This window comes from Carcharodon carcharias, chromosome 1 (assembly GCF_017639515.1).
Source record: "Carcharodon carcharias isolate sCarCar2 chromosome 1, sCarCar2.pri, whole genome shotgun sequence".
NCBI classification, from domain to species: Eukaryota; Metazoa; Chordata; class Chondrichthyes; order Lamniformes; family Lamnidae; genus Carcharodon; species Carcharodon carcharias.
In genome coordinates this window covers 125,152,229-125,440,586 of record NC_054467.1, presented here as the reverse complement: position 1 = coordinate 125,440,586, position 288,358 = coordinate 125,152,229, and the positions used below count along the sequence as shown (strand labels likewise).

General features: G+C 43.0%; 1 protein-coding gene and 1 pseudogene across 3 annotated transcripts; one reads left to right on the top strand and one right to left on the bottom strand.

Moving 5' to 3' along the window:
- Window positions 1-65,071: 65,071 nt before the first annotated feature.
- stim2b (stromal interaction molecule 2b) lies at window positions 65,072-223,859 on the bottom strand. Of its 3 annotated transcripts, none has more exons than XM_041194649.1 (13): window positions 223,792-223,859; window positions 222,443-222,631; window positions 182,774-182,904; window positions 135,620-135,734; window positions 115,635-115,746; window positions 113,636-113,751; window positions 104,629-104,806; window positions 102,927-103,104; window positions 92,815-92,982; window positions 92,367-92,467; window positions 84,098-84,336; window positions 69,033-69,234; window positions 65,072-66,208 (listed from the first exon to the last, which is right to left on the bottom strand). In XM_041194649.1, exons 2-13 carry the CDS (start codon window positions 222,609-222,611, stop codon window positions 65,740-65,742), a joined length of 2,178 nt encoding a protein of 725 aa, XP_041050583.1. In that variant the 5' UTR covers window positions 222,612-222,631; window positions 223,792-223,859; the 3' UTR covers window positions 65,072-65,739. The 3 variants fall into 3 exon arrangements, with proteins under 3 accessions (XP_041050583.1, XP_041050574.1, XP_041050593.1); XM_041194640.1 differs by lacking the exon at window positions 223,792-223,859 and adding an exon at window positions 223,090-223,752; XM_041194659.1 differs by lacking the exon at window positions 223,792-223,859 and adding an exon at window positions 223,090-223,752 and having other exon boundaries at window positions 69,033-69,231.
- Window positions 223,860-252,795: 28,936 nt separating this feature from the next.
- On the top strand, window positions 252,796-253,262 carry LOC121280540 (annotated as a pseudogene).
- The last annotated feature ends 35,096 nt before the right edge of the window (window positions 253,263-288,358 follow it).

Sequence of the window (288,358 nt, the reverse complement as noted above, 5' to 3'; positions counted from 1 at the left end):
ATATGTTGTGGATTAAAATATTCTTTGTAAATAGGAAGTGTAGAAAAAAATTAAAGGGGGAGGAAATGATGTGATTGAACTTTTCTACTGCCTATTAGGGGTCACGTGATTGTTCTGGCGAATAAACCGGGATGTGAAGCTTTCTAGTTATGGACCCGGTTCAAGCAAGTAGCTCCTAAAAGAGTTCTGTAATAAAATTACAAAAACAGAAAATGCTGGAAAAACTCAGCAGGTCTAGCAGCATCTGTGGAGCGAGGAACAGAGTTTATGTTTCGATTCCATATGACCCTTCTTCAGAGCTGAAGAGAAGTGGGAATGTGATGAAATTTATATTGTTTAAGGAGGTTGGGGCAGGGGGAGCTCCCACACCCCTTAAACAGTATAAATTTCATCACATTTTCACTTCTCCTCAGCTCTGAAGAGGGGTCATATGGACTTGAAATGTAAACTCTGTTCCTCTCTCCACAGATGCTGCTAGACCTGCTGAGCTTTTCCAGCATTTTCTGTTTTGCTTCAGATTTCCAGCAACGCAGTATTTTGCTTTTCTCTGTAATAAAGTTATCTGTTTCAAGTAAGAAATCTGTCTGGTACCTCAGGTTCATTACTGATATGTTCTGCAGTCTTGCCAGGAGGGATTTGTCTTCTTGCCAGCTCTTTATTTGAGCACTATCTCTGCACTGTGTCTTCAAAGTTTTTCTGTACAGTCATCACACTGCGATTTCAACACTCTGACATTGGGACTCCGTTGTGATCTGACCAGAATGTCGAGGGTCATCTCATTCCATGTAGCATGATCTAAGACTGTTCACCATGTCACACCTGTACTTAATCTTGTTGCCACACTTTTTGACCACCGCTGAAAACCATGTTATGTTTTTATAATTATATGAAGGTACCAATGGGTGGAATTGTCCCAGATTTGCACTAAGTGCAATAGCAGGTGGACAAAAGAACATTTTACCCGCCGGCTGCAATGGAGGCTTTTCATGCTGTGTCATCCCAATCCCAGCTCATTAATCATGCATTCCCGAGAAACACGCTGTTTCGCTAGTGGGCTGCCTCCAATTTGCCTGCCATGCCATCACCTCGCCACTTCCTCATGCTGTGCGCCATATATAAAGTACAGCCACGTGCACACCTCTCAGTGCTTCCAGCCCAGGGCTGCTGCATAGAAGACAAGGCCTCTAAAGACAAAAATGCTGCAGCCCTTAAATCAGTGACACATCCCTGGGATCACTTCTGGACACAGTTGGAGCCCATCATGATGTCCTCATGATTGACGGGCAGAGCGGACAATTGCAAACTGGTTTCGCGAAACCAATTTTTCGCCTTCCCACCATATTGTCAGACTCCAGTGGGCACGGAAAATTCCGCCAATCACTCAATTGTATAAACACGTTGTGGTTCATTTATTTAAACTAGGCACATGAGAACTTAGATACAAAGGTAGAAAGCTTGAAGACGTCAGCAGCAGGGCTGTGTGTGCAATGTTCTGCTCACAGGCCAGAGTGAAACTGAGGCTGGATCACATGACACACTTCCCTTCTAGTGATAGCATGCTGCTAACCCTTAAAGGCATATTACAACAGTAAGTATGCTCACCCTATGCCAGCGGAGGTATCCATCCAGGCCATGAATTTGCGAACCACCTCTCGTCTACACGCATGTTTTCCTCCATTGAGAGATCGGTGATTCTCATGGAGAACCAGAACCAAGAGTGTATTCAGGGGATGCTGGGTATACAGGCAGACCTGGAAACCCTCTCATTGTCAATGATCTTAGGATGGCATTGTCAATGCAAGAGGTAGAGAAGGCACCTGGAGTCTCTACTAGGTCCTAGCTCAGGTAAGCATAGAGGTCCAATTGGGGCTCATGTTGGTGGCTGAGCATCAGTTGTCTGCATCTGGGGGCTCCTTTCAGAGCATCCCTGATAGTAACAGTGTCTCCTCCACCCCTCTGCCAGTAACATCAGTGCTTCAGGATGACATGGTAACAGGGGAGGTAGGTTCCTGATGCCATCAGGAATTCCTCACAATGCCAGGGCTGTCACAGCCTCAGGCGATCAGAGGACACCTGCCAAATTCATTCAGGCCAAAGAGACATCAGGGTCATCTGCGTGCCTCCAGCACAGCTGGCAGCAATGTGTGGGTGCCTCAGCACAGCACCTGTAAATGAATGAAGAAATCACCATAGACACAGAAAGGCCATCATTGGTGTTCACTACATGTGCAAGGCTGAGTGTTGTGTTGTTCACATATGCTTCATTAAATTCTTGACAATTTCTATGGTTGTTACTTGTTTATGGATCCACTGGGGACTATCTTACATTAATAGGGCCCACAGTGGCCGTAGCACCTCCCGATGAAAATCAGAGGCCCTTCTAAGATAGGTTTGCAGAGGTGAGCCTTTTGGATATCTTAAGTTTGAGCCTCATAGGCCTGGCAGAAGTCAGATGGCCTCTCCACATTATTGTTTGGGAGAGGCCTGCAAAAGCCTTAGTTGAACAACCTCATGATAAGGACCTCTCTTGTTTCCCGAGCACTCACACTCTGCTGGCCATCATATGGGTCACCATGGGCCTGATCAATGCCCTGTTCCTGCTCTGAATCATTGCTGGACTCATTACTTGCGGAAGCATGGCAGTCCTCCGTGCCCTCATCCACAAGCTCTTCTCCTCTTTGCATTGCCAAGTTGTGTAGTGCACAGAGCAGGACAATGACCAAGGGTATACAATTTGGTGCCGACTGCAAGGCAGAGCAGCTGAGGCAATGAAATCTCATCTTGAGCAGACCCATGATTCTCTCTATGGCCGCCTTTGTGGAGGCATGGCTCACACTGTAACCCTTTTCCACCTGAGACTGTGGATGCCTAATGAGCATCATAAACCTTCTCCTTAACAAACAGCCCTTATCTCCTATTAACCAGCTATCTAACTGAGCAGGGGACAGAACAGCCATGACACCTGGGAGTGCCTGAAGATGTAGGTATCAAACCAGAAAGATAGCTGAGTTTTCACCTGATCACTTGTCACAATGAGCAAGGACAGCAAGAACAGTGGAGAGTCCATGTCAAGGAGCACAGCCGTCTCCAACTTCTGTTCAGCAGGACATATTGGGGCTATTGATGAAAAGGAGAATAATTGCGTACCACCAGACAATGTGTGATGCACTGACAGGCATTCAAAGTGGACTCACCAGGAATGCAGAGAGATTGGAAGAATCCTGAAGCATGATGTTGTAGATCACTAGAATGATGTTTCCTTCCATAGAGTGACCAGTGCCATGAACCACCAAATGCTTCATTCAAATGAGTCCATGAATACCCGGAACACCACCATGCAGATTCTGGATGCCAACATGTTTGACACCTTAAATGGGTTGTCTGATACCTTAGCCATTGTCTTACAGTGTGTCACTGATCTGCCCCAAAGCATTTTCCAGCACAGTGGTAGCAATTGTGGCTGGGCCATGAAAGGGATGATTGTGGAAGGGGACATGGAAGGGGGAACTCCATTCAAAGCACTTCCACTTCTCACCCACAGCAAAACTGTCGGTCAGTGACCTACATGCTGACCTGTGACCTGATAGCCAAATCTGGCCCGCATGGGTGCAGATGGGGGTGTCTTTGGCAGGGACCTCAAGCTCTGAGACCCAGAGTATGTCAGTCAAGAGCATCTCAGAAGTAGAGGAAGGATCTGAGAAACCTGGTACTATCTCATCTGAAGCCATAGGCATTGCATCACGTAGAAGCAGCAGTAAAGGAAGGACAAGGCTTTGTAGCTGCACAAGGGTAAGCACATTGGTCTCTGAGAAAATGCTGTTTTGATAAGTTTCTGTTCTTTATTGACATCATGTCAATGTTATTTTTCATTACTTTCTTGTCTCGTCTATTCTTGGGTGCTGGGTGATAAGTGAGCTTTCACATTATTTGATGACGAATGTGATGACATGAATTGAAGGGGACAAATGAGGGATTGTTGAAGGGATGATCATTGGGTTAATGAGCTGCTTTGTGTCAGTGACATTGGTTTGGGTGGGAGGAGCAGGAAGAGTTGGCACTTGCTTGTGACGTAAGTTCATTGATGCAGCTGTGAATCTTGCATTCGGCCATCCCTGGCATTCTGGACAGCAATGTGAGCAGCTGCAGGTATATTTCCCTCATCACATTCCTCCTTCTCTCCTTCTTCAACTGCCAAATAGTCCAAGGAAGAACTGAGTTTGTGGCCTTGTTCCTCCTGCGGGTCCAAACCTCACTGCTGCACAATGTTGTGCAGGGCACAGCACACCACAGCCATTCTGAAGACTTTGATTGGTTTGCACTGTAGGGAGCTTCCAGACCTTTCCTGTTACCTGATGGATCTTCAATAAGCCAAAAGCTTGTTCAGTCACACATCTTATGGTGATAAGGCATTCATTATGGAGGTGCTGGGCTTTAGTGTCAGATTTCTGGCAGGTATAATGCAATGCATACCCATTGTCACCGAACAGCCAGGCCTGAAGAGATCGGAGAGCTTGTACTGCCACAGGATGAAAGCTCATGTCAGCTGCCTGGGAATCATGTACAAACTTTCATAAGCACCAGCTTCACATTGATGAGCTAGAAGCCCTTGCTTAGAGGTGCCCAGGTTGCCATGAGTATGAGATCGATGGTGTCATGCTCTATGTGGGAAGCTAGACACTAAAGGCTTGCATTAGGGTGATTCATCTTTTTGTTTTCAATACTGACATGATTTGTCTGATAAATTCATTTTTTTTTTGGTCTGGATTTGATGTCAGTATTTGTCTTTTCTACTGAGGTGAGGACAAGACCTGTTTGTTTGGAATGAAGGAAGGATGGTTGGCGGAACAGTGGTAAAGATTGTGGGACTGGAGGTAAATAGAGAATGGGAAGGCTGAATTGCTTCTTGATGAGTTTGGCCCTGAGAGCTCAGGCAGATAGAGGCTCAGGTTGATTCTGGCTTTTCTTCTCCTTTTCTTCCTCTTCTTCCTCCTACTCTGGCACTTTCTGCTACTCAGATGGTGGTATTGGTTGGTCCTCCATGTTTCACTGGAGTCATATTGATTTCCAGCTTTTCAGGAGCAGAGTGGCTGTATAAAGAGTGGAGCAGAGTTTACCTGTGAGGGAGCAGAGCAGCTGTATAAAGAGCAGAGCGGAGTTTACCTGTGGGGGAACCGATTCTCACCCAGACACTCGGTGGCACTGGAATTCGAAAGAATAACAGGACAAGGGAGAAAGCTGATTGGTAGGTAGTGGGTAAGTTGTTTTCCTTTCACTTTAAACTGACAATACAGAAGTTAAGAGTCTCAGCATTTGATTTGTTTTAAGGAAAACTAAATAGTTTTCTACTTGGCTTAAATTTAAGAAAATAGTCTTTTAATTAAAAACAAACAAAAAGCATGGCAAGGGAGTTCAGTCCCTTGTGTTGTACAGCCTGCAGCATGTGAGAATTCTTAGAGACTCCTTGCAGTCTGGATGGCCAGATGTGCAGGAAGTGCCACCGGTTTGACCAGCTTGACCAATGGGTTTCAGAGCTTGAGCATCAGCTGGAGACACAGTGGTGCATCCACGAGGCTGAGGTTTATGTGGATAGAACATTATTAGCTGTGGTCACTCCGCAGCTTAAGGAAGTGCAGTCAGAGAGGAAATGGGTGACCACCAGTCAGAAGAAGGGAGGCAGGCAGGTAGTCAGGAAAGCCCCAGAGTGCATCTCAGTCAAGAACCATTTTTCTGTGTTGGAAAACAGTGAGGGTGAAGGTTCCTCTAGAGAATGCAGCCACAGCCAAGATCACGGCACTGCGGTTGGCTCAGCTGCACAAGGGGGAGAAGTAAGATTGCAAGAGCAATGTGGTAGGAGACTCAATAGTAAGGGGTAAAGACAGGTGCTCCTGCAGCTGTAGACGTGAACTCCATGGTGTGTTGTCTCCTTGGTGCCAGGGCCAAGGATGTCACAGAATGGCTGCAGAGCATTCTGAAGGGGCAGGGTGAACAGTCACAGGTCATGGTTCACATTGGGACCAACAACATAGGTAGGATGAGGCATAAGGTCCTGCAACAAGAATTTAGGGAGCTAGGTAGCAGATTAAAAAGCAGGATCTCAAGGAATAGGAGGATAGAGAGGATGAAAGGGTGGCTGAAGAGATGGAGCAGGAGGGAGGGTGTTAGTTTCCTGGATCACTGGGTCTGTTTCTGGTGAAGGTGGGGCCTGTACAAGGCGGACGGGTTGCACCTGAACTGGGACGGGACCAACATACTTGCAGGAAAATTTGCTAGTGTTGTTGGGAAGGGTTTAAACTAATTTGGCAGGGGGATGGGATACAGAGTAGAGGTACAGTAAGGGGTGATGCACAGCCAAATATAGAAGAGAAACTAAGTCAGTCTGGAAGGCATAGCAAACATAGACCTGTTAAGGCAAAAGGGAATAATGCAAGGTTGGATTGCATCTATTTTAATGTATGGAGTCCGACAAGTAAGGCAGATGAATGGAAATATTATATCATTGCTATCACAGAGGCATGGTTGAGGGAAGGGTGGGACTGGCAGCTCAATATTCCAGGGTATAGAATCTTCAGGCATGACAGGCAGAGGTGTAAAAGAGGAGGTGGCATTGCACTATTGATCAAGGAGTCAATTACTGCAGTAAGAAGGGATAGTATCTTAGAAGGTTCCTCAAATGAGGCCAAATGCGTAGAACTTAAAAACAAAAAGGGGACAATCACTTTGGAGTGTACTATAGGCCTCCAAACAGTCAGGGGGAGATAGAAGAGCAGATATGTAGGAAAATCTCAGAGAAGTGTAAAAATAATAGGGTAAAAATAATAGGGGATTTCAGCTTCCCCAATATTAACTGAGATAGTCTTAGTGTGAAAGGCTTAGAGGGGGTGGGATCATTAAAGTGCATCCAGGGGAGCTTTTTGAACAAGCACGTAGAAAGCCCTACAAGAGAAGGGGTGGTACTGAATCTAATCTTAGGGAATGAAGCAGGGCAAGTAGTTGAAGTGTCAGTGGGAGAGCATTTTGGGGATAGTGACCATAACTCTGTAAGATTTAAGGCAGTTATGAAAAAGGGCAAAAATGGACTGGAAATAAATTTCCTGAATTGGGGGAATGCTGATTTCAATATGATAAAACAGGATCTGGCCAAGTGGACTGGGAGCAGTTACTTGTAGGAAAACCTACTTCAGACCAGTGGAAGCCATTCAAAAAGGAAATAGTGAGAGTTCAGGGCCAACATGTTCCCATTAAGGTGAAGGCTAGGACCAACAAGTCCAGGGAAGCATGGATGTCAAGGGATATAGAGGATTGGATAAGGAAAAAAGAAGAGGCTTATGGCAAATACAGAGGGGTGAAAACAGCAGAAGCCCTAAAGGAGTATAGAAAGTGTAGGGGGTGGTGGGGTGGGTGCTTAAAAAAGTAACTAGGAGGGTTAAGAGGGGGCATGAAAAAACACTGGCCAACAAGATAAAGAAAAATCCCAAGGCATTTTATAAATATATTAAGGGCAAGAGTATAACCAGGGAAAGGGTAGGACCCATTAGGGACTAAAGTGACAATCTGTGCGTGGAGCCAGAGGACATAGGTGAGGTTTTAAATTATTATTTTTCATCTGTGTTCACCATGGAGAAGGATGATGTAGGTGTTGAAATCTGGGAGGGGGCCTGTGATATTCTTAAACAAATTAGCATTGAAATGGAGGTGGTATTAACAGTTATAGTGGGCTTAAAAGTGGATAAACTCCCAGGCCCAGATGAGATGTATCCCAGGCTGCTGTGAGGCAAGGGAAGAGATTGCAGGGGCTCTGGCACTAATTTTCAAATCCTCTCTGCCCACAGGAGAGGTGCCAGAGGACTGGAGGACAGTGAATGTGGTATTCAGGAAGGATTGTAGGGATAATTACATGCCAGTGAGTTTAGCATCTGTGGTAGGGAAACTATTGGAAAAGATTCTGAGAGACAGGATTAATCTCCACTTGGAGAGGCAGGGATTAATCAGGGATAGCCTGCATGGCTTTGTCAGGGGGAGATCATGTCTAACAAATTTAATTGAATTTTTCGAGGAGGTGACTAGATGAGGGTAGCGCAGTTGATGTAGTCTACATGGACTTCAGTAAGGCTTTTGACAAGGTCCCATATGGGACAATGGTCAAGAAGGTAAGAGCCCATGGGATCCAGAGCAATTTAGCAAATTGGATGCAAAATTGGCTTAGTGGGAGGAAGCAGAGGGTGATGGTCGAAAGTTTGCAGTTAGAAGCCTGTGACAAGTGGTGTGCCATAAGGATTGGTGCTGGGACACTTGCTGTTGTAGGGTACATTAATGATTTAGACGTGAATATAGGAGGTATGACTGGTAAGTTAGAGGGCAAGAGGGCATACCAGGATCAGCACTAGGCTGAAATGAGAAGTCAACCTGGTGAAGTTATAACACAGGACAACTTGTGTGCCAAACAATATAAGCAGCAAGTTATAAACAGAGCTTAACGATCCCACAACCAATGGATCAGACCGAAGCTCTGCAGTCCTGCCACATCCAGTTGTGAATGATGGTGGGTAATTAAACAACTCACTGGAGGAGGAAGCTCCACAAATATCCTCATTCTCAATGATGGAGGAGCCCAAAACATTAGTGCAAAAGATAAGAAGACTGAAGCATTTGGTACACACTTCAGACAAAAGTGCCGATTGGATAATCCATCTCAGCCTCCTCCAGAGACTATAGGTGCCAGTCTTCACCCAATTAGATTCACTCCATGTGATATCAAGAAATGTCTCAAAGCACTGGATACTGAAAAGGCAATGGGCCCTGACAATATTCCGGCAATAGTACTGAAGAATTGTACTCCAGAACTTGTCACCAGCACAGCTACAACACTGGCACCTATCCGGCTATCTGAAAAATTGCCCAGGTATGTCCTGTACACAAAAAGCAGGACAAATTCAACCCGGCCAATTAACGCCCCATCAGTCTACTCTCCATCATCAGTAAAGTGATGGTAGAGGTCATCAACAGTGCTATTAAGCAGCACATGCTTAACAATAATCTGCTCACTGACACCCAGTTTGGGTTCCACCAGGGCCACTCAGCTCCTGACTTCATTACAGCCTTCGTTCAAACATGGACAAAGGAGCTGAACTCCCAAGGTGAGGTGGGAGTGACTGCCCTTGACACCACGGCCGCATTTGACAGAGTGTGGCATCAAGGAGCCCTAGCAAAACTGGAGTCAATGGGAATCAGGGGGAAAACTCTCACTGGTTGGAGTCATACCTAACACAAAGGAAGACGGTTGTGGTTGTTGGAGGTCAGTCTTCACAGCTCCAGGACATCACGGCAGGAGTTCCTCAAGGTAGTGTCCTCGGCCCAACTGCCTTCAGCTGCTTCATCAATGACCTTCCTTCCATCATAAGGTCAGAAGTGTGAATGTTCGTTGATGATCGCACAATGTTCAGCACCATTCACAACTCCTCAGATACTGAAGCAGATCATGTCCAAATCCAGCAAGACCTGGACAAAACCCAGGCTTGGGCTGACAAGTGGCAAATAACATTCACGTCACACAAGTGTCAGACAATGACCATCTCCAACAAGAGAGAATCCAACTATCGTTTCTTGACGTTCAATGGCATTACCATCACCAAATATCCCACTATCAACATCCTGGGGGTTACCATTGACCAGAAACTGAACTGGACTAGCCATATGCATACTGTGGCTACAAGAGCAGGTCAGAGGCTAGGAATCATGCAATAAGTAACCCACCTCCTGACTCCCCAAAGCCTGTTTACAGGCACAAGTCAGGAGTCTGATGGAATCTCCCCACTTGCCTGGATGATTGCAGCTCCCACAACACTCAAGAAGCTTGACATTGTCCAGGACAAAGCAGCCCACTTGATTGGCACCACATCCACAAATGTTCACACCCTCCACCACCGATGCATAGTAGCAGCAGTGTATACCATCTACAAGATGCACAGCAGGAATTTACCAAGGTTTCTTCGACAGCACCTTACAAAACCACAACCACTACCACCTAGAAGGACAAGGGCAGCAGAAAGACCAGAACACCACCACCTGGAAGTTCCCTCTAAGTCACTCACTTTCCTGACTTGGAAATATATCGCCATTCCTTCACTGTCACTGGGTCAAAATCCTGGTACTCCCTTTCTAACAGCAGTGTGGGTGCACCTATACCTCTTGGACTGCAGCGGTTTAAGAAGGCAGCTCACCATCACCTTCTCAAGGGCAATTAGAGATGGGCAATAAATGCTGGCCCAGCCAGCGAAGCCCACATCCCATGAATGATTTTTTTTAAAAAGTTTGCAGATGACATGAAAATTGGTGATGTTGTAAATAATGAGGAGGAAAACCTTAGGTTACAGGATGATGTAGATGGTAAGTGGCAAATGGAATTTAATCCAGAGAAGTGTGAGGTGATATATTTTGGGAGAACTAACATGGCAAGGGAAATACAGAGGATCAGAGGGACCTTGGTTTACAAGTCCCTAGACCCCTGAAGGCAACAGCACAGGTAGATAAGGTGGTTAAGAAGGCATATGGGGTAATTGCCTTTATTAGCCCAGGCAGAGAATATAAGAGCATGGAAGTCATGTTGGAGTTGTATAAAACGCTAGTTAGGCCACAGCTGGAGTACTGTGTGCAGTTCTGTCCGCCACACTATAGGAAGGATGTGATTGCACTGGAGAGGGTACAGAGGAGATTCACCAGGATGTTGCATTGGCTGGAGCATTCCAGCTATGAAAAGAGATTGAATAGGCCAGGGTTGTTTTTCTTAGAGCAGAGAAAGCTGAGGGGGTCCTGATAGACAGATACAAAATTTTGAGAGGCTTAAATAGGGCAGATAGGAAGAAACGTTTCCCCTTAGTGGAGGTGTCAATGACCAGGGGTCATAGATTTAAGGTAAGGGGCAGGAGATTTAGAGGGGATTTGAGGATTTTTTTTTCACCCAGAGGGTGGTTGGAATCTGGAACACACTGCCTGAGCGGGTGGTAGAGGCAGAAACCCTCACAACATTTAAGAGGTATTTAGATGAGCACTTGAAATGCCATAGTATACAGGGCTATGGGCCACATGTGGGAAAATGGGATTAGAATAGATAGGTGCTTGATGGCCAGCATGGACGCAATGGATCAAAGGGCCTGTTTCTGTGCTGTATAACTCTATGACTCTATGGCAAATTTGTGGAATATGCTGTAGATGATAACAAATGTAAATACCTGCTCAGCAGTGTATGTTTGAAGTGGGTCCAGTTTGTTGAAGTGTTACACACAATGATCACAGAATCACAGAATCACAAATTTTAACGTTCAGAAGGGGACCAATTGGCCCTTTGTGTCTGCACCGGCTCTCCAAATGAGCATTCTGGCTTAGTGCCATTGCCCTGTCTTTTCCCTGTGCCCCTGCACATTGTTTCTATTCAAATAATCATCTAATACCCTCTTGAATGCCTTGATCAAACCTGCCTCCACCACACTTCCAGGCAATGCATTCCAGACCCAAACCACTCGTTGCGTGAAAAAGCTTTTTCTCACATCACATTTACTTCCTTTGCAAATCAGTTTAAATCTGTGCCTCTCATCCTTGATCCATTTACAAGTGGGAACAGCTTCTCCCTATCTACTCTGTCCAAACCCCTCATGATTTTGAACATCAAATCTCCTCTTAGCTTTCTTATCTTCAACGAGAACAGTCCCAACCTTTCCAATCTATCCTGATAACTGAAGTTTCTCATCCCTGGAACCATTCTTGTAAACCTCTTCTGCACTCTTTCCCATGTATTCACATCCTTCCTATAATGTGGCACCCAGAACTGTACACAATATTCCAGCTGAGGTCTAATGAGTGTCTATGAAAATTCAGCATAACTTCCCTGCTCCTGTACTCTATGCCCCTATTAATAAAGCCCAGGATACTATATGCTTTATTAACTGCTCTCTCCACCTGTCCTGCCACCTTCAATAATCTATGCACTTATACACCCAAGCCTTTCTGCTCCTGCACGCCTTTCAAAGTTTCACCCCTAATTTTATATTGTCTGTCCATCTTCTTCCTACCAAAATGCATCACCTCACACTTCTCCACATTGAATTTCATCTGCCACCTATCTGCCTACTCCATCAACTGTCCATGTCCAAGAAAAGTTCCACACTGTCCTCCTCACAGTTCACAACGCTCCCAAGTTTCGTATCATCCGCAAACTTTGAAATTGTCCCCTGCATACCAAGATCGGGATCATTAATATATATCAGGAAAAGCAAGGGTCCTAATACCGAATCCCGTGAAACTCCACTACAAACCTTCCTCCAGCCCAAAAAATATCCATAGACCATTATTCTCTGCTTCGTATATTTCAGCAAATTTTGTACCCACATTGCTACCACCCCTTTTATTCCATGAGCAATAACTTTTCTCACAAGTCTGTTGTGTGTCATTGTATCAAATACCTTTTGAAAGTCCATGTACACCACATCAACAGCATTACCCTCATCGACCTTTTCTGTTACCTTTTCAAAAAATTCCTGCAAATTAGTCAAACACGATTTCCCCTTTAGAAATCCATGCTAGCTCTTCCTTATCAACACATATTTTTCCATGTGACTACCAATTCTATCCCAAATAATTGTTTCTAAAATCTTGTCCACAGCAGAAATTAAACTGACTGGTCTGTAATTGCTGAGCTTATCCTTACAACCTTTTTTGAACAAGGGCGTAATGTTAGCAATTCTCCTGTCCTCTGGCACCACCCCTGAGTCTAGGGAAGACTGAAAGATTATGGCCAGTGCCCCTGCAATTTCTGCTTTCACTTCCTTCAATATCCTTGGATGTATCTTATCCGGTCCCAGTACCATGTCAACTTTAAGTACCAACAGTCTATTCAACAATTCCACCATATCAATTTTGAACCCTTCCAGTGACAGAGTTTCCTCATCTGTCACCATGGCCTGTGTAGCATCTACCTTGGTAAAGACGGATGCAAAGTATTCATTTAATGCCTCGGCCATGGCCCCCTCCTCCATGTGTAAATTCCCTTTTAGGTCCCTAATCAGTCCTACTCCTTTTACAACCCTTTCACTATTTATATGCCTATAGAAGACTTTGGGATTCCCCTTTATTTTGGCTGCCAGTTTTTCTCATAACCCCTCTTCGCTTTTCTAATATGCTTTTTCACCTCCTCTCTGAACCTTCTATATTGCTCTTGGTTCTCAATTGTATTTTCATTGGACACCTGTCATAAATGCACTTTTTCTTCTTTATCTTAATTTCTATCTCCTTTTTCATCCAGGGAGATCTGGATTTGTTTGCCCTACTTTTCCTTTTCCATGTTATATACTTTGACTGTTCCCGAATCAATTCTTTTTTGAAGGTAGCCCATTGTTCAGCTACAATTTTTCCCGCCAATCTTTCGTTTCAGTCTATCTGGCCCAGCTATGTTCTTGCCCCATCGAAGTCGGCTCTCGTCCAGTTAATTATACTTACTCTGGATTGCCTATTGTCCTTTTCTATCATCATCCTAAAATGTACAATGTTCACTGTCTCCTAAATGTATCCCCACTGACACTTGATCAACTTGACCCACCTCAGTTGGACACATACTGCTGTAGAAAATTCTCCTGAAAATCGCCCCTCTCCGCCCTTTACACTACCATTGAACCAGCCTACATTCGGTTAATTGAAGTCATTATAATTACTCTATAATACTTGCATCTCTCTGTAGTTTCCCTGCAGATTTGTTCTACATCCTTCTCACTATTTGGCGATCTATAGGTTACACCCAGCAATGTAATTGCACCTTTTGATGATGTTCCTTGTGGCAGAATGGCTCATTGTAGGCATGCTCTACAGCTGTGAGGACATTCCCTACAGGAATCATAAACCATGTCCGGAGGGGCAAACCCTTATTGCTCATTAGCCAGCCTATAACTTGGTGAATTGATTGGAATGAAGGTTGCATCAAGGACTAGTGCTGTATGAAAGAGTCATAACTGGTGCCAGAATAGTGGGCATGGACCCGCATGATTTGCCTGTGGTGACAAACCAGCTGTACATTAAGGAAGTTCAACCATGTACATTGAATAAAGCTACCTGGCTGCCGATAAGGGATATACAATAGCCAATGATCCCTTGCATACTGGGAAGGCCTGACATGTGTTTGAAACCTAACAAAAAATAAGAGTCAGACAATATTCCCTTAAGAGGTTCTAAGACAATTTTCAGGCAATGAACTACACTTGAAGTGTTGGCTGACAACAAATTTCTGCACAACAACGTTCCACAAAATGAGATAAATCAGCTGCTAATCTGATTTCATGATCTTAGTTGAATGAAGGCACACTGGCCATGAAATTGGGAGAACGGCCCTGTTTCTTTTTAGTAATATTGTGGATCTTCTACCATCTGACCAGACAGCTAGACAAAGTCCCAATTTCATATTCTCAATGGATAGTACTTCTGATAATGCAATTGTGGATAAGTGTGGATTGTTTATTCAAGTCCTGAATTGCCAAGATTTTTTAACCTGAATTCAAATTTCCCTGGCAGAGTTCTCTGAATTATCAGTTCCGGCCTCTGGATTACTAATCCAGTGACATATGCAATATACTATGGTGCACATCACATCTTATGGGTGGTAAGTACCTCCTAAGTATAATATGAGAAGGTAGGGCCGAAAAGTTAATGCTAAAAATTCAACAATGACGTTATTGTACAAGTGGCTGAATTTAATCTTCAGAAGGAGTGTAAATTATGTTTCATCAGAAGATACTGGGCCTGGAGAAGGGTCAAAGAGCTAACATTCTGAGTAATGGAAATGTCCAAACCTCAATGCTGTGCTGTCTGTCCCAGCTGCTGTGCACGACCTTAATTCATGGCTTGCACACTCCCAGCCAACAGAGCTTATTGCTTGTTGCTGATTCTGTTTGTGTCTCAGCATGCATTGCCTCAGCAGAATTTAGTCACAGTGACATCAATATCTGCCTATTCACCAAAAAAAATGTTATTACTGCTTCGGAGATAAATCTTTTGTATTTTGGCAAGAAAAGAAAATAAATCCTGTTAGAAGCAGAAATATTTTTTGGCGTGACAAAATGCATCTAAGAGTCATAGATATTAAGAAATGGTCACTTGATGCCATGATTTAAATGCACATATATTCTTTTGTAAATCAAAAGAAATGATATGGATTTGTGATACTTGAAACACCCTGCTGCACATGTATAATCTATCTCCTTTTCTGAAGCTTATTTCACTGATTTCATGAAGAATACGTTATATATTTTAGGTGTCACAGATTGTCACACTTTTTTTTATTTCTTTATCAGCAAAGATGCAATGAAGGAAATTCTGGCTCTATAATTACATAGCTCTACTTAACACTGATGCAAAGAAAACACTGCACAGAGCCATACGTGGTGTAAAATCACTTAATAAAAATAAGTAGGATCTAGTAGAAGAGATATTCCGGGCACAAAAATTGTTTAAACATTTATTTAGTATTTTTTAATGTTTTCACCTCTACTGATGCTAACTGGTCCGGATGCAAGTCCTTGGTTATGAGCTGTCCCCCTAGTATCACACTCCAGTAGCTATTTTTTATACTTAGGACTAAATAATGAGTGCCAGGAATCTGCTTACCCATTAGGGACAATAAAACTGAAACCAATCCTCTCCTCAGGAACTTTCTTTTATATGTAATAGCCAGCAGTGATCAGGAACAGGAACACTCACTGGTATTTTCCCATAGCTACCCATGGAGTGTTAAATGCAACTGTAACACTTCTTCCACTTCTTGGTTGAGAGCAGCTAGCTTAGCACATACCAGATATAGAACCTGCTGTTCTAGATGTTCAGCTCCACAACTGGAAGGGCATTCATCAAGTGAGCCAGCAGGAAATTGCTCGAACACTATTGGTTACACTTCAATCTAGAAACAATATTTATGCCTCCATTAACTTAAATTTTGAAACAATTAGATATTGGCGTGTAAGTTGACTTCTGAAGTCTCGAAAAATACCTCCAAAAACATGGGTCAACTTATGAGCTGAGCTTAAAAGTGAACTGCCATCATGGGTTCAAGTGGTTTGCCATTTTGAAATGTCATCGGCATCTGATGCAAAGAGTGAGTATGTCTTAAATTCCCGCGCATCTTCATAACACAGCCCATATCGCCTGTTTAATCCCTTGCGCCTAGTTATAAAATGCCGCTAAGTAAAATATGCATGTGAAATAATGAAAAATTGAGGCTGACTACTAATGCAAGTATAACATGCCTTGGTTGTAAAGTGGGGGTGGTGGGGGGGTCAATTTATATGCTAGGTATATGTAAAAATATGATTTTTGGGGCCAGAAAAATTGGTTTGTCTTATAGGCTGGCACGATCCACGATAGTTAAATTCAAAGATAATATATTTACGTTAGGTCAATAGCACAGCTCAACATTGACATTGCCTCGATTTCAGAAATACTGGGATGCAAAAACAATAAATCCACAGGGATAAAGGATATTTATCATAGGTACAAAGAGACACATGGGAAGAGATTTGTGTGAAATTGGTAGTCATTTTGAGGAAAACAATAAATGCTGAAGAGATGCTAGCAGACAAAAAATAGACAAACAGGCTGCATTTTCAAATCAGATGATGAAACAGATCCAGCCAACTTCAGAACCACCAGCCTCATCCATAAAATAATGGATTAAATTATCAGGCATAAACATAGGAACTGTTTCATGGCAAATACCTAGAAAACAGCAGGTAAGATTAGGTTGAAAGGGGAACATGCTCCTCCTTGATTTGGGGGGAAAGAGCCATTCCAAAAAAAGAAATTATGGAAAGCTTTAGAATTTGATGTAAGCGGGTTTTGACAGGGCTCTGCTTGAAAAATTGCAACTTAAGCAAAATTGTAACATCTGTAAATGGATAAGAAATGATCTGAAGGTTAAGAAACAATGGGTGTTTGGTCATGCAATGATGCTGAGTAGGGAGAAAAGTGGGTGGAGTGCTCCAGAAATCAGTGCCGGAGCACTTATTGAGAATCATTTTGAATTTATGTAATAAATACAAAACTGAGAATAATCAATCAACGGCCTCTCTTAAATCTCTTCTGATTTTTATTACTATTTAATCCAGTGAAAATAAATGCTTCTATTAACCTCAGCTACTCAGATAACATCAAACTAGGAGCAATGTTTGAAGCTGAGGAGGCAATTTGGAAACAACAAAATTAGACAATTTTGGGAGAAGAGTTTCCAATGGGAGCTCCAGCATCATTGCACACATACGGGGAGGGGCTTGAGAGATTGACCTGGATTTTTGTTCCCAAGGCGGGTGTGCAGAGTCGGGAAATTTTTTTAGCTCGTCGCACTAGCCTCAGAAAAAGGTGCCCTGAATAACGGAATTTTCATTCTCGGGGGGAGAGGGGTGGAGTGGGTTCTTGCTAGAATCGGGCCCACTACCTCTGGAAACAGTTCAGAGGCAGTCAGAGGAGCTGTTGGGTGTGAAGGCAGGCCTGCTAAAAGGCCCGCTGGGACTTTATTGCAGGTGTGTGGTTGACTGTTGGGCCCTCTTGCCCTACCGCTCACATCCCCTCATGCCCCCATCCACTCTCCATGTCCTAACTGTGCCAACTCACGCCAACCTATTCCTCACCAACCCCCCTTACACCCTCCATTCCAACCTATGCCCCCACTCATCCCCATGACACCTTATAACCCCTACGCCAACTTAGTGCCAACACATGACCCCCCCCAACTCGTCCCAATGGCCTTCTATTAGCCAGCTTATTTCCAATTCATGCTAATCTATTCCCCCACATCTACCATGCTTTCCCCTTCTATCCTTCAAGCTAATTCAGCCAGTATCCACCATGGGCAGACCTCAGGAGCCATGCTGAGATGAAATAAAATAAAGCTCTAATTATCTATTACAGACCTCACTATATAAAAATTAACTCTCATTGATAAAAGCCCATTCAATGCATTTAAAACCCCTCAAATACTTAATCCCTTATATAAAAAAACATTTGTATTCATAGCCCCACATCAAAGAAAACTAATGCCTAAATAACCTCTTCGAGCTGTCAATCAAACTGTGAATTTACAGCTCCTCCTCTGTGAAAATGATAGGGTTTGGGAACAATCATGCAGTAATAATACTATATTGATAACCCTTTATGTTGGCAACAGCTAATGAAACTACAAACACCAAATTTTTCAACTTAAAGACACAACAAGCTTTTTTCAGAAGTTAAAGGGCAGAAGATTTAAATAAGCTGACAGTTTGACAGTTCCATTGATCTTATCTGCCCTTTATGAACATTTACATCTACTCTTAAAAATCATAAGTCACTGCAGGATAATGACCTCGCTCCTGTGAAAGTGAGGTCTGTTTGAAATCAGCAATGTGTTCGAACTTCCCTGCTACGTTTGGCTATCCTTCATGTGTGAATCACATCCCAACCCCTTTCCCCACCTGGCAAAAATAGAATCTGAGAAATGGGAAAATAGAAATGGGAAAAGGGGGAAGGGCTTCAGGATCTTGGTCACTCCGCCATTTTGGCTAAGATGCTGAGTCTCCACGACTTCATAAAAATCTAAGCCATAATGTGTGTAACATCCACATCCCTTTTTCCCCTACTGGAAAAAATTTGGTCTGCCAGAAATGGACCAGGACTTCCGGATCTGGAGTCCCATTGTTAATTTGGATAAGGCACGGAGCCTCCTCGAAAACCCAGCATCGTTGTTCCAGGAAAATACGAATGTTATGAACATACATTTGAACATTCAATAAGATCATGGCTGATCTGATTTTAACCTCAACTCCACGTTCCTGCCTACCTCTAATAACATTTCACCCCCTTGCTCATCAAGAATCTATCTACCTCTGCCTTAAAGATATTCAAAGACTTTTTCCTGCCGTCTTTTGAGGAAGAGAGTTCCAAAGACATGCGCCATAACTCCAGAGGTGAGGTGAGAGTGACTGCCCTTGACATCAGGCAGCTTTCGACCGAATGTGGTATCAAGGAGCCCTAGCAAAACTGGAGCCAATGGGAATCAGAGGGGAAACGCTCCGGTGGTTGGAATCATACCTAGCAAAAAGGGAGACGGTTGTGGTCATTGGACATCAATCATCTCAGTTCCAGGATATCACTACAGGAGTTCCTCAGGGTAGTATCCTAGGCTGCAACCATTTTCAGCTGCTTCGTCAATGACCTTCCTTCCATCATAAGGTCAGAAGTGGGGATATGCACAATGTTTAGCACTATTCACAATTCCTCAGATGCTGAAACAGTCCCTGCCCAAAGGTAGCAAGACCTGGATAATATCCAGGCTTGGGCTGACAAGTAGCAAGTAACATTCATGCCAATCAAGTGCCAGGAAATGACCAGCTCCAAAGAGAGGATCTAACCAACGCTCCTTGAAATTTAATAGCATTACCATCACTGAATCCCCCACTATCAACATCCTGGTGGGTGGGGGGTGCGCGGTTACCATTGACCAGAAACTGAACAAGACTAGCCATGTAAAGACTGTGGCTACAAAAGCAGGTCAGAGGCTAGGAATCCTGCAGCGAGTAACTCACCTCCTGTCCCCCAAAAGCCAGTCCACCATCTACAAGGCATAAGTCAGGAGTGTGACGGAATACTCTCCACTTGCCTGGATGAGTACACCTCCAGCAACACTCAAGAAGCTTGCCACCATCGAGGACAAAGCAGCCTGTTAGACTGGCACCACATCCACAAACATTGACTCCCTCTACCACCGATGAACAGTGACAGAAGTGTGACCAACTACAAGATGCACTGCAGAAACTCACCAAGACTCCTTAGGCAGCATCTTCCAAACCCACAATCAGTTCTACCTAGAAGGACAAGGGCAGCAGATAGATGGGAACACCACCACCTGGAAGTTCTCCTCCAGGTGACTCAGCATCCTGACTTGGAAATATATCGCCGTTCCTTCACTGATGCTGGGTCAAAATCCTGGGACTCCCTTCCTAACAGCACTGTGGGTCTACCTACACCATGTGGACTGCAGCAGTTCAAAAAGGCAGCTCACCACCACTTTCCCAAGGGCAATTAGGGATGGGCAATAAATGCTGGCCTAGCCAGTGATGCCTACACCATGTAAATGAATAAAAGAAATATTGCACGCATGCAGGTGAGAAATGCAGAGTGCTGCAACTGTAGGCAAATATAATCCTGTAGGGTTTGCTTAATGTTTAATGCATTCAATTATTCTGATGCCTTTACTATAATAATACAATTCCTACCTAATAAATAATTACTCTGTTATTGATAGGAACTGATGAGTGTTTAACTTAGTAGATTGCAATGTGATATTAAGTTTAAGTATAGAAGTTGCAGGGTTGGTATAAGTAGCACCCATTGACTGTGTATTGCGTGCAGACAAACAGTGAACCCAGTATTGGCAGTTTTAATATCTCTCAAAATGTTTATGCGAATGATGACATCATGAAGGGAATTGATTGCTAACATTATTGGAGTTCCCTGGATTCAAGTCTAAAGTTCCTTTGGCTACTTACTGTATATAATAATTAATTCATTAGCCTGTACTGTTTGACTCATAGGAACCCTAATTTAGCTATCCTAGCTGAGGGGTTGTGTTTGTTGAATTTCATTTGTGAATTTTCCCTTCACATGGAGGGAGTTCTGTGAGCTCCATATAAGAAAATTTGATCAGCTAGCATTTAAAGGGAATATTTAACCTTTAAAGTTCTGTCATGAATTTTTTTCTCCTTCTGATCCTAACACCAACCAAGCTACAAGCAACCAAAGTAGCCAAATACCATATTGCATTGAATCTACACCACATTCAGCCAACCAGTCCATGCCCACGTTTTTGCTCCACTCAATTTGATATTGAGCAAGAGGCACTATTCATACATGAGAAAAAGCAAGTGGAGAGGAAGAACATTCTGGCCAGGCAACAAGCCCACAGCTAGAGATTGGTATTCCACTGAATCAGGTGCAAGTTGATACAGGAGCAAATACTTTACCCCTCATATCTTTCAAAAGATAAAGGAGCTAATGGTCTGGTCAAGTGGGCAGTGACTAGGGGGCATAGATTTAAAGTAATTGGTAGAAAGATTAGAGGAGGGATGAGGAAAAATCTTTTCACCCAGAGAGTTGTGAGGGTCTGGAACTCACTGCCTGAAAGAGGCAGAAACCCTCAACTCATTTAAAATGTGGTTGGATATGGATCTCAAGTGCCATAACATGCAGGGCTATGGACCAAATGCTGGAAAGTGGGGTTAGGTTGGGTGGCTCATTTTTCAGCTGGTGCAGGCGCGATGGGCCGAGTGGCCTCTTTCTGTGTCGTAAACTTTCTATGATTCTATGATATTGTGGGTGGTAATCTTTATCGAACATCATTGGGCAGGCAGAGCCTACCACCTGCTAATCTGTGCCACTTAATGTCATGGTGACCCTGACAGTAGCAGGACATGCAGCAGCAGATGGCATAGCTTGGTCAGTGAGCTTGTAGTGAAACAGATATGATGAATAAAGTTTTCCTCTGACATGACCAGGGGCGAGTAATCTTCTGTGTAAACACGAGTCATGGGGTAGTGGCAGGAGCGCATGTAGCAGCTGAGGTGTATTGATGGTTTCAGATAACGACCCTTCATAAAGTGGTCTTCCTCATCTACACCATGGCCAGAAATTTCCCTCCATTAGGGGGGTTGTGCGGGGGAGGGTGGGGGCAGGCGCGAAGCTGATCGGCGCCCACAATCGGGGACGCGCTGCCATTTTACGTGGGCGGGCCAATTAAGGCCCACCCAGCATGATGCTTGCCCGGAAGTGCTGAGCACTCCCTGTGCGGGTGGGGGTGGGGGGGGATTCCCTGAGAGTTCCCTGCACTCTTTCACCCCTGGATGAGGTTTCATGAAAAACGCAAAGGCAACCTGGGCTCTTCGCCTGCCTGCCAACCTTAAGGTTGGACAGGCAGCTCATTCAATTGAATTAATTAGGTTTTAAATGGCCTTAATAGGCCTTTGACAGTTCGGCAGGCGCGCAGCCGAGTTGGCTGTGCACTCGCCGAACTGAAAATCTAAATGGCGCGCAGTGATGTTGGGACACCCACCCGATGTCACCGTGCGTCTTTTAACACGTCGGTGAGTGGGCCCCTCCCCTGCTCGCTGATGGGAAAATTCTTGCCCATGTAAAAGGATGGGTGTTAACACAACAAATCCCATTTCTCTAGTCTTGTTAGGAGCTATCTGTATTGTTGCAAGACTATGGCAGTAAATGTAACAGCAGTATAGCAATTTATCTCATTGTGCAAAAAGGCAGCACCAAGGAACAAAAGAAAGCTATACAAACTTTTCAATGCAGAAATATAAAAACAGGCTCTCTCAATAAATCAGAGCCTTAAATTCAGCCTGCAAAACCACAATCACCTTTTCAGAATGTTTTATGAGTGAAGCTATTGGTGTATGTAAAGCAGCACCTGAAATCATGACTCAGGATTTGTATTAAATCATTTCCATACGTTAATAAAGATTTAATAAAATCAGTCCTATGTTCTCTGAACCAATCTCCTGAAGGGTGTCACCATGATAATGCAGCAGGAAGTGATGTAGATTGTCCAGCATATGCTTCATTATGTCCAAAATAAACCGAGGTGAAGCCAAAAGTAGGTAACGAACAGGACAAGCTATTTACCCGCGTTTACACAAAGAAACAATCAATTCTGAACTAGTTGGTTCATCCAGTATGGAGACACCACACTATCATGCCATCTGAAAGATGTATGCAATCTTAGCCATGACAAATGTGCACAAGGAACTCAGCAATCTCCATCAAGCATTGGATATCTTCTTCAATACAATCCCCTACAGTCCAGTAATTTCTGACATTCATGGATTGTTTATGGATCAAGAATCGACTGGTATTAATGAGTGGTCCAGTCCACGTGTTTTTTTTTACTTGGATCTATTATGTATACGCTATCCGAGTATCACTCTGCGAATTCTATGTGGTTCTTTGGAATAACTGTTGACAAATTAACAACCTACATCTAGGACAAGGTCAGGGAAATGGAGTAATTCTAAGAGCATAGAGTAAGAACATAAGAAATAGGAGCAGAAGTAGATCATAAAGCCCTTCAAACCTGATCCACCGTTCAATACGATCATGGCTAACCTTCAGCCTCAACTCCAATTTCACATTCACTCCCCATATCCCTTGATTTTCCTGAGAGACCAAAAATTTCTCTATTTCAGCCTTAAATATGCTCAATAATGGAGCTTCCACAACCCTCTGGGGCAGAGAATTCCCAAGATTTTCAACCTTTTCAGTAAAGAAATTTCACCTTCTTTAACTCTATCCCTGACCCTAAATGAAAGGCCCCTTATCCTGAGGCTGTGCCCCCATGTTTTAGATTCCGAACCCAGGGAAAACAATCTCTCAGCATTAACCTTTTCAAACCCCTTCAGAACCTACTCATTTACCTGTCTATATCTCTTTGCAGCCTCTTTGTGTCCTCCAGACAGTTTTCATTCCCACCTAACTTTGTATCCTCAGCAAACTTAGACACATTACTCTCATTGGCTTCATCTAACTCACTAACATAGGTTGTAAGTAGCTGAGGGCCACACTGATCTTGTGGCATTCCATTAGTTACAGCTTACCAACTTGGATATACATAATTTATCCTACTCTCTTCTCCCTGCCTGTTAACCAATCCTCTATCCATGCTAACATATTAACCCCACTTCCATGCACCCTTATTTGCATTAGACTTTTGTGTGGCACCTTATCGAATCCCTTCTGGAAATCCAAGTACACTACATCTATTATTTTCCCATCATCTAGCCTACAAGATTCAACCTCAAGAAAAGTGTAATAAATTTATCAAGCATGATTTCCCTTTCATAAAACCATGTTGAATTTGATCAAAAATGTAGTGTTAATATTTCTTTAACAATAGTTTCCAGGATTTTCCCAATGACTGATGTCAGGCTAACTGGCCTGCAGTTCCCTGTTTTAGTTCTCCCTCCTTTCCTGAATAGCAATGTTACGTTTGCTAACTTTTAATCCACTGGGACCATTTTAGAATCTAGAGAATTTTGGAAACTCATAACCAGTGCATCATGGCCAAGCTGTTCCAGTACAGCAACAACACTGGCATCTGCCCAACCATGTGGAATATTGCCCAGATATGAACTGTACACAAAAAGCAAGACAAATCCAAACTGGCCAGTTACCGCACCATCAGTCTACTCTCGAACATCAGTAAAGTAATGGAAGAGATCATCAACAGGGCTATCAAGCAGTACTTGCTTAGCACTAACCTGCTCACTGATGCTCAGTTTGGGTTCTGCCAGGGCCACTCAGCTCCTGACCTCATTATAGCCTTGGTTCAACCGTGTACAAAAGAGTTAAGCTCCAGAGGTGTCTGGACTGCCCTTGACATCAAGTTGCATTTGACCGAGTGTGGAATTAAGGAGCCCTGGCCACAACTGGAGTCAATGGGGATCGGGGGGAAATTCTCCGCTGGTTGAAGTCATACCAAGCACAAAGGAAGATGGTTGTGGTTGTTCAAGGTCAATCATCTCAATTCCAGGACATCACTGCAGGAGTTCCTCAGGGTAGTGTTCTCTACCCAACCATCTTCAGCTGCTTCATCAATGACTTTCTTTTCATCATAAGGTCAGAAGTGGAACTGTTCGCTGATGTTTGCACAATGTTCAGCACCATTCGTCATTCCTCAAATAATGAGGCAGTCCATATCCAAATGCAATAAGACCTGGACAAAATCCAGGCTTGGGCTGACAAGTGGCAAATAACTTTCATCTCACACAATTGCCAGACAATGACCATCTCCAACAAGAGAAAATCTGCCCATTGCCCCTTGATATTCAATGGCATTACCATCACTGAATCCTGGGGGTTACCATTGACCAGAAACTGAACTGGACTAGCCACATAAAGACTGTGGCTACAAGAGCAGGTCTGAGGCTAGGAATGGAGTGAGTAATTCACCTCCTGACTCCCCAAAGCCTGAACTCCATCTACAAGGCACAAGTCAGGAGTGTGATGGAATATTCCCCACTTGCCTGGATGAGTGCAGCTCCAACAACACTCAAGAAGTTCAACATCATCCAGGACAAAGCAGTCTGCTTGATTGGCACCCCATCCACAAACATTCACTCCCTCCACCACCAACACATAGTTGCCACAATGTGTACCATCTACAAGATGCACTACAGCAACTCATCAAGACTCCTTAGACAGCACCTTCCAAACCCGCGACTGCTACCATCTAAAAGGGCAAGGGCAGCAGACACATTGGAACACCAACACCTGTAAGTTTCTCTCCAAGCCACTCACCATCCTGACTTGGAAATATATCACCGTTCCTTCAAGGTGGCTGGGTCAAAATCCTGGAACTCAATTCCTAACAGCAGTTGTGGGTGCACCTATGCCACAGAGACTGCAGATATATGTTTTAGAAGCTGAGGATAGACAATCAGGCCCAGGGATCTGTCAGCTTTTAGTTTGTTTCCCAGACGCTTTTTTTCTCTGCTGATAATAATTACTTTGAGTTCCTCATTCTAATTAGCCCTTTGGCCATCCTCTACTTCCATAATGTAATTAGTGTCTTCTGTGAGGACAGAGACAAAACATTTGTTTAACCTCTCTGCTGTTTCCTCATTTCCCATGATAATCTCTCCTGCTTCTGCTTCTAAGAGACCAATGGTTATTTTACCTACTCTCCTCCTTTTATAATCTTGCAATCTGTTTTTATATTCCTGATTGATCTGCTCTTGAAAAGCATAGGCAACAGGATTGCTACATTTTTGAGTGGATGCCGGTGTGTTGACGTCAGACATCATGGCAGGTAACGGGGGACAATATGGTAAGAATGCTAACAATCAGTTTCACACTGGCGTGAAAGCACAGCAGGATCGTCCGACGGTGTCCACCATGATAGAGGCCTGCGTGAACCCACTTTGCATCTCGCTAATGGGATGCAAAGTAAGGTCTAACCAGAATCATCCCTCCATGTCAGATTTACCATTATGCCAGCAAGAAACCACACCAGCCCAGAACATGCCTGGACAAGTGTGACTTGCAGAAGTTGGAACTTACCATTAGGGCCTTGCTCACATCATGGACATCCAAGGAGAAGATAATGCTGGAGCCCTACAACTACCGGACCCTGGATGAACATGTGCATTGCATGCTGGGTGGATTCACATGGATATGGCTCTGCCGCGAAGCAGCTCACAGAAGGTGGGAGGTCTCCATTGATATCTCGGGTCTGCATCAGGACATCAGGGTCTTGGCCATGGGCTGCTAGAGGTGATCATCGGGGGGTTGGAGAGGAAGGTCTAGGTTTGACAGGGAGAGGGAGGTGCCCCAGGTCAGGTGGGGGGGCGGTGTAGGAGATGATGGTGTTGAGAAGTTAGGTAACCTTCCTGCTTATCGGCCAATATACATGAAACTGCACAAGGCTGCAAGTTATTCTTCTTGTCTGGACAAGATGTTAAAATGCAAAGGAACTTTTTGGGAAATTCCATTAAGGAGACATTAAAATGCAACAGATCTCTCCTGTGGACTTAATGGCTGCCACTATCCAAATACCAACAGAAAGTAGAGCACAATGACCCTACAGACCTTTCAGCTGCAGAGTGGAATTCCATTGAGTTGGTGTGAGGTCAACCCATTCTATCACAAGGAGATGCAAATGGCTGAATCTCAAACCCTATTACAAGTCAAAGCTTAAGTTTTCAGGGACCATTTGTGTGGACAATGGAAAGACTGATGCTACGGTCACCTGATAGAAACCAGGTTATGATAAAGAACATTTAGTAACACATATTTCAAAAGTCAGTCAGTCTGTCTGGGAGATAAGGAAACTCAGGGGGAAAAGATCCAGCCCAGCAAAGAAAGGGCCCTGCCTAGAATCCACCAACATGCAGAGAAGTGGGGCTAGCCTTTTACTTACCAATTTGAAGAACCAAGTTGGACCTTCACTACAGGGAGTCGACTGTACCTCGACTGGAGCAAAGACAGAAACTTGTTGCTGCAAGTAGTGAGCCACTGTGAATTTGTCACCAGATTTCCATTTCTTCATTGAAACAAAAAGGGCCTGCAACATTTCAGGCTTTCATCTCAAAGGATTCAATTATAACAGTGAATTTTTGGACTTCATAAAACCTAAGTGCATGTTACCACTTTTGTAATCACCTTTTCTTCTGTGTATGCATGCCCATGTGTGTGGGTGCTGTTGCGAATATGTTCAGATGTTGAGAATAGATTCTTTTTTTAAACTTAAGAGAAAACCTGTCTTTTGTCCATTCTTGAGGATTAAAACACTCTCTCCCTTTAAAACACATATATCTGCAGTCAATTGAGAAGTGGTAAAAGGGGGAACCATCTTACCCCATCTCTCCCCTATCCATAACACAATCCACACACACACACACACACACACACACACACACACACACACAATTGGAGTCAATGTGCTTATAGTCAGAAGCATAACAATGTGAAAATTCATATGGGACCATTACATCAGCTTTCACCATTTATTCAAAACCATTCAGGAAAATAGACAGGAAAAATATCTTATAATAAACAGGTGATTTTTATAAGAGGAGCCACTGATGCAGCAACCACCTTGATTTTGAATGGGGTTTCTTATGTGAATTGGCTGTACTTACATAAAAATAAGAAATCCTGGAAAGTGCATGGAAATTCTTAAGTGAGAAAAATATTTTTGCCATGGTCTATCAGTTTAACAGATGGTTTACCATGTTACTTGCAAAACCATTTGCAAAGAGTAAAATCTTAATCCATATGGTTCATTGCTGGTCCCAGGAGCGTCATTGTTTTACCTCCTGGTCTGAAGCACAGTGAGAGATAATAAAAGTGACAGTTGGAGCAATGAAAATGGCAGATTGTGTTGCCATTCAGCAGCTTAAAAGATCCCAGCTGTTCCCACTATCAAAAACCAGGGAGCTTAGAACAGGAAGCAGATTGTCACATCGGCCAACAATAAACTTGCCATTGCCATACAAACAGCCTGGGAACGCTTCTTCTTCCATTTTGAAAGTTTTTCTACCTGTCCCTGAGAAAACCCCTAACCTGGAAAAATGGAAAATTGGAATAGTGACAGAACATTGTGAATGCTGAAGGATTGCTAAGTGTTTGACTGAAATTGTTTGCCTGCTCACCATGTGTCCTACTCACTTTGCTTTTCTTTTAAATTTTATGTGTTGCTGTGAATTGTAAATAGCTGATTTGCTTTAAACCTTTCCTTAAGTATCACATTTGTTTCAAGTTAGAAATGGATGCCCATTGAGAACCTGGTCGATAAACACAAAAATAAACAATAAGGAAGGACAGCATGAGATGCTATGGCAAACAAAATAAAACTTGTTGCAAATTGCCGGGGCGAAAACAGAATTAAAGTTTAATATGTCAGTACAATTAAGTGAAAAGTACAGCACCAATTTGAGGATTTGATTTTTTTTCATTCATGGGATGTGGACTTTGCTGGCTGGGCCAGCATTTATTGCCCATCTCTAGTTGCCCTTGAGAAGGTGGTGGTGAGCTGCTGCTTTGAACTGCTGCTGTACATGTGGTGTGGGCACACCCACAGTGCTGTTAGAAAGGGAGTTCCAGGATCTTGACCAGCGACAGTGAAGGAACAGCGATATATTTCCAAGTCAGGGTGGTGAATGACTTGGAGGGGAACTACCAGGTGGTGGTGTTCCTATCTATCTGCTGCCCTTGTCCTTCTAGGTGGTAGTGCTCATAGGTTTTGAAGGTGCTGTCTAAGGACCCTTAGTGAATTCCTGAATTGCATCTTGTAGATGGTACACACTGCTGCTACTGTGCATCAGTGGTGGAGGGAGTGAATGTTTGTGGATGTGCCAATCAAGTGGACTGCTTTGTCTTGGACAGGCAATAGCATTGTTTAATTTAGAACATAAACTCAGGTCTAAATATTGTTGGCTATTTTATCAATAAAGGTGACTAAGCCTTTTATGTATATATGTATATTTTATTACAACCAGTTAATAGAAGGGTGGTGCAAATATTTTTTAATTGTGCCATTATGTACAATGCAATTTTGTATGAGGACAGTAAAAAAAAATCAGCCAATCTTAACATGCTTACATCAATGGTCCTTTAACAAGGGCTAATGAGGCACTTAACTGATGTAATTGATGGAACTTCAGCTGTTAAGTGTGCTTTACATTTATGAAATAGCTGAGTGACAAGGTCTTGTAATGGCCATTTGACGCACAGGACTCCTACTTAATATCCAAGGACAACAGACATATGGTCCAGGATTTTACAGGGCAGTGATGGCCCCATCTGCCAGCCAGAAAGTAGGGGGCAATCCTTTCTTGGACTGTCATGGAAGGCCCTTTACATGCCTTTTACATGCAGCTGACAGTTAATTACCTGCAGCCAGGACTTCTGTCTCTTTAAGGGACAAGGTCCCATCTCCTGATAACTGTCAGTATTGGTGATGGTGAGTAAGCTGCTGAAGCATCATCAGCATGATCTCTGGTAAGATTAGAAAAACTTATCAGAGCTATGAAAGTATTTTGGAGTTCCTGTACATCAATTGGTTCTCCATACTCTACCACCTCCAATTAATCCTTCATTAAGGATTTCCAGGTAATAATCTCTATTAAAATCCATATTAAAAACTTGAACATGCTATTCAAAGATCAATAACTGAATGATGTAGGTTCGGACAACCTTTTCCAATCTGGATTGTTACATCTTTGCTCTTTCACTGTTATTTTAGTCTCAGGGAGAGAACAGCCTGTGATACATTAACCATCATGATATTCTGCATATTGGCTGCACAGGCACATTTGGCATTAACCATTTAATACAGAACTTTGTGTAAAGGGTTCTGTCAGCCCCACTCTAAGGCTAACTCACCTGCCAGGATGATATAGGCTGGTACCCTCTCTTTCTGTTGCTGTACCATCTTCTTGCTGTAAATCCCTTCTATAGCTTTTCCCTGAATCCAACACATGCATCAAAGAGAGTGCTTCAGGGAGTGCAGCATGAATGAAAGTGCTGCCTTTCAGATGATATATTAAACCAGGTTACCCATCTGCCTGTTCAGGTGGATATAAAAGATCTCACAACATCAATTGGAGAAGAACAGAAGAGTTCTCTAGGGGAGTTCTCCTGGTTTTCGGGCCAACATTTTTACTCTGAACCAAGCTCACTAAAATTTAGTTCAGTCTTTAATGTCGTTACAGTTTCTGGGACCTTGCTGTGCACAAATTGGCTGTAGTGTTTGACAGATAAGATTAATAACCACACCTCAGAAGGAATTCATTGGCTGTGAAGTACCTTGAGGTGCCCAGTTAATGTGAAAGATGACATATAACTACCATTTCCTACATTTGTTTTTCCATGGTATGACTACAGTCTCTAAATCATGAAGAGCAGCTGCTTAAACACATGCTTACTGTTCTATTTTGTTTGTCTATTGATATCTTGATTATAGCTTTATTCTGCCCAGTGTCTGTCAACATCCATTTCCCCAAGATCCATTCAGTCTGAACACACAATCATCCAGCTATTTGAGATTTTCCTTTAAAGTAGCACAATCTATTGAGCTGTGAGTAGATGGCTAAAGGTTTTACAAAGAACTTTTTTTCAATGGACTTCCATGTATTTTGAAGTTATAGCTTGCTGAGCACTAAAGGATAGGACTTAAAGGCTATAATTATGGCTGCATATGCCTCAAGAACTGAACTTGATTACTGTGGTGAAGATAAGACAAGCTTCCCACCGGGCCTTTGCCTATCAGGAGTAACATTGATCAAAACAAAAAGGAAAATCAGGCCAACAGGTTTGCTTCTTACCCAGGACCATAGAGATATAACAACATCCTTCAGTCCATAATGATATTTAGTATCTTTTGGAAATCTTCAAATAACAAACCTATGAATCTGATGGAGTTCTGTGGTGCTGTGGGAAGGATTTTTTTCTGTTAAATGTTGGTCTGACCTCTGAATTACAAGTCAGATGAAACCTGTTTGACAGACAGAGGCTTTGTTTTTGCAACATGAAGGATGACAGGGCAGAGAATGCTTTTCACTTTTTGCACCCAGTGTCAACACCAGGCATTACTCGGTTAGCAATGATTCAGACCCAGCACAATACAACATTTCGCCCTCTGTTGTCCTGTAAATTGTATATTGTGAAACTGAAGCATTGAATCATTTCCACTTCCCACACTTTCAGTCAAAGTGGCTTCTCAGTTCAAAACTAGATCTGGATTCAAACAGCTTCATTCAGAATTACGGTTTTAAGAACATCAGAGGGAGGAACTTTTCATCCCACTCATACTGCTGCGTCATAATTGAATCATGAACTAGGGGGTAATGTTGACTCAACGTAAAACAGGTGATAATGAGTCAGCAGCACATTTTACAGCTTTCCCAACTTTTATTTTTTTATTGAACTCAACTACATCAATTTTTTTTTATTCTTTCATGGGGTGTGGGCATCACTGGCAAGTTCTGCATTTGTTGTCCATCCCTATTTGCCCTTGAACTGAGTGGCTTGCTCGGCCATCTCAGAGGCTATTTAAGAGTCAAGTACCTTGCTGTGGATCTAGAATCACATGTAGGCCAGACTGGGTAAGGATGGCAGATTTCATTCCCTAAAGGACATTAGTGAACCAGATGGTATTTTACAACAGTCAATGATAGTTTTATGGTCAGAATTACTGAGATTAGCATTTAATTCGGGATTTTGTTTATTGAATTTATATTCGACTAGCTGCCAAGGTATTTCAGTGCAATATAGCATCCAGCCTGCATCATTGGTTGGTGCCGGGGAGGTGATCACGTCTTTGGGATTTTGGAACTTAATCAGCAGGAAATTTCATTTGGTACCAGTCTGTGACAAATCCACACCTGAATTTGAAAATTAATGTGAATATGCATCCCACAGTGGTGAATAAATACAATTAAGTATTGAAGCTAAAACTCCTTTTAGATCAAAATCCCAAACTGTTTATTATATTTACTTGCACTTTTATCTTGCCATTTATCAGGAGCACAACATGGAGGTGTTTTAAATAGTAAGCAGGTGAACAGTCTTACTAATCTTTCACTAACATTGCCAGATTTTTGATTCTATTTAATGTTCTTTGCAGTTGTTGTTATACTACAGATCACAGTTTAGAGTAATGTGGGATTAACTGTTGTCTTTTTGTTGATCTTTGGTGAGCAAAAATTATTCTGTGCTGTCTGATGTTCAAATGCAGATTGGATCTTAGTGTTGACAGTGAGTGAGCTGAGTGAGTGAGTGAGCAGCATCAGTGTGTTCTCTGGTGAGATTAGCAAAACTTCAAATGAAAGTTAACAAGTTCCCAGGTGATCAACATTTTAAGTATGGTACTACACCAATTGACCCATACCGCAGTTGTTCTGAAGGAAAAAGGATGCAAGACAATTTTCCAGAAAAATACAATTCAGTTGACTTCATACCCAAGATACATTAGAAAGTTTGAGTCAGCTTGAGGGCAAAAGTATTGTAATTTGGGCTGGCTCTGTTTGTTTTAAATTTATTGTTCCCCTTCCACACCTTAGCAAAAGTACAAGTACACTGTTGCCCTACTTAGCGTGACTCCCAACTACTCAAGTAAAAAATTAGTATTCAAATCATATATAATATCCAGTGAAGTGTCTTTTGTTATAGCCCATGCACTGATTGGTAAGCTTGTCAGGTCTGCTGGGAGAAAGTCAGATTTTTGAGAGTTAGAGGTCACAGCTATATGTTTGTACTATTATGGCATCTCAAGCCTTCTCACGCATAAGGAAGCAAGAAGATACAGAATTCAGAGAAACCCCAGAGAGAGAAAAAGAATGGTGTTAGTGGATTATTGGAAAAACACCTTCAATTGAACTTGAGACATTTTATTGTTTCTGCTAGCATGCACTCTCTACTTACTAAACAGCTACTGATAGAGCAGAACAAATTACCACTAGTTTATTCAGCTGTATCCTTCACCACAAAGAGGTATGGCTGTAGATTGATTTTGCGTTCTTCAGTAAGCTTCTTGGCAAATCTTATGTATCATGCCTCTAATTTTGTTCTGCATATAATTAGAGGATATAATTTAGCAGCAGGCCTGTAAAAGCATTTATTCCTAGCCTGCAGGAGTAGAATGTGAAATATATATCTGAGCAGAAGCACTGAATTCTAGCATAGCATCACAAAGAAGGATGAGGCTGTTCAGCAGAACAAAAAGCAGTGAGACCATTTGATTGGTGATTTCCACAAATAAATCAGCAAAAAAAAATGCTGCTCTTATCATATTTAGTGGTGCATAGCAGAAATATTACTGTAGACTTCAGAGTTACATAATGATAAATGGGTTCGGTGCAGCAGCAGTAGTTAGCATGCAGAGTGACACAATCCCTCGGGTTATTACATTCCCTGAAATATATATCATTGATTACAATGTAGAAAACCAAATAGGTTCAATTGAAATAAGTGTGTGCTGTAATACATTTTTTACGTGTATTTCACTGTGTGTTTTGTTCTCTATTGAGTTTGATAGCCCTACAAATTGGACAGCTTCCTGACCAGTCAGCAGGATGCTGTTTAAACATGCAGCACTGCTCTGCGTGCCTGTAGGCAATGCGGGGTTTGAAGTAAGGCTACGACCTTAACGTTTCTGAAGCAAATTGTTCCATTCAGTTTTTATTAAAAATCTATAACCAATTCATTATTCACTACGCCGAGCAAAAGTAGAAACGAATTAGCTTAATGCTCTAATTCAGAAATAAAAAAAAAACACAAAGTGTTGGAAATACATAGCAGGTCCTGCAACGTTTGAAAAAGAGATCATACCATAATCTGATCCTATCTCTCTCTGATGTTGACAGCAATGTTTTGCATTTTCAGCATTTCAAAGCTTTTCTTCTCAGCAGTTTAATTTTATTTGTTTATGTGTGAGGAATACTGCTACAGCCCATTGTGATCCCACAACACTACGATTTTCTTCAACATATTTTGGTGCAGTAATTCATGGGGGAAAGATGATATGGATATAATTTTTAGCACAACTACTTTTGGAGAATGTTGACCATGGATAGCTTAGACGTTGATATTGTTTCAGGATGAAACTACCTCAACTACCTGTTCCTGCGGATGTTTGGGGGGTTTCGGTTTTTGGAATAAACTCCAGATCGTTCTATAAATCAAATTGATTTAATCATGTCTTACAAGATCCTTTGGGAGAGAGAAACAAATATGTAGGAATTTCGCCAGCGTGCATCTTAATAACATAACACAGGTGTTCAACCATCAGCTGCAGCACTTCACATGGACTCGTGCGTTACAGCGCTGTCCCAACAGCTGCTTCCTGCTTCGCATTTCTCAACTGAAGCCGAGATAAAGATGTCACTTCACCTGCACGCTAACAGTAGTACGGTAACTGTGAGAGATTTCATGACTGTCGCTTCAGAATTGCAAATGCTTTTACGACTGGCAAAATGCACCACACCATTTAGGGCAATGATGTAGATCTCTGTGTTATGGCACAGATGTGTACACTAAAATGTGTCTGATCTTTTTTTCAACTACTGTGCAATTCTGCCATCTAGAGGTAAGATGTGTTTTCTTTTAGTAGCAGCTACAGTTCCATTGGTAAGAAAAATCATTTTCGATAATATCCTTTATACTTTATCCAGTAAAGGTGCCTCAAAGCACTGAAACCATGAATTCCTTTGAAATGCAGTGATTGTTGCTAAAGGCGGATATGACAACAATTCTGCACTAGCATGTACCACAAATAACAATGAAATGATTAGTCAGTTAATTTTGTATTTTTGTTTGGTTTAGTGTTTAGCTGAGGGAGGAATGTTGTCCAAAATGTCAAGAGAACTTTCTATTCATCTTTAAGTAGTGCCTCAGGATCTTTCATGGCCACCTGAATAATCCCTGATTTAGAATCACAGGGCAGAATTTTACAGGACCCCACCAGCAATTTTCGGGAAAGGGTGGTGGTGGTAGGGGGGATGGGATGCCAGAAAATTCCACAGGTGGCCTTCCCAATGTCCTCCCGCTCACTCTCCACCTGTCCCCAAGTTTCAGGGACTGGGTGAGGCATTGGGCGCCTGCCTGCCCTCGCCCCAACTGAGGTCTTTAAGTGGCCACTTAAAGGTCACTTGCGGCTCAGAATTAATTTTAAGGCCTGTGAGAGGAGGTCAGTGATGGATTGAAGGGGCAAGTCTGGCAGGTTACCTTGCCTGGGTCTTGGGGTGGAAGAAAGGGAGCCCTCCATTAAAGGGGGCAGCAGGCATCAGCTGGGATGCGTTCCCCACTGATTTTTTGGGTGGCAGGGTAGGAAACACCACCCATTAAATTATGATAATAGAATCACAAAACATAGAAGGCAGCCATTTGGCTTATCATGTCTGTCCCAGCCCTTTGAAAGCTATTCTATCCCCTTCTTCTTTCCCATAGCCCTGCAAATGTTTCATTTTCAAGTATAGATCTAATTCTCTTTTGCAAATTACAATTGAATATGCCTTTCAGTTAAAGTAGCGCATTACAGATCACAAGTCACTGCACTAAATTAAAAATTTCTCTCATCTCCCTCTCTAGTTCTTTTGCCATTATTTAAAATTTCTGTCCTCTGAGTACTGACCCTTCTGCCAACAAAAACAATTTCTCCTTATTTACCATACCAAAACCCCTTATAATTTTGAACACCTTTATTAAATGTCCCCTTTACATTCTGTACTCCAAAGAGACCAATCCCATTTGCTCTAGTCTCTTCACATAACTGAAGTCCTTCAGCCTGGTGTCATTCTAATTCATTTAATATTTCATGGGGAAGTCATAATAGTTTAAATATAATACAAAGGGGGCTGGATTTATACCTCTTTTATGATACAGCAATCATGATAACAGTGCTTCACTAGCTGCAGTAAATACGACAGTGCTACAGCTTTCTAACACTTTACAATGTATTTTTGTTTTGTCTCCCTACTCCATACATATCAGCCTGAATCATTGGTAGCATCCTTGCTCCTGAGTCAGAAAATTCTGGGTTAAGGTTCCACTCCCATTTGAGCATAAAACTTAGTTGGCACTCCAGTACAGAACAGAAGGGACGTTACACCATCAGTGATGCATCTTTTGGATGAGACATTAAATCGAGGCTCCATCTGCCTTCTCAAGTGGACGTAAAAGTTCCCAGGCACTATTTCAAAGAGGAGCAGGGAAGTAACCCCTGAGTTCTAGCCAACACATCCATCAATCAACATCTAAAAACAGATTACATTGCAGTTGTTGGGAGCTTGCTATCTGCAGATCGGTTGTCACATTTCCTATAGTCTCCTGGGGGGTGCGGATCAGTTGGCTGGATGGCCGGTGTGGATCAGTTGGCTGGATGGCCGGTGTGGATCAGTTGGTTGGATGGCCGGTGCAGATCAGTTGGTTGGATGGCCGGTGTAGATCAGTTGGCTGGATGGCCGGTGCGGATCAGTTGGCTGGATGGCCAGTGTAGATCAGTTGGCTGGATGGCCGGTGTAGATCAGTTGGCTGGATGGCCGGTGTAGATACAGTTGGCTGGATGGCCGGTGCGGATCAGTTGGTTGGATGGCTGGTGAGGATCAGTTGGCTGGATGGCCGGTGTGGATCAGTTGGTTGGATGGCCGGTGCGGATCAGTTGGTTGGATGGCCGGTGCGGATCAGTTGGTTGGATGGCCGGTGCGGATCAGTTGGCTGGATGGCCGGTGCGGATCAGTTGGTTGGATGGCCGGTGTGGAGCAGTTGGCTGGATGGCCGGTGTAGATCAGATTGGTGCTATCAGCACAGAGCTCAATCCCTATTCCAACTGGGTTGGATTCAGGAACTGCCTCCTCGCCCTAACCATGGTGGAGGTCGTAATGCTCGGGGTTCGACCTGCCTCCTCTCAGAGAAGTGAAGAGATAGAAGATTTCCTATAGTACAGCAATGCATAACTGATGTATTGGGTCCTGAGCTGATGAAAGATGCTATGTAAATGCAAATCTTTCTTTCTTAAAGTTTTCCTCCATGTTTATGCAATTCTTCTCAAGTGGATAGATAGGATTGTCTATCACAATTATCCACCTATGAAAATACAGGTTGAAATATCAAGCCATGTTCTAAGCAGCACATTAAGGAGTCTTTTATTGAACATTTTTCCCTTTCCAAGGATTGACAAATTCACCTTTTTTAGGAAGTCCAATTAAAAATCAGTTAAAACCAGGATTGATCCTTAGGTTCCATAGTTAAAAGGCATATGTTCTATTGTAACCATTGGTCTACACTGAGCTTTCATTCTCCATTTGACTTCTTCATATTTCATGCTTCCCATTTAGTATGACATGCTGCTGTAATTAGAAGTTAGAATACACTTTTATGGGTTTTTTTACATTAAATTTCAAAGACTTTGTTTGCCTTAGTAGATGGAGCACATACTTCTGCATTAGCTGGTGGTTGTTACGCTGCAACATACTTTAATATTTAATAATAAATTGAACTAGAATCATACATCTCAGGACAATTACAAACTCTACACATTTTGAGAATGGAGGACCAGTTTACTGCAGTGGCTGGAAATGCTGAATCCATGTAGAATATCTAGTGTAAAGCCCCATTGTTATTTTGCACTATGTTGCTTGACCCTACAATGCTGAACATCTTATTGTCCCATCTTAATAGTCTTTTCAACCTCGTTTCAATATGTTCTGCTCCAGCTCTCTCCAGAAAAGTGCATATGCCAGTTGACTGGAAGTGATTGATCAAAACAGTTCAACATATATACCAGCCATGTTATACTGCTTCACCTGATTTTGCCCTTAAATAACTTCAGATCTGTTGCACTTAACCTGCTTTTCATAACCTCACTTTGACTTAATTGTGTCTACACTCCCTGACTGCTTTTACATTGCTTCCTTTGTGGTAGATTCCTGATATTAAGTTAATTGGTTAAGTATTTTTTAATTTCTCAGATCACATTGGCTATTTGCGAATCCTAAGTTGTCTTGAAAGTTTTACTAAAGTCCTTTCACTGCAACCTCATTTTACATCATGTTGTAAAATTTAATCGAATAGATGAATATTTCTTTGTGAATAATCAAAGTGTTTTAGTTTCTAAATGTCCATTTAATTTAAGAAAAATAGATATTTTCTTATTAGCTAAGGTATTAAAGAACAAACAGAACCTGCAGGTTTTGCAAAGTGTGAAAGATAATGGTGGGGTAGAACTTGTAAAGGAGTAATATCAGTATTAGCTCCATAATTAAGTACATCTTCCAATTTAAGTACTTAGCTGAGAATACGACAAGCAGATTTTATTACAAATACTATTTTAAAATAAAATACTTTTCAATCTCATTAGTTTGTCTTACAATTAATGGACCTAGTTGTGCTTATAGCATTCAATTTGAACTCTCAGATTTTGACCTATTAATCATCTATTTATAATTTCTGTTTCTTCTATTTTAAATCCAAGCTGTATGAATTGTAAACTCGTCCTGCTTCCATTGTCAACTATATTGATCTCATTCATACACTACTTTCAGTAACTGACTTTTCATCCTCACAGAAATGTAAAAACTTGATAAATGTTGGTTCCTACATTTTTAATACTTAGCTTCACGTCTTATCTGTGAATCATGACTATTTATTCTATCGTTGTATTTGTGACTGAACGTTCTCTACCCTATTACTGAGGATCTGCTTCGCTCACTTCACAGCAGAAAGGAGAAATGGCCCTGAGGGAAGGAGTGTCAAGGACACAACAAGCATTTGTGAAACACCTGACTCTATTTATAACAGCCCCAGAGGCCACTCCAACCCCCTGCTACAAAATGGCAAACACAGCAAATGAGAATGTCAAAATAACCCAACCATATTTAAAGTAGTTAAAGTAATTGCTGAACAGCAAATGGGCTTTTTTGTAGTTAGTTTACCTTTAGCTGGGGCAAGGAATATGATTTAATGACCTTTTAAGGAACTCATATCCTTAATTAACACTTAATAGCGATTTTTTCAAACAAGGAAAGCAATGTGCAACACCTGATATGAAGTGGAAAATTCTTTCTGATGTTGAAGAATGTTGTTAATTGGTGGGCAATGCGTGCATTTAGATTAAAACACTTACAAAGGAATATAGGGCTTGGCCTAAATAGCCAAGTGGTTATGGTACTGGGTTTGTAACCCCAAAATCAAGAGTTCAAATCTTACAATGGCAAGCTATGAAACAATGTAACTTCATCTGAATAGGAACAGATGGAAATGAGTTTGTACTTGAAAGAGTTGATTTAAATAGCCAAGTGGTTATGGTACTGGGTTTGTAACCCCAAGATCAAGAGTTCAAATCTCATAATGGCAAACTATGAAACAATGTAACTTCATCTGAAACTGATGGAAACAGGTTTGTACTCGAAAGAGTTATAAAGGAACATAGAAAATATACAGCACAGAAGGAGGCCATTTGGTCCATCATGTCTGTGCTGGCCATAAAAGACATCCAGCCTAATCCCATTTTCCAGTTCTTGATCCTTGGCTCTGTAGGTTACGATATTTGAAGTAAATTGTAAGCATTTGTTAAATGCAGAATTTAAATTTTACAGCACAGAATGAGGTCATTCTGCCCATCATGCAGTGAGGACTTCTGCCTCTACTACCTTTTCAGGCAATGAGTTCCAGATGCCCACCACCCTCTAGGTGAAAACATTTCTCATCAACTCGGCTGTAATCCTTCTGCTATTTACTTTAAATCTATACCCCCTGTTTATTGTCCTCCCTTCCAATGGAAAAATGTCATCCCTATCCACTCTATCTGGGACCATCGTAATGTTGTACACCTCAATTGTCTCACACTCCTCTGATCTAAAAAAAAAGTCCCAGACTATTGAATCTTTCCTCATAGTTAAAATGCTCCCTTTCTGATAACATCATCATAAATCTCCTCTGTATCCTCTCTAATGCAATCGCATCCTTCTTGTAATGCTGTGACCAGAACTGGACACAGTACTCTAGCTGAGGTCTAGCTGATGTTTCATATAGTTCTAGCATAGCCTTCCTGTTCTTATATTCTCTTCCTAAGACAATAATGGAAAGAATCCCACATGCCTTCTCAGCCACTTGCCATGCCACCATCAGGGATCTGTGGATGTAACTCCAAGGTCCTTCTACTGCTCTACACCTCTCAGCTTCAGAAATATTTATTCTGAATTCCTTTGTCTTGATTGACCTCCCAAAGGCAGTATCTCACTTCTCTGAACTGAATTCCATTTGCCACTTTTCTGCCCACTAGACTTCCTGCAGTCTACAGCATTCTTTTTCAGCACCAACCACTTGACCAATTTTTTTAATCACCTGCAAACTTCTTAATTACGTTCCTACATTTAATTCTAAATCATTGATATGTAACAGTGAGGAATCTGGTAAAATGTCCTGTGAAATACAACGGAAAAGAGCCTTCCAATCTCTAAAACACCCATTCATCATTATCCTCTGCTTCCTGCCATTAAGTCAATTTTGGATTCAGCTTGCCACTTGCCCTTGGCTCCTTTGGGGATTATTTTTCTGACCAGTCTGCCATGTGGGAACTTGTCAAGATCTTTACTAAAATCCATGTAGAGTACATCTAATGCAGTACCCTCTCTTTCCTTGTTACCTCCTCAAAAAAATGCAATCAAGTTATTCAAACATGATTAAATCCATGTTACCTGTCCTTGATTAATCCATGCCTTTCTAAATGACAATTTATACTGTCTCTAAGAATTTTCCAATAATTTTCCAACCAAGGCTGTAATTACTTGATTTATCCCTTCTTCCCATTTTAAACAACAGAACGGCTTTAACAGTCCTCCAGCACCCTGCCTGCAGCCAGAGAGGATTGGAAAATGATGGTCAGAGCCTCCATTATTTCCTTCTTTGTTTCTCTTAGTGGCCTGGGATACATTTCATCCAGGCCTGATGATTTATCCACTTGCAAATGTGCTAAACACCTTAATATTTCCTCCCTCACAATATTTATCTAATCCAATATTTCACACTCCTCCTCCTTAACTATATTATCTGCATTGTCCTCTTTTGTGAAGACAAATGTAAATCATCTTTTAACAGTTTCACAGAAGTTCCTGCAAGAGGGGCATATTATCCCAATTCATCAACCAAGATTTGGAAGTCCTACAGCAGAGGGTAACTCTTTCCAGGAGGGACCAATAAAGGCTACAACCAAAATGGCATTGATGGAGATGATGGAGCATATTAATACTGTTTCACCGGTGAGCTGAACCCAAAAGCAGGTAAGGAAGAGAAAAAAACAAAATACCACGGTTGCTGAAAATCTGAAACAGAAACAGAAAATGCTGGAAAAACTCAATAGGTCTAACAGCATCTGTGGAGAGAGAAACAGAATTGGTGTTTCGAGCCCAAATGGCTCTTCTTCAGAGCTCTGAAGAAGGATCATACTGAAGAAGGCTCTGGAGAAGTCATACGGACTTGAAATGTCAACTCTGTTTCTCTCTCCACAGATGCTGTTAGACTTGCTAAGGAAGAAATATTTTGGCCTACACAAGATCATCAATGTAATTGAGCATACATGACATATCTTAATGGATTGCCTTCCTAACCTTTTATGGTTCTCACTACAAACTTTGTACAGTATTACATGCAGATATTTGCCAACTGCATAGCTCTGTAAATGTACGAGTATGTTATTTACTTTAATTCCATGCTGCCATATTGTAATATCACAGTGCTGCCCGTATTGGCCTTTAAGTGGATCAGTTACCAGGCACCAGGTGTGAGACCACAGCTGCCTGTTCACACATTCACATAAAGTGCAAGTTGTTGTACTGGGCACTTTGATACTACTCATTAACATATAGGAAGGAGGAGGATGGTCATCAAAGCTACAACCCTTATGAGGGGAGGGCCACCTAGATGATTGAAGCAATAGAGAGATAGGCAAAGGTGAATTCAGAAATCTCCCCAAAACTCATGGCTAATCTCCTTTGCTTTTCATTGCCCATATCTTTACTTATGCTTTTATTTATTCACTTCCATTCGGGCCTTTATTGTAGTATTTTCAGTGGAGTGCGCTGATGTCTTTTATCATACAGGTCTGCTTCAAAAGTTGCATTACTACAAGCACTGTGAATAATACACTTTTGTTTCTTTAGGTACCCAAGAGAAGGGAGTGCTAGAACCAACTATATAGCCTCAACTGGACCCTTCAGAACAACCACTCTCATTGTAGCAATCATATCACAGATCTATCCTCTCAGAAAGAGGGATAGTCCATCTGCAAGCTGCAGGAATGACCATTGAGCTCACGTGAGAAGAAAGTTGATGTAGTATTTCAAGATTTGCTAGCTGTCCTTCATCAGCTGTGTCCACAGCCTACACTGTGCTGTTTTATAGAAGCTCACTGGTCTGTCCAAGGTACTGAGCCATTGTTGGCATATGCTGAAAACGTATTTCTCTATGATCTTAATGTATGGGCCAATTTGTACCACTACTGACACTAGCCCAATACCTACCAGCAATGGCCCTTGTTGCAGGGCACATCTGCCTTGATCCTTCAAATGCGGCTATTATTGTAGTTTGACACAGTGTGAAATATTAGGGTAACATATGTTCACATATGGTATTCCCTTCCTTTGGATGCAAATTACAACTATGTGTACAATTATGGCATGGTAGCCTTTTATATTCATGAATACTGTTGTGTTTGCCTCAGTATTAAGGGACTGAATTTGTGGTTGCTAAGACAAAGGGACCAAATGTATTGTTGCTAAATTTGCTGATGACACAAAGGTAGATAGGAGAGTAAGTTGTGAAGAGGACATAAGAAGTCTGCAAAAGCACAGAGCTAGGTTAAGTGAGTCAGCAGAAATTTGGTAGATGGGGTTTAATGTGGGAAAATGTGAACTTATCCACTTCGGCAGGAAGAATAGAAAAGCAACCTATTATTTAAATGGAGAGAGATTGCAGAATTTTGATGTACAGAGGGATCTGGATGTCCTGGTACATGAATAAGGAAAAGTTATTATACCTTCCCAATCACTTGCTGTACCTGCAAATGGAATCTTGTCATTTATTGCAAGGGAAATGGAATATAAAAGTAGGGATGTTGTACATGGTGTTGGTGAGACCACATCTAGAGTACAGTATACAGTTTTGGTCTCCTTATTTAAGAAAGGATATAAATGCTTTAGAAGCAGTTCAGAGAAGGTTCACTCGACTGATACCAGGATGGGGGTGGTCAGGGGTTTAGGGGTTATCTTTGAAAAAATGTTGGACACGCTGGATCTGTATCCATTGGAGTTTAACAGTTTGAGCGGTGATCTTATTGAAACATATAAGATCCTGAGGAGCCTTGAGAAGGTGGATGCTAAAAGGATGTTTCTCCTTGTGGGAGGGGCTAGAACCAGGAGACATGGTTTAACAATAAGAGGTCTCCCATTTAAGATGGAAGAATTTTCTTCTCTCAGAAGGTTCTGAATCTTTGGATCTCTCCAAGGAGGCAGGGTCAATTAATATTTTTAAAGCAGAGGTAGACAGACACTTGATAATAAGGGAGTCATAGGTTATGTGGGGGTGGGGGTGGTGCTAGACAGAATGTGGAGTTGAGGCCACAATCAGATCAGCCATGACGGAGCAGGATCGAGGGGCCAAATAGCCTACTCCTGTCCCTAATTTGTATGTTTGTATTCGTCAAATGACACTCTTATCAATAGGATACTGGTGATGGAACAGAGATTTCTTGATTATATCAACTTCTGAGACAGAAGTAGTAAATGGGAAAAATTACACACACAACTGCTGCTTTGTTGATATGTTTTCACTAAGAGCATTATTGAAAATTACTTCAGAGGGGACTAGATAACTAAATGGTTAACCAACTAATAAAATGTAGTAACTACTGATAGCTTTTAATGAATGTTTAACCATAAAACCATAAAAGGCTGTGTGCTTGCTTGTTTATTTAAAAACAGTAGCTTTTCAAATGGAGAAGTGTGTAAATAAAACTTACTTTGCTGTTTTAGGCAATGTGACTTGATCAGTTCTGACAATAGGTTATTGAGCCAATTGATAGCTGTAGAAATTATAGTTTTGGGAAATGTAGGACTGTAGCTTTAAGAATAATCCTGTGTTGTAAGATCACATGATCTGTGTAAAGCAACATGTTAGCAGCACAGGGAACCTCTTCAAAAGAGTTCTTCTTTAGTTATGGAGTTTGATGTGCACGTGTAGTTGCTGCTGCTGTCTTGTCAATAAAGTTAATGTTTCCACTAAGAAAAGTTATCTGAAGATCAACTCTATAACAAAGTAGTGATGAGAATAAATCAAATTGACTGTTGTACCTCACCCAGTGATTGTTAGTATATAAGTTCGTTAAAAATAAAAGAAGATATACTCACCTGAAATGCCACAGTTTGGCAGAATCGATCCCTTTGAGCCAGCCAGATGATTTGTCTCAATATATAGAACATCTTGCATTCTTCTTTCAAGCAAACAAGACCACGGAGAAGAGGGGAGTAATTTTCCTGAGTATTTGTGGGAGCAAGACCTACAGTTTAATTCGAAGCTTGATGGCCCCCCAGTGCCCCAGACTTGAAGACTTTCAGTGAATTAGTAGACCTCGTTAAGGGACATTTTCAACCTAAGCCCTCAGTCACAATGCAGAGATAGGGGTTCAATTCATGGAATAGAGCCCCGGGGAGGGGAGGGGAGGGTGGGGGGCAGTGGTGGAGGTGGTGGGGGATAATTACTATCACATGGCAGAATTAAACGGAATATTGTGACTTCGGTGAAACGCTAAATGACATGCTCAGAGATCACTTAGTATGTGATGTGCAGAAGATACTATTCAGTGAAGTTTGCTGGCTGAAGTGAACCTTGATTTTAAGAAAGTGTAAGAAATAGCGCTGGCAATGGAAAGCTCTGTAAGGAATTCACAAACAATTCAAGGTGCACAAAATGGTGCCGTTCTCCTAGTTGGGCGGGAACAGTGAGCCGAAAGTGACGCAAAAAGCCAGGACTCCGCCGCAAAGTGGGAAACAGCCCCGCTAGCTGCACAGTTACAGGAAACAGCTTAGCAACTAAATCGAAAAATAGCTTTCATCGACATGGAAATATTCAGTCTTCTAGTGATTGGCAACTTAGAAAAGTAGAATGTTATTTTTGTCACAGAAGTGAACACATAATGAGGCAGTGCAAAGGGAGATTTAAATAGGCCTCCAAACAGCAAACAAAGTCCAATGAAGTATATAGTGTGGAAGAGCCAGAAACAACTAATTCTGAAATTTATTCTTTATTCAACATGAAAGTTCGGAAGACAGAACCAATATTTGTTACAATGCAAGTGAATGATAAACCGTTAAAAATGGAAGTAGGCACAGGGCTTCTACCACTGTAATAGGAGAACACACTTTCAGATATTTAAATAAAGGTGATCAACAATTAAATTTGGAATAAGCATCTGCCAAGTTGAAAACATACATGTGCGAAGAAATCCAAGTGAAAGGTATCACAAGAACAACTGTTCATTATAGACACCAACTGGCACAGCTACCAGTGATGCTGATGGAAGGTGAAGGGCCAAGCCTCCTAGGGCATGATTGGTTGAAGGAGATTAAATTAAACTGGTACAAAATCTTCCAGTTGCAAGCAGGTGGACTACCAGAGCTGCTAAGAAAAATGACACCATCTTCAAGGATGAACTGGGAAAAACCCAAGGCCTACAGGCCAAGATTAACATGGACCCAGAAGCAACTCCTCGCTTCTTGAAAGCAAGACCAGTGTCATACGCCCTGAGAGAGAAGGTTGACGCTGAGCTGAACCGGCTAGAGAGGCTGGGTGTCATAAAAGCAGTTCAGTTCTCAGAATGGGCAGCATTCATAGTCCCTGTCCTTAAACCAGGCCAGATCGTCCGGATCTGTGGGGACTGTAAACTAACGGTCAACAGAGCAGCTAATCTGCACAGGTACCCTATTCCCAAGATTGAAGACCTATATGCCAAACTAGCAGAAGGGACAATGTATACAAAGCTTGACATGAGTCACACACATCAGCAACAGGAGCTGGATGATGCCTCCTGGGAATTTATAACCATAAATACCCAGAAAGGATCATACCAATATACATGCCTGCCCTTCTGTGTTTCCTCAGCCTGTGCCATTTATCAAAGGACAATGGAGAGCATACTATAGGGACTACCTCAGGTTGTGGTCTACGTGGGCGATGTACTGATAACTAAACTCACAGAAAAGGAACACTTGGCTAACATATAGGAACTCCTGAAACGATATTTAGAAGCAGGAGTGCACCGGAAGGTGGAAAAATGCACTTTTCAAGCAAATGAAGTCATTGATTTGGGCCACCGGGTGGATGCCCAAGGGTTATACCCGATCGAAGAGAAGGTTAAAGCAATAAGAGAGGCACCTGCACCCAAGAACACCTCTGAATCTAAATCATATTTTGGGATGATAAATTATTATGGACGATTTCTACCAAATTTATCCACAGTTCTAGCCCCTCTACATTCACTGCTAAGAAGAAACCAGTGTTGGTTTTGGGAGGGACCCCAAAAAGAAGCCTTCATGAAAGTAAAACCTCACTTATGCTCTTCAAATTTGTTAGTGCATTATGACCAGGTGAAGGAATCGGTGCTAACCTGCGATGCATCTCCCTATGGAGTGGGTGCAGTACTATCTTACAAAATGGACGACGGCACAGAGGGGTCGATAGGCCATGTAACCAGGACACTCACCACAGCTGAAAAAGGATTTCTCAGATCAAAAAGGAAGGTTTGTTGATTATTTTTGGTGAAAAAAATTCTACCAATACACAAAAGGGCAACATTTCATGATAGTATCAGACCACAAGCCACTTTCGGGTCTGTTTAGCAAGGAAAAGACTATACTTCCCATTGCCCCTGCAAGAATACAAAGATGGGCCCTAATTTTGACAGCGTATGAATACACCTTTGTACACAGACCAGAGATTCATATAGCAAATGCTGATGCACTAAGTCGCCTTTCTTTGCAAGAGAAAAATGAACATGCCCCAACCCCACAGGAGCTCGTATTACTGATGAATTTCCTAGACTCCTTATCAATCTGTGTCAGGCAGATAAGAAACTGGACGGATTGTGATCCTATCCTGTCTCGAGTGAGAGATCACGTGTTACATGGTTGGTCACTGATGAATTGAAGTTGTTTTTGACCAAAGGCACAAGATGAGAAGTCAGGGCGATATTTTATTATGGGGTGCACAGGCAGTAGTTCATGCACAAGGAAGGGAAACTACTCTTAGACGAGCTACACAGTGTGCATGTAAGGATGGAGTTATCTTTGGTGGCCGCAGATGGAAGGTGATATTGAAATTATGGTAAAACACTGTGTGCGATGTCAGCAACTACAAAAGTTGTCAGTGGCAGCCCCATTGCATCCATGGGGGGTGGCCTGGTAGACCCTGGGTGCGATTGCACATTGATTATGTAGGCTCTTTCCTTGGAACCAAGTTTTGTCCGACTATAGAGGCTCATTCCAAGTGGTTAGACATTTATGAGGTTAAGTTGCCAATGTCAGGCACTATTATAAAAAATCTATGCCAAAGCTTCGCCATCCATGGATTGCCAGAGGTAATCATCTCAGTAATGGTACTGCATTTATGAGCACTGAATTCCAATGATTTATCAGCCTCAATGGTATCAGCCACATGAAGTCTGCACCGTACCACCTGTCATCAAACAGACTGGCAGGAAGGGCAGTACAAACTTTTAAGGCAGGAGTGAAAAAGCTAACAGGTGATTAGTTGGAGACCAAACTTGCTCATTTTCTTTTTCACGACAGAACAACCTCTCACACTATGACAGGAGCAATACCTGCAGAATTAATAATGAGGCACCATCTTCAGACAAGACTGAGCCTAATACTTCCCAATTTGGAGGGAAGGTGGAGAAAAGTCACAGGAACCAAAGAGCAGCTCATGATTTGTATAGTCGTGAACGACAATTTACTGTTGGAGAGGCAGTATATGTAAAGAATTTTGGTGGATGACTGAAGTGGTTACCTGGTAAAGTAAGTTCAGTAACTGGACCATTGTCGTACCACACGGAAGTGGAGGGCCAGATCACCCGTAAGCATGTGGATCATTTAAGAAGAAGAGAGATAACCCAACAAAATGATGTTCCACCTGTAACCTGAACTGAACCAGTGGTTCCTGTTGAAGTTGCTCAACCAAGGACAGACATGCCTGATGTCTCTGTTAGAGTTAAAGACACTGAACTGCATGTGCCTAATGAGGTACCTGATGTTAATTAAGTCCCAGAGAATGTGTTTCCTACAAAAGAATTGGAAGTCATGGAGCTGCGACATTCCACACGGATCAGGAAACCACCTGAAAGACTGAACTTGTAATTTCATGACCTGTGTAAATATTGTAATGTTATGAGATAAATATCTTTGTAAATACAAAATGTATAGAAAATTTGAAGGGGGACGAATCTTGTAAGCATAACTTTGGGAAATGTAGGACTGTAGCATTAAGAATAATCCTGTGCTGTAAGACCACATGATCTATGTAAACTAATGGGCAGAATCTTCCTGTTGGCATTCAGGGTCGGGACCTGCATGCCGATGCGTAAAATGATGCACGGTGACATCGGGCAAGCGTCCAACGTCAACCACATGCCATCACAAAATTTCATTCAGTAGGGTCACTTAAGGCCCTTGAGGTGCCAATCGACGGCGATTTTTTGGCGCCCGTGCAATCTTCAGGTCGGCGCATGGGCGCAACGGGCACACGGGTAGGACACATTTGTATAAACCTCATCCACAGGCGGGATGAGTGGGCTCAATGGGGTCGTGAGGGTGCTCTGTCAAATAATATATTTTCAAAGTTACTGATACTTGCCCGTGTGATGTGCAATAATTTAAAACGCAGACCAGCTGCTTGGTCTGGAGTCATTGCCTTCAGGTCAGCACTCTGCAGTGAGGAATCTATTTTGGGCCTGCAGGTTTCAGGAAGCCTTCCCTTGGCCTGGGAATGGGAGCTGAACTGTCCACTGGAGGCAGCTCCTCTGAGGAAGAAGGGAGGAAGAGGCCAGGAGTGCACATTCAGCCTCCAGGGGAGCCACCTAATGGAGGACAGGCGCAGGCATAAAGGGTGCAGGGCCAAGAGATGGTCCAAGGTGGAAGAGGCAGCAGAAGACGCCACTATCCTGCTGCCAGGGTATACAGGCGGCGAAGCAGCTACCTCAATATGTCTGAGGTGCAGTGCTGAAGGAGGCTTCATCTCTCAAGGGAGACAGTCAACTATATCTGTCAGATGATAGGGCCTGAGATCTCCGCATGCCAGTGGCTCTGTAGGTCACAGCTGCCCTCATCTTCTATGCCTCCAGCTCCTTCCAGGGGTTGGTGGGTGATCTTTGCGGTGTCTCCCAATCAGCTGTGTTAAGCAGGTTACAGACGCTCTGTTCAGACATGCATTGAACTTCATCCACTACCATTGGGACCAGGCCAGCCAGACACAGAGAGCCAGAGGCTTCGCAGCCATTGCTGGCTTCCCCCGTATCCAGGGTGCAATAGACTGTACACATGTGGCTATCAAGGTACCAGTGGGTAAACCCAGTGCTTTCATCAACAGGAAAGGCTTCCACTCCATGAACGTGCAGATAGTGTGTGATCACAGGATGCTGATTCTTCAATTCTGTGCAAGGTACCCAGGCAGCTCCCATGACGCCTACATCCTCAGACACTCCCACATGCCAGGGCTCTTCAGTGCTCCAGCTCGGCTGGATAGATGGTTGCTGGGTGACAAGGGCTATCCCCTCGGAAGGTGGCTCATAACGCCTCTCCGCCATCCAAGAACAGAAGCTGAGCAGTGCCACAATAGGAGCCACAGCACCACAAGGGTTGTGGTGGAGAGAACCATCGGTCTTCTCAATATGTGCTTCCGATGCCTGGACTGCTCAGGGGCACTCCAGCACACCCCAGATTGTGTGTCGGTGATAGTGGTTGCATGCTGCGCTCTCCACAAACTTTCGCTGGAAAGGGGGGATGCAGTGGACGATGAAGACATAGACGAAGTGGCTGTGGCTGCACACGATGAGTCCAGCAGTGAGTCCGAGGATGAACATGCACAGGGAAATGCTGAGGGGGTAGATGCTGACCTGGGCATACTCCAGGGAGGCAGGGACACCCGGGAGGCATTAATCCAACAAACCTTCAGCTAGCATCACATATGGACCTCCAGGACAAGCCTGGGATGCAGGCTCCAAACTTGATACCTAAGTGCAAAATCTGCCAGGTTAGGAACAGTAACTAAGGGCCTTGTTAAAAAAGCTGAATGTCCCACAAAGCACTCCTAACATTTTTGGAAACCATCCACCTGCAGAAGAAAAGAGGCTACCTTAGCCATGGTGACATGTCTGAAATTAATATCACAAGGAAAGAAACTATAGGAAACAAAATGGCAATGGTGTTCAAAATCAAAGCAAATAATAAAGACCTCATCTAGGGCCAACACAAAAGCACCAGTGAAAAACGCATGGTGTGCCTAAGGTGCTTTATGTTTACGTTTCTGGGTACTACGTCTTGGTGCTGCCCCCTCGCTGGGAGTGGCATCTGAGACAGCTTGCTCACTCTGCTGTCCTATTGGCCTTGATGACCTTGGTGGTCATTCTTTGGCTTGTAGAGCCTGTGCTGGGCCTGCCTGGGAGGGATCTGCCAGTTCCACAGCTGGCATCTCCTCAGTCGTCGCAGCCTCACAGGATGCCACAGTCACTGGGAGAAGGGCGGAGGAGCTGCTGTCCTCATCCGGAGCACCCTGAGAGGAGCCCTCAGAGATGACAGGCAGCTGCTGTGCCAACTTGAGGTTGCTTCGGACCTCCCTGCTCACCGTGGATGGATGGGCACTGAGCTGGGAAACTTGGTGCCCGGACCATTTCCCACACTGGCACTAACCAGCTGAGGTCAACGCTGATGTGAGGGCTTGCTGGTGAGAGCGCATCCTCAGGAATCACTGATTGTTCTCTTGGAGGAGGTTCTCCACGAGAGTCGCCACTCTCTCCATGGAGGACACATGGCGCTCGGTCATGAGGCTCATTGCTTCGGCGCTCGCCCACATAGACTCCTCCACCACAGAGACCAAGGAAAGCATAACCTCATATATCTCCCCCAGATGGTCCCGCACACCCGGCCGCATTTCCTGCCCCTGCTGTATCGAGGACGACTCCAGAGGTACATCATCAGGCACCGACTGAGCATGTGCCTGGTCCCCTGCAGCCCTCCAACTGCTGGCGCCATGGGCACTCTCTATCTCTGCCAGCTCCTCCAATGACTGTGAAGTGCCCTCACTGCTGTGTCCCGGGGCACTAGCTGATGTTTTAATTCCCACCGAGGCACCAGTGTCTGCGCCGGTGCCTGCCTGGCAGAGATGGTGTGATGCTGGTGAGACTTCAGGCCCCTTAGGTGTGAGGGGTACCCTCTGCTGCTCCTCCTCCCTGCCCTGCTCCACTGATGCTGAAAGGAAGAATAAGGACATTGGATCAGTTAATGTGGAGACAATGACAAAGTGCATCCCTGTCCCCTGGATCATTATGGACTCATCCTTCCATAAGCAATGGTCAAGCCATGTTGCAAACTTCAATCACTGAACATTCAGCACTGCTATGGCTGTTGGGAGAACAATGCTGACCTCACTGCTGGGCAAACATACCTGGCCGTGGCACCCCAGCCTCACCGACACTGGTGGACCTGGGCGCGTGGAGCCTCTCCAAATCCAGGGCCTCCTGCTCAAACTGGCTGAGAATGGCTAATTGCGCCTGGTCACCACCAGTCCTCGCACGTTCTACAGCATAATGTGCATTCTTCTCCTTAAAGGGAGAGAAGAGCATTGATTTGTGCAAATTGCACATGGACTCTCTTCGCGCACGGCCCACCCCAACCAGAGTGGGACATATCAGGGTTCCAGTGTCTCCTCACCCTGCTGCTGCCGAACACTCACACAAAGATGTGTCCCCCCGCCCCGCCACCCTCTTGGCTAAATGCTGCCTACATCACATTAGGCACCACATTGTATATCCTTCCATAGCAAGGAGGCACAAGCATGTGGAGCACAGAGGGCAGCAGATGTTTCGGTGCCACGCCACCTTGAAGCTCCCCTCCCAGCATGTCATCACCCTGACTTGGACATGTCCTGCAGTTCAAGCACAGCACCTAGGTACAGCTCCTCCAGGTTGCCGCTAAAACATCATGTATGTGTCACTATACCACATGCTGAGGGGGCAGAACCCATCTCTTCAACCCCTCTCAGGCTGATCACAGCATGGGCAATATCTGTTGGCCCACTCAGAGAAGGACACATGCCGTCAATGATTCAATGCTGTCACTACATTCAGACTTGGGGGTGGGGGAAGCATGGAGGAAAGCCTACCTGCTGGGTTAAGTGACCAATGCCAATATTGTCCTCACCCTTCCTGAGCACAACAGGTCTTTGAAGCGCTTGTGACACTGGATCCAGGTGCATCACACCACATTGTGGGAGCTCACCACCTACACCACTTCCTCCCAGACACATTTGGTTAGGTGGGGGGGCCTCCTCCTCCCATCCTGGGGTACCAAGACCTCCCGCCGTGCTGCCACCTCCTCGAGGAGGGCAGCAAGGCAATCATCAGAAAAACGAGGGGCACAGTGGCCCCCTGCCCCACTCTCCTGCCTGGCCTGCTCACCAGCAGCGCTCTGGGGAGCCCTTCCGCTGGCCATGATTCACAACCTTTGAAAGGCTGCAACAACTTTTTAAAACAGGCCGCCGGGTCGTCACTGGATCCGGTGGTCATTGCAGGCCCGCCACCCACCGCCTGCCCACTCCCACTGTCCTTGGGAGCCACAATTCTTATTGGGTGGGCCTTAATTGGCTCACATACATAAAATGGTGATGCGGACCCGATCACGGGCGGCGATCAGGCCCACGCCTGCATGCGTCCCCTCCCGCACTGCCCAATTCTGCCCAATGTGTTAACAGCTTGGGGAACCTCTACAAAAGAGTTCTTTAGTTATGGAGTTTGATGCACACGTGTAGCTGCTGTTGCTGTCTTGTAAATTAAATTAAATTTTTCCAATAAGAAAAGTGGTCTGAAGATCAACTCTATAAAAATACCATTTTCCCAGAGCCCATTGAAATTTAGTGATGGCTCAAGGCTTAAATGGGGCAGCATGGCTTTCACATGCCCTTGGAAGGCTGGCCCGAAAACCCTGTAGGGTGCTCGTTTGATGGACCGGACCTCAGGCACAGGGGTGGCTGCTGAAAGCCAACCTTCTGCCTTGCCTTCAAACCCTACTCCCATGAACCCCACACTGCCCACATTCATCTTTGGCTTGGGGTCCCATGATGATTCTGGGCCTCTTGGCAGGGGCAGGGAGAGATGCAAAGCTGCCAGAGACAATGACAAGATGCCAGCCTCTGACTGTTACCCCTCGGCATATGAGACATCTGTCACCAGGGACTTCAATCATGGGGAACGCCTGCCGGTGGCCACTTAAGTGCCTAAAGGACATTTGATTCTGTCATGCCTCTCCAATGGAATTGACCTGGGGGTTCTCCGACCAATGGATGAGGTCCCCACCCACCCAGCAAAGTCCCAGCCATTAACTCAGTTTCTCTTTCCACAGACACTGCCTGTTGAGTAATTCCAGAATTGTGTTTTTATTTCAGATTTCCATCACCTGTAGTATGTTGTTTTTATAGTATTACTTAATGGTTTGCATAAACAAATAGGTATTCAAAAAAATTAATTCTCGCACAATTTAGTGGATCTCATGTTGGTAAGTAGAAATATGCTTAGAATAAACATATACTTAGTAGACAGATTGAAAAACTAGCTAGTGCTACAAGTTTTGTTTTACGGGAAGCTGATGGAGGTTTCAGTCCCTAGAAACAATGGCCAGCGTAAGACACGAGCCATAGCGCTCAGCGCTACCTGTGCAGGCAGGGGGGAGGAGAGAGAGTTGGGGCCAGCGCTCTTTAGCACATGCGTGCAAAAGAGCGCTTTAATCTCCCTGAGGTACGGAGCTGCCTCAGGGAGATTGCGTCACCATTGAAATAATTAAATAATTGAAAAAATGATTAATTAAACACATCCCCTCATGTACCAAAACTTTTTTATTTAATTCATAAAAGCTTTAGTAAACCTCACCCACTCGTGAATGAGGTTTCCTAAAAAGTGTAAAGGCTGCTTGGCCTTTCCACCTGCCTGCCAACCTTAAGGTTGGACGGGCAGTGTTAAAAATGAATTTGTTCATAGCCTTAATAGGCCTATCAATTTTTGGCAGTCATGCAGCTGACTCTGGCACGTGCCTGCCAAACGAAACATTGCGAGACAGTGCGATGATTTCGGGATGCACGCGCATCATTTTATGCACCGGCACGTCAGGCCCGCCCTCGCACATCAGCTGAAAAATTCTTGGGTGATGATAGATGTACATAGCCCCAGAAAAAGGCAATGGTCAGACAAGGCCTCTGAGTAGCGGGAGAGAAACTGGGCATGTTACCATATTAACAACCCTATTACAAAACTGTCCTGGGCTTTTCATTTAACCTCGCTTAATTAAAATACTTTCTGAAATACAAAAGCTCATTTGCATGTGGATGTAGAGTAGAAGTTACTTTAATGAAGATTCAATTAGACCACTTAGACTGGATAGCCATTGTGAACAGCTCATTAACATGTCTTGCAAACAACTTTGGGCATAATGACTTGGGTATTGGAATTCAAAGTAAAATTTCAAAATTTTCCGATCCCACCCAACTTGGAGGTAAACAGTGAGGATGATAATCAACTGCAACAGGACACAGATAGGCTAGCAGAATGGGCAGACAATTGGCAGATGGAATTTAATATGGAGAAGTGATGATGGATTTTGACAGAAGGAATGAGGCAGGCAATATATACATTTCTAAAGAGTGTGCAGGGACAGAGGGACCTGGGGCTTCACATGTATAGATCTTTGAAGTTGGTAGGACATATTGAGAAGAGTAATTAGCAAAGCGTATTGGATTGTGAGCTTCATAATAAATAAAGGTATGGATACAAAAGTAGAGAAGTTACACTGAACCTTTATAAATTCTGGTTAGGCCACAACTAGAGTATTGCATCCAGTTCTGGTCACTATACTTTAGAAAGGATGTGAGGGTCCTTGAGAGGGTACAGAGGAGATTTACCAGAATGGTTGCAGGGATTTGGGTTCTTGGTGACAAGGTTAGATTGGAGAAGCTGGAGTTGTTCTCCTTAGAGCAAGGGAGATTAAGGAGAGATTTAATGGAAGTGTACAAAATAATGGAAGGTTGAGGCAAAGGTTGTCAGAGAAAAGCTGATCCCATTAGTTGATCATAGAAGGACTAGCAGGCACAGACGTAAGATTTTGGGCAAGAGATGCAGCAGGTCTGTGAGGAAGATCTTTTTACTCTGAGTGGTAATGACTTGGAACTCTCTGTCTACAAGGGTGGTGGAAGCAGAGGCAATAAATAATTTCCAAAGGACATTGGACGGGCACTTGAGAGAATAGAGTGGATAAAGTGACTAATTTACAAAGGACCGACGTGGACTCACTGGGTTGATGGTCTCATTCTGGTCCAGAATATCAGTATGGCACTAAATAACTGATAATAGGGTGGATACATTATTGAAACATTTGCAAGTTAGCTTTGAAGGCTGACATGGAATGTTTCTATGGAGGATAAATCTGATCATATGAACAACATGAGGTAAGATGAGGAAAAGAAAATGCAACCAGTCTAGTTGATCAAGGACAGAAGATACATGCGAAGGCTTAAAAAGCTGATGGCAGGATAACTTTTAAGGGTGGGCTTTTATCCATGGGTTTAAACAAAGAATTCGATATTTTATTGGACATCTTGTAGTAAAGCATATCCTCTAGAGCATTAAGGCCTCATCAAAAATTTATACAGATCCATCCCTGAAAAAGGGTATAAAGTAAGAGACTATGGGAGGCCTCAGTGCAGTAGGGCTGAGGAGAAGCTCTGAAGGGTAGATCAGTGCTCACACTCTTGGGTAATTTGAGAAGTAGTGAAGACATGAGGCATTGAGAAGAAAAGAAAAAGAAGAAGAAAGAAAGAGCTGTTCACGAATGTCAGCTACTCATCATGGCCGCACGTTTTGGCTATATAACAAGTGTCATGTCCAGTCTTAAACTCTGATTAAAATCAATGTACCCACCATATTGTATGCAGTTCATCCTGATTGATTAGATTATTAATAACAAATTTTGTTTAAATTATCTACAAAGTGGAAGGATTAGAATTATAGCACTGAGTAGATTTTTACATCTAGCTCCTGAATTACAACCTGCCCCAGGTAAATTGCAGGTCTTCCCTCTCTGTCATTGATGTGAATTCCACAGCGCATCGCTGCCCTCAAATTCAGAAATAATTGGGCAACTTTATTCAGGGACGCCATGGTAGGCAATATGGAAATATCACTTTGGTTTTGTCAAAGTAATGTAAGGTACAAGGTTACATGACCAGGAATTGCTCAATTCCATTACAGTTTAAAAATTATGGAAAATAGAAAATTCCTTTCCCCAGAACTATTCTTTACTAAGTAGATACACTGAAAACATAAAATCAGATGTCTTCTTTTTCATATTATAACCAGTGAAATGTTATTAAAAAAGGGTAAGAAATAGATTTAAAAGGCAAATGATTTTTTAAAATGCTGAGTAATGTACTTTGTCAAGGATTTAATGGCCCAACTGCTCAATATTCCATCCTCTCATATTGTTAGATATGCATGGCTGAAAACATACTCGTCAATTAATTCAGTTGGTGCAATGCACATTTGCAAAAGAACAACCAATAGCCAAAAAGTACATTCAGAGTAAAGGCAATGTGCTTTCTCTATCCACTGTCACTGCTCAGCAGGGTCTCTCTGCTGCATAACTGAAAGCTGCTTGTTATGAAGGCATTTTCTCCCAACGACATCTGTGTTTACTGAAAATTGATTTGTAAACCAGTTTCCGTTGGTGCATGGCCCAGTGTTACAGTGGATTGATTGGGTGTACTTTACCCATAGCCGTTTGGTACAATGCAAGTTCTTGATCTCAGCCAATGCTTGGGAGGATTTATAGCCAAAAACAAAGTTGCAATGCTGGTTATACATGCCCCCACCTGGCATGTTTCCGTCAGGGGGCGCGTAAAATAGGTCAGATGGTTAGCCCACCGCCTTCTCGCCCACCCATATAATACACTGGGTGGGGAGGCGCTGAACATAAGAAATAGGAACAGAGATAGACCATTCAGCCCCTTGAGCCTTTCCCCACCATTCAATAAGATCATGGCTGATCTTCTTGTGTTTTGATTTCCACATTCCCATCTAATCGCGATAACCTTTGATTCCCTTGCCTAACAAGAATCTATCTTCCTCTGACTTAAAAATATTAATGAATCTGCCTCCACCATCAAAGGCAGAGAATTCCAAACCCGCACAACCCCCTGAGAGAAAAAATTCTCCTCATCTCTGTCCTAAAAGGGTGGCCCTAATTTTAAAAGAGTGGCCCCTAGTTCTGGACTCACCCAAAAGAGGAAACATCCTTTCCATGTCCACTTTTTAAGGCTGTTCAGGATCTTGTATGCTTCAATCAAATCGCCCCTCACTCTTTTAAACTCCAGTGGAAACAAGCCCAGTCTGTCAAACCTTTCCTCAACCCACTCATTCCAGGTATCAATCAAGTAAACCTCCTCTGAACTGCCTCCAATGCATTTACGTCCTTCCTTAAATAAGGAGACCAAAACTGCACACAGTTTTCGAGGTGCGGTCTCACCAATGCCCTGTATAACTGAAGCATAACATCCTTAATTTTATGTTCAATCCCTCTTGTAATAAATGATAGCATTCCATTAGCCTTCTTGATTACATGCTGTGCCTGCATACTAACTTTTTGTGACTCATGTACTAGAACACCTTATCCCTCTGCACCTCAGAATTATGCAGCTGTCCTCCATTTAATTAATACTCTGCTTTTTTGTTCTTCCTGCCAAAGTGAACAACTTCACATTTTCCCACATTAAACTCAACCTATCTATATCCATCTCACCCAAAAGAGGAAACATGCTTTGAAAAGAGTAGGGCCCATACGGGACCAAGGGGGCAATCTATGGGTGGAGTCAGAGGACATCGCAAGAGTGTTGAATGAATACTTCACGTCCGTCTTCACCCAAGAGAATGAGGATGAAGGTATTGAACTCAGGGAAAGAGACTGCGAGGTTCTTAAGCAAATTGATATAGGGAGTGACAAGTTATTGGAGGCGTTGGCAGGCTTAAAAGTGGGCAAATCTCCAGGTTCAGATGATTTGTGTCCCAGACTGCTGAAGGAGGCAAGGGACGAGATCGCAGGGGCTCTGACCTAAATTTTTAATTCCTTTCTGGTCACGGGGGAGGTGCCAGAGGACTGGAGAACAGCTAATGTGATACCGCTATTTAAGAAGCGTTGTAGAGATAAGCCAGGGAACACAGGCCAGTGAGTCTCACGTCAGAGGTAGGGAAACTATTGGAGAAAAGTCTGAAGGAGAGAATCTATCTCCACCTGGAGATGCAAGGTTTGATCAGGGATATTCAGCATGGCTTTGTCAGAGGGAGGTCATGCCTAACAAATTTGATTGAATTTTTTAAGCAGGTGACCGGCTGTGTAGATGAGGGTAGTGCAGTTGATGTAATTTATATGGATTTCAGCAAAGCCTTTGACAAGGTCCCACATGGGAGACTTATAAAGAAGGCAAATGCAGATGGGATACAGGGTAATTTGATAAGGTGGTTTGAAAATTGGCTTAGTTGCAGGAGACAGAGGGTGATGACAGAAGGATGATTTAATGACTGGAAGTCAGTGTTCAGTGGCATACCACAGGGATCTGTGCTCGGTCCCCTATTATTTGTCATTTGTATAAACGACATATGTGACTATGTGGGGGGTAGGATTAGTAAATTTGCGGATGACACAAAGATTGGCCGGGTGGTTAACAGTGAGGTTGAGTGTCTTGGGCTATAGGAAGATATGGACGGGATGGTCAAATGGGCAGATAAGTGGCAGATGGAATTTAACCCTGAAAAGTGTGAGGTGATACACTTTGGAAGGAGTAATTTGACAATGAAGTATTCAATGAACGGCACAAGGAAGTTCTGAGGAACAAAGGGACTTTGGCGTGTGTGTCCATAGATCTCTGAAGGTGGGGGGGGGCACATTAGTGGGGTGGTGAAAGAGGCAGATGGGACTCTTACCTTTATCAGTCAAGGCATAGATTACAAAAGTAGGGAGGTCATTTTGGAGTTGTATAGAACCTTAGTGAGGCCACAGATGGAGTACTATTTGCAGTTCTGGTTGCCACATTATAGGAACAATGTGATTGCACTGGAAAGGGTGCAGAGGAGATTCAGCAGGATGTTGCCTGGGATGAAACATTTAAGTTATGAAGAGAGGTTGGATAGACTTGGGTTGTTTTCGTTGGAGCAAAGAAGACTGAGGGGTGACCTGATTGAGGTGTACAAGATTATGAGGGGCATGGACAGGGTGGATAGGGAACAGTTGTTCCCCTTAGTTGAAGGGTCAGCCACAAGGGGACATAAGTTCAAGGTGAGGGGCAGGAGGTTTAGGGGGGATGTGAGGAAAAACTTTTTTACCCAGAGGGTGGTGTCGGTCTGGAATGCACTGCCTGGGAGGGTGGTGGAGGCGGGTTGCCTCACATCCTTTAAAAAGTACTTGGATGAGCACTTGGCATGACATAACATTCAAGGCTATGGGCCAAGTGCTGGTAAATGGGATTAGTTGGTAGGTCAGGTGTTTCTCACATGTAGGTGCTGACTCAGTGGGCCGAATGGCCTCTTCTGCACTGTGATTCTGTGATCTGCAACCTCATGTCCTCTTCATAACATACCTTCTTACCTATCTTTGTGTCATCTGCAAATTTATCTACCGTGTCTTCATTCCCCTAAACTAAGTCATTGATATAAATCATAAAAAGTTGAGGCCACAGTACAGACTCCTGTGAGACTCCACTCGTCACATCCTGCCAATCAGAAAAAGACCCATTTATGCATACTCTCTGCTTTCTGCCAGCCAGACAATCTTCTATCCATGCTAATATCTTACCCACTACACCATGTGCTTTTATTTTCCATAATAATCTTTGATATGGCACCTTATCAAATGTCTTCTGGAAATCCAAGTACAGTATGCCTCCAGGCTCCCATTTATCCACTGCGCTTGCCACTCCTTTAAAAAACACCAATAAATTGGTTAAACATGATTTTCCTTTCAGAAAGTTATGCTGACTCTTCCCAATTACCTTGAGTTCTTCTCAGTGCCCAGCAATAACCTCCTTAACGATCGATTCTAATAACTTCCCCACAGCAGATGTCAAGCTAACTGGCCTACATTTTTTTGTTTTCTGCCTCCCTCCTTTCTTGAATAGAGGTGTTATATTTGCTACTTTCCAATCTGATGGAACCCTTCCAGAACCTAGTGAATTCTGGAAAATTAACACCAGCGCATCGACTACCTCATTTGACCTCTTTTAAGAACTTGAATGTAGTCCATTGGGACCCAGAGACTTGCCTGCACCCCATCAATTTGCTCAGTACCGTTTCCCTAGTGATTTCAATTTACCAAGTTCTTTTCTTCCATTCACCTCCTGATTTACAGCTATTACTGGAATGTTTTTTGTATCCTCTATAGTGAACACAGAAGCAACATATTTGTTAATTTCCTCCACCATTTCCTTATTATCTACTATTAACTCCCCACTGTCACTCTCTAGAGAGCCAACATTCACTTTACTTACTCTTTTACTTTTTAAACACCTGTAGAAACTCTTGCTATCCATTTTTACGTTTCTAGCTAGCTTCCTCTCAAACTCTAATTTCTTTGTCCTAGTTAACCTTTTAGTCATTCTCTGCCATGCCTTATATTTGGCCCAATCATTTTTGCGAAGTTGTATGTTTTTTCCTTCAGTTTGATGCTTTCCTTTACAACTTTAGTTAACCATGAATGGTAGGTCCTCCCCATAGAATTTTTCTTTATAGTAGGAATGTATTTATTCTGAATACTTTGAAATATCCCCTTAAATGTCTGCCACTGCTTCTCTATTGATCTATCCTTTAGCCTACTTTCCCAGTTCACTTCAGCTAGCTCAGCTTTCATTGCCACATTGTTGCCCTTATTTAAGATATTAGTCTTAGACTTGCTCTTCTCCCTTTCAAACTGGATATAAAATTCAATCATATTGTGGTTGCTGCTACCTAGGAATACCTTTACTCTGGGGTCATTAATTAATCCTGTCATGTTACACAATACCAAGTTCAATATAACCTTCTCTCTGATGGATTCCAGAACATGCTGCTCTAAGAAACTATCTCGAAAGCATTCTAAGAACTCCTTATCTAGGCTACTACTGCCAAACTGATTTTTCCAATTTGTGTGTAGATTAAAATCACCCATGATTATTGCCGTTCCTTTATCACAAGCACACAATATTTTCTCTTGAATACTTTGTCCCATAATATGGTTACTATTAGGGGGCCTGTAGACCACTCCCACTAATGACTTTTTTCCCCTACTATTCCTCATCTGCACCCAAACCGATTCTACATCCTGTTCTCCTGAACCAAGGTCATCTCTAATCAGTGCTCTCTTTGATTAACAGTGCTACGCCTCCACTTTTACCTAGCTTCCTATTCTTCTTAAGTGTCATGTACCCCTCAATATTAAGAACCCAATCATTGTCGTCCTGCAGCCACCTCTCCGTAATTGCTATCAGATCACATTTATTTACTTCAATGTGGGCCATCAATTCATTTACTTTGTTATGAATGCTATGCGCATTCAGATAGAGAGCCTTCAATTTTGTCTTTTTGTTACCTTTGTAACAGCTAGGCTTAACAATTGATGTAGTCTTAGGTTTTTTCTCTGTCCCTGCCATTCTCTGACCCTCATTTCTCATATTATTTTGCGCTCCTGTCTTCACTTTACACCTTGAATTGCTACCTTTACCCATGCTTCATCCTTCACCCCTCTAGTTTAAAGCCCTCTCCGCTTCCCTTGTTATGCGATTTGTGAGGAGACTCAGGTGAGCACTGTTCAGGTGTAGACTATGCCAATGGTACAGCCCCCACTTTTCTCAGTGCTGATGCCAGTGCCCCACAAACCGGAACACACTTCTTCCCCACCAGGCTTTGAGCCACATTCGTCCATGAGTGATCTGACAATATTAACATTTTATATATATATATATAAAGAAATTTTATATGTTATGATGGCACTTCCTTTTATTCCCTTTTTAATAATCAGTCCAGACCAGGGGCTTTATTGTAAGTTTGGTTAGCTTATCAATTATTCCCCAGTTATATCTTATATGTCTTTATATTTTTTGATCTTTTCTTTTAATGTCACGTCCACTATGTTAGTCACCCTGGTAAATACAAGGGGAAAGTAATTATTTAATATTATTGCCATTTCACTGTTATTACCTGTGAGGTATTGTGTGTATTTCTTAGTGACCCTGTCCCTACCCTGCTTTTTTTTGTGCCGTGCGTCTGTGGAGTTTATAAAGAAGTAAAATAATTTATAACTTCCAGTAAAGACAGATGCATGCTTAAATGCAGAAATAGGGAAGTTGGATGTCCAAGATGTGCCGCTCCGCTGTTAGCTTCATGAAGATGGCGACTTGCTCTTTGGGTCCCCATTGAAATGCAAATATGTAGCCTGAAGTTGCAATACGTAGCTTGATGTTGCAATACTTATGCAGTAGCTATGAAGCAAATTTGCGACAGAAAGTTGTTACTCTGCATTGACACCAGGAATATCTGTCAGAGATCCTTTTTAATAATTGCTAATTGCTGCCAATGAAACCCTGTTACACAGAAAATTAACTATCAGAGTCTCATTCCTTTGGATTTTAATTGTTCGATATTTTTAAAATTTTTTATAAAACATTTCCTTCATCCATTTTATCAATCTTTCTTTCCCTCTCTTTGTACCTGATTTGACATTGAATTCATACAAACTAATTTGCACATTCTTCTCCATGCTTTTGCCATTCATTTTACAATCCTCCAATCTGACTGGTTAATGAGGTACGTAAGACCTAGGAAGAGTAGGCCATTTGGCCCTTTGAGCCTGCACCGCCATTTGATAACATGATGGTTGATCTGACTGTGGTCTCAATTCCACTTTCCTGTCTATCCCCCCATTACCTTTGACTCCCTTGTAAAAATTTAATTCACCCTTGAATAAATTCAATGATCCAGCCCCTACTGCTTGCTGGGGAAGAGAATTCCACAGACTAATGACCTTCAAACAAAAAAAAAATCTTCTCATCTCCATCTTAAAAGGGAGGCCTCTTATTCTTAAAATGTGTTCCCTAGTTCTAGTCTCGCACACAAGGGGAAACATCTTCCCGATATCCACCCTATCAAGTCCCCTCAGAATCTTATGCATTTCAATAAGGTCACCACATCTGTCATTTCTACTAAACTCATGAATTTTGGCCCAACCTGTTCATCTTTTCACACAGTTGCTTAACATATTCACTCAGGTCCCAGATGCCCGGTTTCCCTCGCTGTGACATTATCAGTTCGCACTTTCAGGAACTTGTGATTAAATGAAGCAAGTCTAATTAACATCAGATACCGAAAGATTCATTCCTACAGCAAATTATGGTCCACTGGTATATATGTTATTTATATTTGTGGAAAATAAATAATGTCACTTTCATTTAAATACAATATTTTTATCATACAAAGATTTTACAGGTTTGCACATGTTCATTGTTATTAAGCTCTTTTACAATCATACATGGGGAAGACTTTCAACTGCCGGCCACCTTTTCCTTGCCTGAGAAATGGGCACGTTGCAGGATGATATCCAGTGGGAACCTTGTGTCCATTTGCCTCATGAATCAACTTCCAGGCAGGACTTCAAATGAGTCCCCAGCACTCCCAATTCAAAAATAGATATAGTCAACATACACAGAAAAATTAATGTATCTTTAGTAACCATCAACTTCCATTTATATGACTGGGGTGAACAGCATTAGCTTTGCACAACTAAAAGCAAATGTGAACAGGAGTATAAAATTCAGTAGTAGTTCTAAGTTCTACTATTTTACTTTGAAAACTTTGAACAGTTATAAAAGAATTGGAATGAGTTTATTACTGACATTACTAACAATTTTCTCACACACAGTGATCCTAACAGCTTTTCATTTGGTGACAGGATAAAATTCAAGTGTATTTGAATTAATCATTTACATAATTATCGAAAACTGTTTTGTCAGCTTTGGTGCAATAGAGTGCGAAAATGTCAGAGGAAACATTCAATGATCTGCTGGCAGAGAAAGGAGTCAGCTACTAGAGTAGATAAAAGAAATTGTAGGCTATAATATCAGAGATATGCCACAAATAATATTCAAGTTATTTTACAGCACCTCAGAACCAAAAGATTAATGACTTTTTGTTTATAATTAATGGTGCTTTTCAGAGGATTTCACTTTCACTATTACCAGGATAATACAGCAGCACAAACACAATGCGTTAAAGTTCAGAGTTACACAGTGAGGGAAAAATCAGAGGAAAGAATCACACCTAACAGATCCTAAATACCTACTTATTCCCAGGTACAGCAGTCATTGCAAGCAGAATGGTAGCAAGCTCCCAGATCACCCTCAGAAGCAGAAGTATCAAGGACAGGCAGATCAAAAATATTATAAATTATGAAAGGAATTACAGAAATCAAAATGATGGGGGTAAGGATACCCTTATAGCCACTTGCGCCTCAGCTTCACAACACAAATCTACAATGGTAGAAGGGAGGAGGGAGGGACAGTAAAATGAAAGCAAACTCTCATACACAGTCAATTCATAACAGACTTTGATGCTAGTACACTGGAATTTTGCCCAAGTGATACAAAACTTCAGTGAAAGAAGTATAATCCAATGAAATAATTAAGCAGACCATATTCACTGCGATCATATCATAATGCTTCATTTTATTCTTTTAATACATTCAAGAAGTTCCAAATACCCCAACTACCCTCGAGTCTATTAAGTTCAGGTGAAGTCATTTTCACTTCTAATCTGCAATAAGAAATCCTGAATTATGAGTTCAGTATTTTGCCAGGTCCCGCTGCTGCTACAACCAGGTGAAGTTATGAAGAAACTATTAGTGCTTGCTTGCAGGCTGGTATTAATCTTTAACAGCCTCCACTGCCAATCTTCAGAGTTCAAAGACAAGGCATGAATGAAAAGCTCAGAAGCTGTCAGGTATTTTTAATCTGTGCAGCAGGTTCATAAAACTTTTATAGGAAATTTGTCTCAAGAATAATGTTGCTTTCTCACTCGTAGAAATTCCACTGTTTTTTTTTAAGAGATTAGAAATCTGAATCCTTAAAAATCCTACCAAAGCTCTACATGTAACAGTAAAAACATAGAATCTGCTTAATTTCTCTATAAATCTTTATACATTGTCTATATAATCAGAGGTACCTTCCCACATCAGGAAAGTAATAGTGCAACATTTATTTCTACAATTGTAACTCGGGCAGAAACATAGCCCTCTGTGTAACATCTAAATGCAGCTTTCGTAAACAGATGTTACGGTGAATTAGGCTTCACTATTGTCACACTTTGGCTTTTTATCATTTTGACATTTTCTTGAAGATTTTTTTCAACTTGGAAGTTTTTTTAACTCTGTCTGTGCTACAAGCCAGGTCTTCGGACACCACTGCTTGTCTCTTAGTTTTGCTTTTCGGAGCTCTCATTGTACTATTTTCACTTTGTGTGGAAAGTTCTAAGACACGCCTTTCTTGAGCAGCTGGTAGTTGTCCCATGCTGTAGGATTTCTCAAGACCATTCCGAATTGGCTTATTGGCCATCAGAGAGCTCACAATCATACTTCTGGTGTCCACTGGGCCCAGAGAATCAGGTATCGCAGCTGACTGCTCGTATGTCACAGATGAATCAGCAACAGATAGGTCATCTAGGGAGTTCTTGGACATATTACGTGAAGGACCGCTAAGAGCCTCACTGGTTGATAAGAGAAACAGCTTCTTTCCATTCAAAGACCCAAAAGAGGAGTCACACTCCGAAGTTGTCTCCTGCGTGTCCCTGCAATACAATACAACGAAACAGCAAGTTAATGTATTTCCTTATTTGCAAAACTCAAATATTAGATAGGAAATTTTAGGACTGATTTCAGGTCAATGCCAGGGAAACTACAACAACTTGTATTAATCCAGTGCCTTTAACGTAGTGAAACATCCCAAGGAAATTACGATTTCTTGAGCATACAAGAGTATAAAAACTGCACAGTGACCCATTATGTCAATGCTCCAGATCCTTCGTTTCCCTCTGGGATTTGATGCTACCCCAAGACATGGGTCCAATCCTACATAAATGAAGTGTGAGGGGCAATATTAGCCTTCCTGCCTCACTTTCCAATGGTTTCCATCACCATTTCCACTGGTGCCAAATAACTCCATGATGGGTCTGGAAGTGCTGCAGATTGGAGAGACTCTGCATCCTTCCTACAGTTCTTTGGACCAAGGGGCCTTCTGACACACGAATATGCAAATTATAAGGAGTAGGCTACTTGGCCCTTTCAGCCTGCTCCGCCATTCAGTAAGATCATGGCTGATCTGATTTTATCCTCAACTCCACATTCCTGCCAACCCCCAATAACCTTTCACCCCCTTGCTTATCAAGAATTTATCTACCTCTACCTTAAAAATATTCAAGCAGTCTGCTGCCACTACCTTTTGAGGAAGAGTTCCAAAGATTCTCAACCCTCAGAAAAAAATTCTCCTCATCCCTGTCTTAAATGGGTGACCCCTTATTTTTAAACAGTGGCCCCTACTACTAGATTCTCCCACAAGAGGAAACATCCACTCGACATCGACCCTGTCAAGATACGTTTCCATCAAGTCGCCTCTTACTCTTCTAACACCAGTGGATACAAGCCTAGACTGTCAAGCCTTTCCTCAGACAACCTGCCAATTCCAGGTATTAGCCTAGTAAACCTTCTCTGAACTGCTTCCAATGCACGTCCTTCCTTTCTTAAATAAGGAGACCAATCCTGTACACAGTACTCCAGATGTGGTCTCACCAATGCCCTGTATAATTGAAGTAAAACCTCCCTACTCTTGTATTCAATTCCCCTCGCAATAAATAATAACATTCTACCAGCTTTCCTAATTGCTTGCTGGACCTGCATACTAGCTTTCTTCTACAACGCTCAGATGGCCTTGAAGCTGTTGACCAGACCTGTACCTGTGCTTCTGTTTCTGACCCCTTTCCTGGCATGAAAACAGGCCAACACTCAGGGTGCAACAAGGCCATGTTAACGACAGGGCTCATTAAACTCAGGTACTAAGATTTGGCTGGATGACAATGTACTTTAGGTACACTGCCTGCCCAGTATCCATGCAAGAGGGAAGTCAGAAAAAAAGAAGTCTTTACTGGATTGTTCAAAAGCACAAAGCAGATGAGAGATTTGTAAGTTAATTGGTTTTCACGCGCTACTTTAGCGAGGTTTATATCAACGACCCATTGCTACTGGGGAAATTTAGGATCTCACTGGAAGAAAAGCAGTGCATTTTTCCAGATACATACCACAAAATACATTGTCTTTCTTCCCAACTTTTCTAGCTATCCACATAATAACTGCATGTTGTTACAGATGCCAAAACAACACATTTTAAAAGGATAAAGATCTAAATAATAAAGCATAAAATGTACAAACTACATAAGGCCTCTAACTGTTGTTGAAAATTTACATGGAGCTATGTTCCTCTGTATTTGCCCATCTGCACTAAATCCCATAAGGAATACTTGAACAGTGGTCTAAGGGGCACGTCAGATTATCAGGTATAGGTCACAAACATGCTGAAGTCCCTGGATGACCCATCAGAAGCATTGTCAGTTAGCCCTTCAAGAATATCCCTTTAGATACTTTCACAGGATGCATTATTACTTGGCCATGCATTCACCAATGCTGTTCAGCCAGCACAAGCTAGGTAATTGTATAAGACTGGCTCAGGTAGGCTCACTCTTATGTTTTCCTCCCTTTTGGAGAACTTGGCAAATGAGGAAATCAGAAAGATAGGAGTGTGTTGCTTTTACACCAATTTATTAAGGACGCCATTTCTAATCATTCATTCTTTTAAAAAATGCATAGTCTCAGACTGGTTATTTTTAAAAATTGGAAAGTGACATGTTGATCACCACAGAGAACAGGAGAACTCCAGGAATGTTAAAGGACCAGCTGATGGCTACCTGCAGTTATAGACATTTCTTAATTGAAATGTTTATGTAAAAGATTCCAGATTATCCCCAAATGTTTGTTCAATGTAAATACTGCATTCAAGGTGGCGATTTATTTCTCAGAAGACTTAGTCTCATTGAGAGTTTTCTGGTACTGCTATATTAGGATTAATAATTCATATCCACTGCAGGTTAGTTACAGTCCTGTGGTAACTAGACTGATACCTGAAGCTAAATTTGGTTGATGGGGGATATTTCCAGTCTCTCCCTTTATAAATCTGTTGATGTGGACTTAAATCCTGGGGCTTTGTGACATGTAAATTTTCCAGCATGACCTGCAATCAGCACTATCAGTTTCAGATTTTGAAATCCATACTGAAATGAATTGGAAAAAATTGTTGAAATTCCAAATTTAACTCTACATCAGATGGATTGTCCCTTGAAAAATTTGCAGAATCCAAGTTTATCTTTAATCCATTTCACATTGTATTGTCAGAAGCTTACACAGCTCATGTTTTTGGGGATTAAAACTAACAGTGGTTAAGTAATTTACTCTCATTCAATTTCCAGGATGTTCTCGTCAATATGAGAATGCTGAGCAAACTGCGGCAGGGTAAAATACAATTTGATTTGCTTCAATTCATTCCATAACACACAACAATCTAGTTACCAATTCTTGTCAGCTGTGAAGAATATGGCATCTTCCTCCTCTTCACCACGATGAAGGGTTGAACAGCTGTTCATTACAAAGATGTCAGGAGTGGAAGATTGCAAGGAAGGTGAAAGTCCAGAAGGGATCAAATTGGGCCTCCGATTGCGACCCTGGCTGCTGCTTTTTGGTAAATTGTAATTGAGTTTACTGTGAGCTACTGCTGAAAAAAAACACATACAAACAAACATTTAGAGACAGGGATTTACACTTCAGTGATCTAAAATACAGTTTAGAAGTTAAATTATGAGGGAAGATTGCACAAACCTGTCTCATATTCCCTTGATTATAGATGATTGAATGGTGACCTGATCAAGATGTTGTCAAATGCTAAGAAAGTTTGATACGGTACACATTGATGGTGGTCAAATTCAAGAACCAGCACTCGGCCATTTAGAAGGGAAATTAGGAAGCACCTTTTCACATAAAAGGGTAGTGGTAATCTTGAATTCACTTCCCAAAAAGGCTATAGATGCCTTCAAGGCTGCAATTGATAGATGTTTGTTAGGCAAGTGTATCAAGGGATATGGAGCTAAGGAAGGTAAATGGAGTTGAGTTACAGATCAGCCACGATCTAACTGAGAAATGGAGAAGGTTCGAGGGGCTGCTGAATGGTCTAACTTACATTCCATTTTTTAGCTTAGCATATGAAATTTGGCTGTGGCAATGAAACTGTGATTGCTAAATGAATCACTTACTTACAAGCATACAATCAAAAAAAGCTATTATATTAATTGATGAGTAAAAACAATGTACCACTAATATTATTGTTGTAACTCTTTAGACAAACAAGTGATGTATCAGTATTTGTAATTTATTGTTTTATGTAAAACAATTAAGTTTAATTGTTTAGCCTAAATGATCCAGATTTTTTAAAATTAAAATCCCAACAGAAAATAGCTACACCACTTGTGGTATGACATTCAGCAATCCTCAGGCACAATGCAAAAATTAAGTGGCAATTATTTCTCATACTAGCTTCATATGTCTGTCCTAATTCACTTTGCCAATTCAGTGTCAAATAAGGGGTAGCTTGTGTTGCAGTCCCATATCATCAAATCAAAGATTCAAATTGTACAGGAGGCCATTCAGTCCAGCATGCCTGTGGTAACTCTTTAAAAGATCTATCTAATAGACCCACTCCCCTGCTCTTTCTGCATAGTCCTGAATTTGTTTCTATTTTCAAGTATATATACAATTCTCTTTTTGAAAGTTACTATTGAAGCTGCTTCCACCACCTTTCCAGACTGTGTATTCCAGATCTAATAAGTGGCTGATAAAGAAATTTTCCTCCACATCCCTTTGATTCTTTTGGCAAGAATCTTAAATCTCTCGCCTCTGTTTACCAATGCTACTGCCAGTGGAAACAGTTTCTCTTCATTTCTCTAAGAAAACCCCTAATAATATTGAACACCTCTATTAAATCTCCACTTGACCTTCTTTGATCTAAGGAGAACAATCCCAACTCTGTCAATCTCCCCACATAACTCAAGTCCCTCAATCCTGATACCATTCTACCAAAAGCCCAGAATGGGACATAATACTCCAACGATTTATAAAGGTTCAGCATAACTTCCTTGCTTTTTATATAACTACTACTAAGACTTCTCAAATAGATTTCACATGTTTTTGAATCCAGGTCCTAGAGTCTAATTTGAGGCTTATTTCTTTAAGTTTATTTAGCAGTTTTTTCTGGAGTTTGGTGATAGAGGGTGTTCAGTGAGAAGGGAGGAGGTGCTCCCTTCTTTTTCTACCTTTTCTCAGAAAGAAGAGCAGTGGCCTTGGTAAGTAGGAACTGGTGAGTAAATTAGAAAAATGTAATATTTTTAAACAAGTTGCTATACTTGGATTTAACTGACAAGCACCAGGAATAAGGGAAATTTAGGGCCAATATAATAAAGTATTATAAATAATCCAAAGTAGAATGAAGTTAACGTAAGGGAAGTAGAGTTAAGGCGTGGCAGGGAAGCTCAGTCAAGTGGAATGCATGTCCTGCAATACGTGCAAAGTCATGGAAGCTACTGGTGTCCCAGCTGACCATGTGTTCAGGAAGTGCTGTCAAGTGCAGAAACTTGAACTCCAGGTTTTAGAGCTTGAGCAGTGGCTGATGTCACTGTGGCGCATCCAGGAGGCTGAGAGCTACATGGATAGCAGTTCAGAGAGGTGGTCACACCATAGCTTAAGGACCTGGAGACAGAGAGGGAATGGGTGACCACCAGGTAGTCCAAGAGAAGGAGGCAGGTAGTGGAGGAGGCCCCTGGGGTCCTGCTCAAAAATTGGTTATCCATTTTGGAAGCTGGTGAGGGTGCTGGTTCCTCAGAGGAGTGCAGTCAGAGCCAAGTTTATGGCTCCACGAGCGGCTTGGCTGTACAAGAGGGGAGGAAGAAGAAAGGAAGAGCTATAGTGATAGGGGATTCATTGGTTAGGGGAACAGACAGGCGTTTCTGTGTCCGTAGATGTGACTCCAGGATGGTATGTTGCCTCCCTGGTGCCAGGGTGTCTCAGAGCAGCTGCAGGACATGCTTTTGGGGGAGGGTGATCAGCCAGAGGTTGTGGTCCACATTGGTATCAATGATTCAGGTAGGAAGGGGGATGTAGTCCTGCAATCAAAACTTAGGGAGCTAGGTAGAAAATTAGCAAGCAGGACCTGCATGGATTACATTGTGCCCATGAAAATTTATGTATCTAAAAATGTAACCATATTCCAGGCATGGCATAAGTATTTATTGTTGTGCTTTTGAGGGGATCTACATACCTTCCTGTATGTTTCATAATGGCAGCTCCTAACAACAAAATTATTTTCCACATCAAGTGAAACACTTAGAAAATCTGGTACTAAAAGCACCAGTTCTAAAGTGATCGTTCTTAGAGGCATGTTTTGATGTGTTTATCAGATTAGAAGTATTTTTCACATCTAGACTTGGACAGTTTCTAATTTGGATACAATTTGTCATCTCTTTGTTGTAAACTCTTCCATTGTTTAATATATGAACCATTTGATTCCTGTCAGTATTTTGTTGCCATAAGTGTCTCATTTGCTTTATTAACCTGATTATTGTTAACCCCAATTTACATTCCTCTGTTTCCACTTCTGGTTTTACTGGTAGCTGTTTGCTATAACTTGTAATACTGATTTGCAGTTCTTGCTTCAGCCCTTAGCGATGACACCAGGAGAGGCTGATGCACAGTGGTTACTCTGGAAGTAGCACTACAAAGTTTGAACGTCATAGCAACTCAGATATAGTTGTTTTATTTGTAAACTGCAGACTGCACACATCTCCTGTATTTACTGAGCTGTGCAAACTTTGCCAATATTTACAAATTTCCTGTTCTGTCACATAAAACTGCGTGAAGCTCACAGATTTCAGGCAGCTATGCAGATGCACCACCAAATTAGTTGAACCTATCTGATCATAGAATTATGAAATTCTAAGCTGTGCGACAGAACACAGTCATACTTTCCTTTTTGGGTACCTTGGGTAAATCGCTTGTTTTCATAAATTAGTCTTTATGTCATCAGTGTTAGATGACAAAATAACGCTTGTACTTCTTTGTTCTGGTTAGAGACCTGTCACAATATAAATTAACTTTAAATATGCAAGGCACTAGTATACCAAGTATAAAACAAAAGCTTATTTTAGAATGTTGAGGGAGGAGATAATGTGTTTGGTGGCATCACAGCGGAGGTGGTGGAAATGGTGGAGGATGATCTGTAGAAGATAGGTGCTAGTGAGGTGGAAAATGAGGTAAAAGGGGACCCTATCTTGTTCTGGGTGGGTGGGGAAGTGATGAGAACAGAAGAGCATTAAATGGAATAGGTATGGTCACGGGTTTTGTCAACCACAGTAGAGGGGAACGCTTGGTTGAGGAAAAGGGAAGACATAATGGAAGCACTAGTATGGAGAGTAAAACATATCAGAAGCACTGGTATTCTGAAAGAACCGATGCCTCCACAACATCCTGCTCCACTCCTCAATTATCCCCATCAGTCCCTCCCCTTACTCTGGCCCAGGAGGTGCACTACCTGCCCTCTTACCTCCTGTCCCATGATCCAGGTCTCCAAACACTCCTTCTAGGTGAAACACTCTTTAGTTGTACTTATTTTTCTATTTAGCATACTACATTTATTGCTCATGATGTGGTCTCCTCTATACCGGGGTGACCAAATGCAGGTTGGATTACCATTTTGGGGAACACCTTCATTCACTTCATGTGTGAGCCTGAACTTCCGGTCGCCTGTCACTTTAATTCTCTTTCCCACTCTCTTTTTTACTTCCCTTTCCTCCGCTTCCTACACTGTTCCACTGTTACTGTACAAGCCGGATGGGTTGCACCTGAACAGGGCTGAGACTGAGTTCCTTGTGGGGCGTTTTGCTAGTGCTGTTAGGAGGGCTTTAAACTAATTCGGCAAGGGTAGGTAATCATGAGAAAATATTAGATAGGAATACCAGGGTGCACAAAATACTGGGAGAGACAGATAGCACCAGTGTAGGGAATAGTAAGTTAATAGGTAAAGTCAGGGCAAGGGAGAAAGTATCAAAATCTAAATCAGGATTACTACACATGTATTTGAATACACGGAGTATGGTAAATAAGATTGGGGAGTTACGGGCGCAGATTGCCATGTGGAAATATGATGTTGTGGCGACATCAGAGAGCTGGCTCAAGGAAGGGCAGAACTGGCTATTAAATATTCCTGGGTACAAGGTGTTCAGAAAAGTTAGAAAAGGAAGGAAAGGAGGAGGGTGGTGGTATTGGTTAAGGAGAGCATTGCAGCTCTGGAGAAAGAGGATGTCCCAGAGGGTTCGAGGACAGAATCAATTTGGCTAGAGCTAGGAACAAAAAGGGTGCAATTACATTGCTCGGTGTAGTCTATAGCCTGCCAAATAGTGAGAAGGGCATAGAAGAACAAATCTGCAGGCAAATTACAGAGAGATACAAGCATTGTAGAATAGTTATAATGGGGGACTTTAATTATCCAAATGTAGACTGGGACAGTGGTAGTGTAAAGAGTGGAGAGGGACAAAAGTTCTAGATTGTGTTCAGGAGAATTTTCTACGGTAGTATGTGTTCAATCCAACAAGAAAAGATGCACTGTTGGACCTGGTTCTTGGAAATGAGGTGGCCAAGTAGATCAAGTGCCAGTGGGGGAACATTTAGGAGACAGTGATCATTGTTTTAGGATGTTGATAGAAAAGGACGTTAGGCAATCCAGAGTAAGAATAATTAACTAGACAAGAGCAGACTTCGATTGGGAAAGAGCAGAGCAGGGCCAGATAGACTGGAATGAAAATTTGGCAGGAAAAACTGTAGCTGAACAATGGGATACCTTCAGAAAATAATTGGTTCAGGCACAGCCAAGGTATATTCCATCAAAAGGGAAAGGTAGGGCAAACAAATCCAGAGCTGCCTGGATAAAAAAGGGGATTGAAATTAAGATAAAAGGAGAAAAAGTGCACTTATGACAGGTGTCAGGTAGAAAATACAGTTGAGCACCAAGAGGAATACAGAAGGTTCAGAGCGGAGATAAAAAAAGCATATTAGAGAAGCGAAAAGAGATTAAAAGAAAAATCTGTCAGCCAACATAAAGGGGAACCCCAAAGTCTTCAACAGACATATAAATATTAAGAGTGGCAAGAGGAGTAGGGCTGATTAGTGACATAAAAGGGAATTTACACATGGATGAAGGGGCCATGGCTGAGGTATTAAATGAATACTTTACATCCTTTTTTAGCAAGGAGGTAGATGCTACCCAGGCCATGGTGACAGACAAGGAAACTCTGTCACTAGAAGGTTTCAAAATTGACAAGGAGGAAATGTTGAACAGACTATCGGTACTTAAAGTTGACAAGGCACCAGGACTGGATGAGATGCATCCAAGGACACTGAAGGAAGTGAGAGTAGAAATTGAAGGGGCAATGGCCATAATCTTTAAGTCTTCCCTAGACTCGGGGGTGATGCCAGAGGACTGGAAAATTGCAAACATTACGCCCTTGTTCAAAAAGGTTGTAAGGATAAGCCCAGCAATTACAGACCAGTCAATTTAACTTCAGTGGTGGGCAAGATTCTAGAAACAATTATTTGAGATAGAATTAGTAGTCACTTGGAAAAATATAGGTTGATAAGGAAGAGCCAGCATGGATTTCTAAAGGGGGAATGTTTAACTAGCTTGATGGAGTTTTTTGAAGAGGTAACAGAAAAGGTCGATTAGGGTAATGTTGTTGATGTGGTGTACATGGACTTTCAAAAGGCATATGACACAGTGCCACACAACTGACTTGTGGGAAAAGTTATTGCTCATGGAATAAAAGGGGCAATGGCAACATGGATACAAAATTGGTTGAAAAATAAGAAGCAGAAAGTAATGGTCAAAGGCCATTTTTCGGGCTGGAGGAAGGTTTGTAGTGGAGTTCTCCAGGAGTTGGTACCGGGACCCTTGCTTTTCCTGATAAATTTTAATGACCTAGATCTTGGTGTGCAGGGGACAATTTCAAAGTTTGCGGATAACATGAAACTTAGGAGTGTTGTGAACTGCGAAGAGGAACTTCAAGAAGGCATAGACAAGTCGGTGGAATGGGCAGATAGGTAGCAGATGAAGTTCAATGTGGAAAAGCGAGAGGTGGGGTGATGCATTTTGGTAGGAAGAACATGGACAGACAATATAAAATAAGGGGGGAAATTTTGAAGGGGATGCAGGAGCAGAAAGGCTTGGGTGTATATGTGCACAGATCATTGAAGGTGGCAGAACAGGTGCAGAGAGCGGTTAATAAAGCATATAGTATCCTCAGCTTTAATAGGGGCATAGAGTACAAGGACAGGGAGGTTATGCTGAATTTATATAAGACACTCGTTAGACCTCCGACTTGGCGCTTTACAGCCTTCCGGACTGAATATTGAGTTCAACAATGTTAGATCATGAACTCTATCCTCCATCCCCACCCCCTTTCTGATCCCCCTTTTTTCTAAGAATTTATATAGATTTTTCTTTTCCCATCTATTTCCATTATTTTTAAATGTATTTCCATCCATGGTTTTATCTCTACCTTTTAGCCTATTTTGATCCCTTCCCCCCACCCCACCCCCACTAGAGCTATCTGTACCTTGCTCGTCCTGCTTTCTACTCTTAATGTCACCTATTAGCACATTCCTTAGATAATATCACCACCTTCAACACCTCTTTGTCCTTTTGTCTATGACATCATTTGGTTATCTCCACCTATCACTCGCCCTCTATCCAGCTCTACTTGTCTCCCCCCCCCCACCAAACCAGGTTATATTTCACCTCTTTTCTATTTTTCCTTAGTTCTGTTGAAGAGTCATATGGACTCGAAACGTTAAATGTGTTCCTCTCTGCAGATGCTGTCAGACCTGCTGAGTTTTTTCAGGTATTTTTATTTCTGTTTTGGATTTCCAGCATCTGCAGTTTTTTGCTTTTATCTCAGCTGGAATATTGTGTACAGTTCTGGGCACCACATTATAGGAAGGATGTGAACACATGGGAGAAAGCACAGAAGAGGTTTACAAGAATGGTTCCAAAGATGAGAAACTTCAGTTATGAGGATAGATAGGAGGGGTTGGGGCTATTCTCCTTAGAGAGAAGGCAGTTAAGAGGAGATTTGATAGGGATGTTCAAAATCACAAGGGGACTGGACAGTGTGGATAAGGAGCTGTTCCCGTTCATAAAAGGATCAAGAAGAGGGCACAAACTTAAAGTGATTTGCAAAAGAAGCAAATGTGACGTGAAAATTTTTTTTCACACAATGAGTGATTCGGGTCTGGAATGCATTGCCTGGAAGTGTGGCGGAGGTGGGTTCAATTGAGGCATTCAAAAGGGCACTAGATAATTATTTGAATAAAAACAATGTGCAAGGGTACGGGGAAAAGGCAGAGCAATGGCACTAGGTCATAATGCTCATTTGGAGAGCCGGTACAGACACGAAATGGCCTCCTTTTGTGCAGTTAAAATTCTGTGATTAGATAACAGGATAATATAGAGTAGCATGGATATCTAGTCTTGAACAAAGGTACCTATTCCACAAATTAACTTCAGTTGCTGCTAAGTGTAGAAAACTTTGGAGAAATTTGAATTTGACACCAGCAGAAGCACTATTTTGTAAAGTGGCATCATTGGGACGGAGGCGAAGGAACTGAGAGAATGGGATGGAGTCCTTACAGGAAGCAGGGTGTGAGAAGCTGTAGTCGAGGTAGCTGTGGGAGTAGGTGGGCTTGTAATGAATATTGGTGGACAGTCTATTACCAGAAATGGAGGCAGAGAGATCAAGAAGGGGAAGTGTCAGTGATGGACCATGTGAAAATGATGGAAGGGTGACAACTGGAACCAAAATTAATAAATTTTTCCAGATCCAGACAAAAGCATGAAGCGGCACCGAAACAGTCATCGATGTACTGGAGAAAGAGACAGGCATAACTGCAGCCCATGCGGGTACCCATAGCCTTTTACTTGGAAGAATTTCAATTATTATTTTCTGAATTTATTTCCATTCATTGTTTTATCCTCACCTTTTAGCCTGTTTTGATATTTTTTCCCACACCGTCCCCGCCCCCCAACCCACCCCCACTAGGGCCATCTGTCACTTGCTCATCCTGCTTTCTATTCTGAATGTTACCATTAGCACCTCCTTTAGGCAGTAGCACCACCATCCACACCTCTTTAAACTTGTGTTTATGACATCTTTTGCAATCTCCCCTTTGCCTTCACCTATAACTGGCCTTCTATCCAGCTTCACCTGTCCCACCCCCCACAAACAGTATATATTTCACCACATTCTTACTTCTCTTTAGTTCTGAAGAAGAGTCATACGGACTCGAAACGTTAACTCGGTCTTTCTCTCCACAGGTGCTGTTAGACCTGCTGAGTTTTTCCAGCATTTTCTGTTTTTATTTAATATTACTGCTCTGTCAGTTTGGTCCACATGCCAAGAAAATTTTAAAATGATAAACGTAGCCAATTGAGAGCTGAGCCTATGCTTTTCAATGTTGAGAATGAACTCATACAGTACATAAAATAAGCTGCCTTTATCAAGTCCACTAGTGTATGGGGTTTGAACTGTATTGAAACAGCAGCAAGAGGTCAACTTTATCTCCAACCTCAAACAGGGCCATGAAAGTCCACTGGACAACAACTTATATTTATGTAGTGCCTATAAGGTAATGAAATGTGCCAAGGTACTTCACAGGAGCTTAATAAAACAATATATGAGTCAAAGCCTCGTTAGGAGGTATTAATTCAGATGACTTGGTCATAGAGATAGGTTTTAAGGAGGGAAGAGAGGCGGAGAGGTGTAGGGAAGAATTCCAGAGCTTAGGGCTTCGCAACTGAAGGCATAGCCACCAACAGTAAATCGAGGATGCTCAGGAGGCCCAGAAATAGATGATCACAAATAAGGGCTGTGAAGCTGGGGAGGCCGAGGCTGCAGGCAAATTTGAAAGCAAGGGTGGACATTTTAAAATCAAGATGTTACTTAACTGGAAGCTAATCTAGATCAGTGAGCACAGGGTTATGTGTGAGCAGGACAAGTTAGGACACAGGCAGAGTTTTGGACGATCTCAAATTTAGATGGGGAAACGTGGGAGACCAACCTGGATTGAGTTAGAACAGTCAACTTTGGAGGTAATAAAGGCATGGTTGAGGGTTTCAGCACATGATGAGGGAAGGGCAAAGTTGAGCAACGTTACAGAGATGGAAATAGACAGCCTTAGTGGCAGCATGAGTAGTGATGGAGAGCAAGTGGTTTCACAGAGCAATGGTATTGCCAATGGTGACAGGCGAGTCTCAGCTTCCTTCTACTAGTTCTGTCCAGCCTCCCTTTCTATTTGTTTCCCACAAGCATCTTTCAGATATCATCATCAAGCCAAGAAGCTGAATGTCTATATTGATAAGCAGCATCACATAGCTTAACATCTGTCATTGGGAAAACATTAGAAGCTAGTATTAAAGATGTTATAGCAGCGCATTTAGAAAAGTTCAAGGCAATCAATCAGATTGAGTCAACATGGCTTTGTGAAAGGGAAATCTTTGAGTTCACATGAGCTGTGGTTAAAGGGGAACTGGTGGATGTACTGTACTTAGATTTCCAGAAGGCATTTGATAAGATGCCACATCAAAGGTTATTACGAAAATAAAAGCTCACGGTGTAAGGGGTAACATTTTAGCATGGAGAGAAGATTGTTTCCTGTTAGCTAGCCAAAGTGTAGCCATAGGTGGGTCTTTTTTCTGGTTGGTGAGATGTAACAAGTGGTGTGCCACAGGGATCAGTGCTTGGGCCTCAACTTTTTACAATTTACATAAATGACTTGGACGAAGGGACCGAAGGTATGGCTGCTTTATTTGTTAATGACACAAAGAGAAGTAGTAAAGTAAGTTGTAAGTTGTGAAAAGGACGTAAGGAGGCTACAAAGTACTAATGCAAGAAATAGATAGGTTAAGTGAGTGGGCAAAGACCTGGCAAATGAAGTATAATGTCGGCAAATGTGAAATTGTTCAGTTTGACAGGAAGAATGAAAAGGAAGCATATTATCTAAATGGTAAGAGACTGCAAAGCTCAGATTCAAAGGGATCTGGTTATCCTACTGCATGAATCACAAAAGGCTATTATGCAGGTATAGCAAGCAATTAGGAAAACTAAGAGAATATTATTGTTTATTGGGAGGGGAATTGAATAGAAAAGTAGGGAGATTATGCTTCAATAGTGCAGGGCACTGCTGAGAACACATCTGGAATATTATGTACCGTATTGGTCTCCTTATTTAGGGAAAGAAGTAAATGCATTGGAAGTAGTTCAGAGAGGGTTTACTCGGCTAACACCGGGAATGGGTGGGTGTCTTACGAGGAAAGGTTGGACAGGTTAGGCTTGTATCCACTGGAGCTTAAAAGAGTAAGAGGTGACTTGATCAAAACTCTTAAGATCCTGAGGGGTCTTGACAGAGTGGAGAGGATATTTCCTCTTGTGGGAAAATCTAGAACTAGGCTCAAAATTATGAGAATAGATTGGAGAGATTGGGACTAGTCTCCTTGGAGGGAAGGTTAAGAGGAGATTTGATAGAGATGTTCAAAATCATGAAGGTGCTGGGCAGAGTAGATAGGGAGAAGCTGTTCCTGTTCGTAAAAGATCAAAGATGAGAGGGCACAGATTTGAAGTGATTCGCAAAAGAAGCAAACGTGCCATTTTCGCACAATGAGTGGTTCAGGTATGGGACGCACTGCCTGGAAGCGTGGCGGAGGCAGGTTCAACCGAGGCATTCAAGAGGGCATTAGATGATTATTTGAATAGAAACAATGTGCAGCGGTACGGGGAAAAGGCAAGGCAATGGCACTAGGTCACAATGCTCATTTGGAGAGCCGGTGCAGACACGACAGGCCGACTGGCTTCCTTCTGTGCCAATAAAATTCTGTGATTCAGTTTAAAAATAAAGGGGTCACATCACACTTTGCACATCAGTGCAACAGATAAGGCTGAAGCATTTGCTACAATCTTCAGCCAGAACTGCCGAGTGGATGATCATTCTCAGCCTCCTCCAGAGGTCCCCAGCATCACAGATACCAGTCTTCAGCCAATTCGATTCACTCCACGTGATGTCAAGAAACGGCTGAAAGCACTGGACACTGCGAAGGCTATGGGCCCTGACAACATTCCAGCAACAGTACTGAAGACTTGTGCTCCAGAACTTGCCACACCCTTAGCAAAGTTGTTCTAATACAGCCACAATACTGACATCTACCCGGCTATCTGGAAAATTGCCCAGGTATGTCCTGGACGCAAAAAGCAGGGCAAATTCAATCCGGCCAATTACTGCCCTATCGGTTTACTCTTCATCATCAGTAAAGTAATGGAAGGGGTCATTAACAGTGCTATCAAGCAGCTCTTGCTTAGCAATAACCTGCTCACTGATACTTAGTTTGGGTTCTGCAGGGGCCACTCAGCTCTTAACTTCCTTACAGCCTTGGTTCAAACATGGGCAAAAGAGTTGAACTCCCGAGAGGAGGTGAGAGTGACTGCCCTTGACATCAAGGCAGCATTTGACCGAATGTGGCATCAAGGAACCCTAGCAAAGCTGGAGTCAATGGGAAAATTCTCCACAGGTGGAGTCATACTTAGCACAAAGGAAGATGGTTGTGGTTGTTGGAGGTCAGTCATCTCAGCTCCAGGACATCACCGCAGGAGTTCCTCAGGTTAGTGTCCTCGGTCCAACCATCTTCATTTGCTTCATCTATGACCTTCCTTCCGTCATTAGGTCAGAAATGAAGATACTCGCTGATGATTGCACCATGTTTAGCACCATTCGCGACTCCTCAGGTACTGAAGCAGCCCATGTCCAAATGCAGTAAGACCTGGACAATATCCAGGCTTGGGCTGACAAGTGGCAAGTGACATTCGCGTCACACAAGTGTAAGGCAATGACCATCTCCAACAAGAGAGAATCCAAACATCGTTCCTTGATTTTCAATGGCATTACCATCACTGAATCCCCCAATATCAACATCCTGGGGATTACCATTGACCAGAAACTGAACTAGTCTAGCCATATAAATACTGTGGCTAAAAGAACAGGTCAGAAACTAGGAATTGTGCGACGGGTAACCCACCTCATGCCTCCCCAAAGCCTGTCCATTATCTACAAGGCACAAGGCAAGAGTGTGATGGAATGCTCCCTAATTGCCTGGATGAGTGCAGCTCCAATAACATTCAAGTAGCCTGACACCGTCCAGGACAGAGCAGCCCGCTTGATTGGCACCACATCCATAAACATTCACTTCCTCCACCATTGACGCACAGTAGCAGCAGTGTGTACCATCGACATGATGTATTGCAGGAATTCACCAAGGCTCCTTCGACAGCACCTTCCAAACCCACAGCCACTACCACCTAGAAGGGCAAGGGCAGCAGACAAATGGAAACACTACCACCTAGAAGTTCCCCTCCAAGTCACTCACTTTCCAGACTTGGAAATATATCACCATTCCTTCACTGTCGCTGGGTCAAAATCCTTTCCTAACAACACTGTGGGTGACCTACACCACATAGTCTACAGCAGTTCAAGGCAGCAGCTCACCACCACCTTCTCAAGGGCAACTAGGGATGGGCAATAAATGCCCAATAAAGGCCCCAGCCAGTGAAGCCCACATCCCATGAATGAATGAAAAAAAAGGGGAGAATTTTTTTCTCTCAGAAGGTTGAGTGTCTTTGGAACTCTTCCTCAAAAGGCAGTGGAAGCAGGGTCTTTGAATATTTTTAAGGCAGAGCTAAATAGATTCTCCATTAACCAGGGGGTAAAAGGTTATTGGGGGTAGGCAGGAAATTACGATCAGATCAACCATGATCTTATTAAATGGCAGAGCAGGCTTGAAGGGCCAAGTGGCCTCCTCCAGCTCCTTGTTCACATGTAATACTATTAGGAGCTGCCAAGTGGAATAAATGGAAAACGGTTCCACAAGGCACTAACATCCATAATATTGACTGGAAAAGAACATTATTATCAAGTGATCAGGTAGGACAACATTTAAGGCACTAGGCTTTCCCATGCAGATTTGAGACCCAATATTACAAAATACTAACATTTGCTGACCAAACCCCTGATCCAGATTTTGTAGTAGGAATAACAATCAGTGCTCACCGTTATTGTGAAGTGAATGAGACAGCAACTTCCAGCATCCGGACATGTGCAGTTTAACATGAAAATCTGGAATTTGTTGTCGAAGTTCCCCTGGTCACCAAAAAACTTCACTACACTTGGTGCCTTGCCATAAGACTTGGCATTAGAACACACACAACAGGAAGTTGGCAGTACTTTTTGACTAGATACCCACTAAACACACAAGAAAAGGTTAGGGCTTATCTATTAAAGTGTAAGTGACTTTTTAACTTTAGTAAGTCTTGATTGCTGCCAAACAACCTCTCTGACACTGAAAATTTTCTTTTGCAAGTATGGATTCTTATTCCTTTAGATTTTAATTATTGTTGCAGATTTTAAAAATTCCCTTTTTCCTTCCGTATCTTAACTCTTTCTTAATCCCAACTTTCTTCCCCTCTCTAAATTTTACTTTCTGTATGTAATTTACATTGAATTAAATATTCTAACTTACACTTGCTAGTTTAAACTCTGCATGCTTCAGAAAGGGTTCTTCAATCTGATTGGTTGAAGAACCACACTGCTGTTTGCCTTTGTCTCAGATTCGATACAGAGGGTGCCATTCTGAAAAGCATCTCTCTGATTACCATAAGTTGCCAAATGAAAGCTCACTAAAAGTCTGTGGGCAGCTGTACATGTAACGAACAGCAAGCACCATTTGTGTGCCTACTGCAAAATCTGGCCTTTATATTTCATTCATAACAGCTGGGCAGCCAACCCATGAGGTAAAGTAATAGCCACTAGTGTGCTTATACAGATTAAGAAGATTGAGATAGCACAAGGGAGAGAAAGTGCATAAATGAGGGAAATTTCAGAAAGGGATAAAGAATTGAAAGAAGAGGGAGTTTGATTTTTAGTTTCTTCAAAATCTAGCCATATACACAATAAGAATCCAAATATAGCTATGAGTTAAATGGCAAATTAAACGTAGGATACTACACTTGTAATCATATGTTATGCTAGTTAGTTACAAAAATGAAAGAATATGAGTAATGAACTGTTACGAGTTCTATATTCTATATCCATGGTTGATTCCTATTTAAGATTTAAAAACATTTGCAAATTGAGTCGTTAAATGATAATTCACTGTATTCACTAGGCAATGAAATAATCATTTGCAAATATAGAATAAAAAACTTCTGTCCAAGCGTTGTACTTTAAATGGCAATGCTGTTCTGCAGGATCAATTGTGAAATGTAAAATGTCAGGTGTTCAATTGGCTAAGAATTGTCTGGGAGTAACAGAATGGAAAATAACAGCTTCTGTCTGACCCTATCTTGTTCCTCAGCTGAACGTGAAGCTCTAATGTTCAGAATTGAAATGTCAAGGTCTTAGTTGCTTGTTTTCACTCTTGTCAGAAGATGGGATTTGTAACTTACAGTGAAATTGTGGAATGATTGGTGGCGTGTCTTCATCCAGGTCATCTACTCCACCAGCTATTGGATATGGTGGAACTGATACACGTGGCATAACCACCCAACTGTGCTCAGAATACAGAATGGAGGTTAGGTTAGGCATCCCTGCATTATGCACAATTGGAAAGCCACAAATTTTCTCAATCTGCTGCCAGCGATGTAGCCGTTCACGCAAGGCTGCTGTCACCTCAGATAACGCTTGTCTGAAATACAGATGCAAAGAAAACAAAAATTGTAAATTGTCTGATTAAAAACTTATCATTTCCACTTAAAACATTGTTTTTAAAATGCAAGGCTCCCAGTGGCTTACTGGATACGTGCACTGTACACACACACGAGAAAAGTCCCAGGCTCTTTGTTTAATTGCTGATCTCAGTTGAGTTGGAGTAGAAATACTATAATCATCCTCAGCACTTTGGATATAAAAATAATATCAGTCAGGTTTCCTACTCCTGGTCTTTATCCAGTGATCTTGCTGGAAAGCACACGGGTGTGAAAACTGGGCTCACATGTCCTCCATGCATTAATAGCCTTCAACCATGTCACAGTTGAGGTTCACACTTGAACATTTGCCAATTTAGGCAAGCGCTGCTGGGGCATTTGGGGGTGAGGGCGAGGATCAAACTTGGGAGGAGAGGGGAAGAGGGAGAGCTGCTAATATTTTTTCCTTGAAGTAACAAGAACATAGCCATAAATGCTAACAATAGTTTTTAAAAACAGGATAAAATCAATGCTCTCCTAACTATTTTCTCAAAACAAAAGAAGTCCTATCAGCCAATGAAATGGGTACAGTCACAAGCACAATTAACAAGTGCACATCTTCTATTTTCAAATGATTTGGCTGTAAAATAAAGCAATTTGATAGCTTCCAAGTAACACTGTCATTGGATATTTCATCTTCTTACTAAAATTGATCCCTTTTGATCATCTGCAGCTTTTCTTTATTAATGTTCAATTTTATTCCCTCTTTTGTAAGGATTCATCATTCTGATCAAAGCTCAATTAAATCAAAAGTTAATTTAAAAGAGTTCAAACAAAAAATAATACCTTGCTCACTAAGCACCGAATTAACCGTGAACATATTTCTGTAGCGCGAGTGATGATCAACCAGCTCCAATTAACTGATAATGTCGAAAGATATTCACCTTGACCAGGTTTGTTGTTTTAAAGGTACAACACAATATTGTGATGTCAATTTAACTTGATCTAACTGGAAAGGCATGAATATTTACAACCACCTAAGAGCTGCTGCAAAGACATCAGTGTAAATTACAAAAACTGCACCAAATAGACAACGGTCGTCTAGGACTACCATCATGAATTCACTTCAATTTGTTTATAATGACAGAAGATCAAAAATGTTGAAATAATTCTTTTCCCTCTCAAATTGTCTTTCTGGGGAAGAAGTTCCACAAGCTCACATTAACACAGGTCTCTGTATCAAGCCAATTATGACTAAAATTTAAACAATCAAAACACTGCAGATCTGCTGCACAAAAAGGCATATATGGCTTAAGTCCTGCAAATTGACTGTCATATTCCCAAAAAAGACATTTGCAAGCCGCAATTTCTGAGATCAAAAGGGAATTTAAAAAAATAAGCAACTGAGGTTCGCAATCATTTGTTTTAAAAATCCACCATGGAGTCCAATACACTAGAGACCGCTATGTGATGCAAAGAATTCTAAATCTGAAATAGTGATGTCAGAGTGTGGAACCTAAGGAATGACTATTCAGTGATTAATTTATAGCTACATCTACGCCACACAAGAGGTTGTTACAGAAAATTAGGGCTCATAAGATTAGGGTAATATATTAGTATGGTTAGAGGATTGGTTAATGGACAGAAAACAGTGGAGGAATAAATGGGTCATTTTCTGGTTGGCAAGCTATAACTAGCAGGGTACCACAAGGATTAGTAGTTGAGCCTCAGCTATTTACAATCTATGTCAATGTCTTGAATAAGGGGACTCAGTAATGTATCCAAGTTTAGTGACAATACATGATAAGCTTGAGGAGGGTGCAAAGAGGTTGCAAAGAGATATAGAAAGGTTAAGTGAGTAGGCAAGGGTATGCCAGATGATACAGGGAAGTGTGAAGTTATCAACTTTGTATGGAAAAATAAAAGGCAGGTTTTTTAAAAATGATGAAAAAAAAATGGTAAGCAACTGGAAAGTGTTGGTATTCGGAGGGACCTGAGTGTCCTTGTACATAAATCACAGAAAGTTAATGCACAGATGCAGCAAGTGATTTGGAAGGCAAATGCCATGTTAGCCATTAATACAGTGGAATTGGAGCAAAGAAGTCTTATTACAATTATACAGCGCATGAGTGAGGCCACAGAGTAGTGGTGTACAGGTTCATTCTTGTCCAGAGGGAGTGCAAAAGTTCACGAGACTGATCCTTGGGAGGACAGGATTGCCCTATGAGGAGAAATCAAGTAGATTAAGCTTATATTCCCTATAATTTAGAAGAGTGAGAGATGATCTCATTGAAACATAGAATTCTTAAGGAGCCTGACAGATTAGATGCTGCAAGGATGTTTTTCCTGACTGAGGGAGACTAGAACTAGGCACACAGTCCCAGAATAAGGGATTTGAGAGAAGGAGAAATTTATTCACTCAGTTGTCTTTGGAACTCTCTACCCCAGAAAGTTGTGGATGCCCACTTGTTGAGTATAATCAAGACAGAGATCGACAGATTTTGGATACTAAGGGAATCAAGGCATATGGAGATAATGTAGGAAGATGGTGGTGAGGTGGAAGATCAGCCGTGATCCTATTCAATGCTGGAACAGGCTCATAGGGCCAAATGTCCTACTTCTGCTCTTATTTCTTACGTTGTTTTAGTCAGTTTGTGAATGATTATAATTGTATTCTTGAGACCTGTAAGTCTGCATATCATTTATGTCTAATTTTACTATTAATGAAGTGTCAACTTGTGAATTTCCAAAAGAAATTGGCTGCAAAAAAAATCAAATTGCGAGAGCCAAGTGTTTTGCACTATGACTTCTGGGGACAGTTCTGAAAATCACCAGGCCTTATTTCTAGTTTCACTATCCACTCCTTTATTGTACTACTTCTGATTAACTTGAAGTTCCCATTCTGTGCACTTACTGATAGAAGATACTTCTGCTCCTCTTAAAAGAAATGCAGTTAGGGACACACAGCTGTAGTCTTCTGCAAGTATTGAAAGACTGTATGTGCAAAACCTAATGCACAATTGAGCAGCCAATTGTAAACCATCTGCAATAATGCTGTTGAACTGCCCGCAGCCAATATAAATAATGGGGCAATCCAGGTGTGCTGTGTCCTTTGGGAGAAGGTAAAGGAAGAGTGCCAAATTCTGTTTAATGAAAGCCACTACAGGTGACCACTGACAGTATGAGGGTACAACCAAGTGTTCTCAATCGTATGGAGGTTCAAGTGACCAATGAGCAAAAATGACAAAAATCGGGTAAACAGTTCTCCAGGTGATAAGACTGGTGCCATGCACAAAATGAATCAAGAGAGAAATTAGGAAAAAGGTGTCTGATCTGAAGAAAACTGTGAAAACAAGCCACGAATATTATCAAAGCAGCCATATATGGAATGACCAATGTGGAAGGATGTCATTTGACCACACAGTGTTGGTGTTCATGTTCCGCATGAACTATAGTCCTAATCCCACGTGCCTGCCCTGTTCCATATACTTATACTCCCTTTTCCACAAAACAGGTAGCTAACATTCTTAAAAGTTGATAAAAGGAATTTCAGTTTGGGGTGACAAACAATCGGGACACAAGCTTAATAAGATTTTAAGTGTCAGGCTCATTTGAATGCCCCAAAGTCTATGTTTACTTGAAGCCGTCAGGAACAACATCAAGGCCACTGGGCAAAAGTGGAAACCCAGAGGATCAGGCCACTGCCATCTACCCACAGAAATGATCCCCAGCATTATAAGCAAGGAAGGAAGGTGGGGGGCGGGGGCTTGAAAATGGCTGCACTGAATAGTGGGGCTGGGAAATTCAGGTTAGAGGACTACAGGCCAAGTGCTGGAAAATGGGATTAAAATAGATAGGTGCTTAAGTGCCAGCATGGACACGATGGGCCAAAAGTTCTATAGTTGTGCTGTATAATCCTATGCTTCCGAGGAGGTCCAAGATATCTTGCTACTGGGACTGATGGCAGCTGCTATTCCTCACCAACGACATCAGGAAACCCTCCTGCCTGACCAAGGAAACCAGGAGGGAGAATGCAGAAGAGGTTAGCAGCAGAGGCGTCCAAAGGTGCATCTGGGTGTAATATAGGGAAAGGGTCAATGACTTACTCCACACAGCCAGACTGAGTAGAATGGTGGCATTAGATCATTGTGGCTCTCATGAGAGCAGCAAGCAATGCGTCACAGCAAGGATAGAGAAAACCATCAGATGGTAGAATGCAGTGTAAGACTCAGGAGCAGATGTATCATGAAGCATGGATGTATGTGGACTGAAATTTGCAGACTCATACTTCCTGGGAGGTCTTGTTAACTGTCAGAGGGATACACATTGATAAGGAGGTCAGGGCACCCATCAAGCTGAGACTCATTTTGCCTCTGTCTGCAAGAGAAAATGGCACATAATGCCAAAGAATGGGAAAAGACAGGTGGAGGAGTAGCCAACAATAAGGACACTCAGACATCTAGTGGTGGTGGCAGTGGAATTGTCTGGATGGCAGGGCAATCATGGAGGCCAAAGCAGGAATGCAGAGAAAAAAAAAGTGAGGCCTCGAGCCTGGTGTCAACCACTGGGCAGAAAGACACACAGCAGAGAGGAATGGGAAGAGGGAGTGTGAATAACGTGAACCTAATTCTGTTCTCCAAAGCAGGTTCTTGCATTCCAGAGGTATGGACAGGCCTCTGACAAGTCTCAAGAGGGTGCACTATGACAACTTTCATTGCACTGTCCAACAGTGTAGATACATTCACTACAATGGGTATGCAATCAGTTAGAAATGGGATTACAATATAGTGAGCACATCACAGGCACACCAGAGCAGCTAATGGGGGTTGTAACAGGCATAGCTCCTGACAGTTGGAGGACTGTTGGAGGCCAGGCACATGCTAAGCCCCTGGCTGATGACAGCCAAAAAAAACCTACTGGAAATACAGCGACTGGCAGGGAACATTTGGCAGAGCTGTCAGAAGCAGTGTAGACAGAGTCAATCCAGGTCATGAATTCTGCCATATCTCAGGTGGATGAGTGCTTGGCTTCTGCCTGAGAGAGGTAGATGACCACTTTGAGCAGCCAGGTTCAGGAGACCAGTCAGTGGCTGCCGGATATGCACTCACACCTGCTTGCCATTGCTCTGGCCATGGGCTGTGTACAGGGTGGCTAGGCATGGCAATATAAGACAGCTGGACCTCCCTTAGTCTTGCTCAGTTTATTCACGTGAGGTGGATGGTATGTTGTTGGAACCTGATTAGCAGTGTGACTGCTTGCATAATAAGTTGCAAGCCTGTATGGGTGAAGAGCAAGTATTAACACCTCCATAATTTGGGTGGCAAGGATGGAGTGGCTTGTCGAGAGTACAATGGTTAGTTGGTGTCAGGTAGAGATGCAGGCGTCCATAGGTGTAAAGCCTACAGCTGACAGTTTCTCAAAGGCATCATTGCCTGCTGGAACCTGTTGAGAATGGGGGACTCACGGGCCTCCCTCCTGTGTCTCTCCATGGCCCTGCCATCTGATGCTGCAATATCCAGGCCTTCCTGCTTCAATCTATCCACCTAGTCAGATGAAGTGTGTTGCTCCTCTGCATCCATGGTTGTCAGGGCCTCCCCCTTCTGCTGCAAAAGTTTATGCAATGCACAGCTGGCAATTATAATGCTCGAGATCCTTTGAGGTGCATGTTGGAGAGCTCTGCCGGTGTGGCCTAGGCAGCGAAAGCTCATTTTTTAAACAATCTGATGCTCTGCTCTAAAGTAATCCTTGTGGAACCATAAGATCCATTAAAAATGCTCCTTGGCTGGAGTTTGAGTATTTCTGACCGGTGTCATCAGCCCAATCTTGAAGGGATAGCCCGTAATCTGGAATCCATCTGTACGGGGGCCTCGAATAGCTGTGGCACTTGGGAGTGCCAAAGAATGGATGCATCATGAACTGAGCACACACCTGGAGTATACATCTGTGTGGCAGACCAATTACACTTAAATGAAGATTGCAGGTTAATCCCAGGGAGCACTAATAGCCTCATTAGTGCAGTTGATAGTCTCTGCACTTGTGGGAAGTTGCAATGCCCCCGAAGCCCACAGATCTTTCGGCCTGGCTCTCTGGATCTGTATTGAAGCGCAAGAACTCTCCTGCCCTTTTAAATAGGGCATTCGTCACCTCTGATGGTGACATGCAGCTGCCTGTGAAATCTGGAAGGAGGAGCCAGTGTAGAAGTTTAATGCTGCAGTGACTTCTAAAGCCATTGGCATTGGGTTCCCTCCCAGACCACGGGGCCATACATCAAGTGTAAGCAGAGCACGCAGGTAAATGACTCTATCTAGACATCCTCAGACATCACTGGCATGCATCTCCAATTTTTGTAAGTAGTTAAGATGGGAACGAGAGACTCTGGGACATGCCATTGCTTGCATTGGATTGATCCATGGTTGCCTCCCTTCTGACCGTCCTCAGCATCAGATCCTGCCCCATTTTGGCCTTCTCACCGCTCTTCAACTAGATCTAGTTCCATCCTCCTTCTGTGAGCCTCCTCCACTGGAGGCTCAAGGAACCTTCGGCGTAACAGACTAATTTTGCCGCCAGAGGTTCAAGAGAGGTCAGGACCCTGGCAAGGGAGTGTCCTCCAACGACAACCTAGTCTTCAACAAAAATCTTGCACCTGTGGACAAATGATGCTCACCGATGTCTTGTTCGGGCTCACCCTGCTCTTGGCCAAGCTCACCTTCTTTTACTTCGTCCCCCTCAACCTCCCCGTGATGCTTCTCAGCCTTGTTCAACCTCTTCCAACAAACCCTCCCAGTAATGACAGACAGTTCCAATTGGCTCACTTTTCACCTTGAAGACTTCCTCGCCTGCTCACCACCAGCTTTAACTGATCATGAAAGTAAAGCCCCGTGTCCCTCCAACTTAATCACAAATGCAGCATTTAATCACTACGAGTTGCAGTTTCATGAGTATTCATTGCATGTAAAACCATTAAAATTAACGTGCCATCTGCATTTCTGCCCTGCTTTCTCCCCACCACCAGGATAACTCGGCGCTTCCAACCTGTCATTAGAAATTTGATGCCGCTGTTCCCACACTCAACACCCTCGCCCACCTCTCTTCCCGATCCCTCTGCCAGCATTAAATTCCATTCAGTCTGTTTATATCCAATCTTTCCCATTACTTTATAGCCAGAATAAATGGTTTTATAGCAAGAGCTATAGAACAAAAGTGAAGATTGGATAGTAAGTCCATCAAACACCTCTATCAAATTACCCCATAACCTCCTCTGTTCTAACAAAGACAGACTCAATTTTTCTTCCTCGTATTTCCTCAGACCAAGTAGCATCCTAAAGAATCCACATTCAACCAAATCTTCACTGCACCCATCTGATTGACTCAACACCCTTCTTCTCTACCTGCCATTTTACTATATAGATTTGTCATCTTATCTTGACTTATATTCTATATCTCTTGCCATAAAACCCATTATTCTTCCTTTTATGTTAAATAACCTTAATTACTTGACACTTTTATAAAAAAAAGTTTGAAGCATCTTAAATACACCCTCCACTCCCTCTGCTCTTCCATATCACTCTGCTTTCCCCCATTAAATTATTCTCTCGTTTAGCCAAAACTGGCAGCTTAGAATTGTTGCTGCTACTTAGTAACAGATCTCTTTCCAAAAGATAGTAAAATTCATCTATGGTCTTGGTGATGTGAAGCCTCACCATTAAATACTCTTCAGTGAGGCCAAAGGAGCTTCACCACCCAGGTCTCACACCCCGCTTGGTGAAACACAAATCTTGTTTGCCCTCCTCCTGTGGTTTATGACCTTCTCACCATTTCTTCTTTGTCAACATGACCAAACAGGTTTCCTCGCAGAATTTTTAGAAGTATTTTGTGACTATTCCAGAAAATTACGATATCATGGCACACACTTAACAGATGTACAAGCTCCAAGACATAGAAGACTTCAGCACCATCAATGGCATTGACACCATCTAGCTTGTGTGCAGTGGAAACACGAAAATAAAACAGTGAGAACAAATGACAATCTTACTTTGCTCCAAGAATTTTGTGATCAACCTCATCCAGAGAGGAACTGTGTGCCACATGGAATGTCCCAAATACAGTATTACGCTTCTTCTTAATCTTCTCTGCCTAAAGACAGCAGTAAAATATTAGTCTCTGATAGGCCATATAAAAGGATTTTCAAGTGTTGCTGTACAAACAAATCACATAATAGTAGGTCCATCACAATTCATTAATTGCTCACTCGTGAGTTGTTAGGTTTATCTTAGTTGTTAAATAAAACACATATTCCATGGTGCTCAATAATTGCCTACTTTCCTCCTTTATTATAGTGATAAATTGTCACTGAACGGGAGAATGCCGAAGCAGACTTATATTGGACTTGAAACGACCTTTCTCTCTCCACAGATTCTGCCAGACATACTGAGTTTTTCTGTTTTATTTCAGTAAAATACTATGCTGAGTATAACACTTACCTCGTCTTTAACAGCGTTGAGTTGTAATTCAGCACTATGTTTCTTAATGTTGTAGTACTGAACCTCTACCTCATGCGTAAGCTGCAACCATTTCTGCAGAGTTTCTGGCAGTGCCCAGCCACTACGGACTTCCAACTCCTTCTCTGCGTTCTTCAGAGCCATTCGGACCTACCAATCACATAATAAAACTGGTTACATTTGTGAATACTATACATGGTTCTTGATTTTATTAAAATAAGTAAAACTAGATATTCCAATGCCTTATTCCAAATCACTCATGCCAGCCATTCATCAAATTTGATAGCCATGACAGGAGATGTTAAGATTTTGTTTATTCATTTTCTTTCTTCTGGCCTAGCAAGTTAAAAAGAAATTATGCAGTATGTTTAAGACATATGAAAAAATGCTTTTTTCCCCTGCAGGAAGATGCCAAGGATAAGAAAACATAGTTGTGAGGAGAAATTGGAGATATTGAGATAGGGAAGGTAAGAGAGTATTTACCAGAGGTTTTTAAATAGAGTGAATAGAAAAGGAGTATTATCTTTGATTGGGCAGTCAGGGATGATGTCAAAATAATGTTTCGCCTCTTCCTCCACACGTTTGCAGTTTCTCCGTTTAAAATTATGTTCACGGGTGTTGGTTGTGGGCTGAGCTGAATCCCATAGTTATCCTGAAATTAATCATGTTGAAGTCACTATCTAGAGTGCAATGCCTTCCATGTTCTACATGCTATCAGGATGTTATCAGGTCATTCATGACAACATGTAGGGGTGAGAACGCCTTCTGTTAACTCCCCTAATCCGCTGAACAATAGAGCATCACATTTATCAGTTCCTGCTCTAAGCAACTTGGGCTTTCTAACTTATATTTGCTTTAATGAAATCTCCCATTCATTCTTAGTATTCACATATTCCATTCATGTCCTCTTAATTATTCCACTCTCCCAACAGTCACAGAATACTAAATAGGGGTCCAGTTTTATTTCAGAAATATGACGTTCATTATATTTGATCAAATAAATTTATACACGAGGATAAATTCAACAATATATTTACGTATATGGCTGTTCTTTCATTGTCACTAGGTCAGAATCCTGTCCAAGAGTATTCTAGGAGTACCTTCATCACATGAACAGCAGTGGTTCAAAAAGAAGCCCAGCATAAAGCTTCTCAAGGGTAATTAGGAATGGCACTAAACTTTGGCCTTGCAAGCAACGCACACAGACTGAAAAAAAAGTATTTTTTTTAAATCTTATATTCCTAATAGAGATTCAGACCAAAGGGAGTGCAACTGAAGTTAGTGCTATAGCTCAAACAGCCTGATGGGAGGGCAAAATCAGTGAATTTAACCTATATTGTGAACTTTGTTGAAAGTTGAGTGCATGTTCAGTACAACCTTCCCCTCTGCTTGCAAATATAAACATAGCTTATATTCTTTACTGATAGGGCAAAAAATGCTCAACCTGCATCTTTTCAATGTGTTAGACACTTTTGGCTGGAATTTCCCTTTCCGACGTAGGGCCAAATCGTGTTGGGCGGGATTTTAAAATGGCAGTCAGGACCCAGTTCCTGCCTCCATTCCCAATGCCAGCAATTCTTGGTGGCATGGGAAAAATGTCTGGTTGTGAGCCTGCACCCAGCTTTCCCGATGTAGCTGGTTTCATAGCGCAAGTCCGCATTTCAGACTTTACATAGTTTTCAAGGAGTAGAGCTGGTTTGGAAAGGTGACTGTTTCACACCAAATCAGAGGTGTCATGAACCATGGGTGAACCATGGTTTGAAGGTAGGAACTGTACGGAAGGCAAGTTCAAAAGGTGTGGCCAACTTCCCATTTATTTATTTTTTCATGGAATGTGGGACTCGCTACCAAAGCGAACATTGGTTCACCATCCCTAATTGTCTTTGAACCAGGTGGCTTGCTAGGCCATTTCAGAGGGCAATGACATAGTTGTGGGTCTGGAGTCACATATAGGCCAGACCAGGGAAGCATGGCAGATTTCCTTCCTTAAAGGACAATAGTGAACCAGATGGGTTTTTACAACCATTGATGATAGTTTCATGGCACCATCACTGAGGCTAACTTTAAAATTCCAGGGGCGGAATCATCCCAAATTTGCACTAAGTGCGGTAGTGGGCAGAAAAAAGGGCATTTTATTTGCTGGCCGCAATGGTGGCTTTTCATGCCGTATCATTTGCTTCCAGCCTCACTAATTATGCAGCCACAGAAAACACACCATCTCGCTGGCGGGCAGCCTCTGAATTACCTGCCATGCCATTACCGCACCGTTTCCTTATGCCGGGTGCCAGATCTAAACTGCAGACATGCACACAGTTCTCAAGAATGGAAAATTCTGGCCCAGATTTATTAACTGAATTTAAATTCCACCAGCTGCCATGTTGGGGTTTGAACCTATGCCGCCATTAGCATTAGCCTCAGCCTCTGGATTATTGATTTACTATATTACCTACATCACCATCCCCCTCCCCCACCTTTAATTTCATACTGAAATGCTATTCCATAAGTTATATGATTTTCATAGTGTTAGTGATTAGAGGGCTTTGTTTTGAAAAGGTGAACATTAAATAATGAGCTTGCCAGGTTGTCACTTCTGACATCAGGCAATCTGTCAAGAAAATGGACAGCACTGTGAAAGTAGAGAAGTTTTCAGATGCATTAGAGTACATAGTCCACTGGATAAAATGATATTCTCTGTTGCGCAGTAGTGAAATTCAGTTTTGATTGTGTGAAATGTTCCTATTGCTTTCATGTTTTCCAGTTCAGCTCAGCCATCTGTTTGGATTTTTCAAAACTTTGACAGATGGCCGAGCTTTTGACTGTCATCAAAGGCTTTAAGTATTCAACTCATAAGTTTTGGTGATAAAATTGTTCGATGGAATCTCATTATAAATGCTCGCCTGACTTAGCAACCTAGCACTGGACTCTGCTCAGCAAGGGTTGTTGAGACACTTGTCAAGGGGAAGGTGAGCTTGGTTGCTTTGGCAGATTTATGAGCTGATAAGAGTATTATGTTTTTTCTTGTGGATGTTCACGTATTGTTTTACTTTGACAGATTTCTTCTCAAAAATCTCCCCACGTTATGATGAGCTCTGTTCATAATGAATACTGGGTGAGTAAGGTGGGAAGCAGGGGCAGTTGGAAGTGAGGGGAGTAGTTGGATGAGAGTTATGCAGCCTTGCAATCATTTCAAGAACTAGGGTGAACAGAGGCAGGCCTTTTAACCTGGCCACCTCAGTATCAGCCTACCTTCGTCTCCTGCAACAGGTCCAACTCTAGCCCGTCCCTGACTCCCTATAATGAAAATAGCATGGGAGGGCACAGTCAGGAGGTGGGATCAGTGCACCAGGAAATCTCCCAACTCCCACTTCCAAGATGAAAATTTGGCCCTTTAACATATGCACTCCTATGCTTTGGACACTAGCAGAGTGTTATGATTATGCCATATGTAATCCCATAAAGCAGAGCACAACGTCAAGTAGGATACAACATGGTGGAAAATGACATAACTGATGCAGTTATGAGCATTATCATTCACACAATGGTTTTAATTTTGGAAAAAAGGGTAAACAAACAGAAATTCAGAGACATGCACTCATAATTCACATTCTCCACCCTCAGTTAAAGCGGTTAGTTCAATGATTAAAAATCGTGATAGCTAAATATCTTTCACCTCATCTCAGTCTTAAATGGAAAACATCTTATTTTGAAACTATGTCCCCTAGCCCTAGATTCCCGCATGAGGGGAAACATCCACCTAGCATCTGCCCTGTCAAGATCCCTTCAGAATCTTATATGTTTCAATAATAACATCTCTCATTCTTCTAAATTCCAATGAGTATAGGCTCAACCTATTCAACCTTTTCTCATTGGACAACCTCTTCCTCCCAGGAACCAGCCTAGTGAACCTTCTCTGAACCACTTCCAATGCAAGTATATCCCTCCTCAAGTAAGGTGGTGTGGTCTCACCAATGCCCTGTACAGTTGTAGCAAGATTTCCCTACTTATCATCCCCCTTGCAATAAAGGCCAACACTTCATTTTTCTGCATGCTAACTTTTTGTGGTTCATGTATGAGGATATCCAGATCCCTCTGTACCGCAACATTCTGCAGTCTCTCTCCATTTAAATAATATTCTGCTTTTCTATTCTTCCTGCCCAAGTGAACAACCTCACATTTTCCCACATTATATACTTTCTGCCATCACTTAACCTATCTTTATCCCTTTGCAGGGACATTTAATCCTGAGATAAGCTCCCGACCACATACTCATGCCATCACTAAGATTTATTTCCCCCTCCAAAACATCAATTCACTCCACTCCTGTCGCAGCTCAACTGCTTCTGAAGTACTCATCCATGCCTATTCCAATGCACTCCCGGCTGGTGTCCCACATTCTACCATCTATAAACTTGAGGTCACCCAAAACTCTGTTGCCCATGTCTTAACTCACAGCAAATTTCATTCCCCTATCACTCCTGTATTCATTGAGTGACATTGGCTTCCAGTCAAGGAACGTCTTGATTTTAAAATCCTCATCCATATTTTCAAATCCCTCCCTATCTCTGTAATCTCCTCCAACACCACAACCCTCTGAGATATCTGCAGTTCTCTAATTCTGGTCTCTTGTACATTCCCAATTATAATTGGTTCTGCACTGGTGGCTACACCTTCAGTTGCCCAGGCCCCATGCTCTGAAACACCCTTCCTACACCTCTCCACCTCTACCTTGCATTCCTCCTTTAAGACGCTCCTTAAAACCTACCCTCGTTAACCCAAGCTTTTGGTCATCTAATCTAAAATCTCCTTATGTAGCTTGGTGCCATGCTTTGTTTTATAATGTACCTGTGAAGTGCATTTTGTTAAAGTTACTATATGAATGTAAGTAGTTGTTGATTTTAAAGAAGATTTTGAAGACAAAGAAGGGTGAAAAGACAAAGGGGTTTATGGAGGAAATTCCAGAGAATGGCCTAGGCATCTGAAAGTCAGCTGCCAATAGTGAAGGAAGTGGGGGTGCACAGAGTCACTGGAGCCAGAAGAACCTAGAAGGCTTGTACAGCTGCAAAAAATTGACAGAGATACGAATGGGCAAGACCTTGGAAGTACTTAAACATGAGAATGCCAACTTTATCAACCCAGACGAGTAAATGAAACAGCATTAATAGGCTTAAGTTTTAGTTGAATAATCCTGACCAGCAGAATTTGTTGACTTACTGTTTTAAAATCATAGAGGTAATATGCATATTAACCTCTGTCTGTATTTTGAGGATACCTTTAAAAGTCACTTACATGACAAAAACAAAGTGAGTTATGACAAATGTTCTGTATAATTTGCAAACCATTTCCTAGTCATATGCTGTATTCAAATTACTACATATTTTAATCACTTGGCAAGCTGTACCATATACATTTTGACCTTTGGAAAACATTTCTTGTTTCTTCATCAAAAATTTAACAGATCTACGAAGATTGCAATTTTTTCCCCGTGTTACTGCAATAGCTGAATTTCTGGTTATGTGATGTATGCCAAACAGCATACATGACGGGTTTAAAAAATGCCACCTATTTAGGTCACCTTGTCACAGCTCTACAGTAATTTTTATCTGGATGCGCATTTTAATATCTCAAGCCTGCTCTGACTACCATAAGCTTCAAGGGGGCATAGTCTTAAAATTAGAGCTACCTAGGCGATTCAGGCACAAAATTGAAAAACACCTCTTCACACAAAAATTAGCAGAAAGTTGAAACACTCTGTGACTGCTGTGTCTACTGGAGCTTTCAAAACAACAATAGAAACATTTTTGTTAGGTCGAGGTATCAAGAGATAGGAAGCAAAGGTGGATAAATGGAGTTGAGATAGCTTAGCTATTGGTGGAACAGACACAAGGGGCTGAATAGTCAATTCCTGCTCCTGAAGTTCCACAAACAGTTTCAGTTATAAATACAGAAGAAGAGTTAGTAGTGGAAAAAAATGCCAGCAAGTGCAGGTATATATCAAAATCCATATGAACATACAAATTAGGAGCAGGATTTTAAAGAGCAATAGACATTAAGAGTAGTTTCCTGGAGTGACAGAAGTGGTGGCCCTGTGGTGCATCATATACATAAATGATTGAGGTTTAAGAACTGAAGCTATAGGCCAGGATTTTTCCGATGGCGGGTGGGCGGGAGCAAGCGCAGAGCTGATTGCCGCCTGCGATGCACATGGAAGAGCGCTTCAATCTCACCGAGGCACGGAGCTGTCTCGGAGATTGAATGGATATTAAAAGGATTGAATAAGTGATTTAAAAATTTATTTAAACATGTCCCAAGTCATGTGACTGTGTCACATGAGTTGGGACATGTTTTTAAATTTATGAAGATTTATTTATTTAATAGAAAGGAAACCTCATCCCACCCGTTTCCTGAAAAATGCAAAGGCCACTTGGGCTTTTCACCTGCCCGCCAACCTTAAGTTTGGATGGGCAATGTTCTTAACTGCTTTAATCAATTTCTTAATAGCCTTAATAGGCCCTTTACATTTTGGCGGGCACACAGCCAACTCCAGCGTGCAGCTGCCTTACGGAATATCGCAATGGTACACGATGACGTCAGGACGCACGCCCAACATCATCACACGTCATTTTATGCATCGGCGTGTCGGGCCCAACCTCGCACGCCAACATCAACTTATTCCTTGGAAGGTAAGAAATCAAGTAGGGTGGAGAAGCAGAGATCTTGGAATATAGATATGTAAATCATTAGAAGTAATGTTAAACATACACAGAATCTTGTTGCGACCATACTCTTGAAATGTTATTAAGTTCTTCAGCACTAAGAATGTGCATACATAACTTATATGGATGTTACCAGAATTGAAAGAACTATCAAGAAAAATAGAGCAGACAGGGAAATAACCTGACAAAGTTCTTGTAAATTCTGAAGGCGTTCCAAAGGGTGGACATGAGAAAACTATTTTCATTTCTGGGTAAATCCAGAAGAGGCTTAAATATAATACAGCCCCTAAAAAAAAATCAAATAAAGAATTTATCAAGAATTTCTTTGTTTAGAGGGGAAAACGTGAAACTTGCAGCCATGTGGAATGCTTTTTTATTATTAATTGATGGGATGTGGGCATCACTGGCTAGGCCAGCATTTATTGCCCATCCCTAAGTGCCTTTGAGAAGGTAGTGGTGAGCTGCCTTCTTGAACCACTGCAGTCCATGTGCTGTTAAGGAGGGAGTTCCAGGATTTTGACCCAGCGACAGTGAAGGAACAGCGATGTATTTCCAAGTCAGGATGATTAACAGCTTGGAGGTGGAACTTCCAGGAACTCCCATCTATCTGCTGTCCTTGTCTTTCTAGATGGTAGCGGTTGTGGGCTTGCAAGGTGCTTTCTAAGGTGAGTGCCTGCAATGCATCTTGTAGATGCTACACACTGTTGTCACTGTACATCAGTGGTAGAGGGAGTGAATGTTTGCAGATGGGGCACCAATCAAGCATGCTGCTTTTTCCTGGATGGTGTCAAGCTTCTTGAGTGTTGTTGGAACTGCACTCATCCAGGCAAGTGGAGGGTATTGCATCACACTCCTGACTTGTGCCTTGAAGATGGTGAGTAGGCTTTGGGGAATCAGGTGATGAGTTACTCGCTGCAGGATTCCTAGCCTCTGATGTGGTCTTGTATTTATATGGCTAGTCAAGCTCAGTTTCGGGTCAATGGGTAACCCCCACGATGTTGATAGTAGGGGTTTCAGCAATGGTGATGCCATTGAATGTCAAGGGGCGATGCTTAGATTCTTTCTTGTTGGAGATGGCCATTGCCTGGCACTTATGTGGCTTGAATGTTATTTGCCACTTGTCAGCCCAAACCTGGATATTGTCCAGGTCTTGCTGCATTTGGACACGGACTGCTTCAGTATCTGAGGAGTCATGAATGATGCTGAATGTTTTCCAATCATCAACAAATGTCCCCACATCTGACCTTATGATGGAAGGAAGGTCATTGATGAAGCAGCTTAAGATGGTTGGGCCTAGGACATTACCCTGGGCAAGTCCTGCAGTGATGTCCTTGAACTGAGATGACTGACCTCCAACAACCACAACTATCTTCCTTTGTGCTAGGCGTGACTCCAACCAGTGGAGAGTTTTCTCCCGATTCCTTTTGACTCCAGTTTTGCTAGGGCTCCTTGAAGCTGCATTCAGTCAAATACTGCCTTAAGGTCAAGGGCAGTCACTCTCACCTCACAATTGAGGCATTTAACAGGAGACCAGATGCACACATGAGAGAGAAGAGTATAAAAACACAAAGTGGGAATTATAGCAGGAAAAGGCCTGTGTGGAATATAAATACTGGCTTAGACCAGTTTGGCAAATGATTCAATTCTGTGCTGTAAATTTTATGTAGAAGAAAATTTTACCATCCCGAAAAAGTTAAGTAATTTGGATGATATTCCTGGATGAATTCCAAAAGTGTTGTCTGCATTGCCAGAAAGCTCCCCATCAATTTCATCTGTCTTTGACCACTATATTATGAATTAGGTTTCTGGTGGCTGGAAATGGAGTTAACCAAATGGCTTATCACTCTGCAGTAATTTATAATTAGGTTTTCACTTTATATATAACCAATGCTCCACAGTTGTCTGACAGAGACTGAAAAACACATGGAGCTCAATAGAAATAACATGTTAAAAAGGCATTCAAAACTTTGCCCTGTGTTTCAAGCCATGTGCAGAATTATAGAGAAGTTCAGAGTGGAGTACTATTATTTATGTACTCACAAGTGGCTATTTTAGCTTATTTGTGCTTTTCTGTAGGCCTGATTGTGACTTGTTTCTCCAATAAAATGGCCCCAGGCAGCTTAAACTATCCACAGTGCTGCTTTCAAAATACTATTTCAATGAACTACTTGATGTAATGTGTCCCACATGGGACTATTACTGGGAAGCTGGATAATAATTAAGTCAGCACATAAACAGACAGAAAACAAGATGTTGCCAGTCATGTGGCAAAGAAATCCTACACAAGGGTCATCTTCACCTTCACCGCCTGAGCAGCATTCTGGTGGAGCAGATTAGCCACCTGTTGTAAAATCCACTAGTTTTCAAGATATTAAAGGTACAGGTAGAATAGATTGGGAGAACCTATGTTTGTTAGGTCAGAAGTCTAAGACTTGGGGGCATGGTCGAAAAATTAGAGGCAGAACATTCAAGAGTGAAATTGGGAAATATTTCTTCATGCAAAGGGTGGTCGAAGTTTGGAACTTTCTTCCAAAAATGGCAATTGATCAATTGTTAATTTTAAAACAGAGATTGATTTTTCTTTATCCATAAGTATTAAGGGATGGGACAATGGTGGATATATGGGGTTAGGTTGTAGGTCAGCCATTATCTCACTGAATGGTGGCACAGGCTCAAGAAGTTGAATGGTCTCCTTCTGGTCCTAAGTATGGAAAATTATGCTTCTGGGTAAATAACTAAATATATTCCCTCTTATAGAGTGGAAAAGTTTTATGTGATTGAAAAAAATTCTATTTGCTTCCAATCAAATTTAACCTCCCTCACCTGATTAGTATTTCTGACTGAAGCAATGGCTATGCAAAGTGAAAAATGAAGAACCATGATATCTTATAAGAAACTGTGCTCTGCATTCTTTGGAAACCTCTGTAAACTGTCAAATTTGCTTTCTGCTTCAGTTTTAAAATAGTCGAGTTTGCTTTTAAGTAGTGAGCAAAATAATAAACATGAAGGAAGGAAATGAAAGACTTGTATTTTCACAATCTCAAGATGCCCCAGAACAATTTTACTCCGTCAGTGCTGAATAAAACCAAGTGCCCACCTTGATTTTGTGCTCAAGTCTCCAGGGTAAGGCTTGAATCTACAACTGCCTGACTCAGAGACAAGTGTGCTACCACTGACCCAAGGTTGATGTCAATTTCTAACACAATATCAACATAATTTGTTGTTTTACCTGAAACTTTCTAGTAACATAATGGGCCCATGCTGCAGTGAATTTATACTATGCGTGTGGAATACCTCCACTAAACATGGCTGGGTTTCATTTCCCTCAACTGATACCAGTTTAATTTACATAAGCTCATAATAAAATTAAAATGTTTGCACCTGTACAAGCTCCTCTTCTGCATATTTCAGCCGGCTGAGTTCAGTCTCTGAACCCTCGCGCAGTTCCCTCAGGCGCTGTGCCTCCCGCTTGGCATCATTTATCTCTGTTTTCATTTTTTGTTCTAAATTTTGCTTCTCCACTTCAACTGTTCTATTTTCTTCTTGAGCTTTTTGAAGCCTTCATTAGGGTGAGGAAAGTAACAAAAAACAAAACAAAATAAAGTCTTTTCACTATAGGCATTAGCAGCTGCCACTTATAAACAGTGTACCCTTTGAGCTGTCCTATTCTTCATATAGCATGCAAGTGACAAGAGGAGATCGTGAACTGAGCAGACTTAAGCCTGGTCGGTTCACTGAATAAATGTTGTCTTTATTCTTAATGGCTAATGCAACTTTGCCATAAATACAACTGTGACAAGGGGATATTATCTGCAAGTTGCCTGAAGATTGCCTTAATTTGGAGGTGATGCCCTTTAAGCCTAAAATGCAGCGAGGAAAACCTATCTGGACATAGGGGCTTTTAACTGGAAATCAAACACAAAAAGAATCACTTAAAACATTTTAATAGAATTCATGCCTTCTTAGTTCTGGGGTTAGCTGTTGTATATGAGGGTGCAATGTTTTCTTAGCTCAACTACTGAATGAAGTTCAACAGCCTGGATAAGCTGGATTTAGCATATCGCTCAAAAATGCAGTCACCTGTTAAGATAAACATAGGGGAGGATTTTCTCCCCGTCGATGGGGGGTGCTGAGTGGAAGTGGGCTGGCACGCTGTTGATCACTGCCCACAATCAGCTGCGCGCCACCATTTTGTGTAGGCAGACCAATTAAGGCCCGCCCAGGGTGACGTGCACCTGGGAGCGCTCAGTGCTCCCTGTGCAGGTGGGAGGGGGAGGCTGACTCTGGACCTACACATCAAAGAGTGCAGAAATCTCCCTAAGGCACGGAGCTGCCTCAGGGAGTTTAATTTCATTGTAGAAAGTGAATAAAAGATTTTTTAAAAATTATTCGGACATGTCCCCTCATGTGACAGTCTCACATGAGCTGGGACATGTCTATGAATTTTATTAAAAATTTTTATTAAGCTTTACAAAACCTTCATGAAACCTCACCCCTCCCGTGGACGAAGTTCCATGAAAAATGCAAAGGCCTCCTGGGCTTTTCATCTGCCTGCCAACCTTAAGGTTGGACGGGCAGCCCTGTTAATTGTTTTACTTGCTATTTAAACAGACCTTTGACAGTTCAGCAGGCGCGCAGCTGACTCCGGTGCGCACCCACCGAACTGAAGATCTGAATGACACATGGTGATGTCGGGACATACATCCGACATCACCGTGAGTCATTTTACACATCAGTGAGCGGAACCCGCTCCTGCACGCCGACCAGAAGATTCAGGCCATAGTGAACCTGAATTCAAAAAAGCTCCTGACATAGCCTAGCACACCTTTAAACTGACACAGCAGAAAGGATGTGGAAATGTGAACACTTAGTTATTAACAAGTATATTATGAGCCTCTGTCATAGATCAAATCAGAGAAATAAAGAAATGTACCATATCTCAAGACTCAAAAGGTTTAAATTGCGACTGGGAAAATCATTGCTTTCTCTGGAAGGATACGCTCCACTCATTTGTTCTTATCTTTGGGAAGAAAATTTTGAACATCTGGCCTGGACTTTATTACCACCTTTGCTCTGATCTCACCTCGCTTGAAATTCCATCAGGCTTTCCTCAGCTTTGTGCAGACTGTCTAGTTCTTTCATCATCTTTGCAACATGTTCTTTTGAATTTCTGTTTTGTGTGTATGCAAACCAACAGCCACCAATACCAACAACCATGGAAACAGCAAGAATAAAATCCTTCAGCCAATTGTGGCGGGGACCTGCAAAGCAGAAACCACCATTAAGGCAAAGTTCACTAAGCCCTTAAACACCTTAAGAGTATTAATTCTTATTAGAACAATTGTAATCATTTCATCATTCGGCTGCTTCTCTTTCTGCATCTGTTTTGAAAGTCACGTTAAATTTTCATACAGTGCATTCATTTTAAATATGTAATTTTCTTTAAATCTGATATACTTACCAGGAACATACCCGATGTACAACAGTTTAAATATATAAATATTACAAGGGGATCCAATGTACAGTAGAAGTTTATTGCAACATCAACCCAATGGTTTAACTATATTGTTTGCTGCAAGGAAAGGAAAGTTTAAAGTATACTATTTATAATGCTGGCCTTGAGTGGATAAATTTTAAAACCTTAACTTACATATAAACATTCAGATTAAAAAAACCGTGGTTGCTGTGAGAAGTACTAGTGCATTTGTGCTGAGAGAGCAGTTAATAAAGCACATAATGTCTTAGGCTTTATTAATAGGGACATTGAGTACAAGAGTAAAGAGACCATGTTGAACTTGTATAAGACACAAGTGAGACCTCATCTGGAGCACTGCATCCAGTTCTGGGTGCCATACTTGGGGAAGGATGTGAAGGCATTGGAGAGAGTACAGAGGAGATTCAGAGGAATTATTCCAAGAATAAAGAACTGTAGCTATGAGGATAGATTGGAGAGGTTCGGACTCTTTGTTTTGGAGAAAAGAAGGCTGATGGGAGTCTTGATAGAGGTATTCAAGATCGTGAGGGGTATGGACAGCGTAAATAGTGAGAAACTGTTCCCACTCATAACATCAAGAACTAGAGGGCACAGATTCAAAATAATTGGCAAAAGGAGTATATGCGATGTGAGGAAAAATGTTTTCACCAAGAGGATGGTTGGGGTCTGGAACAAACTTCCTGAAAGGGTGGTGGAGGCAGGTTCGATCGAGGTACTCAAAAGGGAATTGGATTGTTACCTGAAAAGAGAGAATGTGCAAGGTTACAGGGATAAGGCAGGGGAGTGGGACTAGTGGAATGCTGTTTCAGAGAACCAGCACAAACTCGATGGGCTGAATGGCCTCCTTCTACACTGTTGTAATACTGTGTTAAACTTCTTGGTGACAGCTTTCTTCTGATTCAGTTTTACAAACATCTAATTTTAAATTCTCAAACTGCTATGGCGAGATCTGTTTATGGATTCTTAATCTTGGTTTCTGGATTACTCATCCAGTATCATAGCCACTACATTACTGTGCAATTGACATTGGAAATTCAGATTCGGGCACACTGTGCAAAATCTTCTGACCAATAATGTGCATGATCTTCCTGCAGTAACGAGATTGGCAACGTACACCATGATTTTGGCTATGTGGCATTCTGATCTCACCGTTGCCAAGTTCCTCCATATTTTCATAGAAACACAGAAAACAGGAAAAGTAGGTAATTCGGCCTTTCAAGCCTGCTCTGCCATTTAATATGATCATCTCCTCATCTCAGTCCCAAATGGCCTACCCCATATCCTGCGATTGTGACCCCTATACCCCTCCCCTACCCCAGAGGAAATATATTCCCTGCATCCAGTCTGTCCAGCCGTATCAGAATTTTATATGTTTTAATGAGATCTCCTCTCATTCTTCTAAACTCCAGTGTGCACAGGCCTAGTCGACGCAACCTCTCCTCATACATCAATCCTGCCATCCCAGAAATCAGTCTGGTGAACCTTCGCTGCACTCCCTCTATGGCAAGTATATCCTTTCTTAAGTAAGGGGACCAAAACTGCACACAATACTCCAGGCATGGTCTCACTAAGGCCCTGTAAAGTTTCAGTAAGGCGTCCTTACTCCTGTACTCAAGTCCTCGCGCAATGAAGGCCAACATACCATTTGCCTTCTTAACTGCTTGCTGCACTTGCATGCTTGCTTTCAGTGATTGATGTGCAAGGACACCCAGGTCCCTTTGTACATCAACATTTAAATAATCTATCGCCACTTAAATAATATTCTGCCATTCTGTTTTTCCTACCAAAGTGGGTAACTTCACATTTATCCACTTTATACAGCATCTGCCAGGTATTTGTCCACTCACTCAACTTGTCTAAATTGCCTTGAAGCCTTTTAACATCCTCCTCACCACTCACATTCCTACCTAGTTTTGTGTTGTCAGCAAACTTGAAAATATTACATTTGGTTCCCTCATCCAAATTATTGATATATATTGTGAATAGCTGTGGCTCAAGCAGTGATCCCTGTGATGCCACTCCAAAAAAAAACCCATTTATCCCTACTGTTTCCTGTCTGCTAACCAATTCTCAATCCATGCCAATATATTACCCCTAATCTCACGTGTTTTAATTTTATGCATGAATTTATGTGGGGCCTTTATCAAAAGCTTTCTGAAAATCCAAATACACCACATCCACTGGTTCTCCCTTATCTATTCTGCTAGTTGTGTCCTCAAAAAACTCCAGTAGGTTTGTCAAACATGATTTCCCTTTCATAAATCCATGTTGACTTTGTCTAATCCTGTTAATACATTCTAAGTGTCCTGTTATCACATCCTTTATAATAGACTCTAGCATTTTCCCTACTACCGATGTAGGGCTAACTGGTCTGTAATTCTCTGTTTTCTCCCTCCCTCCTTTTTTAAATAGTGGGGTTACATTTGCCACCCTCCAATCTGCCTTGACTGTTCCAGAAACTGCATAATTTTGGAATATGACAACCAACTCATCCATTATTTCCACGGCCACCTTCTTTAGTACCCTGGGAAGTAGTTTGTCAGGCCCTGGGAATTTATCGGCTTTCAGTCCCATTAATTTATCCAGCAATATTTTTTTTAATAATAGTGATTTCCTTCAATTCCTCCTTCTCACTAGGCCCTTGGTTCCCTGGCATTTCTGGGAAATTATTTGTGTCTTCCTCCATGAAGACAGAACTAAAGTAGTTGTTTAATTGCCCTGCTGTTTCCTTGTTTTCTATTATAAATTCTCCTGTTTCGGACCGTAAGGGACCTACATTTGTCTTCACTAATCTTTTTCGTTTTACATATTTATAGAAGCTTTTACAGTCTGCTTTTATGTTCCTTGCAAGTTTACTCCCATACTCTACTTTTTCCCTCTTAAACAATCTTTTGGTCCTCCTTTGCTAACTTGTAAATGCTCCCAATCCCGAGGCTTGCTACTTTTCTAGCAACTTTATGTAACTCATCTTTGGATATAATCCTATCCTTAACTTCTTTTGTTAGCCACGGTTGGGCCACTTGTCCTGTTTTGTTTTTGTGCCAGAGAGGAATATATAACTGTTGCAATGCGTACTTTTGACCCTTAAATATTAGCCATTGCCTACCCACCATCGTGCCTTTTAATGGAGTTCCCCAATCTACCTTAGCCAACTCACACCTCATACCTTCATAGTCTCCTTTGTTTAGATTTAGGACCCTAGTTTCAGGTTGGACTACTTCACTTTCCATCTTATCATGTTATGATCACTGTTCCCAAAGCACCCGCACAACAATGTGATTAATTAAACCCTTCTAATTGCACAATATCAAATCTAGGATAACCTGTTCCCTAGTTGGTTCCTCGACATACTGGTCTAAAAAACTTCATATACCCTCCAGGAATTTATCTGCCACAGTATTATTGCTAATTGGGTTTGCCCAGTCTATATGTAGATTCATGTCACCCATGGTTACTATGGCACCCTTGTTACATGCATCTCTAATTTCCTATTTAATGTTGTCCCCAACCTTACCACTATGGTTTGAGGGCTATGGGCAACTCCCACTAATGTTTTCTGCCCCTTGTTGCTTCTTAGCTCCACCCTGGCTGATTCTACATCTAGATTTTCTAAACCAATATCCTCTCTCACCAACACACTGATTTCATCCCTAACTAACAACGCCACCCCACATCTTTCTTTTTGCCTGTCCTTCCTAAATATCGAATACCCTTGGATAGTCAGTTCCCAGCCTTGGTCACCCTGCAGTCATGTCTCCATAATCGCAGTCATAATGTACCCATTTACATCTATTTGCGCTGTTAATTCATCTAACTTATTGGGAGTGCTCCATGCATTCAGATACAGTGCCTTTGGACTTGTCATTTTAATACATCTTTTTACACATCTTTCTTTGTACTATGGCCCTATTTGCTGTTAGTCCTTGTTTCCTCTGCCTTCCACTTCTGCTTTCTATTTTTCTGTCTTTTATTCCTATCTTTGTTTCTCTCTCGTGTCTCCCCGCTCAGGTCCGAACCTCCTGCCACTCTAAACCCTTACCCACAGTACTAGCAAATACCCCTGCAAAGATATTGGCCCTGGTCCTGCTGGGGTGCAACCCATCCAGCTTGTGCAGGTCTCATTTTCCCCAGAATCGGTCCCAATGCCTCAGAAATCTAAATCCTTCCCCCTACAGCATCTCTCCAGACAAGCATTCATCTGGTCTATTCTCCTATTCCTGATCTCACTAGTCTGTGGCACTGGGAGTGATCCTGAGATTACTACCTTTGAGGTTCTGCTTTTTAATTTATTTCCTAGTTCCCTATATTCTGCTTTCAGGACCTCATTCCTCTTTTTACCTATGTCGTTGGTACCAATATGGACCACGACCTCTGGCTGTTCACCCTCCCCCTTCAGAATGTCCTGCAGCCGCTCAGTGACTTATTTGACCCTGGCACCAGAGAGGCAATATACCATCCTGGTGTCAAGTCTGTGGCCACAGAAACATCTATCAGTTCCCCTAACAATAGAATCTCTAGCACTATTGTTCCTCACATCCCCCCGCACCCCCAACCCTGCCAGTGCAGTTGAGCCAATGAGCTGCTCAGGGTGCCACAGACTTCACTCTTGCTGCATTCCCCTGAGAAACCATCTCTCCCAGCAGTATCCAAAATGGAAAATCTGTTAGAGAGGGAGATGGGTCCAGGGAACTCCTGCAGTACCTGCCTAGTGCTTTTACTCTGTTTGGCGGTCACCCATTGCCTTTCTGCCTGCGCACTCCTGCGTGACCTCACTATACGTGCTATCCACAAAGATCTCATCCTTGCAAATGCTCTGCAGTGACCCCAGCTGCAGCTCCAGCTCTGAAACAAGGATTTCGAGTAGCTGCAGCTGGAGACAATTCCTGTTCACGTGTCCCTGACTTCCCACGTCGCATAAGAGGAGCATTCACTTGGCCGAGCTGCCCTGCCATGACTTACCCTTAAATTATCCCTTTACTTTTATTTCCTCTAGTTTAGAGGATATTAAGGACAGAAGAAGTACTCACTAGGTCCTACTTCCCAAGGACGCTGCTCTTTTGCTATGCAAAGGTAGAAAATGAAAGGATCACCTCCTTCCCTCTTCACTGAACTGCTTCATTCACCAAACTCCAATGTAAGCACTATAATGCAGCCCAAAGCAGCACTCCAAGGCAGACAAAAGCAGCACTGTAGGTGGCCTGCTTTTATGCTCTCAGAATCTAGCTTCTGAAAACCTGTTGAAGCCAGTTATTTAATTAACTAGCTGCAGCTGCAAGCAGAACCTGTATAACCCCTGTTCTAAAGGTGGACTAAAACTCATCTTCTCCCAACTCAAAGAGCAACTTTTAGTTGATTGCTAAATGAAAGAAAGACTAGACTTTAGATAGAAATTAACCCTTAAAAGTCCCTCACTCACCAAACTCCAACTTCAGCCCTCCAGGGCAGCCCTCCAGGGCAGCCCTCCAGGGTGACAAGCTACAGTTGCAAAACAAGTTATTATGCAAAGCTGATGCATGGCACAATTAAAAAACACTACTCCCATCAAGTCAATCTCTTCTCAGTGAAAAGGCTTGTTTCCCTTCAGACTATGTTGTTAAAGGATCAGAAATTTGAGATCCCATGGAGGTGCTGGGTCTGTTTCTAACATCAAACCTTATTTAACCTTGTTTATGCACATCATAGTTTTATTTTAAAACTATAAATCATAATGCTGCAGGCCATCAGGGGCATTACTTTTATGTCCAGGTGGCAGCAGCACGAAAGCTGGTGATAATCCAGCAAGATCATGATGCTCATTGTTTTCAATAGGGACTGGAGCTACGAGAACGAGTTTCCAACTGTTTGGGTTAAAATCATTGCATTGTGCAAGAGAATCTCTGATATGCTTTCTCGCTGTATGTGACTCAGCACCAGGAATAAAGAATCTGAACCATGAGGCAAAACAGGAGGAAGGCTTAAAGGAGTTTTTCCAAAAATGGAACTTCCTGCCTGGTTCACAGGAATGATCACTGGCTTTAGAGTTGGTTAGAGCTATCTAGGCAACCGCTTTTGGATGGAATGCTCTAGCTTCCAGTCACCCAAATTTAGCAGCATGCCAGGGACAAATGCCCTTGAGTTTGGTGGTAGTTACAGAGGGTCTGTTATGGCAGTTGTTTTTCCCCAATGTCAACCATATGTTGAGGCATGCATTCTGCAGCCAAAGACAAGTTACTGAAAAAGGTTCCTCAGAAAGTTCCAGAAAGAGTTCATTGTCCAATGTCCTTCAAGAAAAGTGAGTGAAGAAAACGTAGTGGTTTGGTTCCTATGAAATCCATGTACGTGGAGGATGGAAGAACAAACAACCACACCAGGGTCATAATCACTTCTCCTGCTGAAAGTAACAGCAAAACAAAGTACATCCACAGAAAGTATATTTGGAAACGAGTATAATGGTAATAACAATAATACTTCTTGCTCCAGGATTTCCTTTAGTCCTGTTCAGTATCTGAGCCAACATTTCGGCACACCTTAGCTACAGATCACTGTGATTGTTAGTAAGTGATTCAATGTACTCGTCAATGAATATAAATGAAAAAAATTGTGGTGGCAGAATTATCGCCATTGTAATTTATGGCTGAAGATTTATGTCAGCATGATTGGGACAGAAGGATCTATTTTATCCCTACAGTCTGCAGTAGCCAGGATTTAGACAGGGCAAGATTAATCCATCACACTATATTGCCAGGGTAGTAATGAAGTGCAATCCTGTTCGGTTTTATTGTTTTAAACAAATCCATCTCGACTTCTCAGCAATTTTTGAAGAATCGCAAGACATTTTTGAAAAAAGAATGAAAGGGAGGGGCTCCAGCTCGAGGTGGTAACACTGAAGCCTTGGTGGATTTTTCTGATTTTACACAAACCTTGCTCTTATCTCATGTTTCTCCAGAAGTGAAATCTACATTTATATTGAAGCTGAGGAGTTTCCATTTCCTTCTATTATGTCCTCTTAAATTTACATCTGTCAGTGTCATTGCTAATTATAGAATACTTGGAACAACAAGATCAGAACAAGAGTAAGATATTAAATTCTCTTCAATGTTAATGACATAGTTGCACACAGCATTTCATTTGAATCGCAGGACATCTAACAATATTAACATTAGAGAAATATTTGGAATTTAGCTCAGTGAAAAATGCATCATCCCATCTATATTAAAATACTTCTTTTAATCCCAAACCTGCAAGTTTTCTGGCTGTTACTCTCACAATGCCTGTCTAGTTGGTTTCTGTTCTTATGCAAGGACGGGCACAACAATCAATAACTCTGCATTATCACAGCACATTAGGGTTTGGGGCTGCAAGTACTAAGAGTAGCTTAGCTCCAAAACGCCTAGTGAGGTACCAAGTTATTCTTATATGTATCCATAAACCATTGAACAATAGGAGTATGATTAATAAAAATATAATTGAACAGAAATATTGGCAATTCCAATGCTAACAATGCAAAGTGGAAGGCTCATTCTTTTTGGCATGGTTTCCCTTTTTTTTTAAAAACAAAAAACTGGCACTAGTAACAGATGACACTGCTAGTTCTGAATAGTTCAGTGAAATATTCTAAAATTTCAGAACTGTAATGAAGTCACAGTTCCTGTTATTTATTGTTCAGCTTCATTGTAGCTCAAATATTCATAATTCGACACATTTTAAAACATACTTTTACTAATGTAGTCACTTCTTCTAAAATCTGAGTGCCTTAATTACTTAAAAAGTTATGACTACTCTTAATAACTTAGACTTCAGTTTCAAGGCCTGGTACTGTAATCACATGTGTGTTGCCGTGATGACTAGTTAAAACTATTTGCCTGATATTTCTGCAGGGCTCCCCAATTTTCTGCCACAACCTTGCTGGAAGCAATTAAGAAATTACACTAAAGTCCGTTTCACTGATTTTCCATCAAAACTACAGAAAGTGATCAGCAGAAATTCAACCCCATTACATCAAGAGATCCAAGCACCACAAAAGTATTAGATGTGTAGCAATAGTGCCACCTAATGGGGAAGCAAATTATTCTGACTGAGGTATAGGGTGCTCATTTCCAGCCTCTCTCAGGGTGCATATTACCCTGACTTTTCAAAAAAAAATTCAAGCTGTTAATTTAACATATGACTACTAAAAGTGGGGTAAAATTTAGCAATAGCCAGAATCTATCTGAAAGACTTCAATTCCGTGAGTACTCAAACATAAGGCCTTTGGCCACTGCGATGGTTCAGCAAATTAACTCATGAGTAGCCAAGTCACTGGGAGTTCTCAGGTATAATGTCCTGGGCAGGCTGATGCCAGCCAATGGTAGCAGCAAGTAGATTACAAACGAGCTCAGCTCAATTGAGTTATGAAGGATAGAGAAAAACAACGTCTCTTCTTCTGGTCACAGTGTGCCAGCTCATACAGCCTTCAACTTGCTGCTTTAGATGGCAGGGCTTCTCATTAGTTGTGGGGTGAGTAGCTAGAGATGTACTGGGGGGTGCGATGTGGTGGGGGGGGGCAGAAATCCCCATTACGAACTCAAAACGTTGCAGAATATTTCAAAGGAATCAAGCAATCGTAATGGGTACTCACGTATTGGAGCTCCAAATAGCACAGCATCCAGTGCCTTCAGCTGAAGCTTCTGTCTGTGACTCCGGTCAGTGATTTTCAAATTTGAGATCATAAAAGGAATCTCATTCACAGCTAGCCTGTAAGACAAAAGCAGTTAATCTGTACAATGTAGTACTACTTGCTTTTCCACTACATGTTTTGTATTTTTTTTCTTTCTGTCCTTAAAGAGTTAAGTTTTTCTGGGCTGAGTTCCATTGACATGACCAGCCCTCCAAACATTCACCAAGGTGATCACTCTTGACGTGAGTCTTGATGGTGAGCTTCGGCAGGCTGAATTGTCTTGAGTGCATGACTGACGGACTAAATCTAGTCCTCTCACAAACATGCAAAAAAATGCACTTTCCAGTAAGAATCATTAGGAAGGAAATTGGGCTTGTTCGTACCCATTTTTAGAGTGGTATGAGGGCACTTAAAGCTTCAAATTTGTGACTGTGGTGCACGCGCACATATCTGTAGCAAACAGCAATGAACGCCATGTTGGTTAGGACATTAGTACACATGCAGTGTGATTCTCCACCCGAAGCATGCAGGCTTTTGTCCATATTCATGTCATCAGACTGCCTAGAGATTGTTGGTTGATTCTGGAGGTTTCTTGTGTAGCAGTAACAGTTATGGATTGTTCAGTAAAAATCTATTAGATTTTAGAAGCAATTCACGTTTCAGGTCAAGTTAAAACTTAGGGAAGTGATAGTGATAGCTATTAACGAAAGAAAGAATGAATTTGTGCTTATGTAAGGTGACTTTCAAAACTTCAGAATGTCTCAAAATACATCAGAGACAACGATTTATTTTTGAAGTGCAGTCACTGTGCTTTATAAATCAGAAAAAGCAGCAGCCAATTCGCACACAGTAATGTTTCACAAAACAGCAATGAGATAAAAGGTAAGGTTCTGTTTTGGTGATCTCAATTGAGGCATAAAATGTTGGCCAGAACACTGGTAGAACATGTCTGCTCTTCCTCAAAAATAAAAGCAATGGGATATTTTATGTCACAGAGAGTAGACAATTGGGATTAGCACTATTGCTTGTGTGGAGATTAAGAACAAACCCAGGTTGGGTGGGCTGAAAAGCCTATTCCAGTCTGTCGGCAAAATTTTATGTCCCGCGGGCGGGCGAGCGCCCGACTCGACAGGTGTAAAATTGCGCGAGATGCTGCAGGGCGAGCATCTCGATGTCAACACGCACTCGTGCAATATTTCGCATGGCGGGCACCCGCCGACAATTAAGCAGGCACATAAGCTCATTAAAGGCGCAATTGCCTGCGATTTTTCATGGCCTGTTCAACTTTACGGTTGGTGGATGGGCGAATCGGCCAATTGGCCTTTACATTTCTCATCAAACCTCATCCAAGGGTGGGCTGAAATCTCCGTTAGGAAATAAAATAAAAATAAATATCTGTGGACAGCATTTTTATGACGTATGCTTTCAGGTGCTTGATCGTGATGCATGGACCTTTTTTTGCAGCTACTTACAGCTTCATTTCATTATTTGCAGGTCTGCAGCTTCCCGAGACAGCTGTCTGTCTTCAGGGAGCTCTCTCGCAGCGCTTACCTGCGCCTGCGGTGAGGTTGTCACCTGCCCCCACCCCAGCAGCGCTGAGCTTTTCAGCGTGTGTTTCACGCTTGCTGGCCATTTAACAGCCAGCCAGCGTGAAATTGCAGTTGGGGGCCGATCGCAGTCGGCGTTTGTTTCATGGCCGCTCACAAGCCCACCGATCGTGTGCGCATGATGACCTGAAAGATTCAGGCCTGTAATTTAACACAGTTCAATGAAGACAGTAATCATTTGGTTTTTCTTTCAAATAAGACTATTGAGTTAAGCCTTACATTTCACAAATGAAGAATTAACTTGAGCCTGAGACGACTTCATGTCATCTTTGTCAGTCTCTTGTTTGAAGGACATTTTCATCATACACATGAAACAGAAAATCTAACATTGATCTTTTTCCAACAAAACTAACCTGGGTAGGCCAACTCCCCGAATGTTGTTTTCCTGAAAAATCTTGGCATACTGCGGCAATTCCACAAAGTGAATTAGCCAATCCATTGTTTCATCTACTGTCCAATTGTATACTGCAAGAAAAAAATGTGTTTAATGATAAATCAAATATAAATGCAGAGAGTCACAATAGGAAATACAGCAGAGAAACAGGCCATTCGGTCCACTTAAGCCTCTTCCCATTTTTTTTTCATCTACCATCACAACCATCTATTATTACCTTCTCCCTTAAATGCATGATGAGTTTCCCCTTAAATGTCTCCATACCATTCGCTTCAACCACTCCCTATGGTAGTGAGTTCCATACTCCCATCTCTCTTTAGGTAAAGAAGTTTTTCTGAATTGTCTACTGGATTTCTTGGTGACTATCTGATATTGATGGCCGATTGTTATGCTCTGCCCCACAAGAGGAAACATTGTTTCCGCATCCACTCTTTCAAAACATTTCAAGATTTTAAAAACTTCTATTAGATCACCCTTCAACCTTTTTTCAAGAAAGAGATGCAGTCTTTCAATCCTTTTTTGAAATGTACACCCACGCATTTCTGATATTATCCTTTTAAACCTTCTCTGCACCCTCACCAGTACCTCTATGTCCTTTTTATAATATGCAACTAGAACTGCACATAGTCCTCTAAATTAGCATAAAATCCCTAATTTTTTCTATCCTTCTTGAAATAAAGCTTAGTGTTTGGTCTGGTTTGCTTTTATTTATGGTCTTGCTAACCTGTAGCGCAACTTTAGTGGTTGTTATATTCCAAGTAATAGATGATTTCTCTATTCTTCCTACCAAAATGCGCAACCTCACATTTATTTGTGTTGTATTTCACCTGCTACTGTTTGCCCATTCTGCAAGTGTATTAACGTCCTCCTGTAATCTGCTGCAATCCTCCTCAGTATTGACAATCCCCCTCCCCTCCCAAATTCGGTGTCAATTTTGAATAAACAAAATCGAGGAGCAAGATCAATACATTAGCCCAGATCTTTCATCCCAAGGATGGTATCCCAGAAGATGTGATAGGGACCCCCAAGAAGTCCCTATACATGGACTACACGGGAATTGCCTGGGAAGTTGTAACTTCCAATGGGCAATTACCCTGCTCCTCGATTCCTCAGAAATTCCAATTTAAAGTCTGCAACTTCAGATGGTTCTGACTCACTTAGCAGGATAGTTATGCAGGGAAAGTCAGAAAGCTTAAAGCCAGTTCTAAATCCTGGGTAACTATGGTGCTGACACCAGCCCCTGACCGCCACCGCCCCCGCCCGCCCCTACCACCGGAACCCCTGACTAGGATGGCGTGTGGCTTGGAGGGGAACTTACAAGTGGTGGTGGTGCTCCCAATGCACTTGCTTCCCTTGTTCTTCTTGGTGGTTAAGGTCATGGATTTGGAAGGTGCTGTCAAAGGAGTCTTGCTGAGTTGCTGCAGTGCATTTTTTAGATAGTACTTACTGCTGCCACTGTGATGGAGGGAGTGAATGTTTAAAGTAGTGGATGGGGTGTCAGTCAGCTGATTGCCCTGGATGTTGTCACGCTTGAGTGTTGTTTGAGCTGCATTCATTCAGATAATTAGAGTGTCTTCCATCGCACTCTTAATTTGTGACTTGTGGGTAGTGGACAGATTTTGCGGAGTCAGGAGGCAAATAACTCACTGCTGAATTCCCATGCTCTGACCCACTCTTGCACCCACAGTATTTATATGGCTGGCCCAGTTAAGCTTTTGATCAATGGCAACTCCCAGGATGTTTAAGTTGGAGGAATACAGCAATGATAATGCTGTTGAATGTCAAAGGTAGATGGTCAGATTTCCTTTGTTGGGGATGTTCACTGCCTGGCACTTGCAATGTTTGTGTAAAACTTGTCACTCATCAGCCCACGCCTGAATGTTATCCAGGTCTTACTACATGTGGACCTGAAGAAAAGTGAACACTGTGCAATCATCAGTGAACATCCCCATTTTCACCTTATGGTGGAGGGAAGGTCATTGAAGCAGTGTAAGAAGGTTGAGCATAGGAAACTACCCTGAGGGGCTCCTGCAGTGATGTGCTGGGATTGAGATGATTGACCGCCAAGAACCATCTTTCATGTATATCTCCGGCTTTCTCCACCAATTCCCATTGATTTCACTTTTAATGGAATATCATCAGGGCAAGGGTCCCAATATTATTATAAAAACAAAAAAACTGCGGATGCTGGAAATCCAAAACAAAAACAGAATTACCTGGAAAAACTCAGCAGGTCTGGCAGCATCGGCGGAGAAGAAAAGAGTTGACATTTTAAGTCCTCATGACCCTTCAATAGAACTAGGTGAATCCAAGGAAGGGGTGAAATATAAGCTGGTTTAAGGTGGGGGGGGCGGCGGTTGGGGGAGAGAAGTGGAGGGGGGGTGGTGTGGTTGTAGGGACAAACAAGCAGTGATAGAAGCAGATCATCAAAAGATGTCACAGACAACAGAAAAAAAGAACACATAGGTGTTGAAGTTGGTGATATTATCTAAACGAATGTGCTCATTGAGAATGGATGGTAGGGCACTCAAGGTACAGCTCTAGTGGGGGTGGGGAGAGCATAAAAGATTTTAAAATATTTTTAAATATTGGAAATAGGTGGGAAAAGAAAAATCTATATAATTTATTGGAAAAAACAAAAGGAAGGGGGAAGAAACAGAAAGGGGGTGGGGATGGAGGAGGGAGCTCAAGACCTAAAGTTGTTGAATTCAATATTCAGTCCGGAAGGCTGTAAAGTCCCTAGTCGGAAGATGAGGTGTTGTTCCTCCAGTTTGCGTTGGGCTTCACTGGAACAATGCAGCAAGCCAAGGACAGACATGTGGGCAAGAGAGCAGGGTGGAGTGTTAAAATGGCAAGCGACAGGGAGGTTTGGGTTATTCTTGTGGACAGACCGCAGGTGTTCTGCAAAGCAGTCGCCCAGTTTACGTTTGGTCTCTCCAATGTAGAGGAGACCACATTGGGAGCAACGAATGCAGTAGACTAAGTTGGGGGAAATGCAAGTGAAATGCTGCTTCACTTGAAAGGAGTGTTTGGGCCCTTGGACGGTGAGGAGAGAGGAAGTGAAGGGGCAGGTGTTACATCTTTTGCGTGGGCCATAGGCGGGGGTTGAGGAGTAGGGAGTGATGGAGGAGTGTACCATGGTGTCCCAGAGGGAACGATCCCTACGGAATGCCGCCAGGGGGGTGAAGGGAAGATGTGCTTGGTGGTGGCATCATGCTGGAGTTGGCGGAAATGGCGGAGGATGATCCTTTGAATGCAAAGGCTGGTGGGGTGATAAGTGAGGACAAGGGGGACCCTATCATGTTTCTGGGAGGGAGGAGAAGGAGTGAGGGCGGATGCGCGGGAGATGGGCCGGACACGGTTGAGGGCCCTGTCAACGACTGTGGGTGGAAAACCTCAGTTAAGGAAGGAGGACATGTCAGAGGAACTGTTTTTGAAGGCAGCATCATCGGAACAGATGCGACGGAGGCGAAGGAACTGAGAGAATGGGATGGAGTCCTTACGGGAAGCGGGGTGTGAGGAGCTGTAGTCGAGGTAGCTGTGGGAGTCAGTAGGCTTGCAATGGATATTGGTGGACAATCTATCACCAGAGATTGAGACAGAGAGGTCAAGGAAGGGAAGGGAAGTGTCAGAGATGGACCACGTGAAAATGATGGAGGGGTGGAGATTGGAAGTAAAATTAATAAATTTTTCCAAGTCCCGACGAGAGCATGAAGCGGCACCGAAGTAATCAGCGACGTACCGGAGAAAGAGTTGTGGAAGGGGGCCGGAGTAGGACTGGAACAAGGAATGTTCCACATACCCCATAAAGAGACAGGCATAGACACCCGCATGGGCCCCAGCTGTACCTTGAGTGCCCTACCATCCGTTCTTAATTAGCACATTCATTTAGATAATATCACCAACTTCAACATCTATGTGTTCTTTTGTTCTGTTGTCTGTGACATCTTTTGATGATCTGCTTCTATCACTGTTTGTTTGTCCCTACAACCACACCACCCCCCTCCACTTCTCTCCCCCAACCGCACCCCCCCTCCCCATCCCGACACCTTAAACCAGCTTATATTTCACCCCTTCCTTGGATTCACCTAGTTCTGTTGAAGGGTCATGAGGACTCGAAATGTCAACTCTTTTCTTCTCCGCCGATGCTGCCAGAACTGCTGAGTTTTTCCAGGTAATTCTGTTTTTGTCCCAATATTATTGTTGCCTTGCAGATGGGGTGGATGGTGGGAGTTATTTGCCACTGCTCAATGGAGGGAATGTTTCAAAATTTTGGAAGGGTTTTCTCTTGCCCAGTTGGTAAATGCTGAGCCTTTAAAAATGGAGCTTCCTATAGAGGTGTTCAATTCCATTTGAATTGAATGGTGTGATCTATTCAGTATTTTACACGTTGTCTTAATATACACACACCTACTCCTCTAACCAATTAAGTGCCACTTTTCTGAAGTCAAGACACAGATTGGTGATGGATAATAGTTGCTTGAAACCGTAGTGCAGAACATCTCCAGCAAAGGGAGGACAATTCCTTGACAAGCCAGATCTATATATGCAGCTTATGGACTAAATACTTTCAAATTACATTTAACGTAAAAAAGAAAGACACTGCTCAGCTTAACATATATTAAGCAAATTTGCCCTCTCTTATGGAGCTAATAGCATTTATCATTTAAATTCATAAATAACAGTTGCGATAACCCAGCCTTATGTATTATCCTGGCTCCCATTATTTCAATTATTAACTCTTCTGAAGAATTAAATGTTTGAGCTAAGTTAGCCTTTAATGATAAAATCTTAACTTCCACAATTTACTGATGATTAATTGAGAATTAGAGAGAGCAGGAGACATGTTAAATTAACTTTAAAAAAAAGGGTTGACTTCTTTGTGTGTCCGGAATTCTGTTAAAGTCTTTAGCATGGTGATTATATAACACATTCAATAAGCCACTTGTTCCAATCTCTGAAAAAATTTAAAATGTATTTCAACCCAGTAAAACAGGGCGCTGTTACTCCATTAAATCCTCTTTGCTGACACCAAAGCCTGGAATTAGAATTCCAGTCATGTCATGCTCCCTCCTCTAATCACATGGTACAAAGCTGTACAGAATTTGTTACGGCAGTGCTAACACAAGACACAAACTCTAGTCGTAAAACACAGACCAGTTAATCTAGTGCCATATTGGCTAAGCAATAATCTTCAACATGATAAATCTGTTCATCATATGAATCCATTTCCAGTCAAACCTCCATTATGCAATACATTCCTCGTAACAATTGCACTTTACCATCACTGAATCCCCCACTATCAACATACTGGGGGGTTACCAATGACTAGAAACTGAACTGGACTAGCCACATAAATCCTGTGGCTACAAGAGCTGATCAGAGGCTAGGAATCCTGCGGCATGTAACTCACCTCCTGATTCCCCAAAGACTGTCCACCATCTACAAGGCATAAGTCGGGAGTGTGGTGGAATATTGTCCACTTGCCTGGATGAGTGCAGCTCCAACAATACTCAAGGAGCTCGACACAATCCAGGACAAAACAGTCCGATTGATTGGCACCCCAGTCACAAACATCCATTCCCTCCACCACTAACACAAAGTGGCAGCAGTGTGTTCCATCTACTGGATGCACTCTAGAAACTCACCGAGGCTCCTTCGACAGCATCTTCCAAACCCACAACCACTACCTTCCTGAAGGACAAGGGCAGCAGCCAAATGGGAACACCACCATCTAGAAGTTTCCTCCAAGCTACTTACCTTCCTGGCTTGGAAATATATTGCCATTCCTTCACTGTGGCTGGGTCAAAATCCTGGAACTCCCTCCCATACAACACTGGGTGTTCCTACACCACATGGACTGCAGAGGTTCATGAAGGCAGCTCACCACCACCTTCTCAAGGGCAAGGCCCAGATCCCATGAATGAATTTTAATTTTTTTTTAAGAACAGCTCATCATTCTAATCCGCAGCTTCTTCCTCACTACCTGCTGCTTTCTGTTACATCTGCTTTCTTGAAAACAAGCTTCTGACATTCCCAAAACATGCTCTGAATATTGCTGTCTAAACTGGAAATGCACCAACAGTAACTTCCTTCAGTTCAAACCTTGTTCTTAATTCTTTGATACCAATGAATATTGGGGTTTCCTGAATGAAAAAGCACAGAACTTTTTGGATTTTGTTCTTTTTCCAGAATCCTCTGCCAGTGGAAACTCCTGCCCATTCTTCCACACTTGGAAACATTTGTGTTACATCGCTCAATAATCTGCTTTATTTGAATGAAAAATTCCTAGTCTTTTTATTTGCATTTCCTCATACCAGGCATTGTCTGCATGAACCCAAGTTACAGTATCTCCAAAGTCTCAAAATATTTTCTATAGTGTACAACAGGGATTCTCAACCCGGTGTCTGAGAGAAAGTTAGTAGCTCCCTCAATCCACCGCACACACCGCTTAAAATAGACTTAATGCCAAAACAATATCCAGGGCAGAAATTTTTACCTTCCTGCCCTGAGTCACAAATCAATGCCACCACAGCTGCTCATAGCACAACACAGCATGTGAAGAACTGAATCTGTCATTTGATCCCAGATGCTCAGGTCTATGGGCTGCCATGTGACCAAGGATATAATGTCCACCATCAGCAAGCTGACTTCCCTTGACTTGTTAATAAAGACAAGAGATGTGAAAGCTGTTAAGATTGTCAACACCATTGGTCTCATCAACACTCTCAGCTCCAGTGACATTTCTTCAACATCAGTGACAGTCTAGTAACTTCCGTATTACTCTACTAATCCTCGCGGTTTTTTAAAATAAAATCTTTCACGGGATGTGGGTGTCGCTGGCTAGGTCAGCATTTATTGCCCAGCTCTAGTTGCCCTTGAGAAGACAATGGTGAGCTGCCTTCTTGAACTGCTGCAATCCATCTTGTGTATGTATACCCACAGTGCTGTTAGGGAGGGGGTCTGCTTTGTCCTGGATGATGTCAAGCTTCGAGTTTTTTTGGAGTTGCACTCATTCAGGCAAGTGGAGAGTAGTCTATCACACCCCTGACTTGTGCCTTGTGGATGGTGGACAAACTTTGGGGAGTTGGGAGGCGAGTTACTCTGTACATAGTTCCCAGCCTCCGGTCTGCTCTTGTAGCCACAATATTTATACGGCTGGTCCAGTTAAATTTCTGGTCAATGGTAACCGCCAGGATGTTGATAGTGGGGGATTCAGCAATTGCAATGCCATTGAATGTCATGGAGAGATGGTTAGATTCTCTCTTGTGGGAGATAGTCATTGCCTGGCACTTGTAATATTCATGTCAAATTTGTCTCTCAATAGCCTAAGCCTGAATGTTATCCAGGTCTTGCTGCATGTGGGCATGGAGTGCTTCATTATCAGAGGAATACGAATAAAATTGAACATTGTTCAATCATCAGCGAACATCCTCAGTTTGATCTTATGATGGAGGAGAGGTCATTGAAACGCCTTAAGCAGTTTGAGCTGAGGACAGGATCCTGAGTAACTCCTGGAATTGAGGTGATTGACCTCCAACACAACCACAACCATCTTCCTTTGTGCTAGATATGACTCCAACCAGTGAAAAGTTTCCCCCGATTCCCATTGACTTAAACTTTACTGGAGCTTCTATGATACCACACACAGTCAAATGTTGCCATGATGTCAAGGGCAGTCACTCTCACCTCATCTCTGGAACTGAGCTCTTTTGTCTATGTTTGGGCCCAGGCAGTAATGAGGTCAGGAGCTTAGTGGCCCTATCGGAACCCAAACTGAGCATCTGTGAGCAGATTTTTGTTGTGGAAGTGCCACTTGATAACTCTGTCAATGATGTCATGCATCAAGTGGCTGATGAACAAGAGTAAACTGTTAGGGTGGTAATTGGCCTGATTGGATTTATCTGCTTTTTCTGTACAGGACATAGCTGGACAATTTTCCACATTTCCAGGTAGATGCCAATGTTGGCTACAAATGTTTCAGCCTTTTCTTTAACACTGATGTGCTGGGCTCCCCCATCATTGATTATGGGGATATTTATGGAAACTCCTCGAGTTAGTTGTTTCATTACCCACAACCATTCACAACTCACCTCAGTGGCAGTTTGCTAACCTCAACATAACCGATCCAGAATGTTGCAACAAGTTCCACATTATGAAAGTAAAACAAAAATAATATATTTAATCATATATCTGTGTCTAAACAGAAAACCTACTTGGATCACTGGGTCTGTGGAATCTTTAACATGAGGTGGGGGTCTCAGAAGCAAAAAAGGTTGAGAACTCCTGTTCTAAAGATCTGCCATCATTTCTACCTGCGATATCCTAGGACAACATTAAAACCATTACTTCCTCCCACACTGGCCGATCTCCCTGGCAGGACTGTCATTTTCACTTCCTTATGCTCAAGGGGCACAGGCTAGAAAGGATATGGTGGACAACTGGTTTAGCCATTCCCCATTCTCCATCATCCTGCAATGGAAAGATAACATGCAGCTTCTTTTCTCTACTGCAAACCGTCTTCTTAAAACTCTCTCCTGTCTCCTCCACCCTCACCCCAACAATAAGTGCGAAAAGCTCGTGGACTTCTTTGTCAGTAAGATCAAGGCCATCGATCAGCTGCATGCTCCAACCAGCCCTTCCACTAGGATACCAGGCCAAATTCCCTCTAAGGCTCCCCACTGTTCTAACCATGTCTTTGCATACCCATAACCTCCCTGAGCTCAACTCATCCATAAAGCCCACCTCCTTGACCCTATTCCAACTAAACACTGATCATCCAACTGCCAACTGGAAAACTTCTTCAACTTTGCTTCCAATTTCCATCCTTCTCTCCCTTCACCTGGTTCATCTCTGGCTCTTCCCTTCCTTACCTTCACTTCTCCCTCTCCATTTCTGGGGATAGGCTATCAAATAACATTCATTATAAGTCCACTGACTCTCATCTTGACTATAATTTCTCAGAACTCCATTCCATTCTCCCAGTTACTCTGTCTCTGTAGCATCTGTTTTGATCATGCAACCTTCCGTATCAGTCTTTCCAATATCTTTTCTCCAACCCCCCCCCCCCCGCCAGCCACCACCCAAATCAGGGTTCACAGGGCCCTCGACTATGTCCGGCCCATTTCCTGCACTTAAGTGGTCACCCCTTTCCCTCCATCCCAGAACCACAATAGGGTTCCTCTTGTCCGCACTTTCCATTTCACTTGCCTCTATATTCGATAAATCATCCTTCACCATTTCTGCTACCTCCAGCGTGATGCCACTACCAAACATATGACTCTTCCGTCCCCTTTCAGCACTCCAAAGAGACTTTTCCCACCATGACATTTGGGCCACTTCTCAATCACCCTCAACACCCCTGCCTTTTCCATAGCACCTTTCCATCCAAATACAGGAGGTGCAGCACCTGTTCTTTACCTCCTCCATTCGCACCATCCAAGACCCAAACACTCCTTCCAGGTGAAACTGCGATTTATGTGCCCTTCTTTCAACTTTGTATACAGTACTCACTGCTCACAATGTGGTCTGCTGTATAATGCGGAGACCACATGCAGATTGGGTGACTGCTTTGCAGAACACCTCTGTTCAGCTTGCAAGCATGATGCTGAGCTTCCAGTGGCCTGCCATTCTCCACCATGCTCTCACTCTGACATCTCTGTCTGCAGTTACTACAGTTTTCCAATGAAATTCAACTCAAGCTCAAGAAACAAGTGCCTCATCTTTTGATTAGGCACGTTATAGCCTTCCAGACTGAACAGCAAATTCAACAATTTCAGACGATAATTTCTGTTGCCATTTTGTTCTTTTCTCTTTGCATGATTTGGTCTTAATCCTGTTTCTCTCCTATTTTTATTTTCAGATGGCAGCTGTTTACCATTCCCCCATCCACACCTCCTTTGGACATTTTCTTTTCTGTGCCCCATTACTAACCACTTTGGCTTTGCACCACCAACCCTTTGGTCATTTCATCTCTCCCGAATTCCAGCTTAGCACAGACCTTCCCTTTGTTCTTTATCTACCCTCTCCCATTTCACTGGCTTAAAATCTACTGCAATTCTAACTTTTCCCCATTCTGATGAAAGATTATCAGCCTGAAATATTATCTTTGTTTCTCTCGCTAGACGTTGCTTGACCAGAGTATTTCCAGAATTTTGTGTTTTCATTTCACCCAACCTTCCCTTTTGGTCCCCATGAGTTGATGTTGTTCATGGTTCTCACTTCTCAGGTACTGTCCCTCTCTCTTTCAAACCTGGTATCATTAGCCTTGGATTTTCTAATTTACTTTTGTAGTATGCAGGCGATTCTATTTAAATATGTGGGCGTGTGGATGGTCACTTAAGAGACTTAAAGGCTTGTGCATGGCAACTTTCAGGTTGCTTTGTGGCCACATAGCTTAAAGGGAACATTGGCCAGTACCCTTTTCAAAAAAAAAGCACAACCCTTAATCCCACCACCCTTGCAAATTACACCCCATCTCCAACTTCCCTTTCATCTCCAAAGTCCTTGAACATGTTGCCAATACCAAATCTATTCCCACTTTTCATGCCTAAATCCATCCAATTTGGTTTCCACCCCTGTCACAGTGCTGAAACGGCTCTTAAGGTCACAAATGAAATTCTATGTGCTGTGACAAAGGTAAACTTTCCTTCTTTGCTTTTCTCAAACTGTCTGCAGCCTTCGACACAGTTGGCCACATCACCCTCTTCCAATGCCTCTCCATTGACATCCAACTGAGTGGGACTGCTCGCACCCGGTTCCATTTTTATCCATCTAAGCGTAGCCAGAGAATCACTTGCAATGGCTTCTCTTCCTGCTCCTGCACCATTACTTCTGCTGTCCCCAAGGATCTATCCTTGGCCCCTTATTCCCCATCCACATGCTGCCCCTCATCAACACCATCCAATAAAAGCAATAGTTTGCACATGTACACTGGCTATACCCAGCTCTATTTCATCAGTACCTCTCCCGGCCCTTCCACTGTCTCTAAATTGCCAGATGGCTTGTCCAACATCCAGTCCGGGTGAGCAGAAATATTCTTTAACTAAATATTGGGAACGTACCCCTACCAACAACTCTGCTCCCTAGCCACCTACTCCATTCCTCTCCCTGGCAATAATCTGAGCCAGAACTAAACTTTTTGCAACTTTGCTGTTATACTGAGTGCAAGATAAGCTCCCAACCAAACATTTGCACATCACTAAAACCGCCTATTTTCACCTCCATAACATTGTCCAACTTCATCCCTGCCTCAGCTCATCTACTGGTGAAACCCTAACTCATGTTTTTTCTACCTCTAGACTTGATTATCCAATGCACTCCTAGCTGTGCTTCGCAAACTTGAGATCATCCAAAACTCTGCTGCCCATGTCCTAATTCTCATTGAATCCCCTTTGCTCACTGACCCGTATTAGCTCCCAGTTAACTAATAGCTTAATTCTAAAATTTTCGTAATTGTCTTCATATCTTCCATGGCCTCACCCCTCCCCATCTCTGTAAAGTCCATCCCTACAATCTTCTGAGATATCCACACTTCTCTAATTTCGGCCTCTTGAACAACCCTGATTTTATTTGCTTGAGCACTGGCAGCTGAGCCTTCAGCTGCCATGACCTTGAACTCTGGAACTCTCCTCACACATCTTCCAACCCCTCTTTCCTGCTTTAAGAGGACCCCTTTGACCAAGCTTTTGGCTATCTGCCCTAATATCACCTTATGTAGCTCAGTGTCTAATTTTACTTTATAACACTTCTATGAAGCACTTCAGGATATTTTATTACATTAAGGGCACTAAACAAAAAGAAGTTTATTGAATTGCGTACTTCGATTCCTAAATCTCTTCAGTCCTCTACAATTCCTAGCTTCTCACCATTCCCACCATTTAGGAAATGCTCCAATTTATGTTTCTTGAGTCCAAACCTTATATTATTCCACACCAAACTCCATTTACCATACCTTTGCCAGTAAGGGCTTAAAGGGCCCCCTACCTCATTTTCCTATTGGGGTTTCAGGCAGGTACCCATCTGGAGGTGTGTCCTAAGGTGGGTCTTAAGACTTGCACCCAGGGTTCAAAACATATGGGGGCAGCTGGCAAATTTGCCCTCACAAATAGTGCGCAAAAAAATCAAAGATGGGGGTGAAAAATGCAAAAAAAGTCACACCTATTAACCTACACCATGGCTGAAGAATTGCAGGTGCAGGCATCTCAGTGAGAGCAGGAAAATAACGCAGAGTTTGATTGCAGGAGCAGCAAGCAAGGGACAGACAGAATCTGTGAGCTGCTGCTCCTCCGATCACAGATTCCACCTTTCCCATTTTCGCCGCTCCAGCTCCTCCAGTCACAGATTTCCTCTCTCCCATATTGTTACTCCTCCAGAGACAAAATCTGAGATTGGGGAAGCTGGAAGCGCAGGACGGAGGAAACCGGTGATTGGAGGTTGGGAAGCAGCTACAGAAGCATTTGAAGTCCTCCAGGACCAGGAGGACAAGGGCAGAGGAGAATCAGAAAAAGAAAAAAAAGGAAGCTGCCAGAAACTCAGTAATGAGGCTGGAAACTGGCCCAGGAGAGTCACCTGTACAGAGAACACCTTTAGCCAGTGGAGAGAAGGTTGATCCCATTTTGATTTTCCTGTAATCCTGTGGTGGTGGATGGGGAAGCAATCTTAGTTTATTACGGTAAATTGGGAACCGTATTTAGGTGATGAACAGAGACCTTTCTGATGGCAAACAACGTTAGCTCATGGATGGTGACAAACTCAGCATTGCTGGTAATCTGTAATCATTTTGCACAGTTGTTAAGTTTGAAGAATTAATGATGTCCAAGATTAACCCAGATTCTTATAACCCCTTTCCAATGTGCCTAAAAAGGTGACTCATGATTTCCAGACAATTTGACATATTTTACAAGCTCTGCAAGGTGCCCACTGCGAGCTGAGTCAAGGGATGGCAACCCTTTAGTTAAGATTGCCAATATATTTCATCTACTCTCATGCTGACATTGTCAATCATTGTTTCTTCCCTATTATCGTCTCACTTTCTGAAATCATGATTTTCACCCATTCCCTCCCCACCACCCACTCCATGAAAAAGGAGCACCCGAAAACCAAAAGGTAGCCCTTGACAAAATTAAGCTAGGCAATTTTTTCCCTTGAAAAAAATAATTATTTTGACTCCTGCTTGCACCAAGCCTTAGCCAGAACCATTGACTGGAGCAGGGCCTCAGGATCAAATTTTTTGGAGTCTTGCAATTGGTAAAGTAGCAGGAAGGGGAAGTTTACAGTTGGAGGCTTCCAGGCTGCATTTCTTGGACAGCTGCCAGAAGGCCCTGCAGCCTGGACTGACACAGGCCTGGAACAGCCAATAACTTTCCTTCACTATTTCCAGATGGTAAGCCCTGCCAGAGAACCATCTGTTTTATGTAAATGACTTGAACCCAGGTCACATCAGACAGAGTTCACATCAAGCAGAGGAGCAGGGAAGGAGAGTAAAATCCAATCATAAGTTAATTCATTGTGTCACTCAGTCCAACTCAAGGGTTCCTTCTGAATACACTTACAGCTTATTCAATTGAAACTAATGGAAGGAAGATTGCAGCCTCTTTTTGTTGCCAACCTGCTCTTTGACTCTCCAAAACGGCTGGTGTTAACGAGAGACAACTCTCCCACCATCGCCATGGCCCTCTTCTCATGGCAAAAGCATCAGTCATTCAAATGCAAAGTAATTCATGAGTTTGAAATCAAGGAGCTGGATTCTTCAAAACCTTATTTGCTGAAGAAAGCTGACCAGTGAGAAAAGTTTGTTGTTTCTTGAAAAAGGAGGTTAATAATAGAATAAATCATCATTTCAGGGCATGTCCTTAATTAATCAGATTATAGGGGCATCCTTAACTAATGTTTTATCATAGTGAAATGATATGGTTTCAAATAATGAGTGTGGGTTTAGATTCAAACAATTTGAACTCTTTTTCTGGTAGCAAACATTTAATCCCAGCCACCAGTCATTCAAATCAATTAGTCAGGTCATAAATTTGCTAAGAAATTTTGCACTTAAAGCAGATTTATGCTTAGATCTGCAGCTCCGTGTGACAGGAATGAAAGGGATTTGTACCTCAGATCCTAAGAGCTAAATTTTGCTGGCCACATGCAGACAGGCTTGGGGGTAGAAAGCCACGTCAGGGCAACTCACCAAGCATTTTCACTTCCGAGAGACTTTCTCCAGGTACGGCTGCGACCAAGGTTGATTACCTGCCCCATGGTGTCGAGCAGTCTATTAAGGCAATTGGCATTCCATTTAGGGGCCATTTTGTGACAGCACCAGTAGTTTACTGTCATCAGAGCAGCCCTGGCCATGTGCCAAGACTGCCAGCTCAATCAAGACAGCCTCCCAGTAGCAGGCCATGTGACCACTGGAGCTAGAGACTCCATACCCCACTGGCAGGGCTGCTGGGATCAAAGGCCAGAATTTAGTCCACAATTACACCTGCAGAAGGATTCCCCACCACCATGATGGCCTTAACAGGTTCGGGCTTCTTTATTTGTTGACTGCTCTGCAGGCAACCCAGGGCCCATCCATGTTAAGGCCCCCTCATGCTCACCTGTTTGGCTCAGCAGCATCCACCTCTCCCGGTGGGGCTTTCGGTCTGAGATTATTGTGGGCCATCTTACTGAACCTCCCAGTTCCCTAGTCCACCTGCCAGCATGCCATACCTAATTGGGCAGAGCTCCTGGAAGTGGGCCCTTCATTGGCCACCTTCAGGGAGATTGTGGCAGACGTGCTGTGGTTGTCCTGGCATGAGGGCACATCAGAACCTTGAACCAGTCGGGAAAATCCATCCCTGTGACTGGAGTTAATATGGGTTTATCCAGACCATAATATTAGTGACTGATATGACTAAAGATCAACATCAACTTTTCCCATCCACAGGATCGTGCACCAAATATAACTCTTCACACATGTAACTAGACACATCAGAGCCTGATGCTGAATGAGATACTTAATTACTGCATTATTCACAGAGCTTGCAAACTTCAGTAAATGCACCTGCCCTCAGTCATCATCCCTTATTAAGTGCAATTATTTTACAGATCGTTGTCAGTAATACTGACAAAATCCTCCTCCAAGAAGCAACATGTACTCTAGCATAAAAACTTGCCAACAAAAAAAATTCAGCAGTTTGCTCTGAGAAGATTACATCCCCAGAAAAGGCCTGAGCAATGTGGAAGTATAAAATTTCATATTCATTACTTGCAAAAGTGTACAGTAAAAGCAGCACCAGGCCAACTGGAAGATATTGACATTCCTTAGAGAAACCCAAAGATTCCAATTACAAACATTTTGCCCTTTGTATAATTTTATTTTCTTCATATTCAATCTCAGTTCCAAAACCACCTTTTTCTAGCACTGCAGATGAACAATCACATCCAAAAGGCACACAGGCAAGCACCTGCTGAAAGCGTTTTTTTTTTACCAGTTCTTGTCTGTTCCTGATTTAGCCAATACTGTATATCTTTTCTCCACAGATAATATGGTGTGCGATGAGAAATATTTCTTTTTCTTTTTTCTCCCTGGTCGACATAACAAAATTAGAAGCTGTTGCCAGGCATTTAACTTCACTCAACTCTTTTAGATAGATGGATAGGTATCAGGAGTTTAGTTACCAGAAAAGTCAACTCTCTGCAGATTTTAAAGTGTCTTTAACTCCTTTCATAACAAAATGGATTTTGCCCATTTCCATGGTTAATATTAAGCAGAAACAAGAATGTATTAAACTACAGGATATTTCTTTATTTACATCCGTTTAAAGTAGAAAATTATTCAATTATCTTGTTAGCAGAAAGTACCATTTAACTTCAGTCACTAAGTTTCATTATAGTGTGTTCTATGGTTAACTCATTCCTTTCCTGAGCTGTTTAAAGAGTTGAATGCTGTTTATTCTATCACATTTAAAATCTTCACCATATACACTTATTGATTTCAATGGAAAAGAAACTCCAGCGTGATGTAAAACCAGCTGTCGATTTCAGCCCACCTAGCTCTACTGGTGTTGACCAATATCACCCCCATAGTGTACTTGGTCTGAATATAAAACAATAGGCCAGAAGGTGATAAGTTCAATTTTCAGCCATCATTGAACTTGTAATAACACAACAACTGAAATGTATCTATACATTTAATAACAGCAAAGATATATATAAATAAATATATATATATATATATAAATAAAAGATACAAAAAAGCCAAGAATTAGACTTTGTGTATAACTTTTGATCATTATTCTTCCACCACGCTGTACTTCAGTTCAGTGATCAATTAGTTTAACTTATTCATCCATAGGATCCGCTGCACATTTTCCCAATCCCTTCCTAAAGATGTTGACTCATACTGGAGGAAGGTTCCACACACTGGCCACACCTTCTGGCATCTCATCATTCTTCATGTGCGAATCCGATATTGGTAACTTGGTAAGGGTGTCAGACAGCCAAGCCCAAACATGTTTTAGTCTGTTGTTTATAAATGCCATGCATATTTCCCTGCAAGGGTCACTAAGCAATGGTCAGTAGCAAAAAAAAAATCTGGTTGAACTTAGTTTTGACATTCCTGTTACTGTGTTAACTGAGATAAACTAAAACAGTGCAAAACAACTATTTAACTCGAACCTTCCTGGTTCAAGTGGCTTTGTACAATGTAAGGCAGTGTATCCAACTAGTGACCACCACCCCTATGTAAAAAAAAACTTGGGCAGTACCTCATTCAGCATCAGGCTCTGATGTGTCTAGTTACATGACTACATATTTGGAGCATGGCCCTGTAGATGGGAAAAGCTGATGTTGATCTTTAGTCACATCACTCACTAAGATGATGGTCTGGATAAACCCTTATTAATTCCAGTCACAGGGCTGTATTTTCTCTAATGGGCCACAATCCTGACATCAGAACCACACAAAATTAAGTCAAATCTAATAATTCATTATGTTTTACAGCAAGTCCTCATTTAATGTTGCCCCAGTTTTGCTTTAACGTCGGTAAGCTAATGGGGCCTGTAATCACGTCAAGTATCGAGAGATTTGTTTTAACATCGTAGCTCATGTAAAATAATTGCAAGAGGGTGAGTCGGGGACCAGGGAAGTTCAGTGTTATGGTGGTTCAGGCATGGGGAAAGGCCGCAGACAGAGTGTTAGGAGGGGGAAAGGTCACAAATCAGAAGGTCAGGGAGGGGAAGGACCAGCAGCAAGCAGGAGGATCATGGGGCAGCAAGTTTGGAAAGCAGGGTTGGTGAGCAGTAGACTAACAGTAGTCTTCTTTGCACCTGAAGACTACACTTGGTCACAATTTCTTTCCCAGGAGTTTAATTATCACAGAATTAACATCTTCAGCTGTGAGTAGAAAGTTACTTTCTTAAAATAAAATGCATTTAAAAATATTTTTTAAATTATTTCATTTACCAATGTAGGAATTTAGCAATATAAAGTATTTCATCTTACAGGGCATAAAGTTTCAATGGTTTTTTTCTGATAAGGAAGGTCCTACAGAACCCAACTCCAGTTTTAACATTGATTCCTATGGGAACCTATGTTTCATTTAAAGTTATGATTTTCAGGAACGCAACCATAACTTTAGAGGGGGAACTTACTGTATATAAATGTTTAATATGTTGAAGTTCTTACACCTAACAGCTTTTGCCAATTGCAAATTCCTTTCTTCACATTCGTAAAGGAGGCTCCCAACATGAAGATGTCAATCCATAGTTACATTCTGTCCCAGGTGCAGATATTGCATCCACTACTGTCAGGAGTGTAAAGTTACACGACAAATTTATGTGGGCAGTTTGCACTAGAAATGTGGAAATAGGGAATTATAATGGAAATATATAATAAAGACAGGACTTGTGATTTTAAAATAGGGACTGAATTGCACCTTTCATGTTCTAGTCCAATTATTTCGCACCATTTTTCACCTGAAGACTACACTCGGTCATGATTTCTTCCCCAGGAGTTTAATTACCACATAATTACCATCTTCAGCTGCTTCATCAATGACCTTCTCTCCAACATAATGTCAGAAGTAGGGATGTTTGCTGATGATCACACAATGACTGCACCATTTGCAACTCCTCAGATACTGAAGCAGTCCATGTCCAAATGCAGCAAGATCTGGGCTATATACAGGGTTGGGCTGACAAATGGCAAGTAACATTCGCATCAGACAAGTAGCAGGCAATGACCATCTCCAACAAAAGAGATTCTAACCATCACTCCTTGACATTCAATGGCATTACCATTGTTGAATCCCCTACTATCAACATCATGGGGGTTACCATTGACCAGAAACTGAACTGGACTAGCCATATAAATACTGTGGCTAAAAGAGCAGGTCAGAGGCTAGGAATCATGCAATGAATAACTCGCCTCCTGACTCCCCAAAGCCTGTCTACCATCTACAAGGCACAAGTCAGGAGTGTGATGGAATATTCTCCACCTACCCGGATGAGTGCAGCTCCAACACTGCAGAAGCTTGACACCATCCAGGACAAAGCAGCCCGCTTGATTGACACGCCATCCACAAACATTCACTCCCTCCACCACTGACACAATGTAAACCATATACAAGGTGCACTGCAGAAACTCACCAAGCCATTTTAGGCAGCACCTTCCAAATCCATGACCACTATCATCTAGAAGGACAAGGGTAGCAGACACATGGGAACATCACCTGGAAGTTCCCCTCCAAGCCATTCACCATCCTAACCTGGAAATACATCGCCGTTCCTTCACAGTCGTTGGGTCAAAATCCTGGAACTCCCTCCCTGAAAGCACTGTGGGTGTACCTACACCACCTGGACTGCAGCAGTTCAAGAAGGCAGCTCAGCACCACCATCTTCTCAAGAGCAATTAGGGATAAGTAATAAATGCTGGCTTACCCAGCAAAGTCCACATCCCATGAATGAATAAAGAAAGAATAGTTTATTCTAAATATGTAGAAAACCACTAGTCCTACTCTGAACCAAGCATTTGTCTCCGTAAATATATTGTTTCTTTTCTTTTTTTTATAAAAAGGGTCACCAAAACAATGTAGTATTTTTCCTGATATTTTAATTCTATAAGCTATCCATGCAATTCGTTCTGTCAATCAAGTAGATTTTGTTCATTTAGCAGAGCAGAGGTCACAGTGGTAACTTGGTTATTCCAAACTTGTATTACAAAGCTTTCATTATAATGTGTTTTATTTTGTCTGTTTGATTTCCAGGTAGGAGCTTTATTACTGTAGGCAATGCAACCCAAAACCAGTTAGCATAAATACCTGACTGGAGTTGTTGTGCAAGTCCACACAAACATCTACTGTATTGGTGTAACCTCCAAAGGCAGGCTGAACAGATAGCTGGAAACATTTTTTCATTTTTATTCAGGAATCAATGTGGTGAATGGCAATTAGTACTCATGATGTGTTTAACTGAAAACCATCTGAAGTCACTTTTATCTCAAGTTAAAGCCCACTGTAGAGCTGTTTAGATATCTACAGTCACATGATCAGCTGGCACCTAAGTGAAGGACTGAATACTGGAACCAGTTAAGTGCTTAGAGTATTACAAAGACAGCAGACAGGTGTTACACAGCCAGCTCTCTAACTGGTTAAGATCAAGTTTAACATGCTTAAGCAAGTGTGTGAACAGAGCTCCATTTGCTGATATCAGCAAATTTGCTGATTAAATTTTAATGTTAAGTCACATCAAGATGGGAAATAAAAAGATAAATTGTTTAATAAAGTCCTATCCTTAATTTTTTTAAAAAAACTATGCTTTAACCATTATTACATTGCGTCAGTGCGGTTTGGATGATCATACCCAAGTCACACAGTACACATTCACATTGATACCTACCGCTCAGCAGCAGCTCCTATTAATCTGAAACATGCCACTTAATCAGTCCCACTTAGCCACTGTAGGGCCCTACCTTTTGAGTTTTTCCAGTGGTTCCACAGATCTTTCACGGTGATATGTTTGTCTTCTTTATGGAATGTATTGCCTTTACTGGTAGGATCTTTGTCTTTCATATCTTCTTTAATGAACTGCAGCAAAACAAAATGAGAACGAGAGACTTTAATGCAAATAATGTGGAGCTATAGTAGGTAAATTGTTTTGGAAATTTTACCTGAACATAAACCAATAAAGTGAAGTATTTAAACCTCAAGCCATGACTAAGACCAAGATTAGTAGCTGGCTAAATGGAAGGATAGACCTGGGTGTAAAGGCAGTATCGGCCAAAATGAGGGAAATGCCCAATGGATCTAAGCTGCTAGTATATATTTTTATTTAATATGCATGTATGATTGAATTTTTAGTCTTAAGTGACATGCAGGTAAATTTGCAGGTGGTGTGGTGGGGTAGAACCGGGCTGTTATGGCACAGCAGATGGCAAATGCTGAACTGTTCAAATCCCAGAGGGAAACTGAAGCAACTGCCACAACTATTTTACAATTTGTATTTATTTCGAGATGCATGCCTTGAATTCAGTAGTAATAAGATCACTGAGTCTTATAGGTTTCTTACAAAACTAAATTAAACTACTAAATAAAAAAAAATGATTTTAAGCACGTACACAGGTTTACAAATTACTATAACTCCTAGCTCCCCGAGTTAATCTGACACCTAGTTACACCTCCGTTAAGGCAACGATACAACACATAGATTTTAAAAGATCCCGGTAAAGTAACACGATACCCTGAACAGCTGAATTCAAAGTGAGTTTTCTTCACTTCAGTTCGTGTAGACAGCAACTTGAGGCTTAGGGGCTGGATACTTTTCACACTTGTCAGATTTTAGAATTCCTTCTTTCTTTACAAATAACCTCATCTCTTTTATACAAGTTTCTCCTTTTTTAATGTAAATCCCATTGTCCCAATATGTCTTTTCAACTCTACTTTTCTAATAATAAAAATTTTTCATAGTACCTATTTTCTCAGTAAGCTTTGGGAAAAATAAACACACTGTTTGGCTTAGCCTCTGCTGGCTAGGTGTAACACCTTACCACCTCTTTGAAATTCACTACTGAGGTCTATCTAAAAATGCAAATTTTCCTTCTTCACCTCACATTCTACAACTTCAAACATGTTTACCTATTTCAAATACAACACACCTATAAGGGGTCCTAGCAGTACTGAGACAAGACAGATGCCGCATTCAAAGTTTTAAAAATTACATTAAGATTTAAACAAATCTCGTTCACTTTAGCATTTATTTTCACTTTACTAAAATCTATCCCCTTCATGTCATCCACACTATGAAAAGCAATGTTTTACTTGCTCCTTCATTTATGTTGTTAAGACACACAAACAAACCTATGGATACACCTTAGGCATTGGTATGTTTGGGACTTTGTTCCTCACCCTGATGTCCTAAAAACGGAGGGTGAAAATACATCAGATATTATTGTATACAATTCATTTTTAAAATTGGAGGATAACGACAAACCAACCAACAAAACAAATAGAAACCCACCACGAGGCTCACAGGCCAAGACAGTGGAGCATCTTAAAACAGATCAATGAGAAATAGAAAGGCCGACGCATATAAACGCAGTGGAATAATTCAAAATAGAATAATGAAGAAATGATAGGTACACACACACATTTTATTGAACTTAAATACATGAATACTGTAAAATAACCTATTCAGCAGCTTATATGGAGTTTTCCAGCCACTTCAGCTTTCTGAAGAGTGGCACCAGAAACTCTATTTTAAATGTATCACATCAAGTGGCAGGATGAATGCTTCAAATTCATACATTATATAAAATACCATATGAAAACTTACTTTTGCAGAAGGTAGGATAGCTTATGATCTACATGGAAAGACAATCTTTGGTCACTGCAGCATATTTTTCTAAAAGCATCAGTGACTTTTTCAGAACAGGTTTTTCAGGTTTTACACTGCAATAAACGTTTTCTCTGAACAAATCATATTCTGATATTCTGCCTTCAAAATAGAATAAGGTTTAACCATGGTATTCCTTCTAATATAGGAAAGTATATGAAATACATTTGTTGATGATGCTCCAAACAGTTGAGCTGGTTATGTACATTGCCTAGAGTAGAATTAAGTCATACAATGCAGGAGAAGATCCCAGACTAAATTCAGTTTGTGTAAATTTGGAAGATTTCAGTCAGGCCAGCAGTGCAGGTACTGCAATTGTGTCCCAGTTTAGGGAGAGAGTAAAACAAAAGAAATCAAATATTCTATTTCTGATTGCTAGCCAGTGTTGTCTGGATGGAAAGTATGCAAGTGTCAGCACGAAAGAAATGTCCATGGCGGAATGAGCTGCTGACAATTATTAGTAGTTCATCACACCAGATTAGTTATCAGTGGCACTGGAGGCCACCAATCTTTGTGAAACAATATCACAGCAAAAGTCACTGCCCTCATGAGAGGAAGGGAGTATATAGGATTGGTGGGTGGAGTTATGCTGGTGAAAGCTGAAGCGAAAAGTATCCAAGGCTGCATTCACACTGCAACTGTGGAATTGATACAGAATGGTTTTGCTTTGTAGCAGTGCTAAAATTGTGATACATATGCAGCTTAAATATCTATCATAATTGAAAAATAATTAATGCAATGAGCTTTTTTTTCCAGTTTGTGGTTTTAAAATTAGTACTAAGATAACAGATAAATTATGTACTGTTCTTGGCACCCCAATACCCTAGTACTGAAACAAACTAAAGAGAATTGAGTCCTATTAGAAACTTGTGGCTAACCTTTCATTCAATATTCAATTTCAGCACAGCCACAAGTCACTAGTGCTTTGCATTTTTCTTTAAAGTTAATGGTGCTTTGAATAAATTTGTGACCCGAGTGTGAGAATGCTTCCACTTGGATTAGCTGCACTACCAGGCTTTTCTTGTTTAATAAAGAATTTGAGGAAATTATACCATCATGAATGCACCTGGCTATGCAAATCAGCATACTGTACAAGGAAGTATTCATCTGTCTTTTTTTAGTTGGTATGAGAGACTTTGATCTCCCTAGAATTACAGCCTAAAGAAACAATCGCCACTGCATCATCCCTAGCTATCAGAACATCAGTTTCCAAGAGCTCCTCACACAATGCCATGCTTCAGCCAGAGCTATCAGCCTTGCCATTTTTTGCCTGTAAAGATTAGAAGGCTTTCAACTCTCACACACTGACATCCTACTGGGCAGCCACCTCCTCTGACTGGCTGAGGTGCTGACACTGCGTGGGGCCTGTGTAACACTGGGAAAACTATGTCAGTGGAGGTTTGCAGTTTGTTGTTTAACTATCCACCTCAGTTGCCTTTTGCTTGTGCCTGGAGGCGGGGGGTTGCCAACTTTAGACTCAACCTGGCCCTGAAAAAGCAACTAGAGGTGGGAACACATCAGCAAACTGGCCCAAAACTCTGTGGCATCCTTCCCTCTGGCACAGCAATGGTTTGTGCCATCTTGGTGAACTCTGTGTTAAGCATTACCTGCTATGGCTCAAGAGCCCCACTCTGACATGGCAGTTTCCACCACATTTGCTGTACAGGAAGTGGGCTGAGAAGCTGCACGATTTGCTGGGCTCTGTTTCCTCTGGGCCCTCTTCTCAGCCCGCTGAGGTTTTTGTTTCTGCTCACCTCTTCCAATGCCCATCCAGTCAGCCTCCAGAGGTCACAGATGTCAGCGACTATCTCCCAGATATCAGTGTCAATATCCACCATCTTTATCTCTCTCTTGCAGGTGTCCTTGTAGTGGAGGTATAGATGCCCAGCAGGTTGTGGCTCAGTGGCCAGTTCACTGTACAGAAGGTTTTTGCATTTACAGCTATCATCCGTCCGATAACACAGCTGAGCCAGAGCAGACATCGTTAGCTTAGCAACGAGTGTATGTTGATGGAATCAGCATGCTAAGGCGGAAAACTGTTCAGTCTTTTTTCCTGCCTAGCATATATTGTTCAGGTCTCACCATTGTAGAGGAGAGCGCTGAGGACAAGTTTGGTAGGCTCGCAATTTGATGTTCAGTCAGGTTTCTGTAATTCCAAACTCTCTTACTCAGCTTGGACATAACATCTGTAGTTTTTGCAGTGTGTATGTTGATTTCAGCATCATGCGACAGATTGCTGGCGATTAAGAAGCCTAGATATGTAAAGCTATCAACAACCTCCACATTGTCAATGCTGATAGATGGTGCTATGACAAAACCATGGCATTTATCTTCCTGATGCTGATGCTGATGATGATGTCCAACCAAACTCTTTACAGGCATGAGTGTGCCTATCCGTCTGCTACTAAAGGTGTTCTTCAGTACGGAACATTAGTGTGATATTGTCAGCATAGAACTCTCTGATGATGACTTGGCATACTTTGTCTTGGATCTCGGCAAGCAAGGATGAACAGCTTTCCATCAGTTCTAGTATGTAAGTAGACACTCTCTGTAGATGACCAAAAGACATGATGGCAACAAAAAGAATATGCCAAAGAGTGTCAGAGCCAGAACACAATCCCGTTTGACCCCATTGCAAATCTCAAAGGGTTTCAATTATGCCCTGTGATTGCTGACCTAACCCATCATGCTGCCACGGAAAGAGGAGATTACATTGAGCAGCTTCAGCAGGCATCCATATTTCTCCAACAGCTTAAATACACTCAAGTTCTGTCGAAGGGTCATGAGGACTTGAAACGTCAACTCTTTTCTTCTCTGCCGATGCTGCCAGACCTGCTGAGTTTTTCCAGGTAATTCTGTTTTTGTTTTGGATTTCCAGCATCCGCAGTTTTTTGTTTTTATCTGTGTTTAATTGACTGCCACTGCTCTTCAAGAAATGCCTACCTCCTTGAAGAAGTTCTGTTCGTCTCTGCGACAAGATTTCCATATCTCTCTTTTGCCTTGCTCACCTTCATTGCTTTCCATTTCTCTCCTCACTCAAGTTCTGTCGAAGGGTCATGAGGACTCGAAATGTTAACTCTTTTCTTCTCTACCGATGCTGCCAGACCTGCTGAGTTTTTCCAGGTAATTCTGTTTTTGTTTTAAATACACTGCCTCTGCTCACATGGTCCAGGACGAGCCCTCATGCAGGAAAGTGGGATAGGGGATATATTCTTAGATTAAAGGATAGGCCATTTAGGACTGAAATGAGGAGGAATTTCTTTACTCAAAGGGTGGTAAATCTTTGGAATTGTCCACCACAGAGGGTTGTGAAGGCTTAATCACTGAGTATGTTCAAGACAGAGATCGATAGATTTCTAGATGCTAAAGACATTAAAGTACATGGGATAGTCCAGGAACATAGCTTTGAGGTAGATCATCAGCCACAATCTAGTTGAATGGCAGAGCAGGCTCAAGGCACCAAATGCTCCTGCTCCTATCCCATATGCCTTGGTGAGATTGATGAAGCAATATATAATGGTCTTTGTTCATGACATGTCTCTTGCAGCTGCCAGGCTGACAAGATCATGTCAACTGTCGATCTTCCAGTTCTGAAGCCACATTGGGATTTCGAATAGATTTATTCAGCCAAGATCTGCAGTCTGACAAGGACAACATGTGCTACAGGAGCACTGGTTTCCCATGCTTTATGACTTCAGGCGGTACTGCATCAGCACCTGGAATTTTGCCCATGACAAGCAAGTCAATAGCTTTGCTAAGCTCATCCACTATGGGTTTGATATGCAGCTCTTCTGTGACAGGCAGGCTCTCTAGGGTGTCTCGCGCTTGCTCAGTAAGGTGTTCTGCCTAGAGTGCAGCTCAAGGTAGACAAAAATTTAAGATGATCCTGGGCTGCCCAAACATCAGGGTCCTCTTCTCAACCTCCCCAGTTGAGCCCAAAGGAACGCCAAGCACTACGTTTGGCACTTGCTTGGTTGCAGGCATTGCCAGAAAAATTACATGTTTAGAGATCAGTCTGCCTTTGGGCTCCACTCCAAATTTTTTGGCAGGGTTTGCTCCCTTAGCCTTCGACTCTCCTGAGGCATCCTCAAGGCAGTGGTGTTACTTGTCCAGGATTTGGTTCATGAGTGCAAGGGCGTGTCCACATGCCAGCGAGCCTGCATGTCTGGAGGCCAAAGCTCCTCAGAGCTCCTCAAGGGCCCCAGCTTTTGTTCATCAACACAAGGAGGCACAGCTGAGGACTTGCAGATGCAGAGGTTGTGGACTGACGGAGAGATTTACACATTTGGCTCTCTTTTAGCATTGCTGCTTGCCAGCAGTGTGGGCTAAAAATGAGAAACAAAACTAGCACACAAAAGCAGAAAGCATCACCCATACACTAGGCGCATCACATCAACTTGTTGGACACGCTGGCCCAAAACATTTTTCTTTAATTTTGCTCACCTCCCCAGCCCATCTCCAAATCAACTTTCAAGGACCTGGCAGAATTCCCCCTTTCTTCATAACTTCATGTTAATTTTGCTTACAAAGACTGCTCGGACATCACAAAGTGGTTTAATTACCATCCACAGTTTACTATTTTGAGCAGTGATAGAGGAAGAGGACTCAAATGTTTGGATCAAAATAAACAAAGAGGCATTTACATAAATCCTATTCCCAAGGGCAACAAAACACAAATACAAAACAGAAAAAGTGGAGATTGTTTGTGTCACATGCAGTCCAGTATAAAAGTTGCGCAAGTATACTTGCAAGGGAGAGATTAGTCATAACAATATGTAAATGGGGGTGAAAGTATAATGTTGCACAAGCAACATTAAACCAACTTGCACAAAGTTAGCAAAAAGCTTTGAAGTCAAAATAAGCATTTAAACCTATGGCATATCATCCTTCACTGGATTATACTAGCAGTGTCAAAATTCACTTAATAATTTTAGTTTTACACAAGCTATAAAAATATTTCAAAAAAGGTTGATTATATTCTGATGTGTGATAAATCAAGATTCTTAGGCTCACATGGGTGTCCACATTCATGAGATGTGGGCTTCACTGGCTGGGCCAACATTTATTGCCCATCCCTAGCTGGCCTTGAGAAGGTGGTGGTGAGCTGCATTCTTGAACCACTGCAGTCCCTATGGTGTAGGTACAGCCACAGTGCTGTCAGGAAAAGAGTTCCAGGATTTTGACCCAGCGACAGTGAGGAATGGCGGTATATTTCCAAGTCAGGGTGGTGAGTGACTTGGAGGAGAACTTCCAGGTGGTGGTGTTCCCAACTATCTGCTGCCCTTGTATCCAGGAATATTTACTGCTCAGTCCTGCCCTTCTTTGAGCTAGGTCTCTGTTATAGCAATATTATCATAATTCCATTAGCCAACCTGTGCCTGCAGTTCACAAATCTTATTAATCACACTGTGTATTCACATACATGCACGTCAGCCCTGACTTAGGCTTTTTCACTTTCCCGCTTATTTTGACCCCATCTAATGACTTACTGCTGCCTACTCTAATTCTATCAAACTCTCCAAGTATTCTATCTACCTTGATGCAACTCTCTGATATATTCTCATTATCAATTGATATTTCACTACTTTCCACTGCCAGTTTTTCTCCTTTGCATTCTGAATTTCCCCACAAGTCATGGCCAAAATAGTCTGCTAATTTTCAAACTATTCAAAATTGTGCAGGAAATGCTATTAAAAATAAAATCCTATTTGTGAAAAACCAAGGTTATTCCTATTTTCCTTTAAATAATTAATGAGCTTGAATTGTATACATCACAGGTAGTATTTTACATCATACCAAATAATCTTATTTTCTGGAGGGCCCAAAATTATTAATTCCAAAGTAAGCAAACTCCAATCCTTCAAATAATTCACTAAGCTTCAGAACAAAGCTGGGCTAGTCACCAAAAGTCAGATTGGAAATATACAAATCCTTAAGGCAAAATTGCTTAATTTAAAGAGTTACCATTATATTTTTCTACAGCTCCCTTGCAGTGTTAAAAAGTGGGCTTACTTGAACTTGAGCTTTTTTTTTGACTTGAAACCCACAGCTGCATGTAATTCACAGATTACATGAACATGTCAGCTATGTTATAATCCAATTAGGGACCAGTAACCTTTTGTTTAAAGTAGACAAAGTTTGAAATCACAGTTACCCGCTAGGAGAATAATGCCACAAGTTTCCATGGTTTTAAAACAAAAAAATACTTTACCGTACCGAGTTAGAAAAGCAAAACAATTTACAATTTCTATCTTATAGTCTTACATTCACAACTAAACATGATAAATATGAATTAACAGGCACACTGTGGTGACCACAGCACACTGCACATGACATAGCAGATGTGACCAACACAAATTCCGAAGACTTTTCAGCAACCCACCCAGACATCAATGGCCACTGGCAAAACTTTGGCTCCCTCTTGAGGGATTCCAACTCTTCACTTCTGAAGATTTCCTCGAAAGCTAATCCAGCTCAACTGCCTCCATGATTGCTCACCTCCCAATCGTTCAACCTGTCCTCCAAAAACAGTGTTCCACAGAATTCACGAAACTGCACTCCCACCTCTAATTACTGGCACAATTCCAGCTCTTTCTTAAGCTGTTAGCTTCAATAAGCTGGCACTGCCCCTGGGCTTCTCTGAAGGCCAGCTTCCTGACAGCACCAAGCTATAAATGGCTCCCAGGACTTCTGAGCCCCAACTGCCTGGGGCCTGCTAAAAGCTCCCAGTGCTTCCCTGTGAGTTGTGAACTACACAAGGTATAAACTGCAACCAACCCTCTCTCCCAGCAAACATGCAAATAAACTGAAACCAGAAAGCCTTGAGCTCCACACACCTCCATGACAATGTAACCTTTCAGGGTTCAACGAATGCTTTTAAACTAATTTAACTTCCAAAACAAAACATCTCGCTGGACTGTACCACCACATTTCCAACTCTCCAGCTAAGTAAGCCTACCTGCTGGATCTTTCTGGCCGTTTACCTCTAAAGCCAACGTGGCCCCAACCTTTTAAGTGTATTAGTCTTCAAGCTGCTTTAGTTGCATTTCTCGTTTTCTACAGTTAAACTTTGGTCTTCCCAGGCCTAAAAATTATTTCTAAAATATTACTATGAACCATGAACTAGATATTTGTCACAGCTATTTAGGCTTCAAAGCTGATAGGAGTGAACTACCTGAATAAAGGTAAAGAGTATTAAGAAAACAACGGTGCGTGACTAAAGATCTCAATTTCTTTTGAAGTTTAAACACCTTCCAAAGCTAATGTTATCCAGTGTGACACTTGCAAAGGAAGCCAGTATATTATTAATTTGAATATGCAAGTTCTTTCTACTCTACTCACCAACAGTTTCTCAGTACACAATGGCATTTTTATTTTCTATTTCTCCTCCACCAAAGAGGCTAATCATAGAATCACAGAATGGTTACAGCAAAGATAGCCTGTCATGTCTGTGCTGGCTCTCTGTAGGAGAATTCACTGTCACTCCCTGCCTTCTCCCTGTAGCCCTGCATATTCCTCCTTTTCAGATAACAGTCCAGTTCCCTCTTGAATGTTTCAATTGAACCTGCCTCCACCACAATCTTAGGCAGTACATTCCAGAACCCAACCACTCATGTCGCCATTGGTCTTTTACCAGTTACCTTGAATATGTGTCCCCTGGTTCTTGACCCTTTCACCAATGGGAACAGTTTCTTCCATCTACTCTGTCCAGATCGCTCACGATTTTCAATGCCACTATCCAATCTCCTTTCGACATCTCCTCCAGGGAAAACAGACCCAACCTCACCCGTCTATCTACGCAACTGAAGTTCCTCATCCCTGGAGCTATTCTGATTAATCTTTTCTACGCCCTCTCTATTGCCTTCACATCCTTCCTGAAGTGCAACATCCAAAACTGGACAATATTCAATTGAGGCTGAACCAGTGTTTTATACAAGCTCAGCATAACTTCCTTGCTTTTGTACTCTATACCCTTATTAACAAAGCTTAGGGTGCTGTATGTTTTGCTAACCATGCTCTCAACCTGTCTAGCCACCTTCAATGATGTATATACAACCTCTGCTCCTGCACTCACTTTAGAATTGTACCCTTTACCTTATATTGCCTCTCTACATGCTTCCCACCAAAACAAATCACTTCACATTTCTCTGCATTAAATTTCATCTGCCATTTGTCTGCACGTTCCACCAACCTGTGTGTTGTTTTGAAAAACTATCCTCCACAGTTCTGCATTTTATATCAAATAAAAATTTTGAAATTGTGCCCTGTACACCAAGGTCTAGATCATTAATATACATCAGGAAGAACAGGGTCCTAACACCAACCCGAGGAATTCCACTATAAGCCTTCTACCAGTCCAAAAAGCATCCGCTAACCACTATTCTGTTTCACATCACTCAGCCAATTTCATATCCATAATGACGAAAAAAAGACAATCAACAAATAATGCTGAATCTACAATCTTGAGACATGAACGAGAGTGCTGAGCCACAAATGCCATCAACAAAAGAAAACTGAAAGAGCATGCAAAAGAAAGGTAAAAACAAAAAACTGCGGATGCTGGAAATCCAGAACAAAAACAGAAATACCTGGAAAAACTCAGCAGGTCTGGCAGCATCGGCGGAGAAGAGCAAAGTTGACATTTCGAGTCCTCATGGCCTTTCAACAGAACTAAGTAAAAATAGGAAAGGGGTAAAATATAAGCTGGTTTAAGTGGGGAGGGGGGTGGAGAAGAGAGAGAGGGGAGGTGGTTGTTGGGACAAGCAAGCAGTGATAGGAGATAACCAAAAGATGTCACAGACAAAAGAACAAAGAGGTGTTGAAGGTAGTGATATTATCTAAAAGAATGTGGGTGAAGGGAAGATGTGATTCAAAGGATCATCCTCCACCCTTTCCGACAACTCCAGTATGATGCCACCACCAAACACATCTTCCCTTCACCCCCCTGGGCGGCATTCCGTAGGGATCGGTCCCTCCATGACACCCTGGTCTACCTCCCCATGCGAATGCAAGATATGCAACACCTGCCCCTTCACTTGCTCTCTCCTCACCGTCCAAGGGCGCAAACACTCCTTTCAAGTAAAGCAGCATTTCACTTGCATTTCCTTCAACTTAGTCTACTGCATTCATTGCTCCCAATGCGGTTTCCTCTACATTGGAGAGACCAAACGCAGACTAGGTGACCGCTGTGCAGAACACCTTCGGTCTGTCCGCAAGCATCACCCAGACCTCCCTATCGCTTGCCATTTTAACACTCCACCCTGCTCTCTTGCCCACATGTCTGTATTTGGCTTGCTGCATTGTTCCAGTGAAGCTCAACGCAAACTGTAGGAACAGCACCTCATCTTCCAACTAGGCACTTTACAACCTTCCGGACTGAATATTGAGTTCAACAATTTTGGATCTTCAACTCCCTCCTCATCCCCACCCCCTTTCCATTTCTTCCCCCTCCTTTTTGTTTTTTCCAATAACTTATGTAGATTTTTCTTTTCCCAACTATTTCCATTATTTTTAATGTATTCCACCGATCACTTATCTATACCTTTTATGCCCTTTTAGTCTTAGACTCTAGATCACTAATATACATCAGGAAGAACAGGGTCCTAACACCAACCCGAGGAACTCCACTATAAGCCGTCTACCAGTCCAAAAAGCATCCGCTAACCACTATTCTGTTTCACATCACTCAGCCAATTTCATATCCATAATGACCCCTCTAGAGCTATCTGTACTTTGCTTGTCCTGCTATCCATTCTTAATTAGCACATTCTTTTAGATAATATCACCACCTTCAACACCTCTTTGTTCTTTTGCCTGTGACATCTTTAGGTTATCTCCTCCTATCACTGCTTGCTTGTCCCAACAACCACCCCCACCACTTCTCCACCCCCCCCCACCTCACCACCCCACCCTTAAACCAGCTTATATTTCATCCCTCTCCTAGTTTTGCTTAGTTCTGTTGAAGGGTCACGAGGACTCGAAACGTCAACTTTGCTCTTCTCCGCCGATGCTGCCAGGCCTGCTGAGTTTTTCCAGGTATTTGTTTTTGTTATGCAAAGGAAAGGAACTTACACTTGTAAAGCAGCTTCCACAACCTCAAACATCTCAAAACTGCTTTACAGCCAATTAACTACTTTTGAAGTGTAGTCACTTTCATAATGTAGGAAATACTGCTGGAATAATGTAGGAAATTATACAAAGGACGACCTAACAATAGTAATTTTAAAAATGACCAGGCAAGCTGTTTCTTAATGATGCTGGCCAGGGCACCTGATCTCGCGTGCTCTTCTTTAAATAGTGGCATGGGATCTTTGATATCCACCTGAAAGGGTAGATGGGACCTAGGTTTATCATCCCACTGGAAAAATGGCACCCCCAATATTAAAGCACTCTCTCCACCAGAATGTCAGCCAAGATTACATGCTCAACTCTCTGAAAAGGCAGTCATTACTGAGGTGGACAGAAGTGTGTCACAGGCGTTCCAAAATTGTGCCATAAAAAAAAACTTCCTGTTGTCAGATTTAATTTATTCATTCACAGGATGTGGGCTTCGCTGGCTGGGCCAGCATTTATTTCCCATCGCTAGGTGCTCTTGAGAAGGTGGTGGTGAGCTGCTTTCTTGAACCACTACAGTCCATGTGGTGTAAGTACACCTACACTGCTGTTAGAAGGAATTACCAGGATTTTGACCCAACAACAGTGAAGGAACGGCGAGATATTTCCAAGTCTGGATGGTGGGTTACATGGAGGGCAACTTCCAGGTGCTGGTGTTCCCACCTATCGGCTGCCCTTGTCCTTGTAGGTGGTAGTGGAAGGGGATGTTTGTGGATTGGTGCCAATCAAGTGGGCTGCTTTCTCCTGGATGCTGTCCAGTTTTTTCAGTGTTGTGGAAGCTGCACTCATCCAGGCAAGTGGGGAGCATTCTACCACACTCCTGACCTGTGCCTTGTAAATGGACAGGCTTTGGGAAGTCAGGAGGTGAGTTACTTGTCGCATGATTCCTAGCCTCTGACCTGCTCTTGTAGCCACAGTATTTATATGGCCAATCCAGTTCAGTTTCTGGTGAATGGTAACACCCAGGATGTTGATATTAGGGGATTCAGCAATGGTAATGCCATTGAACATAAAGTGGTGATAGTTGGATTCTCTCTTGTTGGAGATGGTCATTGCCTGATATTTGTGTGGCACAATTGTTATTTGCCATTTGTCAGCCCAAGCCTGGATATTGTCCAGGTCTTGCTGCATTTGGACATGGACTGCTTCAGTATCTAAGTCGTCGCGAATGATGCTGAACATTGTACAATCATCAACGAACATCTTCACTTCTGACCTCATGATGGAAGGAAGGTCATTGATGAAGCAGCTGAAGATGGTTGGGCCTAGGACACTATCCTGTGGAACGCCTGCAGTGATGTCCTGGAGCTGAGATGACTGACCTCCAACAAACACAAACATCTTCCTTTGTGCTAGGCATGACTCCAACCAGTGGAGAGTTTTCCACCTGATTCCCATTGGCTCCAGTTTTGCTGGGGCTCCTTTATGCCTCACTTGGTCAAATGCTGCGTTGATGTCAAATGCAGTCACTCTAACCTCATCTCGGGAATTCAGCTCTTTTGTCCATGTTTGAAGCAAGGTTTTAAGCAGGTCAGGAGCTGAGTGGCCCTGGCTGAGAATCCAAACTGGGCTTCGGTGAGCAGCTTATTGCTAAGCAAGTGCCGCTTGATAGCACTGTTGATGATCCCTTCCATTACTTTACCGATGATGGAGAGTAGACTGATGGGGTAGTAATTGGCCAGGTTGGATTTGTCCTGCTTTTTGTGTGCAGGACGTACCTGGGCAATTTTCCACATAGCCGGGTAGGTGCCAGTGTTGTAGCTGTACTGCAACAGCTTGGCTAGGGGCACGGCAAGTTCTGGAGTACAAGTCTTCGGCATTATTGCCAGCATATTGTCAGGGTCTATAGCCTTTGCACTATCCAGTGCCTTCAGCCGTTTCTTGATATCACATGGAGTGAATTGAATTGGCTGAAGATTGGCATCTGTGATGCTGGGGATCTCTGGAGGAGGCCAAAATGGATTGTCCAACCAGCACTTCTGGCTGAAGTTCATTGTGAATGCTTCAACCGTATCTTTTGCACTACTGTGCTGGGCTCCTCCAGCATCGAGGATGGGGATATTTGTGGAGCCGCCTCCTCCAAATTGTCCACCACCATTCATGGCTGGATGTGGCAGGGCTGTAGAGCTTAGATCTAATTCATTGGTTTTGGGATCGCTTAGCCCTATCACTTGCTGCTTATGCTGATTGGCACACAAGTAGTTCTGTGTTTATAGCTTCACCAGATTGACATCTCATTTTTAGGTATGCCTGGTGTTGCTCCTGGCATGCCCTCCTGCACTCTTCATTGAACCAGTGTTGATCACCTGGCTTGATGGTAATGATAGAGTGGGCAATATGCCGAGCCAAGAGGTTACAGATTACATTCAAATAGAATTCTGCTGCTACTGATGGCCCAAAGCGCCTCATGGATGCCCAGCCTTCAGTTGCTAGATATGTTTGAAATCTATCCCATTTAGCACAGTGATAGTTCCAAACAACATGATGGGGGGTATCCTCAATGTGAAGGCGGGACTTTGTCTCCACAATGACTGTGTGGCGGTCACTCCTACTGATACTGTCATGGACAGAAGCATCTGCGGCAGGCAGGTTGGTGAGGATGAGGTCAAGAATGTTTTTCCCTCTTGTTGGTTCCCTCACCATCTGCAGATGTACTTTGAAGTACTAATTAATTATCTTTCATATTATAAACGAAGATCAAATGTAGCCTTTAGGTGACAGAGGGATTAGTGCGGGAATAACTGGACAGTGTGCAGGCCTAATTCCATCGTTAAAGTCAAAGTATTATATAAAAATAAAGACTGACTGTAACAAAATTTATGTCAGTTTGGGAAGTAGAGACACAGAAGAGTTGGTTACTGCAAGGAAACTCTAATGCTGCACAGAGTGGGAGCAGGGAAGCTGAGGTACTGGGGCATCACCACTGGCAACAGGTTGTAATTACAGTATGGCAATTTATTCTTTTAATATACATTCATAATAAACACGCTTTGTCATTAGAGATATTTTTCATTGTAAGACTTTTTAGAAGTATCTCTCTCCAGAAAGTAGCAAACGAGCATTTTGAAAGGGAGATTTGTTGCAATATTGGATGTCAGAGCCGACGTTGATGACCCACAATTCCTTTTTTGAACAGGCAGAGATGTGCAAAGTTTAGTGGATAGCCTGAATACCTGAATATTGCTAAAGTAAATGCCTTTGTACAAATTCCTTCCGAAGCAGAAACGTTGAATCTGTTAATTGAAAATGTAATAACAATAAATCTGTTATTTCATAGGGAGAGGATGCATATTCAATACAGACATCTGTAATAATAACAATAAACATTTATAAACACCAAATATAATTTTATTTCCAGCGTACTGACAAAACCATAAATGATTTCCAAGAACTGAAAATCTAGTGCAACATCGTGTTACACAACTGGCTGATTGTAATGGATCATGACTTTAGATGGAGTTCATTCCCCTCAGCCTACTTGTGTGCTATTCTGTATACATTATGAGCCAGCACTTGTTGACCTGCTGCAGCTGAATGCTGGCATACAACATGTGAAGAACAGGTATTCAATCTGCTGATATGTTTTTGCAGCAATGACCATGAGCCATCTCACTGAACTGGGTACTCATCCTTTCTTTAAAGCCATATAAACAAAACTCAATTGTAAATCAGTTAGCTTCAACCAATAGAAAGCATGCAATACAACTCAAGTGTGCAAAAAACACATGCCATACATATGTTCAAACATTCTCATCAACTTCTTGTTTACTTCTCATTTACAAAGCACTAACCAAATAAAATGCAATGAATCTTTTTCATTGAGCAGGTATTTGTAGATGTATCCGTTAAAGGAGCAAAATAAAATATTGTCCCAGGTCATCCGGTCGCTGAATTGTCAGAGATCAGATGTACGACCCAAGTTACACATCGAGACCCCGCGAAAGTTCCAACAATCTGACCTCTGGAAATTGCCCAGGAAGTTTCAATTTATGATGGGCAATTCCCCTGCTCCCTGGAACTCCCCGCAAATGTCTCCAACTACTTACCCAGGTGGTTACCCAGGAATAGTTGGGCAGAACTTCAGGGTAACTCCAGAACTGACCACACCCCCAAACTGAACACCACCCGCCCAGACTACCTCCTCTAACCCAACTTCCCCTATCCACTCACCCATCCTACCACCTCTCCCACTTGCCACCCTACCCACCTACTGACTGACCTCACCCCCCCTACCTATTCACTCATTCATCCACTCATTTTTAAACTTAACAGTACTATGCCGTGAAAGGGGGCAAGTCTCATCTCCCTCCCGATGCTACTGTGCTGCGATGGAGTTCTTTGAGTTACACTGCGCTTCATATTTCTGGAGAGGCCAGGCTCGGAAGACCTGGCAAGAAACACGGAGCAGTGCTAAGGCATGGAAAAGTTTGAGTGGATTGTCAATCCGATAATGGCTGTTCTGCGGAAGATGCAGGCCATTAATATTAAAATGTTCACCAAGTACGTTTTATGAATTGAGGCAGTCATGTCTCTCAGGAAGCATTAGGAACTCAGCTTAGCAGATGCAATAAGCATTTTTGTTCCCTGAGTTCAAATGAGAAAGAATCTGGTCAAGTGTATTCATGTCTTATACAGCTGGGCTTCACTCCCACTCAGGTAATTGCTTGTACTTACTGTGGGTTAGAATTTCCTCGCCACTTCACCTCCAGTTGTCAGTAACACTACCACAGAAAAATGTAAAAAAATCAATAGTAAACTAATAAGCCCCAGCATTCGTTCCCACAATAGGTGATGACAGACAGCACCAACATAAACTATAATTTGGGTCAGCAGGAAAATCCCAGTCATGCTGTCTTAATTATTTCTGAGCTGCTTCATATTTACTTACCGAGGGATAGCCTTGCAACAATGGCATAGCTGAAAAATCTATGGAGAAGGCTGTCATTTCTTCAGGCACTCAATTCATTTTATACCTCCATACAAATTGCACTAATTCTGTCACAAGACCAGCAATGCCAGTCAGGCATTGTAATCAGTTACAGGACCATCTGAAATAACAGCACAGAGGGGTACAGAGCTACTTAACTTCCAATCAGCTGCTACTTATTATGAATTCTGATTTCATAATTAAGGAACTCAAATGGCAGAGCAAGGGTTCCAGGAGAGTCTTTTAGTGCACTCATAGGTCTGAATCATAATGCCACTTTGCTTTGGTGCACAACCAAAATTAGTCTGCATTGTCACACGAAAGAAGTTCAACCCGAAACCTAGCAGCCAGTCAGCAACTATCATTTACCTCCTCCACTAAGGAATCACTGAGAAGTTATTACAGTTAAGAAACTAAATATTGTACTTAATACACCAGCACATAATATTTCCCATGCAAAGCATAACGTAGGTTAATAAATCGACTATATTTAGGCTTAAACTTTGTTCAGAAAGTGCCCTTAAGATTTTGTAGAAGATGATTGGTGCTAATTAAAGAAGTGCAAAGAACAATGGGGGGGGGGGAATTCAATCCAGCCCACCGCAGTGAGAACTATGTGAGAGAGGCCCTGCATCAGTCTGCCCATGGCAGCAAAACCTCCTCTAAGTTGGGGGGCAATTCAGTGGGGTCTCGGATTAATTAGGAGCTGCACACGTTCCTGCACCTACCAAAAGCCACTCATCAAATCCTGTACGGTTTGCCAGTGGCCTACTGGAGGGGTGCATTGCCAGCAGCTGCTGATATGCACTGCCAGCAGTGGTGCTGATGGCAATGAAGAGCTGTCAGCCTCCAACTGGCCAGCAGCCCTCAGTGGGCAGGACTTCCCTCAACGAGGAGCCCAACGGTAGCCACAAGGAGGTTTAATGCCATCATTTCTCCTGCCTGGAACTGACGAGTGTTCCCCACTGGTTCTCCGTTTGAGGGGCGAGACACCCATCAGGACGATTAAATCACGCCCTATGTTACCCCTGATGTTTGGTGCCACTTTCTTGGTACTTCTTGGAAGAAGAGTTCCTTAAAAGGAACACGCAGATGCTGAGGATTGGATTTCACGGTACCAACGGGGACCAAATGGAGGTCAGACTGGAAAAAAAAGGTGGCGAGGTCCCAGATCCACATGTCCCATTCCAATGCCGGCTATTCTCACTGGCATGGAAAAGGTGGAGGGTTGTGACCTCGAGCCACCTGTTGTTTCAAGTTGCCAGCACCATCTTAAAAATGGCCAGTCCAGAACCCCAATGATTTTCTTGAAGGCGGTCACTGTCGGGAAGCCCTACTGATTTATATCTGATAAGTGAGGTTGTGAACTGTGACCTGGAGGTGGAGGAAGTGTTTCCTAATGACCTGTAAAGCAGGAAATGTTGCAATCTCAGGTGTATCTGTATCATCCATAGTCTGAGCTGGGAGCACTTTAGATAAGCAAGTGTTGTTTTCCCCAATTGCTTATCCGGCTAATGTTTTCAAACATTTTGACACTTCTAAGGGATCGTAACAAATTATTTACAGGCCCTAAAGTGAACACTTGGGTGATGGCATGAGGGAGGTAAAATGGAGGGTGAATAGGTCTGTCTTGGTGGGGGGGGGGGGGAGGAATAAAACTGATCTACATTGCTTTATTTATTGTTTCTAGCTGCCGATGTTCTCATCCATGAAGCAGGGCCTTGAAACAAAGCCGTATCAGCATTGAGCTCCCTCTGTCTTTGAGCCCATTTCTGCCTGTGACCTGCCTCTAGAGATGGCAGGCCCATCTCCAGCTCATGCCCACCTCCCCTGCATGAAAATATAGCGGGCAGGCTCCTCCAAGATGGAAATAGGATCAGGGGTTCAGAAAACTTCCCGACTCACGATACCCAACTCAACCACAAAGATCCAGGCCTCGGTCCTCCAACACAGCATTCTATTGCTCAGTGTCCATGTCCTATTCTGGCTTTGTTCTTGGTTTGGTCTCCTCCTAATCTGTGGATAAGCCCCCCATATTGCTAAACTATGCAGCAATTATTTTTGAGACTTATGGGGGGTGTGGAGGCTGGACCATAAGATGCCGTTAACATGTCAAAGCACTGCTTTGAGATGAAGTTGATGTGCTCCTTTTGGCAACACTGACCTAGTATCTGCAGTCTACCTCTACCCCCAACAACTGCCAGGGTGCTGTCAGTCAGGGTTGAATGGGGTCACCCAGCCTTTAACTTCAAATACTCTAAATTACAGTCTTAAAATTAGAAAGAGGGCAGTGATCAGCATCAGAAAATGTTGGCAAATAACCATTTGCCATACATGTCCTTTCTGTGCATGTAGCCAATGGAGTCCAGATGGCCACATGGGTGCCCGAGTAGTCACATATCTTTTAAGAAATTAACAATACCGTGAAATTGGGCAGCCTTCTCATGGCACTATTAAAGCTCACTGAAAATCTGATCAAAATCATTGGCCCCATCAAGCAATCCATCAGTCATCTGCTTAGTCCAACAGTTCAATCTGTTATTGGATGGCAAATTGGCCCATATTACTCATGCCTATTCTGCTAACCTGGAAAGAACTGGAAACAAGGTTGAGAACTGTCACTGGCAGTACTAATCCTATGGTGTGTGTAGGTACCCTTGAAATAAATGGCACAGCTGACTGACAGCTCTGAACAAGTCCCCTTGTTGAACCAGATGATTGGCTGTGTACGGTGTGCTACTGTTATCTGCTACCCTGGCATCCCATCTTTATTCTTCTATGTCCTTTTTCATTAAATGCAGCGATAGGCAAGCACTGAAAACAATCTCCATAGTTTGCACATGTGCGGCCATAAAAAAGAAACAAACATGGTAGCTTCAGAACAAGTACTCAATCAGCTGCATATTTAAGCATGGTTGCTTTGCTATTTAAGCAACAAGCAAATGGTTTTAGATTTAAACGCATCAGGTTCTTTGTCTTATGTGCAGTACCAAAACAAAGAATAATTCAGCAGCCATTAAAGAAATCGCGCATAAAACCACTGGGACTCGGGAAAATCAGAGCTGTTTGGTATATCAAAGCAAAATACTGCCAATGCTGGAAACCCAAAATAAGAAAAGGACACAGTGTCAATACTCAGCAGGTATGGACTGAGGAGCCAAGTTAACGTTTCAGGTTAATGATCTTTCACCAGAACGAGAACATGTTAGTTATGCAACAGATTTCAAACAAGTAAAAAGGCAGGGAGAAATGGAGGGAAAAGAAGAAAAGATAGGTCTATGATAGGGTGGAAAGCAGGAGAGATCAAATGTCAAAAGGAAAAAGGTAATAGGACAAGTTAAAAAAAGTGAAAGATGGGTCCAGAGGAGGTGTAACTGGCAACCAGTCACTGCTGTCAGAAAACAAGGGAATAGAGGTTATGATCTGAAATTGCGGAATCCATTGCTGAGTCCAGAAGGCTGTAAAAATGTCTAATCGACAGATGAGTTTATGTTGAACTTCACTGGACAGTGTAGGAAGTGGAGAAGGGAAGTCAAAAAGGGAGTGGGACAGAGAATTAAAGTGACAGGCCTCCGGAAGTTCAGGCTCACACGTGTTCCCCTAAGTGGTAATCCAACCTGCATTTGGGTCACCCCAGTGTAGAGGAGACCACATCATGAGCAATGAATGTAATATGCTAAATAGAAAAATAAGTACAACTAAAGAGTGTTTCATCTGGAAGGAGTGTTTGGAGACCTGGATCATGGGACAGGCGGTAAGAGGGCAGGCAGTCCACCTCCTGGGCCAGAGGAAGGGGAGGGACTAATGGGGATGATTGAGGAGTGGAGCAGGGTGTTGTGGAGGCATCAGTTCCTTCAGAATACCAGTGCTTCTGATGTGTTTTACTCTCCATACCAGTGCTTCCATTATGTCTTCCTTTTTCCTCAACCGAGGGTTGCCCTCCACTGTGGCTGACAAAACGCTCAATCATATCTATTCGTTTTCACGCTCTTCTGTTCTCATCACTTCTCCACCCACCCAGAACAAGATAGGGTCCCCCTTTACGTCATGTTCCACCTCACTGGCGCCTATCTTCTACAGATCATCCTCCACCATTTCCACCACCTCCGCTGTGATGCCACCAAACACATTATCTCCTTCTCCCTCAACATTCTAAAATAAGCTTTTGTTTTACACTTGGTATACCAGTACCTTGCACACCTGGCATATTTAAAGTTAATTTATATTGTGTCAGGTCTCAAACCAGAACAAAGAAGTACAAGCATTATTTTGTCATCTAACACTGACGACTAAATAAAGACTAATTTATGAAAACAAGCGATTTACCCAAGGTACCCAAAAAGGAAAGTATGACTGTGTTCTGTCGCACAGCTTAGAATTTCATAATTCTATGATCAGATAGGTTCAACTAATTTGGTGGTGCATCTGCATAGCTGCCTGAAAGCTGTGGGCTTCACGCAGTTTTATGTGACAGAACAGGAAATTTGTAAATATTGGCAAAGTTTGCACAGCTCAGTAAATACAGGAGATGTGTGCAGTCTGCAGTTTATAAATAAAACAACTATATCTGAGTCGCTATGACATTCAAGCACTTATAAACTTGTAAACTTTGAAGTGCTACTTCCAGAGTAACCACTCTGCATCAGCCTCTCCTGGTGTCATCACTAAAGCAAGAACTGCAAATCAGTATTATATGTTATAGCAAACAGCTACCAGTAAAACCAGAATGGAAATAGAGGAATGTAAATTGAGGTTAACAATCAGGTTAATAAAGCAAATGAGAAACTTATGGCAACAAAATACTGACAGGAATCAAATGGTTCATATATTAAACAATGGTAGAGTTTACAACAAAGAGATAACAAATTGCATCCAAATTAGAAACTGTCCAGGCCTAGATGTGAAAAATACTTCTAATCTGATAAACACATCAAAACATGCCTCTAAGAACTATTACTTTAGATCTGGTGCTTTTTCTAAGTGTTTTACTTGATATGGAAAATAATTTTGTTGTTAGAAACTGCCATTATGAAACATACAGGAGGGTATGTAGATCCCCTCAAAGGCACAACAATAAATATTAATGCCATGCCTGGAATATGGTTATATTTTTAGATACATAAACTTTCATGGGCACAATGTAATCCATGCAGTAGAAAGATAAAAGCTAAACAAGAAGAGCAAGGGAAGGATCAAATGAACATTTTCTATAAAATCAGTTGTAATTTCAGTGACTTCTTTCCAGATGAGGTGCGTTCAGTTCTCCCAGATGAAGAAAAGTCAGCAATTAACATGGAATGTAAACCATTAACATAAAATGTGAAACAAAAACAGAATTACCTGGAAAAACTCAGCAGGTCTGGCAGCATCGGCGGAGAAGAAAAGAGTTGACGTTTCGAGTCCTCATGACCCTTCGACAGAACTTGCGTTCGAGTCCAAGAAAGAGTTGAAATATTTATTTCTTATTTCAACTCTTTCTTGGACTCGAACGCAAGTTCTGTCGAAGGGTCATGAGGACTCGAAACGTCAACTCTTTTCTTCTCTGCTGATGCTGCCAGACCTGCTGAGTTTTTCCAGGTAATTCTGTTTTTGTTTTGGATTTCCAGCATCCGCAGTTTTTTTGTTTTTAACATAAAATGTGAATCTGTCTTTAGCACAACATTCAACACACAGAAAAATGGCATGTTTATATTAGTGTCAGTGGCATTTTTCTTTTCCCATTTTGCACACCAGGCATCCTGTGGCCTGACTGTCAATCGGAGTCAAAGAACGGGCAGTTTTACCCTGAAGGTGAGATCCAAGTCACTAGCTTGGTTAAGGCTATTCAAACTAATTTCCTAAACATTATTCAGTTTTAATTCTGCACAAGTTGTGGATAAGTCACCTGCCAACAAAAGAATCACTTCTTTTTAATGTTTCACTTAATTTTCAAAGCATTTTCATACTGTATAATCTAACTGCTGAGAAAGAAAAAACTAAATCAATAAGTCTAGAAATTGTTAAGAATTTAGAATGGAGTCGCAATACTCTTAAAACAAAAATTACCACTTGTACTAGCTTGCATTTTAGCTAGGAAGTAATTCCCAACAGACTCTCAGAATTCCTTGTAATAGACAGTATACTATTCACAAACTGTGATATCACACCACTACCACCATAAGCTTGAAGTAAAACCACTGACATGTTGTTTTTAAAATTTTAAGCAAGTTGTGGAGGTGAGTACTTTGAACAGGGTGCGTTTAACTAGGTACCAGTTTGGGGTTGAAACTGGCTAGAGAGATTAATTTTGTACCATTCCCTATTTTATTTCTGATTTTTTCCACCTTCTGTCAGGTAACTCAGTTGGCTAGAATGGTTGAAGCGAGATGCAGAATGATTCCAATATAGCAATCCCCGTACTGGCTGTGGTAGCTCATGGAGGACTGCCTCCTCGCCTTGTCCTAAGCTTGCTGAGTGTTGCCCCTCAAGCTATATATCCAGTTATTTTACTCTGAGAGAGATGCCTATGGTCCTTTGTGTGTGGGTAAGTACCTTATTACCGTACCTTTCCATCTTCAGCTGGTCTTGCGTATCTGTCTTACGATTTCCTGCCTGAGTCATTGCTGCTCATTTATTTATTTGCCTCTGTAGCGATTCACATTCGTTTATTTTTTATCTTACTTATATTATATTCTTTTATTTACTTATTTCCAGTTGGATTTTGTTCCCACTCTTATTTGCTATGAGTTGTTCTTTTTTATTTCCTGATGCAGTTTCACACAAACCCCTCGTTATTCATTCATTTTTTGCAACTTGTCATTTTCCCTGATCTAGCCCACTCACGTTTATTGTTTTCCCTTCATCGCCCCTGCCCTTTTTTTCATTCTTTTACAACTGCAGTTCTTCTTATTTACAATTTTAAAGAAAAAGATTTCCCAAGTCCTGACCACCAAGACACTGCATGCAAGATCTAATTCACAAATTTGTATGAACAACGTAGCTATATTATTTTGTAATACGTTCCAAGTTACGTAAGCTACAACTCCTGCTGTTTGACAACACCAGTGTCCAACTCACCACCAGCAATGCTACAAGAGATCCACTAGTTTGACACTAAAATGTTTGGCTGAAGGAATGCCCCATGGAGTTTCATTATTTTAGTTCATGAATATTTTTCATGATATCAGTTACTTTCTGTTCAACAGAGTATATAATTATAATTCTAAAAATTCCTTATACTTAAAAGTTTCATGGCCTAATTATATATGTCAAGGATGAGAAAAATCCATTCAACACAATAAGTTCATCCTTCTACTAACATATGCTGTACCCACCCCTAACTCCATCTCCATTATAGCATCCTACTGCATTTTAAATTTTCCTGTAGTTTAGCTTCCAGATTTATGCCGGAATGCTAAAAGCATAGCTGGATGAGGCTTAGCCTAAGACTCTACTCCTGCAGGAACTCTTAAGCCAAATCCCAGTGACAGGGCCGTTGCATAAAGGAACAGGTGCCCAAATCTGGGCATTTATCCCAGAGGGCCACGAATTTTGGAATGATATCTTGTCATTGCACTTTGTAGTTGCTGTTGGAAGCAGGCAATGTGGTCCCACTTTCATCAATGCAGTATGATGCCAGTACAGAAAGAAAGCACACTTGCATCACATGGATGCTCTTTACATCAGGGTAGTGAAGCAGGGTTTCTAATCTCAACAGATGGGAGGCCTGGTGTAGGGAGAAGGGGCAGGCATTAGGCACAACTCGATCAAAATTTCACTGCAAAGAAAAGGGCCTGTGGGCTCCTTACAACCCAGCACTTGCATGTTTATTCGTACATTCCTGGCATCTATAAATCAAGCAATCCTAGAGCTCTGTGCACACACATTTACTATTACAAGATTCTCATGTTGGCATAATGATCAGCAAGCAATGTAAAACATCATTCTGACTAACTCTAGTATTAAGAGTTCACATCAAATTCAGTCCATGGAAAAAGGATGTCCTAAATGAAACGGGGAAGTGGAAGAAATGCAATTCTTCCTTCCTTCCGCTTTTCCCATGTTACATGGGGTCGTCACAAAGGTGGTTGATCACTTTCGTATCAACCATCATTTTCTTGGATTTGGCAAGTGTTTTTACGGGTGGATTCCCTTCATGCTTCCTACCCTCCCCATTTATCTAGGCTGGGGATGGCACCGATACAGGCTGGCATGCCTGCACAAATGGCTGGCTTCTTTTGTAGTTAGCAATCTTGGAGTAGTACTTGAACCCAGGGCTCAAAGGCAGGGGAGCTACTGAGCCACTGCAGTTCCTGGAAGAAATATAATCTATTGTTCCATATCTACAAATCTCTCAATACTTCGCTATGAAAAAGCAAAATAGAAAGTAAACAAGTAAACAGTACAATCCTTGTCCAATAATGCAATGCAATACAAATGTGTGATCTGCCTTGAAAGACAAACACAAGATAAAATTGTCAATCAACTTTAAAATCCCAGGTTAACCATTTCCCTGCCATACACCAGCTCGATTGAAATATAGTCTGATGACTTTTAACCAAATGTTCTGCGGATGCTTTACCAAATCATTAGAAGTCTTCTAATAACATTTAACTCCTGCTCAAAGGCAAAGCTCCAGGAGCTGATCTATCTCAGCTGAGGTCTACAAGGCTGGAGGTCAATGCCTGGTCAAGAAGTACATTGAACTCTTTCAGTCTATGTGAGAGGAATGAACCATTCCGCAAGAATATGCCTCTCTCGACACTGTCCACCCGTACAGGCAGAAAGGAATTCGCCAATCTTCCAACAATCAAAGGAATCTCACTCCTCTCCACTACAAGCAAAATCTTCGTCAGAACGCTTCTGAACACTGGGTGCAACATTTCAACTAGGATCTGCTGCCAGAGAGTCAGTACGGTTTCAGAAAACATTGTGGAACCACTGCTATGGTGTCTGCAGTCAGGTATCACAAAGAAATGTCAAGAACAGGACATGGACCTCTACAACATGCTTGTGTTGACCTGACAAATGCCTTTGACACAGGTGAGCCATGAGGGCCTTTGGAAGGTAATGGAGAAATTCGGCTGCTCTGAGAAATTAATCTCAATGATTTGAAAGTCCCATGACAGCAGGCTCACGTGGGTCCTGGGTGATGTCGAGTCTTCTGACCCATCCCCAGTCATTAATGGAGCTAAACAGGACTGTATACTAGCTCCAAACCTCTTCAGCGTGTTTTTTTTCCTGCCATGCTTTCTGATGCATTCCATAATGGTGATCCTAGCATCAAAATCAGATATCACACGAATGGGAAGCTGCTCAATCTCAAGACAGTACCAGACAAAGACCAAGGTCTCCAAGGACATATTTCATGATTTCCTGTTTGCAATGACTGTGCATTAGCTGCCAGTTCAAAGTTGGACATGCAACGTAGCATGGACTTGTTCTTTAATAAATGTGACAACTTCAGCCTTTCGATCAGCACAAAGAAAATTGAAGTAATTGAACCAGCCTGTTCCAGGAAAGCTCCATCTCAAGCCCAAGGTTTCAGTCCACGACCAGAACCTGTCAGCAGTGGATAAGTGCACTTATCTTGGCAGCACACTCATCCCCTACCGCCAACATATAGTTGCAGCAGTGTGTACCATCCATAAGATGCACTGCCGCAGCTCACCAAGGCTCCTTAGACAGCACCTTCCACACCCGCAACCTCTACCACCTAGAAGGGCAAGGGCAGCAGATGCATGGGAACACCACAGCTTGCAAGTTCCCCTCACCATCCTGACTCTGAATTATATCGCTGTAACTTCACTGTCGCTGGGTCAAAATCCTGGGACTCCTTTCCTAACAGCACCTTGGGTGTACCTACACCGCATGGACTCCAGCAGTTCAAGAAAGCAGCTCACCATCACCTGCTCAAGGAGAATTAGGGATGGCAATAACTGTTGGTCCAGCCAGGGCTGCCCACAACCCATGAACAAATAAATAAAAAAAAACACATTCTCTCGAGCTGTCTACATTGACAATGAAAGACATCAAGAATTGCCAAAGCAAGTCTAGCTTTCAACAGGCTTCGAACATCAGTCTGGGAATGAAGAGGAATAAGTCTGCCTAACAAACTGAAAGCCTATAGAGTAATCATCCTGCCCACTCTGCTCTACGCATGCAGGACTTGGACTGTGTATAGTGTCATGCCAAGACACTCAGCATTTTCACTTGAGCTGCCGTTGGAAGCTTAAGATCAGATGGCAGGTCAAAATACCAAACACTGGAGGTGCTCACCCGAGCTGGCATTCCAAGCATATGAAGTCTGTCACAACTGAGTTGAGCTGGTCATGTAGCCAGAATGCCTGACACTCACTTACCAAAGTGAACCGCTTCTATGGAGAGCTTGAGTGTGGGGTGTGCTCTCATGGCGGTCAAAGGAATTGCTACAAGGATATTCAGAATGCTTCAATTTGGAGTTTTGAGATCAACCCCAAGTCCTGGGAGAAGCTCACCCAGAATTGCTGCAACTGGTGCATCCAAATAAAAAATGGTACAGCCTTCTTTGAAAGCAAGTGCGTATCAGAAGCAGAGACAAAATACAAGAAGGGGAAATCCTGAACCAGAGACTTGTCCAAAACTCAGTCGTCTATGGTATCCTGTCCTATCTGGAGAACCTCCTGGTAGCAAACCACCTATGTACTCACTAAAGCCTACCAAACACCTCAGATGACGAACATGGTCATCTTCGCATTGAAGGACAAACGGCAACAAAACAGAAGTCTTTTATTAGTACACCAGTGGTAGCTTAAATACAATGGACCAATATAAGTAGTAATCTGAGGTTACTTTTTTCTCCTGTTATTTATGCTCACTTATCACAAACACAGACACAGAAATCATTCAAATTGTCCTTCTTTCACACTTTTCTTCTCAAATGCATATTGAATAATTGGTTGGGAAGTACTGTGCTCTGGTTCAAATACATGTCCTACAGCCCTAAAAAGTCAAAGGAAGCTTTCAAAAAGGACTTATTACTTTATAACACGTCTCCAAATATTATTTCTGGCTCTGTGACAAATCCATAGCAGTATAAAAAATAGGCATTGATTAAAGTGAACGTTTTTTTTTCCCTAGCATCCCTGCAATGTGAAAAGACTTGTTTATTCCACTGGACATCAAAGCTAGTTGAAGGTAATCACAGTATATCTAAGGCAGAACTTCACAAGGAATATACATGTTCCAAATACATTTGAATGTTAAACTATATTTAACACATTACTCTGTGTACTATTTTCATGCTTCTTTTATTATGAAAATTTCATATTATGAGGGTCAAAAAGGTTATGCAAAGGTGCCATTTCAATAAATATTTACAACTCAGCAATAGTATTTCTGGCACACAATGTTGTTGTACATGTACCTTACTGAGTTGATACATAAAGCTTTAAAAGCATAAGACTGTATTGTCATGAACGTTTCTATAGAAAGGACTTTGCTCTTAGAATTCTATAGATTGTGATAACAGGTGCTTTTTAAAGGTCATACGCAGCTGAAGAATATCATGATAGCAGGAGCAGCCAGATGCAATGGGCTGGATTTTACACTCCTACCCCCCACCCTCGGCGGGTTTCAAGGTGGGGCGGGGGGGCATGTATAATCCAACGGGTGGCCTTCCCGCCACCTTGGGCCTATTGAAGCCCTTAAGCGGCCAACTAATGGCCGCTTAAGGGACTCATCCCACTGGTAATTTATCCACACCTGCGGGGGGGCTTTAGCTGCACAGGCTGGTGTTGGGAAGTGGGGGGGGGGGGGGGGGGGCCTCCTTCTCAGACCCCCGAGGCCCATCGGAGGCATTCTTCACCAAAGGTCATCCCCCCACTTTAAGCCTCCCATCTGGCCTCTTGAATCGGCACCCACCCACCCAGCCCCCTCTCACCGTAATATCCAGCCCTGGGCTTACCTGGGCTCCTTGACGTGGTAGTACTATCTTTAGTGGCCACTGTTCCTGGCTGACTACAGAGTTGCCAGTCATCCGATTGGTAGCTAAGGCTTCCCAGGATGGGGCAGAAGTCTTGCCTGAAAGCAATTAGCGCCGCTCCCAGCATTAAATTTCTACAAGGGAGCTGTTGAGATCGTGGGCGGTTTTTAGCCAGGCAGCACCCTGTAAAATCCAGCCCAACGTTACAGAAGTTGAAATGCTTTCTTACAAAGATGCCTGATTTTTTTCATTAAAAAAAATTATTTCTACAATTTCCTTATTGCTTATCTCACCTTTTTAGGGAGGGTAGTAATTGTTGACTTTAAGCTGAGGGAGTTCCACTGAAACTAGCATTTGTTTGTTTTATTTATTCAAATGCAGAAAAATATCTCAAAACTTTCCACAGAAGCATAATCAGGCAAAACTGTCAACAAGAAGCCAAAGGAATGGCTTTTTGGAAAGTGCATAACACCAGTCAAAGAGCTCAGTTTTGAAGAGAATCTTACAAGGAAGGTCAGGTGGAGCGCCACAGAAGGCACAGTTGCCAATAGGTGAAGAAACTAAGGAATGCACAAGAGGCTAGAATTAGAGGAGCACTGAATTCGTGGAGAGCTGTAGGGCTGGAGATATTACAAAGACAAGAAAAGGAAATGCAATGAAAACTAGAATGCAAATTTTTAATTTGAAGCATTGGGGAACCAAAGCCAAAGTAGATCAGTGAGTAGAGAGGGGTGATGGGTGAACAAGATTTTGTGAAAGTCAGAATACAATTTTGGACGAGCTCAAGTTTATGGAGGTTGGAAGACGGCTGGCCAGGCACGACAGAATTAGAATAGTAGAGTCTGCTGGTAACATAAACATGAGCAAAAGTTTCAGCAACAAAAGGGCTGAGGTGGGATGCAGTGGGGTGGGGTGGGGGGGAGAATGGCTGATGCCTGATCAACTTAGAGTCAAACGGGATGCTGAAGTCACAGTCTGGTTAAAACATGGCTGTGGAGGTTTTTAGAATTGAAGCCAAGGTGCAAAGTTTGTGGTGGAGGCCAAAGCTATGCTTGCAGTCTTCCCAATGTTTGACAGACACATGGAGGGTCAAGGGAGGGGTTGGAGAGGCAGAATTGATTAATGTATGTATGGAACCTAACCCCATGGCCTGAATTTTTAATCAGGGGTCAGAAACTGGACCTCATTCCAGGTCCTGAACCCATGTGCTTTAGGTGCACCTAAAACAAGTTTGAAAGATCTAGCCAAGGCCAGAAAGTGAGCTCACCATCCAATCAGGGCCAACAGGAGGTCCTCCAGCACTCAAGAGATTGGCAGATCAACTGGTCAAGATGGGAGCTGCCGATATGAAGATGCAGGCACCGTGGGACAAGTGATGTTAAGTTTACATTTTTACCTTCTTTATTAAAAAATGCCACAGCTGCCTGGCCATATCCCTCCACGAAACAGCCAGCAGCTGTGACCTGACAGGTATGGGTGGTGGTGGTTATGGGGGGGGGGGGGCAGAGAGATTCTTTGGCTGAACAATCACAAACTGGAAATTTCAGTTGGCACAGGAACGGGACCTTAATAGGGCCTTGCTTATATTTAATTACATGTCTATCCGCCGCTTGCTGACGGAAAGCCGATCCAACTCGGAGTCAGCCTCTCTCAAAATGGCTTGGACTCAGGATTATGGCATGGTGGAGAGCTGGTATGAAGGCAGGCCTACCTATCTCCCATCCTGACCCCGACCCTTTTAAAAATTCTGCCCCATATCTCTGAATAATGTTGCTGAGGGGCAGTATTGTAGATGTAGTCGATGAGGGTCCAAGGACAGGTCCTCGGCAGAAATTGTAAAGGGCACTTTTTTTTTTGAAAACAGTGTCAACACAATTACACCTTAATCAAATACAAAACAGGTTAGACCAGAATAAAGGTCCATGTACACCATTCCAACCAAGTCAACTCCACCCTCTAAAGAGCTTTTTCAAAGCAACAGTGTGATTTCATTTTCTCTCAAGAAACATTCCTCTAGTCTTTAAGTGGCACTGCTAATTTAGATCTGGTACCACACGAACTCAACTGGGTTGAAATCAAAGAGAGAAACCTTTTATTCCAAAACAGAGGACTGGATTCAATCTCAGGTCTTGCAGGATAACATTCCTATCCATGCACCATCAATTCCATCCTGGACCCCTGTAGAGGACACCCAAGGGTTGCCCACAATGGAAGGTCCCACTCAGATTTTTCCTTCTGGCTTCTCCATTCATTGCTGCTGCTAACAGTACTTCTGAGAACAGCCACCATTCTGACCAGGGGAAACAAAGATGTGAATGGCTTTGCATGCAAATCCAAAGATAAACTTTCATATTTTTTAGAACAACTTTTTTTTGGTGCATATCATAGATCACCAGCAACTCAAACAAGCTGGTTCAAAAGTACCCCATAGAAGTTTTGCTAGCATCCTGTGCCATTACACCACCCAGAACAGATGGAGCACTTCAAAAATAAAGGATTTTGCCTTCCATTCAGACAATAAACAGCTACAGTAAAGTCCGTGCAGTTCGTGACTTCTTTCACAATTTTGTTTACCTGCATGAAAGTCCTTGTACACACAATCAGCCTTTGTGGCCCCAAATCTTTGCCGATCCACGCTTAAGAAAATGGAAAACAAGGGCAGTGTGTGTGTGAGCGCACGCGTGAGAGAGATACACTGAAGGAGACATCAACAGGGGAAAAGAAGAGATGCAGATTAGCTGTGCATGCAGACACAACTATATAGAGATTTTTTATATAAGTGAGTGAAGGTTAGTCAAATGGTGTATGTTTCTCCCAGTTGTTGCAGTCTGCCTCTTGAGAGGGCGGGCAGGCAGGTGGGGGAGGGGGGATGGAAGCGAAGGAGAGAGGCCTAGTCTTTTAAACCACGCTTTCTCATCTCTCTCACTCTAAAGGTGGAGTGGAAGGAATCAGCTCGCGGCTCTGACCGTGCTTTTAACGGTTGATTTTCTGTCAGAAAAAACAATTTAAAAAAGGAGGAAGGGGAAGGGGAACTGGATGAAAGGGAGAACCATGTGTAACAGCAAAGGATTCGCTGATGCCTTCAGTACAGGAGAATCTCACAGTGAGAGAAAAACTCCAATTAACAGCAACATTTTGAGATGGCTGGAACCTTTCTAATTCACTCCCAAAAGTATGTCCACTGTTCGCAATTTCACCCTTTGCAAGAATTCGCAGGAATGTAACCCCTGTGAATGGCAGGACTTTGCTATATTGCAGCAGCCTCAGGAAGGCTTTGTAGCTGGATACAGAATTCTTCACATCTCTGACACCTCAATTTTTCTGCAGTCCAGAAACAATGATTAAAATCTCTATTTATTCTAAGAGCAATGTGACTATCAATAGTTTCTAAGCATTAGATCCTTGCTTGTTCTGCTTCTTCTATAATTTATAATTCAGTAAATTAGTACACAAGGCCACTGCACTCATTCAAAGGGGCAACTTCATAAGCAAAGAACTTTCCCTATTCAAAAGCAGAACATGATGCAGTTATTTTGGTCCTCAAGATGCAGTTTTGATATTGTGGAGAAAATGGGGGTAATTTTGCCTTCTGAAGTAGATTAACTTGGAATAGTTTAGCCCTACCTTAACACACCCTAAATCTTACATGCAAACAGCATTCAATTCTCGAGGCCAAGTTCATTTGCATAACTAATCACAACTCCAGTTGCAAACTCAGGCAGGTCCAAGGGTGAGATATAGGGGAGGGAAATTAAAACAATACCCAAGTGAAATGTTAAAAGGTGGGGTAATTAAACAGGAATGTCACAAAGAGAGTGGGACAAAAAAATCAAAAAGCCTTTAAAGGCATTACAATCCAATAATAATCTACATCAAAGTTGTAGAGATAGGGATAATAGAGTGCCCTGCCATCCATTCTTAATTAGCACATTCGCTTAGATAATATCACCACCTTCAACACTTCTTTGTTCCTTTGTCTGTGACATCTTTTGATTATCTGCTCCTATCACTGCTTGCTTGTCCCTACAATCACACCAACCACCCCCCCACCCCGCCTTAAACCAGCTTATATTTCACCCCTCTCCTAATATTCACTCAGTTCTGTTGAAGGATCATGAAGACGTGAAACGTCAACTCTTTCCTTCTCTGCTGATGCTGCCAGACCTGCTGAGTTTTTCCAGGTAATTGTTTTTGTTTTATAATAAAGTAGCAGGCCAAAATGAAAGGAAAGGACAAAATGAAGGGAAAGGGAGCTCTCAGTGCAGACATAGGTCTGTAGACAAATGATGGAGAAGTTTGCCACACGATCCCATACAATTGGCTGCTGAGGTCAGGTGGTACTGCAAGTTGCTTGCAAGGACTCTGTATTGCCCCCCACCCAACTATTCCCACAGGTCAACAATGCAGAAGGTCAACAAAGAGGACCAGCTAAATTTCAGCTGACCACTACAATCCCTGCTTATGCCAACCCTCTGACATATGGTAACTGCAGGTCTCCTTACAGCAGAATGCATAATTTGAAATCTGCTTCTCTGTTAACCTGGATCCTGAGAGGACATGCCCCCATTTCAATTGCCAGAACTTGCAGAAATAGATGATGACATCCTAGCAGGTGCTGCCAAACATACACTGCTGGCTCGTGATAGTCATAGCAGGCCCTCATTCATATAGTATCATTTAAAGTATGGACTGCAATTGGAGCACTCTTTATGGACCTTCCAGCATAATTGGTATTTAGGTATTTGCATTTCATGCAACACTATCTGGGGTCTGCTGGCATAGTTTCCTCTGAACGAGAGGCACCTTCAGCTGAACACTTCTCAAAGAAAGGTATGTTATCTCCCTTTGCAGAACTTGTGTATGTGGATGCCAGCAGGAAGACATAAGAGCATTTGACAGACAGCTCAGTTTGCCTGGCACCAACCCGCAGCTCTTCCTCTAAACACATGAGCTTGGTGAATAAATACTGGCTCACGCACTAGCAACAATAAGGTTGGGTGGGCAGGTGGCAGTGGTGCTTTCCACAAACAGATCTTTGGGGAAAGTGTACCAGAGCTCCGAGCAACTTAAGAAACCTACAAGAATTTCCCATTCACATTAAAACAAACCATTTAGTTGTATCACAAGGCCCAAGAGTAGGATTCTGTAAACATGATCTTGCTAAAGCTACCTTGTGCTAGTAATTGGATAAAGGAAAAGCATATTTTTGCTGGAATATATATTATCTTCTATGGCTTGGATCGATAGAATTGAAAAAGTTCTAACATGGCAGGTTTTGCTCCATGTCAATAAAACAATTGAAAATATTTTTCTCTCTGCACTGAGAAAGCTTATTTTCAGTTCATGTTGCATAACTACTGTCTACATCAACTATTAATGGTTTCTTCAATTAATCACTGATTATATAGGTAAGCACTTCCTCATTCAACAAGATGCAAATAAAACTCTTAAAGCACAGGTTTCCACTTTATTAATGTCGCCAAAATAACAGAGTGGTTGTTTCATCAGACAAGATACTAAGTGGAAGATCTTGGTTTTGGACTATTTTTAATAGCTCGTTTGCAACTCTAAGAATCATAATGTCCTGACTATCTAGATCTTCATTACAAGCTTTGAAAATTAAAAATACACAAATAAAAAGATCTTAATACTTTATGGGTTACTTGTCATAACTGCATGTCTTTTTGCTAACTCACCTGGCCATATCAAACCACGACAGAAGGGACAATCAAACTGGTCTGCCCAAACTCAAAAAATCTCCTGTAATTCTTAGGCATCTCATACTTCTAGGATCAGGCTGAGAAATCCCTTATAGCATCACATTGCTAAACTGGTCAAAGCAACTGCACTGAAAATAGCAGCAGCAGTTGTCAAGCCGAATTACAGAGCTTCTGGAGACTCGTGGCAGATTCAACCAAACCAATGATATGGGCACTGTGTAACAGTACCTAATTAAGCCAAACTCTCTTTTTGTTGATTAATAATCTTAAATATTTACTGCTTAACGACAGGGGAGCACAATCACTCAAGATCTTCAGTGGCTCAGAAAGGTCTGTCGCCACTTTCTCATAGCAACTAGGGATGAGCAATATACCACAGATCACAGCATATATGTCAATGCAGTATACAAGTTGACCCAATATTTGCGGCACCAAAAATCATGTTTAGGCATACACTCGGCATAAGTCGACACCACCACACCACCCCGCCCCCACCCCACACACCTTTTCTGCTAAGAGATCCTATCCTCGCATTAGGAATTGGCCTCAATTTTCACCTCAGTAATGCATGCTTCACACAACTTATATATCAGTGCATGGGTCAAGCAGGTAATATGCGCAATGTTGCCAAGAAGGTGCGCAGGAGTTTAAAACAAGCCCAGGTCGCATGTGGCAAGCAACGAACTGAAGTGGGTCCACCGGCAAAAAGAATGAAGTACGATGCTGGTTTCAAGCAAAAGTCGGAACATTGCTAACTGCTGCAGGGAGGGAATTCGGTGTTAGTGAAAAACTGGTGTGAGAATGGAAGGAGGTGGAACTCACCCTGTCCAATATCAATTGCACCTGATGTTGCCACTGGCCGGATCTTGTGAAGCGTGTATTAAAATGGGTCCTTGAAAATCATCAAAGTGGTTACATTGTCACTGGAAATGCAACACACATACGCACTTAATTGGAACAAATAAAACCTCCGAGTTCAACAAGTATTTCAGAGCAACAGCTAGTTGGTTAGCTGCTTTATGGAACAAAAATGCCCTGTGTTGCAGCAGAAGATCAAGGTCGCTCAGAGACTAACAAAAGACCTCAATGCCAAAATCATCAGTTTTAGCGATTTATCATCAAACGGCGACAAAAACACAAGTATCCATTAACTCATCAGCAACGTGGATTAAACACCCATGAAGTTCAATATGCCCAGCAGCTGAACTCGGAAATGGAAACATTCCAAACAGCTCTAGTGACCCCAGATTTTGGAAGGATGTTTTTTTTTGAGGCTTCGAAGCTCAATTTATATGCCGCTATCTATGTATGGTATGTTGCTTTTCCAAAGTCACACAGATGCCAAGAACATTTTTTGTTAATTACTGGTGTTTGCAGTTATACTCCTGGTTGTACCAATACTCTGAAAATAAAGGCTGCACAGTTTAACACAGCAAAATGTATCTGCTGTTCCTAGTCAGTATAGTGCAAATTCAGCCAGGTACACTCTGAGCAGGCCGGTACTAAATGGGAGCTCAAGTTAGACACAATGTAATAAAATTGAGGCATCAATCTGCTGATTCATGCTCCTGTCCAGTAAGTTTTTACTCAGGAGCGCAGCTTCAATTAATTTTTCTCTCTCAGCCTTTGCGGTTTTGTTTGGTATCATAAAATACCTAATACTGCCACCACCCCAAAATAATATCACAAGGACAGAGTTTAATTTCATAAGATGTTTCTAGTCACCTGAGAAAACGGAAATGCTTCCCAGTGTAAAAACTTTATAGCTCTTTACAATGCCTGTGGATGTTGCAAGGTTTGTTTACCCTTGAAATCCATTATCATTGCAAACAACTGCAAAAGTTATATTTAAAAATATAACTTTTCAATATACAGCAACACTAACACTCTTGGAAAGTAGCTTTGGAAAAGTAGAGAATACAAAGCACCTTAGCAAAACAGGAGCTGAACAGACCCGGAGCACCAAGCTGCAGAATAGCAAAGCAGCTGCAGCAAACCAACTACAGCAAACAAGCTTGGCCTAAATAGCCAAGTGGTTATGGTACTGGGTTTGTAACCTCAAGAGTTCAAATCTCACAATGGCAAACTATGAAACAATGTAAAACAAAAACAGAATTACCTGGAAAAACTCAGCAGGTCTGGCAGCATCGGCGGAGAAGAAAAGAGTTGACGTTTCGAGTCCTCATGACCCTTCGACAGAACTTCTGCAAGTTCTGTCGAAGGGCCATGAGGACTCGAAACGTCAACTCTTTTCTTCTCCGCCGATGCTGCCAGACCTGCTGAGTTTTTCCAGGTAATTCTGTTTTTGTTTTGGATTTCCAGCATCCGCAGTTTTTTTGTTTTTATCTCTATGAATCAATGTAACTTCATCTGTATAAACAGATGGAAACGTGTTTGTACTCGAAAGAGTTACAGCAAACAATCAAACTAGTAACCAACCAATCACCAACCACAGCAGCATCTAAACAGTGAAAAGCAGCAAGCTACAGCTATTGCAGTAGCCAGGGAACTCTCAATTTGGTGTTATAATCACAGAATTCCAATGGTGCAGCATTATGATTGCCATAATCGTTTACTGTATTTATGCTAGAATGATAGATATTAGGAGTAAGATTTGCATAACTTATTCTTATAACTTAATAGGCAACTTCATAAGGCACAAGCCAATGGAACAGATGGAAACGTATTAAAATAGACCAGGTAATAGTTGATAGACATCAACAAGCAGTAGTGGATGGGCAAGTGCCAGACTGGCAGTCAGTTTCCAGTGGAGTTTAACAACATTCAGTATTGTGGCTGCCACTGTTTTGAGTTCTTATACATGATTCAGAGGAAGGAATTATATCCAAAGTTTCAGAAAATATAAAACAAGGACCAGTGGCTATAATTGCACGCAACTTCAAAAGGATCATGACAAGCTCAATCAATGGGCAAAGAAATTGAAGATGGGATTTATTACAGAGAAATGCAAGGTTATGACATTTGGCACAGGAAAGGTTGATGTGAATTTTGGGTAAAATGGCACTGTACTTGAGATCTCAATGCAGGAGAGAGGCACTGAGGTGGCGATCACAAAACTCAGTATAACGGTCCCAGGTTGTTCAAAGGGCAAACAGAATGTTGGAATGCGTAGCATGGGTTATAAAATATAAATCCCAAGAATTAACTTAAGGACTGTATCTGGACGTGGCGAGACCATATGTAGATCCCTTTGTGCAGCTTTGGTCTTCCCATTTCAAAAAGGATATTCAGTTATAGGAAGGGGAGAATTATTGATAATGGTTACACAGTTGATTCTAGAACTTAAGAAAATGATGAGGAAATATTGATTACATTAATACTTTCTCTTGAAAAGTGAAGCTTGAGGGGGAATATGATAAAACCATTGAAAGTTGTAACTGGTTTGGACAAATTGGTCAATTGGCTGAAGTAGACTTTTCTGTGATATACAGTATTTAAGCACATGGGGTGTGTACAGCTAAGGGGTTCAGCTAGCAACAAGGAGAGGAATTAACAGAAATTAGCACTTGTGCCAATTCGCAAATACAGTAGATAAAAATGTGCAACATCTGATTTTGGCTTTCTATTTGGTGTTCTAATCAACTGCAACACTTGCACAGGTCCCAAATCTATTACTCATGAGTACCTGCTGCAACAATCTTCTAGGCTGTAACTCAGATTCCCCATTTCTTCTTCATCACCCTCTTCTGCAAAAGCTACACTGTGGACGAAGGCTCCTTTTTGCAACAATACCAGACAATCATTACTTTGGGCAACTTTGCTGAATATAAAGAAGCACCCTATCTGAACAGTTCAAATGGCAGAGTCTTTGCACACCACTGGTGTAGAGTCAGAGTTTTACAGCACGGAAAGAGGGCCTTCAGTCCATCATGTTTGTGCCAGTCATCAAGACCCTATCTGCTCCAATTCCATTTTCCAGCACTTGGCCCTTAGCCTTTATGCTATGGCGTTTCAAGTGCTCATCTGAATGCTTCTTAAATGTTGTGAGGGCTCCTGCCTCTACCACCCTTTCAGGCAGTGAGTTCCAGATTCCCACCACCCTCTGGGTGAAAAAAAATTTCAAATCCCCTCTAAACCTTCTGTCCCTTACCTTAAATCTATGTCCCCTGGTTACTGGCCGCTCCACCGAGGGGAAAAGTTTCTTCCTATCTACCCTATCTATGCCCCTCAATTTTGTACACCTCAATCAGGTCCCCCCTCAGCCTTCTCTACCCTAAGGAAAACAATCCCAGCCTATCTAGTCTCTCTTCATAGCTGAAACGCTCCAGCCCAGGCAACATCCTGGTGAATCTCCTCTGCACCCTCTCCAGTGCAACAACATCCTTCCTATAGTGTGGCACATTAATGGTACCACATTAGCTGTCCTCCACTCCTCTGGCATCTCTCCCATGGCCAGAGAGGATTTGAAAATGAATGTCAGGGCCCCGAAATCTCTTCCCTTGCCTCCCACAGCAGCCTGGGATACATCTCATCTGGGCCAGGGAACTATCCACTTTTAAGCCCACGAAAGCCGCTAATACCTCCTCCCTCTCCCACTAATTCTGTCTGATCATGTCCCTTATTGTGTTTATGTTCTGCTGCTGCTTTAAGGATTCTCCTTAAAGTCATGAGACCAATGATTGAAGATTTCCCTGTTCTATAAATCACCCAATGTAAGTGAGCCTCCAAAATAAGGTGGGCACTACTAGTTGTCTGATAATAAGACATTCGGGTACTTCTTGGAAAACAGGAACGGATTTCTATTAGCACATTTCTACAGTCAGATACTAATGTATGGATGAACCTTTGGATCATGTAGACAGTGGGGTTGATGTGACAAGTTACAAAGGCAGCGGGGATGTCATCTATGATCCCTTGCTTCATGGCAACACTGCCACTTGCTGAAAATTTGTGCCTCTTTTCCACAGGATGTGTGATGAACAAGTTTCTCTGATAAAAAGAACAGCAGCATCTATGTCAGTACATCTATGGATTGCACATTGGTTGATCTGGCAGTGGGTTAAAAACATCAAATGGAATAAAAGCACAATGCTGTTGTGGTGGCAGCAGCACCAACAACTTCCATTTATAAACTGTTCCAGACACTTCACATAGGGCTAAGGGGTGTTTTGTTTCTTTCCCTGTTCCATCACCACCTCTCTTTGCCTTGCAACATCATCCCTTTTGTCATTTAATCCTTGCTGCCTTCCACCCAATCTCAGATCTTCCCTTTTGTTCTTCCAGCCTCTGTGCTTGCTTAAAACCAGTTACATCTCTAACTTTATCCTGCTCCTACAAAAGGTCATTGAACTGTCATGTTAACTCTGTTCTCTTCAGCTAGATGCTGCCAATGTGCTCTGTATTTCCAGCATTTTTTGTTTTTATTTGTGTAAGGAAATAAAATGGCCACTAATCCAAAGGAGAAAATAGAAGGAAGCTTGATCAAAGTGGTGGCTTTTAAGAGGGGGCAATAATGAAGAGGGAAATGGATAAGCAGAGAGGTTTAGGGGAGCAATTTTGGTCTGAAAACTCGAAGCGTTAATGGTAAGGTGAAGGAAGGATGCTGGAGTCAGAGAAATGGAGGGTTTGAGAGGCTGCAGCACCAAATAAATTAGAGGGTCGGGCATCAGGTGAAAGTCAGGAAGGGATTTAAGCACAAGGATGAGATTTGCATAAGAGACTGGGAGGGTAGAAGGAACCATTAGGATGGGTGAGTGAAACTTGATTATGGGCAGCAGAGCTTTGAATGAGCTGAAGTTTATGGAAAGTGGGTGATGGGATATCAGTCAGGAGAGCACTCAACAGTTGGGCCTCGAGGTGGTAAAGGCAGAATTTCAACAGAAGAGCTGAGAAAAAAAAGGGTGATTCTACAGAGGTAGAAATGGCAATTGTTATGAAGAGGAAATTGCTTTGGGTGTCCAGGTTGCCAATTATCTCATTAAGTTTAAGACTGGACTGGTGGTGGAGTCCAGGGATAAGGGCCAAAGACGACCATTTTGATCTTCCCAATGTTTAACTGCTGAAAAGTGTGCAGCATCCAACGCTGCAGTAGTGGAAAGAAAAGAAGAGGTGTCAAAAAGATAGAGCCAGGCACTGTCAGTACACATGTGCAGACCAAGTGTCTGTGTATGATATCACCAAAAAATAGCATGTCAACAAACAGAAGTTTGACATGTCCCCTTGGGGGTCTTCTGAGATGCAAGTGTGGGATAGAAAGAGGGCCCATTATTAGAGGTACATATCTGATTGTGACCTGTGGACAAATGGAACTAAACAGATAGGGCATTGGAAGGAGGAGGGGCAGTCAAGCATGATAAAGCTGCAGAGAGGTTAAGGAGGGTAACAAAGAGGAATGTGGTCACAGAGTGTTATCTGTGATTTTGGTTATTGGCTACTTTGGTTACTTTGTGTAATAAGGGTAGATATCCGACTGGAAGGATTCAGAGTTACCAGAGAGATGGATACTAATCTGGGAAGCAACAACATATCCAAAAACTTGAGAGGAAAGGGAGGCTGGAAATAAGCCTATAGAAGAAGGACCAAAAGTTTTGTTTATTGTTGAGGAGGAGCTAATGATGAGAGGAGAAACTTAAAAACTTAACGTCAGCCAGCATGAAGGCCAGGAAGGGAAGCTGATTAGCCTTTAGTTTGTAGAACCGAGTTAAGGAAGCGGGGGTGGGCAATGGAAAAGTAACCTGGCCAGTTACTCTCCATCTTTATAATAAAGAAAGCCATGAGCTCCTCAGCTGTTTTACAGTGGAGGGGATAGTAGAGGGGGTTTCAGAGGCGGTTTTGATAATGCAGTAAAGCTACTGAAGTTTGTTTCCATTCTCCAAGATGATCCTAGCATAATGGGCAGTTTTTGCAAAGGAGAGGCAAGGTCCAGTGGATCTTGGAATCTAACTAAACTTGGCACTGGATAGCTAAGCCGGCTTTGCACCAGAAACGTTCAAGTCTACACTACTTAGACAAGAAGGAACAAGAATCAGAGCCATGCCAGAGAAAATTACCAGACAGAGTGAAGACTTTTCTAGAGATAATGGCATGAAACATGGACATGAGGTTGTGGCTGAGTCAAGCAACAGCTAAAGAGATAGCATCACAAATGCAGGGCTAAAGGCTAGGCAGTTGGGAGTTTGGAAGTACCTTTTTTAGCAATTGAAGAGTCTTTCTACACCCCCACCCCCCCACAAACCCCCAAAGATGCACAAGAAAACAGGGTGTAATGGAGACAGAAATGAGATCAAAGGTGGCATGGTTGGGAGTAGAAAAGCCTTGTGAGATAATGGGATTGGGGGTGGCCATTGAATATGAGGGGGACAGTTTATATACGGAGGGGCAGATTTAGAAAGGACTGCAGTGAGGTGGATTCAGAAGGGAGGGGGCAAGAAGAGCTGGGAGGGAGATTAAAATTACCAAAAATGAGGAACAGCTCAGTGTATGTGGTTGAAGGGGAAATGGAGGGAGGGTATCTCTGAGAAACTTGGATGGAGTGAAGGGAAAGTGGCCAGAGTTCTTTTTAAAAGGAGGGTTCAGGACACTGGAATATGGTGAGTAGTTCAAAGAAGGTGAAGGTGCAAGACAAGTAGGAGGAGATACCAAGGTGTGATTGCTGAAAAGGTTGCTGTTGTTACCAGGGAAGTTTGTATTGGGCAGAAGGAGGGAAGTACAGCCAGGCAAACAGTTGTCTTCATCTGTGAGCCAGTTTCAATACAAATTACCCACAATAAGGTTGTGGATGGAAAGGGCCTTGTTCTGGAGGGAAATGTGTTTCAAGTACTGATCCTTGCAGTACCCAGTTCGTTACAGCCAGCCAGCCTGAAAATCTCACATTTCCTCCTACACTCTGATGAGTTAGGGTAGAGGCTGGGGGCAAAGTACCCAAGAAGGGAGAAATGAGAGAAGGCAAGGATAGATGACATGGAGGACACAAAATGATGGCTCAAGAGAGACTCAGCAAAAATAAAAGGGAGATGGAAGGGATCAAATGCAGGACAGCAATCAAAATGTTCACTGGAATGGACACAAAAGAAATCTGAATTTCATGTTCCACAGGCAACACAACTTTTACAGCTATAGAAAGAAGTGTATCTGTCTTCCCTAAGTTAGCTGCAGTTTAGCCTAGAACAGATGGCACAGCTCATTAACAATCTCCCTTGTGAAGCAGAGGAAGCAAAGCCAGGTCAGCTCTGACATGCCCAGTTTGAGCAGTGCTGTCTGTAACTAGGTTAATGACAGCTGTGAATATAACGTTGCAGGCTTTTACTGCATTAACCAGAGCAGAAATGCCCCAGAAGGCACATTTATCAACAACAACTACTTGTATTTATATAGGACCTTTAATATAATTAAAAAGTCCCAAGTGCTTCACAATTTTAACTTGTAATTCCTCCATTTTAAAGCCTTCCATGCTATGAACCGAATGTGTTTTGGTTAAAGTGCTATCTTGTTTTTCAGCAGATGTTATTGACACTTTATTATCTTTATACATCAAACTTGCATGTGCCTCTGTCATTTACATGGTAACCAACCACTCAATGCATAAAGTACACAACCAATGTGCGCACAGCCCACAAAACATCTTTAAATGGTGTTTACTGCTGAAGAAACTAGAACCATAATTCTTGAAGTGTTTAAGACCTTTGAAATTACTCATGTCAAATTGTGGCATTTCCCATGGAATTTAAGCCAACGTCACACAACACTATGAAAGTCAGAAAGACTAAGCAGAAGAAGCCCTACCAATAGAAAGCTTTGTTACACAGGAAATATGATGGATGTTTAAGTTTAAGATTAAGATTAAACAAACACAAAGATATATTGAAGGGGGTAAAATCAAATTTGCCACATTCAAATATTTGAAGTTCCAATTTGGCGGTAATTGAGAGCACAGTGAGTATCTGTTTTTAACCAACTCAATCCTTCTAGATCTCTAACCAGTTTTACATTTCACTAACCAACTTATTCAGTAGCTGCTTAACAGGGTGCAATTTTAAGAATACTACCATACTTGCATTCTCAAATATAGTCTTGTAGTAGAACAATAATAAAATACTAAAGATACACATTAGAGTGATGAAACAATCTGATGCCACAACATGATACAGTTCACCAGTGCATAGAATCATTGTGCATTGGATTCATGTCCACACAAGTGCCCAGTATTATTTGGGCTTAAGAGGGAGGTATCAAAGCAGGATGAGAAATACTGACAACTGAAGTCACCCTGCACCATTCTTGTGCATCTTCAAGCCACCAGTCACACAGCACAGACTGAATGAAGTTGACCACACAGACCAAGGAGGGCTCAGGTTTGATTTGCAATTCATGCTGAGTCATTTAATTTCAGCATGGACAGCAAATGGGGTCTTACAACGGAGTTCAGAGCCCTAAGACTATAGAAAAGAAGAAAAACACTCATGCATCCTGGTCTGGATTGCTGTTCATTGTTATACACAGATACTGCGGAAGATCAATCAGGTGAGAACAACACGGAAATCAGCTGCAAAGCCATCTGTGGTTAAAAGCCTTTTAACATTCATTTTCTATGGGCATTTGGGTAATAAAGGGCTGCTTGCATATGTGAAGCCAAACCCCCTCAAGGGTCTCAGCCTTCGGAAGAGGACGAAAGAAAATTTGAAAAAAAAATGTTTGTGTTGATTTCTTTCCGCTAAGGGGCTAAAGTTCTGTTGATTGCAAATGTAATGAAAATGTGAACACAGATATAAATTGGAATTCAAAGCTGTTTTAATTTAGTAAATTATCATATTGAAAAAGATTTAAGGATCAGTTAACATTAGTGTATAGAGCCAAAGGAAATGGCTGCCTATGGAGAATGCAACTGACCCAAGTTTCTCTCTGTTGGTAGTCTTGACAATATTACTATGTACCTACACACTGATATCCATTTCAACCTTCGCCCATTGCTGCAATCAATAAGCACAGGTGCATTATCAGAATTTAACCCATTCCCACAAGAAAAGTTTCAAAACAGTTCAGTAGTTTGGAAACAGGACATCACATTTGTTTCTTTTTGGCAGCTTCTAAGGGTTTCAAATGAACAAATGTTGAAATGACATTGATGGGGTCAAATGTATCATTCATGGCTGTTAATATTTGTATTCAATAGAACATTAAGCTCAGATAAGAAAAATTAAACTTAAAACATTTTTTTAAGCCAAAAGTTCTGTCTCGAGACAGATCAAATACAGTGCAACTAATGACGACAGCAAGAGAGAAAGAACGGCAGATAAATGCACTCCCAGCTGACACAAGAAAGAATAGGTCAAAAAGTTCTTCTGTGTAAAAAGTATAACCATTGCATCTCCCTTTCTCTTTTGGTCAGTAATTTGCCTGTAGCATGTGACATATAAGCCAAATGGAAATGTTCCTCAGCATCAGATTTTTTAGTCATACTGGTCTGGAGGATTTGCAGTTTTAATGTGACAGGAGCATTTTAATTCCATAAATCCTACTTTGTGTCCCTCATTCTGTGCATCTCATTCTCTGTCTCTTTCTTTGTTTGTTTCACACATTTCATGATCATATCTGTATCTCTAGGGGTTGTCTCAGACTCGGACTTTCCTCACATTCTCCTTCCTCTGGGATTTGTCTCAGACTCCTTTCTCACACTCTTCTGTTAGTCTTTCCTTGTCTCTATTTTTTCTCTTTTTATGTGCCTGTCATGTAGTTTCTGTCTTTTTCGCCATGTGCAACACCATCTCTTTTTTGACATATTCAATATCATCTGTGGCAATTGCATATTTTCTGTTGCTTTCTCTCTGCATGGCTCATGCACACTTTTCCTCCCACCTGATATTTTCTCCTTTTTTCTCCTGGACACTGCAGAGATTTTCATTCTCTTCATATGGTAGAAACAAGGCGATAGTCAAGTTGAAATAGCTGAGTCGACTTTCTTTATGACAATCAGGGTCCTGTGACATTCTGTTCTTCCTTTACCTCACTTCCACTCTTATCTTTACCCCACTTCCACTCTTATCTTTACCCGTCGACTTCATCCTCCTTCCCATCTGCCCTGCACCCCCCTCTCTCTATTGCATTCTGTTCCCAACTTCCTCATCTGGTCCCATTACCCATACCCCAACGCTGCTTGACTTGAATACCATACTTGGTCTTAACACCCTCTGTGTGTAACACAACAGGAGATTTGGTAGAGCGCAGTTTAACATGTATTTATTGCTGTGCCATGTCCGATTTATAATTCCACACATGAAAATTACTCTTCAGTAATTCTGGGCTAGATCCAGAATCTGGAGTGGGACTGGACGGGTCCAGGCTGAAAAGCCATAAGAAGCATGGAGCTGGTAACCGGGGGCAAGTGAAGTAGAGGCTATAGACAACAGGAAATAAGATCTCTATTAAACTAAATAAATAGGAGTTCATGACTTTTAAAGTTCTCCTTCTAGTAAACATTGACTTAAAACATAGCTTAGTCAATGCATTCACACACCCAGTTAAAAACAAACTCCATTATGGTTACTATGAAAAATGTCCCAAAATACACCCAATTAAGATGTTAGAAAGCTAAATAGTGTCTGCCAGTCAATTTTCCTGCGATATAGTTTGACTTTATGTACATCTGAAATCTCCTGGGTATTTAATAAACAAACATCAGTTGAGTGAATATTAGATATATATGCACATTTATTTATTTCAGCAGGAAATAGGTTTTGCCAAGCTTGTACTTTTTTAATCAGGTATAAAAATGACAATGTCACAGGCTGCAAAGTGAATTATACTCAAGAGTCTAAGAAATACTAGCAGGAAAGGCCAGTTAAACACTATTGGTAGAACTTTATCACCAGGCTCAGGAAATGCACCCCGGAGAAAAGTCATGGTGGTTTCTAAGATAATATCAGTAGGTTCATGGCTAAATTTAGTGACTCCTTTGTGTGTTTATCACGCTACAATGTATTTTTTTGCCTAAATACAAAAGTGGCTTCACAACCAACACAATCACTGAAAGAAGTTTGACCAAAATTGCCTCAATAATTTGCTTTGCTCGGTTTGTGATAATTCCTCTTATGTGACAAATAAACTTTTAAAAATAATCAGCCACTGGGTACCTGACAGAGCATCAATGTCAAACTCAAGCTCTTTACTGAACACCTACACATGGATTCATTGGACAATGAGCGGCAACAGGACATCTTGTGGACTTCTCTCCTTCCTTTCCTGGGGACACTGAGGCCAACTGTGGAGTTTTACTATGTCCATGGCTGAAATTAGCTAACTCAGCACAGTGCCTCGAACCTAAATATATATGACTGCACCACATTAAGCATTGCAATTATCCTCAAAGTAATCAAGAAATAAGTTTTTCTAGGACTAACTGTTCACAAATTAACTAAAATGTTGCAAGGTGAAATCAGGCCTGACGGACTAACAGCCTAAGTTCAATTCTGCATGCTCAATCAAAAGGAAGTTAAAAATTTACAAGTGGAACGCGAAATATAAGTTGCAAAACTCAGCAATGATGGTTTTAGACAACTTCCTGTTAAAATTTTGGTTTACCTCATGACTCTCCTCAACATCAACATCCCCATCATTGTCATCGTCCATCTGTTTGTGTATCATTCGAATAGCCTCTAGACAGTGTCGATCATCTTCATTCAGACATGCTGGGTTTAATGTAGTGCAATTATCTAAAAGTAAAAAGTTAGAGGTAAGAATATGATCTTAAAATAAGGGGTACAGATTGAAACAGTATGTATATATTAATGTATGTATATACTAACATTGTTTGGTAGTACAGAACTTGAGTATTGCTGAAAAAAGAGACATGCTGAAGCTTTTCATCTTGCACTCATCAGGACACTGAGAATACCAATATAGGGGGAAAACAACAATTTATGTGTATGTGAAAAAAGTGCTGATTGGTTGGTAAGTGGACTCTGATTGGTAGAGGCGCTGCCATAGGTGATGCCCCAGTGATGGTGACTGACAGTTAACTGCCAATCATTGTTTGAAATTTAAGCCAGGCAACTTGACTCTGATTGGTCAAGGCATTGCCCTGAGCAATAAGTCAGCGAATGGTTGTCACCTAATTTGTTTACTGGAAACAGGCAGTGTGTGTACATATTCTTTCTGTCTGCAAAGTACAGGGCCCTGTGTATTAATGTATGTAATTTCCAGTACACACAAATGTGCCACACTACGAGCCTGACTGACAATCTTAAATTGGTTGTCAGCATAATTCTTACCACACTGAGGATTATTTAGCAAATGTCCAATCACAGTGTCCAACATTAGATGTGATTCTGTGTTTTGAGTTTTGCAAGAACATGCTGGTTGGATGCGGTCTGTACCTTGCTCATTGCAAACAGCGGCTGGGACATGCTCTTTGATATGATCCGCCAGTCTTTTGGATGTACAGCCTACATACCTAGCATTACACTGGCACTGAAATTCATATACCACATTACTCATTTGTGTGACAGGCAGAACATATTTTTGGCTTGACAGCAGCATCCTGTTAGTGGCGACTACCAGTTGTGTTGCTGCTGCATAGTAGCAGTGTGAAACAGCATTTCACAGCTGTGTGGTAATAAGGTATGTGACTGCATGTATATATGAATGCAGTATATGTACATAATATACAGTATGTAAATATCTCCATTTCCCACAGTGCTATGCACAAGGAATCAAGGATAATGTACTCTTCAGTTGGGAGTTGGGGGAAGTGGGTGAGAGGCAGAAAATCAGGACTTATACATATAATTCAGTGCATATTTTAAAGTAATTCATTTTATTATTAAATTTCCATGATAAATATTTATGTCCACATTTATAATTAACTGCCTATATAAACTTATCACGTTGCAATTACACCGTTCTCTTACAGCACTTGTAAGGAAGTTCAATTCATGCTTGACATGGTGACATAGGCAGCCATCATAATAATAAACACAGATCTTCGGAATGGAAAAAGCCGCCATGTCCACACACAGTGTGGCTGATTCTTAACTCCACCCTGAAACAAACAGGCAAGGTACTCAGTTGTACCACCACTGCAAATAAGGACAAGAATAAAACCTGATAAATTACTCAGCATGGCCAAAGGCATCAGGTACGGGCATGATAAAAGTTAGACACTGCAAAGTCCTCCACACCAACTTCTGGGAACTTGTAACAAAAATTGGAGTGCTGCTTTGGGCTGCAGTAGAGTGCTTAAGTTGGAGTTTGGGACTAAGAGAGTTCAGTGAGATGGGGACAAGGTGATCCTTTGAGTACCGTGAGTACGATAGGGTTAGTATTTACTACTTTTATTGCTTATAGCTTTTAAGGTCTTATTTTGTGGTTCATCATTTGTAAGGGCTATATTCTGTAACAACGAGGAGCAGGGAAGAAGGGCCCTAGAGTAATTGATATTATTTGATATGAAGTATCTTCCAAAAGGTTTAATTTAATTTAAAGGAGTAAGTCATGGCAGGAGAGCTCAAAGCCATGGTGTGCTCCTCTTGCTCTATGTGGGAAGCCGGGAACATTTCCAGTGCCCGGGTCCTGCATGTGTGCAGGAACTGTCTCCAACTGCAGCTCCTGGAAGCCCATGTTTCAGAGCTGGAGCGGCAGCTAGGGACACTAGAGCATCCACGAGGCGGAGAGTATCGTGCATAGCACGTCACACCGCAGGCTAAGAGTCCCCAGGCAGGAAAGGAATGGGTGACCACCAGGCAGAGCAAGAGGACTAGGCAGGAAGTGCAGGGATCTCCTGTGGCTGTTCCCCTGCAAAAGAGATATACCACTTTGGATACTATTGGGGAGAATGGCCTCTCAGGGGAAAGCAGCAACAGCCAAATTCGTTGCACCACGGTTGGCTCTGCTGCACGGGGAGGAGTAAAAAGTGTGGGAATACAATAGTTATAGGCGATTCAATTGTTAGGGGAATAGATAGGCATTCCTGTGACTGCAAATGAGACCCCAGGATGGTATGTTACCTCCCTGGTGTAAGAGTCAAGGATGTCTCAGAGCGGCTAGAGGACATTCTGAAGGGGGAGGGTGAACAGCACATTGGTACAAACAAATTAGGTAAAAAAAAGGGATCAGGTCCTAAAAGCAGAATATACGGAGTTAGGAAGTAAGTTGAAAAGTAGGACCTCAAAGGTAGTGATCTCAGAATTACTGCCAGTGCCACATGCTAGTTAGGGTAGAAATAGCAGGATATATTGGATGAATACGTGGCTGAAGAGATGGTGTGCGGGGGAGGGTTTCTGATTCCTGGGACATTGGGACCAGTACAAACTGGACTGGTTACACCTGGGCAGGACCAGGACTGATGTCCTGGGGAGAATATCTGCTAGAGTGGCTGGAGAGGGTTTAAACTAAAATGGCAGGGGAATGGGAACCATAGAACCACATAGAAAAAGCTACAGTACAGAAGAATGCCATTCGGCCCAGCTTGTCCATGCCAGCCTGAGGACACCCAGGTGCCCTTTCTAATCCCACTTTCCTGCACCTGGCCCATATCCCTGCAGTTTACAGCACTTTAGGTGCAGATCCAGGTACTTTTTAAAAGAGTTTAAAGTTTCTGCCTCTACCACCAACTTGGGCAGCGAATTCCAAACACCCACTACCCTCTGCGTAAAAAAATTCTTCCTCATGTCGCCCTACACCTTCTGCCACTTATCTTGAATCTATGTCCCCTGGTTCTAGAATTCTCATCAAGGGTAACAATTTAATCCTGTCCACTCTATCTATTCTCCTCATAATTTTGTACACCTCAATCAAGTCACCTCTCAGCCTTCTTTGTTCTAAGGAGAATAACCCCAACCTATCCAATCTCCCCACGTAACTACACTTTTCTAACCCTGGCAACATTCTTGTAAACCTCCTCTGCACTCTCTCCAGAGCTATTATGTCCTTCCTATAATGTGGCAACCAGAACTCCACACAACTGCTCCAGTTGTAGCCTCACCAGTGTTTTATACAATTCCAACATTATATTACTTTTATATTCTATACCTCTGCCAATGAAGGAGAGCATTCCATATGCCTTCTTTACAACCTTGCCTACTTGAACTGCTGCCTTTAGGGACCTGTGTACTTGTATGCCAAGATCTCTCACTTCATCTACACCTCTTAGTATATTCCCATTTATTTTGTAATCCTTGTAATTGTTTCACCTCCCTAAATGTATGACGTCACACTTCTCTATGTTCAAATCCATTTCCCCTTTACTGCCCACTCCACTAACCCATCTATATCGTTTTGGAGATTATGGCTATCCTCTACACTATCCACTATTCGGCCAATTGTTGTGTCATATGCAAATTTCCCAATCGTGCCCTCCACGTTCGTGTCCAAATCGTTAATATATAACACAAACAGCAAGGGTCCCAACACCGAGCCCTGTGGAACACCACTTGAGACAACTTTCCATTCGCAAGGGCATCCATCGACCACTGCCCTTTGTTTCCTGTTACAAAGCCAACCTTTTATCCAGTTTGCCACATTATACTGAATCCCATGGGCTTTTACTCTCCTGACCAATCTGCCATGTGGGACCTTTGTCAAATGCCTTGCTAAAATCCATGTACACAACATCCACTGCACAACCTTCATCAACCCTTCTTGTCACTTCCTCAAAGAATTCAATCAAATTTGTGAGGCAAGACCTTCCTTTAACAAATCCATGCTGACCATCCCTGACGAGTCCATGCCTTTCCACATGACAGTTATTCCTATCTCAGGATTGATTCTACTAATTTTCTCACCACCGATGTAAGACTAACTGGCCTATAATTGTTTGGCATTTCCTTTGGTCCCCTTTTAAACAATGGAAGTCAGAGGAAGGGGAATCAAGGACAAGAGCAAGAGACAGAAAGGGGAATAAGAGAAGTGATAGGCAGAGAAATCAAGGGCAAGAATCAAACAGGGGCTCAATGAAACATAGTGGTAACGGGACAAGTAATGTTAAAAAGACAAGCCTTAAGGCTTTGTGCCTTAACATGAGGAGCATTCGCAATAAAGTGGAAGAATTAACTGCGCAAACAGATGTAAACAGGTATGATATAGTCGGGATTACGGAGACATGGCTGCAGGGTGAACAGGGATGGGAACTGAACATCCAGGGGTATTCAGTACTTAAGGAGAACAGACACAAAGGAAAAGGCTGTGGAGTTGCATTGCTCGTTAAAGAGGAAATTAACGCAATAGTGAGGAAAGATATTAGCTCCGATAATGTGGAATCTGTGTGGGCAGAGCTGAGAAACACTAAGGTGCAAAAAAGGTTAGTGGGGGTTGTATATAGACCCCCAAACTGTAGTGGTGATGTTGGGAATGGCATTAAACAGGAAATTAGAGACACATGCAGTAAAGGGACATCTGTAATTATGGATGACTTTAATCTGCATATAGATTGGGCAAATCAAATAAGTAACAATACTGAAGAGGGGGAATTCCTAGAGTGTATACGGGATGGGTTCTGGACCAATACGTTGAGGAACCAACTAGAGAACAGACCTGTCTCTCTCTGAACTTACTGCACTCCATTCTCAAAGCTCCAACCCTAACATTGTCATCAAACCCGCTGACAAGGGTGGTGCACTGACTTCTACCTCGCGGAGGCTGAACGTCAACTCGCAGACACTTCCTCCTACGTCTCCCTGGACCATGACCCCACCACTGAACAGCAAGCCATTGTTTCCAGGACTGTCACTAACCTCATCTCCTCTGGAGATCTTCCTTCCACAGCTTCCAACCTGACAGTCGCCCAACCTCGGATAGCCCGCTTCTACCTCATACCCAAAATCCACAAACAGGACTGTCCCGGCAGACCGATCGTGTCAGCCTGTTCCTGTCCCACGGAACTTATTTCTCGCTATCTCAACTCCCTTCTCGCTCCCCTTGTCCAGTCCCTTCCGACCAACATCTGTGATTCCTATGACACCTTACGTCACAACAACAATTTCCAGTTCCCTGGCCCCAACCGCCTCCTCTTCACCGTGGACGTCCAATCCCTCTACACCTCCATCCCCCACCAGGATGGCCTGAGGACTCTCCGCTTCTTCCTCAGAGGCCCGAACAATCCCCATCCACCACCACTCTCCTCTGTATGGCTAAACTTGTTCCACACTGAACAATTTCTCCTTTAACTCCACTCACTTCCTCCAAATAAAAGGTGTGGCTATGGGTACCTGCATAGGCCCCAGCTATGCCTGTCTCTTTATGGGGTATGTGGAACATTCCTCGTTTCAGTCCTACTCCAGCCCCCTCCCACAACTCTTTCTCCGGTACATTGATGATTACTTCAGTGCTGCTTCATGCTCTCGTCTGGACCTGGAAAAATTGATTAATTTTGCTTCCAATCTCCACCCCTCCATCATTTTCACATGGTCCATCTCTGACATGTCCCTTCCCTTCCTTGACCCCTTTGTCTCAATTTCTGGTGATAGACTGTCCACCAATATCCATTACAAGCCTACCGATTCCCACAGCTATCTCGACTACAGCTCCTCACACCCCGCTTCTTGTAAGGACTCCATCCCATTCTCTCAGTTCCTTCAACTCCGGCGCATCTGTTCTGATGATGCCACTTTCAAAAACAGTTCCTCTGACATGTCCTCCTTCTTCCTTAACCGAGGTTTTCCACCCACGGTAGTTGACAGGGCCCTCAACCGTGTCCAGCCCATCTCCCGCGCATCCGCCCTCACGCCTTCTCCTCCCTCCCAGAAACATGATAGGGTCCACATTCAGATTGGAGAGCAGGATGAGCAAGGTAGCTCTAGTGGGGGTGGGGTGAAATAAACCATGGGTGGAATACATTTAAAAATAATGGAAATAGGTGGGAAAAGAAAAATCTATGTAAATTATTGGAAAAAACAAAAGGGAGGGGGAAGAAATGGAAAGGGGGTGGGGATGGAGGAGGGAGTTCATGATCTAAAGTTGTTGAACTCAATATTCAATCCGGAAGGCTGTAATGTGCCTAGTCGGAAGAGCTTCACTGGAACAATGCAGCAAGCCAAGGACAGACATGTGGGCATGAGAGCAGGGTGGAGTGTTGAAATGGCAAGCGACATCCTCCGCCAACTCCAGCATGATGCCACCACCAAACATATCTTCTCTTCACCCCCGCACCCCCCTCCCCCCCACTCCCCTTCCCCTCCCCCCGCGGCATTCCACAGGGATCGTTCCCTCTGTGACACCCTGGTCCACTCTTCCATCACTCCCTACTCCTCAACCCCCTCCCATGGCACCTTCCCATGCAAAAGCAGAAGATGCAACATCTGCCCCTTCACTTCCGCTCTCCTCACTGTCCAAGGGCCCAAACACTCCTTTCAAATGAAGCAGCATTTCACTTGCACTTCCCTCAACTTAGTCTACTGCAGTCGTTGCTCCCAATGCGGTTTCCTCTACATTGGAAAGACCAAATGCAGACTGGGTGACCGCTTTGCAGAACACCTTCGGTCTGTTCGCAAGCATTACCCAGACCTCCCTGTCGCTTGCCATTTCAACACTCCACCCTGCTCTCATGCCCACATGTCTGTCCTTGGCTTGCTGCATTGTTCCAGTGAAGCTCTTCTGACTAGGCACATTACAGCCTTCCGGATTGAATATTGAGTTCAACAACTTTAGATCATGAACTCCCTCCTCCATCCCCACCCCCTTTCCATTTCTTCCCCCTCCCTTTTGTTTTTTCCAATAATTTACATAGATTTTTCTTTTCCCACCTATTTCCATTATTTTTAAATGTATTCCACCCATGGTTTATTTCACCCCACCCCCACTAGAGCTACCTTGCTCATCCTGCTCTCCAATCTTAATTAGCACATTCTTTTAGATAATATCACCACCTTCAACACCTTTTTGTTCTTTTGTCTGTGACACCTTTTGGTTATCTGCTCCTATCACTGCTTACTCGTCCCTACAACCACCTCCCCCACCACTTCTCCCCCCACTGCACCCCCCCCAACCTTAAACCAGCTTATATTTCATCCCTCTCCTATGTTTACTTAGTTCTGTTGAAGGGTCATGAGGACTCGAAACGTCAACTTTGTTCTTCTCCGCCGATGCTGCCAGACCTGCTGAGTTTTTCCAGGTATTTCTGTTTTTGATACTGATTCCTGGGATGGCAGGACTGACATATGAGGAGAGATTAAGCTGGTTAGGATTATATCCGCTGGAGAGGGGGGATCTCATAGAAACCTATAAAATTCTAACAGGGTGGACAGGGTGGATGCAAAAAGGATGTTCCTGACGGAGCTGAAACCAGGGGTCACAGTCTGAGGATGTGAGGTAGACCAACAGGGACTGAGATGAGGAGAAATCTCTTCACCCAGAGAGTGGTGAATCTGGAATTCACTACCACAAAGTAGTTGAGGCCAAAACATTGTATGTTTTCAAGGAGTTAGATGTAGCTCTTGGGGCGAAAGGGGTCAAAGGATATGGGGAGAAAGAGGGAGCAGGCTATTGAGTTGGATGATCAGCCATGATCATAATGAATGGTGGAGCAGGCTCGAAGGGCCGAAAGGCCTACTTCTGCTCCTGTTTTCTGTGTTTGTATGTTTCTACATTGCACAGACTAGTCAAGTAGCAGCTTGTTATTGTCACAGAATCAAACCTTTCAGCCAATGTCTCAGTCTCCTCCACCACCATTCCTGGGTTATGTCCTTTTCCACCGACAAGATAGTCCCACCAGAGGTGCTGGCACAGTGGTATAAACTGGGGAGTGGCCCTAAAAGACCACAACATTGACTCAGAGCTCCATGTAGTCTCAGTGCATCAGGCCAGATATGGGGAAGGAAAGTAGATTTCCACTTAGCGCCCTCTCTCAACTGATGGAACATGCTGAATACAACTTGTCAAGCACAGAAGGTACTCTATGTGTGGGAATCCAATGTCAATAACCAAGAAGGGGATGTTTAAGTCCCAATGGGGGCAAGTCCAGAGGTGGATGAGCATCAAATTCCACACTGCCAGCCGATCCTGCCAGTTCTCCTGTACCATGCCACCCATGAGCCACTTTTAAAAGCTTAAGACCTATTGTCCGAGGCCAACTCAAATTTTCCAGTCAGCCTCCTGATACCTGGTAGTGTCAGGAAACAGTAGAGCTGCCAGGAGGTGGCCTCTCAGCAACAGCCCAGGGCAGGGGGCTAGTGCTCCAGACAGGCTTTGGAGGTCCTCCTGCTTGCCTAGTTACAGTTGCAGTACTGTCTGGCCTACAGAGGACCTCCCCCTCCACAACAGTAGCCTGGCTGCTAATGATTTTTTTTTATTATATACAAACATGGCAAGATTCTTAGAAGCAGAAAATGATTTATCTTTTGGAGTAGGGTCGGGAGGTGAATGTTCATTGTCAAGATAAGCAATTTAGAGAAAAGAATATTTTTTCTTCTCAGGTGTGTCTGTGTCAAACAGACAGATTATCGGTAGCATGGTATAGTTCTCTCTACAATTCCTTAACAATGTAATCAAAACACAGCAATCCCTCAATTAGTACTCCTAATGCGTTACTAAAAAAAGTGTGTTGCTAAACCAAAACATGCTAAATGAAAACCGCTTTCCCATAAGAAAACATGTAATAAAGCTGCGCTACGTTGCTGTAATGTAATTTTTACATTAAAATCCTATTGATTGCCTTGAACTTAAACCCTCTAATTTACTAATTCTTTCTACTTAGCTCCGGCTCACCGCTTTCCACCCCAACCCTCCCACTCATTCCTCTCCCATGACCCTCGCCCGCGCTTTCTCGCCGCCCCTCTCCCGAGTCCATGTTCACAGCAAGAGACTGGAAGAGGAATAGCAAGCGAAGCAGAGTGGGAAGCAGCCAGGATTCAGGAGAGGGGAGCAACAAGCAGAAGGGAAGCAATATGGGGGAGGGTCAGAAGAGGGAAGTGATAGTTTGTCTTGTTAAAAAAAGATTGAACATGGGTAGTAACTGTGCTAAAGTAAAAATGGAGGCAGCACTAAACGGGGACCTTCCCTAGTTTACTAATCACACTAAAATGAAAAAGCACCATCAAAACACACTTTAAGTGGAGAATACCTATAAAGCAGCATGAAGTTTTCATTTATCACACCAGCAACCGTTGTAGATTTTTTGAGAAACATATTACCATTATTAAAATCTTTTTGATATATTGAACCAGAGCTATCTGGTACAGGCTACAAAAATTAATTTCACTTATATCCTTTCAACTATAAAATTGGTAGATCCAAACAAATGTCTCAGAGGTAATGGGTCAGCATTCTAACAGATTATCGTCCAATTCTTAGTCGTCATAAAAATATGTATTTTAAGCACTGGATAGCATAATATTGGACATGAAGAGGTTGCAGACAGATATAGATAGGCTGAGTATGTGGGCAAAGATCTGGCAAATTGAGTTTAATGTGGGAATATGTGAAGTTCACTTTGGCAGGAAGAACAAAAAAAGCAGGGTATTACTTAAATGGAGAACGGCTGCATAATTCTGAGGTGCAGAGGGATCTTGGATGTTCTAGTACATGAGTCACAAAAAGTTAGCATGCAAGCACAGCAAGCAATTAAGGCAGCTAATGGAATGCTATCCTTTATCAGGAGAGGAATCGAACATAAAAATACAGATGTTATTCTTCAGTTACACAGGGCATTGGTGAGGCCGCATCTTGAATACTGTGTGCAGTTTTGGTCTCCTTATTTAAGGAAGGATATAAATACATTGGAGGCAGTTCAGAGGAGGTTTTCTAGATCGATACCTAGAATGAGTGGAATGTTTTATGAGGAAAGGTTGGACAGACTGGGCTTGTTTCCACTGGTGTTTACAAGAGTGAGGGATGATTTGATTGATGTATACGAGATCCTGAACGGCCTTGACAAGGTGGACGTGGAAAGGATGTTTCCTCTTGTGAGTGAGTCAAGAAGTAAGGGGCACTGTTTTAAAATTAGGGGTCACCCTTTTAGGACAGAGATAAGGAGAATTTTTTTTCTGAGGATTGTGCGACTTTGGAACACTCTGCCTCAGAAGGCAGTGGAGGCCGAGTCATTGAATATTTTTAAGGCGGAGGTAGATAGATTCCCTTGCCTAACAAGAATCGAAGGTTACCGGGGGTAGATGGGAATGTGGAATTTGAAACACAAGCAGATCAGTGATGATCTTATTGAATGGCGGAGCAGGCTCGAGAGGCCAAATAGTCTACTCCTGTTCCTATGTTATTAGCTGTGTCTTTGATATTTAAATGCATAATTTTAAGATCCACTTCTACTTCTGCTATGAAACTCTGATGTTGACTGGGATTAACACTACACATGCCAGATGGAAGTAGTAGTAGGAAAATGGGGTTGAGGCAGCTGATCAGCCATTGGCAGCTAATCAGTCATGGCCAAATTAAATGGTGGAGCATGCTTAAGAAGCATGCTCCTATTACTTATGTTCTTAAATCAAACTATTCATGTATCTAAAATAAACCTTCACAATCTGGTTAAACTAAGAGAGGTGGCAATAACTTAAAATTTTGAAGGTACTGCTTAAAACTACATTTAATAAATCAGAGCCTTAGAACCATGCTCTGTGTAAAACAAGTCTGGCATATCCATACAGCAAACTATTATCTATTTGTTTCATATTCTACTGCAGCACTCTTACTGAGAATAATACCAGCAAGTTTCATCAGTCTTTAAGCAACTCTGCTTCTTCAGTTACTAACACTTACTGTGCCTTTCACATCACACGAACCATTGCTATTGCTTCCGGTTAATTAAATCCCCAAAGTGCACAACACTTCGCTGATCAATGCCCAAAGGAAATACATTAACACACTAGAACTGTTTATCCTTGACAGTCAAAGTTGTGTTTTTGTACTGATAAATTTGAATTATTCAATGATTTGAATTAACCAACATAAACAGCAAAATGGGAATTTAATGCTCAAGAGGATTTGAATAATTGGATAAGAGGACTAGACTGCATGTGAGACTTCAAATATTTCATTCCACAGGCAATTCCAGGTGTACATTACAAAATCAATAATTAGGGCTCATTAAAAGCAGCATGATACAGCCGCAGTCAGACATGATAATCAAATAAAAAACTGCGGATGCTGGAAATCCAAAACAAAAATAGAATTACCTGGAAAAACTCAGCAGGTCTGGCAGCATCGGCGGAGAAGAGTCAACGTTTCGAGTCCTCATGACCCTTCAACAGAACTAGGTGAATCCAAGGAGAGGGGTGAAATATAAGCTGGTTTAAGGTGGAGTGGGTGGGGATGGGGGGTTGGGTGAGGGGAGAGAAGTGGAGGGGGTGGTGTGGTTGTAGGAACAAGCAAGCAGTGATAGGCAAACACCAGGAGAGAAATGGAAAGCAATGAAGGTCAACAAGGCAAAAGAGAGATACGGAAATCTTGTCGCAGAAACGAACAAAAATTCTTCAAGGTAGGCATTTCTTGAAGAGCAGTGGCAGTCAACTAAACAAAGAGATAAAAACAAAAAACTGCGGATGCTGGAAATCCAAAACAAAAACAGAATTACCTGGAAAAACTCAGCAGGTCTGGCAGCATCAGCGGAGAAGAAAAGAGTTGACGTTTCGTGTCCTCATGACCCTTCAGCAGAACTGGGTGAATCCAAGGAGAGCAGTGAAATATAAGCTGATTTAAGGTTTTGTTTTTATCTCTTTGTTTAATTGACTGCCACTGCTCTTCAAGAAATGCCTACCTTGAAGAAGTTTTGCTCATCTCTGCAACAAGATTTCCGTATCTCTCTTTTGCATTGTTGACCTTCATTGCTTTCCATTTCTCTCCTGGTGTTTGCCTATCACTGCTTGCTTGTCCCTACAACCACACCACCCCCCTCTACTTCTCTCCCCCGACCCCCTCACCCCACACACACCTTAAATCAGCTTATATTTCACCCCTCTCCTTGGATTCACCCAGTTCTGCTGAAGGGTCGTGAGGACTCGAAACGTCAACTCTTTTCTTCTCCACCGATGCTGCCAAACTTGCTGAGTTTTTCCAGGTAATTCTGTTTTTGTTTTTGATGACAATCAAATATGTCAGCAACTAATAATTCTACTACAATACCAGCAATTTCAGTAATCTAAATTTCTTTCTATCCTTCCTTCTCTTAACTTATTCTGGAAAGTTCCATGGCTTTGATACTTCACACAAGTGACAGGATGGAAGTAGAATACAAAGGTTCAGCAGAACAAGTGCTTCTCAAGCACTCCGATCTTAATCAAGCTGTGCACTGCCACAATCTGGGAATTTTGTTCATATTAGTTGTAGCACAGTGTGTAATTCAAAGGAGGTATTTGCTGCACTCTTCATATTTACTAAATATTTGCTTATTGAAAATAATTAAAAATGTAGTTATTGTTGAGTATTGCTTTTTGCAAGTTAGTTATTGTTTGCACTTCCTTTTGCATTCCAGAGTGAATCACCCTCCGATCTCCACTCCATTCTAGCATGAGCTGAGCTTTTACTCCATGCTGCAGCACAACTGCATTACAGCGATGGAGAACCTACCATGTGATAATAGTGTGGGACCATCTATGTAGAGCCAAGGAGAAGGAAAGGAAATTTCATAAGAAGAATTATTACAGCAATAGAAGTGATACAGAAAGAGTCAGGGAAGCTAGTAGTTGAGAGGGGGTTAAAAAACAAGTGGAAGTTAGAGACAAGAGGCAGAGCGGCTAAGACAACAAACTTTTCTTTGTGAATAAAAAGCAAATTACTTCACATGTTAGAAATGTAAAATATAAACAGAAAATGCTGAATACAATGAACAGCATCTGTAATGAGAACAACATGACACTTCAAGGTATGGATTCATCAACAGAACTCTAAGATATTACAGGTAAACTACATTTAAAAAATGAACAAGGAGAGAGGAAGGCAAAATCATAACCAAACAAAGGAAATTAAACAGAAAGTCTTTCAAAAGTGCTTAGAAGAGAGATGATTTGGTCAGAGAACCAATATCAGAAAAGGAGGCATAATGAGAGAAATCAAAGAAATACAAGAGCTATATTAGACACAGAGTGTGTGAATAGTTAACGGGGCGTTTGGGCAGGTATTCTATCTGGGAATACGAGAGATGCTGGAAGTCTCCTTTATAGGTTAGCAGTCTTGTGCACAAAAGAGGAAGCTGAACTTCTCGAATGCAGTTTTAATAATAGTTTTTCAGCGAGAATCCCAATTTAGGGCACAAGTACAGAATGCTCATACTCTACACAAGGTACTTCGCAGGAAAGAGAACAAAACTAGCAAAATCCGTTTTGCAATGATTTTTAATCCTGCGGAAGTCACAGTTGAAATAAAATCCAGGCCTATGAAATTTTTGAGTTGGTTTGAGTCAGTCATCCTCCAGCTGTTATTATCTTGCTGGATGTAAATATGAAACTCCATTTATGGGAAAGTAAACTGTTTCTGTCACACCCCGGTGAATGCACGTAGGCAGGAGCGGCAGCTATATAAGACGTTTCCTGGACAAGGTCTCAACAGCTGATATTTAAAAGGTACAAAACACCACAACATTCAGTCCTTTTCATTTTGTCTTCTGCAAAACTCTGAAACATAATCAAAAGTATGGCTTGGATTTCACCATCAGCAGCAAAATGACGGTGCATACCTCTGACCCCTAAAAAAGCTTCCCCCAAACAGCTAGCGATCTCAGCAAGCAAGGCAAACAGCTAATCAATGGTAAAGTTGTCACAGATAACAAATTAAGAAGTAAAATGCATCAATCATCCTTCACTTTTAATTAAATTTTATTGACAGCAAAATAAATCCCATGTATGTCTCAATCATTCAGGTAAAAGCTGAAATATAATAAATGAACTTTTAAAAAACATTGTGTGGATTTTTAAAACTTTTTAAAATAAATGTTATATTGGAGAAATGTGACATTCCACAAATCTAAAATTAGTTTCTCAGGGCCAGAGATTTTCAGTAGTAAATACCAGCTTAGTACACCTTCAAAAACCCAGTTACCTGCACATCTCATTCAACAAGGTGTAATGTTTTCAAGGTCCAGTATTTCGAACTGATTGCTGTCTGTAGGAACTTCAACAGGGCAACCTATAGGGGAACCAAAATCACTGATGGCAACCTCTGGATTTTCATAACTGGGCCTACGTAGACTCCAGAAGTTGCACTTAGTTTCAGAGGAGTAACGATGGCAAACGCTGCAAATTTTGCCAAAATTACAGCTGCAAAATCTATACACATATATATATATATATATATATATATATATATATATATATATACACACACATATGCGCACGCACAACTTTACCTAGTTCAGAAATTGTGCTATACAAAGAGCTGTTGAGTTCAGATGTTTTCTGAAAGGGCAGTACAAGTGTGAATTTTAATTATGTTCAAAATAAATTGGTTGGAGATGCTTGGGAAAAATGTCACTAATCTTTTGAGTACTAAAAGCCTTCTCAACATTACAAAAATGTCTGTCTGTACACATTTTCTTGTGCAGAGCTTTCTAAATAAAATTCTCAAATTCTAATTACGTATTAAAAAGTAGATTAAGTATTCCTGCAACAAACTAACCCATATAACATAATCCAGTTAATGAGGTTCCTTTTTTCAGTAAATCCCTTCTCCTAGTCTATTATAATCATAGGATGATTAGTACAGAGGAGACTATTCAGCCCATCATGTCTGTCCCGCCTCTTTGGCAGAAATATCGCCTTAGTCACGCTCCCCTGCTCTTTCTCCATACACATTCAAGTATTTATCCAATGCCATTTTGAAAATTACTACTGAATCTGTTTCCACCACCCTTTCAGACAATGCATTCCGGATTACAACATTTCACCATGTAAAAAAATATTTCCTCCGTCGCCTCTGGTTCTTTTGCCAAACACCTTAAATCTGCATCCGCTGGGTACCAAGCCCATTGCCACCAGAAACAGAGTAAATAAGGAGAAACTATCAAAACCTTTCGTGATTTTAAACACCTATATCAAATCACACATTAACCTTCGCTGCTCTAACACCACAACTTCTCTAGTACCTCCACATAACTGAACTCTATTATCCCAGGTACCATCCCAAGAAATTTCTTCTGCACCTTCTTTTAAGTCTTGATGTCCTTCTGGTGCCCAGAATCAAATACAATACTCCCCATTGAGGACCAAACAACGTTTTATGTAGGTTTAACATAACTTGTGTACCCTCTGTCCCTATTAATAAAGCCAAGGACCCCATATGTTTAAAAAAAAACTTCTCAACTTGCCCTGCCACATTCAAAGATTTGTGCACACTCCCAATGTCTCTCTGCTCCTGCACTCCCTTAAAAATTATATAAGTGAGTTTTTTTGCATTCACTAACCTTCCTAACAAAATGTTAGGAATCTTCCGCTTCTCTGCAATAATTTTCTCTGCAATAAATATCTGCTCATTTTTACCAGTTGTCTAGATAGATCGGTAAAATGTACTGACCTGATGTCTGCTACTACCTTCCTCATTGCTTACTACATTTAAGAGTTTCGTGTCACCTGCAAATTATAAATACCCACGTCCAAGCCATTAATGTATATGAGTAAGAGCACTGGTCCACCTATGGTGTATACCATTGTGTATTGCCCTTAAGTTTGAAAACAACTGTTTATCACTGCTCTCCATTTTCTATCCCTTAACCAATTTTGTATCCACACTGCCACTGTCCCTTTAATCCCATGGGCTTTCACCTTGTTAGCACCATATGCACATCAGCCACACCATTCCAATCAACCATTTCTGTTACTTCATCAAAGACCTTCAAGTTAGTCAAGCACGGTATGCTTTTAATAAATCCGTGGAAACTTTCAGTTATTGGCCCATACATTTTTAAATGACAATTAATTTTTTTTCCTGAATTATTGTATCTAAAATTTTCACTAAGCCAACATTAAGCTGACTGGCTAATCCCTCCCCCTTTTTTAAACATGGGTATTTTTTAATACATTCATGAGACACATGCGTCACTGGCTAGGCCAGCATTATTGCCCATCCCTAACTGCCCTGGAGAAGGTGATGATGAGCTGCCTTCTTGAACCACTGCAGTCCATGTAGTGTAGGTAACCCCACAGTGCTGTTAGGGAGGGAGTTCCAGGATTTTGACCCAACGACAGTGAAGGAACCATTATATATTTCCAGGTCAGGATGGTGAGTAGCATGGAGGGGAACTTCCAGGTGGCGGTGCTCCCATGTGTCTGTTGCCTTTGTTCTTCTAGATGGTAGTGGCCATGGGTTTGAAGGTGCTGTCTAAGGAGGCTTGGTGAGTTCCTGCTGCATCATGTAGATGGTACACAGAGCTGCCACTCTGGACCAGGTGGCTTTTCTACTTTGAGGACTGTCAAACTTTTAAATTCCTCTTCTTGACCATTTTTTTTCCAATTCAATATTATTAGTACCTCCTCCTTTATTCCTACTTTGGCAGCATCATCTTCGCTAATGAAGACAGATGCAAAGTACTCAGTTAATACTTCAGCTGTGCCCTCTATCTCCAGCGCTAAAGACCCGTGCTCCAGAATTAGCCGTAACTCTAGCCCAACTGATCCAGTACAAACATAACACTGACATCTAACCAGCAATGTGGAAGATTGCCCAGCTATGCGCTATCCACAAAAAACAGGAACTTTCAATCTGACCAATTTCCACCCCATTAGTCTACTCTCAGTCATACTTGCTAATGTAAACAGTGCTCTCAATCAGCACTTGCACAGCAACAACCTGCTCGCCCACATTCAGTTTGGGTTCCGCCACGATCACTTGGCTCCAAACATGGATAAGAGAGCTGAATTCTAAGTGTGAACCAAGAGTGATGGCAGCATTTGACTCCTAGTATAGCACCAAGACACCCTAGTAAAATTGGAGGCAATAGCAAACACGGAAAACTCTCCATGGTTGGAATCACACCCAGCACAAAGGAAGATGGTTGTGATTGATGGAAGCCACAGACCAATTTCCTAAGCCCATTGTTTCATCGATGACCTTCCCTCCACCATGAAGGTCAGAGGTGGAGATGCTTGCTAATGATTGCGTTGTGTTCAGCTCCTTTCTCAATTCCTCAGATAATGAGGCAGCCCACATTCACACACAGCAAGACCCGGACAACATTCAGTCTTGGGCTGATGAATGATAAGTTTTTTGTGTCACACAACTGTCAGGTAACAAGCATCTCCAACACAAGAGAGTCTAACCATCACCTTTTGCCATTCAATGACATTGCCATTGCCAAATCCCACACTATCAATGTCTGCTACTGACCACCAGTGGTCACCACTGTCTAGAAATTGAATTTGACCAACTACATAAATACTCTATTTATGAGAGTAAGTTAAAGGCATTCTTTGGTGCGTGGCTCACCTCCTAAACCCACAAAGCCTCTCCACAACACAAATAGGCCCAAGCCAGGAGCTTAGTGGAACATTCTCACTTGCCTGGATGAGTGCAGCTGCAATAGCAATCAAGATGCTTGACACCATCCAAGACACAGCAGCCCCCCTTGATCATCACCCAATCCATCTGCTAAAACATCTACAACTCCACTATTACGATACATTTGCAGCTGTGTGTCCTACACAATATAGATAGACATATGATTTTAGGTAGAATTAAGATCTTGAAAATAGAACAGCTAGGCTAGATAATATCCACACAAGGGTCCTTTGGGAGGCATGCTGTGCAAGCCTCTTTTTAATACCTCACTGCACCTTGAGATGGTGCCCGGAGACAGAAAAGAAACTAATGCTGTCCCCCTCTTTAGAAACGAAGACAAGACTGTCTCAGCTAACTATAGGTCCATTAGTTTGACATCAGTAATAGGGAAGATGCTTGAGGAATTCATTACGGATAGACAGGGGCATATTAGAGACATCCAACAAAAAAGGGCAAAAAAAAAAGTAATATTTTACAAGTTTGATATTTTTTGAAGAAGTCAATAACATGGCTGATGAGGGAAGTCCCGTAGACATTGTCACTTAGACTTCCAAATGATTTCTTGATTTCTGACAAGGTATCACACAAGAGGCTTTTCTCCAACATTGAATCCTCTGGTCTTAGTGGTAATATATTGGACTGGACTAAGAACTGGCTGGAATGACATAGGCAGAAAATAGTTATAGATGGATTTGTATCTGTCTGGAGGCCAGTCACCAGTGTGCCCTGCAGGGATTGATGTTGGGACAGTTGGTCTTTGCTATTTTCCTTCATGATCCAGATGTAACTGATCACAATTTGTAAATTTGCAGGGGTTATCGGAATCTGTACGTGTCCAGACTGCAGGCAATGCTCAACCTCCTTAGGCAGATCTTGTTGTGTTTGGGGGTTTTGACTGGCAAATGAGGTTTAATTTGAAAGAGTGCAGTGATATGTACATAGGCAGATAGAATGCTCAACATACATACACTGTATAGGGCAAAGCATTAAAAGGTGAAGAAAAAGTGATGTGAGTATTCATGAGCAATGCCGTGAATCATTAGGTACAGCAAACAGGGTGTTGGGGTGCATTTATAGGAAAATTGACAATGAGGTAAAACATTATTTTGTCCTTGTATAAGACCTTGGTATAAGGCCCCAGTTACAATACAAGAGGAATTTCTCTTCTTCTGTTCGATCATAGCAGGGTTGCAAAACTTTTAATATACTCAATCAGAGCAGTCGCTCCTGCAAATCTGATTTTTATGTATTTGCTCTCCATATGTCGAAGGTTAAATACCAACTGATTTTTACTTTTAATCACAGATTCAAGCAATAATATTTAAAAATCAAAAGGTGTATCAGGATGGCAACAACTGAGAATCACACTGATAATTGTTTTAACACTCAGAAATGCCTTGAGCTAAATCAATTATGGGCACAATAATGGATACAAAATCTATCTTTAAATTGTTAATTTATTAATGGATAGTGAATAGTATATATTCACACATACAAATAAAAATATACACGCTTAAAGGTAACACGAGTGGTAAAATTGTTCTAAACTTTAGTCACTAATACATCACTTATATTCTTATCCATCATTGGAAAGTTTTACAACATAAGAAATAGGAACAGGAGTTGACCATTCGGCCCCTCGAGCCTGCTCCGCCAATCAATAAGATCATGGCTGATTTTCTTGTGTTTCAATTTTCACATTCCCATTTAACCCCGATAACCTTTGATTCCCTTGCCTAACAGGAATCTATCTACCTCTGCCATAAAAATATTCAGGAATCTATCTACCTCTGCCATAAAAATATTCAATGACCCCACCTCCACCAGCTTGAGGCAGAGAATTCCAAACCTGCACAACCCTCAGAAAAAAATTTCTCCTAATCTCTATCCTAAAAAGGCAACCCCTAATTTTAAAAACAGTGGCCCCTAGTTCTGGACTCACCCACAAGAGGAAACATCCTTTCCATGTCCACCTTGTGAAGGCCGTTCAGGATCTTGTATACTTCAATCAAATCATCCCTCACTCTTCTAAACTCCAGTGGAAACAAGCCCAGTCTGTCCAACATTTCCTCATAAGACAACCCACTCATTCCAGGTATCAATCTAGTAAACCTCCTTTGAAATGCCTCCATGAATTTACATGCTTCCTTAAATAAGGAGGCCAAAACTGCACACGATATTCAAGGTGCAGTCTCACCAATGCCCTGCATAACTGAAGCATAACATCCTTACTTTTTTGTTCAATCCCTCTCGTAACAAAGGATAGTATTCCATTAGCCTTCTTAATTACTTGCTGTACCTGCATACCAACTTTGTGACTCACGTACCAGACACCTAGATCCCTCTGCACCTCAGAATTATGCAGCCGTTCTCCATTTATGTAATATTCCGCTTTTTTGTTCTTCCTGCCGAAGTGAACAACTTTTCATTTTCCCACAATAAACTCCATTTGCCAGATCTTCACCCACTCACTCAACCTATATCCATCCACAACCTGATGTCCTCTTCACAATATACTTTCATATCTATCTTTGTGTCATCTGCAAATTTAGCTACCATACCTTCACTCCCCTCATCTAAGTAATTGATGTAAATCGTAAGAAGTTGAGACCCCAGCACACCCTTGTGGGACTCTACTCGTCACATCCTGCCTATTTGAAAAAGACCCATTTGTGCATACACTCTGCTTTCTGCCAGCCAGCCAATCCTCTATCCATGCTAGTAAGTCTCAAGTCCAAAAATAATCGCTGTTTATACTACCCATATTGCAAAACTTGAAATCTTTGTATGAATTATTCCCATTCAATTAGATCAGAGTTCACCAGGTTACACAAAGAAGGTGGTGAGGCATTCACGCATGGCACAATCAGCAGGATAGCCTAGCAACAGCAGGGTGGTTTCGGCCATGGCTCAGTTGATAGCACTTGTCTCTGATTCACAAGGTTATGGGTTACTCTAAGACTTGATCACAAAAATCAAGGCTGACACTCCAGTGCAGTACTTAAAAAACACTGACGAAGTACTGCACAGACAAAAGTGCTGTCTTTGAGTTGAGATGTTAAGCCAAAACCAAACCTGCCCTGTCAAGCAAGCATACAAGATCCCATGGTACAATTCTGAGGAAGAGCAGGAGAGTTACCCTGGTGTCCTAACTAATATTTATCCTTCAGTCAACATCACAAAAATAGATTATCTGGTCATTATCACATTGCTGTTTGAGGGAGCTTGCTGCATGCAAATTGACTGCCATAATTCCTACAACAGTGACGATGCCTCAAAGTACTTCCTTGGCAGTAAAGCACATCCAGACTTCCTTTGCTAGTCTCCCTTTTCTTTTAAAACATAAATGAACTTGACAGAAACAAATTGAAGATACAACACTATATTCCAAACTGTGAAGCTTTGGATTTTAATTACATTTTACTGTTCAGAACTTAAAACTCTTAACTTTTTTAGTATACTTTAAATTCTACATTATCAAAAGCAAGTCAATTAACAATTAAACACTGTTTAAAATCTGCGCTTCATTAAAAACTGCTTAATGGATGCCTTTCATGGAATAAAATAAATTTTTTGTGGTAATATGTACCCAAAAGATGTTAGCTAAAAGGACTTAATGTAGGCTAGCCAAACAATCTCCCTGATTATACTTAAATGTGATAACCTGAGATACAAACTCAATTTTATAATGGCAGAAGTCATGCTCATGGCAGTGCTACACAATCAAAAATGCATTTCGCTCAAAATGATCCAATTAGAATTGAAGTATCTAAAGTTAATGGAAGATTTTGCTTGCACTACCAATTTTAATATGTAATCAGTAAGTAGCAAAGAACATAATGTCACCCAGATGCAAATATAATCCTTGATACAAATTTCAAATATGCCAAATAAGTTCTTACATTTTATTTATCTGGTGCATCATTAATATTTCCTTACAAAACTACTTTTCAACCATAAGATAAAAGCAAAACACTGCGGATGCTGGAAATCCAAAACAAAAGTAAAAATACCTGGAAAAACTCAGGTCTGACCGCATCTGCGGAGAGGAACACAGTTAACGTTTCGAGTCCGTATGTCTCTTCAACAGAACTAAGAAAAAATAGAAGAGGTGAAATCCAGCTTATATTTCACCTCTTTTCTATTTTTCCTTAGTTCTGTTGAAGAATCATACGAACTTGAAACGTTAACTGTGTTCCTCTCCGCAGATGCTATCAGACCTTCTGAGTTTTTCCAGGTATTTTTATTTTTGTTTTTACTTTTCAACCATTCTGTTCCACAGCTTCAACAGAAGACTTCAAGGCTACAAGTCTATATTATCACTTCTGCTCCATCTGGCAGATGATGCTACATGTTGATAGTTCTTTGGATGAGGAATAATTCTGAAATCTGTCCTAAGTTTGTCTTCTACCAGTTTTGAAAGTTATGAAATTACACAAAAAAAACGGAATACCTCAGTTAATTTCTGACTTTTTCCGTAGCAATCCTATCTTTAATATTTTTGATCACTTCAATAATATTCAAATTTATTAGCAGATACATTTTTAATAAAGGCTGATGGTAACAATTCCAATTAGGTTTAAAAACAATATATACCGCATTTATTCCAGATTTCTCAAAGATAATGCTATGTAAAAACAAAGATCTGCAGAGTCATGCCCAATTATACCATTAATCTAATTGAATGTCCAAGGTCATTATAATATAGATGGAGCCTCTGTGTGTGAGCTGTGAGTTAACATTTAACAAAACCCCTTCAGAAGTGAAATCGCATCCAACATGGATAAGGAAACTCAATTACAGAAGGCTCACATTTATGATCAGCAAGGACTGGAGTCAACAACAACCCCCTTGAGACTAAGGCGACAGAACTTCCAGCTGGCAGTGATCCACAGTGGGTCATCAAAGACTTGGGACTTTACCAAAGCTTCAAAGCTCTACTGCCTCAAGCAGATTTAATTCTACTGACAGTACAATTGGGCAGCACAGCAAATCAAGAATAAGGGAAGTGATTGGACAGGTTTTTTCTGCTATAAAGTGTGTTTCTGTCTGCAGTAATGCTCAAACAAAAACTGAACATACCAGAAAATTTCTCACGAAAATCCATCTCTAACACATTAAAGGGGTAAATTTTGTTTTAGACCAATTACAACCCTTAAAAGTATCTCAAAAGGCATTAACCTTCTTTTACATATAAACTTGCCTCAGAATTTGAGAGAAAAAATATCAAGTTAGAAATTATTTTTGGCAATATGAGCAATCAAATGTATTTACCAATGTCATAAATGGTCATTTCTAGATTCATGTCTGAACTACGTATTTCTCATCATGCCAACTGTAACAAATGGCCAAAGGTAGAATTTGAACCTACCACATTCTGAAGCACTGCCTCTGAATCAAACTGATACTATACATAGGCAGAGCATAGATCCAAATGTAGCTGAAAGGAACAGAGAGGTTAAACAGCCTGACTACTTATATTATCTACATTTGGGTCCATGTTCAGGTTGATCATAGTGTCAATGTGACTCAGCATGTGCCTCAGAGTCAAAAGGCTGTGGGTGATGTTTTTACAGCTTGGTCCTTTCAAACAAGGTAAATCTGAACATATTCTTACTCAAATATTGACCTAATGTTAATATATATTTTCTATTAACAGCAAGACTAAACTACACTCATGTTTTACAAAGTAATTATCACTTAAAAGCACTATCTAGGTAATAATGAATCTGAATGGCCAATGAATAAAACAAAGAGTACATGCTTGAGAAGACAAAGACCACAGCTAGAGTACTGCATGCAGTTCTGGTCTGCCCAATACAGGAATGAGGTGATCACAATAGATCAGGAGATTTACGAGGATGTTGCCAGGAATGGAAAATTTCCGCAATGAAGGAAATTGGGGTAATTTTCTTTGTAACAGGAGAGATCAAGAGGAGATTTAATTGATGTGTACCCAATTAAGGAGCATAAATAGAATCGATAGGAATGACCTATTTCCCTTAACAAGTAGGTAGATAACCGGAGGCATGGATTTAAAGTAACTGGCAGAAGGATTGGAGGGGAGTTGACACAAAATGTTTTCACCCAGAGGATGGGAGTCTGCAACTCACTGCCTGAAAGAGAGTGGTAGAGACAGGAACACTTACTGCATTTTAAAAAAATACTTGGATATGCACTTGAAGTGCTGTAACGTACAGGGCTAAGGACCAAAAGCTGGAAAGTGGGATTAGGCTGGATAGCTTTTCTTCAGTTTTCAGCGAAACAACAAAAGGGGAGTGACCAGAGAAGGAAGCAGACGTAAATTCTCACAGTGCTGTTCATTGCACACTCACATTTTCCTCTGGGAGATTTGTTTGGTTTCATTTGCAAAGAAAATAAATACTTTGGGGAACATTTAGCATGAAGAACTAATGATTTGTTCAAGTGTCAGAAATCTGCACTTGGCTGCAGGTACAGGTGACATGGAATCTTAAATGAGCTTCACATTTAATAAATCTGTCAATAGAAAATGGTTCCTTTAACCTCACTGCTCCAACTTCCTCTACATTAGCTGGACGCATTATCAGGTGACCTGACAGTGGGAAATTGAAAGAGGTGCAACTTACCAAGCTTATCCGCAAATAGCAAAGCGGCAGCAATTCTATTATCCTAATCTATCTTGACTTCACATAATTTTTCTTAAATTATTAGCTGCATTAACAGTGACGAATTATACAGTTTATATGTACAGCAAGTGATCTTTTTCACTCTCAAAAAACACCAGCTCCATTGAGCAGCACTTCAATTGAAATGATGGAACTCTCAAACCTTATGTCTCTATATATTACATCTACAAGGACCACTATCAATACAAAATTTAGGGTTTTCTTATTATTTAAACAATTGGACCATTGTGTGACTTTTTTTTAAAAATCAGCAAATTCAGTTATCAAAGATATCAGTCCCATGAAGTCACATCTCACTTAGTATAATTTCTACCATTTCCTTTAACACAAACTGCAGAGTACAAAAGAAAATAATCAGTGGGTGGATGTGCATAATTTTATCTATGGTGTGCAAGGAAAATAAACTGCCATCAATTCCTACAAAGTAATAAACAATTCAGTGGAAATTTACGTTTGATTTAACAACAATAACCAGGAATTCAAAAATATGCTACAGGTAGTAAAAAAAATTCTTATTGCGTTATTTCTTAACTGAAACAATCTTTTGTGAACAATAAACAATTTAATATGAATATTTTTATCATATGTTGAAACTGCAACTACAAATATATCAGGTTCAATTAGAAGAGAATTGTGTGAAATGGAGCTAAAACATACCACAATGTAATCTGAGCAAATAGTTATTTATTAAATGGTAATTTATAACAGAGGCTATTCAACTAATTGGGAACAAGGTGGTAGTGTGTTACTAGTGCCCTTTCTTCTCCAGCACCTGATTTTAGATTACATCTAGACAGAAGGATTCAGTCTCCTCTCTGGCCAGCTACATGAAATGATTTTAGGCAACCTCAAACCAGTTCCTTGTCGACACAAATCAGGGGTACAAACAAACCTAGCATAAAGCAGCAATCTCATTGAGAGATGACAGGATACAGGAAGTGGAGAAATTCAAGCCGGTGCAGTTTTGGTTGTTCTTTTGAAGTCAAGCATAGGCGTATTGGGTGCAATAGAGAGTGTTTTACTATACATTGTGCCAAGGGAGTAACTGATGCCTGAACCATGAGAGTAAAGTTCAACTTTGGTGGAGTTGGAAGGGAGTGGTGGTGGATTGGCCAGCTGTTAAGACAGTTCCTAATTTTTCTTTCCAAAGGAAATCCACAATTGATCAACTAAAATCCAAGTTGAATTATACTCTCCAGAATAAATTGTGCTCTTTTCTCCAGCATTAACATCACACATCTTGACGATGAAACACATTTTAAAAGTCCAAAGATTATTCCTATTAATTGAATTGTAAAGTAAAACAGTGATTGGTAGCGCACTGATTTTCAACTCATAATTCCAAAAGATGTTAATCATACAAGTCCACATCTCTACTACTGCCCCACATGCTGAATCCTCGAGTTTGACCTTGCAATCAAAAGGAGGCATAAAGCTGTGATCAAGTACAAAGAAACAAGAGTCACCTCAGGCACATATCTTCTCCCAACTGCAAAATCTCCTCAGGATCTGGGTGCAGGGAAGGGAAGAGAAAAAAGCTCGAGAATATTAACTGATTTAAACAAGTTGTTTGTTTGGTGTTTGAAAATTTAACATTTCACACATTAACTGCATTGGAAATGACAATGCACAAAACAGCTGAGCCAAAAAAAAGCCCAAGACTTAGATCATCAAAAACCATAGCAATGGCTACTCAGAAATACGGGTGTGCTAACGAGCTTCAATTCTTTATGGTTAATTATCAAGAAAACAGGCAACCAATTCACTCCTGAACATCAATCCTAAACAAGCAGCCACACTTGTATTAACAGCCGCAGATATCCACTGTTTAAGCACAACACACAATAATTTTGCAAGTCCAAACAAAGTCTCCAAATGCTGCAATTTTACAGAATGCAAGCACAAAAGATGCAAAATATTCATGATTTGTATACAATTTGTAAGTAGGAAAAAGAGACTTTTAAAATTGCTCATTCATACAGGAATTTCACGCAATTCGCTATGCTAGCAATTAATTTATTCACAGGCATCCAATACTAGAATCATGAGACATGATTTATGCATCATGACAGCGCACATACAGGCATACCTTGCCCACACATTACAAGAAAGCACTAAAACTGTGTGCCACTCGGAAGCAATTACCAGCAAGTAGTTATTGCCTCGAAATGTCTTATCGCAGACTAGTAAAACTCCATGTGCACTGCTAACTGTGCCAAAGGAATTACATAGTTGCTGGTCCTTTTAGATCATTTTTCTGGTAAATCAGGTTTTATTATTAAATAATAGATTTCTGTTGTTTGTTTGCTTATAACTACCCAATATATTGAAAACTTGTTTGAACTATATTGTCCCACTGTATCGCAAAGATCACAAGTTTAAAATAGGAGCAGGAGCAGACCATTAAGCCTGCTCTGCGATTTAACAAGATCATGGCTGATCTGATTGTGGCCTTAACTCCACTTTCCTGTCAGTCTCTCACTAACCTTAACTCTTCTGTTGATTAAAAAATTTGTCCAACTCAGCTATATATTTAATGACCCAGCCTCCACTGCTCTCTGTGAAAGAAAATTCTAAAAGACTCACGATCCTCAGAGAAGAAATTCCTCCTCAACTCAGTCTTAAATAGGATATTATTTTAAACAGTTCCCCCTAGTTCTAAATTTCCCATGAGAGGAAACATCCTCTCAGCATCTACTTCATCCATAAGCCCTCTCAGAATCACTTCTCATTCTTCTAAGCTCCGAAGAGTTTAGGCCCAAACTGCTCAATCTTTCTTCATAAGGCAACCCTTACGTCTCAGGAAACCATACATAGGTGTGGTCTCTTCAACTGTTAACAAAGCTTCCCTACTTTTATACTCCATGCCGCTTGCTATAAAACATCCCATTTGCCTTCCTAATTATTTGCTGTATGTGCATGCTTACTTTTTGTGATTCATGTACCAGAACACCCAGATCCCTCTGTATCACCAAGTTCTGCAATCTCTCTCCATTTAAATAGCATATTGCTTTTCTATTCTTCCTGCCGAAGTGGACAAGTTCACATTTTACTACATTATACTCCATTTGTAAATTTTTTGCCCATGCTTCACATCCTCCTCACAATTTGCTCTCCTACCTATCTTTGTATCAGCAGCAAATTTGGCTCCAACGCAGTCAGTCCCTTCAACCAAGTCATTAATGTAGATTGTAAATAGTTAAGGCCCCAGCACTGATCCCTGTGGCGTTACAATTTGCCAACCTGAAAAGGACCCATTTATCCCGACTGTGTTTCCTGTTATCCAATCCGCTATCCGTGCTAATACATCACCCTCAATACCATGAGCTTTTCTCTCGTATAGTACCTTTTAGGCGGCATCTCATCAAATGCCTTTTGGAAATCCAAATACACTACATCTACTGATACCCCTTTATCCACCCTGCTTGTTAACTCCTAAAATAACTTTAATAAATTTGTCAAACATGATTTCCCCTTCAAAAAATCACGATGACTTGGCCTGTTTGTGTTATGATTTTCTAAATGTCCTGCTACTCCATCCTTAATAATGGATTCTAGCACTCTACCAATGACAAACTAACCGGCCGATAGTTTCCTGCTTAGTCTCCCTCCTTTCTTGAATAGCACTGTTACACTTGTAGACTTCCAGTCCGCTGGAAGCTTTCTAGAATTAAGGAATTTTGGCAGATTACAAACAATGCATCCACTATCTCTGCAGCCACTTCCTTCAAGATCCTAGGATGCAGGCCATCAAATCCAGAGGCCTTGTCAGCCTTCAGTTCCATTAGTTTTCCTAGACCAGAATTTTTCATCACGCAGACGGGCGCGCACCCAACCAGTCCGGCTGCGAGATGACATCGGGTGAGCACCCCGACGTATCTCACTTGTGCGATATCTCATTCAGTGGGTGCACACAGCAGTCGGAAGCACACCCGCTGACAATTAAGCAGGCAATTAAGCCCATTAAGCAGGCAATTGAAAGCATTTTTTTGCGGCCCGTTCACATTTCCGATTGGCGTATGATCAAATCAGCCTTTATATTTTTGCTCAAACCTTGACCCAGGCCAAGATTAAATTTCCATGCGGAAATAAAATAAAAAGATGTATCTGAGGATTGGGTTTTTATGAGGCATGTTTTTAGGTGCTTGATTGTGCTGCATGCTCATATTTTGCAGCATTTTTGTTGTTTCGTTCATTCTGTGGAGGTCTTTAGCTCCCTGAGGCAGCTGTCTGCCTTCAGGGAGCTCAGTGAAAGCGCTCGTCAGCGACCGGTGACGTCGGTGCTCACCCTCTTCCCGCCCCACTGGCAGTGCTGAGCCTTTCTCAGCACGCGTTTCACGTTGACTGGCCATTAATTGGCCAGCCAGCATGAAATCGTGGTCGGAGTCCAATCACAGTCGGGGGCCTGTTTCCCATCTGCTCCCGGGCACGCATATCACACATGCCCAACCAGCAAAAAATTCAGGCCCTAGTACTTTTTCTCTAGTGATTGTGATTGCTTTAAATTCCTCCCTCTCTTTTGCCCCCTGATTTTCTATTATTCTTGGGAAGTTTTTTGTGTATTCCACTGAAGACAGATACAAGGTATCTTTTGAAAGTGTCTGTCGTTTCCTTGTTTCCCATTATTAATTTCCCTGTCCAGCCCTTTAAGGGACCAACGCTCACTTTAGCTACTCTTTTCTTTTTTATATACTTGAAGTTTTTAACTGTGTGTTTTTACATTTCTTGCTAGTTTTCTCTCATATTACAATTTATTACTTGTTTTTCATCATCCTTTGCTGGTTTTTAAAATTTTCCCAATCCTCTGGGATAGCACATCTTTGCAGAATTGTACATCTTTTCTTTCAATTTGATACCATCCTTAATTTCCTTAGTTAGCCACTCTTCTCGTAGAGTCTTTCTTTCTCAATAGAATATCTATTTAAGAGTTATGAAATATTTCTTTAAATGTCTGCCATTGCTTTTCTAGCATTTACCTTTTAACCTATTTCCCCAGTCCACTATAGCCAACTCTGTCTCCATGCCCTTGTAATCGCCTTTTTTTAAGTTTAAGCCAGGAGTTTCAGGTCCACATTTCTCACCCTCAAACTGAATGTTAAACTCTATCAAATTATGATCAATCGTAGCTAGAGGGCCCTTTGCTATGAGGTCACTATTTAATCCTGCTTCATTACACATTACCAGGTCTAAAATAACCTGTTCCACAAAACTGCTCCGATATATTCTATGAATTCTTCCCCCAGGTTACCTTTGCCAATTTGATCCATCCAATCAAATGAAGGTTATTGCAGTACCTTTCTTACAACCCCCATTATTTCTCGAATTGTACTGTCCTACACCATAGTTATTGCTAGGGGGTTTATAAACTACTCCTACCAGACACTTTCTTCCTTTGTTGTTTCTCATTTCCACCCAAACCGATTCCACATCAAGATAATTTCTCAGTACAGTACTGGCCTTATCCTTTATTAGCAGTGCTACCCACCTCCTTTTCTTTTTCTCTTATCCTTCCAAAACATTAAATACATTTGAATATTCAGGTCCCAGCTGTGGTCACTTTGCAAGCATGTCTCTCTGATGGTTCTCATATCATACTCATTTATTTCCATTTCCGCTGTTAGTTCATTCAACTTGTTACGAATGTTGCATGCAGTTGATAAAGAAGAGCCTTTAATTCTGTCTTTTTAACCACTTTCCTCTACCCTGACCTTATTTTCTGGTGCAGTCTTATCTTTGTACACTCTGTCCCTTCGTTTCACACACTGGTTGGCTTCACCTAAATTGCTAACCCACACTATTGCCTTGTCCTTTCTCTTTAACTTTCCAAGTCTCCCCTCACATAAATGAAAAACAAGAGCAATTTTGCACATGATCAACAAAAATCAGTAGGTTCTTTTTCACATTGAAGTAATAGAGATAAATTTATCAAATAAGACAAGTAATAACCTGCATTGCAACCATTAAAAAACCCGTAATTGATGTAGTAAAAGTATTTTATCCCTCCGGGACACCCTGGTCCACTCTTCCACCACCCCCTACACCTCAAACCCCTCCCACAGCACCTTCCCATGCAAACACAGAAGGTGCAACACCTCCCCTTTACTTCCCCTCTCCTCACTGTCCAAGGGCCCAAACACTCCTTTCAAATGAAGCAGCAATTCACTTGCACTTCCCTCAATTTATTCTACTGCATTTGTTGCTCCCAATGCAGTTTCCTCTACATTGGAGAGACCAAACGCAGACTGGGTGACCGCTTTGCAGAACACCTTCGGTCTGTCCGCAAGCATTACCCAGACCTCCCTGTCGCTTGCCGTTTCAACACTCCACCCTGCTCTCATGCCCACATGTCTGTCCTTGGCCTGCTGCATTGTTCCAGTGAAGCTCAACGCAAACTGGAGGAACAGCACCTCATCTTCTGACTAGGCACTTTACAGCCTGCCGGACTTAATATTGAGTTCAACAACTTCAGATCATGAACTCTCTCCTCCATCCCCACCCCCTTTCCGATCCCCCCCTTTTTTCCCCAATAATTTATATAGATTTTTCTTTTCCCACCTATTTCCATTATTTTTAAATGTATTTCCATCCATTGTTTTATCTCTACCTTTTAGCCTTTTTCGATTCCTTCACCCCACCCCAACTAGAGCTATCTGTATCTTACTTGTCCTGCTTTCTAACCTTAATTAGCACATTCCTTAGATAATATCACCACCTTCAATACCTCTTTGTCCTTTTGTCTGTGACATCTTTTAATTATCTCCACCTATCACTGACCCTCTATTCAGCTCTACCTCTCCCAATCCACCCCCCCCCCTTCTATTTTTACTTAGTTCTGTTGAATGGTCATTCGGACTCGAAACGTTAACTGTGTTCCTCTCCGCAAATGCTGCCAGACCTGCTGAGTTTTTCCAGGTATTTTTGTTTTTGTTTTTATTTACATCCTGTCCAGCCATCGAATATTGACAAATCTTTGTTCTACTCAACTTTAAATGTCCAGTAAGGGATTGAATGGGAGTCTCATTATAAAGCAGAGCACAACATCCTGAGAGCAAATAAGGACTGTTCAGCAAAGTCATTACAACAATGCCTTTCACATATAATGCATATATAGTTATAAAGAGCCCCAAGCCATTTCACAAAGGACACAGTGCTGTAGTGGAGAAGGACTGGGGGAGATGATAGAAGGCCTGTTCATTAAGAACAGGGACAGCCACAAGTTGCTGCACATATTTTTTGTTGTCTCTCTCTCTCTCTCTAGGGAACCAGGCAAGCTGATGTCCAATCAATAGGGGAAAAACAAAAATCTGCATTTCAATAGAATCCTTTTCTGAAGCCAATTAACTAGTTTTGAACTGTAGTCACTCCTGTAATCTAGGAAACAGCAACTTCCCACAAACAGCAATTGTTACTGGAGTTCTGATTATCAGCTGTAGCTTCATCATTCATGCAATCTCTTCATGGTTTTGTCTGAAGTTATGGTGGGAGATGAGGCAACTGCCACAATGGGGCTGAAGAAGGGGAAAGAAGAGAAAAAAAAAAGACAAAAGGTGTGTTTGCGGATTTCATTTCAAAGTCTGGAATCAAGAAGGCTGAACCCTGTGCAATTGAAAATAGAATCATACAGAACTTGATGCTTTCTGAATATCGTGCCCGTGCCAGCTTTTTAAAGAAAGAGCTATCCAATTAGTTTCACACCCCTGCTCTTTTCCATACCGGAACTGGATAAATACTTCTCTGAAAATTGTTGCTGAAGCTGTTTCCACCACGCTTTCAGACGGTGCATTCCAGATCAAAATTCACCACAAGGTCATTTCTCATCTCTCCTCTAGTTCTTTGGCCAACTATCTTAAATCTCTGCCCCCTGGTTATTGGTGTTTTTACAAGTGGAACAGTTCTCCTCATTTCTCTATCAAAACCTTTCATAAGTTTGAACGCCTCTGTTAAATCTCCTCTTAACCTTCTCTGTTCCAAGGAGGACGATTCCAGCTCCCTTAATCTTTCCACAGAAATGAAGTCCCTTATCCCTAGTATCAAGGATGGAGTGGAAGGAGAAGGTAAATGCAAGGAAGGTCAAATAAGGAGGGCAGAGAGTGTATGCAGCAATGCAAGACTTACACAAGCTTATTCAATACAAGGTTATTAGAGTAGAAATAGTTGAGATTACAAATGAAGGAGGAGGTCAGCAGAAACTAACAGATGAGGAGGAGGATTTTGAAATTAATGCATTAGTAATGAGAACTAGAGGATGGTAATGGAATAACCATGGCTGGAGGTGACCGAGACATGGTTAAGCTTTACAGCAGCAATGGGAATGAACAAGTAGCAGAGGTAAGCAATGTTGAGGAGGTTCAAAGAGGGGTTTTTGGGTTAAGAAGGAAGTAAAAATCTAAAGTTCCTGCTCCTGGTTCAAAATCAGTGAACTCTGGGCTTGCTTCTAATAACCCATGATTAAATATGTCTCCAGCTTCCTTTTCACCAGCCTCTTCAGCACCACCGCCTTCCCCTGACCCACCAAAGGAAATTCTAAACGATCTAAAACTCCACCATTCATACCTGGTCTTCCCCAAGGCCGGCTCATCTATGGTTCTTGTTCCCACTGACTTCTATTGGTTCCCTATCTCCATGTGCATTAAAATCAAAAATCTTTGTCCTTGCTTCACCATATCTCTGCAACCTCAAACAGCCCTACAAAACAACCAATACCCTTCAGTCATCTGCCTCTGGCCTCCAAAACATTTTGTCTGTTCAACTTCAGCCTTCTCAGTCCCACTCTTCATTAAGAATCCCTGCTTTTTCTCCAACCTTCTAAAAATTTAACTTTCTGACCAAGTCTTTTTTCCTAACTCTTTTACTATTCATTGATATCTGTCTATTCTCAGTGAAGGACACTGCACACTAACTATGATAAAGTCACTATTATGGATGGATATTGTTGTGCATAATGGAAAGGAAAAAGAAAGCGCACACTGGGACAAAAAAAAACTCTTGTATTTTTATAGCATTGATCACATCCTCAAGGCTGCACAAATAATTTCAAAGTCAGTGAATTACTTTAGAAATATCACTACTTGTCATTTGAAAAGGGCAAGAATGCTACCAACAGAGCCAAACTGACAACAAGCGTCCTGATATTCACAAAATACTGAAACTCCACTGACCTTCAGGAGGAAAGAAAATTGGTGAGAACAAAAGAAAAAACAACCACAGACCATATGTATTATTACACTCAGCAACAACACAGTTGGAATATTTGTAACCAGAAAGTCGACGGTCAGGAGGTCACAGATTCATATTCTATCCTTTTGCAGTGTCCAAAGTTAGATTATTCCTCAGAACAGTTGTCAACCATCAGTTTGCTCAGAAATGCTGGGCTCAAAAAAAGTTTTATTGAATTGGTTTACAATGCCACCTGAAACTTAGTTGACACACCTCATACTAATTACTGTTCTGTCAACTATCTTGTTATCTAGCTCTGTCAGATATCCTGGAAAAGCCATGAAGAAAATTAGCAAAGTTTACCTCACCCATGTGCATACAGCTGATGTGTACAAGGTCCTCCTGTTAAACATTTCATAATAGACAGAAACATATGAGGTAAATAAGAGAGGAACCTAAGTAACATAAACCGCACTGTCACATGCACACTGACATGTTTAATTCTACTTTACTGCAGATTTGATGTTGGTGTTGTGCCATGATTCCTGGAGCACCTGTTTCAAAAACGTGTGGTCTACTGCTGTAAGTATGAACCAATAGTAGCAGAATCAAGTGTTTTAGATTACTTGCATTTAAGTCCAAAACCATAACAAAGAAAACAAAAATATAAAAAAGATTTTGATGCAAAGATACTTGTAATTTGAGGAAAAACACAAACTAAGCCAACCTCATAGAATCAGTCTTCTTTTACTGACTTAAAGCTTATTCTTCTGAAATCAGTAAAATTCTCAATTGTGTGAAGTCTATGTCTGAACATCGATAGATCTGGCACTTCACTCCAGTTTTGCAACTGAAACTTAACCCTTGCTCCTTCGCCAAAAGGCTGTACTAATAGGCACAGGGTAACAACAGCATGAACTGCTTCATCTACAGTGTCTGGAGTAATTAATCTTAAGAACTCTTTTTTCCTTCTCCCCTTGTTGATACAGTACATCCTATAATTAAGTCTGGTGGAGTAATTTGAATATTCACTCTTGCATTTGCAGTTCAGTACAATTCATTTTGTTAGTATCAACTGTGTCATTTAATAAGCTCCACACCAAAAATTCCATTGAACATAAGGTTGCACAACTGTCGCTATATGCATGACAGTAACCAAGTTTAAGTTTACTCTACAGAAATATTGAAGATACACTCATGCCACTCTGGAGATTTTAGTGCGTGTCTTCCTCCTGGAACGGTCAGCAATAACCTCTGTTTCAAGTCACCATAACATCTGTACTTTTCCCACTCCAGCAATAAGGCATAAAAATCGAGACTGACACTCCAGTGCAGTACTGAGGGGGTGCTACACTGTTGGAGGAGCCATCTCTCAAATGAGATGTTAAACCAAAGCCTCCTTGGCCCTCTCAAATAGATGTAAAAGATCCCATGCACTTTCAAAGAAGAGCAGGGGACTTATCCCTGGCGTCCTAGCAATATTTATCCCTAAATCAACATCACAAACACCGATTATCTAGACATTACCTCACTACTGTTTGTGGGAGCTTACTGCATGCAAATTGGCTGCTGCATTTCTTGCACTACAATGCCAATTACACTTCAAAAGTGCTACATTGGGTGTAAAGAGCTTTGAGGCTTCATGAAAGGAGTGATATAAATGCAAGTTCTTTCTTTCTTCCACCATAATGGCTATCCCACTTAACCCTTTAATCTCATTTCACATCATCATCCATGGATTGCCACCTTGATGGGGTAGAGGGGCTTGCGCCCTCCAACGATGCCTTGAGCGATGTCATCGGGAGCTCTTTGTTCTTCACAGGGACACCCATGGCAGCAAGGTCAGGGGAGGTGCCAGACAAAGTGCAGTCCAAAAATTCCTCAACAGCAGAACTGACAAAGGAAGACTGTGCATCTCACTAGCTGCAAAGCAGAAGATGGCTGCAGTGGCAAGATGGTCCCAGTCATTGAGGCTCAACATTACTACCAAAATCTGGGCACCAACCCATCAAGGTCGTGTGGACAATGACAGCACCCCAAGGTCCCCACGGTAAACAAAGTCACGTGCAGACTTCTACCAGGATCTATTTGCCAAGTCTTGTGGCGATGAAGAATTGGCAATGGCGAAAGGGCTGCGAACCTGGGAGGCCCTAGTCAAGAATCCGCACGAAAGTGACAGATGCATGAAGGTCGTTGGACACCTGTTTTGGGACAGAGGTGTCTTTGGGCAGCAGCATCTGTGACTGAGCGGTCCTCTTCATGATAGTCTCTGCTTAACCCAAATGGGCTCTTGCAACGTGTCCTTGCAATTTAATTCTATAAGTCATCTGGATTGTAATCTTTCCAATTTCTATATCTGAGGTTTGATGCCCAAAGCTGAGTGCAATTCTCCATATAGGCTCTGGCTGTGCAAACGAAAGTATCATTTTTCGTCACTGGCTCAAAGAAGAAGCAATGGAACTTGCAAAAAGACAACAGATAGGAATACAGCAAAATATTGGAACAAGGAATAGAGCGAGATATTGGAACAAAGTGTTTAAGGATACTATCCCAAAATATCCCCATAAAGCTGGCATAGTCACTTTTGCAGAGCCACCTACAAAGCAGGCACTAGAAGCATTCCAAGGGGATACCATGCTGTGTATCTACCTTATATTTCACCTCTTTTCTATTTTTACTTAGTTCTGTTGAAGAGTCATACGGACTCGAAACGTTAACTGTGTTCCTCTGCGCAGATGCTGCCAGACCTGCTGAGTTTTTCCGGGTATTTTTGTTTTTGTTTTGGATTTCCAGCATCCGCAGTTTTTTTGTTTTTATCTTAGTGCTTAATTGACTGCCACTTCTCTTCAAGGAATGCCTACCTTGAAGAAGTATTGCTCTTCTCTCCGACAGGATTTCCGTATCTCTCTTTTGCCTTGTTCACCTTCATTGCTTTCCATTTCTCTCCTGGTGTTTGATCCAGCTCTACCCCCTCCTCCCCCAAACCAGCTTATATTTCACCTCTTTTCTATTTTTACTTAGTTCTGTTGAAGAGTCATATGGACTCGAAACGTTAACTGTGTTCCTCTCCGCAGATGCTGCCAAACCTGCTGAGTTTTTCAGGTATTTTTGTTTTTGTTGTGTACCTACCTTGCCTGGAAGAGGAGTCTGCCTCCCTACTCCAACAATATGAGTTGTCCAGTGACCCAGGCATGGCAGACCATCAGAATGAAGCCCTGGATTGTGCATGCCAAACCAGTTGGGAAGAGACACAGAACTTGGGCTTCACCTGCTCAAGTCGAAGTGTTGGAGAATCGTACGCCACTTCGGTGCAGCCCAGCAACCATTAATGGCATTTACAGATGAGCAGCTTGCAATCCAGTCGCGGGCCATCTCCTTAAAATGGAAAAGGCACCATTGGATAAAAGGGTGACAAAGCAAATCTGGAGCAAGTGGAGATCCTTCCATAGGCAGCACAATTCCAAATCTGAACCCTTTGCCAACCTGGAGTTGGACAAAGTACTACAAATCATCAAGCTGTGCACGGCTGCTGGTTATGATGCCATTACCCTTGAAGTCCACCAACATCTTGGCCCAGGAGCCTGTTCCTGGTTGATACAATTCTTTACAAGGGTCACACGCAAGGGAAGACTGCTTGCCAAAATTCTGGCGCACATCTAACATTGGCCTCCCGAAATCAGGCAAAGACCCACAATTACCAACAAACTATTGGCTAATATCCCTCTTATCAATATGCTTCAAGGTGGTAGTGCACATAATCCTACAGCAGATCAAGCTAGAAGTGGAGAACATACTGAGCACAGATCAAGCAGGCTTTTGACAAGGAAGAAGCACATGTGATCAGGTCCTCGCATTAACCACTTTCACTGAAAATGGCTTTCCAAGTAATCTCACAACAGGGGCAATTTTCTTTGACTTCACTGCCACGTACAATGTAGTCTGGCACACTTGCCTATTCACCATAACAAAAGTTCTCCCTTCCTGGGTTACTGATGCCACTGAACTGCTACTCTAGGACAGAAGGTTCAAGGTACACGTGGGTGACAAGAATAAGGCCTGGAGGAAACAGATGAACAGGCTACCCCATGTGGTTTGTCCTAGCCCGGTCCCTGTTCAACTTGTACATCAATGACATGCCCCTAACCCTGTCTTGGAAGTTTATCTATAAAGATGCCATCTTCTATTGCATACAGGTTCAGACTTTCCCAGAGCTGAAAGGTGCATTAAAACAATGACATTACAAAACTGGCTGGTTACTGCAAGACATGGTGCCAATAGCCAAGCACCAGTAAAACAGTCTCTCTGTTCCACCTTCATGATGCCAGCGCTAAGACGGAACTGAACATCACCCCAGATGGCCAGGGACTGAAGTATGAACTCCACCCTGTTTATCTAGGCATCACCCTTGATAGAACCTTCAAATACAGAGAGCACCTACCTGCTCAAGACTGGAGAAAATAATTAAAAACCACAATAACCTCCTCAGTAAACTGGCTGGTACCGCATGGGGATCACAAGTCAAGATACTAAAGACCTCTATTGTTGGTACATCACATACTCAACTGCAGAATACTGTACATCAATATGGTACCAATCTGCACACACCAGATTTAGAGGTGCAACTGAACGCACCAATGCTCATCACAGGTACTCTTCAACCATTCATTTCCTCTGGTTCCCAGCCCTGAGGGACACTGGCCTGCCTTTATTCAAGGACCTCCTTAACACACCAGCAGTGCTCCTTCCCTCACACCATCCCACATGGTTAAACCCAACACACTGAGGAATTAACAACTGATGACCTAAGGCAGGAGAAAACATCCACCAGAAACCATTCTCTCATCATAGATCCCACTGCTTGTCCACCCAGCTTTGATCTCCCGCAGCGACAGCGAGCCTTTTTAAACGATTTCGGAACTGGCCAAGGCCTCCGTGCAGCTACCCAACATCAGTGGGATCACCAATACCATCAAGGCTGCAGCTGTGGTGCAGTCCAAACAATGACTCACATTGTCAAGGAGCGTCCACTGACTGGGCTATTGAAGGCGGGCTTAAAGAACTCCATCTGGCCACCGACAAGGCTATTGCTTGGCTCTATGACTATACACACGCTAAATAAATGAACATATTTTTTGTAACTGTGAATGATGTGTACACATAAGTCATAGACATGAACACCCAAATCCCTTTGCTCCTCCACACCATGAAGGAAATATTCTGATTGATCTTTCTCAGGTCCAAAGTTGTAGAGATCACACTTCCTCACATTGAACTCAACCTGTCAAAGTTTTGCTCATCCATTTAGTCCCATCAACTGCACATTGTTTTCATTTAATTACAACTGATCAATGACACAGAACTGCAGAATTCAATCCCCAACGTAATAGTTTAAAAAAAATCCCAGATCCCTTGGAGTAAAAGCAGAATTCAATTTCGCGAACAATCGTCATCAAAACCTATTTGAGAAAATAATTGTCAAAAGGTGCGGTCGCTATTCACTTAGAAATTGAGAATACAGCCAGGGCCCTACCCGCCCGTGCTGTATTAATTTGTAACTCTTTCGAGTACGAACCCGTTTCTATCTGTTCCTGTTCAGATGAAGTTACATTGTTTCATAGTTTGCCAGTGTGAGATTTGAACTCTTGATTGTAACTCTTTCGAGTACAAACACGCTTCCATCTGTTTTAGATGAAGTTACATTGTTTCATAGTTTGCCATTGTGAGATTTGAACTCTTGATACTCTTTTGAGTAAACCTGTTTCCATCTGTTTCAGATGAAGTTACATTGTTTCCCATTGTGAGATTTGAACTCTTGATCTTGGGGTTACAAGCCCAGTACCATAACCACTTGGCTATTTAGGCCAAGCCACTTGGCTATTGTATCATCGCTTAACTCCATGCTTAATTAGGTCGGTTAATATAAACTAATTGAGTATTTGCCTATTGGGGAGATTTTACGCTGTTTATAAAGCTGCGTTGCAAAACAGTACAATAGTTTGGAGTTTACCTGCAAGGGCGTCTGGGTCTCCCGTTGCTGCCTGCGAGAATTCATCGGTGTTGGAGGCGGCTGGAGATCCGACTGCAAGGCTGAGACAGGCGGCGGGAATGTAGAAACGAATCCAGATCAGAGACAGCAACACACACCGACTCCAATCCATCCTCATCACTAGCAGCATTGCCAAGAGCCCTAAAGGAACTAGTGCGCAAATAAAAGATCATGAATATTAAAGACTTAAACTCCTACGGAGAAGTAATCGCTCTGTATTTTATATATCCACGGAGTTAGGAACATGAGAATGTGAAAAGTGCAGCAATGATCCACTGCTACAAGTAACCAGTGGATGGAACGTGTCTCTTGTTGAATCACAATTACTCGAATGTTGTCCGGATCGTTCCAAGTTCCAGAACAGAACGACTGAGGAGTCGCGAGGATCCTCGGCCGAACCACCGCTTCCGCACTAGCATCAGCAACATGAGAAAAATATTGCTGCTGTTACTACTGCATTCAACATAAGCAATTCAAATCTTTCCCCCTCCTCCGCCGTGTTACAGTCGATTGGTTTGTTGTAGACCCGAGGAAAGCCTTCAACACAAACTGATCGATTGCAAAAATCTTCACTTTATAATAAACATTTAAATGCATACGGTCCTCACCTTAAAGCGAAGAGCGGTTTTGCGATTTGTTCTAACTAATATTTATTCCCTGTGCGGATCCTCAGTCGGGAACTTCAAACAGATCTTCATCTGTGGAAAGTTAATGATCGATGGGAATTGAAGCCGCATCGATTCAGGGAGCGATGCCGGTAGTTCTGTGGCGCGGGAAGGGAGTTGGGGGGGCGGTGAAGGGGGTGGGGAGGGGGAACTCTCTCCCTGCCCAGTCGGGATCTGAAGTCGCAACGACTCCGAGTCAGTCAGAAAGCTGCAGGAAGCCGCTCACACCCTCTGACTGAACTGCAAATCCTCCTCCCACCACATACACAAACAGCATCTCAACGCCTTCGTTCTCAGCAGAAACTTTATCTGACAAGTAGGTATCTCCCCCAACCTCCTATCCCCAACATCATTATTTTTCCCATCCGATTTCTGAGTTGAACAGTTGGCGGGTGGGGGGGTGGTGTGGGTGTTGGAGGAAGTCAGTATGCAAATAATGACATCAGCAGGGCCCCGAGTGCAGCTGCGTGGCGCTGCGGCTCTGTTTACACTGAATAGTAATTATTTTTTAAAATGTGAGTTTTTCCCCCTACCCCCGACCTAAACACGGAGGCTGCTCAGTCAGTGGATGCGTAGGTGTTTCCTCTCCCCAACCACACAATCCCCTCAGCTTTCAGCTAAGGAGCTTTGCCGAAGTTTGTTTACTTTTTTTTGGCTTCTCTCCTCCGCCCGCACAACTACGCTTTGCTTGCAGGAAGTGCGTGCGCACACACACGCGCGCTCCCGGGGATCTGCGCGCTCTCGGCAACGAGCCCGCCGCAAGGGCAGCGGATTTTCGCCCCTCCTCTTGCCATTGGTTGCTTTGTCACAACATGGCAGCACCCCATTGGTGCAGCAGGTGATCAGTATAAGATGGTCAGTTAAAGAGCCATAAACAGTTTCTTCTTCTGCCGCTAAGGGTATTGTCTTTGTGCAGCACCTTCCTGGTGACTCAGCTCCAAGAAAGATTGCTCCCTTGGCTGCATGAAACAGGGAAAAGCAGGGTCTTGCGGCGATTCTTTGCTGTGTTAGTGTCCATACATGCATCCTGTTTGCAGTTTAGTGATTGGCAATCATACCTCAGATCAACCTGAACAATATAGTGTCAGTCAGTACTGCAGCATTTGTTATGTGCTGCAGCACATTCTCACCAAATCTGGCAATACAACTTTATGTTTTGGAGAAGGTGCTTTACCTTCAGAACAACTTTCTTTTCATCAGATGTCCTAGTGGTGTAATTTGCCTTTAGATCCATGTATAGCTTTCAACGTCCACAAAGGTAATTTTTAAAGGAGCACAGCCATCATTCAAGCATTTGGGGCCATTTTTAATACCTTTTCAACATCCTTCTACCTAGGAAAGATGATGGACACATAGCAAACAATTCAGATGGGGCGTCTTCATATGATTCACTTTTACTGATGGCTGAAGAGACCAATCCTTTAGAAACAGGTTCTGCCACAAGTGTTACACATGAAGATACCAGGTATCATTGTGAATTATTGTTTATTGGAGAAAGAGAGGACTCTTTTTTTGAGAGATAGCATTGATTCATTTACATATATATATAATAATAATAAAAACAAAAAAACTGCGGATGCTGGAAATCCAAAAACAAAAACAGAATTACCTGGAAAAACTCAGCAGGTCTGGCAGCAGCGGCGGAGAAGAAAAGAGTTGACGTTTCGAGTCCTCATGACCCTTCGACAGAACTTGAGTTCGAGTCCAGGAAAGAGCTGAAATATAAGCTGGTTTAAGGTGTGTGTGTGGGGGGCGGAGAGATAGAGAGACAGAGAGGTGGGGGGGGGGTGTGGTTGTAGGGACAAACAAGCAGTGATAGAAGCAGATCATCAAAAGATGTCAACGACAATAGTACAATAGAACACATAGGTGTTAAAGTTGGTGATATTATCTAAACGAATGTGCTAATTAAGAATGGATGGTAGGGCACTCAAGGTATAGCTCTAGTGGGTTTTTTTTTATAATGGAAATAGGTGGGAAAAGGAAAATCTTTATAATTTATTGGAAAAAAAAAGGAAGGGGGAAACAGAAAGGGGGTGGGGATGGGGGAGGGAGCTCACGACCTAAAGTTGTTGAATTCAATATTCAGTCCGGAAGGCTGTAAAGTCCCTAGTCGGAAGATGAGGTGTTGTTCCTCCAGTTTGCGTTGGGCTTCACTGGAACAATGCAGCAAGCCAAGGACAGACATGTGGGCAAGAGAGCAGGGTGGAGTGTTAAAATGGCAAGCGACAGGGAGGTTTGGGTCATTCTTGCTGACAGACCGCAGCTGTTCTGCAAAGCGGTCGCCCAGTTTACGTTTGGTCTCTCCAATGTAGAGGAGACCACATTGGGAGCAACGAATGCAGTAGACTAAGTTGGGGGAAATGCAAGTGAAATGCTGCTTCACTTGAAAGGAGTGTTTGGGTCCTTGGACGGGGAGGAGAGAGGAAGTGAAGGGGCAGGTGTTGCATCTTTTGTGTGGGCATGGGGTGGTGCCATAGGAGGGGGTTGAGGAGTAGGGGGTGATGGAGGAGTGGACCAGGGTGTCCCGGAGGGAGCGATCCCAACGCAAACTGAAGGAACAACACCTCATCTTCCGACTAGGGACTTTACAGCCTTCCGGACTGAATATTGAATTCAACAACTTTAGGTCGTGAGCTCCCTCCCCCATCCCCACCCCCTTTCTGTTTCCCCCTTCCTTTTTTTTTCCAATAAATTATAAAGATTTTCCTTTTCCCACCTATTTCCATTATAAAAAAAACCCCACTTGGGCTATACCTTGAGTGCCCTACCATCCATTCTTAATTAGCACATTCGTTTAGATAATATCACCAACTTTAACACCTATGTGTTCTATTGTACTATTTTCGTTGACATCTGCTTCTATCACTGCTTGTTTGTCCCTACAACCACACCCCCCCCTCCACCTCTCTGTCTCTCTATCTCTCCGCCCCCCCCACACACACACCTTAAACCAGCTTATATTTCAGCTCTTTCCTAGACTCGAACTCAAGTTCTGTGGAAGGGTCATGAGGACTCGAAACGTCAACTCTTTTCTTCTCCGCCGATGCTGCCAGACCTGCTGAGTTTTTCCAGGTAATTCTGTTTTTGATTCATTTACAGCTTCATGTAATTTGCATTGCCACATTGTTTTTACAAGTAAAAGGGGTCTTCCAAATACATTTTGCATAAAGCAAGCAATCCTTTATCTGGAAAAGAGTCACTGATCCTAAACCAGTAATTTTCCCACCTATGTGCTGCCACTCAAATATAACCATTAAATGACTGATCATTCAGCTTTGAAATTTAAGTCATTACTCTCAAGTTACATTTCAGTTCCTTGGATCACTCCATTTTTAAAACGTAAGAATTTAAGAAATAGAAGCAGCAGTAGGCTATTTAGTCCCTCGAGCCTACTCTGCCAGTCAACAAGATCATAGCCGACCTAACTGTGGCCTTATCTCCACTTTCCAGCAGGATCATTATATTTTTCATATATTATAGTGATACAAAAAGTCTTGAAAAAGGCTTCCATTGCTGATGAGAAAAGTACTGAAGCAACCTGTGTCTGCAGGCAACAATCCCTGGACAATTTTCAAACTTGGGCTGATAAGTGGCAAGGAATAGTCATGCCACACAAGTGCCAGGCAATAACCATTTTCAACAGGAGATAACCTAGTATCTCCTCTTGATGTTTAATGGCATTACCACGCTGAATCCTCCACCATCAATATCTTGGGGGCACTATTGACCAGAAACTTAACTAGGCCAGCCACATAAATAAAGTGGCTACAAGGGCAGGTCAGAGCTTGGATATTCTACAGCAAATGGCTCACCTCTTGACTCCCAAAGCCTTCCCACCATCTACAAGGCACAAGTCAGTTGCATGATTGAATACTCTCCACTTTCCTGGATGATTGCAGCTCCAACAATACTCAAGAAGCTCAATATAATCCAGGACAAAGCATCCTGCTTGACTGGCATCCAATGCATCACCTTAAACATTAATTCCCTCCACCACTGGTACAAGTGTATGCCATCTACAAGATACACTGTGACAACTTGGCAAGGCTTCTGTGACAGCACCTTCAAAACCATAGAGCTCTACTGCCTAGAAGAACAAGGGCTGCAAGCTGGGAAATAACACCACCTGCAAGTTCTCCTTCAAGTCATGCACCATCCTGACTTGGAAATATGAAGCGCTGCTTCATTGTCATTAGATGAAACTCCAGGAAATCCCCACATAACAGCACACTGAATAACTTTGTCCCATGAACTGCAGCAGCTGAAGAAGGCAGCTCACCTCCACTTTCTCAAAGGCAATTTGGGATGAGTAATAAATGCTGATCTTGCCAGCAATGCCCACATTCCATGAATGAATTAAAATATACTCCCTCTGGATTCCTGCCCATCCTGACCTTGCAGCAATTTTATGCTGGGGTGGGCAAGGCCCCTAGCAAGGTCTGCCCTTGCCCCAATTGAGGCCCATAAGTGGCCAATTATTGGCCACTTAAGGACAGTTTCTTGCCCAGCCTCAATTTTACGACTGGTGGGAAGGTTTCCCTGGTGTGGGGGAAGCTGCATTCTTTTGAGGTGCAGAGGGATCTAGGTGTTTTAGTATATGAGTCACAAAAAGTTATGCAGGTACACCAAGTAATTAGGAAGGTTAATGGAATGCTATTCTTTATTACAAGAGGGATTGAACATAAAATTGAGGATGTTATGCTTCAGTTGTACAGGGCATTGGGGAGACCACACCTCAAATACTGTGTGCAGTTTTGGTCTCCTTATTTAAGGAAAGATGTAAATGCATTGGAAGCGGTTCACTAGATTAATACCTGGAATGAGTGGGTTTTCTTATGAGGAAAGGTTGGACAGACTGGGCTTGTTTCCACTGGAGTTTAGAAGAGTGAGGGGTGACATGATTGAAGTATACAAGATCCTGATGGCCTTGACAAGGTGGACATCAAAAGGATGTTTCCTCTTGTGGATGAGTCCAGAACTAGGGGACACTATTTTAAAATTAGGGGTTGTCCTTTTAGGACAGAGATGAGGAGAATTTTTTTTCTCTCTGATGGTTGTGCAACTTTAGAATTCCCTGCCTTAGAAAGTGGTAGAGGCAGGATCATTTAATATTTTTAAGGCGGAGGTAGATAGATTCTTGTTAGGCAAGGGAACCAAAGATTATCGGGATTCGATGGGAATGTGGAAATCAAAACACAAAAGGATCAGCCATGATCTTGTTGAATGGCGGAGCAAGCTCGAGGTGCCGAATGGTCTTACTCCTGTTCCTGTTTCTTATGTTCTTAAGCTTAGGCCTCAGGCTGGAAGTCGGGGGGAGCACCTCCATCAGAAACCCCCTTTCTAACCTCGGGTACCCCCCAACTTAAGGTCAGTGGCTGCTGGGCCTCCCTACAACTGCCCCCCCGCCCCAACCGGCCTATACCCCTACACCCCAATTGGCCACTTTCCATCCAGCAAGGCCTTCCCTACCCTTCCCAACCTGGGACCCTGAAAACTTATCTTTCCGTCCATACTGGGAATTTAGCTCTGTCATCTTCATGCACTTATTCTTCTGTCCACTGCAACTCCTGTTGTTGCAGTGACTGAACAGCTGCCGGCCAATCAGCCCACCAAGCTGGCAGCTCTCTAAAGCGGGATTTCCTCCCAAGGGGTTGAAGTCCCACCTGCAGCCAATTGACTCCCGTCCAAGTGTGAAATGGCTGCAGGATAGGCAGAATCGGCGGGGATGTGAAGGGAAACCCTGCCATTCAAAATATCCTGGCCCATGTTACTGTGTATCTCCATCAAATAAAATTAACTATTACTTGCCTTAAACACCAGTATTCTCAACATTTGCAAGTGCCAGAGTAGTGTTTTGTGCATTGTAAAAGCATGAAATTGCTTTGCTTGAGGACATACTTTTCCCTGTGTTATAAATAGAATAGAGATATTAATACTGGCACTAGACAATCTCTTTCAATTTATACTTAATTCAAGAACACTAATTCACTGCTCACGATGTGATCTCCTCCATAATGGGGAGACCAAATGCAGAATGAGTGACCACTTTGCAGAACACCTTGATCAGTCCGCAATTATGACCCTGTGCTTCATTTTAATTCTCCACCTTGCTCACACTCTGACCTTTCTGCTCTCAGCCTTCTGCAGCATTTCAGTGAAGCTCAGCGAAAGCTCAGTAACAACACCTATTTTTTCAACTGGGTGCTTTATAGCCTTCCAGACGCAATATTGGGATACAAGTGTTTTAGGTCACAACCTTTGCTGCCATTTTGTTTACTTTTTCTTTGCTGGTTTTGTCTTTTTTTCCTTCTATTATTTCTCTTTTTTCCTTTTTGTTCTGCTTTTACACAACAGCTGTTCATGATTCTACCATTCACACATCCTCCAGACTTATCTTTTGTTTCTTTATTTGTCCCATTACCACCCCCTTTGGATTTGCACCATGAAATCTTTTTTTCATTTAATCTCCTGCCTTCCACCCAACCAGAGACCTTCCATTTTGTTCTTTTCGCCACCCTCTCTGCTTTATCTCGCTTAAAACCTGGTGCATCTCTTAAATCTTCCCAGTTCTGATGACAGGTCACCGACCTGAAACACTGGCCAGAATTCTTACCTTGATGGGCGGGCGGGTGGGCCCCAATGGCTCGGCGGCGGGTGGGCAGCTGAACTCCACCGCCAAAATGGGGCTCACCGTCATTTTGAGTGGGCAGGCCAATTAAGGCCAACCTAATGGCATGCCCGACAGGAAGCGCTATGTGCTTCTTGTGTGGGGGGGGTGGAGGGATTCCCCATCTGTCAAAGTGCGCTCTTTCGTGCATGCGCATGAAAGAGCACACTGCTCTCTGAGACTTAAGTGGTGTCTCAGGGAGATCACTGACAGTGATAAAAAACATTAAAAATATAAAAATTATTAACATGTCCCCCTCATGTGACAATGTCACGCAAGATGGGACATGTTAATAAAAAGGACATAAATTTTATTAAACTTTTTAAAAACGGACATGAAACCTCATCCCGCCAGTGGATGAGGTTTCATGTATTATCAGGAGCCCGCTGGGGCTCCTGGCCTGCATGCCAACCTTAAAGTTGGATGGGCAGGGTCTTTAATGATCTTAATTATCCTGTCAATGGCCTTAATTGGCCATTGTCTGGTCGGCGGGCGGACAGCTGATTTCACTGTCCGCCCGCCTTCCTCAATATTTAAATGGACCGGGATGATGTCGGGGGTTCCTCCCGACATCATCCCGCATCATTTTCCTGTTGGCAAGCGGGCCCTGCCCCCAAATCGCCGACGGGAAAATTCTGGCCACTAATTCTGTTTCTCTAGATTACTTCAACCACACTTGCCTTTCTTGCGAGCTCTACCACCCTGAACATTAGAACTCCCCAAATGCCACATCCCAAGAGCAAATAGCAAAAAAAAACTAAAATAACTTCCCTACTATGGATTGATTGCATGTGACTTTGTAATATAATATTGGCATGTAAACGATGGACCTAGAATGGATACATAAACGTAGATGTATTTAATTATTGATGCCAAATGTTGATGCAATAGAAACCATGACAATAATGCACCTAAGACAGGTGCATACCACAGAAGATCAGATGGTCTATCAGCAATAACCCAGACATCTTACTGGGACAAGACTAAGGCAATCTCAGCCTAGTCAACCCTGCAAAGTCCTCCTCAGTAAGGGCCCAATTTCATAGCTGGTGTAGTAAAAGTGAGTTGTTGTGTTAGTAATATCCTGAGTCCAAGCAGCTTCTTATCAGCTTAAACTCAATGTATAGGAAAATCAGATGGCGTGTATAAGGAACGTCCATTATTCCCATCTGTTTTGCATTCCCACCAAAGTTCAATTTCACTGATGTTGTTCCTTCTTTTTCAATAAAAAGCCTACTGAAATTTTGAGTTACTTTTGAATAAGCTCTGTTGAGAAACCCCTGACAGCTGACTGTCCAATACTTAGCAGCATAGGAATTCATCTCTGTTTAACTCTGCTTGGCTGCAGATAATGATTAGTCACTCGTTGAGAAATGGTTTTGGCCTTTTTAATAATTAGATTGGAACTGAAAAAGGATAACAGCTGTTGTCTCAGGACATAAAAACCCCATAGTATACAAACCATTGCTGACAATCACTTTGTTCACTGGGCCAGAAGACAGGTAACTAAAGCATATGTGCAGGTGAAGTGCCACTGTGGGTAATTATGAAGGATATTCTGCAATTATAGAAGATATTTTACAGAAACAAAAGCAAAAAATTCTAGAAGAAACAGAATAGGCAGTACTCGTGGAGGAAAAGAATGGTTAACGTTTCACCAATAACTTTCATCAGTTTTGGACAAAAGATTATACTTGAAATATTACTTTTTTCCTCTTTTCTTCAGATTTTGTCTGCCTGCTGTGTTTCCAGCGTTTTGCATTTTTGTTTCAAGTTCCAGCATCTGCAGTATTTTACTTTTAAAGATTTTAAAGGCTTTTATTGAAACAAAAACTCAATTATTTATGCCCAGTGCTTTCACAACAATTTGTCCTGTATGAGGAAATAGCACGGACAAGTAAGTTTCTACCTAAATTGACCAAATATCTAAATGAAGGATAGATGTTTACCCTCCAAAAAAATTTGAAGATCTTCTCAATCTTGTCCTCCAGCTAAGTTACAGTTTTCTTTTGTTATTTTGGATCTTAAAGTCAATCAACCTTTGGGTGTCACAACACTTTTTTAGTCAATAATTCTTATCTAAAATCTGGTAATAGCCACTTCGTAGTACAGAACTTGATCATTTTTTACTTTATCTTTCAAGGAATGTGGGCGTCACTGGCAAGGCCAGCATTTGTTGCCCATCCCTAATTGAGTGGCTTGTGATGCCATTTCATAGGGCAGTGAAGAGTCAATCACATCGGGATGGGTCTGGAGTACCTTGTAAACCAGACAAAGTGAAGATGGCTAATTTCCTTCCCTGAAGAACATTTGTGAACCAGATGGGTTTTTATAACAATCGATGAAAGATTCACGGTCACAATTGCTGAGAATAGGGGTGGAGTGTTCCGTTCCGAGACTAAGTCCTGTGGTGGGAGCGGGAATGGGGAGGGTTTCCCATTGTGGAGGCTGGTGGGAATTTGCACTGTAATGCTGGCCTAATTAATTATGCAGTCGGAGGTTTCCCAAAGTTTTGCGCAGCAGGGCAGGCTGGATGGTTCATGATCTGCCATCATATCTGGGTGCAGATTTAAAAGATGCCCAGACATCAACATCCCCACTGCTGAAGGAGAAGATCTACCCAATGGAAGGTCCTGAAGTTAGAAGATCCACATGGTAGATGGTCCACTCAACCACTGCTGCACGTGGTGCTCCAGGGTCAGGGTCCAATCGCTGGAGTCCTCCATCTTCCCTTCCAATCTCTGCGAGCTGCCCCAGGCCTTCTTGCAAGTCTGACGTGTGCACGCCACATTGGTCCGGACATGTTACGGGGGAGACAACTCTGGTCCTTCATCTGCACTCCATTAATAGGATGCAAAATGGCTTCATGCCAGTCTCTATCAGGAATGGCGACCCACTTGACAGGCAGGAGCGCAAGTTCCTGCCATCATTTTATGCTGACGGGAAACCGATTTTTCAGCTCCTGCCCCATTGTCCCCCTCCCACCCACCATTAAATCTGTTGTGGGAGGGTGGGTGACTGGAAAATTCGGCCTTAGCTTTATATTTCAGATTTATTAACTGAATTCAAATTTCAGTTTGAACCCATGTCCCCACATCATTCACCTAGGCTTCTGGATTATTAGTCCAACAACATTATCACTATGCTAACATCTCCCCTGAAGGAAGAGACATGCTATCGAAGCTTTTCACCTTGCATTCGTCAGGACAGACACAAGATTACTAAAATTCAAAGGGAACAACAATTTATACTATACTGCATGAGAAAAGGGTGCTGATTGGTTGACAAGTTGACCGATTGGTCAAGGTTTTGCTATGGAGAATACACCAGGGAATTATTGTCCCCCATGCTTTGGTTTAGTTCAAAAAAGGCACAAAGCCTGGACATGTTCCTTTTGCCTGAAGAGGACTGTTCCTGGCATATGAATATATGTAGATTCTAGCAAATGTAAGTGAGTCACATTGTGAACCCTACTAATCATCTTAAATTGGTTGTTAGTGTAATTCATAGCACACTCAGGATTGTTCAGCAAGTGCTGCTTAATTGCAGAATCACATTTAATGTTAGACATTATGTCCTGAGTTTTACAAGCATGGGCTGGTTGAGTATGGTCAGTACTCTGCCTGTTGCAAACAGCCAAAGGGACAAGCTGTTTGATATGATCTACCAATCTCTAGGATGTACAGCCTGGCATCACACCAGCACTGAAATACATGTACCATATTACCCATTCAGGCAGAAGATCTTTCTGGCTTGACAGAAGCATCCTGTTAGTGGAAAATACCATTTGTGTCGCTACTGCATAGTTGCAGTATGAAATGGCTAACTTTACCTGTTGCTCAAATTTCTGAGATACTTTACCCTAATTTGAGGTGAACTGGGCAGCCTTAGGCCCATTTGTGAGTATGCGCAATATACAGTGGGCAATGATGTGATTGGGGTAGCCATTATCCCACAGATTTTATGCACCCTATTTTGGTGTCATTTCTTGCAGGATGAGTAAATGGCTCGCACCGTATTTACAAGACTACCAATAAGACCAAACCTTTAGCAGGTGGAGCTGTTAGAATCCCAACAAATATAAGTTGTCTGAGGTTGCAGCCCCTATTTCATTATTTGAGGGGGCTGCTCAAGTTTTGTTTGCACTTCAGCCCTCGCTCCTGATCTTTGGCCACCCAGTGCAGGCAGGAGGTGGATGGGGCAGAGTACCTTCTCATTAGCCTGCTCCTGGGCTTGGCCAAGGTGGCCATTAACAGGTCGAGGCAGCAAGCAGTTGAGGGGGTTGTTCAACTCGACTGCCTGCCTCTCATTTGTGGTTATAACCATGCCCAACTGTCCTTGGAAAGGGAGCACACAATATCCACCGGTACATTTGAGGCCTTCCATGATTGGTATGCGCTGCAGGGCTGGTGTGCATTAGCAGACCTAGGAATGTTATTTTAATTTAATTTTTGAGAAGTTTCCTTTAAAGTTTTTTTGTTGTTATGGTGTCCCTTGTTAATTAGTTAATTTGTTTAATTAGTTACTTGTTTTGCTCAAGAGAGAATGAGTAGACACTTATTGACACTGGTGGCAGTTTATAGTTAGGAACTATACATTTGTAATGTCTCATTTTGTGAATAATTTTAAATCAGAGTAAAGATTGACTTCTGATCTCCTACTTCACCAACTGGTTGTAAGAAGGTTAATAGCTATGTTTCTATTAGAAAGCCTGGCTATATTTAAAGTTGATAAGTCATCAAGATTAGATGTAATGCATCAGCGGATGCTAAGCTAAGTAAGGAGGAAATTGCTGAGGTACTGGCCATTATTTCTCTATGCTCCTTAGCTAGGGGATGGTAGCATACTGACAATGTTACTAGACCACTAATCTAATCTTCCAAAGATATGAGTTTGAATTCCACTGGGGCAGCCAGAAGGTAAAGTATGAAACTAGAAATTGATAATCAATTTCTTTACAGAATGCAGTATTACATATGTCTGCCTCCTACCTGCCAACACACGGTGCCCCACAAGTTTTTCTTTTATACTCTTTTGGGTATATGAATACAGCAAATTAACAAATTTATAGCCCCTTAAAGGAGCACTGTAACTAAAAGCAAATACTTCAACAGAAACTTACCAAAATTAAAATAATATTTTGGGGGCTGATGATGCACTCCAGCCCCTGTAGTGCCCACCGGTCACGAAAGGCCTCAAGCATACCAGCAGACACCATGTGCACCCTCTCCAAGGACACCCTTGTGCAGACATAACAACAGAAGAGAGGCAGACAGTCAAGTCCTAACCTCCCACTGCCTGGATCTGTTTATGGCCACCTTGATTAGGCCCAGGAGGAGGTCCTCTGTCTTGTGCACACCAGATTGCCAACGATCAGAAGCGTAGGGCTGAAGTGCAAAACTCTTTAGACCTGACATGATTTAAATACACAACCTTATGATCTAAGGTCAGACACACTCCCGTTGCATCAGAAGCTCCATTTGTCTTTCTTTCATACTCTCAAATAATCAAATATATCCATTAACTAAAGGTCCATCCCCTTTTAAAGGGGAACTGTAACTAAAACAAAAATATCAAAGGAAACATAAATTAAGTTAAAATGTCATTTATGGTGCAGCTAATGCACTCCAGTCCCTGTGGCACCCACTAGTTTCGGAAAGCCTCAGGTGTATTGGCGGGCACCACGTGCTCCCCCTCCAAGGATACCTGAGTGTGGAAGTAACCAGGGAATGAGGCAGGCAGTCAGGTCAAACAATCCCCTCAACCGCCTGCTGCCTGGACCTGTTAATGGGCACCATGGCCAGATAAAAGAGCAGGCTAATGAGGAAGTCCACTGCCCTGCCTGCCCCAGGTAGCTAAAGATCAGGAGTGTGGGGCTGAAGTGCAAAACTCTTTGAGACCGACATAATTTGAACATACAACTTTGTGATTTAGAGTCAGACACAATATCATTGTGCCACAAGCTCCATTACTCCTTCTTTTATACTCTTTTTGATACCCATAAACAAACAACCCAATGATCAACCCCTTTTAAAGGAACACTGTAACTTCACTGTAACAAACAAACAATTTTATCAGAAACTTATCCGATTAAATTAAAGTGTTTCCTTATACTCTTGAGTATACTAATAAAATAAATTAATTTACAAATAAATAAACAAGTTACCAGCTCTTCAAAGGGGCACTGTAACACAAAGATAAAACTTTAAATGAAATTTATCAAATTAAGTTAAAATAATGTTCCTGGGCTGATGATGCCCTCCAGCCCTTGTGGTGCCCATTGGTCACGTAAGGCCTCAAGCATACCATTGGACACCATGTGCTCCTTTGCCACGGACACCCAAGTGTGAATGTAGCTGTGGAAGAGGGCAGGTAATCTGTATTAATACACAGGGCCCTGTTCTTTGCAGACAGGTAGAACATGATCACACATTGAGCCTGTTTCAGCTAAACAAAATAAGTGACGGCCACTCGCTGGTTCATTCCTCAGGGCAATGCCTTGACCAATCAGAGTCAAGTTACCTGGTTTAAATTTCAAACAATGCTTATTAGTTAACTGTCAGTCACCATTAACTGATGCATTCTCCATGGCAACACCTCTACCAATCAGAGTCCACTTGCCAACCAATCATACAGTATAAATTTGTTGCTTCCCCTGACATTGGTATTCTTCCTGATGAGTGCAAGATGAAAAGCTTTGACAAAATGTCTTTTTCAACAATAATCCTTTCTCACTTTCAATTTTGTCGAGTGAACATTAACCCACAAGCAACAATTTTCTATGTAACATTCAATGGAAAAAATGTTTTCAGTACACCCTTTGTATAGAATTTCCTGTATAATGTTTGACAAATAGAATCCCATATTCACTGGTTCCATAATAGCCAGTATTTCTATAGCTAAAGTGCTTTTAACAACTGGTTTTATTTTCTCAGGCTAAAGGGCAACATTTCTCATTTACACCCACCAAAACTATTATGAAACTTACTGTACTCGAACACCCATCAGGAAGATTGGCATGAGAAGCATCACTAAAATAATTAATTTCATGTTCTTTTGCTCACCAAAGATAGAAACTTAAGTATGCATTCCTCCATGTTGAATTTTTAATTTACCCTTAAAACATTCTTTGCTTTAGGGTGCTTCAACATAGTTTTTAGTTCCAATGCATCAAAATTAGCATCCGGTCTTGTCCCAGTGCAAAATGACCAATCAGCTTGAGGAGCCAAATAGTCTACTCCTGCTCTTATTTCTTACATTCATTTTTTTTTCTAATGAAGTGGGCTGATGAGGATAATGCAGTTGATGTGTACATGGACTTTCAAAAGGCATTTGATAAAGTGCCCCTTAATAGACTTCCCAGCAAAGTTGAAGCCCATGGGAAAAAAGAGACAGTGACAGCGTGGATGCAAAGTTGGCTGAGTGATAGGAAACAGAGAGTAGTGATAAATAGTTGTTTTTCGAACTGGTGGAAGGTATACAGAGGGGTTCTTCAGGAGTTGGTACTAGGACCACTAGTTTGCTTGATATATATTGTTGGATTCTTCCATCGCTTCGATGGATAAGTGTTCAGCAAAGAGACCAATTGTTCACCATCTGAGTTGGTGTCGTCTCATATATGATGTCGAACTAAATGTTGATTTGCAAATCCGATTGCAAAATTTACACATGAGTCCACTGTTGGAGGGGTTGGTGAAGGCACTGTCTTTGCAGCATGCTCAGTTTTCCTATAGGCACCTCACTCTGTTCTCCTCAAGTGTTAAAATTACTTGATGACAGAGACCTCTCCAGTTAGATACATCCAGGGTTGGTTTTCCCCTGTAGTGGAATCTAATTTCTAGGCTCAGATTGGTTTCCAGAATGTCTTCATATCAAAGTTTGGGATGTCCAATGGTGCAAATGCCCGTGCTCAGTTGGCAGTGGAAAACCGCCTTTGGTATGCGCGAATCTTGCATATGAATCACGTGGCTGACCCAACAAAGCTGAGCTCTGATGAATATGCTCCTGATACCAGTTATGCACCACCTTGAAAGAACTTCAGTGTTAGGGAGTTTGTCCTGCCACTTGATGTTGAGGATAGATCTTAAGCAGTGAAGGCAAAATGCACTTAGTTGCTTTGTGTGACAGCAGCAGGTTGTCCGTCCCTCATAGCCATAGATAAGTGGTGTGAGAATCATTGCCTTGTAGACTTTGATCTTTGTTTTGAGACAAGCTCCATGCTTTCGACAAAGACTGTGGTTCAGCCCAGTTGAATGCTAAGTTTGATTTTGCCAGGTGATGGATGATTTTATTGATTTTATGTTGTTAGAGAGGATATTCCCAACTTCTGAAATGAGTTAAGGGCTGTTTTGTTGATCATGACTATGGGATCTTGAAGTTTGTGGCCAGGGGCAGGTTGTTACAAAATCTGTCTTTTTCACACTTATTGCAAGGGCAAAGTGTTCTGAGACTTCGGCAAAGTGGACAACAAGAAACTGGATGTCCTCTGGAGTGTGTGCTATGAGAGCACAGTCATCAGCAAAAAGAGTTTGCTTAGTAGCAGTTCTGTGATCTTTGTCTGAGCCTTGACCTTTTGGAGATTGTCGAGGTTACCATCTGTTCTGAACACAATGTGCACTCCTGTCTAGAACTTTGAGTACATGGCCAGAAAGTTTTTTTAATTCATTCATGGGATGTGGGCCTCATATGCCAGCATTTCTTGCCCATCCCTAATTGCACTTGAGAAGGTGGTGGTGAGCTTCTTTCTTGAACCACTGCAATCCATGTGGTGTAGGTACACCCACAGTGCTGTTAGGAAGGGAATTCCAGGATTTTGACCCAGTGACAGTGAAAGAATGGCGATATATTTCCTAGTCAGGATGGTGAGTGGCTTGGAGGGGAAAATCCAGATCATGGGGTTCCCAAAAATCTGCTTCCCTGTCCTTCTAGATGCTAGTGGTCATGAGTTTAGAAGGAGGTGTCTAAGGAGCCTTGGTGAGTTGCTGCAGTGCATCTTGTAAATGGTACACACTGTTGCCACTGTGTGTCAGTGGTGGAGGGAGTGAATGTTTGTGAATGGGGTGCCAATCAAGTGGGCTGATTTATCCTGGATGGTGCTAAGCTTCTTAAGTGTTGTTGGAGCTGCAATCATCCAGGCAAGTGTAGACTATTTCATCACATCCCTGACTTGTGCCTTGTAGGTGGACAAACTTTTGGAGTCAGGAGGTGAGTTACTCGCCACAGGATTCCCAGCTCCTGACCTGTTCTTGTAGCCACAGTATTTATATGGCTAGTCCAGTTCAGTTTCAGTCAAGGGTAACTCCCAGGATGTTGATAAAGGAGAATTTAGCAATGGTAATGTCATTGAATGTGAAGGGACGATGGTTAGATTCTCTCTTGTTGGAGATGGTCATTGCCTGGCACTTTTGTGGCATGAGTGCTCTTTGCCAATTATCAATCCAAGTCTGAATATTGTCCAGGTCTTGCTGCAGTATCTGAGGAGTCAAGAATCGTTCTCAACATCGTGCAATCATCACGAACATCCTCACTTCTGACCTTATGATGGAAGGAAGGACATTGATCAAACAGCTAAAGATGGTTGGCCCAAGAACACTATCCTGAGGAACTCATGCAGCGGTGTCCCAGGACTGAGATGGTTGGCCTCCAATAACCACAGTAACCTCAATAACCTTTGTACTAGGTATGACTCCAACAAGCGGAGAGTTTTCCCTATGATTCCCACAGACTTCAGTTTTGCTGGGGCTCCTTGGTGTCACACTCAGTCAAATGCTGCCCCGATGTCAAGGGCAGTCACTCTCACCTCACCTCAGGGTTTCAGCTCCTTTATCCATGCTTGGACCAAGGCTGTGATGATGTCAGGAGCTGAGTTGCTCTGGTGGAATGCAAACGGAGTGTCAGTGAGCAGATTATTGCTGCATAAGTGCCGCATGTGCACACATGGCAGATGAAATTCAATGCACAGAAGTGTCAAGTGGTATATTATGGTTGGAAGATCAAGGAGAAGCGATATAAGATAAAGGACATATTTTTAAAGGGGGTGCAGGAACACAGAAACCTGGGGGTGTATGTGCACAAATCATTGAAGGTGGCAGGGTAGGTTGAGAAAGTGCTTAAAAGGCATAAGAGATCCTGGCCTTACAAATAAAGGTATTTAACATAAAAGCAAGAATGTTATAATAAAACATTATAAAACTTATGGCTTGGCCTCAAGTGGAGTATTGTGTCCAATTCTGGGCACTGCATCAGAAGAGCAGGAAGACTTTAGAGAAGGTGCAGAAAAGCTTTACGAGAATGGTTCCTGGGATAAGGGAGTAAGGTTACATGGACAGATTAGAGAAACTGAGGTTATTCTCCTTAGAGAAGAGAGGTTTGAGAAGAGATTTGATAGAAATATTCAAATTCATGAGTGTTCTGAACAGAATCTTTGAAAGAGAAGCTGTTCCAATTGGTGGAAGGATCAAGAACCAGAAGATGCCAATTTTAGGTGATTGACAACATGAGGAAAAATGTTTTTATGAAATGTGGTTTAGGATCTGGAATGCACTGTCTGAGAGTGTGGTGGAGGTAGATTAAATTATCGCTTTCAAAAGGAAATTGGATAAGCACCTGAAGAGAAAAAATTGCAAGACCAAAGGGAAAGAGTGAGTGAGTGGGACTCACTGAGTTGCTCTTGCAGAGAGCCAGAGCAGACATTAGAGATCAAAGAGATCTCTAATCCACCTCTTTGTCTCTCTATCTCTCCGCCCCCCACACACACACCTTAAACCAGCTTATATTTCAACTCTTTCTTGGACTCGAACGCAAGTTCTGTCGAAGGGTCATGAGGACTCGAAACGTCAACTCTTTTCTTCTCCGCCAATGCTGCCAGACCTGCTGAGTTTTTCCAGGTAATTCTGTTTTTGTATTGGAGATCAAAGGCCTCCTTCTGGGCTGTAACCATTCTATCGTTACAATTATATTTTTAGCTACTAATAGGAAAACTGTTTCGCGGAGGTCTTGTATATGAGTATTCAAATTTGTTTCAGATCAGAGGGTTCAACTTACTGCAAATGGTAAACTAGATGTTGACTGGAAATTAAAGCTTTCTTGCTTGGTTCGCACATTAATTTATTGTCAGAATTCTACCCAAATGGATTAAATGGCTACTGTACATTTGATTGAATTATTTTCCCAATAAATACTTGAGGATAATATTTTAAATGGGCCCTATTATGGAGTGCCTCTTAACACTTTATTTAGTGCATTTAATGTACTTTGAATGCAAGGGGTCTGGAAAAGGGAGCATGGTGTTACTGAAAGGCAAGCATTTATTTTCGGCAGAGAACAATGTCTCTGAATTCCATTGAGGCCTAGGGTGTACTCTGACCACAAGATGGTCAGGAGTCAAGTGACAGGAAAGGAAATTGCTTAGAAGAGCTGACAAGATGTTTTGCAGGTGCAAGTTCCATCCACCCTAATCTAGGCCCGTGATGTCATTAGCAGATAGGACAAGCAGAGAGGCTTTCACTGATAGATTTCCCATAGCTCTCCCCTCCTGCGAACACAGCTACCTGGGAAACAAAGTGTTTCCAGGCCTTTGGAGGGGTGCAAGTGAGGCCCAGCAAAGTCACCAGGTCAGGATCAAGACATGGTAAGATCCCAAAATAGTACCTTTTTTTCCTATCAGTCCTTCTGACCTGGGTAGCAGCAATTTTTGATTTGCCTCATCCAGCCTTTTCCCCATCTGGCTGTCTGGTGTCATATCATCCCCACTTCCCCCATCCAGCTGTCACCCAATTTGTGCTCACCAGAGATATTTTAAATAGATTGTCCTGGCCTACACCCAAATATTCCAGTAGGGTGAGCAGCAGAGTGAGATTTCTGCTTTGCTGCAGCTAGAGTGGTGGAGTGAGTCCAAGAATCTTTGGCTCCAATCACTTTTATAAAGTAATATATTTCCATACATTATTAAAACAGTTCTATTATTTGGATATTCTAAACTCTGCCTTACTGAGGCAGTCGTGATTACCTGAACACAGGAAGAGCAAAAGTTGTTTTGAAATGATTCATGAATCTCTCTGTCTTAATATATCTGATATTTTGAAGTCAGAAGGATTTACTCTGAGGTGCAATGTAGCACTGTGTAAGCATTTCTGAAATGGTTCTGTCTGTATATATAAACCTTCTGCACAGTTTAAAACAGCTTCTCTTCATTCATACAATGGGATCCCGATTGGAGAGCTGATCTCACATTGCATTTAATTTAATTTAATGACCACATAAATTCAATACCTAAAACACAAAATATCAGCTAATTAGTAAACAAGTTGCAATCACATTAAAGATTGATTCCTGTCATTCACATTTACAATATTGCTCATGTCAAGACATGAAGCAGGAAACTTCCAACATCTATCATAGAACTTAAAAAGAAAGCTCTCCCCCTATGCTAATTATTACTTCTGCTATTTCACCATCTCATGTATTCCATTTAAGCAGTTTTCAATTAATTATTTTATTTGTGTGTATGGTTTCTCCTCTCCTCCTTTGTTCTATTATTTTTTAAATCTGGTTCATTTGTAATTTCTTCCAGCTCTTAAGAAGGGTCCACACCTGAAATGATAGTTTATGGGCAAAATCTTCTGCATTTAGTCCCTGCCGGCATGGCGGGACCAGTTGTAGGTCGAGAACTGGAATGGTGAAGGAGCGGGCTTTGCCAATGCTCTTTCCCAGTCTCCTTCCCGAACTCTCACAGTTCATGTGACAATCTTGTCCTTCACACCCCTCCTCAATTCATCTTGGTATTCCTCGCCACTCCAACAGTACAAGCTGTTTATTTTTCTAGCTTACATTCAAGCTAACACTCTTCTGTATCCAACACACTTCAGTGTTCCCCATCCCCCACCTCTGAAATCAATTTGGCAGTCTTCTCTTCTTCCAGGCCTAATTAAGAGGTCTTTGTGTCCCTCTTCCCATTCATGCTGGCATTCTCCTTCAATGCCCTTTCCTGTCCCCTTAATTTGGTATTAGTTTGCACCTTCCCATCCTTCATTGTCATTATTTTCCCATTTCTCCACATCACTACCATCTATTACTCTCTTTCCATCATTAATGTCCATTTTCCAATATTTTTCCCCTTCACTGTCAATCATTTATTTTCTCTTCATTGCCATCTTCTCTTTTATGGTATCACTTCTCCTAAGCGAATCCTGAAACTAATGGAAGGGATCCCAATTATGCCGTACTGTCAAAGGAAACTTCTGTTCTACAAGAGTCCCTACCTCCATTATGCACCGCTGGATTCCCTTTTGGAAGTAGCAGGACTCTTGATGGAGTGGCCCTGGGGGGAGAGGGACCACACTGATTTTTGTCAACAAACACTGACACACAGAGCCAAAAACACTTACATGAACACAAATGTTTGACAATGTTGGCAGGGGTAGTGATATTTCACCCTTTGGGTCTGTTATTATGGGCTACCATATAAAATGATTCCATGTGAATGATATCATGATAGTGCTTGATTAGTAACATTATATTTTCTTTTCTACTAAATGCTGTAATGCATTTAGTAATTGTGTACCATTCTGCTTGGAAGATGTTAATTAATTACAACAGCCAAATAATTAGATAAAGGGTAAGTGGGCTAAGGGAAACAAAGAAACCAAAGACAGTTTTTCATTGTATTTAAGAGGTCACGCGGACAGATTTGCAGTTTGCCAGTGCACACTTACATTTTTGGTGCTGAATTATGATTATATCTTTCTGCAAATGGATTTAAAGGCTTTTGCATTTGGACTTAATGTATATGAATGCAAATTTTCAGATTACAAAATGCTTAGCCCACATCAGTTTCTCTCCATCAACTTTGGGTGGGATTTTTCCCTCCAGGAACTAATTATGGTGGCAGGTGAGAAAAGTGGCTTTTTCACTGCCAACCGCAATGGTGCCTTTCATGCCTGATTGTCCACCTATGTTGCTTGTGCTGGTGGTGTGTGAGATCCCTGTGGACTGTCATCCTGCGAATGTGTGAGGGGCTTGTGAGAGTGTGAGCTGAGAGGGATGAGAAGGTTGATTTACCCTAGCTGTGCAGATGAGATCATTCATCTATTTGCAGCACCGTATCATTAAATACTCATCAGCTGGAAACACGGCATTTAGTCGGCAGCCAGCATGCGATTCATCCACCCTGCCGTGACCTCAGTGGATCCTCGTGCCGAGCGCCATTTTTAAACAGAACCTGCACACAAATCTTTCAATGTCTGCAGCCCAGGACCGCTGCAGGTGAGACTTGGCCTCCAGAAGCAGGGAGAGTGCAGCTCCAAAGTTTAGTGATGACTTGCTGGATCACCTTCTGGACGCTGTCGAGACCAGTTGTGTGACCTTCTCCACCCTGGGGATGGCTGGTGGAGGTCCAACCAGGTCACCAACCCAGCTTGGGTGGAGGTGTCTGTGGTGGTGTGCACCGCCGCAGCCCACAGGAGAACAGCAATACAGTGCTGCAAATGGATGAATGATCTCACCTGTACAGCCAGGGTAAATCAACCTTCTCATCCCTCTCAGCTCACGCTCTCACAAGCCCCTTACATATTCGCAGGGTGACAGTCCACAGGAATCTCACACACCACCAGCACAAGCAACATCACCACTCACTGCCCCACTCACACTCCGACATCTCCATCTGGGCTCATATCCTGTGAAGTTTGCATCCTCATCCTGTACAGGGCTCTACTCAGCATCCTTGTAATCTGCCTTGGTATGCTTCCAGCTCACACTCTCTCCATCTGTCTTCATGCGGGCCAAGCTCGCCCACAATAAGAGGGACAAGTCCCAGGCCAGTGGCGGGATGCCAGCGATCAGGACCCTCACCCAGTATGAGGAGCGTGTAGTAGATTTGGCCAGAGAGGACCGGGACTATGCATTCAACGATGATGAGGTTGGCACTGCACACCCAAGTGAGGACTGTGCACCAGCTGATCCTTCAGACAGCGAATCTGTTACATGCACTAATTATCTCTACTGTCTTTCATAGGCACTACAGCCAAGCTCCCCAGGGACACCAGGAGCCAGCCCCAAAGACAACTCAGGATGAGGATTTTGAGGACCCACATGTGGAAGACCCATCACAACGCTCACCCACACCCTCCACCAGTACAGAAACACACACCACGGTGGGGCCTAGATCTAGAATAGGCTCGATGTCACAATCTGGTGAGCACAGCACAGAATCTGGTCCACAGCAGATGAAGGCTGGGGCATCCAAGGTCACCGATACTTTGGAGGACTGCTGGAGGCCAAGATTCAGTTGAATCCCAGTCATATGACAAGCATTTGGACTGGGTCTCAATGCAGATGTTGGAGCAGCAGCAACAGACACGGGAATATCAGGCAGGGTTGTCAGCTGCATTCCATAGATTGCAACGTATGATGGAGGAGTCTGTCCGCGTTCAGTCTGAGGTAATAGCACTGGCATGCCAGCACATCAAGGTCAACACTGGTAGGATATTGGCTGCCATAGAAACCTTGGTCCAGGACATAATGCCTGTGCTGCTGCAGGGGCTGCACTCCATCACTGTAGGCATTGGTGGCATCCACCAGTGGCTGCGCAAGAGGGGGACAGAACACCTATATCTCACTCCAGGTGCCCCTTCTCCTCAAAGAGTCAGCCAGGGGCCCTTGGGCACCCATAGGGATGAGGACCAACAGCTGGACACCCCAGGGTCATCCACCCAGGCGACTCCAGGAGTGTCCATCTGATCCAAATTCCCTCTGCCTGTGACCCCATCACCTCCAGCTCTACAAACTGACGAGGGTGCACCTGCCCCACAGTAGGAGATCCAAAGCAGGCTGGAGCCCTCTAAGTCTTGGCCCTCCAGAGGACACCCGCCAAGATCATCAGAGACAACAGGGCGTAATGGTCAGCAGGCTGCCTCCACCTCCACCTCTGCTGTGAATGTCGGGAATGCACCAAGATGGAGCAGTAGGGTTAGGAAGATCAAGAAATATTAGGAACACAGTAGTGGCAGGGGTGTTTATCACATGTATATACTTTCCATCAATGTAAATAGAATTGCATCCATTCCATCTCCTCTTGTCTATGGCTCCTCTTTATGGTGAGTTGTGTTGTGCTCGATCAGATGTCACACCATGTTCCCTCCCTCGAATTATCATAGATTTCACATCATGTGCCCCTGGTCGTTGTTGTGTGCAGTCATTTCATCACAGAGTGTGTCCCTTCTCAGTTCATTACCAACATCAGTGATGCCTCACTCTCAATGTAAATTGTGCTTGTGCAAGGCATCTCGTCAACATGTAATGCAGGTTCAAGTGATGTTCATCCTTGGCTGTGTAAGATGGAGGCTCATGTAGTCCCTTGACTCCTCTGTATTATAGAAAGGTGAAGGTATAGTGTAGAAGGAGAGATGTAGATACACATAGAGAAAGGTAATCTTTCCTTGAACTCCATGCTGTCTGTCATCCATGAGGGTTTGCAATCTATAAGCCTTTATGCAAAGGTCCGTGTGCTCCTGCCAGCCTTGCATGTTGTCAACTCTATAGTTGGAATTTTCCAGCCACCAGCCGCCCCCCCCACAACGGCAGATTTCCCCACGGTAGGGCCAGCAAGCCATTTAAATCTCCATTTACATTGGTGGGACTAGAAGATCCCACCAGCATAAGGGGCTGGAAAATTCCAGCCTACGAGTATACATCCACTAAGCTGACCACCAAGTGTGCGCGTTTTCCCCCCTCAATGTGCCGATGCTCTGTCCATCGCAGGCATAATTTTGTCCTGCGCTCAAAGCTACAACTTTAACCATTTTGCATCTTAGAATTGTCTGCATAGCGCCTGAAGGCTATTGTCAGAAATAAGGGACGCAGTGTGGCCTATTCATTCTGCTTAACCTCCCCTCCCATAAACACTTGCCGAGCTCAGCAGAACTACATCCATATGACAATATGTTGCAGTCAATGGAACTGTTAAGCATGGTCTTGATGCTCATATGTTAGTTTGATGGGAAGACCATGCTCAGGGCAGAAATGGGCTATGAGCTAGGATGTAATGCAGCTGATGTGTGATCTTTATTGTCAATGAAGTGAAATCTTGAGGGCTCCATGGCGTGTCTGCATTTTCGGGGTTGCAAGGACCAAGGCTGACCATTGTGGGAAATGGATGGTGTTGAAAAGAAGGCTTTTTCATGTTTGTCAGGCAAATGTGTGAAGATGGTCAGCATGAGACAATGTATATCCATTGAAAATCAGGATAACTGGAGCCCCATGTCCCTAACTGGGAGTGGAGGGTCCCAATATAAAATGGGGATTAAGGTAACACTGAAGACTGAGTGCTTTGAACAAGTGTCAACACCTGTTGAACATCCTTGCCTGCCTTGGCCCAAGTCTAACCTCAGAGCAACATCATTGAAGTGACACACAAGGCATTTTTCCATTGCGGGAGATGGATCTCCTTGGGGCGCTTTGTCAGAATGAATGTACACTGCCACGAGTCCACTGAGGACTGCAGTGCAACTCCTGCTTCTTATAGGCTGGCGTAGAGACTGGGATGCTGGAGAGAAGCTTGAAGAGGCAGCACCTCATGTTGTGTGATGCCAGAACAACCTCCTGCAATTGGTACCTCATCTCAGCAAGGACACAAGCTCCCCTGGCTTTATCATCCTTCAAAGGATGAGGACATGGTGAGCAGAATGTGTAAACACTCAAACTAAGAATGAAGAGGATGGTTGAGAAGACTAGCCACACTGGTGGTGATGTGGGCCCATCATGGATGGCACTGGTCCGACAGGATAAGCACTGCTACTCATCATCCTCCTGAAATCTGATGACTATGAGTGCCTCACATACATGCCTCCTCATCTGGCCCATGCTATGGCTTCTGCTCCTGCAGCCTCAGCTTCCTCAACTTCATCGTCCTTATCCCTCACTATGTCCTCCTCATTAGAGGAGACATGCAGCTCCTCCATCTCAGTGTCTGGCAAGTCCTCCTCCCTTTGCAGCATCAGGTTGTACAGAGCGCAGCAAACCACGATGATCTGTGAGATTCTCTGGGGAATGTACTGGAGTGCCAGATCTACCGAGGCATTGGAATCTTCAAGATGCCAATGGTCTGCTCTACCAATGTTTGTGTGGCAGAATGAGCATCGTTGTACCTCCCCTCAACTGGAATTTGTGGCCATTGGACGGGTGTCATTAGCCATGTCCTTTGTGGCTACCCTTTGTCACTGAGGAGCCAACCCTGGATCCTGTGTGGTCCGTCGAAGATGTCCAGGATCTATGATGTAGTAAAACTATCATTTTTTTCATAATATTTTTCTGGTTTATTGTGAAATAGGTTTATGGGGATAGGTATCGTTGGATCTGTGTGTGATTTAATGACATTTGGAGTCATGTAGACTGCAAGTTTGAAATCATCAAAAGAAGCTAGGTGCTTGACATGCTAATGAGTAAACATGGATGCTGGCTTAGCACATAAGGTGTGAAGAGAATTTGCATTTTTTGAGATAAATGAAGGGATATTTGGATTTCAAAGGGATCTTAGTCTGTTTACAACTAGCCAGATAAGCAAGGCTAAGGAATGTGTTTATTTTTTCCCAAAAGTTACTGGCAATATTGGCGCCATGGAAGTTATGTTATGAGGAAGGTACAGTTTCAAAGACGTATGGAACAATAGAATTTACATATTAAAAATAGATTGTGGGTTCAAGGGCTTGGTTACAGCCTATGCACCGATTAGCCAATACAACCCTGACCATCACAATGACTGCTCTCAGTATCTCAGCTTTCCCCCAGCCCCGTTTCAGTAGACACACTGCTACATTAAGGATTTAGGCAGGTGCTTGGATGTCCTGCATTTATCTGAGGTGATAAATTACTCATTAAATGAACTCTATGACTACATACTTCGAAATACACATGAGGGCACATGCTCTGTGAGGGGATAAGATTCTTTTTGGAGGGCCTGGGAGTTCCCATCTCTGAACCTGGCAGCTGCAAGGTTTTGGGGTGGGGTCTGCAAGAGGCTTCTCCAGTTTGTCCAGGTGCCCACTTGTTTTTGGAGCCATTATCCCACTGGGGAATTAGCACGATTAATACGATTGCAGAGAGATTGATGATTGGAATGCATCGGAAGTAATCTCACATGAATGCGCTATTACATTGAAGGCTCCAGGTTGTGTCTATAGTTACTGAGATGCTCCTAACATGTCTCAGTTGTGCATTCCTCCTCATATGGCATTACAGAATACAGGTAGATGCACCTTTAATCAGCTCCCCAGTGCTGTGATCCACTCCCAGAAGTCAAAACAGCCCTCCCCTGCAGCATTTTTTCTTAGTTTCACTTTCTACTGCACCATTGAGGTTCCAAGATGATGGTCCTCAGGTTTTATTTCCAGACCAGCTTTAACCCTCTGTTTGTGACAGTGGAAATCCCTCCCATCCTCCTGGAGGAGCATAATGTTCAGGTTTCCCTCCCTCCTATTACTCAGTCCTCCTCCTATAATCCCTGATCCCATTGTAATTGTAGTTGATATTCCTGTGTTACCTGACTCATTTGAAGTGGATGTGCCTATGTCTCAAATAGGCCTTACCCTCCCCACCTTGAGGCCCACTGAACCATCACATATAAGGACCCCCATGAGACCAAAGAGTGCCCATCCCTAAAACCACCTGTTCCCCATCTACAGGCTACAGATGCCTCCCCTGACTGTGACTTTATCATCTACAGCTGAGTACTATGCAAGAAACCGCCGGATCACCGTGAGTGAGGTAATGACCATGCCCTGCCACTCTCTCTGGCGTAGAGTCCAAAGTGCCATGAGCACTGTGCGATGCAAGGTAGGTGAAGAAAGCTCAAAGTCACGAGTGAAGTGCAGGTCGCCAGGTGCACGTTGCTTATATGCAGTTAAGAATCATGCTGGTCTAGTTAGACATCGGCGTGGCCTTTTGATCCAGCATGGATTCCGGCAAGCTGTCATGATAAGCATTCATGATATTCGAATGTATTCAACTGGCCTTCCCAACATGGCACGTTGGGAAAAGTGCGCCGCCATTGAGGGTGGCAGTGGACAATCACAACCTGATTTCACACTGATGTGAAACTGACTTTTTCCCCTCCCGAGATATTTTCCTTTCCTGCCCGCCATTACACCTGTCATGGGTGGGACTGGAAATCCAGGCCATTGTCTTTTGTTCAAAGCAGGGAGAAAATTATGGTGCTGAAAATCTTCTGGTGTATTCTCGCCATAATTCTGATCGAGAAGAGTGTGGATGAAGTGCTGCATTTTTACGCATGACTGGATACACTGGGTCTCTGCCTTCACCAGAGTGTTCAACTGCCCTTGTGGGAACAGAATAGTCCCAAACAAGACCATGGTTGAGGAGGGAGAGGTACTGAAAATACCTGGGGTTCCTGTGCCAAGTTTGAGAGCCAAATGGGGCACGATGGCAGCCAGTATATCCAATAAAAATCTTTGATGGGGGTTGTAATATCTTCTCTGAAGATGTCCCAACCCTTGGATTCAGCAGTATTCAGTTGTATTTCTAAATACTGAAGATAACACGCACCCTAGTTATGCACTTAGTGGCATAGGTGCCTGCCTTTCATTTGTAAAAGAAGGAACTCCCCCTGATCATTTACATTTTGACCAATTTGGCAGCAGAGCTCCCAGTCACAATGACTAATAGCAAAATTATGATGCTACAGAAAATGTGACATAACAGAAAATGTCAGCATATATAACACTTTCAGTGTATAAACAGCAGATTTCTTGTGCTTTTGTTCATAATAGGTTGAAGCAAATAGTGTTTCATAACTTAGGCATGTTATCAACAAAGTGCTACCCTGTGGTACTCAAATCTGAGAGCACAGCATGTGGTCCAGTGGCCGAAGCTGCTGCCAATTGGTTAAGTGGAGTGAGGCAGAGGTGGGTGGGATTTCGCACTACACACTGGCCATCCAAGTAGTGGCCAGCACTCTCTCAGACTTAACCAAGTGAGGTTCTTAGTACCTTTACTTACCCACACATCTCTCTCTTTGATCCAGCAGGAGGAGAACATCAGGATCAGGGAACTGGTGATTTAGCGGTATGCCTCATTGCTCACAGAGGAGGAAGAAGAAGAGGAAGAGAAGGAGGAAAAGGAGAAGACAACCTCAAGATGAAGGGGTGGCAGGGCCTGCTGCACAAGCAGCTGATGATCCACAGAGAGCCATCACTCAAAGGTACTTTGCTAGACACAGAGTCTATAGATAGCACTTGTCATTTCTGCAAATGACTGAGAACCAGTATTGCCAAAGACCGCATATGTCTAGGGAACGGTTTGGTCACATATGCCACCTGCTGCAGGATTTGGTGCCACGGGGATATGAAGAGCATCCACTGCCAGTGTCCGTAAAAGTGACTGCGACACTCAATTTTTTATGTCAGTTGCTCCTTTCAGGGCTCCACAAAAGACCTGTGCAGGATCTCACAAGACTTCAAGCACAAGTGTATCCAGGAGGTCATGGACGCCATCTTCGCAAAGGCACAGAACTTTGTGCATTTTGCCCAGGATCAGGAAAGCCAGAAAGCAAGATCACTTGGATTTGCACATATCTCAAGTTTTCCACAGACACAGGGTGCCATCAACTGCACTCATGTGGTGCTTAGATCTCTGTGGAAACAAGCAATCAACTATGTCAACCGCAAGGGCTTTCACTCGCTGAATGTTCAGCTTGTGTGCAACCACCACAAACACATTCCACAGGTCTGCGCACAATTCCCAGGGAGCATCCGTGATTCCTACATCCTTAGCAGGGTCCAGAAAGGCTGCAGGGTTGGCTCCTCCGGGACAATGGCTAGCCACAGTGGATGTGGCTGATGAAGCCTGTGCAGTGTCCTCAGACTGTAGCAGATTGACCGTATAACGAGGCTCATGCCACGACCAGGACTTTGGTAGAGGCAAACAATAGGCGTTTTGAAAATGAAGTTCTGATGCCTCAACAGATGCAATGGAGCACTGCAATACAGTCCCCAGAGGGTGTCGTACATCATCGTCACCTGCTGCACGTTCCACACGCTGGCGCTGCAACGGGGAGGACCTGGCTGAGGAGAAGATGGAGGAGGTGCATGTATCCTCTGATGAGGAGGACGAAGGGGATGATGATGATGAGGTCCTCGCAAGCAAGGATGCCACCGTTAAGGCCATTACACTGGCCAGATGAGGCAGGCACACTGGGGAGGCCCTCATTGCTGCAAGATTTGTGGAAGATGATGAGATGCAATGACAGTCCTGTCATCCACACTTTGCATCTGTGAACATTTGACTCCTGTGTGGCTGATGGCAGCGCACATACTCTCAGTGCTCAGGCTCATGTCATGGAGATGCAGCGGAGGCTCTAAAGTCGCGAGATTTCAGGAGGTTGATGAAGACATACAGTGAGGACACTTCATAGATCTTCACATTGCCTCTGTGAATGTCTGACTTGTGTCCGGCTGAGGGCAGCTTGCTTGCCCTCTGTAATCGGGGTCATATCATGCAGGCCCAGTCGTGAAACTTTAAATGCACCTGACCCTTTGTCAGTCTTCAGCACCTGTCCCCTTCAAGAGCACAGCATCACCTGTCACAGATGCTGATGAGATGGAGGGGCCAGCCCCACCTTAAAGGTGCTGAAAGCACACAGAGAGAATGACAGAACTCTGTGACACCTGCCCACGACATTCTGGCAGTAATGGCAAGCACCATCGAGTTGCAGGCATCAGTAAAGTGTGCAGTGAGTGTGTCAGTGAGTGGACCATCACTTTGGTCCAAAGTCTGCACAAAGCACAGGGAAGAGGCCCTGGACTGATACACCTGCCTTTATTTTGTGCAGGAACCAAGCTTCATCGGAGTGACACAAGCACTACTCATCATATCAAGGAGTCATTGGCAAGGCGACATTCTTGTGAGTTTATTTACAATAGTGAACATTGAATACAAGTGATTAACACCCATGCCCATCCAGCAGCGACAAGATGCAGATTTTTGGGAAAACTCTGACTGGGAAAACCATCTCTCTCAAGGTGGAACCGAGCGACACCATCGAGAATGTGAAAGCAAAAGTCCAGGGCAAGGAGGGGATTCCCCTGGATCAGCAGCGACTGATCTTTGTTGGGAAGCAGCTGGAAGATGGATGCACCCTGTCTGGCTACAACATCCAGAAAGAGTCGACTCTACATTTGGTGCTACGTCTGAGGGGTGGTGTCCTGGACCTCTCCCTCCGAATCCTCACTTAGAAATACAGCTTTGACAAGATGTTCTATCACAAGTGCTATGCCTGTCTGCATCCTCATGCATCAAACTGTCTGAAAACCAAGTGTGACCACACAAACAATCTGCGCCCTAAGAAGAAGCTGAAGTAAATGTCGGAGGCACTTACTGCCCTCAGTAAACTTGTGTCTGTGCTAAATTTCCAATAAAAGCACACATTGCACCAAAAAAAGAGTTACACCTTCCTGATTAGAAACAGGTGTGGGTGGTTGCTACCTGAGCTGCTGCTACTGGGAGAGACACACCTGTTGCTGCTACTGCTTTTTCCAACAGACTCCTCTGGACTTTTACAATCTTTTTTTTTGCTGCTGTAGGTATTGTTGCTGGAGCTGCAGGGGCCTGGAGCCTGCAAGGCCTGAGGTCTATTAAGACCTGAACAATTGGAGGGGAGACAGAAAGAGAGAGAGGTGTTGCAAGACAGGGAGGCCAGAAGACAAAGACTTGTTAAGAACATCGGAGGTGGGTGTCTGGACTTTTGTTTGGTGGGGGGCTGTAGAAAACCATGTGCTTTGTAGCAGGAGGAAAAAGACTGCTAAAGCGACTCGGAGAGAAGGGATGCATGTGTGTATTTGACATCTTGTTCCCCACCCCCCACCTCTCTTCTCACCCCGCCCGTGTCCAAGTCCAGGTAGTTGGTGCTGCCTAGTGAAGAGAAACAGTGCTAACTTCTGAGTGCCAGGCAGTACCGGTTGCCTGGCGAAGACATCGCCCTTCCCCTACAAGAAGAACAGCAAGGCCTTCACCCCCCCACTTCACTCCACCAAGCGACAGCCCCCAACCCTGCATTCTTTGTCCTTTCCTTTCCTATGTCTCCCTGTCCTTTTCCCTTCCCATCGTTACTTGCCATCAGGAGAAGGAGGTTAGACCTTTGTCCCCTCTCCCACTCTTCAAATCCTGTTGACACCTCCCGAAAGAGCTCGAGGTGGGTGTAGCTCATCCCCTGTGGCTACCACAGGGTCACCAGTAGCCAGGCCTTCCAGGGCAACAGTGAAGGTGGCACTATCACTGGTAGTGGAGCCTGCCAAGAAGACATATGTGGAAGTAGCTGCTTCTGCAGCTCCCACTGCTCCTGCAGCCCCTTTACCTTTCTGTCTCTTGACCAAGACCCTGGGGATAAATGGCTACATCTACCACAAGGTGATGATTGAGGCATGTGTGAAGGCTTTGGCCGGGTTTGTCCGCCCCTCGACCATCGTCGGCCATGTACAGAAAGTCAGTATTCTTCCTGAGGTCTGAGCAGGCAGTGCACCTGGCCATTGCCAAGGTGCTCACTGTGAGTGGGACCTTTTTAGCGATGGACCCATTGGAGGCCACCACTGGGAGGCTTGTATTGTCTAATGTCCCACCCATTATCCCCAGTGGGCTCCTCCTCCCCCACCTTCACCTACTGGGGGAGGTCAGGTCTGGGGTTGTGCTGATCCCACTCAGCCCCAGAGAGCTGAGCCTTTGCCACATTTACTCCTTCCGCCACCTGGCCCGGGAGGATTGCACGGATGGGTAATTTGACATCACCTTCGAGGGGGGCTGCCTACCGCTTTTTCTGATCAGAGGATGGCATGCAATGCCATGCCTCCAAGGAGATGTGGTATGTATGGAAGAAATGTCCCACCTCCAAGGCTGCCAGCACCACCCAGGTGGCCGCGACTGGCACTGCCGCACCTCCCCCCACCCCCACGCCATCTGCTCTCCTGCAAGGGGGAGTGACGCCAGTGGCGCAAGTCACCCCAGCTGCTGGCGAGGTGGGGTGGAGCAAGAAGAAGGTGCAGCAGAAGGCCAAGCACCCCAAGGCAGCCCCCAGCACCAAAACCAAAATCAAACCCCAACCCAACCTGAGACCCCTTCTACCGCCGGCTCAGGAAGTGCTGAAAATTCAGGGCCTAGCATTGGTCTCGCGTGGGATCATGGATCTGTTGGTGCCTCAGCGCCGAGTGTAGGTCCCATTGGCATCTCAGCGTGCGAACCCGGGTCCGGCAGCGAAAGTGCTCATGTCCCCGAACCAGTGGTATCATTGCAGCAGGTCTGGACACCCAAACCCCAGAGGGCGGGGTGTCACCGGGAGGAGGGAGAGGAGAGGGGGCCTCTGACATGGAGGTAACCCAGCCCCAAACCTCACCTGGGAGAGGCACCAACCATCGGAGGGGGAGGACCTTGCTGAGTACAAATCAAGCATGTCACCCCATCCCCTGGTGAAGAGGCGGTGGTGCCTTGCCCTTCCAGCTGTGTGATCCTTCACCCTGCCCTCTGGGCAATGCCACCTGACATCTCCAAGCCACCGCAGTCCCCTGAGGTGGGTGTCTCAGAGGGTGGTGAGGGCATTGCCCAGAGCCACCCTGTCACCCTGGGATGCCTACTGACCCACTGGGGCGTCTGCGGTGTGACCAGTGACCCTGGGTGGTGGCGAGGAAGGCCTCCTTGCTCCTTCCCAACCTTCGGTACCGGGCACCTCAATCCTGGGTCTGGAGCTCTTTCTACTTGCTGGGCAACCCGGTGCCTGGGGTGGAGCGGGGTTATGAGCCGTTGCCACGTCTTGGCCCAAACACCTCCCCCCCAACCCCAGAGCTGACCAGAGAGGACCACTCAGCCCTTGATCCTAGAGGCGGTATTGAGGCGGAGGCAGAGCTGATTGGCAGCTCTGAATAAACCCCATACTTAATATGGGGGAGGGGGTCAAAATCTGGAGGCGATCTCATGGAGGAAGACAGGGTTTTGGTGGTGAGCACCGGGGATGGCTTGGAGTTGTTGTCCGGTGATGTGGTGGATCCCCTGGTGCTCCGCATCAATTTCCCCCTCATTCCTCTAAGGAAGCTTCAGGACTTTTTGGCGAGCAATCACAGTCACCCAGACAGGGTCCAGTCGGCCTTGGACCGGTGACATTCATTTCCACTGGTGTTCTGTTCTGACCGTGAGGTCCTCAAGGCCCTCAGGCTGGATCAGAATGCTAAGCAGAGGCTCCACATGTTTCTCGCCGGGCTCCTGAAGGAGAGGAAGGCCTATTACCCCTCTCCTCCTTGCTCTTCCATGGTGTTGGTGATGGGTTACAATACTCTTGACAAAGAAGATAACCATAACTAGCGTCAACATCAACAGCAGCAGGGACGCACAGTACAGGCTCCAGAACTCTTGGTCCTCATGGACAGGAAGTATGCGGTGTGCTTCCTGCAGGAAAGCCACATACTCTTCCAGGAGACAAAGCTACGTGGCTCCTGGAGTGGCGAGGGGGGTCTACATGAGTCACCTGGCCTCCAATCCTGTCAGGGTGGCTATCTTGTTGGCCCCACATTTTCAGTCGCAGATCTTGGAGTGCAATAAGCCGGTGCCAGGCTGGTTGCTGCATCTTACTGTGCGCCTAACGGGCACGGTGCTTCACTTTGTGAACGTACACACTCCGCTGAGCGCACAGCCGCGAGCGAGCTTCTTTGAGGAAGTGTCCACTCAACTTGGCTGCATCGACGGGAGCAATTACATTGTCCTTGGTAGGCATTTCAACTGTACGCTTGGGGCCAGGAACCATCTCAGTGCCCTCAGAGTCACCTGGAGTCGGAGCATCCAGACTTGACCGCCTTTACGCTTCTAAGGTGTTTGTGTCCTATGTTCCATCAGCTTCTGTGCAGTAGGTGTCATGCTCAGACCACCATCTGGTGTGGACGGAACTCGTTCCTTTCCGCGCTCAGACGCAGACAACCGGCTGCTGGAGGACGAGCGGTTCCTGGATTCATTCCGTCATTTCTGTGTTGGCTGGAGAAGGAAGCGGGGAGGCTTTACCTCCTTGAGGCTATGGTGGGACGTGGGCAAGGCTCACGTCTGCGTCTTCTATCAGGAGTACACGAGGGGGTCGAGAAAGAGATGGAAATCCAAGGTTGAGGAGTAGGAGAAGAAGGTGCTTGACCTGGAGGCACGTCTCCGTCAGCCCGACACGGACCAGGCCCTGCAGCTGGGGTACGATGAGAAGGAGGGCGCGCTGCGGGATTTGCAACTCCTCAGGTCCCGTGTCGTGTACGTGAGGTTGCGGATCCAGTTCCTCCAGGACCTGGACCGTGGCTCCCCCTTCTTCTACTCTCTGGAGAAAAGGCATGGGGTCCGTCATTAGTTCCTTACGCTGCTGGCTGACGACGGATCCCTTGTCTTGGATCCAGAAGGCATCAGGGCCCTTGCTCGAGACTATTAAACTGCCCTGTTCTCTCCGAATCTGTCCAGCGAGGATGCTCGCAGAGTTTTGTGGGAGGACCTGCTGCAGGTTGGCCCGGAGGGTGCCAGAAAGCTTGACTCCCCTATAAGTCTGGGGGAGCTGACTGGCGTATTTGACAGCCTCACTAGGGGAAAGTCCCTGGGGAACAACAATGCAGGGGTCCTGGGGGAAGCTGCCAGGAAGATGTCCCTCTCGTGGTGCAGAGCCATCATTGCCCTGCTGCCTAAGAGGAGGGATCTCCGCCATCTGAAGAACTGGCGCCTGGTCTCCTGCCCCAGCTCACATTACAAGATCTTTGCCAGGGCAATGTCTTCTCACCTTGGCACCGTGCTGGACCACATGATCCACCCTGACCAGTCCTACATGGTCCCAGGCCAGACCATCTTCAATAATATCCATCTGGTCCAGGATGTCATCCACTTTTCCCAGAGGACTGGTCTGTTGAGCACCTTTCTGTCTCTTGACCAGAAGAAGGCGTTCGACAAGGTGGATCACAAATATTTATTCAGGATTCAGTGAAAATCTGCATTTGGGATGCATTTTGTTGCCTGGATCCAACTTCTTTACTCTGCTGCAGAGTGTCTAGTGAAGGTTAGCGGGTCCCTGACGGAGCCCCTTCGCTTTGGGAGAGGAGCGTGTCAGAGCTGCCCCCTGTCTGGCCAATTGTATTCCATCTGCGTGGAGCCTTTCCTGTGCCTCTTGTGGATGAGGTTTTCTGGATTGGTTCTGCACAGGATAGGCATCGGGGTGGTCCTCTCAGTTTACCCTGATGACGTGTTCCTCATGTTCACCAACCCACCTGACCTGCAGAGGATGCACAAGTACCAGGAGGTGTACTCTGCATCCTTTGCTAGGATCAACTAGGACAGGTGTTATGGACTCCTGGTCGATCAGTGGCAGATGGATCCCCTACCCGAGGAGCTCAGGCCTTTCACCTGGAGCAGGACCAGCCTCCTCTACCTGGGGGTCCACCTCTGCCCTGCTGAGGAATCCTGGCCGGTGAACTGGCTGCATCTGGAGGCCAAAGTCACCACTCGCCTGTGGCGCTGGGCAGGACTGCTCCGAGTGCTCTTACTGGGGTCGAGTTCTGGTCATAAACCAGCTGATTGCTGCCATGTTGTGGTACCGGCTGGTCATTTTGACCCCTCCCCTGGACTTTGTCACAAAAATCCAGAGAATGCTCGTCAACTTCTGCTGGGACAAAAGGCTGCACTGGGTCGCTGCTGAGGTTCTGAGTCTCCCGCTTGTGGAGGGTGGTCAGGCACCGGTGCGCCTACGCACCCAGGTGGCGACTTACTGCCTTCAGGCCCTGCAGAGATACCTTTATGTTGAGCCCCCCCCCCCACCGAGATGGTGTGCCCTGGTGATGTTTTTTTTCCACCAGGTGCACGGCCTGAATTATGGCATGCAGCTCCTGAGAGTGATTCATGGCTCCTTGCAGGCGTTGCTCATCTTGTATAAGGACCTGATCAAAGTCTGGAACATAGTTGCTTCACACCTCAGCTGTCAGGAGTAGCGGCTATCATCAAAGAGCTGCTGCTCAGGAATCCACACCTCCGCCCTTTTCAGTGGCTGGTGGAGGAGTGGGCTGGATGCTTCCTTGAATTGGACATCATGTGTCAGTGGACGTCTGGCTCATGGCCAATGCCTTCCGTGATCTTCAAACGGTCATGCTCGGTCCCGATGTCAGACTGGATCTCGAGGATGTACAGGTGGACGGTGGTCTTCTGTCCAAGCATACCCCTGTTTGGACGGAATTCCGCATTGGCCCCAAGCCCGAAGCCTCCCTTGGGAGCTGGTGCTCTGCAAACCAAGTCACACGAAAGGGTTTTCTATACAGGAGGCTGATGCACACCCTTCATCTCCTTGCACTCACCCACCGCCTGGACACACCCTGGCTTGCCTTGTTGCCGCGCAGCAGTGGAGGACCCCGGTGGGGGGCCCTCTACGGGGGTGCCCTCCCACTTTCCATCAATGACCTGGGGTGGAGGGTGTTGCACGCAGCAGTAGAATGTGTCTGTTCACAGACTCCCAAGATGCCTGCCTTTTTTCCGGCCTTGTCGAGTCCTTGGACCATGTATAGGTAAATTGTTGTAGGCTGTACCCCATTTTTAGTTACTTGAAAAACCTTTTACTGTTGTTTTGTTTGCATTCCAGTCCCACGCTCCTGATCTACAGGCACCTGGTGCGGAGGGGGGCCAGGAGAGAGGAGGACCTCCTCTTGAACCTGCTCCTGGGTTGGCCAAGTTAGCCATTAATAGGTCCAGGCTGCGGACAATCGAGGGGGTTGTCCAACCCGACTGTCTGTCCCTCTTCCACATCCACAATCATGGCCAGTGTCCCTGGAAAAGGAATACACGGTGTCCACTGGTACCATGGAGGCCTTCCATGCTCAGTAGGTAGCATGAGGACTTGGGCATTTTATTGACCCTCCTAATCACACTTTGACCCTGAGGCTGCTCTCGAACCAGGTCCCACCAACGTGTTTGTCTCTGCGCTGGTGGAGGGCGTGGGTGAACATTGCAACGGATCTTCAATTAGGGTGTCATCAGATTCTTCTTCAGAGGTGTATTCGGGGCTTGAGTCAAGGATCTGGCTCATGAACCCCACCTTGGCTGCTTTCCATAAGTGCCTGCGAAAGCAAGGAGAGATAATTAGTGCATGGCAGGGGATTGCGGCGCAGGGGAACACTCACAGCATGGTTGTCTGTTGGATATTGCACTGCTGGATCCTCACTTGGTAGAGCACCACCAACCTCACCATCAGCACAGGAATGGTCCAGATCATCGCTGGCCAGCCAAATGACTATTTCCAAAGTCTGTGAGGACCTTGATATCAGGCGTTCCTCCATCAGTTTGCGACCTCTCCTTTTGTTGTGTGCCAGCTTGTCCTGCATGAAGACAGATAGAGAGAGTGTAAGCAGGACACCTGCTGGGCCAGATAAGAAGGATGCCTGGCATGTTTGTGTGGTGAGTGGTGTCATGGATGGGATAAGGACACGATCCACAGGGCAGTTGAAGGTGTGTGTCAGGGAGTGAATGGTGATCGCCCTTGAACTGACAGTGAGTGAGATCCTTGTGGATGTGTGATGGGTTTGTGAGTGGAGAGTGATGAGAAGAGTGACTTACTCTGGTGGAACGGAGATCATTCATCCTCTTTCGGCACTGGGTGGCCGTCCTCTATTGGAGGATGTTGTCGCTGACTGCTGTCGCTGTTTCCCATGCTGAATTGGTGACCTTGCTTGATGATCTTCACCCAGAGTGGGGTAGAGGACTTCATGGCAGGTCTCCAATACATCCAGTAGCTGCCCGAGGGAGGCGTCGCTAAATCTGGGGGAAGCACGCTTCCTCCCTTTGGCAGCCATGACTTTGCAGCAGCTTCTGATCCCTTAAAGAGTGCTAGCTTTGTTCAAGGGTGGCCTATAAATATGATGGCCCAGATTACTGACAGTGGGGCGGGCGAATGAGAGGCCCCCTGCCATCTGTCTGATGTGTTTCCCTGGAACGCATTATTAATGAGGCAGGACATGCTGGGAATGGGACCATACAGTGCAAAAAGCCACCATTGCGATGGGTAAAATATCCTTTCTCCTGCCTGCTACTGCACTTTGTGCAAACCTGGGACATTTCTGCCCAAAGTGTATTGTAGCCAAATTTGCTGATAATACAAAGATAGGTAATAAGGCAAGTTGTGAGGAGGACGAGAGTAAGCAAAGGTATATACAGATTAAGTGAGTGCACAAAAATTTTGCGGATGGAATATAATGCAATAGCCACCTTTGCCACCACACCTGTGCTCCCCAACCAATAACACAAGCAAAAAAGCAGTCTTGCAGACAACCAAACCACCCTTTCACAGCCCCCTAGTGCTTTCATGTCTAGTCAATTCGTGTCTTCCCATTCGTTGTCACTCAACTGAAATGGCCAGTTGCCAGCCAGCAACCAAGAATGGACAAGACAGAAAAGTGTGCAAAGCAATCATATTAATATGGCTCACATATGAAGCAGAAAATTAACATTCCAACAATCACCCATGTGAGCACCCTTGCTTGGCTACACATTTTTACTCTTCCTTATCCTACCCTTCTACATGGTGCAACTCCTGTAGCTTCAGCAGAGGTAGAGGCAGGTTGCTCAAATCCCTGCTGTGACAGCTGAGATGTTCCTGGACAACATAGTCTGTTCCAAGTAGTGGATGACATGGGCTTCTGCTGCCAAGCCTTTATACATCAAAGATGACATCAGAGGGCATATGACTATGGCAAGCTACATTGCACAAAGGCACTTTTCCAAACACCTTCCTTTTCATAAAACAGAATACTCCCCAATTGCCTGGATGAGTACAGCTCCCAAAACACTCAAGAAGCTCGACACCATCCAGATGTCACCCTGGAGCTGAGATAACTGACCTGCAACAATCAAAACCATCTTCCTTTGTGCTAGGTATGACTCCAACGAGTGGATAGTTTTCCCTCTGATTCCCATTAACTCCAGTTTTGCTAGGGCTCCTTAATGCCACACTTGGTCAAATGCGGCCTTGATGTCAAGGACAGACGCTCTCACCTCACCTCAGGAGTTCAGCTCTTTTGTCCATGTTTGAACCAAGGCTGTAATGAGTTCAGGAGCTGAGTGGTCCTGGCAGAACCCAAACTGGGTGTCAGTGAGCAAGTTATTGTTAAGCAAGCGCTGCTTGATAATGCTGTTGCTGATCCCTTCCATTACTTTACTGTTGATAGAGAGAGTAGACTGATGGGGCGGTAATGAGCAGGGTTGACAGGACTGATTTGCCGTGGTCGTTTCCGGTGCCGAGGTCGATGCAGGGTGGTCCGTCCGGTTGCATTCCTTTTTGAGACTTTGTAGTGATTTGATACAACCTTGCTAGGCCATTTCAGAAGGCATTTAATAAGATTCAACCAAATTGCTGTGGGTCTGAAGTCACATGTAGGCCAGGCCAGGTAAGGACGGCAGATTTCCCCCCTAAAGGACATTAGGTTTCATGATCATCATCAGACTTTTAATTCCAGGGAGAGGATTTTCCCCTCGTCAGGCAGGCGCAGCGGGCGTGCACGGGAGCGGCCACGCGGTGATCCGCTGCCCGCGATCCGGCCCCAACCATGATTTCACACTGGCTGGCCAGTTAATGGCCAGCCAGTGTAAATCACATGCTGAAACACTCAGTGCTGCCTGGGTTGGCAGGGGAGAGGGCAAGCGCAGAAGTTTGTGCATGTGTGCAGGTGCACTCACAGACTCTGTGAAGGCACAGAGCTGCCTCAGGGAGCTGAAGATTTAGAAGATTAAAAATGAAGATTTTTAAAAAAATAAGGAAAACATGTCTCCTTATGTGACTCTGGCACATGAACAGGGACATGTTGCAAATGAGTTCTGAAAACTTTTATTTTATTTTTAATTAATCCCGCCTGTATATGAGGTTGGATGGGAAGGGAAAAGTTCTATTTAATTGGTTGATTAATAGGCTTAACAGCCCTCTTAATTGTCAGTGGGTGCACTGCTGACTTCCACGTACACCCACTGACTGAAATATCGTATGAGTGCATGGTGATGTTGGGGTTCTCGCCCAGTGGCACTGCATGCTATTTCATGCTTGTGCATGTCGGGTGCACCCCCACATGCCAAGGTTAAAATTCAGCCCCAGATTTTTATTGAATTTAAATTCCACCATCTTTCATGGTGGGATTCAAACCCATGTCTCCAGAATCTCTGGATTATTAGTCCAGCGACAATACCACTTCGCCATCACCTCCCTCCCGGCAAAGCCATATGTTGGATAGAGGGTGATGTGAGGCAGTGCACAGACAGAGAGAGATGGATTTATCTACAGTGTTGCGTTTGAGGTATTACATACATCAGTATGTAGTTACATTGATCTCATCTTTCCTGCCCTGTTTAGGTCCTGCTTTGCATCCAGGAATACGGCACATCCCTGCTGCTATCCTCCTCTGCTATCACCTATCACTCCTCCTTCATGGTATGCCCATTTTGTTTCTTCCTCCCATCACTAGGGAACTGTACATGTCCAGCAGTCTCCAGCAGCATATCCAAGGAGGCATCACTGAATTGAGGCACAATATTTAACCTTGATTCCATTCTCCCACTTGCTTCCATTTGGCTCCCAATTCTAAATTGCTTCAAATTGCGTGTATGAAGTATCCAACTGGAGTTGTATAATACAGATTGTCATCATACTCAGATGCTAATCAGGAAATGATAAGATAATTCAGTGGTTGTGTTAAAAAGCCACGGACAGATGCATTGCATTGACTTCTGGGTTTCCAGTGTGCTATCAGTTTCCCTAGATTGGCACGTATAAAACTTAAAGTCTAGCCAATGCTTTTGTCAGCTGCTTCTGAAGCCTTCTTCTGTGCTGTAATTAATGATCTTTTTGTCAATTCAGTTGCTGAAAAGGTTTTTGTGCCATTGGTTTGCCACTGACATTTGTGACACAAGCTGTGACAAGGGGTACTCATGGAGGAATCTCTGTTTTATGGACGATAAAGAAGAGAAGCAACGGAGGGGTGCCTTGCAGATGAAATTGTTCCCTGGAAGGACCGAATCAACTGGCTGTTACCATGCAGATCACATGTAAAAGTTGAATTGCGCTTACATTGCCTTTGGTTCCTTAGAAAAATCAAAGTTTTCTTCTACCAGACAATGAAATGATGAGCAAATATTCGTTCAGCACATTCAAGTAAAGCAGTAATGTTGGAATGATATCATGGATCAAATTTTTATGTCATTGCTACCTGAGAAACACTGAACATTAATTATCATAGTATTTTACTGGTAGTTGCTAAAGACAATGTATTTGGTTTAAGATGTAAACACCCCACCCCAATAAGGATGATCAATAAACTGTGCCACACAGCCAGATTTTGCAAGGATACATAGCAGCCCCACTATTACAGCTGTTTAGGTGGCAACTGGCCCATTTGAGGTGCTACTGATCTCCGTAACTCATCTAGTCCTATAGCCATCTGAGATTTCTGCATTCTTCCAATTCTGGCCTCTTGTGCATCCCCAACCCATTGCCCAACCATTGGCATTGTGCTTTCAGCTGTTTATGTGATAAGCCCCCTGAACCTCTTCACCTCACCACTTCTCCTTCCCCCTCAAGACATTTCTTAAAGCCTACGTCTTTGACGAAGCTTTTGATCTCTTTCTGCATCTTTTATTCTTTAATGTGGTGTAGGTGTCACTGGCAAGCCCAGCATCTATTGCTCACCCTTAATTGCCCTTGAGAAGGTGGTAGAGGTCATGGGTTTGGAAGGTGCTACTGAAGGAACCATTGGTGGGTTGTTGCAGTGCATCTTGTAGATGATACACACTGCTGCCACTGTGCATTGGCGGTGGAAGGAGTGAATGTTTGTGGATGGGCTGCCAATGCAGCAGATTTCTTTGTTCTGGATTGTGTTAAGCTTCTTAAGTGGTGTTGGAACTGCACTCATCCAGGTAAGTGGAGAGTATTCCATCATTCTCCTGACTTGTGCTTGCAGATGGAGGACAGGCTTTGGGAAGTCAAGGAGGTAAGTTACTCACTGCAGAATTCCCAGCCTCTGACCTGTTCTTGTATTTAAATGGCTAGTCCAGTTCAGTTTCTGGTCAATGGTAATCCCCAGGATGTTGCTAGTGGGGGATTCAACAATGATAATGCCATTGAATGCCAATGGGAGATTGTAGATTCTCTCTTGTTGGAAATGGTCATTGCCTGGTACTTGTGTGGCGTGAATGTTACTTGCCACTTATCAGCCCAAGCCTGAATGTTGTCCAGGTCTTGCTGCATATGGACACAGATTGCTTCAGTATCCGAGGAGTCATGAATGATGCTGAACATTGTGCAATCATCAACAAATATCCTTACTTCTGAACTTATGATGGAAGGAAGGTCATTGATGAAGTAACTTGAGATCGTTGGACCTAGGATACTAGTGATATTGTCACTGAGCTAATAATCCAGACACCCATGGTAATGCTCTGGGGACCCGGGTTTGAATCCCGTCATAGCAGATGGTGGAATTTGAATTCAATAAAAATCTGGAATTAAAAGTCTAATGATGACCATGAAACCATTGTCGATTGTTGTTAAAAAAAAACCCATCTGGTTCACTAATGTCCTTTAGGGAAGGAAATCTGTCATCCTTACCTGGTCTACACGTGACTCCAGACCCACAGCAATGAGGTTGACTCTTATATGCCCTCTGAAATGGCCCAGCAAGCCACTCAGTTGTAACAACCACTACAAAGTCACAAAAAAAGGATGAAACCGGATGGACCACCTGGCATCGACCTGGGCACCTGAAACGACAACTTCAATCGCAGCCCTGTCAACCCTGCAATGTCCTCCATACTAACATATGGGGGCTAGTGCCTAAACTGGGAGAGCTGTCTCACAGACTAATCAAGCATCAACCTGACATGGTCATCCTCGTGCAATCAAATTTTACAGCCAATGTCCCAGACTCCACCATCACCATTTCTGGGTATGTCCTGTCCCACTGGCAAGACAGATCCAGCAGAGGTGATGCTACAGTGGTATACAGTCAGGAGTGAGTTGCTCTTGGAGTCCTCAAGATTGACTTCGGATCCCATGAAGTCTCATGGCATCAGGTCAAACATGGGCAAGGAAACCTCCTGCTGATTACCATGTACTGCTCTCCCTCAGCTGATGAATCAGTGCTCCTCCATGTTGAACATCATTTGGAGGAAACATTGAGGGTGGCAAGGGTACAGAATGTACTCTGGGTGGGGGACTTCAATGTCCACCACCAAGAGTGGCTCAGTAGCACCACTATTGACCGAGCTGGCAGTATCCTAAATGACATAGCTGTTAGACTGGATCTGCGGCAGGTGGTGAGGGAACAAAGAAGAGGGAAAAACATACTTGGCCCCATCCTCACCAACCTGCCTGCTGCAGATGCTTCTGTCCATGACATTATCGGTATGAGGGACCACTGCACAGTCATCGTCGCAATGAAGTCCCGCCTTCACTTTGAGGATAACCTCCATCGTGTTGAGTGGCATTACCACCGTGCTAAATGGGATATATTTTAAACAGATCTAGTAAGTCAAGGCTGGGCATCCATGAGGGGCTGTGGGCCATCAGCAGCAGCAGAATTGTACTCAAACACAATCTGTAACCTCATGGCCCAGCATATCCCCCACTCACCCATTACCATCAAGCCCGGGGGTCAACCCTGGTTCAATGAAGTGTGCAGGAGGCCATGCCAGGAGCAGCACCAGGCATACCTAAAAATGAGGTGTCAACCTGGTGAAACTATCACACAGGACTACTTGCATGCCAAACAGCCTAAGCAGCAAGTGATAGACAGAGCTAATCGATCCTACAACCAACAGATCAGATCTAAGCTCTGCAGTCCTGCCACATCCAGTCTTGAATGGTGGTGGACAATTAAACAACTCACTGGAGGAGCAGACTCCACAAATACCCCATCCCCAATGATGGGGGAACCCAGCACAGAACTTTTCTCAGAATATAAAAATCTTTTATGTTGTCACTATGGCCAGCATTTACCTAAAAATGCAAATTCCACTTTACTTAGCTCGTCCATTAGCATTTACACTTAACCCATTTGATGATTCAAACCTTGCAGTCTAACAGTCTGCAGTTTACTTAAATTATTCACACACAAACATATACAAGCAAAAGCTGCTTTAAAGATTCCGACAGTAATATCAGAACAAATATGATAGTTCCTTTACACTTAGCACAGTGATAGTGCCATAGAACACAATGGAGGGTATCCTCAATGTGAAGGCGGAATTAATTTTTACAAGGATTGTGCGGTGGTCACTCCTACTGATACTGTCATGGACAAATGCATCTGCGACATGTAGATTAATGAGGATGAGGTCAAGTAGGTGTTTCTTTCTTGTTGGTTCTCTCACCACCTGCCTCAGACCCAGTCTAGCAGCTATGTCCTGTAGGACTCAGTCAGCTCGATCCATAGTGGTACTACAGATGGACATTCAAGTTCCCCACCCAGAATACATTCTATGCCCTTGCAGCCCTCAGTGCTTCCTCCAAGTGGTGTTCAACGTGGAGAGATACTGATTCATCAGCTGAGGCTGGACATGCTGTAGGTGATAATCAGAAGGAGGTTTCCAATGGAGGAATGCCTGAAATCAAGGTCCTCATGGACTTTGAAAATAGAGCCATCCAGCTGGACGGTGACAATCTGGACTGTTTCTGTGCTGCTGTGAGTTCAGCGGTGCTCTACCATGTGGGGATCCAGCAGTGCAACACCCATCAGACAACCATGCTGTGACTAATGTGCCCTGTTTCACAGGCCACTGCCATGCACTAATTATGTCTCCTTGCTTTCACAGGCACATCTGGGAAACAGCCGATGGAATCCACAACTCAGGACCTCCAACTAAGCTCCGAAGAAACCCTTGAAGAGAAATCTGGAGGCACCCTCCTTGAAGTCCTGTCACAGTGCTCATCCACACCCTAAACCAGTGCAGAGACACACACCTCAGTGGGACCTAGCTTAACAGTGGCTTCGTGATCACAAGCTGTTGAGTGTATCGCACTATCTGATCCACAGCAGGCGGCAGCAGGGACTTCCCAGATGTATGGCACTCGGAGGACTCCTGGAGACAAGAACGTTGCTGAGTCTGATTCGGATGATGAGCCTCTGGACTCGGTCACACCTCAGCTGCTGGAGCTGCAAATGCAAGCTCATGAACATCAGGAAGGGATTTCCGCTGCACTCCTCAGATTGCAAGGCACGATGGTGGAGTCTGTCTACCTTCAAGCTGAGGTGATAGCGCCAGCATGCCAATGCACCAAATACAACACTGATAGGATGGCGGCCGCCATAAAGACCTCAGTCCAGGACATCGCTCCTGCACTGCAGCGTGGGCTCAACTCCATCACCGACTCCATAGTTGGCCTCCAACAGTGTGTACGCGGGAGTGGTGTAGGGCATCTCGATCTCACTCCAGCTACCACTTCCCCTCAAAGTCAGCTAGGGGCCCTTGGGAACTCATAGGGAGGAGGATCAGCAGGTGTAGCCCACGGGGTCATCCATCCAGGTGATTCCAGGAGTGTCCGGCCCATCTTAATCCCCTCTTCCTGTGACCTCAGCAGTTCCAGCTTCACAGGGTGAGGAGGGTACCACTACCACACAGCAGGATTCAGAAAGCAGACTGGGGCCCTCCAGGTCTTAGCCCTCCAGAGGACGCCGATCAATATCATCACAGATAGTGTGTAGCTGTCAGCAGACTGCCTCCACCTCCACTGTGGATATTCGGGGAGCACCAAGACGTAGAGACAGTGTTAGGAAAGTTAAAAAAGTGTAGTTGCACAACCTGGGCTTGGGTGTTAATCTCTTGTACATACTGTTCCCTATTGTCAATAAACTCCCAAGAATGTTTCCCTGCCTATGGCTCCTTGTTCTGGTGAGATGTGTTCACGTCACTCAGATGTGAAACTTTTCAGCACAAGATAAAGGCAGGTGTTCCAGTCCAGGGCCTCTTCCATGTGCTCTGTGCAGCCTACAGAACACAGTGATGGTCCAGCCCCACACTCTCTGGACACATTACTGATGCCTGCACCTCGATGGTGCTTGTCATTACTGCCAGAATGTTGTGGGCTGGCATCACAGAGTTCTGTCATTCTCTCTCTGAGCTCTCAGCACCTTAAGGTGGGGCAGGCTGCCATTTCTTCAGCATCTGCGACCAGTGACACTGTGCTCCTGAAGGCAGGCAAAGGGTCAGATGCTTTTAAAGTTTCATGGTTGCGTCTCTATGATATGACCCTGATCACAGAGCGCAAGCGAGCTGCCCTCAGCCAGACAGCAGTCAGGCATTCTCAGAGGTAATGTGAAGATCTATGGAGTGTCCTCACTGGATGTCGACTTCAGCCTCCTGCAATCAAGTGACTATTAGGGTCTCCACTGCATCTCCATGACAGGAGCATTATCACAGATGCTGCATTGCCATCCGCCAGACTGGAGTCAAATGTTCATATATACAATGTGAGGATCTATGGTATCTTCTCGCTGCATGTCGTCATTATCATCCTCCACAAATCTAGCAGTTACGAGGGCCTCCCGAGCGCGTCTGCCTCATCTGGTCAGTGCAAGGGCATCATCGCTGTCACCATCACCTTTGAGGGCCTGCTCAGCTTCATCCCTGTCGACATCCTCCACATTGGAGGAGATTTCCAGCTCCTCAATCTCTTCCTCAGCCAGCTCCTCTTCCCATTGCAGTGCCAGGTTGTATAGGGTGCAGCAGGTGACGACGATGCGTGACACCCTCTGTGGGCTATGTTGCAGGGCTCCAGCAGACTGGTCCACACACTGGAACCTCATTTTCAGCATCCTGATGATCTGCTCCACCAAGTTGCGAGTTGTAGCATGAGCCTTATTATACCTTTGCTCTGCTGCAGTCCGAGGCCACCATACGAGTGTCATCAGCCACATCCTCTGCAGGGTAGTCTTTGTCCTCGAGCAGCCAATCCTGCAGCCTCTGTGGACCCTGGACGGCATCAGGGATCTATGACTGACTGAGAATGTAAGAGTCATGCACACTTCCTAGAAACTGTGCGCAGACTTGCAGGATGCATTTGTGGTGGTCGCACACCAACTGCACATTCAGCGAATGGAATCTCTTGCGATTGACACAGTTGACTGCATGTTGCATTGGAGATCTGAGCACCACATGAGTAAAGTCAATTGCACCCTGCGGGAAACCCAAGAACTAGGCAAATCCAATCACTCTTGCATCCTGGCTGTCTCAGGCGAAATGCATAATGTTGTCTGCCCTTGCAAAGATGGCATCCATGATCTCATGGATGCATTTGTGGGTGGAGACTTCTGATATCCCACAGAGGGTCACCTGTGGAGCCCTGAAAGGAGTCACTGGCATAGAAATTGAGCGGCTGTCACTTTCATGGCCATTGGCAGTGGATGCCCTCCTTGTCTCAGTGGCGCCATATCCTGCAGTAGCTGGCAGATGTGACAAACCAGTTCCCTAGACATGTGCAGCCTTTGGCGACACTAGTTCTCGGTCATCTGTAGGAATGATAGGTGGCGTCTATAGACCCTGGGTCCAGTTAGGTGCTGACCAGCGATGGCTGTCTGTGGCTCTTTAGCGATGTGTGCGGGAACCCCAGCTGCCTCTTCTTCCAGAGGGTACTATTCCTCCCTCTGCACAGCCAGTTCGCTCTTCTCCATCATCTTCACTCTGTCAGCCATAAGGCTAGGTCACTAGGCTCTATGATCCTGATGTACTCCTCTTGCAGGACGAAAGAGAGAGATGGGTGGGATGGCATGGGTGTACTAAGAACCTGTCTTGGCCCCTTAACGCATCCCGGAGTGTGCTGGCCACCACGTGGAAGGCCGGAGAATTATGCACTGCACGGCTGCCCGAAATCACACCCACATCTGCCCCACTCCACCCGGCAGCTTTGCCCATTGGACTGCATGCTGTGCTCTCAGCTCAGGCGAAGGCATTCTCCTAACCCACACTGCAAGGCTGCACTGTTAGCTTGAACCATGGGGGAGACTGGTCCAAAGCGGGATGATGACATTGCAAGGGTCTGTGAGCACCCCCACCAGTGAATGCGCCATGGCCAGCTTTAGCAAGGTGATTGTACAATGTGTCCAGTCATCTAACTGTTCTGCAGTCCACCAAAACACTCATGATTTTAATGTCTGTTACCCAGGGGTGAAAGCCTTTGCAGCACTTGGTGGCACTTTGGTGCTTCTGCATTGCTTGAGTGGGCAGAGAAGCTAGAGGCCCGACTCCAATCATATTAATGTGGCTTCACCTGAACTGTCTCAGCTGCAGAGGAATGGTCACTTTATACAAGGTGTCCCTAATATGTGGCCGCTTCCCTTGCCCAACCCCACACCCCAATCTGCACGTGCTTATGTGCTACCTTCAACTACAGAGCAACCCTCCCCCCCACCCGCCCCACCGTCACCTAAACTGCAGGGCAGCCTTACACCGCCCCCCCCACCCCTCTGGCCGGCCTCCCAATGAGCCTCAACCTTGAAGTCCAACAGGTGACCCGGGCTCCATAACATTACCATGCACTCACCCCTGAGTTTCCTGCAAAGTGCAGTCTGCCAAGTGTACGCCTTTCATATGCTGTTGTGAAACGGTGTGATGTATTACAATGGGGTTTCTGATGTCCGATGGCAGGAATCGTGGCCTGCCATCAGTGAGCAGAGCGGACGATCGCAAACCAAAACTGAATTTTGGCCGTCTCGCCATATTGTCCGCTCAAGCCACCGAACACACCTGACACCAGCGGGCACAGAAAATCCCGGCCATTACATGCTACTGCTCTAGTGTACTGTTCAACTGAATGATAGAACATGCAACAGTTGCATGCACAACAACTGCCATGAGAGCTGTGGGAAATGCTAATTTATGTCAATACTTTCCTCACACAATGGGACTCTAGTTGCACTGCTGGATTAGGAGTGAAACTGGTAAAAGACTGACTGTAATCCATCTATTAACAGAAGACCAAAATTGGGGAATTTTTAAAAAATTCATTCACAGGATGTGGGCTTCTTTGGCTGGGCCAGCATTTATTGCCCATGTCTAGTTGCTCTTGAGAAGGTGATGGTGAGCTGCCTTCTTGAAACGCTGCAGTCCATGTGGTGTATATAAATGTAAAATAGAGAAATAATATTTTAATTGATGGAAATGATATTGATTAGCCACACCCTGAACAAGTCAGAAATTTATAGCTTACAGTGCTCAATTATTATAATGAAGGAATTGTTCACTTTTGATGAAAATTGCAAAATATTTTGCGTTGCTAAAGAGTTAAGGATAAGAACTGACATGAATTATTTTTCGGTCTATTGCGTTTGTTACAAATCCATTTTGAGAACATCTGTTGAAAGACTTCTCTTACATGCCAGAACTGCCATAAATGATCCAAATAGGGTGGGAAACCTAGCGTTGATTTAGATGTTTAACTTGGTTCAATGTAAATTGAACTAATTCCTTTAATTTGAAGTCAGCTCTGTCCTACTTGCAAATCAGTTGAAGTCAAAGCTGGCTCAGTTCCAATTTACCAATTTAGTTATAGATTTTTTAAAGAACCCGGAACTCTACGAGGCAACTTTACAAGGGAGGTGAAATTTGTATTGGTGGTTCTGGGGGTGGGGGGCACTGTATTAGTGCAAAATGTGTGATAGTGAATCAGCAGTGTGTTTAACCTCTGACTGAAAATGACGAAGAATGTAAAATAAGCTGCCAAATAGTTATTGCCTGTTTTGCTTTACTGTCCAAGATGAATTTCACCCCATTCTGTTTTGCATGGGGTGGAAATGTTATGTGCTCAAAAATTCTGGTTTTAGTCAGAAAGTGACTAAAAGCAAAATACCGTGGATGCTGAAAATCTGAAATAAAAACAGAAAATGCTGGAAAAACTCAGCAGTACAAACTTTTTTAGCTCTGAAGGAGAGTCATATGGACTCAAAACATTAATTCTGTTTTGCTGTCCACAGGTGCTGCCAAACCTGCTGAGTCTTTCCAGCATTTTCAGTTTTTATATCATGATTTTGAAGTTTGTAGAATGTTTTGATATTGCCATTCATTTATTTATTTAAAACATTTCCCTTGTTACACACTAAATATAATCATAAAAGCAAATAGCAATTGAGCAATGCAAACATTGCTTTTTAGCAGCACCTGCTTGGAAATAATATATTATCAGCTCAAAATTAATGATTAGAAATGTGATTGAAGATTATACAAATACAGATGAAGCTTATTAAATATTTAAAATAAAAATAAAATAAAAAATAAATATTTAACATAAAAAATTCTGCACTGCTGGAGCCATGGACAAGAGGTAATTAGCTGGGATGAACATGAATATTCTACACTAAGATAAAAGCTAAAAACTGCGGATGCTGGAAATCCATCCACCACTACTCTCCTCTGTCTGGCTGAACTTGTTCTCACACTGAACAATTTCTCCTTAAACTCCTCTCACTTCCTCCAAATAAAAGATGTGGCTATGGGTACCCGCATGGGCCCCAGCAATGCCTGTCTCTTTATGGGGTCTGTGGAACATTCCTTGTTCCAGTCGTACTCTGGCCCCCTTCCACAACTCTTTCTCCAATACATCGATAATTACTTCGGTGCTGCTTCATGCTCTCATCTGGACCTGGAAACATTTATTAATTTTGCTTCCAATCTCCACCCCTCCATCATTTTCACATGGTCCATCTCTGACACTTCCCTTCCCTTCCTTGACCTCTCTGTCTCAATCTCTGGTGATAGACTGTCCATCAATATCTATTACAGGCCTACTGACTCCCACAGCTACCTCGACTACAGTTCCTCACAGCCCACTTCCTGTAAGGACTCCATCCCATTCTCTCAATTCCTTTACCTCCATCGCATCTGTTCTGATGTTGCCACTTTCAAAAACAGTTCCTCTGACATGTCCTCCTTCTTCCTTAACCGAGGTTTTCCACCCATGCTGGTTGACAGGGCCCTCAACCGTATCCAGCCCATCTCCCGCGCATCCGCCCTCACACCTTCTTCTCCCTCCCAGAAACATAATAGGGTCCCCCTTGTCCTCACCCATCAGCCCACCAGCCTCCGCATTCAAAGGATCATCCTGCACCATTCCGCCAATTCCAGCATGATGCCACCACCAAACACATCTTCCCTTCACCCCCCCCCCCCCCCCCCCCCCCCCCCCCCCCCCCCCGGCGGCATTCTGCAGGGATCGTTCCCTCTGGGACAGCCAAGTCCACTCCTCCATCACCCCCTACACCTCAACCACCTCCCACGGCACCTTCCCATGCAACCGCAGAAGGTGCAACACCTGCCCCTTTACTTCCCCTCTCCTCACCGTCCAAGGGCCCAAATACACCTTTCAAGTGAAGCAGCATTTCATTTGCACTTCCCTCAACTTAGTCTACTGCATTCGTTGCTCCCAATGCGGTTTCCTCTACATTGGAGAGACCAAACGCAGACTGGGTGACCGCTTTGCAGAACACCTTCGGTCTGTCCGCAAGTATTACCCAGACCTCCCTATCGCGTGCCATTTCAACACTCCACCCTGCTCTCATGCCCACATGTCTGTCCTTGGCTTGCTGCATTGTTCCAGTGAAGCTCAACGCAAACTGGAGGAACAGCACCTCATCTTCCGACTAGGCACTTTACAGCTTTCCAGACTGAATATTGAGTTCAGCAATTTTAGATCATGAACTCTCTCCTCAATCCCCACCCCCTTTCTGATTTTGCCCCTCCTTTTTGGTTTTTTCCAATAATTTATTTAGATTTTTCTTTTCCCACCAACTTCCATTATTTTTAAATGTATTTCCATCCATTGTTGTATCCCAACCTTTTAGCCTATTTCAATCCCTTCCCCCCACCCCACCCCCACTAGGGCTATCTGTACCCTGCTCGTCCTGCTTTCTACCCTTAATTAGCATATTCCTTTAGATAATATCACCACCTTCAACACCTCTTTGTCCTTTTGTCTGTGACATCTTTTGGTTATCTCCACCTATCACTGGCCCTTTATCCAGCTCTTCTTGCCCCACCCCTCCCTTAAACCAGCTAATATTTCACCTCTCTTCTATTTTTACTTAGTTCTGTTAAAGGATCATTCAGACTCGAAACCTTAACTGTGCTCCTATCCACAGATGTTGCCAGACCTGCTGAGTTTTTCCAGGTATTTTTGTTTTTGTTATGAATATTCTACAGTTTTGATGTCAAAAGAGTAAGTTTGTCACCTTTTGCTCATAACACTAAATGTGGTACCGTCCATAACTAGACAGATTGGTTATGAACCATGGAATAGTTTGCTGGATAGGGGAATTGGAGTTCTAATACCGATTATCCTTGATTAGATTTGCTAACTCTGGTTCGACATACAGTATTTAATCAGACAACATTTGAACAAGTGGCACTTGATCACTGTTGTAGTGTGGCCTTGTCACCCATTGATAATAGAATTGATCTGCAGATAACTTTCTAAGTGGAAACATTAGGTTTATTTACAATACAGCCAGCAGCAACTACATGTGTGCTTTCAGCTCTATCTCTACACTGATAGTGGAGGTAGCCCACACTGCTAACACATTGGTTTTCACAGATCATGTGATCTTACATCACAGGACTATTCTCAAAGGTACAGTCCAATATTTAACAAAATCATAATTACTACATTCCTCTTCCTTTAACTTTGCTGTACATATTGTATTTACAAGTATATTTATCGCATGACATAATATTTACACGGGTCATGAAATTTACAAGTTCAGTCTTTCAGTTGGCTTCCTGATTCGTATGGAATGTCGTATCTCCACAATTTCAGATTCTTTTTCAGGAACTACATTCTCTGGGACTGCATGATCATCAGGTACCTTGGCGGGCACTTGCAGTTCAATGTTTTCCACTCTGATAGAGACATCAGATATGTCAGTCCTTGGTTGAGCATCTTCAACAGGAAACACTGGTTTAGTAATAATTGCAGGTGGAACCGATCTTGTTGTGTTATCTCTCTTTCTCTTAAGTGGTCCACATTCTTATGGGTGATCTGGCCTTCCACTTCCATGTGGTAATAGTCCGGTCGCTGAACTTACTTTGCCCGGTAACCACTACCACCCTCCACCACAATTCTTCACATATACTGCTTCTCTGACAGTAAATTGTCTCTCACATCCAAGTCACACATAGCTTTTGGGTTTCCTTGACTCCTCTCCACCTTCCCCTCCAAATTTTGAAATATTAGGCTCTGTCTTGGCCTGAGATGCGTCTCATCAACAGTTCTGCAGATGTTCCTCCTGTCGTCGTGTTGGGGGTGGGGTCATCCTGTAGTGAAAGAGAAAGTGTGTAAGCTTGGTCTCCAATGAATCACCTGTTAACTTCTTCATATCTGTCTACAGCATCTAGAATTCTTTCCAGATAAGGCCTTGGAAGGAACTTGTGCTTTTTTAATTTTATCTTCAACATCATCATCCTGCAAACCATTGCGAGGGACTGGAATAATATCAAAGTGGGCGTAGTTTATAATTTGTTTATTGCCTCCTTTGAGTGTTTGTAGATGCTACCAGCCACCATTTTATTGTCTTTTCGGAAACTTCTTCCTTTTTGTCGTCTTCTTTCTACCACAGAGTTTAGTCTCATCCTTCATTTTGACTTCACTATCGGCCAGAATTCTCAGGTGAAATCTTAACTTGTCTTAGTTCAGTAGCTGAGTCTACCAAAACTTCATTATCTGCTCGCCTCTTGGAAAGCTCTCTGATTTTTGTTTTCAAAGCCTCCTTGACTTAATTTAGCTGATTCTTTAGCTCTTCTGTTTCTTTTTTGTATTTGTTGGCTGCCTCCTGGAAACTTAAACATTGCTGCGTCTTCTCTGCCAACTGGTTCTTCAGCTTGTTCAGAGAGGTGCTGAATTCTTTCTGTTTCTCGTTTACTGTTCCAGGGGTACAAACTTTGACCTAAGGGAATCTCGTAGTGTGTGAAGGTCTTTCAACAGGTTTTCCTTTTCCTCGTGAAAGTTACTCACTTCATCTTGAACTCTGTCATTCAGCAGGGTCTCCTTGAGTTTCTTCTGCTGTTCTTCCATGTTTTTATTTTAGACTGCAATTTCTTCAGGTTGTTGAGTCCTTACACATTCCTTTTTTGTCCTGTTATGGTCCTTGAACTCTCCAGGCTCTTTCTGACATACTTTGCCTGGTTCCTGTTTCAAGATATGAACTCTTCCAGCTTCCTTTTGAAATCTCACTGGCCAATCAAGGTTGATTTCTCTTAACCGGTTTCACCCTAGGTAGCTTGGTCCTCTGACACTAAATACCCTCACTGGTAGCTGTGCCAGTTGGCTTCTATAATGAACAATTGCTTTGCTGATACCTTTTTCTTGGATTTCTTCGCCTGTGTACATTTTCAACTTGGCAGATGTTTGTTCCAAATTTAATTGATGTTCACCATTATTTAAATATCTGCAAGTGTGTTCCCCAATTACAGTAGTGGAAGCTCCCGTGTCTACTTCCATTTTTACTGGTTTACCATTCACTTGCACTGTAACAAATATTGGTTCTGTCTTCCCAACTTTCATGTTAAACAATGAATAAATGTCACAATTTGTTGTTTCAGGCTCTTCCACAGTGTAGATTTCATTGGGCTTCTTCTGTTGTTTGCAAGCCTGTTTAAATCTCTCTTTGCACTGTCTCATTATATGTCCACTTCTGTGATAAAAGTAACATTCTACTTTTTTAAACTGCCAATCGCCAAAAGACTGATTGTTTCCACACTGATTAAAGTTGTCCTTTGATTTAGCCACTAAATTATTTCTTCTCATTTTTCGGTTAGCAGGGGCTCTTTCCCACTTTGCGGCGAAGTCTCACTTTTTTGCGCCACTTTCGGCTAACTGTTCCCACCCGACTTGAAGTATAGTGCCATATTATGCCCCTTGTATTGCTTGTGAATCTTTACAGCACTTTCTGTAGCCAACGCTATTTGTAATGCCTTCTTAAAATCCAGATTCACTTCAGCCAGCAATCTTCACTGAATAGTGTCTTCTTTCACACCACATACTGAACAATAACAAAAACAGAATTACCTGGAAAAACTCAGCAGGTCTGGCAGCATCGGCGGAGAAGAAAAGGGTTGACGTTTCGAGTCCTCATGACCCTTCGACAGAACTTGCGTTCGAGTCCAAGAAAGAGTTGAAATATAAGCTGGTTTAAGGTGTGTGTGTGGGGGGCGGAGAGATAGAGAGACAAAGAGGTGGAGGGGGGGGGTGGGGGGTGTGGTTGTAGGGACAAACAAGCAGTGATAGAAGCAGATCATCAAAAGATGTCAACGACAATAGTACAATAGAACACATAGGTGTAACACCTATGTGTTCTATTGTACTATTGTCATTGACATCTTTTGATGATCTGCTTCTATCACTGCTTGTTTTATTGTCGTTGACATCTTTTGATGATCTGCTTCTATCACTGCTTGTTTGTCCCTACAACCACACCCCCCCAGCCCCCCCTCCACCTCTTTGTCTCTCTATCTCTCCGCCCCCCACACACACACCTTAAACCAGCTTATATTTCAACTCTTTCTTGGACTCGAACGCAAGTTCTGTCGAAGGGTCATGAGGACTCGAAACGTCAACTCTTTTCTTCTCCGCCGATGCTGCCAGACCTGCTGAGTTTTTCCAGGTAATTCTGTTTTTGTTTTGGATTTCCAGCATCCGCAGTTTTTTGTTTTTATCTCTATATTTTTACATACTGAACAATCGCTGAGCATGTCACTCACGTCTCATCAAACTCACAATTTTATGTTAGTTGCTTCAAATTTGCCACATAGCTAACAATTGTCTCACCTAGGGCTCTATTTCACAATTTGAACCGGAACCTCTGCATTGTGACTGAGGGCTTGAGTTGAAAATGTCCCATCACGAGGTCCACTAATTCTATGAAATTATTTGAATCTGGGGCACTGGGTGCCATCAAACTTTGAATCAAACTGTAGGTTTTGCTACTAAAAGTACTCAAGAGGATCGCTCGCCTCTTCTCCTCCCGTGATTTTGTTTGCTTGAAAGAAGAACACAAGGCATTCTATATACTGAGACCAATCGTCTGTGGCTGGCTCAAAGGGATTGATTCTACCAAATTGTGGCATCTTAGATGAGAATATCTTCTGTTATTTTAAATGGACGTTGATACTTCCAATCGGTGGGAGAGTTAGAGTACTGATTCTGATTTAACTTGATTTATCCTGATTTTTCCTCATCACCAGTTTGTTGTAGTGTAGCCTTGTCACCCATTGATAATAGAATTGATCTGCAGACAACTTTCTAAGTGGAAACATTAGGTTTATTTACAATACAGCCAGCAGCAACTACATATGTGCTTTCAACTCCATCTCTATCTCTACACTGACTGTGGAGGTAGCCTGCATTGCTAACATATTGGTTTACACAGATAATGTGATTTTACATCACAGGACTATTCTTAAAGGTACAATCCAACATTTAACAAAACCATAATTACTATAATCACATGATATTTGCCCACTGTTTACGAACGTTATTCCATATACCTTAGGTGTTTCGCTATCACTGAGCCCTGAATAAAATATTTAACTTTTTGTTTTGTAATGAGATAATTAACATAATTTATAAATAAAACAAGTAACACAAAAGAATAGACAGATGTATGAGTGTGTAATGTTCAAATTAAGGAACTCTTGTGATGTTTATACTGTATCAACCTCAATGAGAAACATCGATTCAACAAAAACATGATTGATATAAGTAAATTTTAATTTAAATTGTCAAGAAATGTTTTTTTACAATACACAAGTTAATAAATATATTAATAAAATTCAGTAAGCACCTTGTCCACTCGGCAAAGCCCAATTTCCCAGAGGGTTCCCAAAAAAGGCATTAAGCCTTTCATTAACATGATCCCACTGTTTGTACTGGGCGGCTTAAGATAGTTTTTAAGGGTTTGAGATCTTGCTCCTTTGAATGTATTGGTAAGAAACACTGGCCCAATAATCCATCAGAGCTCCAAGGACTTCCTGTCCTAAATCCCTATTGCTTCAGGAAGATGTACATTATATTTAGGATGCAGAACTGGCCAGAATTCCACAGAATGAAGTCATCCCTCCAGTTCCTGGTGTCACCAACAGAGCAAATGAGTGCAAGAACCCTAATCTTTGAGGAACCCCAGCAGAACCCATGTGTGGAGACTAGGTCCTGTTCCAGAATTCACCTCGGCCACTCTGATTGTGCCCCAGATAAACCTGAAACATCACAGCATTTTTCAGTTTCTCTCGAACCTTTCTTTAAAAATTTCAGGATCCTTGGGATGGGTATGGACTGGAACTCTCTCATAATTAAGTAACATATAGTAAATGGGTTAGAATTCTTGAGTCTCTTGGTACCATTTCTGTAACATCAGAAAGAAGAAACTTTGATGTAAATAGTTGTTTGGTAGTACAAAACTTGAGTATTGCTGAAAAAAGAGATGTCTAAGCATTTCATCTTGAACTCATCTGGACACTTCGTAGGAACGTAAGGGGAAAACAACAATTTATATTGTATGTGAAGACAGTGCTAATTCGTTGGCTAGTGGATTCTGTTTGGTAGAGGCATTGCCGTGGAGGATGCACCAATTTAAACCAGGCATCTTGACTCTGATTGGTCAAGGCACTGCCTGAGGAATTAATCAGCGAATGGCTGTCACTTAATTTGTTTGGCTGAAACAGGGGCAATAAGACATAGGAGCAGAAGTAGGCCATTCAGCCCATCAAGTCTGCTCCGCCATTCAATGAAATCATGGCTAATCTGGTAATCCTCAACTCCACTTTCCTGCCTTTTCCCCATAACCCTTGATTCCCTTACTGATTAAAAATCTGTCTATCTCAGCCCTGAATATACTTAACAACCCAGCCGCTACAGCCCTCTGTGGTAAAGAATTCCACAGATTGACTACTCTCTGAGAGAAGAAATTCCTCCTCATCTGTCTTAAATGGGGACCCCTTACTCTGAGATTATGCTCTCTGGTCTTAGACTCTTCCACAAGGGAAACAACCTCTCAGCATCTATCCTGTCAAGCCCCCTAAGAAGCTAACTGACCTATAGTTATCTTTTTTTGGGCTCCCTCCTGTTTTGAATAAGGGCGTTACATTGGCAGTTTTCCAAACCTCAGCGACTTTTCCAGAGTCTAAGGATTCTTGAAAGATTACTACTAATGCATCCACTATCTCTGTAGCTACTTCCTTTAATATCTTAGGATGCAACCCATCAGGTCCAAAGGACTTATTGGCCTTTAGCCTCATTAGTTTCCCTAGTACTTTTTCTCTAGTGTTAGTTATTGCATTTCCTCCACTGCTCCTTCCCACCCCACTGCCTTTTGCCCCTTGATTATTTAGTATTTTTGGAACGCTATTAGTGTTTTCTATCGTGAAGACTAATGCAAAGTATTTGTTCAACTCCTCTGACATTTCCTGGTTCACCATTGTTATTTCCCCAGCCTCATTCTCTAAGGGGCCTATATTCACTTTGGTGTCTCTCTTCCTTTTTATATATTTGAAGAAGCTCTTACTGTCTGTTTTTAGATTACTTGCTGGTTTAGCCTCAAAGTTTATTTTCTCCCCCTTTATTATTTTTTTGGTCATCTTCTTTTGGTTTTTAAAACTTTTCCAATCCTCTGGCTTACCACTAATCTTTGCCAAATTGTGTGCTTTTTCTTTCAATTTGATAATATCCTTAGCTTCCTTAGTTAACTATGGTTGGTTTATCCCCTTCCTAGAACCCTTCTTCCTCACTGGGATATGTCTTTGTTGTGAGTCATGAGCTATGTTCTTAAATGTCTGCCATTGTTCATCAACAGTCTTTTCTGCTTAAATCCTTTCCCAGTCCACTCCAGCCAACTCTGTCCTTATTCCTTTGTAATTACCTTTATTTTAAGTTTAACACAGTTGGTTCCAACCCAAGTTTCTCATCCTCAAACTGAATGCTAAATTCCACCATGATATGGTCCCTATTTCCTAGGGGATTTTTTGCTCTGAGATAATTTATTAAACCTGCCTCATTACACATTACCAGATCCAAAATAGCCTGATTCCTAGTTGGATCCACAATATATTCCAGGAAAATGTCCCGAATACGATCTATGGGCAGAATTTTACCCTTGGCGTGCGGAATAAATCAGGGGCAGTTGGGGGCTACAGGGAAGCCGACCGCTGCCCACAGTCGGCAGCGCTGTGCGATTTTACGTGGGCAGGCCAATTAAGGCCCACCCAGGGTGTTACATGGCCTGGGAATGTGCATGAAGCAGGGGGGGTGATGGGCTGGGGATGGCGGCTGGGGGGTCATGATATCTGCTGGGTCCAATGGCGACCCGGTGGCCAATTCAAATGCTGTCTCTGCAGCCCCTGGAAGGCTGCCACTAAAGGATGCGGAACTTTTGTCAATGGAAACCACAGCAGGTGGACACTGCAGGAGGGAGGGCAGGCCGATGGGGCAGTTGGTCCTGCATTTTTGGATGAGTGCCTCGCAGCCCTTCTGGAGGAGGTGGCAGTGAGGAAAGAAACCCTCATCCCCAGGGATGGGACGAGGAGGCCCGTTCGCCTCACCAAAGAGGCCTGGGAGAAGGTGGCATCTAGGGTCAGCAGCCATGACGTGGTGAGGTGCACACGGGTGCAGTGCCAGAAGTGCTTCAATGATCTGTTGCGATCAGCAAGGATGAGTACCGTGTTGGCATGGGTCACTTTGCAGAACAGAACACTTTGCTCATCCCCCACCATGCACCTCAGAGGTGTTAGAGTGTGAGTGCCAAATGTGAATGAGGCAGGAGCTGGCCATGGGGGGTGAGGCCTAGCTGCTTGGACTGAGTGTCTTGCGGCTCCAGGGTCACGAATCGGCTGAGCCCTGTGAGGTGTTCCCCCTCTGCCCTTTCAGGAGGAAACATCCCAAAACAATGCTGAGGTCATGGACTCTTCCCACACCTCCTCATCCTCCCACGATACGAGTAGGAGGCCCTGGAGCTGGAGAGGCACCATGCACCTTGGTCAAGTGGCTGCAGCGAGGTTGGGGTGCCAGAGGAAGGTAAGGGTGCCGTGCACTGAGGTAAGAATGTCGGTTAATGATACCATTCCAGTGTTGTCTCTATATTGACATGAGCCTGAAACCTGGAATCCCCACTGATAATCGAAAGACGAGAGCACCATGATGCATATCTCTGTCTCATCAGGGTGTCAGGCATGCACAGTGACAATTTCATGACTTAAATTAATGACATGTCCTTCTTTTTAGGCTCACCAGCAGCCATTCGTTATGAAGAACCTGAAGGCCCACTTCTGACCCCTGATGACCACCATGCTCACCACACACCTGCGTCACACCCGCTCTGTCAAGCAGGCACCAGTGCAGATACCAGCACCTCGAGCATAACATCGCCGTGCACATCTATCGGTAAAGGCACTTGAGGTGCAGGTGGAGGCAGAAACTACCTAGGACATCGGCAGTCAGAGGACTGCTGGGGACCAGGAACATGCTCAGTCAATGGCTGATGATGTGCCTCTGGAGTCGTCCCTATGGTAGCAGATGCTGGAAGTCCAGTAGGATGTTCAGGAGGATCTGGTGGAGATACATGAGGGAATGTGTACCATAGTCTCCATGTGGAGGAATCCTTGCAGAGCATAAGCACTGCACTGACCCTCATGGCCCAGCACACTACCTCCTCGATGGAGAGACTGGTGACTCTCATGGAGAGGCTCTGCCAGGGACTCAATCAGGGGTTCCTGGGGATGTGCTTTGACCTGCAAGCCCTCACACTGACAATGATCTAGCTGGTCAGTGTGGGAGATGGATTGGGCATGCAGTATCCCAGCTAGGTGCCCGTTCATCAATGGTGAGCAGGAAGGTCCAAAGCGATCTGACGTTGGTACACAAGCTGCCTGTCGTCCCTGGAGGCTCCTCTCAGGGCATTTCGGATGATGGCAGCAGCTCCTCCGCCCCTCTGCCAGTGACTATGGCATCTGATGAGGCTGCGGCGACTGGGGAGATGCCAGCCATGGCACTCGCCGCACCCTCCCAGGCCGAGCCAGCACAGGCTCCGTAGCCAGAGGATGCCCACCAGGGTCATCAAGGCCAACAAGACAGCAGAGTGACCAGGCTGTCTCCAATGCTGGTGCCAGCGAGGAGGGAGCACCTAGATGTAGCACCCACAAGCGAAAACTTAAAGCACCTTAAATACAACACGGGTGATAATTGGTTCCCCTATTTTTATTTTCTTTTTGTAATGGTGTGATGGAAAACACCCGTTCATGTTAATTTCTGCAATGTTTCACGTTCACAAGTAAATGATGTTATTTGTGCAACTGGCCTTTGAATGCTTCATTTGTTCTGTAACTCTTTCGAGTACAAACCCGTTTCCATCTGTTTCAGATGAAGTTACATTGTTTCATAGTTTGCCATTGTGAGGTTTGAACTCTTGATTTTGGGGTTACAAACCCAGTACCATAACCACTTGGCTATTTAGGCCAAGCTTCATTTGTTCTGTAGGTGCAGGGTAGGCCATGATGTTATAATGGATGTGTGTCTCCTGAAATTTTATTGCAAAGGCACATAGTTTATGTTGTTAACCAAGGAACTGGTCCTGTCAGGGATCAAATATGGAGCCTGCAGCCCTGGCATGTGGTAGTGGTTCTTATTTGGTGGACTAGCTGAAGGAGCGTTGGATCAAAGCATCCCAGGTGTCCCTGCCTCCCTGGAGGTTACTCAGGTCAGCGTCTATACCCTCAGCGTTCTCCTCACCTTGCTCATCCTTGGACTCACTACTGGACTCATCATCTGCTGCTTGTGCAGCTCCATCAAGATGTTCTTCCTCCAGTAGGTCCCCCTTGCTAGTGCCAGATTGTGGACAGTGCAGCATGCAACCACTATCTTGGGGGGTACTGGAGTGCGTCCCCTGAAAGGTCCAGGCATCGGAAGCGCATCTATAGAAGACCGATATTTTCTCCGTCACCACCCTTGTGGAGGCATTGGTTCTATTGTACTGCTGCTCAGCCTCTGTTCTTGGGTGGCAGAGTGATGTCATGAGTCACCTTTTGAGTGGATAGCCCTTGTCACCCAGCAGCCATCCATCCAGTTGGGCTGGAGCACTGAAGAGCCTCAGCAACTGCAAGTGCCTCAGGATGAAAGCGTCATTGCACAGATCTTGCACAGACTTGTAGAATCTGCTACTAGTGATCACACACTGTCTGCACGTTCATGGAGTGGAATCTTTTCCTGTTGACTAAGGCTCCCAGCTCACCGGTTGGCGTCTTGATGGCCACGTGTGCAATCGATTGCACACCGGGCACGGGGGAACGCAGCAATCACTGCGAATCCTCTGGCCCGCTCAGCCTGGCTGGCCTCGTCCATATGGTAATGGATGAAAGTCAGTGCACGCTTGAACAGAGTGTCTGTCACCAGTTTGACGTAACTATGGACAGCTGATTGGGAGACTCCACAAAGATCCCCCACTGACCCCTGGAAAAAGCCAGGGGCATAGAAGTTGAGGGCCACTGTGACCTTCAGCACCACTGGCATGGGGTGTTCACTCATACAGTCAGAGCTGATCTCAGGGCCAATTCTCTGACAGGTGGAGGTCACGGTCTCCCTTCAGAGGCGGATCCTCCATCGGCATTGCACCTCAGTCATATTGAGGTAGCTGCATCGCCGCCTGTAAACCCTGTCAGCAGGATAGTGGTGTCTTCTGCGGCTCTTTCTGCCTTGCACTTCCAGTTGACCCTGTCCCCCTTGTACCTGCGCCTGTCCTCCCACAGGTGTCTCCCCTGGAGGCTGAATAGGGACATCTGACCTCCTCCCCCCTGGCCCTTTCTCCCTCCTCAGAGGAGGTGCCTCCAGCGGAGACCACAATCTACATTATCAGGGTAAGGGAAGGCTGTCTGATACCTGGAAGGCCCCATGCGGTGTGAATCCTCTGGGGGCCTGGAAAACAACAGATGAATCCTGAACTGAAGCCTCTAAAATATATGAACGCAGCTCTGAAGCGAAATGAAACTGTTTTGTTCACTGAAGCAACCAGCAGCAAGTGGTATCCTGAACTCCTCACTAATCACTTTGACAAGGCCACTGACCCCTCTTATCCTGTCCGTGGATGCTGTTTTACAAATTGTGGCCTGCCCATTTTGTCCATGTGACGGCCTAAAAATTGCACGAGCTACATAAAGTCAGGGACAATTGGTGTCTCAAGGGCCTCTGTCTCCATCGCGCGCCCGCCTAACGAGATATCGTGACAGTGCGCAATGACGTCGGCACACTTGGCCGATGGGAACACAGTTTATTTAACGCTCAAGTGGGTCGGGCATGCACCCACCAAGCTAAAAATTCTGCCCTATGAGTTCTAGCTCATGACTACCTAGTTTGATTTTCCAATCTACATGAAGATTAAAATCACCCATGTATTGCCTTTTGGACATGCCCTTATTATCTCGTCTTACATTATAACTACTGTTAGGGGGCCTATATACTACTCCCACCAGTATCCTTTTCCCCTTGTTATTTCTTACCTCCACCCATATGGATTCCACATCTTCCGATCCAAGATCATTTCTTGCTATTGTACTTATGCCATCTAGTACTAACAAAGCTACCCCACCACCCTTTCATTCTTGTCTGTCCTTTCGAAAAATTGCATACCCCTGAATATTTAGTTCCCATCTTTGATCTCCTTGTTACAATGTCTCCGTAATGGCTATAAGATAATACCCATTAATGTCTCTTTGTGCTATTAATTCATTTATTTTATTCAGAATACTATGTGCATTTAAGTAAAGAGCCATTAATTTTGCCTTTTTACCATTTTTCCCCCTTTGACCCTATTTGCTGCTGTTTTTAATGTTTATACACTCTGTCCCTTCCTATCACACTCGGTATCATTACCTAAGTAGCTGCCCTGCAAGGCTGCCATATCTTTTTGTTTTGTATGCCTACGTATTCTCTCTCCAGAACCCACCCCCTCTCTATTTAATTTAAAGTCCTCTCTACAGCCCTAGTTTTTCGATTCACCAGGACTGGTCCCAGCATGGTTCAAGTGAAGCCCATCCCACCGGAACAGCTCCCTTCGACCCCACTACAGGTGCCAGTGCCCCATGAACTGAAACCCATTCCTCCCACACCAATCTCTCAGCCACGCATTTAACTCCTTGACTTTATTTACCCTATGCTAGTTTGTCTGTGGCTCAGCTAGGAACCCCGAGATTACTACCTTGGAGGTTCTGCTTTTTCGTTTAGCTCCTAATTGTTCAAATTCTTTCAGCAGAACCTCCTTTCTAGTCCAATAATGTCATTGGTACCAACGTAGATGACGACAGCTGGATCCCTCCCCTCTGACTCCAAGTTCCTCTTCAGCCCTAAGGAGACGTTCTTAACCCTGGCACCGGGCAGGCAACACAGTCTCCGGGACACATGCTCAAGACTGCAAAGAACCGTATCTATTGCCCTAATTATACTGTCCCCTACCACTACCACTTTTTTATTTCCTCCCCCCACCCTGTACCATGGTTCGCTCATCCTCCCTACAGTCCCCACAGCTTGCAAGGATCTTGTAACTGTTGGACAATTGCAGGGGCTGTGGCTCCTTAAATGCTACCCCCTGGGTCTCCACACATGTCTCACCTGCAGTCGTGCCCTCTTGTGCCTGATCACAGACCAAATTTGAATTACCTAATCTAAGGGGTGTGACTGCCTCCTGGAGCAAAGTGACCAGGTAGCTTTTCACCTCTCTCAATGTCTGCGGACTCCAGCCCCTTAACTCGGATCCAAAGTTCCTCAAGCTGCAAAGACTTACTACAGATGTATGCACTCTGGATTACTTTGGTGTTCAGGAACTCCCAAATGTTGCAGCAGCAACACATCACCCGTCCTGCCATCCCTTAAATAATTATGCTAGTATCCCCCGCTCTTTACGCTTTATTATAATTTTAAAATTTTTTTACACCAGTATCAATCTTATACTTAAGAAGCTATTTTTAAGAAGAAGAGAGAAAAAAAGACTAGAGACCTAAAGACAAACAAAATTCCACATTTTTACTTTAATGGCTAGAAATACTCACCAATCAGCTGCTTTCCCTTCACTTGTGTCACGTTGTAGTTCTTGACATCACTCCACCGCTGGTCTCACTGCAGGTAGGCCTCTCAATCCATGCCTTTTATCCTCTCCCAATGATCTTTTGCTCAAAACATTACTATTTTGAGCTTTAGGAATAGAATAAGCCTTAATCACTGACGAGATACTCACCAATTGACCAGCTTCTTCTCCTGTAGTAGAGCAAGAATCAATTCCTGGAGGCTGAAAACATTTAGGCAAAAGCAACCAAACAACTCTCTCCCCTCCTCTGCTTAACTCCCCGAAGCACTCAGCTCCAGCACTCTATTGTAAGTCAATCTCTGATGCGGTCAACTCCAGCACGATTATAAATTGCACTGAAGCGCTAAATCACACTAAATTGGCTACTTATATATGTTCCTAACACAAAAGGCTTAGCTGAGTCACTTAATGAGGATCCCGTTTCAGCTGGTTCTTAATTAAG

Bases quoted from the DNA above. Each gene is read 5' to 3' on its own strand.
- stim2b (XM_041194649.1), bottom strand. From the start codon at position 222,611: ATGCTGCTAGTGATGAGGATGGATTGGAGTCGGTGTGTGTTGCTGTCT. The intron at 84,337-92,366 runs GTAAGATTGTCA...TCTGTATTTCAG, and splicing joins CACAAAATTCTTGGAGCAAA to ACAAGCGTTATCTGAGGTGA. The intron at 66,209-69,032 runs GTAACTAGATTG...ATTGTATTGCAG, and splicing joins TTCACAGCTGACAAGAATTG to GGACACGCAGGAGACAACTT.